Source organism: Saccopteryx bilineata, chromosome 12, assembly GCF_036850765.1.
Source record: "Saccopteryx bilineata isolate mSacBil1 chromosome 12, mSacBil1_pri_phased_curated, whole genome shotgun sequence".
NCBI classification, from domain to species: Eukaryota; Metazoa; Chordata; class Mammalia; order Chiroptera; family Emballonuridae; genus Saccopteryx; species Saccopteryx bilineata.
In genome coordinates, this window is record NC_089501.1 from 27,922,619 (window position 1) to 28,190,172 (window position 267,554).

The window sequence follows — 267,554 nt, forward strand, 5'->3', positions numbered from 1 at the left end:
AGCTCCTTACTGACTCTGCCCTTCGCTTCACCCCCTGGTCTTGGGGGACAACTTGCCCGAGGGCATCTTCTGCTCTTCTGTTTAACCAACACCGGGTTACTGCACCGCCAGGCCCTAGACGGCTGAGATGCCACCTTGACCACCAACCAGGCTGTGTCGCCTGCTCCTTCTGCTAGGACTGACAGACCTCCGCCATGGGCTAGATCAGGAGGTTGTTCTGTGTCTCAGTTCTGCTGTCTTATCTCCTTGTTTTTTTTACTTCCCACTCTTTTTTTTTTTTTTTCAGAGCCTCACAAACTTTCTTCATAAGTTAGTATCAACGTTGTATACTAGTGAGGTGCTCTCACCCTGACGGCAAATCCCAAACACTTGCTTTTTCTTGTGTTTTTTTATTATTATTTTCTTCTTCTTTGAAGATTGATTTATTAGGGGCAAGTAATATTCCCAAGTTCTAGAAGAGGAGGATGCTTAGATATTTGTATTACTAAGTGCCTTGTCTTTCCTAACACCCTGTACTTTCTCATGAAGCAACCAAATTGAAAGGAGCAACAGTTCCCAAATTTTCTTTCTTAATTGAGGATTTTCAGTCAATATCATACAGATCCAATAAATATATTAATGAACCGGCTGAATATTAGTTGTTTGAGTTTATCAGTTAAGTTTTGGTTTTAAAAACTCTAAGACATTGTTACAGACAGCAGCATTTAGTGTTCTTTGAAAAATGCAAAATAACTTTCATACCCACAGTCCATAAAACTTTTGAGACTTTGCTTTTGAAAATTCAGTGTGTGTTCTGTTTTTAACAATCTCACACTTTCCCTGTGAAGAGTTATTTATCAACCCTGTTCGTGATAGCTGTGATGTTTGCCTAAAATTTCTAAATGAATGTAGTGAATAACATTATCAGACTGTCTAGCAGGTTGTTTGTGGTATCTCATTTTCAGATTATTCTGTAAAAAGGAATTTACATGAGTACCATTTGACCCATTGAATAACTGTTTCTGCTTCTTTTTTTTTTCTTCTGGAAATATTATTAACAATATACTTCAGTAATGATCTAGCCCAAGATGTTCTTGTGTTATTTTGGAGCAAGCAACTAGTGACTCATAGCCCATTGGGCATCCAAGCTATGGTTAACTGGTGGTCAAGTTAGGAAATTCTGTTTCCATTAACTCTCCCTTTCTTAGCCCAGAACACCTCTCTACTCAACTTTTTTTCTTTTGATTCGTCACACTCATAGTCTCTGCTTGGTGTTTTCAGACCAAAAGTAGAAGCAGTGACATGCCATAATAAGTATTGTTCCTATTGCACTTCCAGCTCAGCTAAAAACAGGAAATACAGGCCATTTCGTGGAAAAGCCCGCTTTTGTGATATTTCCAACCCAAGAGGTTTGGATCAACTTTGGTTGAGTGTCTGAACTTTTGGCTTCTTACTTACAGTAAAACTTTTAACTTCAGAACTTTAGCACCATTTCTACTTATAAGGTGATGCCTTCCATATTTAGATTATGCTGACACATGAGGTTACTTTTAAACCGTTTTTTATTTAATTTTAGGATGCACTTGTAGCCAAAAAGGTACATAAAAACCTTATGTGATTCATAAGATATAAAAAGCATAATAGTGGAATGAGATATAATTTTCACAGTTTCGAGACGTTACTTATTGGACGGCTTATTTAAAATGAATCTCTTGTTGTCGTGCTTTTCTCATTAAGTGAATATCTGATGCAGAAATTTACTAAGCAAAATAAATCCAAAAGCAAAAATTCTAGGTTAGGTAAAATAGACTGGTGACCCTTTTAGTAGGGAATATCAAGCCCTACCAGAAAAATAAATCTAAATTACTTTTCACTCCAATAACCAGCCAACTGATTTTTATTAGTCCTACGAGGCAGAAGGAGTTTCAAGTTAGAACTTCATGTGTAGACTATATTGTTTTAAAGATCCATCAAAGTAAAAAATCTAATTAGATAGATTAGCAAAAGAAGCCACATAAGGTTACATTTATGTGATTTCAGTCACACAGGGTGGTCTTGGGCAACTCACTTTGTTATTCTACAGCATTAGGGAGAGACCTTACCTCCCTTCCATATTTTGTGACTGTGCAGATTGGCCGTAATGAATTGAATGGATTGCATTGTTTCATTTGTTTTCTTCTGATTTAGCCATCTACTGGGATCCTAAAAACCATTTAATCTGGTCTTTAAGCATGATAAATGTTGACATGAACTATAATTCCATATTGAGTTGTTAAATAGGTTTATTTCAATTGTCTTCATAAGATATGATTTGCTACATTTCTTTTTCACCTTTGGTTTTGTGTTAAGGGCAAAGGAAGATGAAAAACGACTCATGTCAAAGACCACTGGGTGTGTAGATAACAGAAATATTTTCAGAGGAATCAGGTCCCTTCAACTTTTAACACTTATTGAGAAAGAAATTTAAATCAGTGTTTGTTGAAGTTCTGAAATGACTGAATAGTTCCTTTTATTCTATGTCCTCTTGCTTCCATTTAGCTGGAATGTCCTGGACAGAATGAGAAATGACTGTTCTTTCATTTTTGTATGGTTTAGACTAAAAGCAAAGTGCCAGAGTTCTTAAAAGTAATCTCTCTTTATGAGATTACAAGCCCTTGTGCAGACTGAGAAAGGAGAGACAGCATGTAGGTTTTTTAAGTTTATCAAACTGTATATAACATAATGAGCTTTTAAAATTTTGCTCATGGTTAGATGACAGTACAACCTTCTCTCTCAGGTCAACCCTCCTTCCCTAAACCTTCTTCCAAAGCAAGGAAAACAAAGTACAAAGTAAAAGACAGCTAATACCTGTTAAAATGTTCCATAAGCCAAACATTCTTCTATTGTGTCTGCATCACATGATATTCATTATGCTCCTTAATTCTTGGAATAATATCACTCACAATTTAAGATCTTACATTTCAGATTTTAAAGCTCTAGTTGAATAATCCTGGATGAGTTAGAAAGTCCTAATAGTGAATTTAGAAAGACAATGTTGACAGAGCTTGGATTCTCATACTGCTGGTGAGTACCCTGATTATAATAATAGTTTCCTTTTAAACTCTTCCATTAAATGTTCCAAACAGTGGAATTTGTAGTTTTTCCTTTGGTCCGGAGATCAAAAACATGAACAATTTTACATTTCTAAGGTTGGACAGCGTCTGTGTTTCCACAATTTCTGTGGGAAAGCAATCCACCCTTTCTCAGTTTTATTAAAAACCACCATCTTGGCTTCAGTATGTGCCATTACAAGCACTTTCATTATGTCTCATATCTCCTTTTAGGAAGTAGGAGTCTGCCTATTGCTTTTCTTTTCTTTTCTTTTTTTCATATTGACTTTCCAAGACTACATACTGTAAGTGAAAAGTGGTTTAAAAAATTGAAGATAGGATAACATAGTGGTTAAAAGGGTAAATGTGAGAGACAGATTGTTTGAAGTCAAAGCCTAGCTCTACTATTAATAGCTGTGTGACCTAGGCAAATTATATAACTCAAAGTCTTAGTTCCTTCATCTGTAAAATGTGTACAGTAATAGTATTCGCCTTGTAAGGCTTTTGTAAGGTTTAAATAAGATAACAGATGTAAAGTAGCTGGATGATGGTTCATTCTTAATAATTGATGCCATTGCCAGATGTTCTACTTGTTTTTTAATAGACAATTTGAACATATTTTTTAGTAGCAATTACTGTCTTACTAATTATGTAAGCATGTAGCAAGCATGGTTTACTGTTTCTATTTTAAAATAAAATAAATTAAACCTGATTCAGTCATTCAGCATCCTTCTTGAGTACCTACTGTGTGTCAGTCGACTAAACAGGTTTTCCTTCAAAGTCCTCCCAACATAGTTACTGTATTTGTGTGTCGGAAATCATCCTTACATTTGAAAAAATCCATTATAACAGTTGAGCTGAATGGGCACAAATTTTTGGTCTTTGTGTGTTGAAATGCAACATATTTTTATTATTAATGTGGACTACACAATTTAAGTTGCAGGGAACATTTATTTTAATTTAAATAATGCAGGACCTCCAAGACTTAATATAGGAAGATAATATTTATGTTAATAACTGTCATATCTCTTTATTACATAATTGTTTTTTCACAAGCAGTCTCTGTTCCTGCTCACCATGTCTACCTAAGGGAATTTGTGTCTGTAATTCAATTATCTATATTTTGAGAGAGCCTTTTGAATGTCTTTTAAAAACAACAATATATTTAAATAAAAAAGAGCAATACATTTTATGATTAAGTATTATTCAGATATTTTTTTTCTCACAATAGGAATAATTTCCCTGGCTGGTTGTCTCAGTGGTAGAGCATTGGCCTGGCATGTGGATGTCCTGGGTTTGATTCCTGGTCAGGGCATATAGGAGAAGTGATCATCTGCTTCTCCACCCTTCCCCTTATGCCTTCTCTTTATCTCTCTCTCCCTCTCCCACAGTCATGGCTCCATTGGAGCAAGTTGGCCCAGGGTGCTCAGGATGGCTCCATGGCCTCACCTCAGGTGCTAAAAATTACTCCGGTTGCAACAGAGCAACGGCCCCAGATGCCCCTATTGGGCTTGCCGGGTGGATCTTGGTCAGGCGCATGCAGGAGTCTGTCTCTCTGCCTCCCTGTTTCTCACTTAAGAAAAATACAAGAAAAAAAAAAAGAAACATTATTTATGTATATCTGAATGTTTATGTAGAAGTATAAATATTTCTATTTCATCTTACTTACACTTTATTATTATTATTACTTGACAGAGACAGAGAGAGAGAGTCAGAGAAAGGGACAGATAGAGACAGGAAGGAAGAGGGATGAGAAGCATCAAGTTTTCATTGTGGCACTCTAGTTGTTCACTGATAGCTTTCTTATATGTGCCCTGACCTGGGGGCTACAGCAGAATGAGTGACCCCTTGCTCAATCCAGCGACCATGAGGTCATGTCTATGATTCCACGCCCAAGCCAGCAACTCTGTGCTCAAGCTGGTGAGCCTGCGTTCAAACTGGATGAACCCATGCTCAAGCCGACAACCTTGGGCTTTTGAACCTGGGTCCTCTGCATCTCAGTTTGATCCACTAGGCCACTACCTGGTCAGGCACTTCTTTATTTCTTTGTATTAAGTAGATCCATCAAAAACTGAGAAAAATAGAATATTCTTTATTTTCTTTTTAAATTCTAATGAGGCAAACTTGGAATTATCTTTTATTTTCTGAATGATACTTTTGCATTACCTTAGCACCTTGATGTGCAGCCTTACCAACTCTACCTTCATTACTCATTATTGCCTGTTTGATTTATTGTAATACTCTTTAATTGACTTGTACATCATTAGTATAAATTTTTTTTGATGGAGGAAAATCTGCACAGGGACAAAATTTTGTCTTGTTTTGTTTAGTGCTTTATCGCTCATGCTTAGTGTAGAGCCTGGCACATGGTAGGTCCTCAAAATGAGTTTTTCATGGAAAGACAGTGACGATTTATAGTGCAGTGATATCACTGGAATGTGTTATGAGTTTTTTTCTATTTGAGTACAGTTCTGAGAAAATAAAAACTACAATTTGCATTTAATAATCATCTAACAACCATATCTTGATAATGTTAATTTCATTTTGTTCATCAAACATCTTATGCCCAGCTTTTTGTTCCGGACATTGTGCTGAGTGCTAGGGATGGAGCAGTGAGAAAGATAGACCAGCCCCTTTTTCACAGACCACAGAGTCTAGTTGGGGAGACAGGCAGTAAACAAGAGACCTAATCAGCAAGATTGTTACTGATTATACTATGGCACTGTTGAAAAGAAACAGTGGTCTGATAGAGTGATTGGGGTGTGAGGGGCCATTATATTGCTATTTTAGGCAAGGTGGATAAGCCAGGAAAAGCCTCTCCAAAGAGATACCCTTTGAGTTGAAGGCTAAGAATGAGTCAGGTGTGAAAAGCCCCAGCGTCTGTGTAGGGGTGAGGTGAGGAGAGCAGGTGCGGAGATTCAAAGGCAGGAAAGGGGCCAGAAATGAGGGCTTGAGGCTGGTGTGGTTGCACCGTAGGGAGATCAGAGAGAATACCCTGTGAAGATGCCCTTCATGCAGGGCCCCTCAGGTCATTGTATAGGAAGGAGCCAGTGGGAGGCCTTAAGCCATGAAAGTGATGGTCTGATTTATATTCACAGAGGTCCCTCCAACTGCCCTTCCAGAAGGATTTGAAATAGGCAAGAAGGGCTGTAGGAAGACTGGTTCAGAGGCTAATGCTCTGGGCCAAGAGAGAGATGGTGATGATTAGGGTGAGAAGGGTTTATGAGAAAAGGGAGAACTAGGAAATACAGTGGAACTAGGACTGGTAGGACTTGCTGATGAGTTACATGTGGAAATTAGGAAAAGGCTAGTTTATAAGTATTTGAAGTATCTGAAGGGTCACCTGTAAACTCTAATGGCAATATATTTACTGGGTACTTTCAAATTTTTCTTAACTCAAACTTCATAAATGAAAAGTTGATATCTACTTGGATAACTGGGTTGGTTTTAGTCTTTTTTTTTAATTAAAAAAATAATACGAAAAGTATTTTAACAGAATAATAATTCTAGCTTAGTAATTGCCTTTCAATCATCCTAAGGGGAAGTCCTGTTTTTTTGGCTTTCCCAGTTCACAAAAATAAATATCCGGAAAAAAAGATATAGTACACATATTTTTCGCTTAAGTTAGAAGAGTAATTAAAAGAAAGAAGCAACAACCCTTTCTAGGATTTTCTTGTTATTCAGATGCATTTCCATGGAATTTAAGGACCTCAAGAAAAGCAGATGATTTTTATATAAATTTATTTAAAATAAACTTAATCTACACCAGTAAGTCCTTCAATTTAATGTGCACATAAATTACATGGAGGTCTTGTGGAAATAAAGATTCTGGCTCAGTAAGTCTGGGTGGGCCCAAGAGTCTGCATTTCTACCAAGCTCCCATCTGGTCCGCAGACCACACTTGAATAGGAAAGATCTCAATCTTACTCCACATAGGCATTTTCCCTACTCTTAATCACTTTTATTTTTTAGTGTTCCAATAAACTGAACCAGTAAACTCATTGGAGAAACTGACCCATTAGAACTTAAAACATACTTGGTAAGTAGAAGAAACAAATAAGGAATATTTTTTCCTCTGGAAATCTTTTCTGGATTTACAATTCACTTTCCATTCTTGGTCCAAGAAAACCTGGCATGTTGATGTTTTCTGGTGTGTTCTTTACCCTAATGACTAAGAATCTAATTACATTCCAAATTGTGACTATTTCCCTAAATATTCCTAGCTGCTTTCAAGATGAACTCTATAACATCATGAGAAAAAGGCTCTGTGGCCTTTTTTGGAAAATCTACTTTACGATCCCAAATAGCTTTTATTCAACATGTGATGCTCAGTAGACCACAGAATTTTAGGGTATCTTTTTAGGTTAGCATTAATCGTACATGATTTTCTTCTGAAAGCATTTCTTTCAAAATGTCCCACATTTTGGAGTAAAAAAGCATACATCAGATGAGACAAAATATTAAGGAAAGGAGAGGATATAACTCAGAAACCTTATCTGGGAATGATAGATTTTAATATATTTTCTTTTTGTCTCAACAGTAGTTACTGTATACCATGACACTAGTTAGTTATAAACCAAAGGGAAGGGTCCATTTAACTTATGAGCTTAAGCCAGGATATTTGTTCATTAAATTGAAGTAAAAATTATCTTAATAAAAATGTTTTTTTTCAAATGAGTAGTTTATGAATACTGAGAACATCATTTTAATTTTTAAAGATTTATTTTAATGACAGTTACATTTGCTCAGGCATTTTGAAAGTTGCCACAATTCATAGAGTTTCTTTAAAGATTTTATTTATTGATCTTAGAGAGAAGAGATTTTATTTATTGATTTTAGAAGAGAGAGAGAAAGAGAGAGAGAGAGAGAAGGGGGAAAGAATGGGTTGCATCAACCCCTGCTTCCCATATGTGACTTGACTGAGCAAGCCCAGGGTTTTGAACCAGCAACCTCAGAATTCAAGGTTGATGCTTTATCCACTGTGCCACCACAGGTCAGGCCAGAATATCATTTTTAAATACAAATATGATCTTTGAAAGTCTTATTACTCCAAAAAGCATGGTAATTCTAAGGATACATTATTACCTAATTATTTAAATGTCATTCTAGTTGAGATTTACACAAAAATATATATTCAATCAAGTATTTACTCAGCTGAAAACATGACAGCAAGATGTCCTTCCTGCTATTATGCTATGATTCATCTTTTTCCCAAGCTCTCTTCAATTTCCTGTTTTCCTTTTTATTGATTTTATTGGGGTGACACTTGGTTAACAAAATTATACAGGTTTCAGGTGCACAGTTTCACAACACATCTGTACACTGTCCTGTGAGTTCATTGGATCTCAGTTTCTGACCCTTCTACAATTTAATATATTATTTTATAAATACTAAATTATATGTAATATGAATAACTTAAGATAGTTTCCAAGTATTATCTATGAAATCATCAACTCCTTAAGAATTAAAAAAAAATACTATACCTTTGTATTCTTTACTTACCTATTCCCTCCTCAGAGGAAACCTCTATGCTAAACTTTTTGTTTTTGTTGTTAATGATTCTATTAAAAAATAGTTGTAACACATAGTCAAACGAATTAAAATAAGATATTATTAACTTTTGTTTTTTGAGCTTTATTAAAATGGTTTTATAATGTGTATCTCACTGACTTCTAAGGAATGCATGTGTGGTAGGGAGTAGCCACTTAAGGTTGGAAGTATCAAACAGAGATTTCAGCTGTTGACCACCATAAGGCAGTTTGGAGTTTGAATTTGCCAAGGTGCCTTTCTGCTAAAACAAACAAAATATCAGTATTCTTCAGAGAAGTATATAAAATATTTTCTACCAGATTTAGGATGAAAAAAAAATTACTAGAAGGAAACAGGAAAGTGATACCCATACTTGAGAGAAAAGGTAATCAAGAGACTCCAAGAAATTGAAATTAGCAGACAAGATTTTAAAGCAGCTGTTATAACAAAGTAAAGGAAAATATGATCACAATAAGTCAGTAGAGAATTTCAACAGTGAAATAAAAACTCTTAAAAAGGGACCAAATATTCGATTCCCGGCCAGGGCACATAGGAGAAGCACCCATTTGCTTCTCCACCCCTCCGCCGCGCTTTCCTCTCTGTCTCTCTCTTCCCCTCCCGCAGCCAAGGCTCCATTGGAGCAAAGATGGCCCGGGCGCTGGGGATGGCTCTATGGCCTCTGCCCCAGGCGCTAGAGTGGCTCTGGTCGCAACATGGCGACCCCCAGGATGGTCGCAACATGGCGACGCCCAGGATGGGCAGAGCATCGCCCCCTGGTGGGCAGAGCGTTGCCCCCTGGTGGGCGTGCCGGGTGGATCCCGGTCGGGCGCATGCGGGAGTCTGTCTGACTGTCTCTCCCTGTTTCCAGCTTCAGAAAAATGCAAAAAAAAAAAAAAAAAAAAAAAGGGACCAAATAATTATGGAACTCAAAAATACAGTATCTGAAATGAAGAAAAAAAATCACTGGATGGTTTTCTTTCTTTTTTTTTTTTTTTTTATATAATTTTATTTTTTTAATGGGGTGACATCAATAAATCAGGATACATATATTCAAAGATAACAAGTCCAGGTTATCTTGTCGTTCAATTATGTTGCATACCCACCACCCAAAGTCAGATTGTCCTCTGTCACCTTCTATCTTGTTTTCTTTGTGCCCCTCCCCACCCCCTATCCCTCTCCCATTCCCCCCTCCCCCCTGTAACCACCACACTCTTATCAATGTCTCTTAGTTTCACTATTATGTCCCACCTACGTATGGAATAATACAGTTCCTGTTTTTTTCTGATTTACTTATTTCGCTTCGTATCATGTTATCAAGATCCCACCATTTTGCTGTAAATGTTCCGATGTCATCATTTCTTATGGCTGAGTAGTATTCCATAGTATATATGTGCCACATGGATGGTTTTCTAAGCAGATTGAAGATGGCAGAAAAAGAGGCAATGAATTTTAAGAAAAGTAATAACAATTACTTAATCTCAATAACAAAGAAACTAATTGTCAATGAACAGAGACTCTGTCACTTAAAGGACAATATCAGCAAGTTTAACATGAATATAAGTGGAGTCTGAAGACAGAAAACAATGCAGAAAGATCTGAGGAAATAAGGACTTAGCTAAATGTTCTCAAGTTTAATGAGAGATTTGATAATGTTACCCAATCCTATCAGTTCTATTGCCAGAAAGAGTTGTGAATCCAGCTTTTCTTTTCTAACCTTCTATTGCCATTCATTTGGACTACTGCAAAAACCTCCTATTTTGTCACCTAGAGACCTGATCCTCCTAGTTTTAGTATATCCTCCATACTGTTACCAGAGTTACATATCTAAAATCAGGATGGGGTTGTCCTATAGATTTTATCACTTCTGGTAGATCATCACCTCCAATTATGGCTTTCTTCCTTCTAGAGACTGGACTCATAGATAGCTTGTAGTGGGAAGGTCAGGAATATTGGGAGGTTGGAGGCTGGTACTTTTAGGCACTATAGATCTTAGTAATTTTGTAAGTCCTTAGTTAAGACATCAGGTCACTGCATCAGAGAAAGCCATTGAATGAGAAAATACACAGCATTTTCTCTTCACTGATCAACAACCCAGCTGTGAGAAATTGTGAAATTGTGAGATCCATAAAGATATGTTGAAGTCCCAATTGCTGAAATGTGTGAAAATGACCTTATGTGGAATTAGAGTCTTTGCAGATGTGATCAAGTTAAAATGAGATCATACTGGATAAGTGTGGGTGGGCCCTTATCTAATGACTGGTATCCTTATAAGAACAGGGAAAATTGGACACAGACACACATCGGAAAGAAGACTATGAGAAGGCAAAGGCAGAGATGGGAGTGATGTGTCTACAAGCCCAGGAACACCAAAGATTGCTAAAAGTCACCATAATCTAGAAAAGGCTATGAAGGATTCTTTCCCTAATGCCTTCAGAGTGAATGCCAACACTGTGGTTTCAGGGGGAATAAATGGTGATGGACAGAGACTTGACTTGGGAAGGTGAACACACATGCTGTATACAGAAGATATATTGTAGAACTGTGCATCCAAAACCAGTATAATTTTGTTAACCAGTATCACCATAAGAAATTCAATTAAAAAAAGTAAACTAGGATTAAAAATAAATAAATAAAATATAAGCTCTCAGTTTAGCATTCAAAACTAGCCACTATATTGTCTGACGGTTCCCTTCATGTATTCTGCAATCTAGCGGAACTCTTTTGTTAAACTGCTTCCCATCTTTCAAAACCCAGATCAAATATTAACTCTTACAAGAAAGCAGTCTTTTCTAATTTTCATACTTTATTTTGAGCAGCCACAATATTTTGTTTTTACCTTTCTAGTCATGTTACACATTGTATTGTTTTCAAACATTTCTCTGACCCTTTCTCCCTGGCAGGAAGAAAGCTTGTTGTTATAAAGAATGAAGTTAATAGCATGATATAATTATAAAAAAATGAAAGCACAGACTTTTAAGAGTGTTTTATATGTAGAAGAGACTTCATTGGTGCTATCATCATTGCAGTGGTTAACATGTACTAAGGGCTTATACTGTGACAGCCGTGCTACATAAATCATTTTAAGCTCTTTTCTCTAATGCATGCAGATGTCTTTATTTATCTTTGTATTTCACATAGCACGTGGCACAGCTGTAGATAATAAATATTTGCTGAAAGGTGAATCTGGAAGGTAAATGCATGTAGAACATGTGATCTCCCTCTCTTGATTTCACTAGCAGTTTCATCTTTATGTTTGAGCTGTTGATCCATTAGGAAAACTACTCCAACATTAATCTCTAGTAATTAAAATTGCATTTTTAAACAATAATGTAAAGAACTAAGCATGCTTTTGAATACCCCCCCCCCCCTTTATTTTTCTCTCACATCACATCCCGGCATCATAAACTTACTCACTGGTGACTGTATAAAGCTCAACACAGTTCACAAGAGGTGCCTAAGAACCAGGCCACCTCCTGGACTTGGCATTCAATTCAGACGACTTTGAAAAGCAGTCCGAATCTTCTGGGGTTTTTTTTTTTTTTTTTCATTCTTACTTTGTATTTCTTTCCGTAAGAAAGCTGAGTCTGACCTATTTTTAGGTTTTGGCCCATGGAATTGAACTTGGTGGTTTTAGTTTCACTGTTGTTGTTTTTCCTCTTTTAGGTAAAAAAATAAAGCACAGGAGTCCTGGCTGCCACGAGTAGCAAAGCATTAAGGCTTTCTTCTTTTAATTGTATACTTAGAGGCATGCTAGGGTAGATCACTGCTTTATGTTTCCTGGAAATTGTGGAGATTTAGTTCCCCTAAGCCCTTCCAACTTTTCCCTTTAAATATCACACTAAGTTCTAATGGCCCTTAAAAAATGACATCATTAAAACATCTAAAATTAATCTACCTGAATATTAGTTTCCATTTTGTTTGCGGGGATTTTTCACAATCAAGAATTCCATTTTTTTTTCCTGTGTTGAGTTCATCCTACTCCTCGTCTATCTTTAGAGCCCTTCTCTCTTTAGCTGAAGAAGATTGGCATGAACTCCTTCACCACTCCATGATTTAGTGCAAAGCAGAGGGAACTCATTGAACATTGATTGATATTATTCTATCAAAAAAGGATGGCTCATATTCCCTTTCCACACTCCTGAGTCTCTTGTGAGTTCTAATTAGAATAGGTGTTAGAGGAAATAAAGAAAACTATTTGCAAGTGCTTCTTACTAAACTTACCGAATATTAGATACATAGTTTTGAACTTGATTTCAAGTCTGTCAGGGTTTGAATGATCCTATACATTCCATTGCATTAGGCACATCTAGGATTTTAATTCTGAGAATTAGATTATAAATATAAGGAAAACATAGTAGGCAATTAAAACATTTAATCATTAAAAGTCTAAAAATTAGAGCAGATTGACCATCTCAATAGATGGAGGAGGAACTACAAACTACCAAAAAATAACTACCCTCATTTTTGTTCCAAAGTTTGTTTTAGAGGTTAGAAGCATCTACTGAACTTTTCCCCTGACTATCTTAACACATCTTTTTCGTATTTGAGAGTCTGGCCAGGGTTGGAAACAGAGGTGTGAAAGAATGACGAGAGGAGCTGTTTTGCAGTACTTTTGGCTAGAAATAAAATAAGCAGGAAGTTCTAAAATGTCTTGAGAAAGTTTGTGCTCAGGAAAATTCTAGCTTAGATTTCTTTCTCTCTTTTTTTTTAAATAAGGTATTTAGACATTTAAATTATATTGAAATAAGAATTGTACTTATATGGATAGCAACACTGATGGTAACTGTTCTAATATCTTATTGTCTATATGGTACTTTCTAGGGTTTTCAATATTCTTCCACTTGCTTTTTCTTCTCTGGTGGCTACAGATATCTTATCAGGAAGAAGAGTTCAGTGGTTTTACTTCCATTTTGCAAATGACAAAATTGAAACACAATGTTCATAGCAAATTTTATTTTGGTGCTTCGCCTCGAGCGGTAACTTTTGCCTGGTAGGCACTCATAAAGATTTTTGTATTTCTTCATCTAGTTGTAGATCAAGGTTATTCTGAAACACAGAAGTGCTGAGGTCTGTTCCTAGTATGCTTTGTGAGTCCAAATACAACTTTATGGATTTATTTTTTTAAAAAGATGATTAAATGCTTTACTATATATACATATTGCTGTGCTCAGTTTGTACTTTCTTGCAATCAAAATATTCAATATGTTGGTCTGTTATTTCTGACTTTATAAGATATTATAATCTAATGTTGATTTGAAAGTATAGAGAAATCAAATCCAAACTCCTAAAAAAATGATTCATTTAAAATTAAAATGAAGTAGGATTTCAACTTTTATAGAGTGTTATGGATGCTTATAACTGGTTAATGAAAGTAAACAAAAATGAATATGTTATTCACAGAGTTTAACGGCATAGAATCATTACCTTAAAGCCTGGTTTGTAAGACCTTTCATACATTTTTAATGTGATAAAGTTTCAAAGATATTACTTATTCCTTGTGGTAATGCTATGTTTGAATCAATCTTACAGTACTTTCTAAATATTTGAATATCATCCTCTAGAACAGGGGTCCCCAAACTTTTTACACAGGGGCCAGTTCACTGTCCCTCAGACCGTTGGAGGGCTGGACTATAAAAAAAACTATGAACAAATCCCTATGCACACTGCACATATCTTATTTTAAAGTAAAAAAACTAAACGGGAACAAATACAACATTTAAAATAAAGAACAAGTAAATTTAAATTAACAAACTGACCAGTATTTTGTTGGGAACTATGCTCCTCTCACTAACCACCAATGAAAGAGGTGCCCCTTCCGGAAGTGCGGCAGGGGCTGGATAAATGGCCTCAGGTGGCCACATGTGGCCTGTGGGCCGTAGTTTGGGGACCCCTGCTCTAGAACATATGGATATGCCATATATGTTTTACTTACCTAGTTTAAAAACCATATCTATACAAAAGCCACATGAAAATTCAGGTTTTCTTATGGATGTTTAAACTATATTGTAACTAGAAAGCCCAGCGGTCATATGAAATGACCGCTGTTCTAGATATTATAAATTGTAATTAAAATGATTTGTGCAAAGGTGTCTGCTAATTCAAACTGAATTACCCAGGGCAGGCGGCGAGGATGCCCCTTTGCTTAGTGCCCCATGGGGTTTCCCCCTTCTACTTGCTTAATTGCTTAGAGTGCAATGAAGGAAACCACTGGTGGTACATTTCTTAAGAGCCACCGCTAGCTCAATAAATAAAGGTGATTTAAATAATAAAATGTTAATTCACATGTCAAAGATCTCTTTGTACACAACATTTCTTGTGTAGATCTTTCCATCATTTTTAAGCTCACCTTGCAGAGGGCCATCAATTATTTTTAATTTTACATCCATTCTTTCATGAACTCTTGAACGGGCAACATAAAGTTGACCGTGTCCAAATGCAGGCTCAGGTAAAAAAATGCCAACATGCTTAAGCGTTTGTCCCTGAGACTTATTGATGGTCATAGCAAAGGAAAGTTTTACAGGAAATTGTCTATGTCTCAATTGAAACGGCAACCCTGTTTGAGATGGAGCCAAATCAATTCTTGAAATGACATGTATTTCATCTTTAGAGGAGCCAGTCAAAGACTTAGCTATTATGACATTATTTTTCAATTGGAGAACCTCTAGTCTTGTACCATTGCAAAGACCCCTTCTGGTGTTAAGATTTCTTAACAGCATAATAATTGCTGAGAAAGATGCATTTGCTCTGCGACTGAAACAAGTCTTGTCTTTCTCTGCTCAGTGGTTTCTTTTTGTCAAGAAAGCCGTTTTTGTGCAGCTTTAGCTCCTTTTCTCTCCTCTTCAGTGCTGTATTTTCTAGGAGGCATTCTTAAAAGAAATTACATTAAGACGTAGTTTTTATGTAAAACAGATGATTGCCAATGCAAATAAATGTTCACCTTCCCCCTGACCCGCTCAATTTGCGTTCAGCTGTGGCAACTTCACCCCATTGGCTAGTACAGTTACGCAAGCAGCCAATAAGCTATTGGCGACAAACAGACACTTAAACTGCATATAATAAAGATAAACATGAGTATTCTTCAGAACGTTGGATGGAAGCCCTGTGTGGAAAGTAGAACATGTAAGTATATAGGATGTAGTTCAACACCTGACTCAAGAAGTGATATCTCTGCTCTTCAGCTATAGCAATGTATGTAGGTTATATTACTTATATGTACTTTATCTTAAGGCTTGATTAGGAAGTCATTACATTCAATAGAGTAGCCCTGAAACAAAAGAGGTGTAATTACATAGACTATTCCATTTTTATGATATATATGTGAGAATTTTAGAGAGATAGATTTTAACTTAATAGATGAAAGAACTTTCTGATGAAAATAACTGTTGGAAGTTTCATTGGATGGCCTCAGGAGGCAGTAAATTTCCTGTCAACAGAGATAGTCAAGGAGATTTTGTATTGGGGATTCCAGCATTGGAAGTCCCATGATTCACTGTGAATGGTAGATATTGGCTTCAAGAGAGAATCTCAAAATATTACCGCTGGAAAGAACTTTCGAAATTGCCTACTCCCAGTTCTTCACTTTTCAGAGGAAGAAACCGAGCCCCAGGGAATGTAAATGTCCCATTCAAGGTCAGATAACTAATATGTTTTAGGTTTAGGAGATTCGTTTGACAGGAGTCATCCTTTCGGTTTTATTTAGAACCTAGTAAAATGTAACTATTCTCAGTGAAATGTCTTCTTATGTAGTATAGGGAAAATTTCACACCTTCTAAATGCAGAAAGTCTTTCATTGCAGGTTAGGAATTTGACATGTATAACTCACAAAGAACATGTTTTGTGTATGAATGCTTGAGAGTGATCATTTTAAGCTTCTATTTATTTTTCAAAATTTATATACTTTTGTAGCAATAGTATTGGGTCTCATTGGCTTTATAATGTAAGGATTTTCTACTAAGAGCAAAAGGTAAGGTCAACATTAGGCTGCAAATGAGAGGTTAGTTCTGAGTTCTAAATTGACTTCCTTTTGTTATCAGCCATTTCCTGTGGGATATAAGACAAGATCAGCAGGGCTGTTATTCAGTTGGGAGGTACTGGAACAGCCATTCAGTTGATAAAATAGTTTAGTATTTTCACGTTGATTGGTAATTAGCCATGACTCTGAGCCTTCTGAGCACGCTGACCTCCTCTGTGGCCCTGGCAGCCCCACCCCTCCACATAGATAGGTACTTACCTGACATTGCAGCAGCTGAAAGGTTGTCATCTTTTCTTAGTTGATTAAATACTGAGAATTAATTTCTAGCCAAAATGATGTGACTTTTGTTCAGCAAACTTATTTCTGGCCACCTAAGGCAATCTTCAGAATCTATTCTTTCAGCGAGTCAGATTATTTGGTAATGACCACATGTAGAGGAGAAAAAATTTCTTACTTACTCCTGCTATATAGTCCAGGGAAATCTTTATGAAGGCCTTTTATTAAAAGTCTTTAAAGCATCTCATTGTATTCAAAATTATTTTCAGAGCTCTCTTTACATGCATTCACAACCAGGTCATTCAGATAATAGAGGAGTTCTTTATTTGTTTTAAATTTTTGGTTGCTTGGCTTGACCAGGCAGTAGCACAGTGGATAAAGCTTTGGACTGGGGTGTGGAGGACCCAGGTTTGAGACCCTGAGGTCACCAGCTTAAGCACGAGCTTATCTGATTGGAGCAAGGCTCACCACCTTGAGGCCAAAGTCGCTGGCTCAAGCACGGGGTCACTTAGTCTGCTGTAGCCCCCTGGTCAAGGCACATATGAGAAAGCAATCAAGGAACAACTAAGGTGCCGCAGGAAGAATCGATGCTGCTCATCTCTCTCCCTTCCTGTCTGTCTGTCCCTATCTGTCCCTTTCTCTGACTCTCTCCATTTCTGTCACACACAAAATAATTTTTTACTTAGAGTCTTAAATACTATATATGTGAGGCACTGAAATAGTTTTTTAAAAGCTACCAGCTATGGAGTACTTACTATGTGCCAAACGCTATGCTGTGTCTGGTACATGTCATCCTATTTCATTCCCATAATAGCTCTATGAGATACGTCCTTTTACATTTGCATTTTACAACAGCAGGTTCAGAGCAGCGAGGTGACACATAAATAACATTATTAGCTCCTAAGCAGTAGAACAAGGATGCAAACCTCTACGTGGTGCCATTGGGAGTTGTAAGGAATCGGAAGCTGGGCTTCATCTCTGTCTTTCCAGAACACCTGGGCCTGGACTCCTCATAGACCAGAGCCTCTCCAGGCCTCTCCAGGCTGTGGTCTAGAACTGTTCCTGTCACTTGGGTCTGTTCCCATGATCTTCAGCCCTGGAAAGTCAGCCATGATCTAAGAGACTCCAGGGTTAGACTATAGTTCAACAGCCATGGAGCCAGGCCATACCCATCTAGGCAGTTCAAGGCTCAAGTTTTCAGAAGATACAGATAGACAATACCTGTATATGCATGAAAAACTCTACAGTTCAGAATATCTTGTTAATAGTTGGCCCTGCCTCATCTTCCTTCTTAGCCCACTCTTCTGTCTTCACCCTTTCATTTTTCTATTTCTGTCTTATCTACTTTCTCCTACTTTCAAGTATAATGTAAAGTCATCTTTCTTGCTCATCATAAATACATATATATTACACTAACACATCTCCTGGCAGTAAGCTGAATGAATTTATTCATTCAATTCATGTATTAAACACTAACTGTGTCCCAGGCACTAGTTTAAAGGCTGAAGATATGGCAATAAAAAAAAAAAAAGAACAAAAATCCCTGTCTTCACAGAATTTGACATGGAATGTAAAATATAAAAAATGTTATATGTTGATGAATGAAGAGAACAGTTGAACAGAGGAGAGAGGAGAATGCGGAAGGCTGCACGTTTACTAAGGGATTCCGGGAGAGTCTTAGTGAGTACAGGCCTGTAGGAAGTGAGGTAGTAAGCCATGTTCTGTTTAGATGAAAAGTACATTCTTACAAGTAATAACAAGTACAAAGACCCTGAGGTAACGGTGGCCCTGTCTTGTTCCAGAAATAGTAAGTAGGTCATTGTGACTAGAGCGGAGCCAGGAACAGGTAACTGAGTAGGAGAGGTCAGACAGAAAACCAGGATGTTGAAGAGGGCGTGACAGGGTGGTTCTTGGAGATCGAAGTAAGGATTTTGCCATTCACTGAGTGACATAAAGAGCCTATCTGAGGTTTGAGCAGAAGAGCGACAGGACTCCACATGTTCTAAAAGATCAGTTTGTCAGCTGTGTGGAGGATAGAGTGAGTAAAGGGACAAGTATGGAAGCAAGGAAGAGCAGTTAGGCGTCTGTGGAAGAAAACCACATGAGAGCAATAGTGATATGGCCTGGGGCAATCACAGTGAGGTGGTAAATATTTGTAACTACTGTATATATTTTGGAGCTTGAGATAATAGGGCTTTCTGATAGGTTCAACTTTGGAGCTAAGGCAACAGTGAAAGAAAGAGATGAGCCAAGGGAGACCACAGGATTTCTTGGCCTGAGCCAGTGGATGGATAGGGTTGCCATATTGAAGTGGGGAAAAACACATGGTTGAGGGGGCTGGTTTCAGCAGAGTGGGGAGAACTGAGTTTATAGCATTTGCACTTGTGATGCTTGTGAGCCTACTGGAGGTATCAAATACGCAGCTGGACGGGGCAGGGGAGGGGGCAGGGAATACAAATCTGGGAAAGTTCAGTAAAGAGCTAATGTTTAAATGCCTGAGTTATGAGCCTGGGAGATTACCTAGAGAGTGAATCAACACAAAGAAGAGGACCGAGGACTGAGTCCTGGGGAACTGCTAGTGAGGAGGGTGACGGAGGCAAAGATGGAGACTGAGAACCAGACAGTCAAGCAGGAGGAAGTTCAGAAGGGTAGCCTTGTTTTAGATGTCTGGTAAGAAAAGTGTTTCCAGGAGGAAACAGTGATTGATTGCGTCAAATGTTCAAAGCTGGCCCATTACATAAGGATTAAGGAATAACCATCAGATGAAGCAGTGTTTGGTTTTTGGTCCTTTTGACCCAAGCAGCTTCTGTGGGAAGTTGGGGGAGAGGAGCTTCCTTAAAATAAGATAAAGAGAATGGGAGGGGTGATTTGTAGGCAGGAAGTATAGAAAATATTTGGGAGAGTTTTGTGGCAGAAGAGAAATAAGGCAGTAGCTGGAGAAGTAAAAGGTATTAAGAGAGAGTTTTGAAAGGAGAGGGCTAGCATATTTTTTGTTGAATAGTAGTGAGTAGGATGGGAAAAATAGGCAGTGAAGGAGACAGAGAGGAGACTTGGGCAAGAAGGGATCAGAGCTGGGCACAGGTACAAGGGTTGGCATCATACAGGGTCATAGACAGCTCATCCCGTATGATGGGACTGATGGTGGAGAATATAGAGGGAATTGAGGTTTAGAAAGTAAAAAGAAACAGTCCTTAAAGAAACAGAATGGGAGAATATATATATATATATATATATATATATATATTAAGGAAATATATATATATTAAGGAAACGACAGACTGATTCTATTATGGTCAAAGGATTATTGAGGTCAGATATCTTGCAAGAATGAGATGAAAATAAAGGGTAGTGAATAACTTGCCTTATGAATGAATGGTAATTAGTCTGTTTCTAACTGAGTTATGAGGCAGAAGGGTATTGAACATTTCTCTGAGATTTATAAGCATCATGAGACACTTTCAGGAACCTTAGTTTTGTGCATTTAGTAGAGCCATGTATACTTATCCGGGAAGGCCAGATTAACCTTGACATAGACTTCCGCACAGTATGTGGCAAGACTAAATGAATGTTCTCAGCCAGTAGATTTTGCACTTAAAATATGAGCCAGTGAAGGGAGTGGGACTAGTTGGATAAAGTACAGCCCCTAGGGAGAGCTGGAGCAAGAGACCTGCGCATTATGCCTTCCAGACCTGAAACGGGAAGTTGGGTTTTAATAGCTTTGACTTACAAAATTAATACCCTCCAAAGAAAATTCACCTGTTGCCAAATCTAATGCCAGGGTTTGGATGCTCATGGTTTCTTCAAGTCCCTTGTTTGTTTTCATTTCTTTCTTTTTTTCTTGTTCTTTTTCTTCTCATTCTTGCCAAAGTTTTCTGACCTTTTAGGCATGAATACTAAAGGGCTTGCAATCTGTCTTCTTGATGAATTATTTAATCAGAAGGCCATAATAAGGAGAGATGTTAAACATTTTAGTTTAAATTTCTCCTGGCTATGGATTTTCCTAAATTCTTTGTGTACATATAAATAAGTGTTTATGTCCTGCAACTTGACCCACTTATTTTGAAATCCAACTCTTCAAAACATTCCTTTTACTTAGGTAAGGCTGAAAAACAACTGTTCTGTCAGAAGAAGTTCTATTAACCTAGGTGCCAAGAACTTCTTATTCTTACTCCATATACCTTCGTTTTTAGAATTAGATACCCCAAAGCTGCTAAACTCGATCTATCACACAGTCAGATGTCAGTATTTAGCACATGCTGCTGCCACTAATGGTTTTTACACTTGCTTTGTTTCGCAAAGTGTACTTTTAGACATTGTGAATTAAACTTTCCATTCAACATTACCAAAACAAAGAGGTAAGAACTATAGACATAGTTTTCTCATAAAAGAGAACATAAAAATATTCATTATTATAAACAATTTTTGGCATTGGCTAGTATTAGGAGGAAAAGAACTTAAAGATCACTTTTAAGATTTGGCTGAAAAAATGTGAAAGGATTTAGATGCAGGAGATTTGAGATCTATTCCATTTAATCCTTATTAGATGTATTTTAAGGTAAGCTATTTCCTGAATGTATTTCATATCGCTTTGAGTTTTGACTGAGCTTAAGATTGGACAAATTAAAATGTATTATTATTATTATCCTAGATAAGAAATGGCTTTTTCTAATCATGAATATAATACATACATTCTCATTATAAAACATAAATAGTGAAATGTATAAACTTCAAAGTGCAAGTTCTTCCCACAGTTCCACCTGTCAGAGATAACCAAACTTAGCAGTGTAATTTGTGTCTTCCTGGTTTATTTCTACATGTGTGTGTATGTGTGTTTATCTTTCATTTTTAAAACAAAATGAATTCTCAAATAATTACTTGCTTTTTATTTTGTTAATAAGTTATGAACTTATTCTCATATATATTGAAATGACTCATTTTATTGTGTGAATGGATCAATATTTATATAACTATTGAGGATTACTTATGTTTCTGATTTTTACTATTACAAATGATGCTGTTAGCCACACCTCTATACAACAGGATAGCATCATTAGTTAGTAATTAGTGTATTTATTTATTAATTCCAAAAGAAATACACAAATAAATACATTCAAATTGTCTACAATCATATATGACTTTCAAGTGCTTCAAAAGTTATTATTCTCTTTATTTTCTTTGTTACTAGTGACTATGTCCTTATGATAGACTCCTAAGAATAAAATTATTCAGTTGGTAAATATTACCAAATTGCCTTCCACAAAGGTCCTACCAGGTTATACTCCCTTCATCAGTGATTAAAGAATATTTGTTTCCCCGGACTCTTTAAGTGAAATTTTCCAATAGATGTATAACATATGTATAGAACAAAAGTACATGCATGTTATAACTATTGACTCAGAGGTGAATCCATATGTGTAACCAGATCAAGAATGTACATTTTTATTCTAGAAGCCTCCCTTGGGTCCACCTCAGATTTAAGCACTATTCTGCTTCTATCACCATAAATTACTTCTGTATTCTTTTATGTCTGCTTTTTCTACTCAATAGTATGCTCGTCTTAGATGAGTATGACTATTCATGTTACGCATATATCAAGTTCCTTTATCTGCATGACATTCTATTCTACAAATATACTGTAAATCATCATTGTACTGTTGATGAACATTTTATACATACACTAAAAGGCATGCCGAAGAAACAGCATCTTGTTCTTTGTAACAAGCATAAAACAGTCAAACATGTTAACTCTGTTGGACGTTTACCTCATAGTAGAATTGCTAGTTCATAAGGTGAAGTGTGATTCAGGTTTAGTAGTTTCTCAAATTGTGCTTAATTATTACAGTGACAGCAATGTAAGCTAGCATCAGTTGTACATACTGGTCAGTTCTTGGTATTTAAATTTTTTTGGTCATTTCGATAGGTGTGTAGTAGTATATCATGGGTCTAATTGTATTTTTCTGATAACCAGTGAAGTTTAGTACCTTTTAATAAGATTATCAGTCATTTGGGTATCTTCTTTTATGAAATATCTTTTTAAATTTTATGCCCACTTTAAAAATTGTATTGTCTTTTTTTTATTATTATTTTAGTCAGAGGTCTTTCTTTTTCTGCGTATATGTCCCTTGATTGATTTGTGTACATGTATGTGTGTATCTCAATATATAAAACTAGAGATATTTTTCTCTTAATCATGTCATTAAAAACAAGTTTCTAATTCTAATGAAGTATATCTTTTTAACCTTTTCCTTAAAATTGTTGTCTTCTGTGTCTTGCCTAATAAATGTTGGTCTACCCAAGGCCATAAAGGCATTTTCTGTGTTTTGTATTTTGATAGGAGTTTTATTGCTCACCTTTCTTCATTAGATGTATAATACATTGTAAACCGATGTACAATGTAAAGAAGCAGTCAACACTCATTGTTCCCCTATATAGATAACCAATTGCACCATTTATTGAAAAGTGCTACAGTGGAGTCCTTGTAAATCAGATGACTGTATGTTTCTGCTTTTCTGGGCTATCCTATTTAATTGATTGACTTATCTACTCTTTTGTCAAAATCACATTCTTGAGAACAAATAGTACAGGTTCTCCACTTTTTTCTTATACAAGTTGTCTTTGTTATCCCGTGCTTTTTGTGTTTTCATATGCAATTTAAAATGAGCTTAGCAATTTTGACAACAAATTCTCCTTTGATTTTGATTGCAATTGCATTGAATCTATGCACTAACTTTGGGAAAATATACAGTTTACAGGTTTGAGTCCTTTAATTCATAAGTATGGTATAACCCTCCATTTATTTAGTTCTCTTAGTAGTGGAGGTAATTGGATATATTTTATTTTTTATATATTAAATGTTATTTATGCTTTAAAGTAAATATTTTAAACATTTAACAGAGTTTTAAAAATTTCAGCTTATACAGGTATAATTGACAAGTAAAATTGTGAGATATTTAAAGTGTACATGACGATGATACGATATATGTATATGTTGTGAAAGGATTCTCCCTAATCTAGTTAATTAATGCATCCATCACTGCATGTATTTATCTTTGCTTGTTTTTCGGTGAGGGCTTATAAGTTCTGCTCTCTTAGCAAATACAGGGTGGAGCAAAACTTGGTTTATAGTTGTTCATATGGAAAATATAACAATTAATAAATAAATAATAGTACAAGAATAAACTATTTTGTATATTCATAACTATAAACCTACTTTTGCCTCACCTTGTGTGTGTGTGTGGGTGTGTGTATATAAAGTCTTTATTGGGGTTAGTAAACATGATATGATATCATTCCCTTCAAAACTTTTTTGAGACTTTCTTTGTGGCTGAGAATATGGTTAATTTTGGTGAATGTTCTATTTACAGTTGAAAGGAATATATATATCTTGCAGTTGTTGGGTGGCATGTTCTAGTGACATTCCAAATTGCTCATCCTGTGGTTGCAGTCTATATCTTATTGTGGATTTGTCTATTTCTCTTCTCATTTCTATTAAGGTTTTGATTTGTATATTTTGAGCCTATATTACCAGGTGAATATGTATATTTTGATTGTTTTATCTTGCTTTAGATTATCATTATAAATTATAGTTTCATCATGAAATAATTCTTCCTCTACTAACATTTTTGTCTTTGTCTGGCTAATATTAATATAACTATACTAGTTTTCATTGTTTAACTTTTTCATGGTATGTCTTTTTGATGTTTTCCTTCATCCTTTTTGTGTCTTATTTGAGGTATGTCTGTCTTTTAAACAATTTACAGCTTGATGTTAAATCCATTTTGACATTCTTTATCATGGATTAGAATATTTAATTTATTTAAATTTAATAAAATTACCAGTATTTGGGTTTAAATCTACTATAATTCTATTTTTTCCTTTTTATTAATCAGTTTTTTGCTTTTTTTTTCTCCTTTATCGCTTTTTAAAATATATTTATATTAATATTATGGTAATTTTTTTTGCCTTTTTAGTTTCTTATGTATACCTTTTTTTATAATTCTCTAAGTTACCCTAAAATTGGCAACATTCATTCTTAACTTATTAGAGCTACTTTAACTCATTGTGAGAAACATAAGTACCTTAAAATATTTTAATTCTGCTTATTACCTCTGACATTTCTTACTTTCTCTTTTTTCAAAAGTTTTGGATACTCAAATTCTATTTTCCTTATAGCTCTGAACTTTAGTTTTTGTCTCATCATTCCATCAGAGTGGGAAAACCGCTAACAGATCCAAACTTTGCGCTTACCTCCGATTGCTGCACCAAGCACTGGCTAATTCGATTGCTCTGTGACACGTTCAATTTGTTTTCAGTTACAGTTTATTGATCTTATCTAGATGGTGGTGCAAGGATTGGTCTGATGTGAAGTATTCCGTATGGTTAGAAACAGAAGATAGGTGTCTCTACATTTTTATCAAAGCCCAATGTTAGCTACCCTTTTATTATTTGTTAATTTGATGGCCGAAAGAAAATTGGCATATTGTCTTCCTCAGTTATTGGCCCAGCCATCACCGGTTCACTGTGACTCCATCCTTTAAGTCATGTAGTATAATTGGTTTGGCTGTGGGTACTTGATTAGACCCTGGATGGTGAGTCTTTTCCTTGGGATTTTTAGTGTTGGAATCAGGAAGAATGTGAAGCTCTTAAACTCAAAGGCTGCTTAACAACTGAGCTTTCCACCATGTGGGAAATGTATTTTGTCATAAAGATAAATAAAGCCAGTATGCAGAGCAATGGAATAAAAAGCAGAAAGACTGACCTGACCATGCTGGGTTTCCTGATTCTGGTTATTCAGTAATTCCAGACGCATAGTTATCTATTTATTTATTTATTATTCAGTGAGAGGGGAGGATATAGTGAGGCAGACTCCTGCATGCTCCCTGACCAGGATCCACCGAGCAACCCCATCTGGGGCCGATGCTCAAGTACCAAGCTATTTTTAACCACTGAGTCTGATGAGCTCCAACTGAACTATCCTCAGTGGCTGGGGCCATGTTTAAACTAATTGAGCCACTGGCTGCAGAAGTGAAAGTGGTTGAGAAGGATAAGAGAGAGGGGAGAGAAGCAGGTGGTCGCTTCTCCTGTGTGCCCTGACAAGAAATCGAACTTGGACACTCATACGCTGGGCCAATGCTCTTTCACTGAGCCACCAGTCAGGGCCCAAAATGTATTTTTATGTATGTAATAGGCTACTATATCCACTTACTTTCTTTTTTGCCATTTGTTTTACCATGTCTGTGAATTATCTGATCATTTTCTTTACTAAGCTAAGGAAGGCTGTACTCCCTCTTCCCTGCCCCTCCCTATGTTGTTGGCATAAATAATTTCATCTTTTCCTCATTGGACTGAAATATCCTCTTTACTCTTTAACAATTTATCTTTTTTTTTTTTTTTTTTTTTTTTACAGAGGCAGAGATAGACAGGGACAGACAGACAGGAACAGAGAGAGATGAGAAGCATCAATCATCAGTTTCTCGTTGTGCGTTGCGACTTCTTAGTTGTTCATTGATTGCTTTCTCACATGTGCCTTGACCGTGGGCCTTCAGCAGACCGAGTAACCCCTTGCTGGAGCCAGTGACCTTGGGTCCAAGCTGGCGAGCTCTTTGCTCAAGCCAGATGAGCCCGCGCGGGACCTCGGAGTCTCGAACCTGGGTACTTCCGCATCCCAGTCCGACGCTCTATCCACTGCGCCACCGCCTGGTCAGGCAACAATTTATCTTTTAGCTATGGCTCTATTTGTGTATTTTCTGTTCTGATCCACTCGACTACTTCTATGATAATATCTCATTATTTTGTGACTGTGGGTTTTAAAAATAACAGTGTTTCTTTTAAAAAGCAATGGCCACTTTTTAAATATAATTTATATTTACATGAAGTTTAGATTCAACTAGTTAGTTATAATATTTTTTTTTAGATTTTTTAAATTAATTCATCTTTAGAGAAAGATGAGAGAGATAGAGAGAAAGAGAAGGGGGTAGGAACAGGAAGCATCAACTCTCATATGTGCCTTGTCCGGGCAAGCCTGGGGTTTTGAACCGGCGACCTCAGCATTCCAGGTTGACGCTTTATCCACTGCGCCACCACAGGTCAGGTAGAGTTGTTATTTTCAATCTTATTGGGAATACATTGAATTTATAGATTAATTTGGAGATAATTTACATCTTTATAATAGTGAGACCTTTTACCCAGGAACATAGTATCTTCATTTATTCTGGTCCTTTTGTGTGCAATTCATTAATAGATTATAATTTTTTAAAATATATGTTTTACCCCATTCATGCTAAGCTTATTTTCAGTTATTTAAATTATTTTTGCTAGTGTGAATGAAAATTTTTTGTTTATTCCAGTAGCCAGTAAGTTTTGTTATAAAAAGACAAATGTTAATTGTTAAAAATATTTACCTTTAACAGAAATAGCTTACTAAAATGATTTTTTATTTGATATTCATAAATTTCCTTGATGTGTTATCATAATCCTGCAAAAGCGATTTATCTCTTTCTTTTTAATACTGAATTTTTTATTCCTGTCTTTTTGCATTACCCAGAATCTTCTGCATAATGCTGAATAATCATATTGATAATATACATCTGTATCTTTTTCCTGTCTTTAATGGAAATGCCTTCAATATTTTATCCTTGCCAAGGTAATTTTTGTTGGATGCTGATAATTCTTACCTTGTACATATGTACAAATTATATATGTGGTAACACAGACATGGTATCTCTGAGCATATCAAAGTCTGAAGTACAGAACAGAGCACAATGTGTTTAAAAGATTCCATCTAGATCCTAGACCAGGGGTCCCCAAATTACGGCCCACTGGCCGCATGCGGCCCCCTGAGGCCATTTATCCGACCCCCGCCACACTTCCGGAAGAGGCACCTCTTTCATTGGTGGTCAGTGAGAGGAGCACAGGATGCGACGCATCCTGGAGTACTATATGTGGTGGCGCCGCAAAGTGCAGCGTCGCTCACGTACAGTACTACTTCTGGTGACGCAGGATGCACGGTCATGGCTCCAGAAGCACGTCATATCACTTGTTACGGCTAGCAGTGACAAATATGGAACTGGACATTGACCATCTCATTAGCCAAAAGCAGGCCCATAGTTTCCATTGAAATACTGGTCAGTTTGTTGATTTAAATTTACTTGTTTTTTATTTTAAATATTGTATTTGTTCCCGTTTTGTTTTTTTACTTTAAAATAAGATATGTGCAGTATGCATAGGGATTTGTTCATAGTTTTTTTTATAGTCCGGCCCTCCAATGGTCTGAGAGACAGTGAACTGGCCCCCTGTGTAAAAAGTTTGGGGACCCCTGTCCTAGACTAACCAGGTTGGAATCCTGGCTCCATCACTTACTGGCAGTATGCCATTAAGCATGATACTCTATGAATCTAAAATAGGAAGAAAATATTACACATATGCTAGTGTTGTTGTGAGCAATAAAAGAAATGATATTGATATATATCAGCAAACTCACAAATGACTGAGGTTGATGGAACTCAGCAAATCAAGGTTTCTCTGCAGATCTCAGAGGACGTGGGCTACAGAGAATGCCAAACAAAAATAACAGGAAACATTTTAGTCCTCTTATCCTCTCATTCTTAGTTGAGAGCACGTGATTGCTTAACAAAATGCATAGTTAATATCGGCACATTTAATTTCACTAAATTACCAGTTCTGTAACCTCTAAGGCCAGATCCATACTGTAACTCAATTAATAATAGATACAACAGATGAGTGATCCTAGTAAGCTTCAAATTGTAACTTACAAATAAATCAAAAAGAAGAACATCTTTCTTCCCAAGTTTTATAAAATTGATTAGCTTTCTATATCAATAAATAGAAAAAAATGTTTTTCATTATACTAAACCTGCTTTAAGGGCCAAACGAATTAATCCATCCAGATCTGAGAAGTCACTTAGGAGTATTCAAAACCAATGTAAGGGTCACTTCATTATGAAGGTTTATTAGTGATGTCAGTGTCAAGTTACTGCTGAATTAATATATGGAATTAAAATGGAAACCAAGAAACCTTTTATGAAGTAGTTTACACATGTTCAGATGTTAATAACTCTTCCCATTTGGACAAAAGTTTGTTTCTCCTGCTTAGCTTCAGTCAGAGCTAATAATCAGAATGCTTCAAATGGCCCTATATCGTTTTACAAATTTGAGCAGCTGACATCCTATCATTTGTACCTTGACTGGCAAATATCTACACACTACTTTATTAGTTGTTGTTAGTTATGACATTCTATGATATTGTAATTCTGTGGCTTTATGAAAGATACAGGCTTATTTCATATACGATCTCTAGTATCCAAATATAATATATAAAGCATGAATTAAGCGAATCATGTTTTAATCTACCCACATAGATTAGGAGTACCTTCGTAACATAGACTACTGGTATGTTTTCTGTGACTTGTATCTCCATAAAATTCACTGGAGAAGTCAGACCATATATGTGCTTCCATAGATAATTTAATGGCAGTTAATGAAAATATTTGAGTGGTCTAGGGATTTTTGAATTGCAAACTTTATAATGTATAATTTTGAATTCTGTTATTTCCAAAGTGATTCTGTGTTCCTTGATGATAAGGATATAAACGATTAACTTTGTAAGAGCAAGAATTGCTAATTGATGGTGAATGGGTGGAAAACACTAATCTGGTAGTTATCAAAATAAAGTTGAGTGAGCTGCAATTAAGTGCAAAATAGGGTAAAATTATAAAGAAATAACTTAAAAATAAGCAATTGCCTATATAAAAAGATATATTAGCTAACAAATTTTCTTAGGGGAATAGAATGTACTCACACTTTATGTCAGAAAATTGTGTAAGTAACACCTATAATGGTTGATAATCTAGCAGACTAAAGGAATACTCCCAGGGAAGTTAATTGTTTTTAAGTCTGAAAAGCTCGATGGCTTTCTCTTTGAGTGATGGGAACATTCTTTTTTGTTTTCCAAAACTAATCAGACATACTGATTGGGAATCACAGAGATCAGTGGCTGTGTCAGTGTTGTAAGCCTGAGGCCAGCAATAGATGTTAATGTATTGAAAACCAATCGTGTTTTGAAGGAGTGTGGTGGGCCCTTGAGGTATGGATGCTGAAGATACTCTGAGGCCTGTGAATCAGATCCCTAAAGGAGAAATGGCTTTACATATTCTATTAAAGGCCAATTTTGCTCCTCTCAAGTAAATCGGAATGATTATAGTGATTTACTGCTGCAGAGATGTTGTGTGTGTGTGTGTGTGTGTGTGTGTGTGTGTGTGTGTGTGTGTGTGAGAGAGAGAGAGAGAGAGAGAGAGAGAGTATGAGCAAAAGGAAAGGTATTTTCAAGAGGAAGGGTATTTCTGTATTCACTTGACATGAGACTGATTTTCTCAACTTGCAGTCCCATTGAGAAGGTTCTCTTTCTCCATGTGTCCCCAGACACAGAAGAGGCCCAAAGGAGAGTGACGCAGGCAGGGGCCCACAGCCCGGTTTTTACCCCCTCAGTGCCTGCCTTCTGGGATCTGGCCTGGTGTGTGGTTGCTGTTTATACCTGCTGAAGTACTTTCTGTGTTTGAGTTGGCGCTGCCAGCTTACATGCTAGAGCCTCAAGCTGTTCATGAGGTCTGTCCCAGAGCTTTGAAACCTATGAGCTGGCGGCTGGGGCGAGAGAATGTCTCTCTCAGTTTTTGGGTGAACTCCATGTTTTTTTCCAAGAGGTTAGATCACTGTCCACAGTCCAGGCTTGCTAGACAGAATGTAACAGTTCATGTTTGAGACATCCTGAACTTTTAAAGGCAAAAAGCAGAAAGGGAAGTTAGAGAAAAAAGCCCAAGGTCAATTTAGCAGCTTGAAAATCAACATTTTTATGTCTGGTAAACACAGATTTTTACTAATCCGGAATGCTTTATCACCAAGGAATGAAAACACATCACTTCTCGCTATGGCAAGAAGATATGTTGTTAAGAACGTCCCCATTCCATCCCAAGTCATGTTTGAGACCAGACCAGATTAATCAGAGGTTGTGGCAGGGGGATTAGGAGTGATGTAATTTTTGTAGAATTTTACCTGGCCAACTCCTGGTCCTTTAATCAGTCCATAAAGACTTTTAGAAGACTTTGCTTTTTTCACAAGTGGCCATATTAGGAAAACTCTGACATCTGCTTGTCCCTTGCCCACAGTCCTTTACTCTTTCTTCCTGTTGCCCTTTTTTGTCTTATTAAGGAATATTGCTGACTGTTTCTTTGCCTAAGATTTCTCTTTCCTTGTCTTCTTCTATGGGAAGTCTGGTATATTGGTTATATAAGCTTGAATGTGGCTAAAATTATATATTTTATTTCTGTTGGTGTATGCATATGAATGAGCATGATAAAGATATATGAAAGACATTATACCTAAGAAACTAGCAAATTATTAAAAAGTTTTACACCAAGTATAACAATGTCTTGATGAAAAAGTAGACACATAGAAGATTTAAGTTTAAAGCTGGATGTGACTAAATTCCAAGTTTCATAGCAAATTTGTTTACAAGAAAACATAAAAGAGTCTTTTTACACCTTCCCCACTCACCCCCAATCAAGTACAGTCTATGTTCTTATAAATATGTTAAGAATTTCATCTGTAATGTTTGTTTATGAGGAATATAAAAATGCCTTTGAATGGGTAAGTGCCAGTCTTATTTTACCAAGCCAAGGGAAAAATTCCCTGCTTTGGGGTTTCCATCTACAGAACTGCTAGTAAGAAATGAATAGCCTCTGCTAAACTCTTTCAGGTAGTGTATTTATTCTTGGGTTAAACTTAGTGGTCGTCCACTTTACGGTGACAGCCTCTTTCTACTTCCTTCTTCAGACCTCATCCTTTATCCTGACTCATGCTGTTTGCCTGATAAGGCTTGAAAGATGGATGAACTGAACATTTAATTTGACCTTTTCTGGAAGCAATTAGAAGCAATGTCATTAGAAACTTTTGTCAATATTAATGTGATATAGCTGTTCCAACATATGGGGAGGCTTTGCTTGTCGTTTAAGAAATTTATTGATGCAATGTGTATTCCCTGGTTCTTTCATGAAAAAAATGTTTATACCTGTGGGCATGTCCAGATGGCAGTGAATGACTTGCATTCATGAGAACAGCATTCGGCAGTCCATGGTTGCCAAGGTAAGCAGCAAAGGCATGCCCTCTGCCACTCCATTGCCTTGTAAAGAAACAGTCTCTAAGGTAACAGACTATCACCCTTGAGGCCAAAGATCCCTAGTGTTGTAGGCTTGGTGTAAGGAAGAAGAGGGAGAAGAACAGAGACACAACATGAAATAATACCAAGGAAAGCACTTTTTCATAGTATTTTGGCAATTTAAAAAGGGAGAAAGAGTTGGGGGAAGAGGAGAGGGTTCAGAATTTTCCACTTGGGTCTCAATAGAGATTTGATTCAGATCTTCCCTATGCATTGTGAGTGTAATATGTTTTCATAGGTTAATTTAAGGTACATAGGTGACTAATTGTCCAAGGCATGACCAATCACAGGCTCTTGGCTCCCGCACGCTATGATTTTTGGGGTGGTGAATAGGCAGACACTCTGATTCTCTTGGAATTTGTGGCATTATTATAATTGATTTTTTTCTGTACCATATCCCTTATTACTATCACTGGTATGGTAAAATGTCACCTACATAAGTATTGTCAAGAAGCTATTGCTGCTAGCTCAGACTAACAATCTTAATGAAAAGGGTTTTTTCATTGAATCACCTCCAAGTGCAGAAAATTCTCAGGTGACAGCTTCTAGTTCTTGCAGCCAGCGACAGTGTAGATTGTGAACCTAGTAGGCAATAGTGGGATATTATGTCCTTTATAGAATTTGGTGTATTGTTACTATTTAATACAAGATATATTAGGGATTGGGGAGAGGGGAGGCTGTCTGGGGAAAATAGGTTTAGAATCAGAAAAGTTATCAAATTAAAAGAGGAGAATGGTTTCTGAGAACCGACTTTGCGTCTTCCTAATTTTGGTATTATTGGAGAAAAGAAGGGTTCCTAAGCATCACAATAAGAGCTTGGGTTATAGAAATGTAATAGCTGGCTTTTGTTAGCTTTTGTTTTGTTAAGGTTATTTAGATATCATTGAAATGACATGAAAGGGACGACAGGGACTGGGAATATATGTTACTTTCTAAACCCAGACAGACTGAAATGAATGTCTCTTGTTTGATTGGCATAATGTCAAACCCATTCTTAATGTCCGACGTGAGTGAACTAGGACAGACTAACAAAGAGTTGGTCTGGATTGGAAGAACTACTTGTCCACGTTCTTTCTCTTTGGTTTACTATCAAGCCAAACAGCATATTGGATATTTAACAGAAGAGGACACAAGTGAATAGACTGGCTCTTTGATGCTCCCTGATGTGACATAGTAGAGGGTCAATGGAGAGGTCAGTGCAGCCTTGACAAGGACCCACAAGGTCACAAGGGCAATGAAAATGCCTCTTTTTCATTAACCTCTTCGAATAGGTTTAATGCAGGTTCCTACCTATTGTACCAACAGTCTGGGAGAGGGCACACAGAGCACTCAGAGCACTCATAGAACCTATTCCCACATAAGGGATTCCTTGCTGTCTACCAGGTAAATCACCCAGTGGTCTCCTTCTCACTGTGTCATCTAACTACAGGAGGTCTCGGCCTGGCCCAGCACAGTAAGATTGTATTAATCACAAGAAGCCCTGGAAATCATCAGTTATTTCTAATATTGAAATGCTACCCATTTCCTAAAATATCCTATTAGGTAGAGGGAAGGTGAACAGAAGTAAAGCCGCCATGAGACCTCAAACAGCGGAAGCTATAGAGCTCCCTCTGGAGAGCATGATCACTAATACTTGTATAAAACAAGAGTAATAATGGCTCGTAAAGGAACCTCATAGGATTCACTTGTTTAAGTGTCTGCCTTTGAGCAGCTGAATATGTAAGTCATCCAGAAAAGAGAGTTAGCTGTTTCTTTCTTAATATTTTCAGAGGGAAATACTACAGATAATCTCCTGAAAGTTACTTTCATGTGTTAATGACCAAAGGTCTGTTAATTAAAACTCTAGCTTTTAAAACCAAGCTATTTAACTATTTATTAGCTGTACATAAAGAGAACAATCTATCATTTTATTCAATGCACTCAATGCAAATTGAACATATTCCTAAAATTCTCCGCCAAAATAATTTACAGGGGCTCCCAACTTGAGTACCAATTCTAGTTCCTAAGGATATGTGAACTAGAATTTTGCAACCTATGTAAAAATAATATCTTATATAATAATAAATAATAATAATAATTAGGACTACTCGTTGCATGCTTACCATGTGCTAGATACAGTTCTAAGTGCCTACTGTGTGTTATAAGCTGTTCCTCTTTAATAACCATAGCAGGTAGGAACCATCTTTTACACATTATAAACATTGGGACACAAGAAGATTAAATAACTTTGCTAAGGTCACGCTGACAGCAAAGAGAAGAGCCAAGAATTAAATTTAACCTGATTTGAGAGTGTATGTACCCCAATGTGGATAATGCTGTCACTTAGTGATATTCTCAACCTCATCCAGAAAAGCCTTTCAGTTATGCTTTGCTCCTAAAATGGAGTATTCTAATAGAATTGTAGACCCTATCACAATGTTTAAGACACCGTGTGTGCACATGTGTGTGTATAAAAATATTTTCATATTTATATTTCCTCAGTCCCATTTAGAGTTTTTTGTTGTTTTGTTTTTATTTGCTTAGAACACTGTGAACCATGAAAACCATAAAAAAACTTCTATATTCTCCTTATATCTGTTTTTTTTAATGTTTTTATTTAGATCCCAAAGGAGAGACAAAGTTGTATAGTGACAAAGTTTTGGTGTTTTTCCAATTATGGTCTTCTGTAAAAGTGAAAAGACCATTTCATTATTATTATTATTACATGTTTAAATAGATTTGTGTCTTGTTAATAATAGTCAATTACTAGTACTAAAATAACATTTCGTGCCATTATTTAAAATTAGTACTTTAAATAGAGGTAAGTAGATATTTTCATAATTAAGAAGAGGTTAATATGTAGAGATTAGCAAAATTGTTTTGTGAACTCATGAAAAAATTGAGCAATTTTTTTTTTTTTTAGTTTCCAGAAAAATTCAATGCAACATCTTTTTATCCCATTTGAAAGATTATTTGTTTGGAAAATATTTTCTAAATTGCCAGTGTTCTTACCTGTAGAAGAAAACATTGTGTTTAATGTTGAACATACTTTAAAAGTCGATAGTTCTGCTCATGTCTTGTCCCACAAGAAAGAACTTCAGATAAACATGGATTACCCACAATTGAATTATGGAAGACTACAGTAAAATCTGACAGTCCAAAGGGAGTAAAGACTTCCAAGTGGAGAAAAAGGATTTGAATAACTAAGTTTTTGAGGTCCAATTTCTGTTCTGTAAAGTAGGTTTGAAGATCTAAGGAAGCCATGTAATCATTGGTTAAACATAAAACATTTGTGTAGTTTCTTGACAATTAAAATAATTTATTTTTGAAAAGCCCTTACAAAGACCTACTAGGGTATCTGTTATGCTCATCAGTAACATATCCTCAGAGGCTGTGTCTATATGATAATGAACAATGGAATGAAACAGAAAGGTTGCTTCCAAATTGCTAAAATACGTGTTTATACCCTTGGATTTCATCATATGTGCTATCATTTTTTTTCATTATGGTAAAATATGTATAATTCAGAAATTTACCATTTTTATCATTTTAAATGTACAGTTTGATAGCATTACATACATTCACATTATTGTGCAACCATGACCCCTATTTATCTCCAGAACTTTTTAATTTTAATTTTTTTATTTATTCATTTTCATTGCATATATATATATATATATATATATATATATATATATATAGAGAGAGAGAGAGAGAGAGAGAGAGAGAGAGAGAGAGAGAGAGAGAGAGAGGAAAGAGATAGAACAGGGGGAAGAGCAGGAAGCATCAACTCCCATATGTGCCTTGTCCGGGCAAGCCCGGGGTTTTAAACCGGCAACCTCAGCATTCCAGGTCGACGCTTTATCCACTGCGCCCCCACAGGTCAGGCTATCTTGAGAACTTTTTAAACATCCCATGCTAGAATTCTAGTTCCATTGAATAATAACTGCCTCTTCCTCTTTCCCTAGACCCTGGTAACCACTGTTCTACTTTCTGTGTTTATGTATTTTACTGTTCTAGGAACTTCATATAAGTGGAATTGTACAATAATTGTCCTTTTTATGTCTGGATGTTTCACTTTGCATAATGTGTCTAAGCTTCATCCATATTGTAACATGTATAAAGTTCTTTGAACTCTGCAAAGTAAAAGACCTTTCTTTATACCAAGAAAGCTCTCTCGTGGAAGACATGAATATTTGATTAATAATGAAAATAGTTTGTGTGTTCTGTTTTATTGTTTGTTTGTTTTTCTAAAAAAGTAAGGACTCAAATTACGTTTCGAGAATGATGTCACACTCCTCACCTTCAGTCAGAAGAGTCAAGGAACTCCACAAATACAAAATACTGTGTTCTCTATTCTTCCTTGTCATTCAGTTTATTTACTACTCACTGCCAGGATATACCACTGCCTTAGCACCTTGTGCTTTGTATTTAAAAATGCCTTTAAAGAAGTATTTTTTTCTGATTTAATTTAAACCAAAATATTTGTTAAGATTATGAGCTCAAGGCTATGCTAGATTGAGGCTGTGGTCCTTACTCTTGAAGAGATTAAAAATTTTAAGGAGAAACAAAATGCCTAGGCAGGAAACTGTTAATAAAACATGAGAGAAGAGAATTAAGTGGGAGTGTTGTGGTTTTGGTGGTAAATTGCCTGGAATCCTGGACCTTGAGTCTGGTTTGGGCACTGTTTATATCTAGTGGTGAAACCTTGGTCAAGCACCATTGTGACCTTGTTGTCCTTGCTGTAAAATGAGGAAGTTCTATTGGATGAACATAAAAAATCTTCCTGGCCTTTGAGCCAGAAGGGATCATGTGAGTATAAGGGAGACGGTCACTCAAGATTTCAGTAAGGAAGCAGAATGTAAACTGGGACTTCAGGCAAATTCATACCACAAGGAGAAGCAGGAAATAGATCTAAAAAATTTTAAATTAAAAAAAATAAAAACTTGCCCTTTGACATACAGGAAATAACACAATAATCGAAGTAGTGTGGTTGCCCAGTGAAATCTGGGTTTGATTATTAGTTCTCAGTGTATCCCTTTAATTGGTTCATGTAAAACTTCTTGTAGGAAGATCATTTTAAATTCCATGTTGCTCAATAATAACCAAAGATGTGCAAGTCTGTTGGTGAAAAGAACACATTTAAAATGAGTCAAGTTTAGGATCCTTATTGTATTATTAGGACCTTCTTGCTCTTTTCCTGGGATCCAATTTAGTTTTATTCTTTGGTGTCAGACTAAGAAGAACCAACTCACATTAGTTGGGCTAGTCTCATTGGGGTTCAGGCTGGACCAGAAAAAAGTAATTTAGGACACTTACAGACCAATGTAGACAATTCAGCAGCTTAATTCAGGAATTAGGATAAACATTCTAATTTCTGTATTTATCTCAGCTGCTTCTTCAGTGTGGCCAGACCAATGTAGATAATTCAGTAGCTTAATTTAGAAGTTAGGACAAACACTCTAATTTCTGTTATTTATCTCAGTTTCTTCTTTAGTGTGGAACACCTGATGCTTATTCATCTACTTCAAAAGAATAATTTATCCCTTTTAAGAACATCACAGGGCTTGGTATGATACCATCTCTATAGTAGTTTTCAGTTATTTTTTAGTATATTTTAATATAATTTTACTAATTATGACTACTTTGGACAAGTCCAGTATATAATTATCATGAAGTTCGAATTACATTTTTATTTTTTATAAATGAAGTGGAATTGAATTACTTTTAAACTCATCAGTATAACACACAAATGGTGGAACTGTTTGAGGAGAAATGAAAATTGTAACTTGTGTGTTAATTATATATTAGAAAATGTATATTTTAAAAACACTTTATGGAAATTCAAGATAATTTGTCTTCCTAGTTAACATATTTAATGAGCATTCATTCGGTACTTATTATGTGTAAGGTTTAGTACTAAGAAAGCACCATGTGGGGATACAGGAAAGTCAGAATGAGGGCTGATGGCTGTGTTCTCTGTACCAGCATGAGAAGCAAGGACATATAAGTTTCTTTGATTGAAGGGTAATGGCCGATGTGTGCTAATCTGTGATGCTGTTGAGGCACCAGTTTGAATGGAGGGTTGGTGTCAAGGCAAGCCACTTTGCTACCGTGTCAGCCTGGTCACTTCAGCTTTGTTAGAGAGTTTTGTAGACACTACATCTTAATGGAAACTGGGTGAAAAAATGCTTCTTTAAGTGACAGTAGGGGAAGGCAATCTGTGACTTTTAGCGGAAATATTTCAGTGAAAATATTGTGAAACTGGGGATTTATAAGCTTTTGTTTATGTGGGTCACACGGTATATTTACCATGTTAGAAAATATGTTTGAAAAAAATTAATATATATGTTATTTATTGTAAAATAAGCTCAGTATATATAAACATAAACATATAAAAATAACGTCTAAAACAGAAAATATTTAATGAGAAGAGTGGCATTGTTTTACATTCTAAAGTATCTTTAACTCGTGGACATGGATGAAAGTGAGGTGGTTGCCGGGGGAGGGGGTTGTGGGGGAGGAGACGGGGGGAAAGGGGTAAAGAGGGCAAATATATGGTGAGAGAAAATGATTGGACTTTGGGTGATGGATATACAGCATAATCAGCAGTTCAAATGCTATAGAAATGGTTACCTGAAACCTATGTTCTCTTCTTGATCAATGTCACCCTGTGAAATTTAACTTCCTAAATAAAATTTAAAAAATATATATCTTTAATGCTTGGTTTAACAGAAGACAGTAGTATTCTTATATCTGCTCTTGCAGACATTTTGTATATGTGTGTGTATGTTTGTGATATTGCACACCATGAGGGCAAGTAGTATTATGAAAATAGTTTTGACTTCACAGAACCCCTAAAGGGGTCTTAGGGACCCCACAAGTGTCTGGACTATATTAGAGAAACACTCCTCTCTACGCCCAAGGGCACACTACTCAGGTAGCTGTCCTACTAGTCAGGTTGTGTAATGGCCTACAACAGGCACAAACAATAAATCATAGATGCAGAGAATGATTAAATTAATGTAATCGAAACCAAAACATAAAATCGTTTGCTTCTTAAAGGCATTATTTTCAACTATGTGCTTTGCTTTTTTTCATTTGCAGTGGGAATAGTAATGAGAAACAATGCAGGCTTGTTGTGAGGTTCTCATGAGGTGATAGATATTGAGCATTTACTGATAGAATACAGCCTGTCACAAAGTAGAAGCTTAATCAGTGGTCACAGTTGTTTTTGTTAAATTCAACCCGTGACAGTAGAGGGAAGATGGCACCATGACGAAAGGCTCAGAAGCAAGAGAGGGCAGGATGTATTCCGGGAACTGTGTAAGCTACACTAGGGTAGACATACTGATTTAGGAAAGGTCAGATTGGGGAGGTTTATTTAGGACAGGTAGATGGTTCAGATTTTCTTCCCATTGAATAGGGAAACGATTGAAATTTGGAAGGAGTAAGCGGCTGGAGTAGACCTGTGATTAATTGGACTCAAATTCTACCTTGTCGTAATATCCTATATGATTTGTCTAGTTAGTTCTTTCATTTTAATGTGAGGGGAGAGGAACTTCAAGGCACTGTCTGTATTCCCAATCAGGTGTGAAGTTAAAATCAGCACTGATATTTCTGTTTTGTTTCTGGGCAAACTGAAGGCCACGAATTAACTTAGTTATTGCCACTCGTACCCTCCCCAGGTGGCGCCGTCACATGGGGGCCCCAGAGACCCAGTCCTGTGTTCAGCTGGTTGATGGATTTAAACCCATGTCCAGTGATTCAAGGCTAGAGGATGGCTTTTAAGGGAAGTGAGGTTTGACAAGGACAAGGACAAAAAGAGCTCCTAGAAAAATAAATAATTTGTATTCAGGATGTATTTTAAAAATCCTCTTGGTAGGATGAGAAGATCAATCTAGCATTTACAGTGCTTTATTGCAGATCTTTTAGCCAGACCCCAAATAGCACTCTGTGCTGACCATAATTCCTGCATTCGTTTACTTGTGCATTGCTTTTTATTACTTGTGGTCAGCTCTTAGCCTTTGAAACTCTGTGGTATGTGAATAGCTCTAATACTTTAGTTCTTTTTTTTATGTCATACTTTAACTTTATTTTGAAAATCTTCCAATGGCCCAAGGATTTGCATCTTTATTACCTCAAAGGGATGTTGTGAGGCTAAAGTGAGATAATACATGTAAAACTATTTTCAGTTTTTCTATGTAGAAAGGTGCATGTGCGTGTATGTGTCTTCTGTTTTAGTAGTTTGGGGCTTGGAAGAAAACACGTTTGACACAATAAGATTTTTAAATTGGTTTTGAAGCCCAAGCTGCATCTGAATTCCATGGAATAAATTGAGAGGCTTTTTTAAAAAAAAAATCATGATAATAGGTTATGGTTGAAAGAAATGTAGCTGTGGCTATAGACAGGAATGTTTTAATGTCCTTGCAGAAAGGGAGGGAGGAAGGAAGGAAGGAAGGAAGGAAGGAAGGAAGGAAGGAAGGAAGGAAGGAAGGAAGGAAGGAAGGAAGGAAGGAAGGAAGAGAGGGAGGGAGGGAGGGAGGGAGGGAGGAAGGAAGGAAGGAAGGAAGGAAGGAAGGAAGGAAGGAAGGAAGGAAGGAAGGAAGGAAGGAAGGGAGGGAAATGAAGAAAGTAATCATTTTTATAAATCTATCTCTCAGTTGGTAGAATGAAAAGTTTAAACTGTAGGGTTTCTTTGTTTCAGCAATGGCTATGGTGCCCTTGAGTTATGACTGGGAAGAATGTGCTAAAAGCAGCTTTGAAGACATAGCTGCAGCTCTCCCATTGCTGTAAGCAGTTAAGGCCGTTTCCTATTAGCCTGAGAATGCAATTTGAAAGACAGTTAAGAGGATGGAAATTACCAATATGTTTCATTCCCTTTTTAAAAAATGACTTGTATTTGCCTGACCCGTGGTGATGCAGTGGATAGAGCATTGACCTGGGGTGCTGAGGTCCTAAGTTCGAAACCCCGAGGCCATGGGCTAGAGCTGGGCTCATCAGACTTGAGCTCAGCATTGCTGGCTTGAGCTCAAAGGTCACTGGCTTTATCCCAAGGTCGATGGCTTGAGCAAGGAATCACTAGCTTGGCTTGAGCCCCCTGGTCAAGGCATATGTGAGAAGTAATTAATGAACAACTAAAGTGCTGCAATGATGAGTTGATGCTTCTCATCTCTCTCCCTTCCTGCCTATCTCCCTCATTCTTTCTCTCACTCCCCCCCCCTCTCTCTCACACACACACACACACACACACACACAAAATGACGTAGTCTTCTCTGATAGTAAAAGGAACAAGTCTTCCTTAGAACTTTATAAGCACATAAAAGTATATAATTGCTCACAACTTCCTTACCAGGCAAGGATAATTACTTTGATGTTTACATATATGCATCTTCCATATGTGTTTTTCATGTTAGCAAAATGGGAGTAATGCTATACATATACACTGCTCACAAAAATGAGGGGATCAGAGAATGTGCAGATACTCCAGTATTTTCAGCCTTTTGAGTCATGCACTTTCACCAATGAAATAAAAGTTGGTTTTGCACTCATTTGCATAATAGAACTGCTTTCTTTGACTTGCTGTTTGCTTTTCTGATATTCTTGTTTAATAAAGAAAAATCAAATCTTTTTTTATCACTTTATATTTATTTTGAAATATCTCCTAATTTTTGTGAGCAGTACATAGAATGATATTTCCTCTTAATTACAAATGTATGTCCTCACATTATTAAATGTGTTTGAAAACATTTAAGTGACTATCTCATGTTTCATTGTATGGATAGATGTGTGAGGTAATATGGACAGTAGTTTAGACCATGCATTCTGGAGTCTGACTGCCTGGGTTTGAATCCCAGCTCTGCTGCTTGCCAGCTGGCTGCGTTTGGGCAAATTACTTAACCTCTCAGTGTCTCAGTTTCCTCACCTCCAAAATGAGATTAACATAGGCATATAGAGTTTATATGGTTGTTGTATGGAATTAAATGGATTATCTGTAGTCATCAAAATATTTAGAACAATTCCTGGCATGCATTATTAGTATCATTATAATAAAATAAGCAATTATAAATTATTATTAATAATAATTATAATTACTAATTAGCAAGCCATTATTATAAAGTAATAATAAAGTAAGCAATTATTATTATAGCATGATTAATATCATGTTAGAAGAGCTATTTCTCATGTTTGTCATTAAAAATTAAGCCATGATGAACATTCTTGGATCTGAGTCATTTTTCCATCTGATTAATTCTTTGGGATAATTTTCTTAGAAGTGGAATTTCAAAACCAACAGAATTAAATACATGACTAAACTGTGTTCCAGAGAGACTGCAATACTTTACCTTCCCACTTCCAACTTAGGAGCTTGTCTGCTACAGCACATTGATGACAGTATTGAGAATTTTTATTTAAAATAATTTTGTAGTAATATTTGTCTTAATTTAAAATGTGTATTTCTTTGACTACTGCTTTAGAAGTTTTTTTTTAATGCTTTTATTATATATTTCCCCCCTGTAAGCTGTCTATTCATTTTTTTCCCTATTTGTTTGTAGGAATTCTTGACCTATTAATATTTCAACTTGCTATCTGTTATATTTTTGGTAATGATTTTCCCCAAAGATTTAATTTTACATTTTTTTGAGATGGTTTTTGTGATCCACAGTTTGTGTTTTTGTTTGTTTATTTTTTGAAAGAGAGGAAGGACAGAGAGAGAAGGTAAGGGAGAGAGATAGAAGCACTAACTCATTGTTCCACTTAACCATGTACCTAATGATCGCTTCTCATATGTGCCCTGACCAGGGCTTGAACCTGTGTTTTTGAGGTCCAGCCAGCACCCTCAGGATTACGCCAGTGCCCCCCGCAATTGAGCCAGCAACCTCTGTGCTCTGGGGCAGCGCTCACTGTGCCACCGAATAGGTCCAGTTTTTATTTTTTAAGGACAATTTTACTGACCTTTTATCTATGAATTTTTTTATCTTAGCTTTTATGCTTAGTAAATCTGAAAATCACAAGACACCCATACCCATCTTTTCTTCTGACCCTTAAAAAAAATAAGTATATGGACTATGATTTGAGGTAGGAATTGCTATATATTCTTCAAATAGCTAACCATTTTTTCACATAATTATTTATTGAGCAAACCTTCCTTTCCGAATAGACTTAGAAAGTATCTTTATAATATGCTAAGTATATTATCATATACTCAGCATAATTACTAAGCTATGTATTAGGTCTATTTCTGGCATCTTTATTTTTGCTTGTGTACCATACTAGTTTAGTATTGTAACTATTGTAACTGTATATAGCACATTTTAATATCTGTTGGTGCAAGTCAGGTACTTCTACTTTGTTGGAAACAACTGGGAAATTTCCAGACCTGTTCCCAAACTTGTTTTCCTATACCTGCTTCTACCATATGTGCTGGGAAATCTAAATCTCACTTGTCTAGTATCCCTTGCGCCTGTATTGGTCTGGTTGTGTCCTAGTTCAAACTAATGAGCTATGAGCAGAAGTCTGTAGGGGATTTTCTAGAACATCATGGTTCTGTTTTCTTATCATTCCCAGCAGTGGAAGACTAAGAATCCTATTGTCATTCTTTTCCTTAGTAGAGGTCTATTTCTGAAGTATGAGACCTTTCTAAGCACCGTTTCTTGTGGCAGTGTTTCCTATATGATGTTTTTTAGAGAGTAAAAGATATTTCATGAAGAAAGGAGTCCTTGACCACCTGGAACTGGTATCGCCCTTGGAGACACATCTTGTTTATCGAAGCATCTGAATATGAACGTTTTGGTGTTGTTTAATCCAGTATTCTCAAGATTTATATGAACATAAAAAAGTTATTTATTCATTTATTTATTTGTTTGCTTATTTATTTATTTTGGGGGATACCTAATTGGGTGCAGCATTTTAAGGAAGCCTGCTACATGAGTAGTAAACTATTTTACTTTCTTTGGGTAAAAGACTGAAACTGTAGTCTGTGTCCACTTGGTTCAAGTTATATCTTTCAATAATTACAAAAGATGTGCTCTTTAGTTTAGTCTTTATTCCAGCTGAAGCAGTTGAGCATCAAACACACTTATGAAATAGCTTATACTTATGTTTAGTTCTCTGATGGTTTATCACACCGTGTTTGTTATTCGCCAGGTATAATGCCTACAAACAATTAAATGAGTAAATCTACAGGTGTTTTCATGTTTTGGTGAGACTTAGACTAAGCTCAAGTATCCATGTCCTCATGTTTTTGGATCTTTTTTCTCTTTTACTCTGGTTTTCATTTCGTTTCTCTATTCCCTGCCAGTCCATATTGGATTAGTCACTAGTGCCAAATTCTCAGTCTCTATTGTCACTCTTTGGCAGTCACTATTGCCAAATTCTCAGTCTGTATGTCTGTAACAGTAATCGTCAGCTGGATAATTCATATTTATTGTGAAACAGAGTTTATGAGTGATATTCTTTGTTATTAAAATTTGTTTTCTCTACTAATTATATAGAGACAGTAAGGAGAGTAATTTGCCTGCTATGTGAAAGTAGTTTCAACAAAAATGTTTCCTATTAAATGCCTAGGCATGGTTTACACTGAACTTCCATGACTGTAATACCATTATTACTCAGAAGACTCTGCTTGTATAAAGTAGCTTTTGATCTCTTTTATAGCCTATTCTTTTAACTGCAATAACTGGAGACAAATCAATCTATAGTACTTACTGCAACGCAGATGCTTAAAATGCTAAAATTCCAGATTTTAGAGAATCAGCTTTTATTATATATACCTTCTCAGTTACATAATGAGGCACTTAGCAATTCCTGGTGATGTCAAGATAGGAACCTTGAGGCCCTGGCCGGTTGGCTCAGCGGTAGAGCGTCGGCCTGGCGTGCGGGGGACCCGGGTTTGATTCCCGGCCAGGGCACATGGGAGAAGCGCCCATCTGCTTCTCCACCCCTCCCCCTCCTTCCTCTCTGTCTCTCTCTTCCCCTCCCGCAGCCAAGGCTCCATTGGAGCAAAGATGGCCCGGACGCTGGGGATGGCTCCTTGGCCTCTGCCCCAGGCGCTGGAGTGGCTCTGGTCGCGGCAGAGCGACGCCCCGGAGGGGCAGAGCATCCCCCCTGGTGGGTAGAGCGTCGCCCCTGGTGGGCGTGCCGGGTGGATCCCGGTCAGGCGCATGCGGGAGTTTGTCTGACTGTCTCTCCCCATTTCCAACTTCAGAAAAATACAAAAAAAAAAAAAAAAAAAAAAAAGATAGGGACCTTGAAGAACCCAGATCAGATGGCTATGGGAGACAGCAATGGGCCTGCCTTGCCATAGGAACTAACTGGCAAAGATCAGAACATAAATACTACTGCCTTCAGTTTCAGGTAGTTGGGTGAGGATTATGATTGTTTAGATGCAGAGGAAGTATCATTTAATGTAGTAGATAGGGCAAGGCCCAGGATATATTGCAAGGAGTCTGCAACAATATACACGTATTATTTGTAGGCTGAATCAAGTAGCTGTTTTACAGCTTAGATGCTATAACAATACAATGGTTAGAAAGAGAGAATTCTTGTTTACATTTTAATGGAGAAGATAGACCATAAGTGAATAAATAATAGATATAGCACATAAAAATGAAATTGCTATAAAGAGGGTTAAAAGAAGGTGATGTGATAGAAAAAGCTTGGATGGCTGTTTAAGTTGAGTAAACAGCTTCTCTGAAATGATAAACCAAGATCTAGTGACTAAGAAGACACCCATGCGCAACCTGGAGGAGACATGTCAGGTGGCAGACAGTAGGGGAAGGGGTCCTGTGAAGGCTGGAGGCTTGGTCTGAGGCTAAGAAAGAAAGCAGGAAAGTTGGGCCAGGGCCAGGGCCAGTGAGAAGGTCCTTGCAGACTTAGGCAAGAACTTGGTATTTCATTCTTGGTTTGGTGAGAAATCTTTAGAAAGCTTAAATAAATTTGTTTTCTGACCTGATCAGCTTCAGGTTGAAAGTGGTTGCCCCTACTGTATGCTTTGTGGAGGGATAAGACCGGAGTGAGAAGATCATTTAGACATCTGGCTGTGAGGTAGTATGTCTGAAGCAAGAGCAGCATCAACAGCAATAATCAGAATTACCTTTCATTCTATACCAGGGGTCCCCAAACTTTTTTCCCAGGGGGCCAGTTCACTGTCCCTCAGAGCGTTGGAGGGCCGAACTATAAAAAAACTATGAACAAATCCCTATGCACACTGCACATATCTTATTTTAAAGTAAAAAATCAAAACAGGAACAAATACAATATTTAAAATAAAGAACAAGTAAATTTAAATCAACAAACTGACCAGTATAGTATTTCAATGGGAACTATGCTCCTCTCACTGACCACCAATGAAAGAGGTGCCCCTTCCGGAAGTGCGGTGGGGGCCGGATAAATGGCCTCAGGGGGCCACATGCAGCCCGCGGGCCGTAGTTTGGGGACCCCTGTTCTATACTGTTCTATACAGGTACATGCTAGATATCACATACATATCTAATTTTGTCATATACAGACTACTTTTCAACTAAATGAGGGGCTGTGGTGAAGTAAATGGTATAAATTAGATTTAAAATTCTTCTAATGACAGTAGTTTTTGTCACTCAACCAAAATATTTTAAATTACAGTATAATTATATATGGAAAGGCTTGCATAATTTCTTGACCTTAAAGTGAACTTTCTATCTGAAAAAGTGGGAGTAACTATGTTAGGTTGAAAAGAACATTTGGTCCTACTCAGTGTCAATCTGGAGTGACTCCAGGAGGGTGACACCAAAATATGGAAACAGGGAAGAGCCTGAAGGGACAAGTTATCAGAAGGAAATAATGGAGGCAGGACCGCTGTAGATGCTTCCACATCAGCCAAGAGACCGAAACAGTTACAAACCAAAATTCAGGGAGGGTAGCAAAAATGCCATTTCGTTGCAGGCAAGCATCAACCTCTGGGGTTAATAGGACTTTTCACAGAAGAAGCGCTGGGGACATGGTTGTGGGACCTTTTTGCATTAGCCAGACCCTGAGTCAAGTGCACGTTGAGTTGTTAACTGTGGAAGGTGGTTTGACTTAGTGTTAAAGGGGACCTAGAGTTAGATTTTTAATTCACAGAGGGACGATTATGGTAGAAGTGAAAAAAGAAAGTGAGCCCTTAATCAGCCGTCTGTGGCAAAGCCTGCAGTGTGCCCACTAGATATCAGAGCTAGGACACAGAAGGAGGTCCAGAGTGGGAGAAATGGGAGCAGGAAGGTCAGTAAGGTCAGCTGGACTCCCTAAGGTATATCTGAGAGTTTAGCTACTCAAAGTTGACCTCAGTGCTGCAGGTGTCATGATTCTTTGGCTTGTTGGTCACTAGATGTCAAGTATGAGGGTAACTGGAACCCAGGTACACTTAGGAGCAAAGGGTATCCCCTTCTGACACACTCTATTGGTTCTAGGGGCTTGGGCTGGCATGAGTGAGGTTATGGAGCTGGCTTATATCTATACTTAGTGACATCACCAAGTCAGTACCTTGAAATTGACCAGGAAGGGAGAATTTATACCATAGTAATTGGCAGAGATTATAATTAGCCTCTTCCCCCACTTCAAGAGCTGGTTTACCAGCACACCACTATGCTGGCATACTTCATAGGTGAATGGGTATAATACTTCAAGGACACATAATCCCAGAAGATCTAATATTCTCAGGAAATTGCTCCCCAAATTATGTAACAGCAGTTTTCATGATTGTTGCAGAATGGCTGACACTGCAAGAACTGTGCTGTGGAACTGATAACCCCCTGTAGTTTACAGTGAAAATATATTGGACATCTCAGACATTACCTTCCTTAAAATAAGCCATAGTGCTTTCATAAGAATCGGTAACGCAGTCTTAAATAGAACTTTGTGGGGTCACTGCAGTTTGCCTCTGTAGCCAAACAGTATTTTTAGGTTAATAGAAAGTCTGACTTTCTTTTCGAACTCATAAGTACAAATTGATGTTATCATGATTCTTATAAACTTTGAAAGCAGGTTCAAGAAAAGGCATAAGGAACTGTATTATTATACAGTTGAATATTCCACAACAACTTAAAAGTGGTTTGCTATCTTGCCTCTATCAACCACAAGTAAAAGTTTAAGGCATATCGAGTTACCTGGGCATTCAAGTATTGTGAAGCCCATGGTGACAGGCAGAATTTCCCAGAATGGTGTTCCGCTTAGAGTGCTAGTCTGATCTGACCTTAATATTGAAACATAGCTTCAAGAGGCAATGTTGAAATAATTATCTGGGTTCAGGTATTTACAGGTTTCCCCACCTCTTCTGAAGTATTTAAAACAAACTGCTCAATTATAAAACCCTTCCTATGACGGGATTTCCATAGAGTGTGGTCAGCTTTCTGGGAAAATTAAATTGAGTTCAAGAATTTTGAAATCTGAACTTCAAACTTGCTGGATTTCCATTTGGTTTCAGATTTTCTTTCAAATGTTTTATTGCACATTGATTCAGCAGTTCATGAAATCAAAATATCATAATAAGGGTAACAGGTATACAAAGGAAAGTACACCCATCTGGAACTCATTTTAGTCTAAAAGGGCATACCTAGGGTATTAAGTATAAAAGCACTCTAATACAGTTAAAGGACATTTTGGAAAATCTTTCACTTGAATTATAATTCTTAATTATTTGGGTCTTTCTATTTTTTTCCTCCAAGATATTTAAAAATTGTTCTTGATAACCAGGATTGTTGTTTTGAAATTTAATAGGAATCAGGTGTCTCCAGGCACTCAGATCTAATACTCAGAAAATTCGTTCTCTTTTCCCTCCTCTCTCTTCCCTTCCTTTCCCTCTTTTTGAATCCATACTACTGAATGCATATATTCTCAAAGCCAAGGCAAGCCCCAGCTCCACACCCTCCTGCCTTGATATTGATACCACAGCAAGCCTTCCTCCACCCAGATTCCTTTTAAACCACAGTGACCATGAGAGTTTAACATCCGTCTTTACCTTTCTCTCTCTCTTTGGTCTTCAAGCCAGGTAGGAGCTATAAATTGAGGTAGAATGTACAGCTGGGTCAATAAAGGGGTGAGGAGAAAAATGAAATGGTTTTCCTATCGTTTTTCACCAAGTTTAAAAAACAGAGTTGGCAAAGAGGAAAAAAATAAAACAGGAAGCAGGATTGCACATATAAATTAAATATTTTCACCCCAACCCCTTTTAGATAGCCCAGGGGCATTAGGAGTGTGTGTGTTTTGGATGGGTTCAGCAAGCATTCCTACAGTAAATGGCTTCCTGTTCAGTGTGTTCGAAGTCAGGCTGTCTTTTGGGGTTGGTTAAAAATATGTGTGAAATATGTACTTTTATTTCAAGCCAAGTCAAATGTTTTCAATCATCCCCCTTGACTTGCTTCTTCTCTCTTCCCATCCTGTCATTTCTTGCCCCCAGACAGTAAAATATACCCCCAAATCTGTTTTTTTTTCTCCAAAAGGAAGTTTAGTGATTAATTATGAGCTACATGTAAACATATATTATTGCCCTCAAAGGTATTCACCAAGAACCTGGCCAGTGTCAGTCCTGGCTGGCATTTTTGAATGTTAGATCTTGGTGAGTAGAAGTTAGAAGAGAATGCAAAGAAACCAAAGTATTTGGCTCAGGCGCAGCAGGGAACCAATGGATAATTGAGGGTGAGAAATGGTCTATAACTTTTCTCCCCAGTGGTGATGAACCTGTAATTCCCAAATTGTTTGTGTAATTTTCTATTTCTACCACATCAGTGACAAATATTATTTTGTACTGCATGTTCCTTGTGGATTTTTTTTTTCATCAGCAGGGTCCAATTAGAATGACTGAAAGGAAAATAACATACCTGGAGCCATCATACCTAGCAAAAAATGCCACAGATGTACCCAGGAGGAAAAATATAGACTTCTGGTGGAAGCCACAGAGTCCCTTATGCAAAACGTTACTCTGATGTTGATAGACTTTAAAAATATATGTCATATGATCTATTTAGAGAAAACTCTCAGATATTCAAATTTGACATCAAGCTCTCTAGGAACCTTTTATATTTGGCATAGGCTACTGAGCTACAAATACTCTGTAGAGAGGCTCAGACGGGCTTTGTTTCCCACTACCCTCATCTGACTGAGCCTGTTTCAATCCAGGAGTGTTCTTAGACAACTATATTTACTAGTGGTATTAGGTGTCAGAATTAACTTCTTACATATTTTAAAATTTATTTAGTGTATGAGGTGATTTAAAAAAAAAAACTCCTGGCCCTGGCCGGTTGGCTCAGTGGTAGAGCGTCGGCCTGGCGTGCAGAAGTCCCGGATTTGATTCCCGGCCAGGGCACACAGGAGAAGCGCCCATCTGCTTCTCCACCCCTCCCCCTCTCCTTCCTCTCTGTCTCTCTCTTCCCCTCTCGCAGCCAAGGCTCCATTGGAGCAAAGATGGCCCGGGCGCTGGGGATGGCTCCTTGGCCTCTGCCCCAGACGCTAGAGTGGCTTTGGTCGCTGCAGAGCGACGCCCCGGAGGGGCAGAGCATCGCCCCCTGGTGGGCGTGCGGGTGGATGCCGGTGGGCGCATGCGGGAGTCTGTCTGACTGTCTCTCCCCATTTCCAGCTTCAGAAAAATACAAAAAACCAAAACAAAACAAAACAAGAAAACTCCTATGTGAATTACATGGCTGTGTGTGTGTGTGTGTGTGTGTGTGTGTGTGTATGTGTGTGTGTCAGGGGTGGGGAACCAGTTTTTTCAAATGAATTTTTTTGGATGATTTATCAAAAATGTCTCTTGACATGTGATTTCAGGTTCTTAGCGTTTGTTGTTTTCAAATTGGTTTAACTCAGCAAATACTTATAAAACTGTTGACTATGCAAAGCTCAATACTGGGTGCTGTATACAGGATGTTAATGACCTGGAAGTAATTCACTTCTGCAAAGTGTAACACACTTTTATTATAAAAACTATCAGAAAACTAGGAATATAAGGGAACTTCTTCAACATAGTGAAGGGTATTTATAAACAAAAAACCCACATTCAAACAAAAAAAATCATTCTATTTACTGGTAAGAGAATAAAAGCTTTCTCCCTAATATCAGGAGCAAAACAAGGATCCCCACTTTTCATGATATTTTTTTTAACAGAAGGTGGCTTTAAAATTTTTATATTTATTGATTGATTGTAGATAGAGAGGAAAAGAGAGTGTGAGAGAAGAACATGGATTTATTGTTTCACTTATTTACACATTCATCGGTTAACTCTTGTATGTGCCCTGACCAGACATCAAACCTACAACCTTGCTTTCTGGGACATTGTTCTAATAAGCTGAGCAACCTGGCCAGAGCCACCATGAGATTATTTTGGCAGTAGACCAAATTTTGGTTAAATTCCAAATACTTACCAAACTAGTGGGGCGTTAAGTCTCATTCCACCTTGAGAAAGGTTTATTTTATTAGGTTGTCTCTTGAGAGAAGAGGATCCTGGCTAGAAAAAATAGGAGAAGAGTAGGAATTACAGGTAAAGTGGATTTTGGAAGCAGAGACAGGGACATAAAAGAGTATTTATTTATTATTACTTTTTCAATGATTATTTTCTTTGTTTCCTTTTTATTGAATTTATTGGGGTGACATTGGTTAACAAAACCCTACAGGTGGCCCTGGCCGGTTGGCTCAGTGGTAGAGCATCGGCCTGGCATGCAGAAGTCTTGGGTTCGATTCCCAGCCAGGGCACACAGGAGAGGCGCCCATCTGCTTCTCCACCCCTCTCCCTCTCCTTCCTCTCTGTCTCTCTCTTCCCCTCCCACAGCCGAGGCTCCATTGGAGCAAAGATGGCCTGGGCGCTGGGGATGGCTCCTTGGCCTCTGCCCCAGGTGCTGGAGTGGCTCTGGTCGCAACAGAGCGACGCCCCGGAGGGGCAGAACATCGCCCCCTGGTGGGCGTGCTGGGTGGATCCCAGTCGGGCGTATGTGGGAGTCTGATTGTCTCTCCCCGTTTCTAGCTTCAGAAAAATACAAAAACAAAAACAAAACAAAACAAAAAAACCCTACAGGTTTCATGTGCACAATTCCATAACACATCATCTGTACACTGTATTCTGTGTTTACTACCACAAGTCAAGTCTCCGTTTGTCATCATTAATCCCCCATACACTCTTCCACCTCCTCCAAGCCCCCAACTCCTCCCAATAACCACCATGCTGTTGTCTGTGTACATGAGTTTTCTCTCTTTTATTTTATTTTTTGCTCAAAATCTTTCTGCAGACCCCCTTTCCACTACCAGCTCCTCAAACCTCCACACTCAATAGCTGTCAGCCTGCTTTCTATCTATGAGACTGGGGAGAGATTTACTTTAAAGGCAAGTGATGAAAGAAGAAGCAAAAGAATCAAAGAAAAGATACTGGACTTTGCTATTTATTATAGTAGCCATGAGCATCCTATGACTATTTAAATTTACAGTAATGTTGTACAGATAAAATGTATTATGCTCACTTTGTTAAAGATGACGCTGCCCACGTGGAGGCCATTACCCAGGTGATATTAATGTGTGTTGGGGGCTGGCTGTGGGCAGGCAGAATCCCTGTAGCCTGGGGCTTGGTTTTGGGATTAAGCCTTTCCCACCCATTTTGATGTGGGGTGGTACAATCCAATCATGCCTCAGAGAAGTGACTTTGTATTAGAGACTTCCCTATTTTGTATGTTGGATTAAAGGTTTTGAATCTACACTATAAAATGGGGGCAGAACGGGAGCTTGCTCTCTTGGTTCCTGAGATTATCATTAGAGGAAAGAGCAGAAAGGAGAGCAGAGAAAGGCCACGTGGAGGAGGCAGGAGAAGCAGCCAAGATGGCGGAGTGTTGAGTGAGAAGCCAATTTGTGCAGGGAGAAGAAAGGAGATGGGAAACAGAGGTGAATAAGTCTGGTGAGCTAGAAACCTTTGATTTTAGGAAACTCGGATAAGTCAGTAGCTTTGTGAGCACTGAATGTGAGTGGGTTTTGGAGCCCAGTGTGTGTTTTGTACTTGCCCGCCAGGTGCAAGCTAGGATTAAAGAAGATGGCTCATAAATTCTTGGCTCCGTTGTTTCTTTACCGACTGTCCGAATCTAATGCGAACCTGCATGGGCTGGGCTGCTGTGATAGTGGCCTCGGCCACTGGCTTTACAAGTAATTAAAATGAAATAAAATTAAGGAACAAATTTCTTAGTTTCACTAGCCACAAATTTAAGTGTTTGGTTACAAGGTGGGGCTAGTGGCTACCATATTGGACAGTGTGAATATAGAACATTTTTATCATTGCAGAAAATCTGTTGAATAGTGCTGCTATTTGTGGCTTTGTTTTTATTTCACTCAAAAATATAGAATGCATATATTTTCTTGTCAAGATTCAATTTTAATGATTGATAACATTTGATTAAATTAATAGACCATGATTTCTAAAAATCAGTCATTACAGAAATAGCTTTTTGTTATATAAACAGAACTACGAAAAAAAACTAGTAGCAGGATTTTTGCACTCATCTTAAATTATTTACTTAGAATATTTTTTTAGAAGTAAAATGCTTGAATCAAATGTTATAAACAGTTTTTAAGGCTTTTGATAAGTGTGGCTAAATTTCTCTCCAAAAAGTTTTTCTGTTTACATACCATAAGCGTAAGTGACAAAAGAGTCATTTGATTTTGAAAGAAAAATAGCTGTAGGCTAAGGGCAAAATCAAAACGGAGCAGCAGCATAGGCTGCCTTTGTGTGAAACAGAACTTCAAATTTGGGTATGAATAGCTATGAGGATCTAATACACAACAACAAAAAATAACAGTATCCACTTTTATAGTACTCCTTTCTGGGAGGTACTAATTAAATATTTTGTATGCTAATTCAGTCCTCAGAGAGCTTTGTGAGTTAGGCACTACTATTTCTATCATCATCATATAGACAAAACTAAGGCACCTGTCGTTAAGTACCTTTCTTGAGATTACATACTCTGCAGCAGAGCCAGGATTTGAATTCACCTGGGTTCATCCAGACTGGTAACCGTTCAATAGTTCATGCCTTTAACCACTGTATTACATAACCTCTCAACTACTTTATTCAATTTTTAATCTTTGTGTCCTTCAAAAAGATATGTTGGAAGTCCTAACCCCCAGTACCTCAGAATGTGACCTTATTTGTAGATAAGGTTATTAAAAATATAAGTAGTTAAGAGGAGGTCCTACTCAAGTAGTGTGGATCCCTAGTCTAGTATGACCAGTGTCCCTATGAGAAGATGTCCATGTGAAGACACGGACACACAAGAAGAACACCACGTGATGACAAAGACAGAGATCGGAGTTATGCCACTGCCAGCCAAGGAGGACCAAGAATTGTCAGCAACCCACCAAAAGCTAGGAAGAAGTGGAGAAAGATTCCCCTGCGGTTTCCGAAGGAGCATAGCCCTGGCCTCGGAACCTTGAGAAAATGAAATTTAAAGCCACCCTTTGTCCTCTTTGTTACAGCAGCCCAAGAAACAAATCCATCAAGTAACTTAGAAAGAGAATACAGTGTCTGACCAGCTGCTCAGATAGCCTATGAGCCCACCTCACCAACTACCCATTTTGTCCCACTATTACATCTGTCAGATACTCGGTGTCCAACCAATGAGCTGAAGAACAAAGGCAATATGTTTGCAACTGTGACTGTATGTCTTAGAAATATCAAAGAACACTCTGATCGACTCACAAGTGAATATTAATTTGTTGATATTATATTCATTTTCTGGGAAGCCAATAATTTTTATTTTTATTCCTTTTAGAAGGACAATGATTCACTAACGTAGTGTGAACTGTGCTGTTCTCATGTAGCAGCATTTAAATTTGTCTATCGCATGGGGAAAACTGTAAAGTTTGTCTTTTTTGTTTCGATTTTCATTGCCATATTTAGTCAGATTGTAGTTTGCCTAATTTTGGAAAACAACAAGAGGTAAAGCTTTTAGTCTTTGTGACTAAAAGAGTAGATTCAATGCTTTCCTCCCTTTATTTGAGCCACTTAGCAGCACCTCTCAGTAGAGGTGGGATTTATATCCCTACTTCTTAAATCTGGGCTGGCCTTGTGAATTACTGAGGCCCACAGAACATGGCAGAAATAATGGTGTCTCCATTCTGGGCTTAGATATTAATAGGCCGGCACGCTACCTACTCAGTCTCTTGGATCATACCTACCTACCTTACATCTGAACAGATCCTCAGATATGACCTACTACAGGGTGAAAGAACAGGTAGAACAGAGACAAATTATCCCAGATGATATGACCTGTGTTATTTTTATATGACTGCTACAACAAATAATCACAAATTTGGTGGCTTAAAACATCCATTTATTATTTTACAGTTCTGTAAATCAGAAGTCCAACACTGGTCTTACTGGGCTAAAATCAAGGTACTCCCCAGGTTGTGTTCTTTTCTGGGAACTCTAGGGAATGATTCTAATTTCAGGGATGCCTGGATTCCTTGGTTTATCCCCACCCCCCCATCTGCAAAGCTAGCAATTGCAGATGGAGTCTTTCTCACCTCATATTACTCTGATCTCCTCTTTTGACACCCCCTTATAATTTTAAGGACTCGCCCTTATATATTTAAGGTTAACCTAAATAATCCAGGTTAATCTCCTTATTTTAAGATGAATTGATTAACCTTAATTCCATCTGCTATCTTAATCTCCCTTTGTCATGTAAAGTCACATATTCACAGATTACATGGATTAAGATATGGACATGTTTGGTTGGGGTTAAGGGATCATTATTTTGCCCATCACACTATCCTTGACTAGCTAGCACTTTATGAACCTCAGGAACTGATTGCAACGCATGAGTGACTCTGACTGTGACCAGAAATGCCCAGCTGGCCCTAGCCCAAATTGCTGACCTGCAAAATGATGAATTAAGTAAAGATTGGTTGAACACCTTCATCAAAAGTTGGGTGATTTGTTGTACAACAAAAGAAAACTGCTGTAGTCTTTGAAAAGGCCCAACAAATGTTAATTTCTTATATTTAGGTAATACTATAATATCTAATTTCTGAAATAATCCTGATAATTTGAGGTATTCTATTTTTATTTAACTTTTTTTATTAATAATTTTTACTCTGGTTTTTTAAAGTAATGATGATATTATTGGGACAAACTCTGTCTTCCTACTGAGTTATTTGCCTAACATTTTAGGTATAATATGTTAGGCAAAACAGTTTAGCCTCCTGAGACAAAACTCAGAGAAACTGGTACTCTTTAAAAAAAAAGTTTCAAATGGAAAATATGAATCAAGCAAAGTAATTTCTAATTGAGGCACATGACATTTTTACCTTGTAATGCTTTTAACCTTGTAGTGTTTGATTCACGATGCCAAGATTTCCATTGCAAGTATCTACCAGCATAATATGAAAGAGGAATGGGTTGACATCATCGGTTTGGTCTCATAAAACGGGGCCCATCAGCCTATTACGATCTCATGCTGTAAAAGTTCTACCAGATGTATGTGTGTATATGGTGAGAGATTTTTCATTATGAGCAAAATTTATTCCTAAAGGTCCTGAAATTGAAAGGTAATAAACAAAAGGAAATTATTTGTCACCCTAACAATATTCATATACTCAAAACTCTTGGATATTTACGGCACTTGCTCATGAGTCCCAATATAACAAGCAAATCAGGGAAATATATTTAGGAGTAAATAAATCAGCTGCACCATTAAAATATCTTGTTTTTTGTTTGTCTTGATTTTCTTTTCTGAGTGTTTTGAACTTAGTCACTATGAAATCTGAGAAGGATGTGGGAGAGTTTGTCTTCTGCTTACTCCCATAGAGAGCAGAGCGGGTCTGAAGTGACCTATGACATTCTGAAGTCTTGTAAATTGGGCAAAATATTGAGGAGTATCTGCTTCTTAATTTTATTACTGTTATTATGTTTCTGTTGGGAATCATGTAACCAGATATTGGCCTCAGGAGGATATCAAACTGTTTTTTTGGGCGGCAAATTAGATAAGGACTTCTTATTTTTGGACATGACTCATCTTATTGGAAAATTACATAGTTTCCACTGTAATACTGAAAATGGCTTTGCTGCTCACCAGCAATTAAGACATCACACATTTCACTTAGCTATTTGGGGCACTGGGGAGCTCTAAACAAAACTGTGCTAGTAGTGTTGCTGCCTGGCTCTGATTGTTGCTATTAACTGGGAAGGACTGAACAACTCACATGTCAACACAAGTGTGTTCACAGGGCGTTTGGAGAATGAGGTAAGAGGAGACATATTTTCCTTGTTATAGAAAAAGGTCAGAGTGCTTAACGGGGCTCTGCAGTGTTTATACCTCACATAGTAAGACAATATTGATTCAGTTTAATTAACCTAGTAAGTGCAAATACTAGGTAGGTGAAAATAAACAGGGAGATGAAAGGAAGAAACACACCTATTGAACACCTTTTGTGGGGACACCTTCATTGTCATCATTATCTTTAATGTTGGTAGCAGTGAGTATATTTGCAATGTATAGATGGAGAAACAGTTCAGGGAGATTGAGCCATGTGGATAAGTTATCTGGTGTGGTGCTTAGTAAACAGTAGCTGCTATTAACACGTATGTTGTAGAATATAGCATTCTGCTTTCTGACTTTTCTCAAAAGGAAATCAATGCTTAGATGTGTCTCAAGTGAGCATTGGTTGCCCATGATTGACCCCAGAAGCCCTCTAACAGAGCCAAATGGGAGGAAATTCAGTGTCTAACTTGGAGCTGCAGAGGGCAAATACTTAGGTTTGGGCTGTTGTCTTTGGTCCCTTTTAACCTGGCCAACCTGGTGCTTCACCAGCATCAAACTCCTTCCTCCCAAGGTTTTCATTTGCAGAAACAAGAAGATCCTTGAGGCCAATAACTTGTTATTTATTTTTAAATGTTTTAAAATAAAAATAATAGTACGAGGCTTTTGCTTCTGCTTTCTTTCTGAAATGACCCTTGACAGGAACTGGAAATAGTTCTTGTCAATGCAGCCATTATCTCTTGTGACCAGACGGGATGTGGGAGGTAGGGCGGAATTTCTGAGTTCTTTGTACATCGGAATAAAATGCCTGTCATTTGGTTAAAATAAATTATTGATTTTTAAATCAAATCAAAATATTAGTCTAATAAGCAGGTACTGTACTTGACTTTTTCCTTATTTATGAGAACTTTTTTTTTTTTTTACAATTTTATGAATGGGGGGGAATAAGGAGTTATAAATATCAAAAACACATTTTAGGCTTCATGAAACCCATAGAGGCAATTATAGGAGAGTCTGGAAACGATGTAAATTAACGTCACTTCCCAGGGAAATAAATTATTCCCTTTCTTACTTTATCAAGTAAGCAAGCTGACAAAGACTTTACAAACCATTTTAGAGCAGTTAGTTCTCCTGTTCATGGGGGGCCTGTGCATGGAGCTCCAATGATGCCTCTTGTTCCTGGGAACAGGGATGTTAAGTGTCTTCACTTCAAGGCGTGGGCTTGGTAAAGTCTTAAGAGCAAAGCAAATGACTACTTTGGATGGAAGGGAATTAGAGTAAGCTGGACACATATTAAAGTGGCCAATGACAGATAGCGTTAGCAGATCCATTGTTGATTTCCTCCAGTGATTAAGAAATGACATAGTTTGTGGTTACTGCATAATTGTTTCATGACCAACAAAATTTAAGTAAACATGGCCTGGGAGTAAAGAATGTAAAAGAATGAGTAATGATCCCATTAGTGTTTTATTTAAATTTTCTTCTTATTTAAATTGTATGTGAAAAAGGAGCCACATACTAAACCTAACAAACTCAAGGGAAGCCTGCATGGTGGTTCCTACAAACTTAGAGGTTGAAAGTAACCATGTAAGATTGTCTGAACATAAAACTTCCTAACTAAAAGAAGGTCCTTCCAGTCATCATGTTCTAGACTTGTAGTTTCTGTGGGGGTCTAGAATGAGTCACTCTAAGATGTGCCTCTGTGGTATGTGGATTGTTTTGAGCTAAAGGCAACTTTAGCCATAGGCTCAAGAGAAATTTCTGCCATCCCCAACTACCTAGAAGAATTTGAGTTAAGGGCATTGCCCATAACAAGCTATTATCAGAGATAATGTCTTTTGACTTATCTATAGGACAGAACAAACTGCTATTTACTAAGCCTCTGTTCTTCTTATCATCCTGCAATGGCCCTTTGAGGTCCCCAAGATGTGCTACCTCATCCTTACCCCAGGATGTCTTATATACCTCAATCTTCATATCTATCTCTGAACCTCTCTTGCATGTGGGGTCTCTGACTCTCATGTATGTGGAGTTCCTATACATATATGCATATTAAATTTGGTCACTTGCTCTTGTTAATTCGTCTCATGTCTATTTGATTATTAGACCAGTCTGAAGAACCTTGAGGGTAGAAGAAATTTTGTTCCTTCCCCACGCTGTAAGTCTTTACCATAAGTGAACATATCTATTGTCTTTTCACATCTAAGATAACACACACCTTTAAAATGCCAGAATAGTCTCCTTTACCAGACACCTTAAGACACAACCTCATCAGAGCAGAGACCACATGACCCCTCATTGTTACCTTACTCCCTGAATACCATCTCTGTTTCTTACAGAGATAATATTAACTATCCTGTTCCCACCAATGTAAAAAAAAGTATCTCTCAGTTTTGCTTTTAACCCAATGCCAAAGATTATCCTTTCCCCTTCTTTTGCGTTCTCCTGCTCTCTTAATCTATCACCAGTGTATTTCACGTAATCTCCTTATGTCTCCTTTGATTCTAGTGTATAAAATGTAGAACTGCCATACTCTGGAGCACTTTCTCAGTCCATTGAGATTTTGCTTCCTGATAATTGTCAATTTGGTTTAAATAAATTCATAAATATTCTCTACTGGTTTGGACATTTCTTACATCAGCACTGCAATCTCTAGTTGTTTGAGGAATGAACTCCCAGATCCTCAGCATGAAAGTCTAGGGTTTTCTTGCTCTGGCTTCTACTTTCTCTCCAGTCCCTGTGGTTGTCTTTGTCTTTGAACCTTGTGCTTCACATGCTATACTCATAAAAAATAGCAACATTTTTCACTGTACTACATCAGAAACATGGCTCGCTGCCTTTGAATTTCATACTTCTTTTGTCCAGATTGCCCCTACTCCCTCTGTTTCCAAAGCTTATAGATAAATCATTTAAAACATGCTACTTAGCCCTGAATCTGGATAGTGTGTACTTTCTATGTTATTTGAAAATACACCTTATTTTTCTCAATTATTACATTGCATTATTAGTATTGTAATTTTCTGTTATATTGTCTGCATTAACTTCCAAACCAGTGACTTTGATTTCATTGGTATTGGGTGTGGTCTTTTCAGTGGTCTGTTTTATTTATTTATTTATTTATTTTTAATTTTTTAATTATAATTTTATTTTTTTAATGGGGCGACATCAATAAATCAGGTTACATATATTCAAAGATCAACAAGTCCAGGTTATCTTGTCTTTCAATTATGTTGCATAACCATCACCCAAAGTCAGATTGTCCTCTGTCACCTTCTATCTAGTTTTCTTTGTGCCCCTCCCCCACCCCCTTTCCCTCTCCCTTTCCCCCCTCCCCCCATAACCACCACACTCTTATCAATGTCTCTTAGTTTCACTTTTATGTCCCACCTACGTATGGAATAATGCAGTTCCTGTTTTTTTTCTGATTTACTTATTTCACTTCGTATAATGTTATCAAGATCCCACCATTTTGCTGTAAATGATCTGATGTCATCATTTCTTATGGCTGAGTAGTATTCCATAGTGTATATGTGCCACATCTTCTTTATCCAGTCATCTATTGACGGGCTTTTTGGTTGTTTCCATGTCCTGGCCACTGTGAACAATGCTGCAATGAACATGGGGCTGCATGTGTCTTTACGTATCAATGTTTCTGAGTTTTTGGGGTATATACCCAGTAGAGGGATTGCTGGGTCATAAGGTAGTTCTATTTTCAGTTTTTTGAGGAACCACCATACTTTCTTCCATAATGGTTGTACTACTTTACATTCCCACCAACAGTGTATGAGGGTTCCTTTTTCTCCACAGCCTCTCCAACATTTGCTATTACCTGTCTTGTTAATAATAGCTAATCTAACAGGTGTGAGGCGGCACTCAAAAGAATAATCCCCTTCACAATTGCAACAAAAAAAATAAAATACTTAGGAATAAACATAACAAAGAATGTAAAGGACTTATATAATGAAAACTATAAACCATTGTTAAGAGAAATTGAGAAAGATATAATGAGATGGAAAAATATTCCTTGTTCTTGGTTAGGAAGAATAAATATAATCAAGATGGCTATATTACCCAAAGCAATATACAAATTTAATGCAATTCCCATCAAAATTTCAATGACATTTTTTAAAGAAATAGAGCAAAAAATCATCAGATTTATATGGAACTATAAAAAACCCCGAATAGCCAAAGCAATCCTAAAGAAAAAGAATGAAGCTGGGGGCATTACAATACCTGACTTCAAACTCTATTATAGGGCCACGACAATCAAAACAGCATGGTATTGGCAGAAAAATAGACACTCAGACCAATGGAACAGAATAGAAAGTCCAGAAATAAAACCACATATATATAGTCAAATAATTTTTGATAAAGGGGCCAAGAACATACAATAGAGAAAAGAAAGCCTCTTCAATAAATGGTGCTGGGAAAACTGGAAAGCCACATGCAAAAGAATGAAACTGGACTACAGTTTATCCCCCTGTACTAAAATTAACTCAAAATGGATCAAAGATCTAAACATAAGACCTGAAACAATAAAGTACATAGAAGAAGACATAGGTACTCAACTCATGGACCTGGGTTTTTTTTTTTGGTTTTTTTTGCATTTTTCTGAAGCTGGAAACAGGGAGAGACAGTCAGACAGACTCCCGCATGCGCCCGACCGGGATCCACCCGGCACACCCACCAGGGGGCGATGCTCTGCCCATCCTGGGCGTCGCCATGTTGCGACCCTCCTGGGTGTCGCCATGTTGCGACCAGAGCCACTCTAGCGCCTGGGGCAGAGGTCACAGAGCCATCCCCAGCGCCCGGGCCATCTCTGCTCCAATGGAGCCTTGGCTGCGGGAGGGGAAGAGAGAGACAGAGAGGAAGGCGCGGCGGAGGGGTGGAGAAGCAAATGGGCGCTTCTCCTATGTGCCCTGGCCGGGAATCGAACCCGGGTCCTCCGCACGCTAGGCCGACGCTCTACCGCTGGACCTGGGTTTTAAAGAGCATTTTATGAATTTGACTCCAATGGCAAGAGAAGTGAAGGCAAAAATTAATGAATGGGACTACATCAGACTAAGAAGTTTTTGCTCAGCAAGAGAAACTGATAACAAAATAAACAGAAAGCCAACTAAATGGGAAATGATATTTTCAAACAACAGCTCAGATAAGGGCCTAATATCCAAAATATACAAAGAACTCATAAAACTCAACAACAAACAAACAAACAATCCAATAAAAAAATGGGAAGAGGACATGAACAGACACTTCTCCCAGGAGGAAGTACAAATGGCCAACAGATATATGAAAAGATGCTCATCTTCTTTAATAGTGGTCTGTTTTAAAAGTTCCCCAGTGATTCTGGTTCACCGCCAAGTTTAAAACCCACTGAACTAGACTGAAAGTGCCTGGAAGACAGGATGATTGATTGATAGTTTAGTTCACCATCATATCCTATTTTTTAGCTCACTGCAAGAAACATAGTAAATAATCAAGAAATATCCATGAATCCAAGGTGAGTGTATTGCCAATATTTAGAACAATGTTAAATATAATTATTGTTGAACAAACGAACGAATGAATGAATATGTTAAATCTTACAGGGATTACACAAACAGTGAGTCACAAACTTTACTTTTAAAATGTTATAGTTATATAAGAATGAGGGGAATTGGAGAAGTGCACTAAGAATTCTGATATAATCACTCATACCATTAATGATAAAAATATTTTCTGTGGTTGTAATGATTTCTTATGGAGAATACCTTTCATGGTGAGACTCTTTCTCCTTCCTGAATGCAAAAAATTTCCAAGTAGTTTGGCAAATGTTCAGTTAATTGAAACTTTGAGCAAACCTAGTGTAAGTTCTTTGGAAAACTGCTAAATCTTCTGAGGTCATTCCAGATGATTTGCCTTTCTTTGTTCTGCGCTAAGGCTGGAAATGTTTTCTTCCTTTTTGAAATGAGCAATTCAAGGGGCTGGTAAAGAATGCCTCCATGCAACATACTATCAACCCCCTTCAGCTGTTTACCGTGGTCTTTTTCATTCTTAACGGGGACATCAAGTTCTTTTGAATATTAGTCATGGTTTTATACATAAGACAAAAACAAACATTTCCTGGAGGATTTCAGAGAGCCACTGCTTTTAGGTTTTATTTCACATTTTTCTTCAATCAAATGAGGAAAAAATAAGTTTAATTTGAAGGAAGACTATCATTTATCAGGTTATGCTGTAGTTTGTTGGTGCATTTTCTTTTCTCTTTTGATCCTGAAAGCAATAAAGCGTCTCTTTCTTAAGTTTCCCCATCTTGTATCACTTAATTTTTTTATACTTATGAGTGGTCATGACCCTACCCAAGGTCATTGGAGAACAATAGTACCTAAGTTATTGACATTCTTAGGGTCTTGTTTAGAAGGGGTTATTTGTTGCTGCTATAATCTGACCTGAGTCATTCCATGTTGTGCCGGGGAGGCTAAACAATTGAACTCTTCCCAAAAGAGCGTTGTTATTGTAGTGAATATCCAGAAGTAAACATGTAGTCAGTGCTAGGTGAACCAGTGCTGGCCTCGGATTCACTGTAGGACAGGGACAGATCATGACCTTTCAATCAGGATAGTCTTAGACTGAGTTTTTGGTAAAAATAAATTTATTTCCCATAGAATTTGCCAGAGAGATAACCCTGAAAGATAATGTGATGATTTGTTTAGAAGGAAGAACATAGAATTTGGGGTCAGAATTTGGTTTCAATCCTCTCTCCACCATGTACTGTGTAAATTAGATAAGATACTTAGCATCTTTGAGGCTCACGTTTCTCATTTATAAAATATAATAACCTACTGTAAGAAATCCAATATCCCTGACTTTGTCAGATGTATATTTTATTTAAAAATGTTAGTGAAACTATGCTATGTGCTATAGGAAGATATATAGGTAAAGTGCTCTCTTATATAGCCAGGTGTTATAACTTCATATTAATATAGGAAAACATGTAGGGAACAAAAACACTTGGATAAAGTGAAGCAGAAGATTATAATGGAAAACGTATTAAATTTGGAATCCAAAGAACTGGTTCTTAATCTCAACTCTAGCTGTGTGCTATGATGCTCACATGTAAAATAGAAATAATATTTACCTTAATATTTTGTTTAGAAAATCAAATGGTGTCATGTATCAGATCTACCGCTATAATGTTAGTAACAGACCATCTACAATGGTTAGCAAGAACAGGTTATGTTGCTTCTCTTACTGACCAAAAGCAAAATATTTTAAAAGTGGGAAAAAATACCCTGTTGCGGAAGGTGTACTGTTTTTTCAGAAGCCAGAAAGGGAGATACTGATTTTAGTTACACCATGCTGAAAGCAATTTTTACCTTTTCTCCAGTGCCCCTGAGAAGCAAGGGTACAGTTCATGTATGCAGCCCAGGTGTTTGCTCAGTGGAATGATTAGGTGGAACGGAGAGGTAGGCCTACCTGGAAATAGAGTCATCCTTCATAAATATTGTGTAGTGTGCTTTTGAAAAGGAGTGGTGTGTGTAAAGCTATGGAGGGCAAGACTGAGGATTTAAAGAGGTTTGTGGGAAGAGCAATAAAAAGGCTATATATGTGTATTTAAAAATGGCAGTTCATAAAAGTTCTCGAAGGTATTCACTACTAAAACAAACTAAATTTATTGGTATTAAAACGTTGTTCCAGTAAGGAATCATTTTTCCTACTGTCCTTTTGAATGTTCTGGAAATCTTTCAAACAGGTTCTTCCATGAGTCGTATGTTATTTATACATATTACTAATATGGGACATGGAAGATCTAGAAAAGTAATGAAAATCTAAAAATTAATACCTTTACTATTCCTGTCTAAAAGTTGTTATTTCATTTTAAGCTTTTTTCCTATATGAGACGTAATTTTCCACATTGGATAATTATAGATTAGAATGACTAATTTTCTATTTCATCAAAACATTAGCCATATATTTTTTAAAATTAGAATAAAATCAAAAGAACATAGTATTTGAACAAGGACTTGTAAATTTTTAAGCTTCTCTTTGTCTAGCATCACATTTATAAATTAGAAAGAAACATTTATTTGACAAAATTGTAGGAAGGAATCAGAAAGTATCAACCCAGTACCCCTTCAGATCCACCTTCAGCAGGTCAGCTCACTGGGCTGCTTTTTTCTTGACCTGTCTGAAACCTCAGGGACGCAGGGAAGGCATTTGTCTACTAGCAGAGCTACCTTGGGAGCTGCTCAGAGCAGAGAAACGTTTAATATACAGGATCAACACAGCAAAAAAAAAAAAGTTTATTGAAAAGGCTAATAAATTTGACCTCTGATGAAATGGATCAAGAAAAAGAGAGAAGTCACAAAAAATAATATTTAGGAGTGTATGGTGCACACAATGAAATAACAACAAGAGAATACGAGTAAGTTTTTGGTACTGAAATTCTCTCTTTCTAAAAACAACTGAAAAACAAAAGTACATATAGGAAACAGTGTTTCTAAGCAATGAAGAATAGGCAGCACAAGACTAATCATTGAGATAAAAAAAAAAAAAGACATGCAATGAGCCCTAGTATTTCCCTGATTCTTTTGCCTGGGACAGATTCTTGCCACCGTACAAGTGTGGGGAGCCCAAACAGATACAGTCTTGCTGAATTTTAGAGGCAGAGATTGGCAGAGATTGTGGCAGTTTTAAATAGCTAGAATTTGCAAAACAGGGTACAAAAAAAAAAGGAAGCTGAATAGAGGGTAGACACCAAACACCTGGGTGAGGATTCACCATGGATCCTTGCCTGGGGTTAGCTAGATTTGTGTAAGGCAAGATTCTATGAAACCTATCTGGAATCTGCTACAGGGCTGAACATTGATGCCAGAGGTTGTGCTCTGTTGAGAGATGTTGGGGTTCTGACCCAATCAGAAAGTAAATTTTATATATATATATAATATTTATAATATATATAATATTTATAATAATATATATACATATATATTATATATTTATATAAATATAATATTTATTGTATGTTATATCCATACACCTCTATCCCACCCTCCCTTACTCCTTTTCTCCCTCTCTCTCTCCTCTTTCTCTCTGTAAATATCCTTTTAGAAAATAGTATAAAATAACTTGCCTATGTGAAAGTATGGCTATTCTCTGGTCCTGCTGGAGTAATGCCTAGAATTATTATCCATCGTTTATCCTCCTACAATTATGAAACTAACATTAATTTGCAAAGCAATGGGAAAGAAATCACCACCTGATCTCTAAATCTAATCATGTTAAACAAGTACTGAGTCAAAGTAGAGAAAATTGGAATTCACAGACTTTTCAATTATTTTGACTTGATCTGCGTTTGGCAGTTCTCAAAACTGATTTCGTAATGAAGTTTCAGCTTTGAGTTTTAAGAATTAGGACTTCCAGAAAAAATTACTTAGCTAATTTTTACTTTTGCATTAACTATCATATCTATGATATATATGATAACTATCATATATATGTGTATATATGGTCTATACAAAATTCTTTGGTATAGAGTTAAAAACATTGAAGACTTAAAAAATCATGAACAAAAGGAAATCTGATTTTTCTAATTGTGAATTAGGTAAGAAACTGTAATGTTCTTGAGTTGAAAATTTTACCCTTAAATATTTTCAAACTTTAGAAAATAAAAAAGTAGTCATTTGTTTTATATAGAAAAGAATTTTTTAGCTTTCAATTACACTTAGCATACAATATTATATTAGTTTCAACTGTACAACATAGTGATTAGACATTTATAGAACTTATGAGGTGACCACCCTGATAGGTCTAATATTATAATATTATTGACTATATTCCCCATACTGTAATTTATATCCCTGTGATCATTTTGTAGCTACCAATTTGTACTTCTTAATGCCTCTCCCTTTTTTCAGCTACTCCTCCCATCTGGCAACCATGAAAATGTTTTCTATATCTATGAGTTTGTTTCTGTTTTGTTTGTTTTTTTGTGTGTGTTGTGTTTAGATTTCATATATAAGTGAAATTATGTAGCATTGGCCTTTTTTTGTCCGACTTATTTCACTCAGCACAATACTCTCTAGGTTCATCTATGTCATTGTAGGTGGCAAGATTTCATGAAATAATATTCCTTTTAACATAGTTTAAAATAGTTTTAACATAATTACATCATGTATGGTAATGCATATTACAGGTATAAGGCAAACATAATCTTCAATTATTGGCAGTGGAGCAAAACAAAAAGACCTTATGGTATAAAATAGCCTTGACCAAGTGTTAAGTGTACTTCACAGCTGTTTGGACTTTTCAAAAGTCTTGCTATCTTTATAATGCACAATTTTAGCTTTCTGTGTTGCGCTGTGGGTATCTATGTTTATTCAAGCAGAACAGAGGACAGTTTATATATATTTATTTCTAGTATCTAAGCAACATTATGGACTATTTTTTTTTTTGTTACTTGTTGTTAGCTCAGATGTTTTCAAGCCTATTAGCATAGAAAGTACATTGAGGGCCATATGGATGGCTTTCTGTGTTGGCTAAAGAAACCACAAAGCCATTCACAATTATTTGTTATGTTTAAAGTCCTTATCAGGAATATGTTTAATAGAATAACGATGTGCATGAGAACCATGAATACATGGTTTACCTTTTATTGGATGACCACCTTCCAAATGACTTTCTTTTTCATTTGGCAAGGTATTTATTTGTCTTCTCAGCTACAATATATCAAGATCTTTCTAAATCCATACACATAATAAATAGGATACATATCACTGGAATTTTTTTGCTTATTCATTTTGTCAGTCTCCTGTATATTTGACTCATCTTTTTCATATTTGGCTCTGAAAATAAACCAGTTTTCCAACATAGCACTTAAAGCATAACATACCACAGTTGTGACCTACATTAATTCAAAATTTATATATCAATGTTTGACTATCAATTTTAGACATAAATTTTCGTGACTTAAACTTTATTCTAAGTGGGAAAATTACATTATGACAGTATAATAGCTTGTTTTCTTATATGATATTTAAATTTTGTATTTTGAGTTTATGTTCAGAACTTAATCTCTGATAAATTTGTAACACCTAGCCCTGGCCGGTTGGCTCAGCGGTAGAGCGTCGGCCTAGCGTGCGGAGGACCCGGGTTCGATTCCCGGCCAGGGCACACAGGAGAAGCGCCCATTTGCTTCTCCACCCCTCCGCCGCGCTTTCCTCTCTGTCTCTCTCTTCCCCTCCCGCAGCCAAGGCTCCATTGGAGCAGAGATGGCCCGGGCGCTGGGCATGGCTCTGTGGCCTCTGCCTCAGGCGCTAGAATGGCTCTGGTCGCAATATGGCGACGCCCAGGATGGGCAGAGCATCGCCCCCTGGGGGGCAGAGCACCGCCCCTGGTGGGCGGGCCGGGTGGATCCCGGTCGGGCGCATGCGGGAGTCTGTCTGACTGTCTCTCCCTGTTTCCAGCTTCAGAAAAATGAAAAAAAAAAAAAAAAAAAGAAAAAGAAAAATTTGTAACACCTAATCTGAGTGTGTATTTCTCCAGATAGGATATTGTTTGCTTCACCTAAACATCCTGGGACATTTTTTTTTTTACCAAATAATGCTTCAATTCATTATCTTGGTTTTCTTAGACTCCACAGGTAAGTTTGAACACCAAACCTGTTGTTTTGAATATTTCCCCCCTAAAATCAGACAATGACAAAGAAGTTTTCTTGACACTTCTCTTTCCCAGAAGATGAATCTTTTCTAGACACACTCTCTTACCCTTGACCATGAAGGGTCCAACTTTCTGGCCAGGACTACATTTTAACTCAGCACCTTGCAAGTTAAAATGCAAGTAGTCATTCCTGGAATCAGCGAATGCCATTAAGGCAAGACTTAATTTTAGTGCTAGCCTTCATTTAACCTGCTATTAACTGCTTCCTCTTCCTGGTTGCACCCCGAAGGTAGCTTCAGTTTTTCAACCTTTTATTCTTTAAGAATTGCTTATACTATTCTTAATGTTTTGTATTTTCATATAAATTTTAGTGCCAGATTTTCAATTTCTGTTTAAATACTTATTAAGATGGAATTTTTTAATTTATAAATTAATTTTCTGGTATATTGAAAGTTTTACACTCTTGATTCTAGTAGTTCATAAATATTTATCAAAATACTTTAAATTTCTCTCAGTGATATGTAATATATTTTACAGAAGGTTTATATATATTTTGTTAGATTTACTTCTACATTTTCATTTTTTATATTCTTATAAATGTTATCTTTTTTAAAAAACTACAACTGTTTTTGCTAGTATATATAAATACAAATGATTCTTATATTTAGCAACCTTGTTAAATTTGTTTATTAATGCTATCAGTTTATCAATAAACATTTAGATTTTCTATATTTACAATCATGTTTTCCAGTTTTTATATGCATTATTCTTTTTTATTTCATTATTTAATTAGATAGTGAATAGATGTGGTTTTAGCAAAAATACTATTTTTATTTCCAAACTCAGGCAAGCATTCAGTATTTCACCAGTGAGTAGTATGTTTGCTGTAAGATTTTTAGGCATTCATTGTCAAGTTAAGGAAGTCCCTGTATATTGGTAGTTTACTAAGAGTTTTTATAGTTATTTCTGATGGATTAGACATAAGTATTAGAGGGAGAGAGTGGCGTCATGGACAATGTTCAGGTTTTTGATCTGGACAATTGGGAGTATGCTCAGTTCTGCACCATCTCTCTCATTTATTTTAATCTTCTCTTCTCTTATTTTTATCCTCATTTCTTTATGCTTGTTTATATTCTTTCAATGGTTTAGTGAGGTTTTGAGTTAAAGCAACAATAAACCTGTGTGTTTAACTCAACATGTTTATCCATAAGTCCATATGGCTTTTTTTTTTGGATAAATTAATTTTGCTTAATTTTATTTTGTGGGGAAGAAACACCTTTCACTGGAAATTTTTAAAAGGTGAAGGAAAATAAATATCCATGACCAAAATAGTGTGGCTCGTGTTCATGTAATATGTGTGATTTAATTAGAATTTCCTTGTTGTATTTGGTTTCCATGGAGAGAGTTTTTTGTTGTTTTTTTTTACCCTTGTGCCACTGCTAAAAAGATATCCATGAATTATCTTCTCTGTAATTAGACTAGTCCATTTTTGTATTTTGGAATGACTAATGGCTATCATCCAAGAACTTTTTTGTGCCCCAATAGAAATACTGCATACCCTGGGTAATCCCACAAAGAATTGAAAAAGGTCCAACTAACTGAAGCAGATATTGAATGCTTCCTATTGAGAAGCACGAGAAGGATCCATCAAAAGTGATGGATACATATATAAATTGTTGTAATTGGTATTTTGTTAGTTAGCTTTGTTTCCTGTGTGAGCATGGCAAGTAAGAGTTTTATACTATTATTACCTAGTCACTACTTTTATTCCCCCTGTTTTGTAGAAGAATGACAAAAGTTAACTTGACTTTTTTTTTTTTTTAGGTATTTCTCACATTCCCCCATCTCTTCCATGGCCAAACCTGACCAGTTAAAAAATATTAAGAAAGACATAAATTACCATATATTTAAAAACTAATACTATAACATTTTATTTATATAGAAACCTGATAACCTTAATAAAAGTCATTTGGTCAGCCTGAGGCATTAATTGAAGATCAGTGTGATGTCTTGAAGTTGATATGATGACTTTATGTTGAGAACCACATCTACCTTCACAGTAAGTTTAAAAAATATAAAATCTTATAAATGAAAAGTACACTCAGTCACATTTAACTTTTTCACATGGAAATTAGCAGAGAACCGGAATAGTCAAGATTTCCCCTGCTTGTGTCTCTTATTTCACAACTGTGTTAATAATTTGTGTGACCTATTTCAGTAGCAGTGTGTTAATGGGATTCTGTTTGTATCTCCTGTTGTCATGCTTCTCAAATAGGAGTAACTGCATCCTTGGAACCCATACCAGGTTGCTGGTGGTTGATATCCAGAATGAACAAGGTGGAACTTCCTGAAACATGCATTTTTGAATTTTTGTGAGGACTCTATATTTAAGCAGATATCCTTTGGTGTGTAACACAAAATATACTCAAAGAGACAGAAATTTCTACTTGCCATTCATGCCTTTGGGCTGTACCTTAACCCAAGACCTTAGGTGTTCCATTTCCTCTATTCTCAGAATACTTTGGTATAAATATTTAAGTCTCTTATTGTTAAAGTCTACAGAAAAGCTCCTTTGATGCTGGCCTATTCTTTAAAGATTTCTAGGGTTAGATACTGGTGACACCATATTCCAATACTCATAAAATGCAGAATAGGCCCTGGCCGGTTGGCTCAGCAGTAGAGCATCAGCCCGGCATGTGGAAGTCCTGGGTTTAATTCCTGGCTAGGGCACACCAGGGCACATAGGAAAGGTGCCTATCAGCTTCTCCATCCTTCCCCCCTCCTTTCTCTCTGTCTCTCTCTTCCCCTCCCGCAGCCAAGGCACCATTGGAGCAAAGTTGGCCCGGGCGCTGAGGATGGCTCCATGGCCTCTGCCTCAGGAACTAAAATGGCTCTGGTCTGGTCAAAATGGAGCAACACCCCAGATGGGCCATCACCCCTTGGTGGGCTTGCCAGTTGGGTCCCGGTTAAGCACATGCAGCAGTCTGTCTAACTGCCTCCCCGCTTCTAACTTCGAAAAGAAAAAGAAAAGAAAAGTGCAGAATATTCTAGAAAAGCCTTCAGAACAAGATGAAAATATCTAATTACCCTACTAAGTTGTCCATTTTTTCTTTGTACCGGAACATGCTTAACTTTGTCTCAAGTAAGTCAGTTCAGTGACTTTGGGTGACATTTTCAGTTCTGTACAGAAAATAATTATTATGGATATAAAGTAAGAGCTTTCTGTGTATAAAGATCCCCTCTGTATCATCTCTTTACCCATCACAGCAATCCCGTGAGTTTGGTACTATTCACATTCCTTTTTATGGAGAAGAACCTGGGCACAGAGTGGTCAAGTTACATTTTCAAGCTCCCACAACCAGAGAGAGGAGGATCCAGGGTTTGAATCTTCCTTGGAGGCCCTGTCTTTAAGCATTATTTTTTATTTGGAAATAATCTTGAGTTAACAGCATTTCTGTGCAAAAGAAAATAAATAAATAAAGCAAAAAAATTCTTGATAATCCTGTATAGCAGGCTGGCTTCGGCAATGTGGCGTGGTTCTTACTTAACTGGTGGGATGCAGCTACACACAGGGCTCAGCTTCCATGAGCAGCATCAGCTCACACATCCTCAGAGCGGAGCAGTCAATCCCAAAGAAAACTCTGAAGTTGATGAAATTTGTATTCCCTTTACATAGCCCTCAGCTTCCACATTCTTGACCTTTCTTGGCACAATCTCTCGAACTGCTTTCTAACCTTCTCCTCTTATGTAAGCACAAGAGAATTTGATACCAGTCTTCATAGTATGGTTGATGGATTCTGCTTTATATGGTGTAAATGAATTTCAATCATGTGCATTACCTTAGCTAAGCATCCTTATTCAAGCCTTTGGTTTTATCTCTAATGGAAAGATTTGGGTCCATTAAAATGCCAGCCTCGATAACCATGGGATAAATAATTTGAGCATGGGAGGCCCTTGAACTAACTCCATATCTTCATAAGTTACTCCATTGAATGAGACTGAGAGAGGGTAAAAATGGCCTAAAGGAACAACATCACAATTTCTTTGCTCATTTAGAATAACCCTCTTTTGGTGAAGCTAAGGCTAATCGCAACCCATCGGTTGTATTGCAGACATTTTCCAGGAGTTCCTGTTGGTGGAAAAGAACATATACTATTGTCATTTTCTTCCAAGACTGGCATAGGTATTTAAATCACAAGTGTTTTCCTTTCTTCTTTCTTTTTTTTTTTAATTCAATAAGAGAGGGGGAGAAAGAGAAATAGATTCCTGCATGTGCTTCAACCAGGATCCACCTAGCAAACCCACTAGGAGACTATGCTCTGCCCATCTGGGGCATTGCTCTGTTGCTCAGCAACCAAGCTCTTCTTAGCACCTGAGGCAGAAGCTATGGAGCCATCCTCAACTTCTGGGCCTAACTCATTCGAATTGAGAGGGGAAGGGGTAGAGAAGCAGATGGGTGCTTTTCCTGTGTGCTCTGACCAGGAATTGAACCCAGGATATCCACACACCGGGCCAATGTTCTTTCTACCACTGAGTTAACCAGCCAGAGCAGGAAGATTTGTTTTCTCTAGCTACTCTGTCCACCATCACTGCCCATACAGAAGTTTCAAGGTCAAACAGCTCAAACCTCCTATGCATCCTGATGTGACATTTTCGTAACCAGCACCGAGTAGTAGCCTTCATGGAAACACCACTCATGTAACATTCTAGAATGTGTATGTCTTTGTATTACTTTGAGCTCTGATAAAATACATTATCTTCCTTACTAAAAGAGGCACTGCAATGGACATTATCCTCTGTCACCCACACACAATTTTATTTTTTATGTTTATCTTTACCACTGGATTCATTGAAGTCATGGACTGTGCTTTTCTCTTTGCATCCTCAGAGCTGAGTAGAGTACTTGGCACAGAGTAAGTGCTTAGTAAATGCAGAATCAATTAATAAATGTCAAAGTGGTTTTTCTTATTTGTGACTTAACTTGTATTAAAGAAAGCTTCTTCATTACTTAACACATAGGTTTATAGTCCTCTTTGGGCTATATATAGTTCTACTCTACTCTTCCAATCTAATACCTTCTCATTTTCCAAATGAAGCTTTTCTCCACACAAACCAGTGTCCTCAATAATCTGTTACTCAACACGTTGGGCATTTTTTGGGCTTTGCTCATTTCATTCCTCCTGTTCTGTACAGCTCCTCCCCTGTCTTTTCTCCATCTACTCAGTCAGTCTCTGTTCATCTTCAGGGGCCAGCTCAGGTCCTTCCTCCACCTTGATTCTTTCCCTGACTACTCATATCAGGTGATTTTCTCTTTGTTCTTTTTCTGAGTTTCTAGTACACATGCTGTTAGTACTGCAGTTGCAACCATATTTTATTTCTACTTGCTCTGTGTGTTCTGTCTAAGTGTAAACTCTGAGGGCAACGATTATGTCAGAACCTCTCAATCCTTTATAATACCAAATACAGTGGTAGGCACATAAACATATACTCAGACCAAGGCAACATAAGCAAAAATAAATAAGTGGGACTATATGAAACTAAACTGCTCTGCACAATAAAGAAAACCTTAATGAAAAAGCAGTTTATGAGGCCCTGGCCGGTTGGCTCAGTGGCAGAGTGTCAGACTGGCATGCAGGAGTCCCGGGTTTGATTCCCGGCCAGGGCACACAGGAGAAATGCCCATCTGCTTCTCCACCCCTCCCCCTCTCCTTCCTCTCTGTCTCTCTCTTCCCCTCCCGCAGCCAAGGCTCCATTGGAGCAGAGTTTGCCCAGGAGCTGAGGATGGCTCTATGGCCTCTTCCCCAGGTGCTAGAATGGCTCTGATTGCAGCAGAGTGACACCCCAGATGGGCAGAGCATCACCCCCTGGTGGGCATGCCGGGTGGATCCCGGTCGGGCACATGCGGGAGTCTGACTGCCTCCCTGTTTCCAACTTCGGAAAAATAAAAAAAATAAAAAAATAATTAAAAAAAAAAAAGAAAAAGCAGTTTATGGACTGGGACAGAATTCTTGCAAATCATAACTTTAAAGGGGCTTATTATTCAAAATATATAAAGAACTTATGCAACTCAATAGAAAAAAAAATCTGATTTAAAAATGGGCAGAGAAACTGAATAGACATTTTTCCAAATAAGATACACAAATTACCAACAGGTAAATTAAAAAAGTGCTCAATATTACTAGTCATCAGGCAAATGCAAATCAAAACCACTCCATACATGTTAGAATAAACATTATATATAAAAAAGAAAAAAACAAAACGTAAGTATTGACAATGATATAGAGAAAAGGGAACCCTAGTACAATGGTGACAATGTAAATTGCCACAGCCACTATGGAAAACAGTATAGAGTTTCCTCAAAATATTAAAAACAGAGTTACCATATGACCCAGCAATTCCACTTGTGGGTATAAAGAAAATGAAAACAGGATATTGATAAGATATCTGCACTCTCATGTTCATAGCAATGTTATTCACAATAACAAACAACCTAAGAGTCCAAAGACTAATGAATGGATTAAGAAAATGTAATATATAAATAAATATATATAAATATACATATATATTTACAAGCCAATATGTATTTATTTTATATATAATATATATTATTCAGCCATGAGGAGGAAGGAAATCCTGCTATTTGTGACAACATGGATGGAACCTGAATGAAGGCGTGTATGCTAAGTGAAAAGAGTTAGATAAAGAAAGACAAACACCGCATGGTATTATTTATATATGGACTCTTTTAAAAAAAAAAGTCAAACTCATAGAAACAGAGTAGAAAAGCGGCTGTCAGGGGCTGGGGGTTAGAGACAATAGAGAGAGGCTGGTAAAAAGGTACAAACTTTTTAGCTGCAAAATGAATAGGTTCTGAGGATTTGATGTATGACGTGGTAGTTGGAGTTGGTAATACTGTAAGCTTTAATTGAAATTTGCTACAAGAGTAGAGCTTAAGTGTTCTCACGTATACATACACATGAGATAAATATGTGAGGTGATGGATGTGTTAGTTAACTAGATGGGGACATCCTTTCACAACATACGTATATGTATAGCAAGTTACCCTGATGTACGCTTTAAATATCTTACAATTTTATTTGTCAATTATACCTCAGTAAAGTTGAAATATTTAAAAAATGCACTAAAAGAGCCCCAAAATGTACTCAGCATTATTGCTAGTTTGTTGGCAAAGTCGAGGTTTATTTCTTTTATGTTTCACTGATCCCTTTATTGTTACTTTACACATTCATTTCTCATTATTTGATATTCTCTAAAAATTAAAATCACTCGTCAAAACCTTTTTATAACCTGACATATAATGCTATGTCTTAACCAAATGATGTTCAAACTTGTCTGAAAGAGAATTTTGTCTTCCTGGTTTGGAGCCTCACTCAGCCTTCTGCCCGCCAGATGTCAATGCTTCTTTTGGACACACTTTCTGTACGGTTTTCCTTTTCATCATGCGAAGAGCACAGTCTGTAGTTTAAAGATCTTCACCGCTTTGACGTCTGTCGGTGACAAATCCAGGAAGCTATACGGCCACAATGAAATGGATAAACAAGGTGTACACCAAAGATACTCTTTCCAGATAGGATCTTTCCCCAACTTTTTCCTTAGAGCCAAGGAGTGCCCTGAGCAGAGAGCTGACGGTTCACCTGTGAGTCTGAAACAGCACTTCTCCAGGTGCAGAAGAGGGCGTGAAATTGCTGACATTGGCTTTAAAATGTTTAGATTGTAAAGGAATGGGAAATAGTATCTGGGGATAGTGGTTTTTAATTGAAACTTAGGTCAAAGCTAATTGTATTCAAGTAAATGAGAATTGCTCTAATTTTAATATAAGACAGTTTTCTAATTTTTGTTTACTTTCTACTGGCTCACGCATCAGTTTGCATTTACGTTGATCTGAAATTGCGGTTACGTCTGTTCTGTGGAAAAAAAAAGATATTAAACCTCTTGTCTTTTAACTTGGTGATATGACTGTTAGCAGTAGGTCCATTTGTTTAGCAGCTGGATGGCTGTAATACTCATTAGAAGGGTCACTATATTTTTCAGCTCTCCATGTCTCTTTATACACTGTAACTTCTAATATAATTTATTATACTTGTCATACTATATGGCATCACTTTGTAGGTAGTTATGAGTATGATGGAAAGATTTGATTTTTCTTTTTTTCCCCCCATTGATTTGAGAAAGAGAGAGCAGAAGGAGGGGTGAGGGAGAGAGAAAGAAAAAAAGAGAGAAGCATCAACTTGTTTCACTTAGTTGTTCCATTTAGTCGTGCACTTACTGATTGCTTTTCATACGTGCCCTGACTAGGGATTGAATTTATGACCTTGACACGCTGGGATGACACTTTATCTACTGAGCCGCATGGCCAGGGCCAGGATTTGATTTCTTGATTTAAAACTTAGTGGAATTATTGCCTAGATATTAAATGATCTCTGCGTACTTTGACAAAGGAAAGGGGAATAATGGTCTTTCTGTTTTTCCCGAGTGTGTGGGAATCTTAAAGGTAGACTGAGCCTCAATGATGGCTCCGGGCCACTGCGAAACCTAGCCTTCTCACTTGTGTTTTCTAACTGTTCTGCTCTTTGCACTGCCTTACCACTTTTTAAGAGTAAGTGGGTCAGGATTATTTTTCAGTTTTACTTTTTAGACTTGGACTTTATAGATACATGACTTAACATCAAGAGTACCATGATTCATTATACTCTATGCAATTAATTATAATATCCATTTTATTTAGGGATTTTGGTGGCAGATGACACAGCCATGATAAGTGATTAATTGGCCTGAATAAGTGATTAATTAGGGCTAGAGTGGTAAAAATCATGGAGAAAATCCTAAATGCCAAGAAGCTGATAAGTTCCCTCAAATATTTTTTGAAGAATGCATTTAAGTTAGAAAAAATATAATCAGTCATGTGGATATGCTTCTTACAGGGGCGCAGTCAGTTTATATAAGTATTTTAATAACCACCTTGGATACCTTCTAAGCTTTGATAAGAATGAGAATTAACATGGGCATTCTTGTATTAAAAAGGAAGAGAAAGTGAATAATTTTGCAGTAAAAGCAGTTTAGAAGACTTATTTTAAAATCAACTTTAGACACCCTATGAACTTTATGTGAAAATTTTAAATGCCTGAAGCAAAATCTTTGTGTGTGTAAGTCAATAGAGTTTGATTGATACAGTCAAAATTTGAGCTAGCAAAAACATGTAGTAAGCTGTTATTTGGTGTTTTGTGACTCCAGAATTACCACTAGTGTACATATATATGCACGTATGTTTTCCTTGACTTTGGATAGATTTGTGTTTCTTAGACTATGAGTCAACTGAAAAAGTCTTAGTATAATTGTTCATCCTCTTTTCTATTTCTGACTTCAATAAAAATGTTATTAGGCTCACAAGATTAAAAGGTAAAATGAGGCACATTCAGTGTTTTCAACAGTTTATTTGTTCATACATTAGTTTGAACCCAGCAGTGCCAAACCAAAGGTGGTCAGGAGAGCTACACGGATAAGCTTGTGGTAAGGTTTTTACAGAGAAGATACTGAACCGAGGAAAAGAAATCATTTGATCGGTTATAGCTTAAACAGTTGCCTTATTTGGGAAACTCTAGTTGACGGTTATGGTTGGTTGCTCTTAAGTTTTATTTTCTTGGATTCAAGTGCATTGATTAGTTTAGGTTTTGTTTGCTTATGTAAGCCACTGAGGCTTTAGAGACACTTCAGCCCAATAATTTCCTAGCTTAAATGCTTTAACAACATTATAGACACAAACTATTTTTTTTGTATCATTAGAACTCTGATTTCCATTATAAATGTGGACCAGACTAGAATTCAAAACTGTACCATAGTGTTTCAAATTGAATATCATTATTGTGTGTCCATATATTTCTATACAACATCTCTGAACAAAGTTTATTTATTCTAACTCTTCAAAAGATCCAGAATCACTAAAATTGTGTATTCAGCAAAGAGTATAGTGCCCAATTTCTCACTTGCAGACCTAGGGATTCAGGTCAAAAAAAGAATTGCAGCCACACCAAAACCGGAGATCACTATGCAGTTTGAAATGTGGTAATTTTGGTGAAAAGTAAATTATTTAGATTTAAAAGACATGGAAACCCTTTAAAAACATACTTTCTTTTTTACCACATTCAAGAGCCATCGATTTTAAATATATGCCTTTTCCTTATAGCAAAATTGAGAAACATTTCTAGTTTCAGATACTGAAACGTCAAAATCTCCTTACTAATATGAGTTTTCTGATTATTAAGCTAGAAAAATGTTGCAGTTGTAACTATCTTCACATACTTTTTCTTATATGCAACATTGATTAGTTTCTGTTTTAAAAACATGTTTATATAAAATATAGAACATTTCTCACATTCACTTCTTTGCACAGGAGAAAAAGAACAAGTTAATTATCTGAAACTATTGATTCTATGGACTCAACCTGGTGTCCTCTGTAATGTGTTTCTAGTAGTGTCATGCTTTTGACTTTCTAGATGTCCTTCTGAACAGGCCTTTACATGAACTATATTGGTTCCTGGAGAATGCAGCGTGACCACACAAATTTGGTCAAAATAATGAACATTCCTTTAAAGGCCAACTGAGGGAGACAGGTATTGCTCAGCACATTTTTACCATTGATGTAACTTCCTCTTTCTTTTCTTTTTTTCCCTCATATAAAACGTCACCTCATTCCTAAGGATGAGAAACTCACAGGCTAAAAATGTAAGGCTTTCTTTGTGTCTGGAGGAAAATTTTGTCATTTAAAATAAAATAGCTCTTACCAAGCAGGACAGTCTTTGCAAGTATTTCATTCCTGGGACTGTTTGCATTCTTTCCCAATGAGCTAGAGTGATAGGCTCCAGAACCTATTTATAACGGGCAAGACGAGCTATTCCACTATCGGTGCTGGGTTAAGAATAAGAGCGCCAAGTGATTGGGTAGAATTTCTATGTGCCTCTTCCCAGCAAGAGTCTTTTGCCTTTTTGGGGGGAGAGGGGCTGTGAGCCACGTTTGTGAACAGCCTGTGGTGTGAAAGTGGAAGCAATTGGATTGAAACCATACATGGTGAAGTCAAAATGATGCTTTTTCTTGAGCTGTTATGCTACCTCTGGGGTAATTTCAGTGCCTGAAGAATAAAGAGAACTTGAGGCACCCTGGAGGATAATGTAACAGTATGTGAGAGGATGCTGCACTCTCCCAGGCAGTATCTTCAGCCTTCACTAGGACTTTAGAAAATATGATTCTAGTGCCATAGGGTCTGAGCCCTTGGTGAGTGCACACAGAGTGCCATGCTTGTTTAAGGACACAAGAGAAGTTCCTGCCCGACACTGCATTCCTCAGGATTGCTGAGAATTCAGGGCTGAACAAAATCTGAACAAACAAAAGAGCAACCCCATCACACCGAACAAGGACAAGAACACATCATAAATTATGTGATAACTGGTAAACCACATAGAGCCATAGAATGTTTGAGCTATGCAGGACTCTGAAAGGTCTTAGTTCAAGTTCTTTAGATGAAGAAAACAAGACAAAAATTAGAATAACCTAATAGCAGAACTGGAGTCACTTCACATGGCTTCCTGTCTCCCTGTCCAAGGGTGCCCTTCATTAGGAAATGCAAATCAAGAGTAAAATTTACAAATGGAGAGTATAGTGATCAAATGTTATTGTAATGCAGTCCATCTGCAGTCTGCAGACCCATCGAGCCTGTGGACCCTGTTAGATAAGTAGCAGAAAGAAGCCACGGCATCTCGGTATTTAAAGTTCTAAGGCTCATCTGGTTTGGTTACTCCCAGGGAGAATCGAGTAGCTGCATATTTCTAGGAAAATGTAGCCATTCAAATCTGACCATTCAAATGAAAGAGAAGATGATACTGGCATGATGACAAATAGACACAGGATTAGCCAGCAAAAAGGAATGAGTGATCAGAGGAGGCAGCCTTCTGTGCGTTTTGAGGGCTTTAGTTATCTGTGAAGCCTCGAAGTGTTCTCTTTGAATGATTTAGGCATTTAATGCTATGAGAATTGGCCTGCTTAACAGAACCCATTGTCTTAAATTTGCCTTCATAGCTAAACCTACTTTCCTAGCTGAAATTGTATATGGGAATATACTTCTTTATTTCTCTAAGAGTGTTTATTTGAACTGATCTTTTGGGCTCTCCTGCAGACAGAGTCATGTGTGTAAGGCTCTCAGTCTCCCGGAATCACATCAGGGTGGCGGACCGTGCTTGCTACAGCCTCTCCCCTTCAGGCCAGGGCACAAGAGCGGGGAGCAACTCTCCTAATTCAACACTGCTAAGCCATCACACCTACACAAGAAAGGTTACTGAATCTAGATCACTTTGTGTTGATTTGAGACTTAAGTCTGAGTCATTACTAAGATCTTTTTTCAGTACCTTAATATAGCAATAGCAAGCATCTTCAGAATGAAGGAGAAAGGAAAATCCAGAACAACGTTTGGGTTATTCTGGGTTTTATCTGAGCAGCTTTTTGAAGTGGATCGAATGAAATAATACACATAAAAATTAAAGATATGATTTTTGTGATGTTCAACATTAACTTAGAGATGTTTATTTTGTTTGAAAGTGTTAAAATAGATAACGGGATAAATATATATCAGGAAATTATAATCATGGCACATGTATTACATTAGCCACTGACCAGAGTATGTGCATTGATTATCTTCCATGATCTTCTCTACTCTATAAGAGTACCCAGTATTAGTACTATTATTTCCATTTTTTAAGGTGAAAATTAAGCCTCAAAAAGGTTAGGCAACTAGGCAGTGACAGTCATAGATCTTCGTGACTGCAGACTGTATGCTTCTGACCACGAGGTTCCATTACCCAAAATAAAAATGATACTTTTCATAGAACTATAACAGCACTTAGTAGGTAACTGTACTGGTTATGTGCTGGGTTTATCAGGTATTTGATTGGTTTGGTTTGGTTTCTCTCTCTCTCTCGCTCTCTCTCTCTTTCTCTCACTTTTATGAAAAATCAGTGGAAAACTTAAAATGCCCTGTGTTCTTTATAAAGAGAGATCAAAACAAAGGCTGTCAGCAGCTGGCAAATGAGTGACTCATGTGAAACACTATTGTCTTCAGTGATAGAACTAGTCCTGGGCTAAGAGCCGAGGGACAGGGACCTGCCATCTCCTGGCTGTGAGATTTATGTGAACGACATTACTGGAAAACATTGTCTACAATTCCCTTCTTGCTCTGGAATCCTATGATTGTCTTACAGAACCATCCTTGAAGAAGATCGGGTATTGTTTATTTAAAGTTTTATATAGTTTAAATCACAGGGGGAAATTAATGGTATCAATATATAATTAAATTCACACTTACGAGCACCATGTTCTATTGAAACATTATTTCTCAGAAAAGCTGTACCAACAAATTGATAGCAAAATGCCTAAAGTAAAATATAGTAATGTGTAATGTGAGGCGCTCTGATAAGTGGAGAAAGTATACATGGCATGCTTTTCTGATGGGGAGTGTTGTGCAAGACGGAAGCAGTGGAAATTATTTAGTGTAGCCTTTCCCTGCAGGTGTTCTGCCTCAAGAGTTAAGTCATTTTGAACTCCAACCGAATTCTTCTGACTCCACATTCTGCAACTTCTTTTCATTTTTCTCTCACTCTTTTTCTTATCTCATAGATAGTGAAACTGAGCAGGAAGGGCCTACGTTACTTATCCCTGGTCACCGAGCCACTGGCAGAACAGAACCCAGGGGCTGGCTGTATATATTGCAGCTGAACTACACAGAGACACCTTTTACTTTGAATTAATTTAACACAGTAGTGAATGTGGAGACATGACATTCAAAATGTATCTCACATTTCTGGGTTCAATTACTCTTATGAGCCAATTGCAAATGTTTTGTTTGTGGACATTGAATTCGCCCACTCCTCTTTTCACCCTTATTCAAGAAGAAAATTGGAGATTATAAACAGATCACCAATGCTAGACAGAAAGAGGGTCAGTAGGGTCAATGTATGAATGGAGAATACCATGTTTTGTTCATCTCTGTACACACAGAAACTCAAAATAAAGAAACATACAGAAACTCACGTACAAATTTTCTAAAAACATCTCAATCTCTATATCTTTAGACTTCAGTCTGCTAAGAATATTTTAGAATATCTCCTGCTAATAAAAAAGCCAATTGAGTTAGAAAAATTGATTATTTTAGCACAATGAACATTTTGTGACTGAGCTGAAAAGACAAATGTTTTTTAGTATTAATGCTGTGCAATTTGGGGGCCAGGCTTCACAGTGCACCTCCGGAGAGCTCTCCCATTCACCGAGCAGCCATGTCTTAATGAGGCAAGCTTGTTCCGACAAAGAAAACTCAAGGTAGGTTTGCTAATAAGGATAGTATCATGTGTAGGTTGTGCTAGATGTCACTCACCAAGAAGTCTGCACACATTTAGTTTATAGGACGGGAAACTTCTATTTAGTCTATGGCTTTGTGTGTAACTGTGAGCCAGTTCCTTATTCAGAAGCTGACGATGGCATATTTCTTCTGTCTTGATTATTTTCTTGGGATTCTGGGCCATCCTGTTTATGTTCCTGCTGCTGGCAGGTGTGTCTCATCAGCATCCAAAAGATGCAAGGCTTGAGATGCCTCGTAAATGCCACTCAAGGAAGTGAATTTTCCTCTTTTACAAATACCCACAGGAAACAAGACCTCAAATATATGCTTAGCCTTTGCGGGCACATCTGTAGATGTCTTTTCCCTAGGGATTCCTGCCACGTTTTACTCAAGACTTTTTAAAAATATAAATTTCTTTTCATATTTGAGACTAATTTTTCCCATTGTAGATGAATATTATTCAAGGAGCAGTAATTTTGTATTTGAAAATGGTGAAACTGGAAAAGGCATATAATATGAAACTGTATCATATAAGAAAACTTTTGCTATTGATTTTTGTATTCATGTGGATTTTTCTATCAATTTTTACCTTAAGTACTAATATTTATATATTTCACATTAGTGTTGCTAATTTTTCTTCTCATCTTCATTTTCTGTTGTCAAATTCTGTGTTTTTGTCTTACAATAGATATGCTTCTTAAAACAAAGTTAGCTGGATTTCTAAAAAAATCATTTTAATAATTTCTTCGATTAATATATCAGTTTAATACTATTTATTATGGTCTACTGATTTATAAGATCATTCCTTGATTTTATTCTTCATATATTTTATTTGTATTTTTCTCTTTTCTGTATTTTGTTTGATTAAAACATTTAGAAAATTATTATTATTTTTTTTGCTGATTATGAAGCTATAGATTATCTTTCTCTTTATTTACTAAATACCTATTGAGTTTTATGCTGGCTACTTACAATTTTCTAACAAAGTTCAAAGTTTTTCAAAATGTTTATACTTCTCTTATGTATGATTTGGACATCAGTGTGTTTTAACTAAGCACAGTCAATCTCGTATTATTCTTATTAACTATTACATAGAATTTTATCTGTCATTTTGAAAGTAGCAATTTCTCAAGCTTTTTGGGGTCTAAAAATTGTGTTAATTGTCTTAATTATTGAATGATTGTTTAAGTAAAGAATTTAATTGAGTCTGATCAGGCAGTGGCACAGTGAATACAGCGTTGGACTGGGACGCGGAGCACCCAGGTTTGAAACCCCGAGGTCACTAGCTTGAGCACAGGCTCATCTGGTTTGAGCAAGGCTCACCAGCTTGAGCCCAAGGTTGCCGGCTTGAGCAAGGGGTCACTCGGTCTGCTGTAGTCCCCCGGTCAAGGCACATATGAGAAAGCAATTAATGAACAACTAAGGTGCTGCAACAAAGAATTTGATGCTTCTTATCTCTCTCCTTTCCTGTCTGTCTGTCCCTATCTGTCTCTATCTCTGTCACACCAAATAAATAAATAAATAAATAAATAAATAAATAAATAAATAAAAGAATTTAATGAAAATTATTTCATTCAGTACCTTAAAGCTATTACTTTACTGTGTTAGATAGTCTATTGTTAATAATTAGATTTATTCTGTCCTTTTAAATGTTGTTTATTTGTAATTAATCTTTTTTCTTTTTTATATAAAAAATTAATATTTATCCTTGATTCACTGTATGTAGTTTCTTTACAATGTATCTAGATGAAAATTTACCTCTACTGTTCAACGTTTTACTTGTTATACTCTCAATCTACATCAATACTCCTTTAAGCAGCAATCCTCATTCTCATATCCACAACCCATTCATTAATCTATGTTCTTTCCAAGTGTGAAACTGAGCTAAATTGAGAATACAGTCATTTTTTAAATTTATTTTTAGTTTCTAATTACAGTTGACATTCAATATGCTATTAGCTTCAGATGTACAGCACGGTAGTTATACAGTTATATAGCTTACAAAGTGAGCCTCCTGATAAGTCTAATACCTACCTGACATCATATCTAGTGATTATAAGATCATTGACTTATTCCTCAAACTGTACTTTACATCTTTGTGACTATTTTGTAACTGACAATTTCTACTTTTTCTTTTTACTTTTATTTTTTAAAGAAGGACAGAAGGAGAGAATAAAAGAGGGGGGGGTGGACAGACTGATAAGAAAGGAGAGAGATGGGAAGCATCAACTCTCTGTTGTGTCACTTTAGTTGTTCATTGATTGCTTTCTCATATGTGTCTTGACCAGGGAGCTTCAGATAAACCAGTGACCCCTTGCTCAAGTCAGCAACCTTAGGTTCAAACCAGCGACCTTGGGCTTCTAGCCATCAACCTTTGGGCTGAAGTCAGAGATCATGGGGTCATGTCTATGATCCCATTTTCAAACCGGAGACCTTGGGGTTTTGAACCTGGGTCCTCAGTGTCCCAGGTCAATGCTCTATCCTCTGCACCACTGCCTGGTCAGGCCAATTTCTAGTTCTTAATCTCTTCACCTTTTCATCCAATTCCCAACCCCCCTCCCATCTAGAAACCATCAGTTTGTTTTCTGTATTTTTGAGTTTATTTCTTTTGTTTGTTTCTTTTCTTTTTTAGATTCCACAAGTAAGTGAAATCATATGGATTATTAATAAGTATGTAATTATTGCCATGTTATTAATTGTTTTCTGATTGTTTCTGGTCTCTCTTCCTGTCTTATTCTCTTCTTTTATATGTTGATGAATTTCTGTAGTGTTGTGTTTAAATTCTTTTATTTTTTTGTATATCTCTTGTAGATTTTTGTTTGTAGTTATCATGTGCTTCATATATACCTAAGTTATATTTATAGCAGTCTATTTTAAGTTGGCGATTGCTTAAGGTTGAACACATTCTAAAATTACCACCATTTTTACTCAGCTCCTTCCTGTATACGTTTTTGACATTTTTTACTTTTTTGTTTGTATATGTTTGTATGTAGCCCTTAATTTACTGTTGTAATTACACATGGTCTTACTACTTTTACTTTTTAATCATTATTTTAGATTAAATGTCACTTGATAATTGCTCTTATTGTGTATTTGACTTTGTCAGTGAGAATGTTTTTCATTGAGATATTTTCTAGTTTATATTTCTGATAGTTGTTTTTCTTCTTAAAGAAGTCCCTTTAACATTTCTTGTAATACTGTCTCTCTTCTCCTGGAACCCCTATGATGCAAATGTTGTTATGCTTGATATTGTCCCCAGAGATCTTTTAAACTACTCTCACTTCTTTAAAATCTTTTTTCTTTTGTTCCAATTGAGTGTTTTCTGTTCCTTGTCTCCCAAATAATTGATTCAATCCTCTCTTCATCTAACTTGATAGAGTCTATCTAATGTAGTTAGAGTCTATCTAATGTAGTATTTTTTTATTTTGATTATTGTATTCCCCATTTCTGACTGATTTTTTTATGTATTCTATTGCCTTTTTTTGTTTGTTTGTTTTTATCTCTGTAGAAGTTTTCTGTGGCACAGTCTATTCTTCCCTTGAGCTCACTGAGCATTTTTAATAACCAGTGTTTTGAACTCCACATCTGGTAGACTGTTTTCCTCCATTTTGTTTAGTTATTTTTCTGGAGTTTTGTCTTATGCTTTGGGAAATTTGTCTCCTTATTTTGGTGACTTCCCTGTGATTGTTTCTATGTAGTAGGTAGATCTGCTGCATCTTCCAGTTTTGGCAGAGTGGCCTTATATAGTAGATGTCTCATGGGGCCCAGTGACATAGTCTTCCTATTCATCTAAGCCAAGTGGTTTAGAAATGTCCCTTGTGTGTGTTGTGTGTGCCCTCCTATTATAGTTGGGCCTTGATTGCTGTTGGCATATCAGTGAGTGAGATTGATCTACAGGCTAATTGGCTATAAGGATTGTCTGGCACTATAGTAGACAAGCTGTTGTATCTGAGCTGACCCCATGGAGAGAGATGTACTTTAGTGGGGCTCTGGTACCTGCTGAATCCACTCTTTGATGTATCATTTGTGGTGTTAATTGGGTGGTGATCTGGTGTAACTGAGATTGGCCACAACGTATTTTGGCCCTGGGGCCTCTTAAGAGGGGCTCTGTTGCAGGCCAAGGTCATCCATTGCCTGTGTCCAGCTAGAGTCTACTTGGTAGGAGCTACAAAGTTATCTATAGTCAACTGATGCTTGTGCTGAGCTTGAAGGCTCCTGGGAGTGCTTATGCTGTGAACCAAGGCCAGCTACCTCTGGGGCCAGCCTTAGGTCACTTAGCAAGTGGTACAGGGCATGCCAAGGACAGCAGCTGCTTGCTTGTGGTTTGTGGACCTTTGATAAGAATTCTGTCCAGCTAATCTTCAGGTGGTTCTCAAGGGTGGTTCTTCTATAATTTAGTTTTAATTTTGACATGGTTGTGGGAAGATATGAACACAACATTTACCCATTCTTTCATCTTGCCTGGAAGTCTGAAAGTCATTATTCTTTAAGGGTTCATCTCAGTGTGAGAATAAGATATGCTTTCACATTACTGCCATTTGTGGTAACTTGTTAAAATAATAGCTCTTATGAATGATGCCTGTCAGTATTCCTGGCCTTATGTAGTCCCTTCTTTGTTATGATTGAAATGTTGATTCTTGGCTTAACCATGTGACTTCCTTTATCTAATAGGACATCAGCAAATGTGACATAAACAGAGTCTTAATACATGGATGTTTTGAGGCTGACCCTATTGAAACCCTGACATCAGCATGTTACAAGGACTCATGGTTTAGCTTCTCTGAGATGATTCCAGCAAACCCTCTAGTTGAATGCATACACAAGTAAAATCATAACAACCACCAAGCCAACACTCAGAATTAAGAAAAATAATATCTATTTGTTGTTTCAAGCCACTGAGGTTTATAGTGCTTTCTTACCAAGCAGTATCTAACTAATATAATGTATGATATTTTAACCCCTTTTTCCCCAAGAATGCATTCCAAATTGCATACAAATTTTGCTACCTAGTTGAGACTATGGCTTACAACACAGACTTTTCAGTTCTTTGTTTCTTATGTTTAGTTATTCCCAGAATGAAATCATAGGACTTTGGTGGACAAGTAGTCGTATTTAAGAACTTATGTAGGGCATCCAGGGTATCAATATATATGAAAAGAACAAATGTGATATATTAAGAAAACATTTTTGGGGGGCTGAGAAAGAAATTAAGATAGTGTTGTTATAGATGAAACACAGTCCGTTTGAAAATGCCAGATCTCTGAAAAAAAAAGAACCAGGAGATGTTGGTAGGTGACATAAAAGCTGTGAATTGGCCCTGGCCGGTTGGCTCAGCGGTAGAGCGTCGGCCTAGCGTGCGGAGGACCCGGGTTCGATTCCCGGCCAGGGCACACAGGAGAGGCGCCCATTTGCTTCTCCACCCCTCTGCCGTGCTTTCCTCTCTGTCTCTCTCTTCCCCTCCTGCAGCCAAGGCTCCATTGGAGCAAAGATGGCCCGGGCGCTGGGGATGGCTCTGTGGCCTCTGCCCCAGGCGCTAGAGTGGCTCTGGTCGCAACATGGCGATGCCCCGGAGGGGCAGAGCATCGCCCCCTGGTGAGCAGAGCATCGCCCCTGGTGGGCGTGCCGGGTGGATCCCGGTCGGGCGCATGCGGGAGTCTGTCTGACTGTCTCTCCCTGTTTCCAGCTTCAGAAAAATGAAAAAAAAAAAAAAAAAAAAAAGCTGTGAATTATCATTGCTGTCTTGATTTTTCCTTTCCAATGGAATGAAATCCAATTTTACATGGAAAAGACACATGGTTGCCTCCCGTATTTACACAAAGAGCTTTTAAGTCATGCTTCTTTGGAAGCCATGTGACTAACCCAAAGATCAAACTTTGAGTTAGTCATTTGCTGGCTTTATGTCAGGCAGAGTGGATGTAACAGTCTCGAGGTGAACATTCTCTGGATGGAATTTAGATGGAACCACTGCAGAGGGTTATCCAGGTTGCCTCACGGGCACAGAAAATTGCTTTAAAAAGATAATCTCCTCATTTTTTATTAACAGTGTGTCTACCTTTCCTTGGCTCAGGATTATTCCAATTTGAGGCCAAAAAATGTATTAAGGGAATTAAGTACACTTAATCAGGACATTTTGATGGTTACCAGATGGGAAGGGTCTTAGGGTGCTGGCGAAAAACAGAAGGGATTAAGATGTAGAAAATGTCCATTATAAAAACAGTCACAGGGATGTAAAGTACAACAGAGGGAACATGGTAAATAATATTATAATAATTGTGTTTGGTGTCAGATAGGTACTAGACTTCTGAGAGTGATTACTTCATAACTTATATAAATGTCTAACCACAGTATCTGCACCTGAAACTAATATAATATTGTATGTTACCTGTAATTTTAAAAAGAAAAAAAAATGTTTTAGTAGAACGGTGTAAACTTAATCAGGACAGAAATAAAGAACCATTTTTACTAAGGAAACTATAAATATCCTAAGAATCTGTTTGAGGGATTTAGAAAGTAAGTTAATAGATATAGCCATTCAGATAAAAAGCTCTTTATTTTTAAGAAATAATTTTATATGGAAATTTAAACAAGGGAAAGTAAAGGTTATCTTCTTAGTAAATTCATAGAAAACAATTAGGTCAAAATAAAAGATTTAAAAGAAACTAGACACACATTTTACATTCTTATAATCAGAAGGCCAATGTTCCTTCCTTCTTATACTCAGAGAGGAATTTTGGCCACCATTCTTTTTATCCCCAAAAAAGTTAATTGGAATATGAAAAGATTGCCAGGACATAGGATGGGGGCAGCCATTGTTTACCCTGAGGTAAACGTTGACTTTTACTGTGATGGTCTTTCAAGAAATTAAGCCTTTGTATGGTTTAAACATTATAGCTATGCTAAAGTGAATAGGTCCTCTAGCCCAACCAACCACCACCGCATTTGCCACACCTCTCTTTTCTAGGCTGCATAATTTGGGTTACAGAATCTTATCGCATTATAAACTATGCACTTGTTATGAAATAATGTTGGTATTGAATACCCTTTAATACTCAAGAAAAAGAGTAGGTTTTACATTAACCTGACCCTGGCTATTTTATCAGGTTGGTGGAATGGGATTTTCTTCCTAAAACTACTAGCTGAACAATAGTACAAAATACAGAACATGAATATCCATACATCTGCTTTATCTTGGTACTTTCTTTTCTTATAAAAATGTTTTATAATCAACTAAATTTTATAATTTATTTATTAGTATAAAATTTTAGTGGCAAAAATAGTACAAATTTTGAAAGAGGGGAAGACTTAATTTATAATAGTCTAGGAGGTAAGGAAGTAATGAAACAAAACTCAAGTTACACTTGATCTTTACAAATAACAAAGAGTCTGAGTTATTTTGCTCTGTGCCTTATGAGGTAAGACGTAGAAGAGCTATCAAACATGAAGAGACAGGCCAAGATGGAGGATTAAATGCAAGCAAAAAAAGTCAGATATTAAATAAATATGAACTTTCTGAGGGAAACTTTCTCTGATTTTCAAATCAGATCAGGAAGTGCTATTGTATACAAAGCCATAGCTGCTGTACTTCGCTTTTTGCTACACTTACGATAATGGAAATTTTAAAAAGAATTGGTTGGTTGACATTTTCCTTCTGTGTAAAATTAACATTTTGTGAAGGCTAGTCCCAGATCGGTCTTGTTCAATGCCTAGCAGTTGCTCAGTGATTTATTTACTGAATGAATGAGTTACTACTGCATGGAAGACTGGGAACAGCTCCTCAGAATAGTGTTAGTTGTCCTGATTAATTAAGATTTAGGGTATAAACACACCTACAGCTAGTTATAAAATGTTTAGAAATTAATTTGGAAATTTTCTGTGGGAGAAGATTTTAAAGAATCTTAACAACTAAAGCAAATCATTTGCTTATCATTTGTGGGGAACCACCAGAGGTTATTAAGCAAAGAAATAAATAATGAAAATTGGGAAATTTAAAATTTTTTCTCATATTTATATTTTAGGATAATGCTGGTGATTATCCTAGGAGAATACTATATAAGAAAAGCTAAGGGTGTAAAGAGGAACCAACATATGGTGATGGAAAATGATTTAACTTTCGGTGATGGGTACACAACATAATCAACAGTACAAATGTTATAGAGATGTTTACCTGAAACTTATATACTCTTACTGATCAATGTCATACTGTTAAATTTAATTTTCTAAATAAAATTTTAAAAAAAGAGCAAGCCTGAGAGTTTCGGCGGTAATGAATAGCTTAAGTAGATTAAGCTAGTAATTATTGCTGATAGAGAGTTCTAGAAATAAGAAGTGTCCTTTTCATTGCTGTGAGTCTTAAATATGAATCAAGATTAGAGGTCTATAATATTAGGCTGAAATGGGAAACTCATTTTGAGTGTGAGCAAGTAGCTGAGCACAGCACTTATATCTGAAGTCAATGCACAGTAGAGTTTGGTGATGTAGCTGTGGATTAAGGATCCATGGATAAAAGAGGCCAGTAAGACCAGAATGAAGGCAGAAGTCTGAGACTTGTGCCTCTGGATCTGGATGAAAGGGCAGGTCCACACAACAGCTCAAGTGGGTCATGACTACTGCTTCTAGGCTGCCAACATTTGTCCCTCACTTTTAGACCCTTTTGTGTTGTGATTAAATAATGCAGGAAAGTATGGGAAGCTCTTTTAAGAAGAGCTCTCATAGACATAGACTAAAGTATGGTGGCTACCAGAGGGAAAAGGGTGGGGAGTAATGGGTGGGAGCAGGGGAAAGGGGCAAAATATATGGTGACAGAAGGTCATTTGACTTTGGGGGACGGGTACACAATGCAATGTATGGATCATGTGCCATGAAGATGTACACCTGAAACCTGTATGAACCTGTGGACCTCATTAAATTTAATTTCTCAATAAAACAAAATAAAATAAAATACTCCAACTGGATCGTGTTTGGCACCTTCTCATTGCAGTTTTGAGGAAGGATTTCAAATGGTCATGTTAACCTGAGAGTTTGGCATAAATGTGGGGCAAAACGCATGCAGAGAGGGAAGCTCACACAGAAATGATCAGCAGCATCCAGGCTTGCGGTGGTGGAGAAAGTATCAAAGATGACCATACATAGAATGCAAAAGCAAGATACTCCTGACCTGTGGTGGCACAGTGGCTAAAGCATTGACCTGGAACGCTAAGGTCGCTGGTTCAAAACCCTGGGCTTGCCTGGTCAAGGCACATATGGGAGTTGATGCTTCCTGTTCCCTGCCCCCCCCCATCTCTCTCTCCCCTCTCTAAAATGAATAAATAAATTATTAAAAAAAAAAACCAGTAAGAAGATGGACCGGGGTAGAATTTGGTGTATTTGAAATTAGAATTATATATGAATATCTTCATAATCAAATAAAATGCAAAACATATTTAGAAAGGGAAATAAAATGAAAGTTAATGATTTTTTTTTAAACAACTTATTATTGGAATCTATAATGCCCCAAAAAACATTCAGGGTATTAGTGCAACAATGCCATTTTAACTCAAAGAATGCTTAGTATTTTTGTTTTTGGTGGTTTTTTTTAAGACGAGAATGACTAGTTTTAAATACTTACAAAAGAATGCCACATGCTTACTGAATGAGTATGAAAAGGAAGAGGTTGCTTTTCAGCATACCTTATCAGATTTGAACCATGGTAACTGCCATAAGTTAAAAGCAAATAAAAACAAACAGCAAAAAAAAAAAAAAAAAAAACCCCAAACTACCTCCATTTCCACCACAACCATTTTAAAAGAAATGCAGAGTCACCATTTTTTTGGTGCATTCCAATCTAGTTAACTTCTTTCTTTCCTTTACCATACATGCCTCTAACCTAATTAAAGCATAATAGCCAGTTAAATTAGCATCCAAATAAAAGTTTGGAACTAGAAAATGATTCTTAAGTTGAAAAAAAAATCCTGGAAATATCAAGGGCTTCTTAGGGACATCAGATAAGTGTGCTCATTTAATAATGACAATAAGAAATAGTAGAGAGATAAGCTCAGAAAACTACACAGGACTGAAGTTGTTTAGACTCTAAGTTTGTTAAAGTATGGAATTGGTTTTATTGTACAAGCTGTCTCATGCAAAAGTCCAACTTATTTCAGGGCATTGAAATCTTCGTTTATCCATTACGGTTTGCAAGGATTAGGCCAGCAACTTCCTTCCTATAATCCTGTTTGTCCTAATCAGGGGAATTTGAGGAGGTAGAGACAGGGAGAAGTACAGGCTGTCTCATTTTGATAAGAAGGTGGAATAGCAAGCAATTCTCTTCTGACAAAAGCACAGCCTAAAATATTTGTTCTGAATGTTTGCCATGTCACAGTTGGGACCTTGTTGTAGTCCAACTTAATGGGTGTTTCTCAAAATCCTGGCGGAGGTTCAGATAGCATTATCTTCCCATCACTCTCCAAGCAATATCTTATAGTTTGGGGATCTGAAACTATGATATACTGTACAGTAGAAGAGACTAAAGATGGACATTTGAGATAAGGTCAACCATTTTTTCCTTACCGTAGGAAACTGTGTAACTTATTTTCAAACCTGGACAAATTTGAAAGGGGACCCTATTAATAATTATAACAGAAAAGCAGGAGTAAGAATTATCCTGAGCAAATAAATCATATAGTCAGTTTATCCACAGAGAATCATATTCCCAAGTTTAAAATCTTATTTCTTTAGTTTTTGCATATATTTCAGCTAAATATAACTAAAGTTCATCTAGCCTTTGTAAAGTGTAAGCTCTTATTCTTCAACACTATGTATCTTTGTGAGAATATTTAGTGTTACATAGGCTCTATACCTCTGATCTTATCAGGAATAAAAACTCATGATTTGAAAAATAATTGAAATAAGTAACTAAAATAAGTGACCCTAAAGAAGTCTATGATATCATATAATGCAGATTTGTACTGTATAAAGTTAGTTTAATTAGTCATAGGAGAAAGTGGAATATAAGGAACCATGTACTTTAGGAAGGATAAACAGTTTAATTTATTAATAAATAACAGATTTAAGTTTAAATCAGTTAATCACCAGAGAAAATAGAAATACATTGTGGTGAAGTTTATTCATATCTGTGTCTTCCACTTTAAAAATACTTTAATTAAACCAACTTAAGCTTTAGATTCTTCAATTATAACTGAACTGTAAGTTCTTTATTCAAAAATAAAGACATCTAGGATTAAAAGAGGAAGAAGGAGAGTGTAGGATTTGTGTAGCCACCAAACTGGAACCAAAGGCCATATTCAAACAAATAAAAACAATGTTTCTCTGGACCCTTTCTTTTTTCCATTGTTGATATTGTTCTGCAATGTCAGGATTGTCTGTCTGAATCTATTGATAAATGCTTATACTACTGCAGCCCCTTTATACTATTCTGAATGTTTGGAAGAACATGAACATAGAACCCATTAACAGTAAATCTCTCCTTTGGGACCAGCTCTCTGCTTTCATTCTCCGAATTGTCTCTGTCAAGGTTTCTTCCTCCTACCTCTCCTCTCCCTTCATCTCTTCAACATTATGACTCCCTCTTAAATCTTTTTTATAAATTTACTTTTATAGAATTCTTTTTTCTTTTTGCATAAATGGTATCTTATTTCTTTTCCCTCTCTACTTGGGCCAAATCTATCAATTATTTATCAAATGTAGTGATCCTGATATGGTAGCAGGAGACTTTGTTCCTTCCTTCAACAGTTTTGTTGAGCACTCACTGTGTTCTAGATGCAGAGATCAGTAGTGAATAAAAGAGATAAAAAGCCTCCTTCATGCCTCCTGCAGGATAAAAGAAAGTCATTCTTTCAGGTTTGTCCAAAGGGTAAACTACAGACAACAAGTCTTTCTAGGACTAAGATTAGCCACACTTAGACATTGTCTGGCATTCACTTCTTATTATATATCACATATGTATTGTATATACATGTAAAAGCATGACAAAGTTTGGGGATAATAATAAGAAAATAGGTTATTTAGTGTGTATGTTGTATGCATGTGTGTGTTGTCTATGTGTGTAATGATGCAATACATAGTAATTTGCTTTTGGCATTTAATAAATCATTTTTTTCTTTGCTTTTGTCATCAAACAAAATGTATTTCTGTATCAGCACATATAAATGTATCTCATCCTTTTAATGATTGCTTAGGGAATTTGTCTCTATTGTTAAAGCATTTAAAACTGCTTCCAAATTTTCAGTGTTTCAAACAATGCCACATTATTCTGCATATGTCTTTTGTACACATGTGAGTATTCTTGTGAGATATATTTCCAATTGCTAAATCAAAAGAGATGGTTACATTTTATACAGAAAACCCCATCTGTTGTAAGATGTACTTCAGCATCCTGAAAAAACTCAACTCAAGAAAAATATGTGTATAGGAGAAAATTGTTCTTATTTGTCCAAGATATGGCTTTATTGCCACTTTATCAGAAGCCGAAGTCTCTGTTGTCACCTTAACAATGGAGAATAAATGTATAAAACACAAGAATGGATTGTGTACATTGAAGAGGGATGAGATGAGAAAGAATGATGAAAAAATGTTAAAACCATATACAACAAAAACAATCTTTTCTCTATGTTCTCCCAGTGAAAAATCATAAGGCTTCATTCATCCAAGAGAAAAGACGAGTCTTGTTTATTTTAAATAAAGTTTAATTAAAGAACTTCTAAAAGCTTTACAGTGATAGGAAATAGTGTGTCAAGGTAATCAGCTTTTTAGACAAGCAGAAACGAAAAATAAATTTGAATTGCCTCTGAAATTTAAATTGCCAATTTTGATTTTTCTTTAAATCAACAGAACTGTTCCAAGTTGAGGCCAATTATGTAAAAAAGCCAAACTCAAACAGTTATTAGGAAATCAAAATTAATTTTGTTAAATTAATGGAGTAATTTCCTGCACCATATCCCACGCCCTGCTTTGTAAGCAGGCTCCTTCTTACCTCCTGGCCTGATTTTATTTTTGTCCTTCTCAGGTCCAAAAGCCACTTCATGAATAATAAATAAAAATCTAAAAATTATTTGTTCCATAATAATCTGTCTGATTTAACATTGCATAAAATACCACAACACCTCAAATCACAAGATTCATAGTTGTGAGCTGAACTAACTGCCTTTTATCTAGTTTCCCCAGTGTAGCTTTATAGCTCCTTGTTCAGCAGTTAATATCACATAACTTTTGACTTAATTTCTGTATCTGTGAGTATGTGGGAGGAGGGGAGAATAAGAAGGAGGGAAAGATCACAAAGTTTTAAAGATGCAGTTTTTAAAGAATAAGGAAAATGTTCTTCCATTCTGTTCATTAAATTATAATATGACGGGATTCAATGTAGATTATATTGCTAACCCTAGCAATGTGTTACTGATGTGTTACTACTATATTTGTTGGGTGACTAGTGGATACTAAGAAACAGATACATTTCCTTCAATAGGAAAGACCTGGTAGGACATCAAAATCCATAATTAGTCCCAAACTAAACTGGTCTACCTGAAACCGACAGGCCTCGTGGCTTTGATTAAATTTAGTTTTAAATCCTAGCTCTAGAAATCACCTTTCTCTGGACATACACCCTTCAGAAACTTTCGTCCAGATAATCAGCAATCCCCGAGGTATCAGAAGACAGTAGCTGGGACCTGACTCATGATCACAAGGTCTCGACCTCTGGCAGGCTAAAGATAACATCTTGACCTAAATTATGTTTCAGCTCCTGTGTCGTAAGGTAGGCTGACCTCAGAGCTGTCCTCCAGACCTGAGGACATGATTCATTACCCTTACCTCACCTCTGATCAGTCAGCTCTCAGCAGAACCTGAACCCCCTTAACCTACATGCAGTGTTTTGTGATTTTGCCCTGTATTATCTGTAACCTACGTGCCATCCAAGCGTTTGGGCTTTTGAGCATTAGCTTTCCCTTCTCTTGGGTGACGCCATTCAGGATGAAAGAGCCAGTCTTTCTTCACTGCAGTTCTCGGCATCCAGTGCTTGGCTCTGCTAGTGCAGGGAGATGAACTCTTTCTGCTCTGTAACACACCCAGTGTATTGTATCCCAGACATTACTTACCTTATAACGTGGCCAGGCCTGCCTTGCTCAGGGCTAGGTCTTCCTTCACTTTTAAGACACCCCACACCCCTACCACCCCCGGACACTTACTAGGTGTCAACCCCTCAGGGAATAATATCAATTTCTTTTTTTTAACTTTTCTGAATAGAGTGTAAAAGAGTTGTAAATGGTCTATTTACCTTTTCTAAGGAAATCTTGCTCTCTACTTCTCCCCCCGCCCAAAAAAAAGACACTACTATACATCAGTGCCCTAATTCAGGGGAATAGAGGTGAAGATTTCAGGCAGAAATGCCTGTTCTTGGGAGAGATGGCATTATTCTCTCCAAGACATTCTGTTTTGGTACTTAACATGGACATTCTAATTCTCTTATTTCCTCTTGTTTGACTTCTAGTGCCTTAGGGGACAGGTTGTCATTTTAATCATATTGATGTTATTCAGGGCTATTTTGAAGAATCTGTGATCTTATTTTTGGCTGCTCTGCATGTATATCAAACAAATTAAAACCCACTCATATTCCACATTAAATATAATTTATACTGCAATTACAAATTAGACTTGCAGTTGACTAGTTGATGTAATATTATTTTTTTTAGACATTTAATTATCTATTCATTTCCATTTTGCAGCTTTTGTTTTGTAGTTTAGAGCCAACACTTTTTTTTTCAGGTTTCAATCATTTTTGTAGACCTTTAAAAATCTGAGAATCCATTGGCACTGGGCTCTACTGACTAATGGATGAAATGTCCTTGATAATGCTAATTTTTTTTCTTTTTTTTTGTATTTTTCTGAAGCTGGAAACGGGGAGAGACAGTCAGACAGACTCCCGCATGCGCCCGACCGACCGGGATCCACCCGGCACGCCCACTAGGGGCGACGCTCTGCCCACCAGGGGGCGATGCTCTGCCCCTCCGGGGCGTCGCTCTGCTGCGACCAGAGCCACTCTAGCGCCTGGGGCAGAGGCCAAGGAGCCATCCCCAGTGCCGGAGCCATCTTTGCTCCAATGGAGCCTTGGCTGCGGGAGGGGAAGAGAGAAACAGAGAGGAAGGAGGGGGGGGGTGTGTGGAGAAGCAAATGGGTGCTTCTCCTATGTGCACTGGCCGGGAATCGAACCAGGGTCCCCCACACGCCAGGGCGACGCTCTACTGCTGAGCCAACTGGCCAGGGCCATATAATGCTAATTTTAGTACAGGAGGGTATTTTTAAATTCTTTTAAAAATAAGAGCCATTTAGAATGTTTGTCTTTTTAATAAGTGTGTATTTTTACAGCAAATTATCTTTCTGAATTTTCTATATCTTTCCTAAGTCTCGAATTTTTGAAAAATTAAACTTTTTTATAGATGATTCTCTTTATTTTCATAGTTTGATATTTAAGATCTAAAGCTACAGTCCTTCTATTTTAAGGCTGTTTCTATTATATAATTTGCTATTCATTGCCCATTCTCTGAAACATTGATGTTCAGAGCACCCATTGTATTGTCCCCTTCAAAAATGAGGGCTCTGCCTTTTTTTCCTACAAAGATAATTCTTATGACACTTCCAATCCCTCGACTGCAGGAATATCCAAAGATTGTGTGTGCTGGCTTCCCCTATATGTTTCTTCAGACAGTAACTTTTTAAAATTCTATTTAGAAATTTAAATTTAATGGGATGATATTGATCAATAGCAATACATAAGTTTCAGGTAAGCATTTCTATAGCATATGAACTGTTGATTGTGTTGTGTACCCATCACCTAAAGTCGAATCATTTTCCACCACCGTATATTTGTCCCTCTTTACTCCCTTCCTCTCACCCCTACAGACAGTAATTCTTACATCTAAACCTCAGTGCACCATGCTGCCCTGCTTGGGGAAATGATATCTGAATGTAACTACAGGGCATTCTGAGAAGAAATCCAAAATTGAGATGTAAACTAGTCCTTAAAAATGGGCGCCCTCAGGACACAGAGCTCAGAATTTCTCATAGCCTTCAGTTAGGGAGAATGTTTTGCAAAAGTCTGCAAACTGTTCTTCGGTTAGTTGAGAAACTTCTTCCCTGTGGATTCTTGGAAAATCTCCATCTGTCGATTGACAGAGACAAAATGCAGTGCTTTTTCTTCTGTTCTCTGTCTCATATTCTACTTGTTGTCATTCCGGTGAATTGCACTTCCATATTGTTTTATTCAGCAGAAAGGATAAGCTGCATATGAGGCTGGTTGTCCTGCACAAAGGGAACAAAGTCTGTGTTAAAGAGGTTGATGCATAGTGTAATCATCAATGAGAGTTAGTGTGCATTAGGAAAACACATACTTATATTATTAAACCCAAAGTTTATTTTCTAGTACAATCTCTAGTGGCCTGCCTAAATTACTGCCATTAATTTCAGATGTATCTAAATGACACTGAAGGCCTGACCTGTGGTGGTGCAGTGGATAAAATACCTCCCGGGAATGCTGAGATCGCTGGTTGGAAACCCTGGGCTTGCCCTGGTCCAGGCACATACAGGAAGCTGCTACTACAAGTTGATGCTTCCTGCTCCTCTCCCTTTCTCTCCTCTCTAAAAAAAAAAAATGACATGAAGACGATACTAAATAAAACAATTTTTTTCTATTTCTGCCTTAGAGTCCTGAAGGTAAACATGAATTGTACTTTTATTCCCATCCATATTGCTTTTTTTTAAAAAAAATTTTTGGTACCTTTGATGGACCTCAGTCTTGGGATGTCTATAGAGTCAGGCTCTTCTTGTTTGGAAAACCTGAATGTAATATTGTGATACAAAGCTCTGCTCACGCTGTCCATGCTCAGAGGATGCCATGGAACTCAGCGACAAGAATGTTTTGGAATGCTGGCAAAAAGCAAAAACAGTGTGTCCTCTGCACACAGTTAGAAAAATAAAGGTACAGAGGACATGGTGTACTTCTTATTAAAGGCTTTGAAAAACACCACACTTCAGTAAACATTCCTCAGGGGCTGAGGAAACACTCGGGTCAATGGCTTGCCTTAGCTCTCTCAACTCTGGTTTTAGTGAAGCGGACAATAGCACAGACCCAGTGCCAGCCTTGGAGGAGGGAGAGCCAAGGACACACAAGCACACACTTGAAACAAGCGTAATATTCTGCTCCAGGGACTCTGTGCTGTCTCGCCATCCCAAGAGGTGTTTGCGATTTGCCAAACCCCCACCGCTAGCTCGTCAAGTCTCGGTGCTTTCTTTTGCTCCTGAATGAGACACTTCGCAACTCCTCTTTGGCTGTTGGAGCTCCTGGTGTGGGTCTCTTGGTAGCCTAGACAATTCCAAGTCCCGCTGCCCTGGTACTACATTAATTTTCCTCCCTTATTAGTGTCACCCTCTGAGACAGTATCCAAAGAGAACCAACCATTCAGCTAATCATGGGATTAGGTAGTGCCATTCTCTTTTGCTTCCTAATGTTTCATCTGAAGTAACCAATGAGAAGAGACCTACTATGAAGGTTCCCTAATTTGTTACCCTTCAAAAGAGGCTTTATGCAAGGACTTTGTCAAAATTACTTATGAGTGATACATAAAATATAATTAAGGAAACCTCCACTCAAAGTTGGGCTGCAAAAAGTACACGGCCCTTAGTTGTATCCTCTTGCTCTAGCTTAGTTCTACTGTCGTCTGGGGTGAGTGTAAGGATGTAGGCTGGTGGGTGGAAGCAGCTGTCACGCTCTGAAGGAGGTTATGCTCAGGCAGGGGAGGTGAAGACTGTCTGTGGCCACGTGAAGCATCGTTCGAAGTTTCAGCCACCCCGATGACCACTGAAAAGTAGGAACTGCATAGACTGACTTCGAAAGTCACAATCTTTGATGAAGATGCTAATCTGGAGGCAAGTTATCAGAGTCCCTCAAAGGATAACAACAAATACCTGACAGGAACAGATGCCTTAATTTTAAAAAAATTAATAAAAATTGGCCAGACCAGACTGAAATATATAGTATTTTAGAATTCCAGGGTACAATTATATGGCAGATGTCTAGGCTCATATATATAATACATACATATATATATATATATATATATATATATATATATGGCTAAGTTTGAAGATGGAAGTTTAGCTAGAAAACAAAATCACTTGGCTATAAACTAACATATTCAAGTGTTTTGAAATAGATTGCAAATAATTGGGGAAAAGTCCTCCTACATGTGAAAGTTTGAGTTTCTTCTCTGCATATTTTCCAAAGGTGGCTCTTTGAAGCTCAGAAATTTCCTTTAGAAAAGTGCACTGGTCTGATATTCTGCAACAACGAGTGGAAGCACATTTATGAAAGTCTACTTGAGCCCAGCAGCATGCTTTTTCCAAATCAGAGCTTCTGCCTTTCTCTTCCGCCAATTTCCTACTTCTTTCTTAGTGCTAACCGGTGGTACATCCTTTATCAACTCATAGCTTTTATTTATATTTTTTGTGCTTTAAAATAAGTCTTATTGACATACAATATTAAGAGCAAGCCATAGCAAGAAGTATAGTCTGTACTCTTACACCCAATTTGATTCTCTCCTTCACTTCACCTTTCTGACTCTTCTAGATGCTTTTAGCCTATATGTTGAAGTAAAGCAAAAAATATACTGACTGGTGCACATATCTTAAGTGCATATTCAAATAATTTTCATCTACTGAAAATATCTTGATAACCACCATTCAGATAAAAAGCAGGATATCATCAGCACCCATAAAATCTCCACTATGTACCACCTTCTAGTCACTGCTTACCTTAGGGATAATTACTATCCTGATTTCTAACAACATACTTTATATTTTATGAAAATGAAAGCATGTGAGATATACCTTTTTCTTTTTCTTGTATAGCTTCTTTCTCCAACATGTTTGTGAAATTCATTGTAAGCTTATATATAGTTGTGGAATATTCATTCTCATTACTGTGTGGTATTTCATAATATGAATAAAACATAATTTATTTATCTAGTCTACTATTAATGGGCATTTGAACAGCTTCAGTTCTGGGATGATTACAAATAATGATGTTCTGAACATTTATTTTGGTGAAGATATGCATTTATTTGAAGGAATATAGATCTGGCTGTGAAATTATTAGGTCACAGAATACACTTCTCTCTAGTTTTGGTGGTCATTCCAAAGAGTTCTCCAAAGTGATTTCACCAATTTATATCCTTCCACCATGTTGGAGAGCACCAGTAGCTCTGTAATCTTGCCTATATTTTGTATGGTCTGTCTTTTTGAGCTTACTTAGTCTGGTAGATGTCTAATACTCTTACTGTGGTTTTACTTTTTATTTCTCTGATTACTAATCAATATTCATGTTTTGGGGGTGTTCAGCTATCTATTTTGTAATGTTTCTATTAATTTAAAAAATTAGGCTCACTGTCTTTTTTTCTTATTTGTAAGAGCTCTTTATATATTATAGATATACATTTTTGTAAGATGGATAGATACTGATATGAGTGCAAATCTTGTGTGTGTATGTCTTTATACTCTCTTAATAGCCTTTTGATTAACAGAAGTTTCTGAGTTTTAATATAATTCAATTTATGAATTGTTTCCTTTAAGACCAGTCCTTTATGAGACATATTTAAGGAAACTTTGCCTGTGCCCACATTATAAAAATAATTTTCTATGTATTCTTCTAGAAGTTTTAATGTTTTACATTTTATATTTAGCTCTATAATATACCTGGAATTGATCTTCATTTCTGATGTAAGATAGAAATACTTTTATTTTGTTTTATTATTTTTATTAGCATTTTATTTTTTTATATACATAACTAGATAAAGCAACACCACTCACTGAAAGATGATGCATTGCTCTCTGCTTGGTATTGCCACCCTAATCACAACTTTAGTATTTGTATGTGAGTGTTTATCTCTGGACTGTCTAGTTCATTCCATAAATCTATTTGTCTATAATTTCACTATGTCATTATTTTGCTGCTTTATAATGTCTTACTATAAGGTAAGTTCTTCAACTTTATTCTTACTTACCAAGAATATTCTGGCTATTTTTGTCCCATTACATTTCCATATAAACTACTATATCAATATCCGTATCCTCTGAGTATCTATTTATTGTCTATTTATTTCTTGATTTTCTGTCAAATTTGTTAAAAGGATTACCATTACTCAGAGAAAAAAGTGTAAGCTCCTTATCATAACATAAAAGTTTGTTTACATTTCTGTGATTTCTAATGGGATGATCAAATATTCATAAGTTTCCTGGTTATTTAGATATTCAATTTTGTTATATGAATAACAAATGTTTTGACCATATTTAAAATAGGTCTTTTCTAATTTTCAAGAGAGTTCTTTTTTTTCCCCAAGAGGATTTTTTTAAAATAAAAAATATCTGCCTTTACTGAGTTCTTTCTTATACCTATCAACTTTCATTTCTCAATGTGTAATCTGGTAATATCAAACTGCTTATAGTAAAACCATATATATTATTTGTGTTATTCTTCTCCTTCTGCCTGGAATACCTATCCCATTTTTTTTTAAATTGGCCAATTGCTACTCATTGTGCAAAATATAGTTTAGGCCTGATTTCCTTTCAGAGTTTTTCCCCAAGGAATCACATTACATGGCATCAAACTATACTAAACAGCATGGTACTGACATAAAAAACAGACATATAAATCAATGAAACAGAACAGAAAGCCTAGAAATAAACCCATGCTTCTATTGTCAATTATTTGACAAACAAGACTGAAACATACAATTGGATAAAGCTAGTTTAGTCAATAAATAGTGTTGAGAAAATTGGACAGATATGTGCAAAAAAATAAAATTAGACCACTGTCTTACATCATACACAAGAATGAACTCAAAATGGATTCAAAACTTAAATGTTAGAATCAAAACCATAAAAATCCTAGAAAAAAACATAGCAGCTAAATCTCGGACATTTCTAGTAGCAATTTTTTAAAAAATATATTGTCTTAGGCAAGGGAAGCAAAAAAAAAAATGAAAGGGACTACTCAAACTAAAAAGTTTTTGAAAAGGAAACCATCAACAAAATGAATGGAAGAACATACTTGCCAATGATACATATAAGGGCTAAATTTCAAAAATGTATAAGGAACTTATAAAACTCTCAACACCAAACAAACAAACAAACAGTCCAATTAAGGAATAGCCAAAAATACCCATCTCATTCCTTTTTAAATTGGCCAACTGCTACTCATTGTGCAGTCTATTCAGTGACCTGAATAGACACTTCTCTAAAAAGGACATACAGATGGTCAGTAGACATATGAAAGGATGTCCAAAGTCACTAATCACCAGAGAAATGCAAGTTAAAATAATAATAAGATATCACTTCACATCTGTCAGAATGGCTATCATCAATAAATCAACAGACAACAAGTGTTGGTGAGGATATAGAGAAAAGGGAGCCCTCGTGTACTGATGGTGGGAATGAGGACTAGTGCAGTCATGGTGGAAAGCAGTATGGAGTTACCTCAAAAAATTAAAAATAGAACTGGTTTATGACCCACTAATTCTATTTCTGGGAACATAACCAAAGATATCCAAGACATTAATTCAAAAGAATATATGTATATTTGTGTTCATTGCAGTGTTATTTACAATAGCTAAAATTTGGACACAGTCCAAGTGTCCATCAGTAGATGAGTGGATAAAAAAAGCTGTGGTATATTTATACTGTGTAATACTACTCAGCTGTAAAAAAGAAGGAAATCTTACCTTTTGTGACAACATGGATGGACCTAAAAATAATTATGCGAAGTGAAATAAGCCAATCAGAGTAAGACAAGTACCATATGATTTCACTTATATGTGGAATTCAATGAACAAAATAAACTAACAAATTGGATACAAACTCTTGGATACAGAGAACACACTGACAACTTTTAGAGGGTTGGGGAGTGGGGGACTGGGTGAGAAGGGTGAGGGATTAATCAAAGAAAAAAAAGAAAGATCGGTGGACACAGACAATAGCATAGTGATTACCAAAGAGAAAAGGGTGGGGAAGGAGGAAGAAAGTAAAGGGGGGCAGAAGTGATGGAAGGAGATTTGATTTGGGATGGTAAACACACAATGCAATATACAGAAAATATATTATAGAATTGTGTACCTGAAGCCTATATAATTTTATTAACCAATGTCACCCTAATAATTTTTTTTAATTAAATAAATAAATAATTTCCTCCCTCAGCCCCTATCAGTAGGATTGCTTCTACACCACTCTTCGTTAGCCTCTGTCTTGAGACTTAGCTTACAACATTAAAGTTATCCTTCTAAGTGTCTACTCTATTGTATGTATCTTTTTCACATATGTGCACCCTCAGCTTGCACAATTTCTGACTCCTATTAAGTATTTAAGTCACTTAACATTGATGGCAGTTTTCAATCTATACAGTTGTTGCCCAAGAACAGTTGTTGAACAACTTGAAGTCTTATTTGTGTGTTTGTTGTAGCTATTTTCATGTTTAACACTAATTTTTGCATCCAAAACAATTGAATAGGACTGTGATGGCGGACCTTTTTATAAAATCTGCCCACTTTTGCAGTGTTGGTCAACCTGGTCCCTCCCGCCCACTAGTGGGTGTTCCAGCTTTCATGGTGGGTCAGTCAGCAGCTCTGTTTGGTTGCTCCATACCACCCACCATGAAAGCTGAAATGCCCACTAGTGGGTGGGAGGGACCAGGTTGACCAGCACTGCAAAAGTGAGCGGTTTTTATAAAAAGGTTTGCCATCACAGGAATAGGATATACCCAATAATAATATATGAGACTTTGTGGTGCTAAAGACTTCTAATTTTCTAAAGGATCTTGGGCTCTAAACCCAAGTGGAGATGTGTCACCTCAAGACACGTGGTAGCCTTCTCTTTCTAGCCTTCAGGGTTTCTGGTCAGACTTACTCCTTAGATCCACATAGGCTAATCTAATAATTCCAGCTGCCCCCTCTGAAGAAGCTGGGGCTATCAATTCAGGTGGAGACGCCTCACCCCAAGAGAATTAGAACTCTGCTGCCTCAGAATATTGTACCTGCTTAAGGGACTGCCAAGCAGGAGAAATACTCCAACCAACATCTAATTACTAATGGAAATAAAATGAATAACTTAACTTCCCACTCTTACTGCATTCAACTGATACTGACATGTTTAAGTGCTGCTCTAAAAGCTTCTTTTATGCAAATAATTTATGTAATCTTTCATCAGCTCCAGTAGACTGGATTGAAACCCCAGGTAGGTAAGAACAAACTGTTTCTGATGACTTTGACATCTGTGAGATACAATGTCATCCTTTCTCTGTGGTTACGCTTCTCAGCCTAAGTGATATTTAGCCTGTGTGTATGCATTGCGGTAGGGGGTGGTGAATCAAGTAGGAATAGATTGTGCTGCCAGCCAGAAGCAGTTGTTTCTTGTAGTTGAACTGGATTTTCCCAAAGAAGTGTTTCATTGAGATGTTTGCTTCAAATTGACTCTGTTCTGCTGCAGTGAGGAGAAACTTCCAGTTAAAACATTTAATTAGTTCCCAATTTAGACGGCCAGAATGATCAGACAGCTTGTGTTTTGGAACCTGAGTTTGTACATTCCTTGGGATTGGTGAGTCTTGCCCAGCGGATGTGGTCAACTGTGAATAGTTTGTATGCAGTTCACTTCACAGAGCTGATTTTTCTCCAGCCCTTTGAAGGACAGCTAGAAAGGGATTAGGAAAAAGTGGACGATATAGAGATAATAAATACTTCTCTGTCTTCTTAATCTCCCCACAGAAGCATATAATAAGGGTGTCTCCAGTTTTAGATGTTGTAGAACCTATGAAGTGTATATAGAACTAAAATGAGCAGGGATCTAGTTTAAACTGGTTAGATTATTTTCACTCACTTTCAGGGTAATCAAGACCTGGGTAGTGGCTTTAGACACACTGTGTATTAAGTAAATATTTTTTCACTAATACAAATAAGTTGCTATCCTAGGGTTTCTGTGTGTGTGTGAGACTACGTTTATTGTATGTCTGTGAAAAATTCTTCAGTCAAACGAACATTCCTATTTATTTCCATGGCATATATCTAACCTCTCCTTTTTCTGTCTCTGCCACATGGAAGCTCTTACCACAATTCTGTACAACAGTTATGCTAGGCTATGAGTTTATAATTTGCTGAGAGAATGCCTTCAGCCTAAGTTGCTTCTTCTAGTCAAGGGGTCCTTCCTTGAGAAGGCGGATACTTTTTGATCATTTTCAACCCAGCTTTTTCTCCTTCACAGAACTCCAGTCTCATGGGCTATTTGTCTAACTCTAGCAGTTAATATTCTAGAAGTAGCAAGTAGCATAGATTTCTGCATTGTCCATGACATTTTATACTATTCTGCTTTGGATTATTACCATTACTTTCCCAGAATGCCCTTGCCCCTGTCTTCATCCATGTTTAAATAACAATTAATATGTTATTTCTCCCAGGAAATCACCTCTGAACCCTCCAGTTGGGCTAAGGGCCTTTCCTATGAGTTCCCTTCTGCTATCATGATCAACATGGTGCTCGGCATTAGAAGATCTCAATGAGACTGAATGCCTAATATTCATAGTTTCTGATGAATTTTCCTCAGGGTAGCTCTGTTTACTAGACTATGAGCCTCTTGATATCAGGGACTCTATTTTATTTATATTATTTAGGTTGGTATTCCTGGAGTCTCACCAAAAGCCTGGATAGAATATAGAGGCTGCTTAGTAATAATTAGGTAACATATGGGAAATATTTTAATACCTTGAAAACAACTAAAACTGGACCCCTTCCAGAGGACAATACGATGCTGAAACATTTTCCCATGTCAGAATTCCCCAAGACACTGAAGCCCACCGCTCACAGATAAACATGTTGCTGTGTATCACATACTGCTGCCGTCCTGCCTCAGGTGATTCAGCTGGTGAAAGGAAAAGTGTCAGCGATTTACAAAGGATTTTTGCTGATAGATACAGCCTCTCAGAGCTTCAGGAGAATAACTGACATGATCAGATAAACCATGAATATAAAGGCTTTCATGAAGAATAATTTGGAGAAGTAACTTTTGTGAATGTCAAAGATCTGTGGAGGAGAATCAGAACAGAAATAATATTCATCAGTGAATTTTTTGGATAGAATCACAATGGTACAATAGTTGAAACTCTTCTCTTTTTACATTTTATTGTTTTTGATGCAAACAACTGAAAGCAGAGAAGATAAAAAACACAAATGTAAGCTAAAAGACTAGATAATACATAATTGCTTTGATACTTATGTTTCATTCATTCAGAGCTTATTTTTATAAAATAAGTGTTGTGAGCTTTGTCATTGGCAATGAATATTTAAGATGGGTGTAAAAGATAATGTTCTTGGAAAGCTTTTTGAGATATTTTAGTCTCTGTTTCAGACATTAATATGAATAAAAATGAGAATGCTTTATCTAGGGGAACCTAATACAACTGAAAGTGTGTGTGTGTGTGTGTGTGTGTGTGTGTGTGTGTATATTTTTTTTTTAATGATTGGGAAATTTGTTTCTTTGTTCTTAATTATTCTGGAAAACAGTAAGTATTTTGTTTCTTTTGATTTTAAAATGTAATATTCTACTTACTGTCAAATACCCAAAAGAACACTGGAAACTAGCACCCATAGAAAATAAGCATGGAAAGGGATATTAAAATCAAAAGCAAAAAAGTCTAAAACACAATGAGCATAGGCACTTTTAAAGGATAGGGCCTGTGTAGTGAGGACCAAGGCGTAAGGGGTGTGGGGGCTAGGTGGAGGCGGGCAGAGGAGGGGGAATGGGGACAGAAGGAGTCATTGCTGGAGTGGAGAGCACAGAAGGCAGCGGGCAGAGGGTGGTTTGTTGAGTTGTGCATTTGAAACCTGTATGGTTTTATGAAACAATGTCATCCCAATAAATTCAATAAAAGAGAGAGAGAAAGAAAGAGAGAGAGAGAGAGAGAGAGAGAAATAGAAAAGAAAACCTATGGGAAAATAAGAGGTAAAAGAAAGAGAGTGCTAGGGTCACCCTTATAGTGATGTAGGTGTCTAATAGAAGATGACCAAATAAATGAACTCATCAGATTTTTGATATCTTGGGTTTCTGGGTTCTTATAATGGGTTACCATTATTCTGAAAAAAGCAATCGTTTATTTTTTCTTGCATGGGAAGCACAATTATTCATAAGCTAAGAGTATCTTTGCAAGAGCTTGAAAGTAAAGATGTCAAACACTTGATATGCTTAGAAAGAAGGAGCTGTGAGATTTAGTCAGTACAAGTTTTGGCGAGTCTGTTAATTCACAGTTACAACACAAACAAGTCCCAGGTTTTGACTTGTGCCTCAATAAGTTCACACTCACATCATACCTGTTAATATGTAGGAGCTGAAAAACATAATAAACTTGAACTATTTTCCTAGGTTTATTGCAGATGGACTCAAACATTCTTTTTAGTGTTTAAATATTTGAAATTGAAGTGGTGATAGTAATATTGGCCATCTGGTTTGAGAGATTGCTATAGTTTCTGAAATTTTCTCCAAGAAATATTACTTATATACACAGTGTAAGTAGAATGAAAATAAAAGGATCACCTTCTCTCTTTTGGGTAACTATTGTAAATAGCCATTTAAAAATTTACTCCAGGCGGTAATAATTTAATGACCTAAAACACTGCACAGTATCACTGCACTTGGAGAGTATAGTTTACGTCTCTGTGCTCTGAAACATTATCCCCTTGGACTGTTGCCTCCATTTGTCCTTTCCCCATTTTCCCATTCCACTCATGATTCTGTAGCTTTGAAAGCAGTACTTTTGGTATTATTTCATGTATAGCTTCCACTCCTCCCCTTTTTGGCAGCATTGGCAAAATCAAACTTTTTGCCTGTAAGGGAGGGAGAGAGTTCTCCCTGTATAAATAGAGCTGAGAGCTCTGGCACATTCTTTGACTTCCCTGAATGGGGTGGAAGTTTGGCTTATACATCTGTGGTCTCTGTGCCTGGGTATGGAGCCATACTGATGTGCTTTTTTACGCAAGGCAGTGGAAGGAATAGGATCAGAAGGATGAGAAGATGAGATATTTTCTATTGACTTCACATAATTGTGAGGACTATTCTTGATTTATTTTTAGTTAAGTGAGAGGTGGGGAAGCAGAGAGACAGACTCCCACATGTGCCCTGACTGGGATCTACCCACCAAGCCCTCTACTGGGGCGATCCTTTGCCCATCTGGGGCTACTGCTCTGTTGCTCAGCAGATGAGCTATTTTTAGCACCTGAGGCAAGGCCTTGGACCCATCCTCAGCTCCTGGGGTCAACTTTGCTTGAACCATTCAGCCATGGCTATGGGAGGAGGTGGGGTTGGGGTGGAGAAGCAGATGATCTCTTCTCCTGTGTGCCCTGACCGGGAATCAAGCCTGGGACTTCCACATGCCAGGCCACTCTACCACTGAGCCAATCAGCCAGGGGCTTTCCTTGATTTTGCAACAGTACCTCCTCAGGCTTCTACCCTTATTATGTTCAAATTCATTTATTTTGTTCAAATTAAGTCATTCTACTGCTTGTCAACCCTGTCAAATAGCCTTCATGAGTTTACTGCCTAAAGGCAATAGTTGTTATGTTTTTGGCCTCAATGTCCCTTTATAATCTTTAAAATTACTGAGACTTTAAAAAGTTTTTGTTTACACGGGCTAAAAAATAACTATATTTTCCAAACTGAAAATGAGAAGGGTGCATCGTTTATGTTTTTGCAAATCTTTTTGCATTTCTACACACACACACACACACACACACACATATTTACAAGTTATATAAATAATAACTTCTTCTTGAATATAAAAAGGGCTTTTGTTCACTTTTGTCATTCACTTATATCTTGTACCCTTTTGTTTTTGTTTTTATTATAACTAAAGTCATGGATACAAAACTTCACAACTATTTGTTATTTTTTATAGTTAATAATTAATTTACTAACATGCTTTATCAATTTCTGTGTTCATTATTTGATGTTGCCTTGATCAGCCTCCTGGGTTCTCAATCTAGTAACATCTGCCTGAATGCTGCACATGTTTGAACACTGATTTGTTCTAATCTCCCCATCTCTCTGGGGCCAGCCTTAAGATAGACTGGTTACCATGGCGAGCCTAACGCCACTACTTCCCAATTTATTTACTTCCCCACTGGTCTGCTTACATGAGTTAAAAGATCTATAAGGCATCTTTTTTTTTTTCATCTTCATTCTCATCATAGACATCATTATTCTCTCCATCAACTTTATAAGCAGTTATGAGAAGAGCCGTCAGTGTATCTGAGCTATTTTTTCTCCTGGACCCCAAAATGATCTGATACATGTTAAAAATCTAATAACCCCTCATTATTGATTCCCAATAAGCTTCTCAAGAATCTCATTTTATACTCCCATTTCTATTAGTATATTTTACAGATGTTTGTTTAGAAGGATCATCCTGCCTCGAGTGTAGTAGAAGGGAAAGACTAGAGTCAATAAGACCAGTTATGAGGCTCTTTAAGGAATCTAAGTTAGAGATGATGGTGGCCAAGACAAGGGAAGGCAGTGGTGTTATATACAGAGGTGGAAAGACTGAGAAAACATTTGAGGTAAAATCAGTAGTACTTGACTGACTGGATGTGTGGGTTATAACAGAGACAACATGTTTTCTCTCTGGTTTAGACTATTGATGAACTAATTCTGTGGTTCCATTCGATGATATAAGAAATGGAGACAACAGGATATTTGAGGTAATTGATAGATACAATGTCAAGGTATCTGGGGGACATACAAGAGCAGTTAGATAACTAGAAATATTCACTCTGTGCTCTGGATTAAAAAAAATGGACTGCAAATAGGTAGTTGATGTCATCATCATATAGATCATATATAGATCATCACTGAAACATGTGGAGGTATAAGATGTCCGGAGAGATAATATATAGCAGACCCCCTTATTCAGCTCATTCCAAGAGCTCCAGTTGGCACCTGAAACCACAGTAAGCACCAAATACTGTATATGCTATGTTTTTTCCTATACATATGTATCTACAATAAATTTTAATTTATAAATTAGGCACAATAAGAGATTAAGAATAATTGATGGAGCGTCGGCCTGGCGTGTGGGGGACCCGGGTTCGATTCCCGGCCAGGGCACATAGGAGAAGCGCCCATTTGCTTCTCCACCCCCCCCTCCTTCCTCTCTGTCTCTCTCTTTCCCTCCCGCAGCCAAGGCTCCATTGGAGCAAAGATGGCCCGGGTGCTGGGGATGGCTCCTTGGCCTCTGCCCCAGGCGCTAGAGTGGCTCTGGTCACGGCAGAGGGACGCTGCGGAGGGGCAGAGCATTGCCTCCTGGTGGGCGTGCCAGGTGGATCCCGGTCCGGCGCATGCGGGAGTCTGTCTGATTGTCTCTCCCCATTTCCAGCTTCAGAAAAAAAAAAAAAAAAAAAAAAAAAAAAAAAAAAAAAAGAATAACTGATAATATAATAATTATAATAAAATACTATAATAAAAGTTTTGTGAAATGGGCTTTCTCAAAGTATCTTATTGTATTGTACTCGCCCTTCTGTTTCTGATGCTGATATGAGACACAATGCTTATGTGATGAGATGAAGTGAATGACAGGTGTTGTGATGTGGTGTTAGCTACTGTTGACCTTTAGACAGGACGTCAGAGGAGAGTCATTGAGCTATTGCAATGTCATTTCTTCCCTCCACAAATTTAACGAATTTTCATCTTAACTAAGCAGTTACCATGCACTGTGGCTATAACTTTTGCAATTTGAGGTGCAGCAACCAAACTAGCATAGACTTTTTCCTCCCTTATTCATAGTTTCATAGAAAGAAGATGAATTATTACCACAGCTCATAGCAACCTCAGCATCCAATATTTTTTCCTTGTTAAGGACTTTTACCTTTTCACTTTAAGAATTACTTTACATCTTGTCTTTGGCACATCTGATTGGCTAGCATCATGACTCTTTCACTTGGGGGCCATTGTTGAGTAAAATAAGGATAATTTGAACATAAACATTACAATTCCAAGACCGTTGGTATGATAACTGGAAGGACTACTAAGGAACTAATGGGTGGGGAGTGTCTACAGCAAGGATGCATTGGACAAAGGGATGATTTGCATAGTAATTGAGATTGAGATTTTATCACAGAACAGCACACAATTTAAAACTGATGAATGGTTTATTTCTAGGATTTTCCATTTAATGTTTGCAGACTGCAGTTCAGTATGAGTAACTAAAACTAAAAAATAAAACTGTAAATAAAGGAGAAACTACCATAGATGGAAAAGATAAGGGAGACTAGAACTGAGTGGGGAAGACCACCAATTTTAATGGACATTCAGGCATATTAGGGCCACAGAGAGACTGAGGTATGTGAACCCTGAGCAAATATAAAAAAGACACCTATTAAAAAGGCTCCTGGTGGCTGAGCTCACATAAAAAAGACAGAGCCTAGAAGCCATTTCTGTACAAGAGTCACTTCATTGAGAAGCCTCTGCTGTTAACTGCCTGCCACTGAGCTAACCTGCCTGCCTCTGCACTGAACTGTCTGCCTGCACTATGCTTCTGCCATCTCAGCCAACCCTTATAAAGGAGTTCCTGGAATCCTAGTTCAACCAATAGGGTTGAAGCTTTCCCCATTCAGTCGTAGCTGCACAGCTCTGACAGATCAGAGCAACTTTATTCTTACTAATCAGGACAGTGCCTTTGGACCAATCAAACTACTTAGGTAGCTATCCCATATAGCCTCTACTCGTCTCTGACTGATGGCCTACCAGAACGGGGTTTCTCCACCAAACTGCTGGTTTCCTTCACCTGCTTAAGCCACCGAGTAATGTTATTCCTATGTGGTGGCGATTCGTATAAATGCGCCGATTTTCACATTGCACTTTGGTCACGGATTCGAATTTAACGAGCCACAGAACACACTGAACTTTCCTCTGTACCATCCACATCTCGACTGGCATGGCCATGGGCTGCTCCCCTGTATACACGGTGTTACGTCATCATCTGCACATGCGTGCATGCTGCCACATCATCCTACAGAAACTGAGGGGTTTTCCTTTTATTTGGTGCAGATTTCACATTTCTATCATCTTTTGTTGCTTTCCTGTGACTGGTCAAAAGTGCACCATGACTTTACAGACACACTGTACAAAACAATATTAAATGTAAACTGTAATTAGAATAACAAAAAGTTAATGAAAAAAGAAAAGAAGTAGAGAGCTATAGAGTTAATAGCACAAAGGGGCTGAAAGAGGAAATAATTATTAGCTTGGAAAGAGACAACTAGATGAGACTGGTTGATGAGCTGTCCTGTAGAACTGGCTTCTTCTAGCACTTTCTGGGCTCCTTGTTACCTCCAGAGGGAATGGGATGGGCATGATGGTTTGGCAGAAAGGAAACCGAACAGACTGAGAAACCCTTAGCAACAGTAATTGTAACATCTTAAAAGAGTGTTCCTTCAGATTTTAGCTTAAACCTTTTTTGACTCATTCTCAATACTGGGACTACTGAAGGAGAGGCTTTTGTTTGATAAACTTTATCCACCCCTTCCTAAACTGTATTAGACTACTGATATGACCTATTTTTATAGACTATTAGGCCATGCCAGTCTTCAGTGAAAAACAAAAAAATCTCACAGTGTTTAATTATGGGATTGGCCTAGCCAGAATGATGATGGTATAATAGTGATAGTTCTCATTTAAGTGTTTCTAGGTGCCAGGCCCTGGGGCACATATATTATGCAACTCCCTCATTAAATCTTTGCAATCTTATATATAATCTTTGCTTCCATAGAAAAATAGTCCTAAATTTACATATTCAAATGTATTTATTTCTAATGTTACTCAATCTTTACATGTGTAGTTTGGGTTAATTAGTAAATACTGAATTATCCAGGCTTTAATTTGATTGGTTGCATCTATCTCCAATTGCTAACATATGTTAAAGCTTAAGACTTTAGTTTATGATTGACAGTTAAAAGAGATAACTTCCCTTTTAGTTTAGGAAAATACCAGTCTTCTAAACCCATTTGAACTCAAACCTAAACTTCTTATATTTTAAAGGTTTATGCCATGGCATTAAGGTGTCCTGAGTATGCATATCTGGCATAAGCCAAGTTAATAAGAGTGAACACGACCTGGCTGCATTAAATCTATGGGATCTAGCTCTATTTCCATGAGTTTTCTCATTTTCATCCAGTGTGTACTCCTGATGTTTCTCCTAGGCCAGGTCTCGTGATTCATCTCAGATCCTAACCCAGCCTTCTTCAGATATCTGAAAGGAAAGGAAAAGGTGAAATTAGGTTACCTTTTAGAGTGCGGGCAGTACACTGTTCTTATGACTAGAATTGATGGATATCTCCAATAAACAAAGTGACATCTGTGAGACCAGTTTCCTCCTCTTCTCCATGTCATCTTTGGCTCTTTTGTTGGCTAGTTTTTTTTGCTATTCACTTGAATAATGTCAGTACTCTCAATCTTTGCTTATTCTTCTGAACAATATTCTTCATAATGATAGCTTCAAGGACCATACACTGATGACCTCCAAATCTCTGTGACATTTCTCATCTTCAGGTCACATACCTAGGTTGCCTGTTGAACATCCCACTGGATAATCTTGAAGTAACTCAAACTCAATATGGGTCAAAGTAAACTCCTCATGGTCTCTTCACATCTTCATAATTGACTTGTTTTTCCCTCATTTCAGTTAAGGACTCTCAGTCATCTATCATAGGAAGGATTGTAACTGTTGCAATGTTTTGGTTGAAAGTAGTGGGAAACCCTAACTCAACTGGCTCTAACTGTAAGGAAATTATCATCTCACATTATAGGAAGTCTAAAATTATGGAATTTCATGGCTAGTCAATTCATTAGCTCAATATCTTTATGGAGGATCTAAGCACTTTCAGCTTTCCATGTGGCCAATTCTTGCCTTACGCACCTCTTTGATAGTCTAATTTTGAGTTGAGTTCAGCAGTTCCAGGTTTCACCTCCTTAACACAATATCCAGGGACAGAAAAAGGCTGTTACTCTTTATTGTGATTCTTCTTAAGAATTAAGATACATTTTTGTTTTTGTTTTTCTGCCAGGGCTGAGCACCTACTTACTCTCTGCTTCCAGCTCGGAAACTAAAGTCTAGAAAAAGAGAAAATGGATTTGTTGTCTTTATCTCAGTTTTAATATTATTAAATCACAATTTATGATTGGAGTACCTAGTAGCAAACTTAATTTCCTGCCCCAAACAACTAGAACACGGAATAAAACAGGTAACATTAGCAATAAGAATTGAAAACAATAGGCAGCCAGAATTGTGATGTCTGAGAGAAGGGAAACAAATGAGATGAGCTCAGTGAATGTCCTTGTTTTCTGTCTGAAGACACTAACCTGAACATGATCTATGTAGCAGGCACCCAAATAGAGCAATTGAATTTTATTGGGTTGAGGAAGTTGAGACTGGAGAGTTCAGGGAGATAGAGAAAGCTGGAATTTTCAGGGAAGACCATCAGTGAGAAGAACGCTATGCAGAGAAAGACCTCCACATTCTGATGGGGTCCCTTGAGTCTGTTGCTAAATACTAAACTGTGCATGCATAAGATAAAACTCCACAAAACTGGACAGATAGCAAGTTGATCTAATTAGGCCATCAAGTCATGTGCATCAGTTCTAAGGGCTGAATACTGTGTCGTAAGCTCTTGAAAATGACAATCCCTCACTGTATTTGTGTTTCTCTGGCCACCAGAGATGATCCTTCCTCTCCCATTTGAGCATAAGTTGGGAATAGCACAGGTGGCAAGCTGAATTGAGTTTCATGGTTAACTTTGAACTTCCTTAAAGCAAAGTGCAAGTTGATGCAGCCTTGTTTGTACTCAAACCTACATGACCGTCTTTCCAAGGTCCCCTACTTCTCACTCTTGCTGAGAGCCACATGCGAGGTCATCCAGCTGGTGAGAATAAACAAGCATTCAGGACTTTTGGCTTTCTGTGTGTGTGAGTCACGGAGGGGTGCTTGTTAGAGTGTTATGAAAGATCAACACGGGCAGCTCTCTGAAGCCTGGTTCAGGAAAACTAATGGGGGGGAGGGACAGATAGCCATTTTTTTAGAGTCTGTAGTGTTATGACTGGAGTAGGAAATTCACGCTTAGGGAAAACCAAACTCTTGATGGATCAGGAATTAAAAATGCTTATAACTAAACTGAAATGAAGGCAGTGGTGAAAGAGCATTTTGGGGTGAAAAGATGGAGTGGCATGATAGCAAGCAAACAGGTCGAGATCAAAGTGTTGCCAAGTTCATTTGGTTCAGAGAGTCTCATAAGAAAACAAAACACTGGAGGAAACCGGATTTCTCTTGGAATAGACCTGACCGTGTCCATGAGAAGAAGAAAAAAAAAAAGAGTTGCTAAAACCCTTTGACCAGAAACAAATCTATAACTTTGTTCCTCCATGACAATGGCTACCTTGATAATACAATGTACTTACTACATAGAATGAGCACATCTTAGTCTGCCAAGGAACTCCAAAATAACATTTTTCTGTGGAAGCATGTTCATACTTTAAGTTTGTTTTATTCTGCACATATTCTGCAAATATTTTTTATATTTTTTATTTTTTGTGAAAGCACTGAGAAATAACCTAAATCAATTATTACCTTTCCATGGAAGTAAAAGATCCCCTACCCTTGGTCTTGCACTTCAAACCCTGCGTGTCAAGAGCACAGAATAGTTAAATTTAGTAAAGTAACATGGATGCCCTTACTATGGATCCAGTACTCAGCACTGACACTGTAACCCTAAACATCCGTGTTGTGATTAACACTGTTCAGGCTTCGAGGAAATGCTTGTGACTATCATGTGTCCTGTGTCCTAGAAAAAGTGATCGTATCTGGGTAGCTGTTGCTGCTTTGGCATAGAGGCAGGATTGGAACAGATGAAGCCCTTAGGTAACAGCAAGCGTAATAATTTATCAAATCCCTCCTCAGAGATAACGTGAATGCGTATTCACTCTTTCATAACAAAGTGTTGTTTCCCAGTAGTGTCAAGCAACCATTTTGCTTGAAGGACATGAAGAATACTTCATGTTCTAATTTGTGGTTTCAGAGACACAAACAAGTGCAGTATTTATAAGCATTGCATATAGTTGTGGAACATTTTGCAACATTAGAAAATTCATATAATTCTTACATTTTTATACTTATTTTATTAGGCATTCAGTTATCATTGGCCAATAGCAAAACACTCAGACATGCTCAATAAAAATCACTTGTCTTTGATAATTTAACCCACTTTCAGCCATATAAAAACCATAGATTTATACATATTTCCAATATTGTCATGTGACAGTTATATTCATTAAGGTAAAAGAATAAGACATATTTTTGCAGCGTGTGAGCTTGATTTATAACTTAAACATTGAGTCATACAGTATGGTGGTCTCCTAACTTGAGCCTTTAAATCTTTACTCCCGTGCCTGTCTGAACACACTTGACCCAGCGCTATCCAAGTGACTAGAGTTAGATGAACTGGTTTACTAGTACTGAGGTTTCCACAAGGAAAGGAAATGATGTCCTCCTAACCTGAAAATATCTTACTATTTACTCAGAAAATATCATTACATGCCTTAAGTTCTGGTGACATAGTTTCCTTTCTAAAGAAGATTTTCTTTTCCTGGCAAAATCAGTCATTTCAATTTTCTGCCTCTTACAGAGTTTGTCACTGAAATTTCCGGTTCTGTAGAGAGAGAGATTTAGGAAAATCTTTACTTTTCAAGTCACTCTTTACTATCCACACCACTTTGTAATAAATCCACCCCTCATTTAACAGGATTCTAGAAATATTGTTCTATGAATTATGTGTGGCAGTAATAAAATAGGATGTCAAATTAGTGTTTGCATGTATACATACCTCTTACACAAATTAGTTATATGTGTTTATACTGAATTTATCTCTTTTAATAGGCTAAGATAATGAGATAGGAGGGAAATAACAAAAAAATTAAATATGGGTTAAGAGCTGCTGTAATGTTTAAGAAAACCTTTTCTATAACGCTAAGGAAAATCCATCTATTAGGGCAAGTTGTCCAAAATAGAGAGACTATAGTGGATTATTGTTTTTCTTCTTCTTCTTTTTCCAAGTGAAAGGAGGGGAAATAGATAGACTCCTTCATGCGCCCAGAGTGGGATCCACCGGCAATCCCTATCTGGGGCTGATGCTCTGCCCATCTGGGATCATGTTCCCAGCTGAGATATTTTTAACGCCTGAGGCAGAGGCTCCACAGAGCTATCCTCAGTCTTGGGTAGATGTGCTCAAACCTATCAAGCCATGGCTGCGGGAGTGGGAGAGAGAAAGTGGGAGAGAAGGAGAGGAGAAGGAGGAAGGGTGGAGAAGCAGATGGTCACATCTCCTGTGTGCCCAGACCTGGAATCAAACCCAGGACATCCACACACCAGAACAACACTCTGCCACTGAGCCAAGCAGGGGTCCCCAAACTTTTTACACAGAGGGCCAGTTCACTGTCCCTCAGACTGTTGGAGGGCAGCCACATACAGTGCTCCTCTCACTGACCACCAATGAAAGAGGTGGCCCTTCCGGAAGTGCGGTGGGGGGCCGGATAAATGGCCTCAGGGGGCTGCATGCGGCCCGCGGGCTGTAGTTTGGGGACACCTGCTAGGGGTTTGACCTCAAGGACAAGTGATGAAAATGAGACCTTCCCTTAAGAGATGGTCTAACAGCTAAAATGGATAGTCCATACCTCCTGCTCCTCTTTATCATTTTACTAATGAAAGATCAAATCTCTGAATGAGCCATCCAACAAGATGTGTATGCACTAGCAAGAGACTTCCCTGAGATACCAGGTTCCAGGATAAGGGCTTCTACTCTCGCTTTCTCTTCCTCCAAGTTCTGAACTACTTGGACCTCTCCTGATATTTTATTTTGCTCTCAACTATTTCTTAACTAGTGTCTGGATAAAGGCTTAATGACTTTCTTTATGATGAAAAGTTAAGAAATCTTGAATAGTGCTTTGAAACCAAGCTCAATAAACCTTATCCTTAATACCATAATCTTGAGATTATCACTGCTAAAGATTCTGTGCTTATTACCAAAATGTTTTAGAAATTTAGGATAAACCACTCAGTTATCTAAACCTTAAGAGAAAGTATAACATTGGGTTTTAAAAATAGGTCTGTTTTTTTCCTGAAGTTGTTGTATAAAACACAGTATGTCGATAAAATACTATAACCTGGTTTCTGATGGACTTGGTCACATTATGTCACTTATAACCCCCAAGATTTTTCTCATAGTAGTTTAAAATTAAGTGGGTTGTGAGAATAAAAAAATTGATGTAAATTTGAGAAGATTACATCATTGGTAGATAATTATGGATACCCACCCTTAAGTGTTTGTAAACCAAACTCTTAATTTCCATGATGCCATCATCTGTGTCATAGAGAATATCATCAGCTCTGCTTTGTTATTGTTTTTATTTCTTTTGTTTGTCTTTATTATAAATATCTTTTGATTAAAAACCAACTGTAAAACTGTCAAAGTGAAAATGGTCTTTAAATGAGATATTTGCTGCTGTTTTTTTCAGGATAAAATTGGAATCAAGCATAATAATGAAAATCAGTCTCTATTTCACCTTCTTCCCATTTTCAATAGCGAGTCTCCTATTTTCTCTATGTCTTGTCTCCTTTTCTTTTCAGCCATTTTATATACTCCTTAGTTTTATGGTTCTCAAATATATGTTTTTCTTGAGAATTAATTTATCTCTCCCAAGCTATTTCATAGACATTTATATATATTTTTATTTTTATCTAACTTGGCATGGCTCTTTTTTTTTTTAATCAGCATTCTCTGTTAATTGTTTTTGTTTTTTTTTGTTAATGAAAATCTGTGTGGCTTATATGCATTTGATTATCAGGCCCTTCTGTCAATTTTATCTTGTCCATTCATTCATTGACTCTTCACTCCTGCAATCAATATATTTTTACTCAAGACTTGAATGTGGCTATCAAAGCTTAATTAATCTGGTGGACCATTTGATTACCCAAAGTCTCTAGATTGTTTTTTTCCCATTATCTACCACCCAAACCATGTTATATTTGACAACTAGAAGCTCCCAACCAAAAAAGAAAAAAACAACTGTGTTTCTATATTTCCTTAACTAAAAATCTTTAAAAAGAAAATACTTCGATTTTTTTTTAAATAACTGAATGTCAAGATTGACCTCACCAAGCTTCACATTTTGTCTTCTCTTTCTGCCAAATAGTTGTCTTAATTTATAAAAAGTATATTCTTCCCCAGACAATTCCCTGTAATAACTCCTTGAGACTTTTGGAAATGGGTTATGCGAATCTCTCATTCTTCTTTAATTTGCTTACAAATTGTTCTGACAATAATCCGATGCTTAATTTTAATTCAGGTTTCCTTACTTCACCTTGAAAATAAAATTAAGAGGAAAGAAGCTGTCCTCTACTGCCTTTTTACTTGGAAATTTTATTTATCTTCCTAAAGTGTGACTTTATCCCAATTCATTTATATTTCCCCACGCCTTTCACCTTTTAAAGTTTTTTTTAAAGATTTATATTTATTCATTATAGAGAGGGAAGAGAGAGAGAGAGAGAAGAGGGGAGGAGCAGGAAGCATCAACTCCCATATATGCCTTGACCACACAAGCCCAGGGTTTCGAACCGGCAACCTCAGCATTTCCAGGTTGATGCTTTATCCACTGCACCACCACAGGTCAGGCCCCTTTCCCCTTTTAGGCCCATGATACATGTCAAGGCCTCAGCTCAGACCGATCCTACCACTCATTTATGGTTTTCAAAACTCCAGCTACCACCAGTGAAGAACTTCAAGTGCCACAAATACTGCAACTTGTCTCTTATCCAGTCTCAGGACAATTCTGTAGATTTTGGTATGCGCATGTCTCGTTTCTCCAGTGAGGTTATAAATCCCTTTAGGACAAGAACTGTGTCTGTTTCTTTGATTTTCAACCACATGCCACACCCAGTCAAAGATAAAAACAATTTAGAGAGTTGTGACTAATACTAAAAAATAAAATCTAAGCAAAGAGAAAATATTATAATGAATTACTTATAGTAAAAGTCAGGATTGCTTTGGGAAATGTTTTAGTGTGAGTGCACTGAGTCAAACCAGATTTTGAGAATCTCTGCACTAAAGTGTAAGGACACAATAGATGCTTGGCATTTGGTCATGTAAGTTGATTAAAGAAGAGTTGAGGAAAGATTTGGAAGGACCCTGTCTAGGAAATCGTAAGGGTCTTCTGGTGCCTCTTGCTCTTTGGACCTTCAGGGCCAGCGGTCCCCGAGGTTGTCCCGAGCCTGGGTGAGCACCTCCTCCCTCATTCAGAATGTTTGGATGAGCCATGAACTCCCAGAGGGAATTCAGATGCTCATGTAAGCCTCAGGCTGAACCCACTCCATAAATCCTACTGTGGATTTTCGAGCATCCAAATGGGAAATTAATTATTATGGACTTTTAAATTACTAAATTTCACAACCTTTAAATCATTCTAGCAAACGTTCATGGACTGCCTCCTCCTCTGTGCCATGATTATGTGGACTGAAGAGAGAGTGTTGCATCTGACACCGGTTATTCCCTAGAAGAGTTTATGATTTAAAGCAGGAGTTGACAAACTGTAGCCCACATCCCAAATCTGGGCCTGTTTGGATAAATGACGTTTTATTAACACTCAGCCAGGCTCATTCATTCATGCTGTCTGCAGCTGCTTTTGTGCAGCCACAGAATTGAGTAGCTGCAGCAGAGACCATATGGCTCCCAAGGGCTAAATATTTACTCAAAGTTATCTATGAAAAAGTTTGCCAATCTCTGATTTAATAAAACATCAAAATTTGTTTAAAAGAATAAATTTTTCCCATGAGAGTTTCATATGCAAAAGTGACAGATAACATCAAGAGCACTGTAATATTTTCCTTATTTTTATGACAAAACCTAGACCACTGGTCTGATGGGGCAGCTTTCAGAGGATTCAAGAAGTGACCACTTCTGAAAAGCTGGTAAGAAAAATCATATGATCTTAATGGAATGACATATCATATTTTTCTGTCTTACACATACCTACTCACCCTGCCCAGAGCTTACAGGTCTGACTGCACAGTGCTAATACTGTCACAAAAATATTACAGAGCTAAATCCGTGGAGTAATCAGAGATCACCAAGGGCCTGCCTATTAGCTGATCATAACCCATCATCATCATATACTCGGCTCCAAAGTTTATGAGCAGCATTAATTTGATGCTGCTCATAATTTCACATGAAACTCCGAGTCTCCCGATTCTCTTCATTTGGCAGCACTGGGCCTCTATTCCTGCATGATGACAGCCCGCGGGAGCTGAAAGGCAGCTTCCGTCATTGCACAAGACATATGCTTCCGATCACCCCAGTCTCTACCGCTCCGACTCAAGACTGTCCGTTGCCGTGTGCAATAAGTGTACACTGTTATTTTCCTCCATAAAAAAAAAAAATTGTCTGTAGCTATTTTGTTTTAAAAGGAGGGTAACAAGATTAACCAAGAAGATTATATATTTTTTAAAAAGTTTTCATATATATTTAATTTGTGAGCGAAGTGTAAGCAATCTGGAGCCATTTTACTGATTTACGGGGTTTTTTTTTCTTTAGCCCCTGTGGAAATGGTCATTTAAGACTAAGGTCTCCCACCCATAAAGAAAGGCGGAGCTGAAATGTACACTTAGAGTAGTGATCTTTCAAGAGAGATGAGCCCCAGGGAGTATTCAACAAAAACTGTTAAAGTTTAGAGGTTTGGAGAGAGAATATGAGAATTTACATATTTTATATCCTGTTTAATTTGTATTTTATGTTTATAATACAGTATACATCAGGACATACTATATATCTGTATGTGTACATATACACACACCTATACATCCATATCTGGATGGATATTCAAATTCATTTTAGTGTCAGAGGCATTTGACTTAGAGACTTGAGTCTTGGGGACCTAGAAAGGATCTGGGGCAGAGGTCCCCAAACTACGGCCCGCGGGCCGCATGCAGCCCCCTGAGGCCATTTATCCGGCCCCCGCCACACTTCCGGAAGGGGCACCTCTTTCATTGGTGGTCAGTGAGAGGAGCATAGTTCCCATTGAAATACTGGTCAGTTTGTTTATTTAAATTTACTTGTTCTTTATTTTAAATATTGTATTTGTTCCCATTTTGTTTTTCTACTTTAAAATAAGATATGTGCTGTGTGCATAGGGATTTGTTCATAGTTTTTTTATAGTCCGGCCCTCCAACGGTCTGAGGGACAGTGAACTGGCCCCCTGTGTAAAAAGTTTGGGGACCCCTGATCTGGGGGATCATCGCATTCAGACCTTCATGTTCCAAGTAAAGAATCTGAAGCCCCGGGAGGCAGAGTGACCAGGTCGAAGGCACAGGCGTGTAAGCAACAGAGCCTCCTCCTAATTCCAACCCCGGTCCTCTTTCCGCTCTGCCGCACCGCCTGCTTTCTCACCGAAAGCCTCCCTGAGAAAATGAGACCAAATCCCCTGAAATAGTTGGGCAACTTGTAGGAAACTGTCAGGCTTCTTCCTCCAGCCTAGCACTGATTTCAACTGGTGGTACCTAGAATAGTTTCTTTTTTGTGTGTGTGAAAAATGGCACCCGATCAATTTCCCCACTGCCAGGAGAGGCCGCCTGCTGCTGCCGCATCTCATTGGCCAGCGTCTGCCTTCTTTTCCTGTGGAAATAAAATATAAGGGCAGGAGAAAGGACATATTTGGTAATGTTACGCTCTTCAGCTTCCTGCTTGGGGCTGTCTCAGCTGCAAAATGTCAAGGGAAAAAAATATTCCTCCAACTTGGAATGAATTCCAGACAGACCCTGATGCCTGCAAATTTGTCAGAGGGAGCCAAGTCCAGGAAAGCAGAACATGAAGAAGGTTCATTATTCGACTACAAGAGACGCTCAAATAATCAGACACTCTGGTATTTATGATTTTCCCCATTTCAGATGGTTTGTAGTTCACAACATTCCCCGCCCTTTACCGCTGATTCTGAGCTTCCTTTTAAATTAAACCTCAACAGTTATAAAAAGACTCTCACATTACTTGGAACCACAACCACCACTGGGAGACACTGTTCATACAGGGCTGTTTAGGGTTGGAGAAGGGCCGTTCTTTTTGATTATTAGTCTGGGGAGGGCAGGCCAGGAAGTCAGACTCACTTCACCTTGACCACGCGGCGGTCCTCATCTAATTTGGACATCTGTGCCAAGGCCTCCTGACACTCACCTTGTTTGATACGATGGCTATTTTATTCCACTGGCTTCCTTTTTTGTTTGAGCTTTGATTTTCGTGGGGGGCATGGAATTAACCAGAAAGTTTATCCTTACACTCCTGGCTTGTGGATATACCAAGGCTGTTTGTAAGGCTGAGTTTCGGGGGATCTTAGTATTTTCCTGGCATTCGGTACATTTTCTTTCTCTTGTAAAACCATTGCCACATGCTGGCAAAAAAGGTAAGGAAACAGAATTTGTAATCCAAACCTCATTAAATTGCTACATACACATTTTTCCTTCTACGTTTTGCTCCTCGTTTCTAAATGCCATAATAGTTGTTTGTCCTTGGTCTCCTTAAATTTTTATTTGGGTTCTCCAATAAGTACGAAGTCATCCAAATCTGAGTTTTAGCACCCGGTGGAAGTGTCCACAGGAGGAATGGGGCGTTCAGTCTTAGCATGTGGTCTCGATGAATAAGGGTCTTCTTTTTCCTTTTCCTGTCCAGAATCTCGACTCTGGTTTTGCCTCACAACAGTCCAAGGTTTGTGCAGCTTCCATGGTGATCAACTGTTAGGTCATAAACATCAGATTGTGGCATCACTGAGTGAGTCAGTTGGGAGGAAGCTGAGCTGGAAATACAGCCGAGAGCCTCTGTTGACAGACGGTTGGAATCCTGGCCCCGTGGGTAAAGGGAAAGCCATGCTTGTCCCCCATCCCCACCCTGCCCCTTGCCTGGCATTGATTCACAAACCTGGACTGCTCTGGAGAAGGCTAGGAAAGCCCATCCTGAGGGAATACCACATTTTCCTCCTCCAGGCCTCTCACAGGACACCCACACAATTAAGAGGAAAAGGGGAGTGAAGACACGAGCTCTTTCTGGTGACTTTGTGAGTGGCAGTAAAGTAAACGAGGTCTCATTTTCTTTTCCAAATTCTACATGGTTTCTTCCTAAACAGCTTTTACTGTCAGCATTGCCTATTTCTTGGTACATTCATTATTCATAGGGATACTGTTCCATGGTATCTGCCTTGTTTATCAAATGGGCATCACCAGAGCTCACCTTTTAGAAAGCAGAAGATAAGAATAAATAATATCATTAGGTTCCCTTTCATTGATTTTTTTGTGTGTCCCTGTTAAGCACTGGTACGACTGGAAAGATTTCCATTTGACCATATTTTTTTTAGCACAATTCCCTGAGCCCATATTTCATTTTAGAAGAGTTGGTTTAATATTTCCAAATTTGCAGTTTCAGAGAGCACTGCGTCAAGAGCTGCTGTGCACTAGGCTGCGAGGAAACTGGTCATCCAAAGAAACAATGCCCTTCCCTGTGTCCACTATCAAGAACTCTCAGTATTCCTGCCAGCCTGTAGCCTTTATCTTCCAGTCATTTTAGACCTGAAAAAGAACATTCCATCAGGAGGCCAGCCTCTATCATTTCACTGGAATGCAATGTAAGACCACAGTAACTCTAGTACAAACAAATTTTACCATGGCTCAGATTCATACGTGATAGCACTTGAATGGTCTGGCCCAGTTGTATTCCTTCTCTGCTAAGGATAGAATAAGTGAAAATAAGTTGAAAATCCAGTTGGGAGACTCAGGCCAGACATAAAGAAGTTCTGGCATTAAGATGCAGAAGAAGTTGTGAAGTGGGCCTTTTGGGCAGAATCTTTAAGATTAGCCGGGAAAAGCATATTTGAGTGATTAAGATGTGGTTCTGACTGGAGAGGAAAGACAAGGTTATATGATTTCCAAGGTTTCCTTCAAGACACAAGATTCTCAGAGTTGTTGAAAAGTGACTCCGTGCATTACTCACTGCTGTTAAGATTGTTATTCACGATCAGGCCACTTTTACATAATGAAGATTCCTGCTTGGAAGATAAGTGGGAAGTTGTTCATTCCATGGCTCTTGTTTCACTGATGAGAAAGCCTAGGCACAGAGAGGGCTGCTGAAAGCCAGCGAAGGAGCTGGGCCTAGAGCACAGGCCTCCTCAGCTCCTTGTGCTCTGTACTTGACTATGCCATCTTTCACTGATCATGTAAATCTACTTAAGATGTAGCTCCATTTTATAAGAATTTTGTTTATTTCATGAGCAGCACTGAGACAGAAATCTGAGAATCCCTGGGAATCGGTGTGGCTAAATAGTACAACTTAGAAGGGTAGTTTAGGCAAAGTACAAAAGAGGAAATGCTATTTAGATGAGCTCATTTCAACTTACTAAAAAAATTAAAAAATTAAATTTAAGATCCAACAACTTTTTCCTTCACTTAGCCCAACATCAGAGCCTTACACAGAAACTCCCCAAACAAATCTGTTTCATATATTTCTTTCCAAACTCAGGAATTTCTTTGATATCTAATCTTGAGTTCATTAACTTTCTTTCGAAAAAATTCTTTTTTCATCTTTCCAAATGCAAAACTGTACCTAATTTTACTTCTCTCTGTTTATAATCCTTCAAATGGATAATACTGCCTGACCTTAGAAATTATTCAACAACTTTAATTTCTAGATTATAAATTCTTTCTTTTCTTCACCCCTCCCTCCTTCCCCTCCTTCCACCTATTCTTCCTTCCTTCCGTTTTTTGTTTTTTTTTTTGTCTTGAGAGGTAATCTGTCCATTTTATATTGAAATCCAGTTGTTCCCATTTTCTTCACAGAAGCTTGAATTAGAGGGGCTTCTTCAACCCCACAGTAGATCAGAAGTAGTCATGATGGGATGGGGGAGGGGTGGGACATAAAGAGGGACAGATATAAGGTGATGGAGGATGATTTGACTTTGGGTGATGGGTAAAAAACATAACCAACTGTCCAAATGATGTGGAGATGTTTTCCCAAAATCTATGTACTCTAGTTGACCAATGTCACCCTGTTAAATTTAATCATCAATTTAAAAAAAGAGAAAAAAAATGGTAATCATACCCCATAGGTTCATTTTCTTATGAGTAGGTTTAAGATTTAGCATTTTTTGCCTGAACAGGCGGTGGCACAGTGGATAGAGCGTCGGACTGGGATGCAGAGGACCCAGGGTCGAGACCCTGAGGTTGCCAGCTTGAGCACAGGCTCATCTGGTTTGAGCAAAGCTCACCAGCTTGGATCCAAGGTCGCTGGCTGAAGCAAGGGGTTACTCAGTCTGCTGAAGGCCCGCGGTCAAGGCACATATGAGAAAGCAATCAATGAAAAACTAAGGTGTTGCAATGTGAAACGAAAAACTAATGATTGATGCTTCTCATCTCTCCGTTCCTTCTCTCTGACTCTCTCTCTGTCTCTGTAAAAAAAAAAAAAAAAAGCATTTTTAATACATGGGAAGTGAAATAATAGTATTAAATAACAAAATTCTCACCAAAAGCTGATATTAATATTACAATACCTCTTCTCTGACTTGTTTTAGTCTTTTATAGATTCTTTGCTGGGCATCTAACAAAATTGTAGTTATAGTGGATTCCCCATGAAGTCTGAATGGGAAGTTTCTTAGTTGGTTTGATTTAACAGGCTCCAAAAACTATTCTTACTCCAAATATGCCTTCTGATGACCAGTTGGCAACTGAAGTTCTAATTAATAGACTCCATTATTCAGGTTAAAACATCATCTCCAGAAAACTGCTAGTTGTGTTCTGGCAGTGTCAAAGTATTAACCCATTAGCACCCATGAGCACATTAGCTTTATATCCTTGATCTCAGCATAAGACAAAGGAGAATTACATTTTGATAAGAAGTATGAATGGTCTAGATTGATTATGCTGGGAAAGAAAGTCCAGTGTAGATAATAGTTATGGAAGATTAAGATGAGAATGAGAGAGGGTGCCAAAGAGACCATTACTGAATCAGTTTTCCCAACCTGTTTTGGGAGGCTTTATTTACATCACTTTTATCTCAAACACCTTTAATAACTTTATTTACTTCTTTCTCAAAAGTATGCACTGCCAGTAATTGATATGATTCTTCAAAATGAGTCATAGTATAGGTTAAATGTCATGAAATAAAAGTTTGGTAGATCCAGAAGGTTCTTCTAGAACACCTGTGCATAAGAGTAAATAAAAATTTTCGAGAGCAAACTCACAGGGCTAGTAGTTAAATTTTATGGTGGTTTATATGTGTTGAAGAAAATAAGCAAGGGGTGGAATGTAAAGGAAGAGTGAACTTAGGTCATCTTCTAGGTTTAAAAAATGTTGGAGTAATGAGAGAACTGGAGACACCACTTCACAACTATACAAACATTTTAATTTATGAGCTGACCTCTTAGAAAACAACTCTTAACTCAGCCCAGTTAAGAGACCATTGTTGTTTTTCTTTCATTGTTGCTCTTTTCAGATAAAGCAATAAAATGCATTTCACTATATAAACACTTCTATTCTTTGTGTATGTGTGTGAGTGTGTGTGTGTTGAAGTTGATTATGGAAGACACAGATAAACCATGAGCTACACATTTTATTTCTAAAATCCTCTTGATTAAAATGATAATTGACAGCTATAATTGGCTATTTATGTCAAGCAGTCAAAGAGATTCTGATATGCAACACTATTTTCCAGAAAATGGAGATTTTTTTTGGAGGAAAGGCTTCTTTCTGGGAACAAAATCCTTCTAGATGTTGGATTTTAGAGAGTGGTTAAACCCTGGCAACTTCACTGTGGCAGGTTGGTGGAATTTTAAATAGAACTATGATTGCTGTCCTTTTCCAATATAGAAAGTTGAATATCACCTATCTAGGTCATCAAGAAAATAGTAAAAGAAGTCTAAACAGTTAAATTTTACTTCTAAATTATGGAGTTTGTAAAATAAGCTTTAATGATTATTTTGACATCAAAATTTGAACACATACAAAACACATTTAAAGGCAGCCTGCTGACAGAATTACTTTTTGCTTGAAGATCAGTCTTTTTGCAAGGCTGTCAATTAATTGGATGAGGTCTGCCCACATCATGGATGATAATTTGCTTTACTCAAAGTCTGCTGATTTGTTAAGCTTATTTTTAAAATGTCTTCACAGAAATATCTAGAATAAAGTTTGGCCAAATATCTGGATACCATGCCTTAGCCAAGTTGATACATAAAATAAACCGTCATATAAGTGCTAGGCATAAATCTAAGCACTATGGAAATAACCATTATCTCAGAATTCACATGCTAGTAGCATTGAGAAGCTTAAGACATGTTGCCACTAACTTTTCAAAAAAAAAAATTCCCAAAGTTAAATCACTTAATAGCATCTTACTTTCATCTGATGATGATGATGATGATGAAAAAGAAGCATTTTCCTGGGATTACCTGGACTGAGAGCCCTAATGCAAATTAGTAATTACAAAGAGAGTTAGATTATTGAGTTCTGGTAGTTCTGGGACCATAAGAATCTTTCTGAAGAATAAAACATTCTTTCTTTATCTTGCTAAGATTGAGGAGTAGAGACTATGATGATATGACACTAGTCCTGACACTATTAAAAAATGATGCAGCGCAGACTCTCTGACCAAAAATATACAGGAGATTTGTATGGCCTGTTGTTTGTTTACCGCAGGAGAAATATCTGTAAGCCTGAAGTGTAGATTGCACATACTTTGGCTACACTTAGAGGAAAATCTTGGAATACCCTGAACCTTCTATCTTTTATCAAACAAAGAACATTCTGTGTCCTTCCATTTGTGAAGCACAGAAATTTTCCATATTGCTACTATTTTATTATTTTATTTTTCCATTTCTTTTTGCATTCAGCTTTGTGTTTTCACTTCCTTACATCTGTTTTCAAGGGCTTATAAAAGCCATTTCTTATCCGGGGGGATAACAACAGGCAAGAAATGGCAGTCATAGAATTTCTTTTGGGTGTAAGAACAGAAATGACTCTGAAAATAAATTATGGCCACACACAGGTAGCTTCTTCAGGAGATGACTCGGTGATGTCACAAGATAGGCCCCACTCCACCCATCTGGCACGAGCATGATCTGGGCTGCCCTTCTCTTTTGGAGCTTATAATTATATCACAGAGATGAAGGTGCATTGATGAAAGAAAACTTTGTTCAGCTCTCTCACACACTCTGACTTTTCCAAATTACCTCGCCAGGGGAGTATAATAGAAAAAGTCACTGAATGTCTCTAGAGAGAGACATAGAAGACCTGGTAACATCATTCCTTCTGGGATTGGGAGCTGGGAACTCTGGGTAAGTGCAAGGCTAAAACTTACTGCTCAATATTCACTCTTTCATACTACTGAAAATTTGTAAATTTATCATGTGTATATATTGTCCTCTTAAAGTTACCCAGCTGGTTAATTAGCTAAATTAATAAGCTGTAATTTTTTTAAAAGCCAAATAACTGGAAACACTTATATTCTCTTTTCTTCTTTAGCTAACTTTAATTTAACTCTTAAATCAGTTATTTCTTCTTCTTTTTTTTCCCCCTCAGAGAAATTCTGTACCAAGTAACCTCCTGTTCTTTCTAGAACATGCCAGACACATTCTTGCCTCAGGTTCTTTGCAAAAACAATTTCCAATGCCTGGAAAAAAATCTCATCTTCATCTTCATTATCTGTAAAGCTCATTCCTTGCTTACTTTAAATCTTGGCTCAAATATCACATTCAAAATAGGGCTTACTTTGACCACCCTAAATATTTAAAATTGCAGGCTTGTACCCTAGAATTTCCCATCCACTTTTTTCAGAGTACCTACCTTTTTTTAAAAGACCATATAATGCATCAATTTTCAGCCAGTGTGTTACAGGAGGTTCACTGGTGTGCCACAAGAATTTTTAAAATATGCAATACCTTACTATTCAGTCAGGGACACTGACCTCCTTTTCCCTTAAGTTGTCAAATAAAAAATGACAACAGCCAACACAACAATAGTCTCCTGTGTGAATAAATCAAAATCATACTATTTTGTTTATCAGATTGGCAAAAAATATATATACTTTTTAGTGTGGCACAAAACTTTAGTAATTAGATTATATGTGCAATAAGATGAAAAAAGTTAAAAATCACTAATATAAGTATTTAACATCTTTTTTGTCTGTATCTCAACAGTGAACTTAGCTCCATGAGGGTTGAGATATATCAGGTTTGTTTACTGGTTTTCCTCAGCATCTATATGCTTCCTGGCAACCATACGTTGTCAAGAAATAACTGCTAAATAAAATAAGAGAGAGAATAAAGGAGTTTACTTTCCAAATTTGTTATGCTTGATTGATAGTATCAAGTGTTTTGAGAAAGATAAGTCTAGTTTTTAACTTTATTAATGACTTTTAAGTTTTTTGAAAACATTCTTTGATGTACATTATAAAAATAAATTCAAGAATAACCTGTAACTATTGCAAGATAAAGAGTACTGTTTTTCTTAATTCACAACTCTCTTGCCTAGCCAATATCTTCAACTTTGTTAACAGTACTTTCCAATCTAGATGATTGCTATTAAGATATTTATTTTTTGTTTATAGATTTTTTAACTTCTGAAGCTATTTTGGACACAACCATTTTGTTTTGAACAAACTTACCATAACTGTTTAGATTTATCTATGTTTACAAGCTACCAACACTCATCACCTCAGTCAGGTTTAATTAACTGGAATAGTCAACTAATTACATCAACCAAGAGAAGAAAGCACTGAGAAAAACAGAGGCTGGAGAAGTGAGGGTCAGAGCAGCCTCTGCGACCTTTAGGAACGCAGGGACTTGCCAGGATCACGAGGAACCAGCCCGGCACTCCTTGTCTCTGCAGTAGCCAGCGGCACAGAGGCAAGCGATTTGCAGCCATTTCCCAGAAGCTGTTGCGAAATCTGATGTTTGCGGTCTGTTCCAGGCCCCACATCACCCACCTGCTCTAGAGGAACAATGATGACTTCTACTTCTTTTCTTTCTGTGGAATTAATCTTTTCCAGTGAACTCTGAGATACAAAAGGGCAGAGGGTTACTGTTATCACCCTCTAAAGATCCCTCATTATATAGATTCCCATAATCCTCAAACCTAAAAGAAATAGAAAAGGGAGTGCATAGTGAATTTCTTGTTAGAATTTCATCCAAATATTTCTTGATCTCATTTTATTTTATTTTAGCTTTTGAGCCAAAGGTGCTTGCTAGTTTATTTTGAAGGTCATTGCTGCTGAGTTCTACACAAGTGCACATTCTGTAGGTAAACCCCAGTGACGAGTACAATATGATCTTCTCCCTGGTCCTTAATAACCAGGATAGAATAGTGCAGACCACCTATAACTACTTCCAAGACGGGAAAAATCAAGGTGGGAAATCCCAAAGCTACTGTACATAGTCCACCTAATATGCCTATACAACAGTTTCCATAATTTAAGAAAATTTGCAACTATTGTTATTTTAAATTAATCATTTACCATTATTTGGTTATAATTCTTTTCCCTGCCTATGTTACTTAGTCTGTAAGATAAGACTATAGTAGTACTGACTTCATAAAATTGTTAGGAGGATTTAATAAGATTATATACATACACATATATATACATTTGTGTATATCTATATATATTTATATAGGTATAAATATACATATAGGTATAATATGATATATACATTTATATAGGTATATATACACATATATAGATAGATACAGATATATATATATATATATAGAGAGAGAGAGAGAGAATTTGGAATAATGTAATGACTGGACCATGGTAAACTCTTAATAAAAGATAGCTGCTACTATTATCATCATCATATCATCATTACCATTATTGCTACTCTTTACAGAAAAACTGACAGGTTTATGTGATAGATGGATTTGTTGAACATAATTCTTTTTGTGTGTGTGTGTGACAGAGACAGAGAAAAACAGAGAGAGGGACAGACAGACAGGAAGGGAGAGAGATGAGAAGCATCAATTCTTTGTTGCGGCACCTTAGTTGTTCATCGATTGCTTCCACATATGGGCCTTGACCAGGGGGCTACAGCAGATGAAGTGACCCCTTGCTCAATCCAGCAACCTTGGGCTCAAGCTGGTGAGCCTTGCTCAAACCAGATGAGCTCATGCTCAAGCCAGTGACCTCGGGGTTTCAAACCTGGGTCCTCTGCGTCCCAGTCCGACACTCTATCCACTGTGCAACCACATGGTCAGGCTGTTGAACATAATTTTTTATTCATCTCTGCATCTACACCTTTGGTGGTCTCTATGGACAGAGTACGATTTCTTCCTCCTCAATTTAGATTTGTCCACATGACTTGTTTTGCTTAATAGCGTATGAGCAGAAGTGACAATCTGCCAGTTGTAACTCTTGGCATGAAAAGCCCTGTATTTCTACCTGCACCCTTGCTCTTCTGCCATTGACATGGGAAGGGTACTTTAGGTTGTTCCTGCCCCTTCACCCTTTATTAGTGAGGAGCCACTGAGCCATTTCACCCGCAGGTGTTGTAAAGTACCAAAGGCTACAGAATTAATATTAATATTTTAGGAGGCTTGGAGAACATTTTATTAATTTGGGTTAAGGTGTGTAGAGAAATTGTGAGAATAGTCTCTGTACTGTGTGATTGGCATAACCAGGATGGCTCTTGCCATTGTATTGTAAATGAAAAGGGAAGGAAAGCATAGATTCCCTGACATTCCACCACACCTCTGGGGAAAGGAGTGAATGGCTAGCCAGGTGCAGGAAGGGAAAAGCCAAAATAAACCTTTTCTTATAACTATGAGCCATTTGCGGGCATTTGTCCCCACGGAAACTACCTCTCTTATGTAAAATGCATGTGGTTAATACCTCTGACTCTGGACAGAGAGATGGCGGATGAACACTAGAAAATATAGGAAAGCCTTTTAATATGTAAAGAGATATCTTTCTACCATTGTGTTGACTTGTAAATTTTGTTTTCTCCAAAATAATGTATGGTTTGCAAATTGAACGTGGTCCTATCATGTTAAAGGACATATGACTATAACCAATAGCGGTAAGGGGCTCCTAATTGCAATTTTTGCTTCTGTACTTCCCACTTACAAAACTATAAAAACTAAGTAGAACAAAGGGCCGGCGCGCTCTCCGTCAGAGTTCCCGCCGCTTGGCCAAGCTAGACAATAAAGCTTTAATGTGTAAACGACGGACCTTGCTTCTGTCTTCCATAATTCGGGTCCCTCCGAATTTGGATTAACAATTAGGATGAATGAACAAACAGAGACCATAACCTCCTTGGTCAGTCAACAGAATTTCAGTGAGCAATGAAGCCATCTAAGTTCCTAGATCATGTGAACTTCATCCCACTCATAGAAGTGTAAGCAATAATAAGTGATTGCTGTTTAAAGGCCCTGAGTTGTGGGGTGCTTTGTTACGCAGCACTAGTGAACTAATAAACTTCTTTCCATGTAGCTACACAGAAAACCTACCAGTGGCAGTCAAGTGATGACACCTGATCTCTGGTTGAATTATGTTCCATGCTTTCCCCAGTGCTGGCCATGGCTATCTATGAACATTGACCTGGGTAGTGTTGCAGGGACTGAGTGTGGGGAGAGAGAAGGATTGGTGCCAGTTTCTGCCTTCTGTGTCTTTTGCAACTTTCAAAGGCCTGTCAGCTGGTGCAGCTGCACCTTTTGGACAAAACTATCACATCCTGGGCTTTAGCCTAAGCGTCATCACACGTGCAAAGAGCCACAGCTGCTCCCTGTTGTGCTTCTTGCTGTTCTTGGCTCTGTTACAATGCCTAGGGGTGGCACAGATTTCTACTCAGGCAGCGCAGCTTTCCAAGATTCATAGATAGAGGTTTGATCAATGCAGCCACTAATGATGATGACTGTCTATTTGGAAAATAGGTCAGATTCATTTTTTTTCTCAGAGTAAAAGTTGTGCAAATAATTAATCATATCAGATTATGATATAGCATCATATAGTTTGTCCTTCCAGGAAAGAATTAAAACCTCACCCATACTTGAATATATTTTTACATTTTCTAAAAGGGAGAACATTTATTCTTTACCTTGCTTTATACTAATATTTATATTGGCATACCTGTAAATAAATCCCATAACTTAATCACTCAGTAAGTCAAATTTATAATTAGTTTCCATTTCTAAGTAAAAAGATGATTTGTTCTGCATGTGTTGCCTGGAATAATTGAAAATCATTATTAATTAGCACATGCAGTTGGTGAGTGTGATCACTCTCAAAAATTTCTAAGCTAGCTTGGTTTGAAATAATAAAAAATAAATGAGTTCAACCTATAGTCCATAGAATAGATGTCATATTTCTAGTTTATTCAAAACTTAATCAAAAGTGGGTTTTTTTTATTGATGACATTTGCCAGTGCTGTGGGGATAGGAGAAAGAATAAAAAGAGAGAAAAAAATATATATGGTCCAGCCAGAGTTCATAATTTAATAGGATGGAACATAGCCATCCTTGAGAGCAGCGCTCTCAGTGCAAATGGAGACAAATAAATATATAGCATGTTGTTTTCAACCCTGGTTACAAATTAAACATTTGGGAAGCTTTCAAAAGTATCAACGCCAAGCCCCACCCAAAGCCTTGTAATTCAATTGTCTCTGGGGGAGGGGCGGTAAATCAAAGAATGAGAGAGAACTTTATGGAAGTTCCCCATATGATTCTAATGTTTAGGTTAGACTCACTAGTATACAGTATTTTGAAATCTTAATTCCAAGAGAATAATAAAATGAGGACAGTGACCAATTACAGACCTCACTAGAGCAGGTTCATAAGAGGATTTGAGGTTAAAAGGAGTTTTAAAGGAAAGAAGCATGGATTGACATAGAAAAGTGTGTTTCTTTCTTCTTTCTTTCTTTCTTTCTTTCTTTCTTTCTTTCTTTCTTTCTTTTTCTTTTTCTTTTTTGGCATAGAGACAGACAAAAAGGGAGAGAAATGAGAAACATCAACTTGTAGTTGCAGCACTTTAGCTATTCTTTGACTGCTTTCTCCTATGTGCCTTGACCAGAGACTTCAGCTGAGCCAGTGACCCTGTGCTTAAGTCAGCAACCTTGGCCTCAATCCAGTGACTTTGGGATTTAAGCCAGTGACCTTTGGGCTCAAGCCAGTGACCATGGGGTCATGTCTATGATTCCCATGCTCAAGGTGGCAACCCTGAACTCAAACTGATGAGCCTGTGCTCAAGCCAGCAACCTCAAGGTTTTGACCTGGGTCCTCAGAGTCCCAGGTGGATGCTCAATCCTCTGCGCCACCACCCGGTCAGGTGAAAAATGTGTTTGTCTTAAAAATCAAGTCTTTGATTTGGGTTTTATCTAGGTTTAAAATTTCATTCAGCAAAAAATAGATTAATTAATTTGTGAGATGATAGATGATTTTTGCCTACTAATTTCTTCTCTCACTATTCTACTGGGTGTCAATGTAGATGGCATTTTCATGTCTGTCTTCTTTTGTAAAACTATGACCAGTCAGCGGTGTGCTGGAGCAGCTCCCAGTGGCTCTTAAAGGTTGATTGTGCATGTTTCTTCCGAATTCTGTGTCAGATTGGGAGACTGAAATTAGCTATGATAACAGTGTTTACACCGTGGAAATCGGCCAGTGTTAAGAATGAGGTACTCTCTCACCCTAAAAATGATGATTAAAAACATGTAATAATACATAACTGACTTCAGTGGAACACAAGTATGGCGCATAAATTGATATTTTACTTCATCTCAAATATATTAAAATTACGCCTCAATTTTTAAGTACCCATTAATATGGATAAAAGTAAACTCACATTTTATGAGTGCTTTTGTATTTTTTTATTTTCTCTTAAAAATTCTCTTCATCATTTTACCTTTCCCACCCAAAACCAGAAATTCCCACACAGTCTATGCTGACAGGAGGTTTACTTATGTTAACTTAAGAATGGTTTTGTTTTCTCACGCCTACCTTTGTACCACCCCATGCCACAGTTTGTAGTTTTTGATTTAAGGTTAACAGCAGCCTTTTTTAGTTTGATGACAAAAGATAACCAAGAAAATAAATTAGGAGTCTTATGATTGACCCTATTTTTTTTTGTTGCTGTTGTTGTTATTCAAGGAAACCCAAAATGAAGCAAAATAACCAATTGTTTGCCAAGGAAAACATTTTCAAACATTTCAATTACTGTTTTAATTGGCTGGGTCTGGATGCCAGATTATCCTCTAATCTCTACAAGAATGCTATTTGGGAAAAGCTTATATGCCTCCGCATGGAAGCCGCCACATTCATCCTTTCAGCACATTCTAGTTGGAATAACTTTCTCAGCATACTGGAATCATATTAGAGTAAAATTGTCAGTTCCTGGAAGAATATAACCCACAGATCCTATAGGAGTCCATTCACTCTCAGCATATTACTGAAAAGTCTAGAAAATATTGTGTACCTGAATCCAAGATAAAGAAACATAATGATACTGAGATATTTGTGTAATAAATACCTCTAGACTACATGCAGGCATGTGTCTGTGTGCATGACTGTGTTTGTGTGTGTGGATGGCTGTGTGTGTGTGTCTGTGTGTGTATTCAGTAACACATAATAAAAGAAAGAAAATGCAATTATTTGGATGGTTTCATGAAAGCATGTTAGGATGTGGGATGTGTTTTATGAAGATGACACAGAGAAATAGCCACAGCTGCTTATCAGACTTGTGGGTTTAGAGACAGGAAAAGGCCTTTCTGTTCTGTTTGTTTTAACTGAGTCTTGAAAACATTGATATGAATACTGGATTCTTCCATTTTCAGATTTGCCCTTTTTAATGTGTTCTCATTCAAGTGCAATGAAGAGCTATCTTGCATGATATTTTTAAAAAGTTATTTGTAACTGAGTCCATAAATAAATTCCAGAAAAAGCACAAAAAATGTATGTGGCTATGATGAGTAATTGGGTTTTTACCCTAGACTAGTTTCATCAATAAATTTGGGTTGTTGGCACTATATTGAAATTATAATATTTAAATTAACATAAAAGGCTATTAACATCTGTTTTATATGTGGGGAGAAGGCCACCATGAAGGAGCATGCCATTAAAAATCCATGAAAATGCATTCCCAGGATGGCCTCTGCAGTGCGCTACAGCCATCCTCTAGAACCTTGCTACTCAAAGTATGGGCCCCTGAGTAGCAGCAGCACCTCCTAAGAACATGTTAGAAATGCAGGCTCTTGGGCCCATTCAGATCAACTGGATCAAAGTCTGAATTTTAATAAGATTGCCTGATGTTCCATGTGAGCATTAAAGTTTGATAAGCATGGGTATAGATTATCTCGATTATTTGTCTAAGAGTGAAAGCAAGTGGATGAATCTATTCACTGTCTATGTCAAGAATGCTATGGATACTACAGTATTTGTGGAAGTATTTCTCGGTACGTCTAATAGCTCTAAGTAGAAGATAGAACCAGAACTCTATTGTGGTGTTTCAGCAAATATTAAAAATACCATCCATTTATTGTTTTCAAAGGTCTCATTGCCAAGATTATTAAACTCACTTCAAGATCCCAATGATTGTGCAGTATAAGAAGTTTTAGTGTGGTTGCTCTGAGTAAATACTTCTCTGAGAATCTACTCTGTGGTGTCATAAAGAGTGTGAAAAAGTTTCTTCATACTTAGCGTGACTGGAGCTAGGTTAAACATGTTTATATTTTTTTGATCAGCGTTTACACAAGAGTCTGCAGTAGAGAGAGAAATAGCTCGAAATGTCCAGTCTCTATCATTTAGTTCTACAATGGTACTAATTTATCAAAAATCACAAATGTAATGACTCTTTAGATCTGAAGTTATTGAGAGAAAGAAACGGAGGAGAGGGAGAGAAAAAAGGGTTTAGAGTCCTCATACTCTAAGAGGAAAGAGTGTGGGGAAGGAAAAAGAGAGGCAAAAACAGGGAGAAATGGAGAAAAGGGAGAGGGAGATGTGGGAGGGAGAGAGAGAGACAGGGAGACAGAGAGAAAAAGAGAGAGAGGGAGAGAAGCAAAGTCCTTCACCTGCGTAATTGTCTTCAGCTGTACTGTTACTATAAGCCAGTATAGTCTGAATACAAATGAATGCATTTATGTTTACCAAAACCATTCAAAGTGCCTGAAAAATGAGACTGATCAGCTAAATCAAGAATCCTTAGCCCGATCTGTTGTGGTGCAGTGGATGAAGTGTCGACCTGGAACACTGAGGCTGCTGGTTGAAAACCCTGGGCTTGCCTGGTTGAGGCACATATGGGATTTGATGCTGCCTGCTCCTCTCCCCATTCTCTTTCTCTCTCTATCTCTCTCTCTCTCTCTTTCTTTCTCTCTCTCTCTCCCTCTCTCTCCCCCCCTCTGTAAAATGAATAAATAAATTTAAAAAGTTAAAAAAAAAAAGAATCCCTAAAGTATGAGAACTCTGTACCCTTCTGTTCCAATGTGGAAATGCTTTGATTCCAAAGAGCCACAGCAGATGTACAGCCAATTATAGATTTTTTTAATTTTTATTTTTTAACAGAGAGAGACAGAGAAAGGGACAGATAGGGACAGACAGACAGGAAGGGAGAGAGATGAGAAGCATCAGTTCTTCGTTGTGGCACCTTAGTTTCTCATTGATTGCTTTCTCATATGTGCCTTGACCCAGGGGGGCTACAGCAGACCGAGTAGCCCCTTGCTCAAGCTGGCAACATTGGGCTCAAGCTGGTGAGCCTTGCTCAAACCCGATGAGCCCACGCTCAAGCTGGCGACCTTGGGGTTTCAAACCTGGGTCCTCTGCATCCTAATCCGAAGCCCCATCCACCTCACTACTGCCTGGTCAGGCACAGAATTGTTTTTTTCTACATAGTGCTCTCCTTAATCCCTGTCTTTTTACTTATCTTAGTGAACTTTCAGGACAACCTGGAGGGAAATGCGAAGAAACACAAACTACCATCATTTCTCCCACTTCCCAAAGAAAGCAGCCTGGAGGCACTTTCCACCCTCTGGGTCTCAACCCTGAGCTCTCCAGAGCCAACAGATTCTGCTTAAGCAAAAGCTCAGCCTCACTCACTGACACCCCTTTCATCCTCAGAGAAGATCCTTCCAAAGGCCCAAGAACTTGGACATGTTGCCATTAGCATCACAAAACTCCAGCAGCAGAGACACATGGTGTAAAGCCAGTATTCACGGCCACCATCACAGCCATCTGGCCTGTGCAGGTTCGCATTTGATTCCGACAGATGTTAACGAAACAATGGAGCCAAGAGCTAGTGGGCCATTACCTTTAATCTTAGCTTGCACCTGGCAGGCAAGAAATACACAGAGTGGGAAAACACTTCCCTTTCCATTCAGGGCTCCCAAAGCCACTGACTTACCCGAGTTTCCTAGAATCAAAAGTTTCCACCTCACCAGCCTTATTCACCTCTGTTCCCCATCTTCTCTCTGCATAAACTCTGCACAAACTGGCTTCTTCTTCAGCACTCCACCATCTTGGCTGCTTCTCCTCTCCTCCAGCATGGGCTCCTCTGCCCCATTTTATAGTGTAGAAATCTAAACCTTTAATCCAATATACAAACAAGGAAGTCTCTGATACAAAGTCACTTATCTGAGGCATAATGGGATTCCTCATAAGAGTGCATCACCCCCTATCATGCAACAGTTAAGGGTGTGGGGAAAGCTTAGTCTTAAAACTAAGCCTTAGGCTATAAGGACCCTGCCTGCTTACAGCCTGTCCCCCACACCCAATGCAAACTATAAGCGAGGAAACATATAAATCATATTTGCAAACTTATTTGATCAACACATGGGTTTGTTGTCCAGCTCAGAAGCTTGGTGGCTTGGGGAAAGATGGTTCTTCTGAGTTTCCAAATTTATAAGAAAACATCTATTTCAGAAGACACCATGAATATTCAACACAAGACTGTAATTAAAGTGCTTGAGAAATATTTACAATCAATAGGAACTCTTTCTTTCCCAACCTAGCTCCAGGTTCTTTTCCTTCTCCTCTGTCTCTGTTTCAGTTTGTTCCTCTGTCTCTCTCCTTACCCACACTCCTTTTTCTCTTCCTCTCACCTTCACCTTCTTCATGCTCAAGCAATGACCACTCACAAACAGATATCAAAGTTCAGGCCAAAAGAATCTCAGAAGCCCTAAAGCCCTTATGTCTTACAGAGACCATCAACAATTTCTTACCTCAGACCTGAGTGGAATTTTATTATATCTCTCATATCTCCCGACTTGTTTTCCATCCCACATGGAGATTTTCCTGTAGATTGAGTGGAGTGTAGTCATGAGACCAAAACTTTCACAACAGTGCCCGGACCTTGCAGCAACCCCTTAGCAGAATTCCAGTGGCAAGCCCTACAATCCCTGGAGTTCACACGCAGCCTGAGAGCATGTTGGTATCCTCTCTTAGAGACGCACTCTTCAACTTCCGATGCCGGCACTGACTCGTTTGGATCAACTTCCATAACATAGTTTGGTTCAGAAAAAGTCTTAGAGTTCTGAGTTTGTGAATAAGTTCATTTTTTTTTTCCATTTTTCTGAAGCTGGAAACGGGGAGAGACAGTCAGACAGACTCCCGCATGCGCCCGACTGGGATCCACCCGGCATGCCCACCAGGGGGCGACGCTCTGCCCACCAGGGGGCGATGCTCTACCCATCCGGAGCGTTGCTATGTCTCGACTAGAGCCACTCCAGCGCCTGAGGCAGAGGCCACAGAGCCATCCCCAGCGCCCAGGCCATCTTTGCTCCAATGGAGCCTTGGGTGCGGGAGGGGAAGAGAGAGAAGGAGAGGAAGGAGAGGGGGAGGGGTGAAGCAGATGGGCGCTTCTCCTGTGTGCCCTGGCCGGGAATCGAACCCGGGACTTCCGCACGCCAGGCCGATGCTCTTCCACTGAGCCAACCGGCCAGGGCTGAGTTCATTTTTATAATATAAGTTGGAATGTTTTAAAATTTCTCTTTGTAGGGATCTCTCTCCCTGGCTTGCCTGTTGAAGGACTTACAGGAGGAAAAAGAAATTGCCTGTCACCAGCAGCCTCTGACAGCTGAAGGAAAGAGACTGCTGCTGCTGGGTCATTGACAATTCTGAAGGTTCTAAAATCACTGAAGCACTTGTCAAAGAAAGTTGATAGATGACCTAAAAATTTACATGTGCCCACGAGAGTATTTTGAGCACATCCATGTTGTCACTGAGAAGCTTCTGAGCCACTGTTTTTGGAGTAAGGAATAGCACAGAAGAATTGAATTTCAGCCTGAAATGGGTGGTTAAGTCACTGGCCATCAAAAATGTAGACAGCATTATGTTTCACTTCGACCTAGAGGAATAATAGAAGATGCACCAAATTTCTTCATTGAAGTTAAACTTCAACAAACGTTTAGGTAGGGCTCTAAGGTATCAAAGACATTTTACCATAGTTCATGTAAATTTCTTGACAAGATAAGAACTTATTTTTCTCGAGTCACCCAGACTGCTGAAGAAGAAACCTCTGTTATACATCTCATCCAATTTGTTGAGTAAGGAGAAATGGGGAGTTCTTCAGAAAGGATGAGAAAACTTGGGTGGGCACCCTGTGCTCATTGTTGTTTGGAGTGGACACTTTGTTGCTTTCCACTGTGCTAAATGAAGTAGGATGTGGTTAGTCATGTGGTTTTAGCTAAATTAGATTGTCCATGGGACAATTAATTGTCTTTTGGCTTAGAACTGAGAGCTTAAATACCATTTTATAATTATAAATACTGAAAAAGCAGTCTCTCTCTAGACAACTGTAGTAGAGCAAGGATTTGGGGGATTCTAATTAATGCCTTACATTAATATTGATCTTACAGATTTCAGACTTTGAAAAAATACTATTTCATAACCTGACAATGGCAGCCAATACAGGCAAATCAAAGAAAGTTTCACATGCAGTGAGTAGTATCCCTACAGCAGGAAATAATTATGGTCAGCAATGTGGGAGTAGAGAGTTAGCTGACTACAGAAGATTAAATTCACATCTGGCTAATAGACACTATCCAAAAATGATTCTGGGAACGTAGGGAGGAGTTTGACAGTGCTGTGATTTGATTCTGCCTTTGTGAGCATCAGCTGACAGTGCTTCATCAATGCTTTCACTATGACATCATTTTATGGACAAACAATTTGTGGACCAAAAGATCTGAGAATCCCTGGGATGAAGGAAGTGCCACAGACATTCATGGTCTTGGATGCTCAGTAAGTAAACTATGGTTTTTAAGCAGTTCCCGGGGCCTGAGAAATAGTTGGTCATGACCCAGGCCGACAGCCTCCAGCCTGAGCTTTCTCGGGGTGGAGATAGAGATGTCTGCTAATTTCATACCGGCCCCACATGCCCCTCCTACAATAGAGCAAGTTGGGTTAATGTGGCAGGAGATGCTCTTGAACTGAACTCTCTAATGGAGAATGTGTGAGGAGCCTGAAGGCAAAGATACTAATGCCTCATTTCATTGGTTCCAGTTAAGGCCTTTTGTAACATTGGCCTGTATGAGGTATAAGTGTGACTTGATCTGGAAAAAAAATAAATTCAGAAAAATTTTATGCCTGCATACAATAGCCTTCATGATTGCATTTTAAGAATTATATGAAAAAATATACTTTCAGCTCAGTATAAGATACAGATACAGATAGATATAGATATAAATATAGATATAGATAGATATATAGTTACATATACATTTAGATTTACATATATATATATGCACATATAATCATACTCATCTATAGAAATATACAAAATTATCCATCATGGACACCCAACTTATCTTCTCTGTATTAAATCTCATCGCTCTCTCAGGATTCTGGATGTTATTTAAATTGGGGTTTTTCCTTCCATCATGCCTTTATTTTGAATTTCCACTACTGCCCCAACCCAGGATCACTACCTCTCTGTAGTTCTTTAAGATCACTGAGAAAGATACAGTTAAGTTTCTCTGAAAGACATAACTTGGCAACGACCCCATCTTCTGCCAGTTCTCCGGACTTCGTTTCCACCTCTCTTGTTTCACATTTTCGCATTCCATTCCACTTTGTGTCATCATCGTTCGTGTAAATGCTCGACGATAAGGGGCATGCATTTAAATAGAAGTTAAATGTTGCAAATGATGTTAGATTTTATTGCAGGCAACTTTCCCTGTGAAAGACAAAGCTAATCTGTATTTTTCACTTGGTTAAGTTGGCCTCTGTTTTTGAGACTGGACACCACTAGCAAAAATAGTATCTGCATGGATGTAGAGTCGAGTAATATAAGTCCTATGTGCAGAACTGGCTGTATTTGCAGATTGATCTCCAGTACCATAATGCCTCCCTTTGGCAATAACAGTCTTAGGCCTCAAAATTAAAAAGATCGGGATCTTCTATATAGAGCGCTCATAAGGATAGGGAGGGCTTTTTGGCCCACTGGAATTATTCTAACTACATTTATTTTACTTTAGAGTTACATGATGTCAAGTTGTACTGGATGTAAAGAAATAAATGATATTCTCTTGATTTATGACATGCTCTTAGTTCTAAATGTTCCTAGAGAGGCGACAATATTCCCTGGTGTGATTACTGCCTGAGCACTGCCAGACCTGCCAGCTAGACCTGAGGCAGAACAGAGATAGCTTCCCCTTGAGACGCTCAAGGCTGTCTATCCCATCCTCCCCTATGCCAGGAAGTTGCCCCACCCCTGGCAAACCTAATAGCTGGGCAAACGTGATAGGCACTTTCCCCTTATCTGAGCTGGGTCATACATCAGTGGCCCTGTCTGTCCTTCCCTGTCAGCAGAATCCCTCAGCTTCTGTCCCATTGATAGAGGACACCCATGCCATCTTGCTGCCGCCTGGGATGCACATTGTATGTAAATCCCCTTAATAAACCTTTAAGGTAATGATAGAGTTGTCAACCTCTTCCTCTGGTCTCTCAGCCCTGGGAAATTTTATACAGCAGAACCGTTTAATATCAAACACATTTAATTTATCAAACATAAGCTGAACATGAGGTTCTTTTGGCAGCTTCTAATTTGTATGTCTGCCTGTTCACAGATGAGTATTGCTCCCTTAGGACCTTGTCCCACATGAATAATGTGAACATTGCTGACTCCTAGTGAAAAGTATTCAAGTACTGAACACTCAAGTATTAACTCACTATGTATGTTTGAGAAAGTAGAAATAAACTTACAGTGCTGTTATGAAAACTGTGACTATTTAAAGAAGAAAACTTAGAAATGAAACTTTTAGCAAGGTGCTCATTCTCATAGTGAACTTACAATTTCTATAATTTACAAATTATAGTCTGATTTAATGTCTGCTCTAAGAAAAATAAACATCATATCTAGCTAAAGTTTCTTTAAATGATATAGAGACTTTAGTGTTTCATCTAACAAAAATTCAGTGCAGTATTTAATTTTAAATAAAAATCCGACAAAAGCAGTTGATACTTATAATGCCAGTCAAAGCTATTTTATGCTATTATAAAATACCAGATTTATTTTAACATATACTTACCCAAAAAAGTTAACAAATTTCAGTGATAAGCAATGTAGCATCTTATGAAGAACATGGATTTTGGCATCAGACAGACCCAGTTCAAACTATGATTTTGCCACTTATAGTTGTGTGCCATTGGGAGACATACGTAAACCAAATCTCAGATTCTTCTTCTGTGAAAAGGGAATGATGATACTTTTTTTTTTTAATGAGAAAGAGAGAGACAGTGACAGAAAGACAGAGACAGAGGAAGGAAGGGAAGGAGCTGAGAAGCATCAATTTGTAGTCATTGTACTTTAAAAGTTTTTTTTTTTTTTTTATCTTTTTTATTTTTTTATTTATTCATTTTTTTAATTCTTTATTTATTTATTCATTTTAGAGAGGAGAGAGAGAGAGACAGAGAGAGACAGAGAGGAGAGAGAGATAGGGGGGAGGAGCTGGAAGCATCAACTCCCATATGTGCCTTGACCAGGCAAGCCCAGGGTTTCGAACCGGCGACCTCAGCATTTCCAGGTCGACGCTTTATCCACTGCGCCACCACAGGTCAGGCTGTAGTCATTGTACTTTAGTTGTCCATTGATTGCTTCTCATTTGTGCCTTGCTCGGGAGCTCCCACTGAACCAGTGACCCCTTGCTCAAGCCAGCAACCTTGGGCTGCAAGCCAGCAACTTTTGGGCTCAAGCCAGTGACCATGGGATCATATCAATGATCTCATGCTCAACCCAATGACCCCGTGCTCAAGCTAGTGAGCTTGTGTTCAAGCTGGCGACAGTGGGGTTTTGAACCTGAAACCTCAACATTCCAGGTCAATACTTTATCCACTGTGCCACTACTGGTCAGGCAATACTTTTTTAAAAGCTGTAGTGACATGTTCAGTAAAACATTGTTTATAATGGCAAAACTGAGAAACAACCTCAATGTCCAGTTCTAATTGTATTTATAAGCTATCATCATAAGAATATACATGTAAAAAATCATCTCCAAACACAGTGATTTGCAACAGAAAACATTTATTCTAATGCTCGTGTGTTTACTGATTTACAGTACACTTGACTGGGACTTGGTGAGATTTGGCTCTAAGGTCCAGTTGGGGTCCATATTTGTTCCAAATGTGCTTATTTGGGGGCCCAAACTGAAAGGACAGAAGCTACCTATGGTGGGTCATCAAAGCATTAGATCCACACTAATTTGGGCAAGTACAATCAACATCTCGGCATAAAATTCATTAACTTCCTGTAGCCAAAATAAATTCCATGATCAAGGTGAACATTATTAGAGTTAAAAAGTCATCACAGTAGAAGGGAAGGGAGGTAAATATTTTCTGTACAATTACAGTAGTTAAGTAGTAAGTGATTTAATGATTAAAAAAATGTTCATATGGCCAGATCAGGCAGTGGCACAGTGGATAGTGCATCGGACTGGACATGGAGGACCGAAGGTCGCAACCCCGAGGTTGCCAGCTTGAGCACGGGCTCATCTGGCTTGAGCCCAAGGTTGCTGGCTTAGCAAAGGGTCACTCGGTCTTCTGTAGCACCCCTGGGTCAAGGCACATATGAGAAAGCAATCAATGAGAAACTAAGGTGACACAACAAAGAACTGATGCTTTTCATCTCTCTCCCTTCTGATCTGTCCATCCCTATCTGTCCCTCTCTGTCTCTCTCTGTTTCTGTCACACAAAAAAAGTTCATATGATGAAAGCCTATCTATACTTTTAAAAAATTATAATAACAAAAGATGATACTCCTTCTCAAAAGGTAGTTTTACTAAGAATGAAATTCTATGTTGACATTTGTTTTCTTTCAGAGCTTTGAAAATATTATTCTGGCTTCCAGTGTTATTGAGAAGTCTGCCTCAATTTAATTTGTATTTGTTTAAAATTCTTTTATCTTGTTTCTCTTTTGAGATCTCTTTGTCATTGATGTTAGGCTGTTTCATTGCAATGTCTCTTGGTTATTTGTTTTTACTCTGCTTGATATCTGTTGTACTTACTAAAGTTCAGATTGGTATCTATCAATAATAGTAGAAAATCCTAAACTACTACTTTTTGAATATTTCTTTGCTCTTATTTTCTCTCTTATTTTGTCTCCTTCTCTGTCTCTCTACTTCTGAAACTTCAATTACCTTCTCTATTTTCTGTTTTGCTTAGTGGTATTTCATATGTTTAATTTCTTTGTCCCTCTACAATATTCTGAGTAATACCTTTATTTCCAGATTCATCATTGTTTTGTTTTTTTTCCAAATCTACCTAGTGATTTTTGAAAAATCTCTTGTCCATCTTTATAATCTTGATATCCTCATGCTTTTCTTGGAATATGTGGCCGATACTTATTTCATAGTCTATATGCGTCTTTCTAAAATCTGCAATACTTTGAGTTCGATGTTTTGGCAACTCTACTCATAATTGCTTGTCTGGTTTAAATCCCTTATGAAAACGTTCTTTCCTAGTCCATCCACTGAGATATCATCTTTTGCAGGCTTTTGTTTTAATACTATCTCTTTGCTTTTATATATCTCCTTAAATAGATTCCAGGCCTTTTTCTCTGCTCTTCCCATTAGCTGTGGTCCGTGGGGATGGCACCTGCCCTTAGGGAAAACAGTGACTTTGAAACTTGCCTACTTCTCAGTATTCATACCTTTTTGCCATCTGTCCATCAAGATTTTTCTTGACTTTCTTATCAGTTTAAACAAATAATAGAAAAATATATTGTTTTACAAAAAATTATTTAGTATTTGTAAGTATTATTGTATGGGAGAGTTTTTCTAACAACATTTTATCATAGTTTTGAAATTATAAAGTGTTTGGTCATCTTTTAAATTATCTACATAACTCAAGACAAATAAAAGTTCTTCATAGATGTGTGCTAGGTTATATATATAGAAATCCTTAAAACATAACCCAGACTTGACACATGTAAGGCAATGGAGTAATAAAGAAGAAATAAATGGAGCTGATCATATAATCTTATAGCATAAGGCTTTTGAAAAAAATCATTCAAGAAATATAAGACATTACTAGTTTCCCAAGGGATTTGGAAGTCATATTAAGTTCCTCAATTTACTATAAATATATCTAAAATAGATTGCATGGACCAGTGAAAATGTTAATTATGTAAGAAAATTAAAAAGTCAAAATATTACTAAAATTTATAATTTTTGCACAATTAGCTATCTTTAAAATTTTGTGGTAACCGGCAGAAAGACTATAATTTCATATTAGACCGCTATGCTTTAATTGCCTAGTTTTGAGTTAATTGCATCCAAGAGAAAGACAATAGGTATCTTTATCTCTTTATTTGGGATATTTTATATCTTCTACATAAATGAGCTTATATGATAGAAGGAAAGGACAATTCATGCTAGAAACTCCTATATTTTAAGGAAAGATTTTGGGACTGCATCCTAAAAGAGTTGAAGCATAGTAATTTATTTCCAACTCTAATTGGTTACATATAGTTTAGTCATTAAAAACTTACTTCAATGAGTTTTATTTTTTATATTTTAAGGGTTTTTATAAATTTAGAATATTCACAGTATTTGTAAAGCCAAACATTTAAATATGAAAAGAAACATGAAATTTTTATAAACCTTTACTTGGATGTTAATAAACATTAATGAAAATCCCTAGGGCAAAGGCAGACCGGTTAGGGTGTGTGTGTGTGTGTGTGTGTGTGCGCGCGCGCGCGCGCGCGCGCGCCCGCCCATTTCCACGCACGTACATGCGCATGTGTGTTGTGTCTACCTGTTATTTACACTTGTTAGCGCTTCACATATTTTATGGTTGAATAATCCAAAATTTGTTCCCTCCCTTCTGACGAAGACTTGCATTCCAACTTCATTGCAGTGTGCAGTTCTTCTGAGAGATTTGTTTTTTCTTGTATCTGAAAATAATTTGTGAGAAACAGAAACATAAAATTTGATTTGGCCTAGAAAATCTTTTCTCCATTTCTTTTTAAAATGTGACCAGTCCAGCCATTTCTATATAAGGATAAAGAGTCAAAGACAGGCTAATCCAGGAAAAATGTGAACCTGAAGACTTCTTCAAATTCGATATTTGGACAAACCAATCTCAAAATATCCAAGACTTATTCCTTGGCTCTGATGATTGAAACATCATAGGAATAGCTTTTCCCCATTATTGGCATTCCTTTTGCTTGTTCATATTTTGCCATTGAGATTTTCTTTTCAAGATTTTTCTTGCAAAAGACTGAGCTTAAAACTAGAATGAACACTGCACTCTTGAAGTCACAAGAGAGGCAAGTGAAAATGATTTTATTTTCAGGCATCGGTGCAAAATATTTAAGTCTGAAGGACTTCACACTAAAATTAGACCAAAAATAGAAACAAATTTCTCAACTATGGATTATACAAATCAATGAAACACCAACCAGGCATATTTACAGAAGCTTGAAATTATGATATGTGTTTATTATAAAATTAAATGGAGAAGTAATATCTAAAATTATGTGTTGCTACATTAGCACAACTATGATTTCTTTTAAAGCTGGAATAAAAAAATAAATCAGGTAAAACATACTATCAAACTGTTGAGAATCATTATATTTTTGTTTTGAGACTATGGGATTAAAAAAAAGACTGCCACTTTTCTGAACTTAATGATTATCGGTATTTGTGTAATTTTATTTATTTATTATTGCTTTACATATTTAGTTTTGAGGAAACAGTGTATTAGGCACAACAACTTCCCAAGGACCTGAGTTCTTCATACTAGAACCTTTAAGGTCCAAAAAATACTGTTATCTGGCGAATATATCTCATTTCATATCTTATTCTGGCGATTCATAGAAAATGTTTTACTTTCTCTATCCCTTGTGTAGGGAACTGGATAGCTATTTAGAAGTGCATTTGTATTTATACATGTCACAAGTCACATATTTTATTTTGAAGTGACATTTCAAATGAAATGTTTGCCTTAATGATTCAAAAATGGCCAGATATGACAGTTAGATGATTACTTTGCTTGACGTGGAGAATGAGCACCAATTTGTGGCACGGGCAGAACAATGACAGGAAAGGTAAATTAGGAACCATTACTTTCCTGGGTTTCCATTTGTTAAGGTCTCCCTCACAAAGACAAAATATGTTTAAATCCTCAGGCTTTAAATTCTCAGGCTGTGGTGGGCATTCATTCATAATAGCACATACCTCATGTGAAATTATTTACCAGATAAATGAATATATTTTCCCTCAACCCGATTTTCATACCACCAGGTTCACTCAACTTAAGTCTAAAACAAAACCATAAAAATTTTCGGGATTTTAAAATCTAATGTACACCCTCGTTCTGATTTTCAAATGAACTGTAGGATGTGCCTTTAATCCATTAGCTGTTGCATATTTTTCTATTCCTTACTCTCTTTCAACAGAAATACTTATCCCTCTAATCAAAGGCTGATGCCTTCTAGTACCTTCAACTAATACCTTCTGCAGATATGATTTCTTAGAAGTATTTTCAAAAATGTTATAAAATAGTCTACAGGAGACCACAAACTTTCCCCTGCAATATAGTGCAAATTATACACAAGTCTCATGAATAGCCTACCTATTTAAATTATCCACTGGAGAGTTCTGAGAGTGGTTTGTCTGTGGAATTCCAGCCTGGCAGACCGATTGCCTTAACTGTTTTAAGAGGACATTTGTCTTGACCACTCTGGTGGAATTTTTTCAAGGATAAAGCAATTTTTAAGCAATAAACATCCTTAAGGATATTGGAATCTATATGGAATTGTAATCATAGGTGCCATATGGAAACCCAGATATCTTCACGTGAATGCCAATGGAGAGTATGAAAGGCCAAGGGTATCGCTCAGTAGGCTCATCAAGGTTTAATCAAGTTGATTATAAAGGTTATATATATTTCAGTTTCATGAGGACAATGGATAAAATTTTAGGTGGAAAAATATTGTGGCTTTATAGTATCTTACTAAAGTTTTTAGCATCTGTATTATATATAAGTAACTGGCTGACCAACTTGGGGAATGGGCTCACCACTTGATCCACTAGGAAGCATACATCTTCAAAGTAAAGCTGGGCTGCTGATCCAGATAAATGGGAATAAGACTAAGAATCCAAAAAATACCACCTGGTCTCTTTTGCTATTTCTTAAGTCTGAATCACTGAGATATATGTATGAAAAAGAGTGGTGTTTTTCTCAAAGTGCTGATTACTGGAAATATTTGAGCCTTTCTTTCCTTGTCTTCTTTTCTTTCCTCTGCTTTTATTCCATTCTCCTTTTTTGCCCTACTTTCTTACTCCCTCCCTCACTCCCTTCTGTCAGAGCCACATTCTCATTTCAAAACACAGTATTGACCTTACAGGCCAAGATCAAGTTAACAATTGAGACTCAAAGTCATATCAAACAACACTTCATTTATCAGAGATTTTTTCAGTTTTATAGCTTGCTTAAAGCTATTTAGATATTTTGAAGAATCAAACAATTCTTATAAAATAGTAATTATTTTTTTAAAATTTAAAAGCAAATAGAATTTTTTTTTAATTTTACATATTATTCCAGATACTTTTTTTTTACAGAGACAGAGAGAAAGTCAGAGAAAGAGACAGACAGACAGGAAAGAAGAGAGATGAGAAACATCAATTCTTTGTTGCAGTTCCTTAGTTGTTCATTGATTGCTTTCTCATATGTGCCTTGATCAGGGGGGCTGCAGCAGAGCAAGTGACCCCTTACTCAAGCCAGCGACCTCAGTCAAGATTTCAAACCTGGGTCCTCCATGTCCCAGTCTGATGCTCTATCCACTGCATCATTGCCTGGTCAGGCTCCAGATACATTTCTTAAAACTCTATACTCTGCTAGAATAAAACAATTATAATTATAGAATTAGGAAATACTTTTAACAGAAAAAAATGTGGAAGTTGTTTCTTGTTGTGCTCAGGATAGCTTTTTTATATTAATGAAGACATATTCTTGCTACTAAAATTGGTCCAAATTTATATAATGACATTAAATATATGTATTTTTAAATATCCCCAAAATACCCCAAAACATTTGTGTTCTCCAGGTGATAAACTAGAGCCGTAGTTCTCAAACTTTTTGAAGTCAGGGTGCATTTAAAACCCTACAAATAATTGTAGGTGCACTATATACAAATTTCTGAGAAATGTTATAGTAATTAAGTCAAATATTAAAGAAAAAATATAAAGTCCAAGCATGCTTTTATGGTAATTAAATGAAATAAATGTGACAAAATTAATTTTATTATGACATTAAAAAGCATTTTTATGTTACATTTTTTGAGTTATGCTTTTTAGAATTCATAAAAAAGAGGGGTTAAAAAATAAAAAAAGACAAAAAAGATATCCTTTTATATACATATAGATTCTTAGTAAGATTTAGTAAATTCCACAGGTCCCGGTGCAAATGTGTTAAAATTTTTTCATTCTTGTGTTTATGAGAAACATGAGCCTGATGCGTCCTAGCGATTTCTTCAATGTTTGGACATATATTTGAAAGGCAAACTCTCATTTCCTCATCAATATATTAAATAATTTTTCTCTTTTTATTCTTAAATGTGTTGAGTGCAGAAAACCCCCACCATACATATCATCTTAACTTTACACCAAACAAAGGATGGAAGAAACTTGCCTCCAGTCTTTCCAGGGATCATGGGGGGTAGTGTAAACAATCCAGCACCACAGCTTAACAGCCTTTTGCAACTTAATCAGGCAAGTGAGGTGGGAGGATTGGGAGACTATCAGCTTACAGCCAATTCCCCACACCTCTGTCCCCCAAAAATCTAAACTCTAAAAACCCTGTTAGTTTTTTGGCCCCCAATAGGCACATATTTCTCTGGAATACCACAGGGCACACATGAAAATCTTCTAGGGTGCACCAGTGCATCCTGGCACACACTTTGAGAACCACTGACCTAGAGAACTTCTGTGAAATGGCATAGGTTTTTTAAAAGAACTATCATTATGATTGGTGTTAAGAGTTGGGTTTGGCCCATCCACCATTCAGTCCCTTATAAATTTCATAAATAAAATATTTTGTTTTTCTTTTATTTTTTCTAAAAACCATTGCAAAAACAGTGAGATGATACTGTACATCTCATTTTGGGTTGAATTTACCATATTATTATGCTATGTATGCATGGGGGTGGGGTCTTGTCTAGGGCTTTGCATCACAGACCCACTAGAATCTTCCCAGAGACAACAGACTAAACTGGATTATAACTAAAACAATTTATGTCATTTATGCTCAAGCATATATATAAAGGGATTACTTTATATTCAAAAAATAGTCAATAGAGCTGATTTTAAATTGTCTCTTTAAAACAGGGGTCAGGAACCTTTTTGGCTGAGAGAGCCATGAACGCCACATATTTTAAAATGTATTCCATGAGAGTCATACAATGACCCATGTACGTTATGCATTATCCAATAAAAATTTGGTGTTATTCCAGAGGACAGCTGTGATTGGCTCCAGCCACTCACAACCATGAACATAAGTGGTAGGAAATGAATGGATTGTAATACATGAGAATGTTTTATATTTTAACGTTATTATTTTTTTATTAAAGATTTGTCTGTGAGCCAGATACAACCATCAAAAGAGCCACATAGGTTCCCGACCCTTGCTTTAAAAAGAAAGCGCTTATAGGAAGATGTAGACATTGACAATCAAAATTGCCAGTAAGAAGAGACTTCCATTTCAGCAAAGATAGGGTAGATATACTTTTCCTTGTTCCTCCTGCTGTGTCTAACTAAAAGTGTTCCTTATTATATACAAAACAGACATAAGAAGACTCTGAAATATGGAAAAAGAAGGCAGACTGATTAGGGACCTCAGGACTCAAGAACTCATTCAGGGGTGAGTTCCTTGTATTTTCTTTGTGCCTCATACATCCCCGATTTGGAGCTAAATAAACTGTCAACCCACAAACACAAATGGGTACAGACCAAAACAACCCCAACAAAAGCCTGCTTTTCTTAGTTAAAGGACCAGAATTGGACTGTTTAGCAAGGCAGAAAGTTTTTAGACAGTAACTGTTCTACTTTAGCCAAATACCACAGGAAAACTGTGGCCCACTCCCACCTATGCCAGCAAACCCCGACAGGAGAGTCTAGACTTCCACCCTCACCAGGCCATGAGGAGTGTCCTCTAACAGTGGAGTGTTGTCAGAGGACGTCTAGTGGAGTGGCAGGACTTTTCATACCACCCAGAAGGAATGAGGCGATGCCTCACCTGTGGTGCCGCTACACATGGGAGCAGTAGCAGGATGCATTCCTGTCTCTACCAGGGAGGTATCAGGGGATGCCTGCTGGAAATCCTGAATTCTCTCCCACAGCAAGCGGTAATGAGAAGCCCATCTCTTTTCACAAGTCAACAGAGGCGGAGAGGGAAACCAGAAACTCACATCTGGCCGTAAGGAGGTGATGCACACATTTCACCTGTCCAAGTGGTGTTACAGGAGGCTGAAACTCAAGCAAATAAAATTACCAGGGGGCGTTACATAACGTTTAAAGTTTAATCCACTGCCTGACCTGTGGTGGCGCAGTGGATAAAGCATCAAACTGGAAACACTGAGGTTGCCAGTTCAAAACCCTGGGCTTGCCTGGTCAAGGCACATATGGGAGTTGATGCTACCTGCTCCTCCCCCCTTCTCTCTCTCTCTCTCTCTCTCTCTCTCTCTCTCTCTCTCCCCTCTCTATAATGAATAAATAAAGTCTTTAAAAAAAACAAAGTTTAATCCACCAAGAAGACATAGTAGTCCTAAGTGTGTGTGCATCAAAAACTAGAGTGGCAAAACAGGTGAGACAAAAATGGGTAGAACTGGAAGGAGAAATAAGGCCACATATATAGTCGAAGATTTCAACACTACTCTCTCTGTAATCGATAAAGCAACTGGAGAGAAAATCAGCAAGGATCCAGAAGACTTGAACTTCAGCCCACAGGCCTGAATTGATGTTTATAGAATACTCCACCAGCAGCAACAGAATACACATTTTTCTCAAGGACCCATGGGATATATACCAAAATAGTTTATATCCTAGGCAATAAAACAAGCTACAACAAATTTTAAATAATTGAAATTACACAGAGTGTGGTCTTTGACCACGTTGGAATCAAACTAGGTACCAAGAGCAAAAAGATAACAGAAAAATCTGCAACCACTTGGAAATGAAACAACATATTTGAAACCATGAATTAAAGAGGAAATAGAAAGGCAAATAAAAATACATTGATTTGAATGCAAATTAAATACAATGTATCCAAATCTGAAGCACATAGTTAATGCAATTCTGGGGAGATTTATAATACCCAATGTGTATATTAAAAAGGAGGGAATGACTCAAATCTATAATCTACACACTTAAGTTTGATAACAGAATTAATGGACCATCTCTTCCAAAAGCAAAGGCTACCAAAACTCTCACCCAATATAAAATAGATAATTAGAATAATTGGAATAGCCCTAAAAGTATTTTAAATAGATTGACAATTTCAAAATTAATTATACAGATACATAAAGAACAATGAACACTAATCACAATGTTTTCCAAAGAACAGAATAGGATAAAACATATTCTGATTAATCTAATAAATCAAATATTACCATGATATTAAAATGAGACAAAGATAGTACAAAAAGAAAAAAGTATGGACTAATAACCTTCATGAATATGGAAGTAAAAACTCTTAAGAAATATTAGCAAATGGCATGAAAGGATGTATGAAGGAGGTAGATCAATATAAATTCCTGGTTTTAGGGTGAGGGGATTGCTGTGTCCTCTTTTTGCTTCAACGGTCCTCTATTATTTGAATATACTTTAAACAAACACCTACTACTTCTCTATTTTTTTAAATATAAATTAAAATTCATATACAGTGGGCAAATCATGTTCCCTAAAATAAAACTAGCCTGTAAAAATTGGGGGGGGAAATTACTTATTTTTGTGGAAAATAAGCTTGCTAAGATAACTTTTTACAATTTTCTAATTGCCAACATTTGTTAGTAACAAAATTATGAGGACAATTAACGTGTGGGTAAAACGGAGATACTGCTCAGATTAAGATTTCAAAAATTTTAAGTAAATTTAAGAATGTAAGTATAACTTGTCACTTGTGGGTTTTTAAAAATATATTAGTTATCAAAGACAAGTAAAATAAAATCTAAACTTTAATCATTTTTTCAATGTCTGACAAAAAGTTATCAGAAAGAATGAACATGAGCAGTACGTGTTTTGGCACTGGCCTGAACTGTGAACACTTTATATGGATAATGCACATCCTATATTAGCAATGGTATTAAAAGTTCCTACTATATTTAAGTTAAATAAATAAATTAAATAAGGACAATATGACTTATCTTTTAACTTTTTTATTTGAATAAACTTTTAGACAAAAAACCCCGTCATTACCAAGATTCACATTAAAATCTCCATCGTATAGATTTCTCAGGACCTTGGTATTCTTACCTTAGAAAAAGTGAGGGAGTATACTAAATCAGTGGTGAGAAAAGTTAATCGTACAAGGTCAGATACAAAGAAACAGTATTCACAAGCCACATGTTTAGGAATAGAAATGATATCTTTTAAAATCGGGAGCTGCAGTAGCTGTCACTGTTTGGCAGTCCTTCATTCATTGGTTGTCTCTTGAGACTTTCAAAATGCTAGCCAGCCTTCCAAAAATTGCCTAAATGACACACGCTGCAGTATCCAACTATAATGTTGGGACCTGAACAAAATTTGATGTTGAAAACACTTCTGAAGCTAAGTTATTTTACATTCTATGTGATGGCTAATTTTATGTGTCATCTTGGCTCGGCCTAAGGCCCCATTTTATGCAATCAAGCATTTTTCTTTAGATGTTTCCATGAGGATGTTTTAAAATGAGATTCAGATCAATCAGTAGACTTTGAATAAAGCATATTGCTCTCCATCATGTGAATGGACCTCAGCCAATCATCTGAATGAAGGCTTGAATATAACAAAAGACTGAGTTCCCCTGAGCAAGAGGGCATTCTGCAGCAGATGGCCCTTGGACTTCAACATTGGCTCTGGGTCTACAGCCTGCCGGCCCACACTACAGATTTTGGACTTTCTACCCTCCATTATCACTAGAGCCAATTCCTTAAAATAAATCTTTTTATACACACACACACTCTCTCTATTGGTTCTGTTTCTCCAGAGAACCCTGATTAGTACAATCTGCTTAATTACAATATTAGTGCATTTAATTAACTTTAAACTAGTTTTCCCCATTGCAAATAAATTAAGCAGCAATCCTCAGGCCTCACAGTCCCCCATATCAAAATATCTCTGACTTAGTTATTCTTACTAATTTAGTGAATCCATTCTTCAACCTTCTCCTTTCTTGCAGACCTAACTAAAGTGCACCAGAGTATTCAAGACTACAAGGGTCCCAAATAGGACTAATGGACCTGAGTTTCCCCTCTGACAAATTAGGCTATATGTGGCTAGTGAGCTCAGGTAATTGATTTTTAAGGTTTCTGTAATGGAAATCTTGTATTCTATAATTAATGCTAAATATAACATTTACTATAAATGCAGTGTATAGATGGTTGTGCGAGTTGGTACAAGAGACTGAGCGGTGAACACTTGTAACAATGTTGCCATTGTGGGAGCAGGGGATTTTTATTGGCTTTGGAAACATTGGTTTTTCTCACAGTGATGATGATTTAATTGGTCAGGATGCTCATAAAAAGAGGCATTTGTGGTTTTCATAGGTAAGACCATGTAATGGGCCCATGGCCATAAAGCAAAGATATTATAGCTGCCAACATCTATCATCATTCAAAATATAAAATTATGGTTCCCCTCATAAAGTTCTAGAATTGGAAGAGAAGTTATAGTTTATTGCATCCAACCTCTCACTTTAGGGATGAAGAAGTAAGAGTCAAAAGGTCAAATTATGCCTTTATCAGACCCACCAAATCTTAAAATGAAAATGATACTCCCCAGATTAGGCGCCATCAGCACCAGAATGCCCGAGGGAACAGCACAGTCTGGAGGCCCGGCCTCCCATTTTATCCACCAAGCAGGACCTCTTCTCAGCACTGACCTACACTGCACAAGGGATGCCCTAGAGCAGCTGTCCGAGGAGGGAAAGAGCACAGCTGATTTATAAACCGTCAGCTCAGAGTGTGCAAGCTAAAAGCAGATTGGGATGTCACTACAGCTGCTCTAGTGGTGGGAGAAATCTTCCTGATAGGCAGAGCACCAGGGGCACAACTGGTTATCCTCTTCTGGTAGAAAGAGAATGGCCCAGGTTTACACCTATTTAAATTAAAGGGTGACAAATCACTAGGAAGGAGAAAGATGGGAAGATCAGGGACAGGAAGATCTATGGTCACCGTATGTGGATGGACTAATAGCAGTGAGCACAAAATGTGAAGCTCTCTGTGTCCAGACAGCTTCTACCCTGGAACAGGCATTAAACAACCAAGTAATTATAGAGAAAATATCAGCCAATGTGCCAGCTATCTCTCTGTCAGCAGAGACCCTACCTAGGGCTTGAACACTGGGCACATGAACAGAGTAACCATGGTTTCAGGGATGGCGGTTATGCATGGGCCCAACCACACGAGCTCTCATTTAATAAGGCTAGTATAATTTATGCCACTGCTGAATGACCACCAGTCAGATATAGCATGGGACCAACCAGCCACCTGGTGGCAAGTTGAGTACACTGGATTCCTTCTATTCTGGAAGAACCAGCAATTCATTTTGAATTAACAGTTTTTGAGTCCATACTTCTAGGTATGAATTTGCTTTACCTGTCTGAAGAACCTCAGACAGCCCCATTTTCCGTGGGATTACAGAAAGTTTAATCTATCTACACAGGATCCCATATAACACTGCATCAGACTAAGGGAGTCTTTCTTAAACAGGGGCAAATCCTGCTCCCCCAACTACACTCCCCAGGGGACATTTGGCAATGTCTGTAGACAAATTTGGTTGTCACAACTGGGAGGATGCTACTGACACCTAGTGGCTAGAAGCCAGGGCTGCTGTTAAACACCCTGCAATGAACTAGACAGTTTCCTCTACCAAAGAATTACCTTACTCAAATGTCAATATGACAATGTTCAGAAACCCTAGACTAAGAGATGCACTTTACAGCAAAGGAGATACAGCAGTGGGCTCATAATCATGAGACCCACTAGTATTGCCATGTAACACAGCATCCAAAAGCAGCTGGCATTGAAAAGCAATAGAATAGCTTATGGATGGCACAGATAAGGCCCAGCTTGAAAATGATACCATTCAAGAATAAGGACTCATCTTGCAGGAAGAAGTATATACTCAAATCAGTGGCCATTATATAACACTGTGCCCCTTAGTTAGGATACATGGTGCCAGGAACCAAGGGATAAAAGTAAAGTGACCCATAGGCTCACTGCTTTCTTTTTTCTAAAATTCTGACCTCTGTGTGTTAAGTGATCTTGGTTCCTAATGGAGGAAACATCCACCAGGAAAATATAAGCTATAATTTATGTTTGTGTACTTTACACTTTCGTGCCAAGGGTCCAGCAGGCAAAGCGGGGAACACCATATTGTTAAAGGCAATTAATCTGATCATCAAGAGGAAAGCCTCACTGGGGAAAGAAAGAAATGTGTTTGGCACTTGGTAATCCTTAGTACAGTACTTCTTTGCCTAATTTTGACGGTGAATGGACAAATAGAGTAGTCACAGTCTGAGAAGAGCTTGATGACCAAGGATTTAGACAGAGATAAAACTTTAGGTCACCCTCCCAACTAAAGCACCAGGTCCAGCACAGGAACTGAATGTAGGAGAAAAGAATCTAGAATAGATCATGGAGGAAGGAGACAATGACATCACAGTTGTTGCCTCAAGCTCATCTGCTTGAATGAAAGTCATGGTTTTCTCCATTAACTTTTCTCTAACAAGTTTACCCTAGGAAAGAGATCTGTTAGAGCCCTGGAGGAATGAATGACTTTCAAGGCTTAAAAGAAACAAGAGGACAAAGTCATGCAAAAGTGGGCTGCAGTGGATGCTGTGCTGCACTGCCTGGACTCCCCTTCCAGGAAGGACTTCTTCCTCAGTTGCCGACTGTGTTGTTGGCTAAGAGCTCTCAGCTATCAGTCATCTTGGGGATTTGCTGTCCCCTGAAGAGAGCCATTCTGCTCAAGATCACTTCTCCTCCAGAAGTCAAGGTGTATCCCAAGACTGGTTGATGTGGGGAGTGGAGGCCTGGTCCCCTTTTCCCAGCTCAGCATTTATATATTATATCTAAAGGGCCATTCCAGTTTCAGGGATCCCCTTGGGCTTGCTTTGCAACCCAACTTCTCCCTTGTCCTAATTCTGCTTCCTTCTCATTCCGTGCAGGTGTGTTGATCCTGAGAGCAATTCCCCCAAAACTTTCTGCATACTAAGTTCCAACTCAGAGTCAACTTCCTGGGAAACATGACTTGCAACATTAATACATACACTGTAGTCCAAGCACCTGAAGATTTAGTCCAAGCCTACTGCTTAAGCTTACCAGAACTTTCCTTCTTCCTTGAAAGATTGTTTTCTGAATATCTGTTCACAGATACACACTATTCATTCTTTTCCTTATTTTTTCCTATTCTTTTTCATGTTTGGGAAAGTTATCTGCTAGAAGTCAGAATAGCAATTGTTGGAGCTAGAAAAAAAAATACCTAAAAGGTTGTTCTTTCTTACTTTTTTTTTACCTGCAATAAATATCATGTGATAGAAAGATTGAAAATAATTATAATTAGTTTTAGCTTACCAAACATTTGGCGTGAAGCATCTGTTTATGAAATGCAAGACTCACCTTGATCTAGGTTCAAATTTACCAACGTTCCTTTTCTTTCTTCTATAAAACATCTCAACTTTGTTTATATAGATGTTGATATTAATCATCTTTAAGAAGACTCTAACTTTATTTTGTTTGTCCAATAGCAGTGCCAAGTGCCAAGTTTTTATGTTTTTTATTTCTATTCTTGTACATCATCAGGGGAGAAACTGGGTGAAGTGAAGGGTTGATTTAAATGCTAACTGAACAACTAATGAATAAAGTCAACAATTCTATAGCCCAATTGAAATTTTATTCAAGTTCTTTTTTTTTTTTCTCCCTGCACTTTTCCAAAGCTGGAAATGGGGAGGCAGTCAGACAGACTCCCGCATGCACCCGACCGGGATCCACCTGGCACACCCACCAGGGGGCGATGCTCTGCCCATCCGGGGCGTTGCTCTGTCGTGACCAGAGTCACTCTAGTGCCTGGGGCAGAGGCCAAGGAGCCATCCCCAGCACCCGGGCCATCTTTTGCTCCAATGGAGCCTTGGCTGCAGGAGGGGAAGAGAAAGACAGAGAGGAAGGAGAGGGGGTGGGGTGGAGAGGCAGATGGGCGCCTCTCCTGTGTGCCCTGGCCGGGAATCGAACCCGGGACTTCCGCACACCAGGCCGACGCTCTACCACTGAGCCAACCGGCCAGGGCCTCAAGTTCTTTATTGGCCAGAGCTAAGATCTAGATATCTCTATTCAATATAGAAACTCAGAATATTCCCTTAAATGCACATTCCTATTGAAAACAGATACAGATAATAAGTATAATTGGTGTAATTTCTTCTTTAAATTCTTGATATAAAAGTCCTCAGTGAAAACATCTGAACCCAGCATTTCCTTGAATAAAGATAGTTTTGTTTGTTTGCTTGTTTGTTTGCTTTAGTGAGAGGAAGCAGAGAGACAGACTCCCACATACCCCCTGACCAGGATCCACAAGGGGGCGATGCCCTGCCCATCTGGAGGTCCTGCTCCATTGCCGGCAACTGAGCTATATATTTTTTTAGGCCTGAGGGGAGGCCATGTAGCCATCCTCTACATGGGGGAGGGACTGCTTGAATCATTTGAGCTATGGGTGCAGGAAGGGAAGAGAGAGAGAGAAAGAGAGAGAGAGAGAGAAGAAGGGGGAGGGGTAGAGAAGTAGAGGTCACTACTCCTGTGTGTCCTGACCTGGAATCCAACCTGGGACTTCTACACTCTGGGTCGATAAGAAGACAGTCTTCTTATTGTTGATCCTTGTATTTAATGTTTACTTTTCTTTTTGCTCTTTTTTTATGTTTTGTTTCACTCTGTCTTTCAGCAGTTTGATATAATGTGCTTTGGGTGCTCCCCCAAATGCCACATAGTTTTTGCTTAGATTCTTATACTTGTGGATGAATTTTTTATAGTGTTTTGAAATTTTCCAAGCAATACTTTCTCAAGTAATTTTTCTGCTTCATACTCTCTCTTCTTCTAAAACTTCAATTACACACAGGTTAGTTCATTATCTCTTATTCCACAGGTTACTGATGTTCTGCTTTTGATTTGTAAAATAATTTTGGTGGTAATTTGCAAATAATTTTAATGATTCTTATAGAAAATCCAAAAAAATAAAAAGGTATGCAGTATCAACAATTCATATCATACTTTTAGAAATGGCAGTATTTTTCCACTCCTCTCTTTCAAACCTTAAACTTCATTTTTTATGTCTTATTGTGTTGCCCAAAACTTGAAGCTTGAATTGATTTATAGCAATAATAAGCATGTTTGTATTTTATTTAATCCTAAAAGGAAAATCTCTAAAATTTCATCAGAATAAAGCCGTTTGCTGAGATTATTGGAAGACATTATCAATCAACCTTAAGGAGCTTCTAGATTTTGCTGATTTAAAGTAAATTTTAAAATGTATTGCTTTTTTGTTTTTTCCCAGTCATGGGAAAATAGGGGACAACAGTTACTAGTATTAGTTCCCAAACACTTCAATATATCTCTATTTCTGAATGCATGCAAGATTGCACTTCTCTATCCCCTGAAATCAAGTTGGCAATGTGACCTGCTTTGACTTACACTGTGGGAGCAGAAGAGAAGTATGTCACTTCTGGATAGAAATTTTCAAAGCCAGTGTGGTATAGTTCACCAGGTCACCCTATTCTGACTCAGTGATTGTGTAAACATGTGTAGAGAAGGAGATTATAACAAACAGTGTGGCTCCCTCAGTGACAATGGTGAGCAGAATCTCTTTGCCCATGCTCATTGGACAAGTAACATGAGAAAAGTTAAATTATTATCATGATAAACTACTCAGATATTGGGGTTGTTTATTATGCAGAATAACCTAATTTACCCTTTATTTTTCTTTTTATGCTGAACTATCCTTTAATTTAAGGTACTTGCACTTGATCTTAATATATTGCTTGTTAAGATGTTAAATTCCATGGCTTTCTTTTGTAGATAATATTATACTTGGAGCATCTAGTAGGCAAAATCAGATAGGCAATGCAGCTTAGAGAATATTTTCTTTAAAAAGCATTTCTTTCCAGTGTAAAACTACTGAAAAGAAAATAATTAAATATATAAGCCTTGTTTTGGGGGAAAATAGTCAGTTTATTAAAAGAAATTAAGTTCCCAGACCTGGTCTAATAGCCTTGTAGTAGAGTGTCGATTCCTGGTCAGGGCACACAGGAGAAGGGACCATCTGCTTTTCCACTCCTCCACCTCTCCCTTCTTTCACTCTTCCCCTCCTGCAGCCATGGCTTAATTACTTTCAGCACATCGACCGCAGGTGCTGAGGATGGCTCTGTGGAGCCTCGCCTCACTCAGGTGATAAAAATAGCTTGGTTGTGAGCATGGTCCTAGGTGGCAAGAGCATTGGCCCCAGATGGGGGTTGCCAAATGGATCCCTGTAGGGGTGCATGTGGTAGTCTATTTCTCTATCTCCCCTCCTCTCATTTGGAAAATAAGGAAAAGAAAAGAGAAAAGAAATTTAGTTCCCAACAATTCTACATATACAGTGTTGAATTTAAGAATAAAAAAGAAAACAATATTTTCAGGATTCCTAGAAAAAGTGACATTTAAACTGAACTTGAAAAATGAACAGAGTAATGATAGGAAAATTTCTAGGCAGGATCCATTAATGAAATATATACTGTAGGGCAGTGGTCCCCAACCCCCGGGCCGTGGACCGGTACCGGTCCGTGGGCCATTTGGTACTGGTCTGCAGAGAAAGAATAAATAACTTACATTATTTCCGTTTTATTTATATTTAAGTCCTGAATGATGTTTTATTTTTTAAAAATGACCAGTTTCCCTCTGTTACATCCGTCTAAGACTCACTCTTGAAGCTTGTCTCGGTCACGTGATACATTTATCCGTCCCACTCTAAAGGCCAGTCCGTGAAAATATTTTCTGATATTAAACCGGTCCATGGCCCAAAAAAGGTTGGGGATCACTGCTGTAGGGAATATATAAGCAAAATGTATTAATAAAACAGCAAGTTAAAACAGTTTTGGCTCACTTACAATAGCAGAGTTAAACTGTAGGAATATGAATTTGGTTTTAATAGGTATCAAAGATTTTTGAATAGGGGAGAAATTTTGTTACTGTTTTAGAAAGGTGATTAATATTGTCATTATATTAGGAAGACTTAATAGCAAGAGATGGGTATTCGAACTCATGAGATCTTGGGAGAGGCAAGAATTTTTCATTGTTAAGATGAGACAGTGAAGGCCTGGAAAAGGAGGAATGACTGAGTTTTGTTGAACTGCCTGGTTTATAGACGTATTTTTCTATGACTTAACCCTTGAAAACCCAACATCTTTCATTTTTGTATAATGTGACCATATAAATAAAGTCCTTAACTAAATATGCCTTATTGGATAACCATCCTAACACGTAGTATTTTACTTATTGGACACTCACTCAATTATACTGGAGTTCAAGACTAAAACCAAAAGTGAAAACACAGATGCCTAGGGAAAGAAAAGTTGGCAGCACCAAGTTTGGGGAATTAGGTAGGGTGTTTTGTTTGTTTTTGTCTTTTGCTGCACAATGGGCAATTGTGATTCAGGTGTATTTGTTTATTCTGTAGAAAAATAATCCTCCCACTGAAACAAAAGTACCATTATAAAGAGCTAGACGTAATCAACAACACCCTACTTTGCCATGTCTTGCATGACTGTTAAGGGTTCATATTCAAAGATTGTGATCAGACTTCTTTGTCTCCTTCTTTTTGAAAGGCATTTTAGAATTGTAATAGTTCTCCATGTTCCAAAGCACAGTCTGTCCAGAGGAGAGGGGTTGGGTGTCAAGCATAGGAGGGCTCTAGGGTTTTCTAAAATGGTCAGTTTGAAAGTCATTTTATAATATATTTGTGGGCACGTCTGTTTTTCAGTTCTGAATTTGTTATCTTCTCTCTGCTTTCAATATAGACAGAGATATGAAGGGAGCTATCTTCCCGCTGCTCAAAACAACTACTTACTCAGATAAAAATTTTAAAGTTGGATTCCACTTTTAGCCAGGAAGTGCAAACAAAGCATGGGGACTGCTTGTTCCCTGACCCCAAATTCATTCCATGTTGCTATAGCATCACCCCTGAGAAAATGGGCTTGCCTGTTTTCCACCCCATAGACGCACTCAATGGGCTTTTGTCAGCTCTTGAATTATAGCATTAAAATTTAAACACTAGGGATTTAATGGAGGATTATTATGACACCCCAGTGCATTCTTTCTGTTGCCATTAGCAACAAGCCAAGGATGAAATGAAATAATTGTTTTAGAGATCTTGGTTTCCTAAAAGATGAAGGATCTACCTTACATCTTTGAACTTTCATAAACTGGCTTGTGTGGGTTCCCATTAACATAAGAAGAGTACTGGTAGTATTCACCAAGGCAGTGACTGCAGGTATTTTTTTTTCCCTTTAGTTCACCAATGTACAAAGGAAGAAGATATTTTCACAGGCCCCAGAAGATGAACTTCAAGCTGCTGCTCCCAAACGCATTCTCCACTGTCTGGAAGACGTGCAAAGGCAACGGCATAGCATTCATTCCCCATCTGAAATTCTTCAAAGTGCTCTGGGAATAAAAGAATCCCTGCCAAAAGCCCCAGAGAGATCTTTATTGAAAACTAATGAATGGAACTGAGAATTCCTCGTTACAATACTGTTTGTTTCTTTGATTGGTCATATCCTTGTATCTAAGAGGACGTCAAAATAAATAATAAAAACAAGATATTATTGGGTTGGTCTTTGAGAAATTTTCTGACAGGTAATTTTCCATCTAGATTTATTTTCTCTGCTAGTCATTTGCCGTCTAGTTGTGTTCATTTTCACCTTTTCCCTATTCTAATGTCAACATCTAGGTTTATACTTAGGATTGTATTTTTATTTTCAGAAAAAAGAGATTACAATTATTTTTGTTGCTCTCCTAGCTACCAAAATACAGATATATTCTTTCTTCTCCTGTATTATTGCTGGATAACGCTTTTCAAATATTTTAAATTTTTTTGTCTTTGTAATAAATTCAGGTTCTTGCAGGAATAACACAAAGTGAGTAGGAGGCATTAAATAAATAGTCCTTTGGATTTTTACCACCTAGAGATAAGACTTCTTAACCTAAAAGTGACCTTTGCTAAGCAGCAGAGTTATTCGTTAGGTTGTATGCAGCTGGTCAATAAATGGGCAAGGTAACAAAACATGCTTTTATTCACACTTTATATAGCCTGAGGAAATAGTCACTGTCTATACAAACAAAAAACTGCTAACATTCTTTTTATTTGTCATGTTTTGGGATAATTTGCTGTGGTTTGTGTGAAACATTAATTTCTCCATCCAGTCCTTAAAAAAGAGATGTTTAGTAGTGCTTTGACATTTGCTTTCCAAAATAAACTTCTTTACAAATATGACTTTATGCACACAATTAATATACTTGCACTCCAAATTACTGGAAGTTGAGTTACTTATAATATACACAGATGTTCAGCATCAGTGAGCCAGACCAGCATCTAGGAGAACCTCTGAGTTGTAGGTCTTCAGGGAGCTGATGGTGTCGCTTCGGGAAACCGAGTGGGAGATGAATTTTTCCCCAGAGAGCAGCTGCCACTTTTCATGTCAAGGTGAGAGGCTGCTGGGGCTGGGCTGGCTGTGCTCTTGGATATACCATTTTCATCTGATAGGTGAGGTTTATTGGGCCTTTATACCACCTTGTTAGTCATTGTGTCCCAGTTGACCCACCCCCCAAAATGGGAATATCAGGCTAGATAAACACAAGTCTTCCATAGGTCAGGTGTTTATCTTTTCCAAGAGTCCAATAGCTAGCTGTTCCCTGCTTTCAAAAAACTTATACCTGGTCACCATACTGAAGACCAGGAATATGAAACCCCAAAGGGTTCTAGGCAGAGGATGACTAAAACTTATCAAACAAATTTAAGCTCAAAGGTGTCAGATTTCAGTAAACTTAACTCCTCTAAGGTATGTTCTTTGGTGAAAAGAAAATTACTTTCAAAGAAAGACCAAAGTTGCATAAAAGCAAAAAAACAAAACAAACAAACAAAAAACCTGAAAAAAATTACATATAAAATAGTCAAGTCACTGGTGAATTTGTTCAAAAATATAAATAAGTAAAAAAGGAGATAGAGTCAGATAAATAGCATTAGTAATGGAAAAGAAAACATAACTAAAGATAGAACAGATATTTAAAAGAAAATAGGAGAATACTAAGAACCATTTAGATTCAGATAGAGGAAAATTTAAGTTTCCTGAAAACAAACTAATGTAACAAAAGAGTAACTTTATAATAATAAGATTAATTTTATAAGATTATAAATAATCTGATGGGGTGCAATATGTTATCTTGGCATATTGAGTACTTTAAGCTAAAAGAGTTTAGGAAAACAGCAAAAGAAAGAAGGTTACTCTGACCTTGTCCTTGATCTTCTCCTGTGAAACAAGACATAATACCCCCACATGGGCGGTGCCCTCCTTACACCCGAAAGAAAGGGGCATCTTTATCTCCAAAGACAAAGGGACACCAAGAAGAATCCTAACAAACAGGACTTGCTAAAATAAATTTCCTTTAGTTTATTATACATTCCTACTCCCTGAACTAATGTATTTTACATTACTGCCCATTCTTCACCAAACCTAGCATAGAAGTACTCAGGTTTAAGGGTTTCTTCAAATCTTTATTTTTTATAAGGCTCTTGTGACATGTAAATCCTATATTAAATAAATAAATCTGTTTGCTTTTCTCCTGTTAATCTGTCTTTGTCCATTTAACTTTCTTATCCAGCCATGGACCCTATTTCTTATCATCTTCCCCTTCAAATCTTGTAACAATGTAAGAATGAACCAATATTTTTAAAGAAACCTTTACACAGTTAGTTGCCTGCCCAGATAATTTTAAAGAAAATGTTTTACTAAACTTTTTTTGTCCATAAAATGGAAATAAAAGGAAAAGAATCCTATTTCATTGCCTAGGCCAAGTATGATCTTAATAACAAAACCAGATATATTAATTTTCTATTGCTGCTGTAACAAATTACCACAAACTTTGTTGCTTAAAGACAACACACATTTATTATCTTATAGTTCTCGAGGTCAGAAATCTGACACAGATCTCACCAGAGTAAGATTAAGGTGTGGGCAGAGCTATATTTCTTTCTGGGGTTTAAGAAAGAATTGGTTTTTAGAGGCTGTCCAATTGGCCTTCTTCCTCCACCTTCCTCTTCCTCTTTCTACAACTCTCTGGTTCTCCATAGCTGGGAAATATTCTCTGCTTTTAATAACTGATGTGATTAGATTGGTTCCACCTGGATAATCCAAGATAACTTTCCCATCTAAGGATTCTTAATGGTAATCACATTGGCAAAGTTCTTTCTCCCCAACTAACAGTATGTTCACAGGTTACAGATATTAGGACATGGATATCTTTTGGGGTGGAGGTGTTAAATCTGCCTACTGCCACACCCAACAAACAAATATAAAGAGGAAAATTTAGAGGTCAGGAGCATATATGCAAATATTCTAAGTAATAGTTTGGCATAAGAATACTTTGAAAATCTTAATACATGATCATATTATGATAAAGAAATTCAACATTCATGAATACCTAAGAAAAAGCTATAAGTATAATTTACTATATTAACAGGAAAAAGGAGACATTATATCATTATCTCAGAGAAAAATTGCTAAAATTCAACAAGTATTTGTGATCGTAAAAATTCTTAGGAAACTCGGAATAAAAGAAAATTTCTATAATCTGATCAAAGAGATCAACAGAAAACCCTCAACTTTGGAGGCAAAATATTAAAAGTGCCTTTTTAAAACCAGATACAAAAAGACTAAATTGCACTCTTTTATTCTTGCATTGTTCACTGTGGTGAATATCCTTCTATACTTATAACCTTGATTATTCCTTTATTATGAATTTCTAGAATTAGAATTGCTGCATCAAAGTATATAGATTTAGGAGGTAAAATTAACCTTTACTCTAGACTGCACCCATAAGTATGAGTCACAACTTTCTCCCACATACTGTGGCATTAAATACCACAATGTAGATTCCAGGAAGAAGAATAAACCTAGCCAGTGAAGAAGTCAACATGCCATTTCCTTATCTTTCTTACCTCTTTTATTCTCTCTTCCATTTATATACACAAATAAACCACTACAGGTCACCAAATATTGGGAGAAACCAAGCCAACGAAAATAAAGAAGGAAACAACCAGAGCCTTAGAGAAGAGAAAATTCTCATAAAAGAGAAGTTTAAAACAATCACCCTCAAGTTTCCAGAGAATATTGTATCAATAAAACAAAAATTTGCTACTGTGAAAAAGGAAAAGCCAAAGGACTAAAATGCTTTTTGGAATTTAAAATTATGCTTATAGAAATAAAAATATTTTAAAACCTTGATTGTGGAAATAAAATTATTTATAAAGAGGTTGAATAAAAGAATAGTTCTGGTCAAAGACCTAGTCACATCAAGGAAAATCTCCCAGAATGAGAAGCAAAGAACAAAGAATGAAAATTAGATGATGGATATGAAACTATTTTGGATACCAAACCACTAAAAATATATAAGGTAGCATTAGTAATAGGTAATGGAATGGAATGTGAAATTGAACAATTCTAAATATTTGTACAGAAAATTAAGATAAAAATATTTACTTTATATATAAATATGTGAAGTTATTTATTTGTGTGTATATGATTGAACAATGTATGACTAAATTGTTTTCTCTTTCAGAAGACACATTTTAGTAGAATTATTTCTTAGCATTGTGCAAATCACATAGGTTCCTAAAAATTATAAGATGCAATTTTTTTTTTTGTATTTTTCTGAAGTTGGAAACGAGGAGGCAGTCAGACAGACTCCCACATGTGCCCAACCGGGATCCACCCGGCATGCCCACCAGGGGGCGATGCTCTGCCCATTTGGGGCATTGCTCTGTTGCAACCAGAGCCATTCTAGCGCCTGAGGCAGAGGCCATGGAGCCATCCTCAGTGCCTGGGCCAACTTTGCTCCAATGGAGCCTCGGCTGCAGGAGGGGAAGAGAGAGACAGAGAGGAAGGAGAGGGGGAGGGGTGGAGAAGCAGATGGGCGCTTCTCCTGTGTGCCCTGGCCAGGAATCGAACCCAGACTCCTGCACGCCAGGCTGACACTCTACCACTGAGCCAAACGGCCAGGGCCAAGATGCAATTTTGTAATTGGAAATGTGAGTAGCATGGAATTTCATACGTGTTCTGATACTTCTGTGATTATAGAAAAGCAATGCTTGGATATGTATACACAGAAAACAAATAATGATCATTTGTGAAGATGGGTCATTTTTCAACTTCTTCAAGAGTTGACTTAAGTTCAGATTTACACCAAGGATTCTGCATAGTTTTCAGTTCATCTCAAATCAATTTTCTTTTTTAGTGGCTTTGAAACTAAATGGCAGAGAATTTCATTTGTGTGGTCAAGCTCCTGATACTGGATTTATGTTTTCATTATTATGTAATTTAAGTGTCTGCACGTGGACTTTTCATAAAGATTTGTGCTTTCTACAAAATATAAATGCTCAACTGGATGGCCCCAAACTCCTAAAATAGGACCCCAAACACCTCTAACACCTGACAGTAATGCCAAGAAGCCCACTAATACCCATGTTTGTAAACCACAGAGACATGCTATTCAGTGAAAAAAAAGCATGTCTAGTCTCACTCCTAGCAACAAGAAGTTCGTTTGGTGGCACAAACCATTTCCGACAAGATGCGAATAACTAAACCACTGACTAAAGTTGTCAACCCCCAAAGTGGGGATTAGGTTATGGAGAAAATAAAAATATTAAATGAAGTGCCCCTGATAAATATTGACTTTCTGGCAAATTTGGATGTCTTCATGCTAAATAAAAATATGAGGTTTCTTACTGACACCTGACCTATGAAGTCATCTCCAATAATGTTATAATACATTGGACAAGAAATGCAAAATAAATGAATGCTCTAACCGAGCCAAATTATTACAACAGCTTTCTACTAATCCTCTCCATATTATGCTTTCCTTCTGCCAATTACCACCCACTTCCTCAGTATGGTTTTCTTGGTTTATTGGAATTTCAGGCTGTCGATGTCATAAACTTACTGAATAATAATGACCACAGACAAAATATAAACAAAACAATCATAATGCGACATCTTTGGGAGATAAATGTGAAACTGAGTCCAAAATTACTGAAAAATGTACAGGAAATAGACAAAGTTTGTTGGTTGGGTTAAGTTTATCAAATTCTACTGTGGGAATTCTAATTTTGATTTCCCTGCTTATTTCTGACTTCTTGTAAACAAACGTCATAGGGTAAGTAAGGTTCATCAGCATTTTCCACTTTCTTCTCTCTTAAACTGGGCTTAGTGCAATAATATGTCATCATATTCTTCTATACAGGATGACAGTTAATTCAATAATTCTAAACTACCTGACCAGACAGTGGCACAGTGAACAGAGAGCATCAGCGTGGTAGCTGAGGACCCAGGTTTGAGACTCCAAGGTCTCTGGCTTGAGCATGGGCTCACCAGCTTAAACACAGAGTCGCCGGCACGAGCAAGAAATCATTGGTTCAGCTGGAGTCCACACACTGGCTCAAGGCATGTATGAGAAAGCATTCAATGAACAACTAAGGTGCTGCAACTAGGAGTTGACGCTGCTCATCTCTCTCCCTTCCTGTCTGTCTGTTCCTGTTTTTCTGTCTATCTGTCTCTCTCTCTTTCTCTCTCTCTCTCGCTTAAAAAAATAATTCTAAACTCTCTACAAGTGTATGTCCAAGTAAATTAAGTCATAAATAATATTCATTTTGATTGGGTATATGCCAGAAGGAAAGCATCATAGCTCAGTACAGATTATGGTGTGTGAAAAAGGGGGGGTAAAGATGAAAATAATGCGTGATCCCTGTACTCAAAGGAATTTACCGTCTTCCAGAGGAAAAAGACATATTCAAAACGGTTTCAGGTGTCTTGGTGTAAACAAAGAGGTAAGGTAGAGAAGAGAGCAAGCACTAACTGCATGCTGGGTATAGAATTAGGTTTGGGATTTGAATGTTGATGTTATGGCACGAACTTATCAAAAGTCCCGCTTCGTTGCTAAAATACAGTGTTCCTCCAGGTCTGGCCGAGCAGGTCACCTTTATTATTCAAGATTTTTATTTTTATTGATTTTAGATAGAGGAAAAAGAGAGAGAAAGGGGAGTGGAGAGGAGAGGGAAGCATCAATATATAGTAGTTGTTTCTCCTATGTGCCTTGACTGGGCAAGCCTAGGTTTTGAACCAGCGACCTCAGCATTACAGGTCAATGCTTTATCCACTGCGCCACCACAGGTGAGGCGGGTCACTTTTAAATATATGGTATAATGATGTAGAAAAGTTCTAGTTTGGATTTCAGGAGAGCCATCTTTGCCTGAAGCCAAATATATATATATTATACATATAATTTCCAGCCAACTGGATATAATACACATACAGTTCAAGAAAATATCATATAATTCCATTTACATAAAAAAAATTCTGGCTTTAGCGTTTACAAAATAATCAGTGGAACTTATCAAAGAAAAACAATCCACCACAACAATTTTCTTTTGATATTATGGAGATAAAAATGATTGCTTGGTTGACTGATTGAACTCACTTTTTCGCCAATTGTGGTTTTATAGAAATACAATCCTGGCTCTATAACCCTTTTTTCTTTTCCAATTCGATTCATGATTAATTTTATGACCGTGGGAATGTAGTAAACTAGTGCCCCATTTGTCAATGGTTTAGCAATCAATTCTTCTGGGTTTTAAAGTGAATCAATTGAATAGACAACCTCTATGACTGGAGGAAAAGGAATATAAAAGTGTGAAACAGTCACAAAACAGGCTTGAGTTCTTTCCTGCTTTGTCACTTGACAAGCTGTGTTTTCCTGGACAAGTCACTTCAGCTCATCAAGAGGAATCCCTGGTGATTATAAGAGAGTCAACACCTGTTTCTTCCAGCTCCTCTACATTTAAAAGAAATTAAGTTGGCCCTGGCCGGTAGGCTCAGCGGTAGAGCGTCGGCCTGGCATGCGGGGGACCCGGGTTCGATTCCCGGCCAGGGCACACAGGAGAAGCGTCCATTTACTTTTCCACCCCCACCCCCTCCTTCCTCTCTGTCTCTCTCTTCCCCTCCCGCCGCCAAGGCTCCATTGGAGCGAAGATGGCCCGGGCACTGGGGATGGCTCCTTGGCCTCTGCCCCAGGCGCTAGAGTGGCTCTGGTCGCGGGGCAGAGCATCGCCCCCTGGTGGGCAGAGCGTCGCCCCTGGTGGGCGTGCCGAGTGGATCCCAGTCGGGCGCATGCGGGAGTCTGTCTGACTGTCTCTTCCCGTTTCCAGCTTCAGAAAAATACAAAAAAAAAAAAAAAAAAAAAAGGAAAGAAATTAAGTTAACATAGGTTAGTATAGATTACAGTAGTTTGTTTTGTTTTCATCAGAAAGGCAGAAAAACCTGTGCTGTAGCCCCAATTCTGCCTCTTGGTGAGTGTAGGACATTATGTCCTTCTCAGGCCCATGTGCCTCTCTACTCATCTGTTAAATTCAAGTTGGAGTGGATGATCTCTCTGGTTCTTTCTAGTTCTAAATTCTCTTTTTGAAAAAGAAAAAAAGGAAAAGGAAAGAAAAAGAAAAGCACCTCTAAGCTTTTAATTTTAATGCCAGTCTTCAGCTTGATGTGAATTAAATTGTCTGGGTTATAAACCAACTACCATACAAGGTTTATAATGGAAACGGCAAGTGACCCTTGGCTGCAGTAAGCTAACGGTTCCCGCTATAATATTCAGTTACCGCTCCTATCCCTGGGCAGCAATTGGTGTATTATGTAACTGTAACTATTGCAGGATTACCCAATCCTTTCACCTAACCTTAATTGTACAGTCGGCTTGTGGTTCCCAAAATACCTGGTTCTCTTCAATGACATGTTCTCTGGGGTAGATGTGGCTGCCACCACCAAACCTTGCTCTTGCTGGTTTAAAATACCACTGTTAAGGGCGATTTGCAAGTACCGTCCTTTTTACAGTACATTATTTTTGTTCTTTTTTCTGCCTTTTTCAAACTGGCAATGACTTCCTGACCAAAGTAACCAAGCAATAGAAAAAATTCTGACAACTAATCAAATGCTCCGGTACAGGTAGAGTACATGCCGTCCTCTGACGTTAAGTCACAGACCGAGTAAAGCACTCCAGCTGGAGAGGAAGAGAGAAAGGATTCACATGAACTACAACAAAGCTGCAGTCTAATGGAACTGACACCCCCCCCCTTTTTTTTTGCCATTGGATTTAACCTATACTCTCATTATTACATGTTTTGATGCTCAGAAAAGAAAAAATTTAATGGCAAAATTTTTAAAAGAAGAACATTATTTTTACAGCACAAAACAAAAATAAACAGCCAAGTATATATCAGTTCTGAATCTTAAGATAAAACAATAGATTTAGCTAAAGGTGTGCATATCATCTAAAAGCTTAGTGATTAGAAACAATCTAAATCTATGCTCCTCAAAATAGAAAAGTCCAAAGATGTGTTTTTCAAAATACTGTACCATATTAATTTTTTACTTATAAAATATTTACTTTTCCATTTTAAAAAACATGGGTAAGTAGAAAAATAAAGTAGCAAAACAAATAATTTAAATAATACTCTAAACCTTTTGATGAATGTTTATTTTAACATAATGAAATACTACATTTATCATTTTCATGCTGTTTTTATCAGTCACTGTCATATAAACATTTATCTATATTATTTAAATCCTTTGTGAATAATACTATAAATGGAGATGGATTTTATCAGTCATAATATCTACATCCATTCTGGCTTTGAATTTTAAATTGTGCCCATTTTTATATATGTATTTTTGATGAAGAATGATGCAACGAACACCTTTCCTCCCTTTGACAGCCAAATATTTTGTTGAAGTAGTGTCTGTAGATACTGGCTCTCTTCCCTATTGTCCAGTACACTTCAATTCAGTCTAGTGTGGCTCCCTTTTCTATCGTTCAACTGCCCCATCAACTCCTTAGTTTTTCTGTTACATCTCATTTCTAGCCACTTCTCTTCTGCCTATGGTCCCCTGCCCCCTCTTTTTAAATCTCTGCTCATTCTACTCACTCTCCCTGGGTAATTTCATTGACTGCCATGATTTCAAGTATATATTTTTTTCTCTTTTTTGTATTTTTCTGAAGCTGGAAACGGGGAGAGACAGTCAGACTCCCGCATGCGCCCGACCGGGATCCACCTGGCATGCCCACCAGGGGGCGATGCTCTGCCCATCCTGGGTGTTGCTCTGTCACAACCAGAGCCATTCTATCACCTGAGGCAGAGGCCATGGAGCCATCCTTAGTGCCCGGGCCAACTTTGCTCCAATGGAGCCTTGGCTGCAGGAGGGGAAGAGAGAGACAGAGGGGAAGGAGAGGAGGAGAGGTGGAGAAGCAGATGGGAGCTTCTCCTGTGTGCCCTGGCCAGGAATCGAACCCAGGAATCCTGCATGCCAGGCCAACGCTCTACCACGGAGCCAACCAGCCAGGGCCTCAAGTATCTTTTATAAGCTGATAAAACCCAGAGCTCCATCTCCAGCATAGATTTTTCTCTTTAGATTCAGAACTATATATTCATTTATCTATTCCTCTCCACTTGGAGATTATTCAAATACTTTAAATTTAACTATTCAAAACTAAGTTCATGATTTGCATCCCAATCTTGCTTTTCTTCCTGTGTCTTTTTGTTTTCTTCTAGTTAACATTATCATCATCCAGCTCTGGTCAACCAACACAGGAATTTAGACATGATTGTGCATTTTTTTTCCTCCATACCCTAATTTTGGTGTGTTGGGTCATGTATGATTGTGTTCAGGGAGCCCTCCCAGACTGCCTAGGCTGCTTACTGATATGAGCTAAGGACTTGTGTAAGAGCCAGCCTTACACAAGTAACTTTTCCAATTTGCGTGTTTCTATCCACCACAGACAATAAGCTTTATGTCTATATTTACATCCACTTAAATATTTGCTAAATAAAGAATAATCTATTATGTTCTACTTATTGAAAAGGAAAGTAGTGATACTTTTGCTTCTGAACAGCAAATGCTTATTACATAATCTTTAAACATATTGAAATATCATAGATTTATCTACAAATACATGATGATGGCATTTATGGATATGTACATAATATAATATTTTTCTCACCCCCTAAGGAGTCTGTGAGGTATACTAATATATTCTTTTACAAAGTCACAGAAGTCAAGCCACACCTATATATCCCAGTAAGTGGCTTTTTACGCATAGTCTACCAACTTTTAACCTGTCACTCTATCACCCCAGGTCCAGTTAAATCAACTCAGGATAATCTATAAGCTTACCGGAGGTCAAACAAATGGCCTGATACTGGGGCTCTATTAAAAATTCTCCGTTGTGGATACTCTTACAGGACCCATTCAGGTTTCCTCTCTTTGGAAGACACATACAGAGAATGTCAGGTATTGGTGGAAGAGTCAGAAAAAGCAATGCTATCTGCTTTAAGAGCAATAGGAGATTGTAAGATTTTCAGTGGCCATAGCTAGTTAGAACCCTCACGGCATTCTTAATGGCCATGCATGGAGTCCAGGTTTTGGGGCTGTGGAGGCAGCCCCCCACTGCCTCTCTTTCCTGAGTATCAGTGTGATTAGCCAAAGACTATCTAACATCAATTAAGTTAACATTAGTATAAAACCTGCCATTCCATATAATGTTTCACTTATGTCACAGTTTATTACCTTCTATCTTTGACTTTTCAATACTATATCATTGTTTAAGCAATGCAATTAACTTTATAAATGTGTTAGTAAACTTTTCATCAATAAGTATCTATTAAGTTTGTTTGTTCACAATTATACATTCACTTTTATGTCATAGTTTTTCACCTTTTCTTAACCATGCTGCTGGAGCTAGAAAACCCTCATTTATATCTATTTTCCAAAATCCTAGAATTTTGTAACTAAAATGGTAAGTTTTAAAAATGAGGTTTAATGTTATTGTTAAGGAAAATCATGTATATCTTTTTGCTTGTTGTGGGGGGGAGGTGTTGTGGAATGATCTTTGAAAGCAATAAACTGATCATAGAAATCAAAACTTATTCCCACCATAAGTAAAGATGGACGATGACCCTCAGAGGTTTGGAACCCAATGACAGCTCTGTTCTCATCAGAAGTGCCTGGTACTGGTACTGGAGATGTTCTCCTTTGTCTCTCTCGGACTTGACTCAGCAACTGCCGTATGCTGGTCATGGACTGGCACAGTAAAATGTTCATGGAAAAGAAGAGTCCAGGTTGATGGTTTGTTGCTAGGATTCCTTACTCATGGCTCCTAAGAAGGCTAGGTGGTGCTTAGTGGAATGCATATGGAGCCTATGCCCTGCTTATTCCTTAAACATACATCTTAAGACATTGTACTACAGTCCCTTTAAAAGATTTTGTATTTCTAGACATTTAAAATGGACATTGTCTGTGTTCTAGTAATGAGCTTGATCAATGGAGTTGTCTGTTTCATAACACGTTTAGGCTTTCTAATTAGATTTTTGTACTGACATAGCTTTATTTTCTTTTTAATTTTTTTAATTCAAAATAAATTTATTTCATTTTCATCTGACAATATTATTTATGATTTTTAAAAAATAATTAATTAATTTATTTAGACAATTAAATTTAACAGGGTGACATTGGTCAATCAGAGTACATAGATTTAGAGAAAAAATCTCCACATCATTTGGACAGTCGATTATGCTGTACACCTGTCACCCAAAGCCAAATCATCTCTGTCACCCTATATTTTGTTTCTCTTTAAGCCCCTCCTCTCCCTCCACCCCTCTCCCTCTCTTTCCTTTCCCTCCCCCTGGTAACCACTGCAATTTTATCGATGTCCATGAGTCTCAATTTTGTGTCCCACCTATGTATGGAATCATACAGTTCTTAGCTTTTCCTGATTTACTTATTTCACTCAGTATAATGTTATCAAGGTCTATCCATGTTTTTGTAAATGATACTATCTGACATAGCTTTAAAAGAGGGCCGTGTGTGTGTGTGTGTGTGTGTGTGTGTGTGTGTGTGTGTGTCTGAATAGCAGAGCTGATTTCTGCCAGCAAATCTTAAGGGAACTACCCAGTGATAGAAGCAATCAGGTTACCTGTGAATGCGTTTTTCTGAATGTCTTCATATTTATTGTTTAATCGTGTATGTTTATTTTTAATACAACTTTTGGGGGGTTCATTAAGTCTTCTCAAAAATATCATTGTCAAAAACATCTGAATGCATATAAAAAGGTGTGTTAGATCAGAATAAAGTTGTTACTTGTCCTTGTAAAGTAAAAAACAGACACACCACATATAAGGATAAAATTCTCAGTGCGAGACAGAGCCCAAACAACAAACACCCTGCTGAAGGACGTCCGGTTGGTAGACTCCTGCCCTTGTCTGACACTGATCAAATGTTCCCCAAACTTGCACAGCCACCCAGTGAAAAGCAGACATAAAACGGCCTTAGCCATTGGGTAGCTTATATTACTTATCCAAACAGAAAAGCACATTTTTAGGGCATGACAGATTGAAATGTAAGAGCATACAGTACAAACTGTACACTAATAAAATTTTGTCTTGTGTGTGGGTTGGAGGCATAAATTCTCATGCTAGACCAAGTTATCATCACATTTTTGGGTTTTGGATTTTCTTATTTTTTAATAGTTCAAGAATAACCTTCTATTTTGTAAATTTAATCTTAACATTTTGGATTATAGAGAACAGTAGATATGGTAATAATACCATAATAAAAAAATGTCAGATAAATCTTTGGAAAACAGTAGAAGGCCATTTTCCAAATGATTAGTCCAAAGTTTAAGTTAATTTGGAATAGATTTCTGCTAAGACAGTGGCAAAACAAAACAAAACAAAAAGCACCACAACCACACAGACACAAAAATAAAATTAAAAACCAAACTGATAATGTGTATTCAGGACTACCTAGGTTGATGTTTAGGATGAGCCATTGAACATAACAAATAACTATGTTTATCAAGCTGGGTGAAATATTAAGGACAACACTATTGCTAAAGCTAGGATGCCATCAATTATAAAACACTTCCTTCATATATAGCAGGTACAATAGTTTAAAATAACGCTATGTGATCAAAGTGCTGAATGAAACAACCAATAATCCCACTATACTGCAGCTATAATAACTTTAAGATAATAAGAAGGAAAAATCACCTGCCCAAAACTCATAAGCACAGTCACCCTACAAATACTTGGACAGATTTCTGTACAGAGAGTATGTCCTCATTTACACCATCAAGCTTAACTTTTTTTTTTCAAGCTTAACTTTTTAAAGCAGACATTTATTTTGTTTTACCCTCAACATAGAGCATAATATCTTTCCTGTTGAATTCTACACAGAAGTTTTTTTTTAATTAACTTACGAAGACTTCTGAAAATTTGGATATTTTCAGAAGTTGCCCTCAAAGACTCTAGGAGAGATTTTGAGGACTATTTTAATAGTCAAAATACTATTTGCAGCCACAGATGGAAAGGATCATTTTAATCAAGGCATATTTGGGACATAAAAGAAATTAATACATTAAATAGACTGAATTTCTCCTTAGAGCCCTATTCTACCATGCTTTGTCAAGGCATAGAAAAATCCACTCCTCAGAGGCCTCATGAAGATATTTTCCTGTAAAACTCTCAAGATTCAAGCTTAAATTATTAAATATTATTAAGAAATTCTGCAAGTTTTTAATGAGATGCTACTGTATACTAACTAATATTTACATTCTAACAACGCAAAAGGTAAATAAGATAAACATAATTTTGACCTTCTTAGAAGTTTAGTTTTCAATAATTTTTTTCTAATGTTTTACTATGAAATTGTCAAAAATACACAAATGTTGAGAGAAAAATTTAAGGAATTATTACTTACTTTCAATAGTTACAAATATATGAACAATTTATTTTATTTATATCCCTATTCTCTTTCTACATTATGCCAAACAGATTATTTTACTCAGGTTTTAGACATCTATTATTTTATGTGAAAATATTTCAGTTGGTGTTTATTTTCTTTTTTTATTTTTTATTTTTGCGCGCGCGCGCGAGAGAGAGAGAGAGAGAGAGAGAGAGAGAGAGAGAGAAAGAGGGACAGACAGAAAGGAAGAAAGATGAGAAGAATCAACTCATAGTTGTAGCACCTTAGTTGTTCATTGATTGCTTTCTCATATGTGCCTTGAACAGGGGTCTCCAGCCAAGCCAGTGGCCCCTTGCTCAAGCCAGAGACTTTGGGCTTCAAACCAGTGACCATGAGATCATGTCTATGATACGACGCTTAAGCTGGTGATCCCGCACTCAAGCCGGCAACCTTGGGATTTTGAACCTGGGTCCTTAGCATCCTGGGCTGATGCTCTATACACTGCATCACTGCCTGGTCAGGCTCAGCTTGTATTTCTTAAAGACAAAAATTTTCTAAAAATCCATAATAACACATTACACCTACTAGTATTAACAATAGTTACCTAATCTTAAAAAAAAATTTGTTGTTCACATTTCCCTGATAATTTATCACACACACAAAAACACACATCTTTTTATAAATAAGATTCTTGTTAGATTGTTATGTCTGTTAAATGTCTTTTAATTTAAAGTTTCCTTTGCATGACCCAGTGGTGGCACAGTGAATAGAACGATGACCTGGAATGCTGAGGTGCCAGGTTCAAACTCCAAGGCCGCTGGCTTGAGCATGGACTCACCAGCTTGAGTATGGGTTCCTGGCTTGAGCATGGGGTCATAGACATAACCCCATGGTGGCTGGCTTGAGCCCAAAAGTCTCTGACTTGAAACCCAAGGTCACTAACTTGAGCCCAAGGTCACTGGTTTGAGCAAGGGGTCACTGGTTTGGTTGGAGCCCCTTGATCAATGTACATATGAGAAAGCAATCAATGAACAACTAAGGAGCCACAATTGATGCTTCTCATCTCTCTCCCTTCCTGTCTGTCTGCCCTTGTCTGTCCATCTGTCTCTCTATCACTCACTAAATAAATAAATAAATAAATAAATAAATAAATAAATAAAGTTCCTTTCTTTATAACACATTTTTTTTTGTGTGTTGAAGATGCAAAATCTTTTACCTAGCTGAGTTTCCCACTCTCAAATTTGCTGACCACATCCCCAGAATGTCATCAAACATACTCATTTTCTCTTAAAATTTTTATAAATTATTAGTAATTTCCAGAGTCTTGGTAAGACTCGTTTGATTTTTTCTTCTTTTTTGTAAAGGCCCATTTATAAGTAGTTGTTTGTTAAATATATATGTATTTAAAACAATGTTTTCAGATTTTATAAAAATCAACTGTTAGAACTCAAAAATAAAACTAGACATAGATAAAATATTTTTAAAAAAATGATATCTAAACTTTTAAAACTAATAAGTGATTATAGCATGGTTGCAGATATAAGAATAATATTCAAAAGTCAATCATGTTACTACATATAAGCAACAGACAAGTAGAATTTAAAATTAAAAATACAATAGTGTTTGCATTGAATTCCCCCCAAATTAAATACTCAGTCATAAATATAACAAGTTATGTGCATATTACTAAGTGAAAGAAACCAATCTGCAAAGTCTACATACAGTATGATTCCCACTAGATGACATTCTAGAAATGACAAAACTATGGAAATAATAAAAAGATCGGCAGTCTTAGGAATTGGTGGGAAGGGGCGTTAAGTAGTCAGAGCATAGATGAGTTTTAGGATATTGAAAATACACTGTATGGGCCCTGGCTGGTGGCTCAGTAGATAGAGTGTTGGCCTAACATATGGACATCCTGGGTTCAAATCTTGGTCAGGGCACACAGAAGAAGCGACCATCTGCTTCTCCTCTCCTCTCTCTCCCTATTCTCTCCCTTTTCCTTCTTGCAACTAGTGGCTCAATTGGTTCAAGTGTGGCTGGGGCACAGAGGATAGCTCTGTGGGAAGATGACAGCCTCAGGTGCTAATAATAGCTTGGTACTCAAGCATTGGCCACAGATGGGGTTGCTGGGTGGATCCCAGATGGGGCACATGCAGGAGTCTGCCTCACTATCTCCTCTCCTCTCACCTAAAAAAATAAAAGAAAGAAAATACTCTGTATGGTATTATAATGATAGACACATGTCATCACATATTTATTTAGACTCATAGAAGATACAACACCAAGAATGAATCCTAAGGTAAACTATGGATTTTGGGTGGTTATGATATGTCAGTATAAGTTCATCAACTGTAACAAATGTACCATCTAGTGGGAGATACTGATAATGCGGAAGGCTATGTATGTCTAGGGGCAGGGAGTATATGGGAAATCTCTGTATGACCCTCTCAATTTTATTGTAAACCTAAAACTGCTCTAAAAATATTGTCTTTAAAAATTAAAGATATTTAGACCACCATGATGTTTGTGGTCTTACCCAAGTCTATTGACCTGCTGGAACCACATTTTCTTATTGGTATTAAAGATTCCTCCAACTCTGAAAGTCTAAGACTCTGAGATCAGTGATCTCAGTTTGAGATGATCAAATGACAACACCATTCACCAACATCCTCTTACTGTTCAAAGGCAGTTGGAAGAAGTCCTTATGACTTATTATTTTTATGTACCATCAATTTCATTCTCAGTAAGCCAGAAACATGTCAGATACACTGAAGCACCCACATTATTCCCTTTGTCTTTGTAAGAGATAAATGGTTAATATTGCAGAAAATGATATTGCCCTATCTTTGTACCATTTCCTCAAATCTCTAAATATGGCTTAAGTAAATTCTTTTCTGATAAGGTGAAGATGTCTAGCAAGTAAAATAAATTTGAATATTTGAATTCAAATGAGTTACTTTAGTACACTATAAACAAGGGCAGCAACAGTTTGTTATTGCATTGTTAATGTAAACAATCTTTGTAAAATCCCATTTCATAGATTAGATCTTCGGTAAACCACATATATTTTAGCTATTTAAGAGTTCAGGACTTTAATGTATGTATTTCTTTGTACTGGAAAAATACTGACTTTCCAAAGGGCATTCTTTTTAGTTTCTCATTTTTATGAAAATAGTTTAAATTAATAAATATTTATAAGCTTAAAATACGGTCCGCTTGAACAATCAGTCTCCCATAACTCCTCGATAGTATTCATGATGTCCTAACGATCACATAAGAAAGCAAACTCTGAATTTACTTCAGGCCTCTCTTTGCATTGAGTGTTTTCAGGGCGACATGATTTCATAGGTCAGGGATCTGCTACCAGGGAGTGCACACTGGTTAGCCAGCGGGACAGTCAGAGCCAGGAGGAGCCACCACAGACATCTGCTCAATCCTCGGGAGGTCGCGGGCTTGTTTATGTTGAGAGCTCTCACTGCTAGACAGCAGAACTCCTTTAGTATTTGTTCCCATAATAGTCCCTAAGGCAATGACGCACAGCTGTGGAGAGGAAATAGGCTCTTTAATTTGTTAACCATGCCCAGAAAAGAAGAAAACAAAATGCTCAAAAGACACTATAAAAAGGCTTTTTAAAAGTCTTCTGCAGAAACAGCTAAAAAAAAAAGCAATATAAATTTTCCCCAAATCACACACACACTATATAGATATATATACATACATACACACATGCACACACACACACACACATGTATGCACATATATGCATACATATGGCTTGTTTATGCTTTTCTATATAACCAAACTTTGATTCGAATCCCATAAAATCTTTTCTTCTGACTTTCCTTTTTAACTTTCTCTTAGTAGTCACATTTTCTAAAGATTCTGCTACTACAAGACCTCTGGATCATTACTACTGAAAGGTCCCATTTAGAAGAATTTAGAAAGTCATGAAAACAGGCCTAACTTTCTATCCAGAGGATTGAGTTTAAGATAAGAATGTGATTTCTTTAAATGAGAGTTCCAGGTTTTCAGAGCAGGGAGTTCAATATTGTAACCCAACTCTACCTTGTATACAGCCCTTACCTAAATCCATTACTTTAAAAATAGTTTCCAATTTATTATGATCTTTATACATTTACTTTGGTTCTCATAAAATATTCCAAGTACTGCCATGAGCCATTTATAGCAGGGATACATTGTGAGAAATGTGGCATTAGGCAATTTTGTCGTGGTGGCAACATGAGTGAGTGTGCTTATACAATCTTCAATGATCTTGCCTACTACACACCTAGACTATATAGTATAGTCTATTTCTCCTAGGCCACAAGCCTATACAGCATGTTACTGTATAAAAAGAACACAGGATTAAATCAAGCACAGGAAAATGATGGACTCCGGAGATGAGACAGATATGAGACGTATGAAGCTCCTGCAGGAGAGCAGGCATCCTTCTTTACAGAAAACTTTGTTTTCTATAAGTAGGAAGCATGCATCCTAAGATAATGATTAAAGCATACAGTATTATAGTAAATGCATGAACCAGTAACAGCCATTTATCATGATGACCAAGTGCCATGTACTGAACATAATTGTATATCCTATACTTTAATATGAATGGCAACGCAGTGGGTTTGTCAACACCAGCATCACCACAAACATGTGACTAATGCTTTGGGCCACAATGTTAGTATGATTACATCACTAGGTCATAGGAATTTTTCCGCTCTATTTTGATCTTATGAGACCACTGTCATATATGCTTTCAGTCATTGACGAAACATCATTATGCGGGTGCATAACTGTTTTCAACAAAGTAAGACAATACCATAGTAAGTTTCTGGGACCAAGACCCAGATACCAAGCTCTGTCAAGTTTAAACAGTTTGTCATACTTATTTCAGCAATTTAACTTTTCAAAAAATAGCCCTGGCCAGTTGGCTCACTGGATAGAGCATCGGCCCAGTGCATGGACATCCTGGTTTGATTCCTGGTCAGGGCACACAAGAGAGGTGACCATCTGCTTCTCTCCCATTCTTGGTTCCCCTTAACTCTCTCTTCCCCTCCTGCAGCCAGTGGCTGATTGGTTTGAGCATGGCCCTGGGCACTGAAGATAGTTCAGTTGATTTGAGCATTGGCCCTAGATGGGGGTTGCCAGGTGGGCCCCAGTTAGTACGTATGTGGGAGTTTGTCTCACTATCTTCCCTCCTCTCACTTAAAAACAAACAAATAAACAAAAAACCAGGTCATTACAAATACAACTGACGTTCCCTGACTACCTCTCTCATTTCTATGGCCATTCCTTCCTCCCTTTTTGCCGTCCCAGAGATAACCGTCAATGTGGATTTGGTTATCATTTTCATGAACATTTATGCTATTATAACACCATGTCCAGTACTGCTTGGCGTATTTTCAGATTTTTACATAGATGATATCATACTGCATGTGTTCTTCTGAAGTGATCTTTCTTCACTTAATACTGGGTTTGAGATTTAGTCAAGTTGATATGTACAACTGTAGTTTACTCATTTTTTTCCCCACAATTGATCTGTCCAATGTTTTCAGTTTTTTGTTATTATTTCATGATCCTAAGGACATTTTCATATATGTCTCTGAGCACATATGCAATAGACTCTCCATATTTTCAACTTTACTTGATATTGCCAAACTAATTTTCACAATGAATGTAGCAATTTACACTTCCACAGGGCTCCACATTTTAGCCAGTGCTAGATACCTCCAACACTAGATATAATTTTTGTTAATCTGAGGGTTATATTTTTTATTAAATTTCCCTTAATGAATAGGATGACAGGAAAAGAGAAAGAAAACGTGGAGCTGGACTCCGTTGTCAATCAAAACAATCAGGCACTATGTTTGGATACCTATGATCAAAAAATGAAAAACCATCGTGTCTAACAATAAGGAAAAAATTATCTAGTAATTGATAAGCTAAAGTGATCTTTAAATAATAATACATAAATGAGGAACTGAAATTTTAGGAAAGACTATATTTAAATGTAACTTTTTGGTTATATCATGTGAAAAAGGCTTTCAGTAATATAGAAAATAAGGATAAGCATAACTGAGAAAGGAGAGTATTAAAAAATAGCTGAATTAAAATGCCAGAAATAGCATATGTTTTCATTGAAACACTCACATAAAAATATTACAAAAAATATAATATAGACAATGAGTCTGGGCAATTTTTTTCCTTGCCATAGAACTTTCAGCACTTTGTTCCTAAACTTCAGTTTCCTTAGATCTTCTTCAAGGATTTTTATGGTACTTTCCCCAACTTGTGAACTCATGTTTCAGTATGAATTTTTATAATAGCCTTACAAGGAAGAAATACTGACACAGAAGTCCACAAACCCAGCTTTCTATGTGGTGCAGTGGAAAGAATACTTTTGAAATATGTCACGTTTTTGAATTCTGCCTCTACCCCTTACTTAGGTAGTCAGAAATTTTTATTTATTTTGGTATCTCTCTTAATCTACAGTGTCATGTTTATTACTTTATACAATGTGACGTGTCACACTTTCTGAAACTTTTATAAGGTGATGTCATAACTTCTAGATCTACCTTTCATGTCATCTCATTTTTTTTTCATATTGTTGCTTTATTTTTTCTATTATGTTTTGTAGTTTGTTCTGTAAGAATTCCTTGGCTTTATATTTCTCCATGTTAATACTTCTATTTAGTTTTATTAAGATATGATTTTTAGTCTTTTACTATGAAAAGTTTTAAAACTATTAATAGAAAAAATATGAAAATAAAACCTAAGTATCTAGTCCCTGGCCAGTTGGCTAAGTGGTAGAGTGTTGGCCCAGCATGTGGAAGTTCTAGGTTCGATTCCTGGCCAGAGCACACAGGAGAAGTGCCCATCTGCTTCTCTACCCTTCCACCTCTCCTCTCTCTCTGTCTCTCTCTTTCCCTCCTGCAGCCAAGGCTCCATTGTAGCAAAGTTGGCCCTGAAGATGGCTCTATGGCCTCTGCCTCAAGCACTAAAATGGCTCCAGTTGCAAGGGAGCCAAATGGACAGAGCATTGCCCCCTAGTGGGCTTGCCAGGTTGATCCCAGTTGGACGCATGCAGGAGTCTGTCTATCTGTCTCCCCACTTCTCACTTTAGAAAAAAAACAAAAACAAAACAAAACCCCTAAGTATCTACCATTGAATTATCTTTTACAATTATTAACACATGACCAGTTTTGTTTCGTCTACCAGCACTGATTTTCTTAAACTTTAATTTCCATACTCAGATTTTCAATTTTCGTACTCTGTTTAATTATTTTTCTGGGTTAACTATTCACTTTTAGCATTCTGACTTGATTTTTCAGGTATGAATTATTTGATTACTCAAATTTGTGGGCTCCTTTTCACTATATTCTCAAATGTTTGGTGATTCTTGGGTGTGTTCTCAATTTTATGCAGAAATGTTTGATTATATTGTCTGTGGTATGTGTTTGCACAACTCAAGGAGGGGTGAAAGGTTGTGATGAGCTGCTGGAATTTGTGCAGCAGCCTGTTTGCAGACAGATGTTCTGGAAGAGGCAGAATGGACCACTGGACCGAGAGCCTCAGCAGCTGGTCTCGTGGGTATGAGTAAACCCTGCTTCTAGCTCTGGCTATGCACTCGGAGTTCTGCTCATTTCTAACTCATGCCACCACATACTGGTCCTTCCAGCCAAGAAATTATCTACCAAGACTTTGATCTAGATGCTCCTGCTATTGTACTAGCTTAATTACTCCAAGAGTCAGCCCGGCTCTGTCTCTTTCCCCTTCACCACTCCCCCAGCCCCAGCTTCTGCTCCCATTATCTGACAAGAGTGACCTCACTCTCGTTTGCTTTCCATCTTTCAGTTATTTCTCAGAGCTTTTGGTCAGGGAGAGATTTTTGTTTTCCTAGTACAGTTAAAAATTTTAAGCTTTTTATTTTCTAGGTGTCTTATGATAGGGATTAAGAGTGTGGGCTCTAGATTCCAGCAGCCTAGATTGAACCCTGGCTCTGCTATTTCCCATGTAGCATTGAGTAAGTTTATTAACTTCTCTGCCTCAGTTTCCTCAACTGTAAGATGGCAGTCAAAATGGTTCATGGGTTGTTATGAGGATTCAATGTAGTGGTATCTAAACTGCTCAGAGTACACAATTCAGTGTACAGATGTGTTGTGGAATTGTGCACCTGAAACCTGTATAATTTTGTTAACCAGTGTCACCCCAATAAATTCAATAAAAAGGAAAAAAGTTTTTCAGAAAAGTGCTTGTTTCTGAGTGTGGTATAATTCTAAAATAGGAAGCCAATTTTATTAAACTTGCCAAGCAATAAATTAAAAAACAGAACTTCTTCAAGCAAAGCTTGAAAACATCTTATATGTACTATTTCAAGCAAGCACAGATGATTTTGAAGAACTCTATAAAAACCTGGGATTTATTCTGATTGGCTCCTAGAGGCAAGCAGGACCACTTTAACATACCTGGCATCCTGGTATATTCCAGATTAAAGCTGGTTTGTTTTTATCTTGTAGTTTGGATATGATTCAAAGAGCCAAGTTCCCCAAGGCATATAATTTTAAATGAGAGGGTTTCAAATATTAAGTCCTCGCTGTTGGTATGAGTCAAAGAATAGGGCTTTCGTAACTCCATCCTTAATGGTCACCAGCTGGAGCATTATAGAACTTAACAATAGTAAGTGTTCAATAAATGTTACTTGCTATTCTTACTGTTACTATTTAAAGTAAGCATTGTTATATCTGCTCTTTATATGGCCAGATGTGCCAGTTGTTACTTTCTTTTACTATTTGTGACCTTGGGCAAGTTACTGAGCAGCTTTCATCCTCTTGTGTTTCATTAGCAAACGGAGATAACAATACCTATCTCATCAGATTAGATTGCCAAGAAGACTAGAAATAATATATTTAATTGCACAATCATGGAAACTTTTGAATAAATTATAGTTCTTACAATAATTAGATATCCCATTCTGGCTCAAGTAATTAAAATATCTGCTAGAAAACATAACCGTCTTTAGATTAATCCATGACCAGCATGCTCATCAGGTGGGAAGATTGTGCCGTCAGATAAGTGTATCATCATTTAATGCTCAGGGTAACTGTTTATTTTCTGACCCAACAGGAAAAGCTCGCATTTTCTCACTGTGGATTAATTAAGAATGGTGTGACTGGCATCATTGTCAGTCAGGGCATTACTCTGCTTGAGCTGTATCAGCTCAGAATAGTGGGAGTCAGGCTGTCACAGCAGGATGCAATGGTAGCCTACACCGTGGCCCTTAAATAGGGGTAATCTGGGTATACACAAAAACTTTAGACAATAGAACTCAAGGTGGTTAATTCCATTTGTATTCCTACCTCAAAATCATCTGCCTGAGGACGCAAAAAAGTATCTGTTATAAAAGTGGACTCCACTCCCCCTCCTGTCCTCTCACTCTTCCCCCCTTCCTCTCTCTGTTTGCCCATTTTTTCACTCTATAAGGGAAAAGCACACCCAGGGGGATACGCACTTCAAGGATGTCAAACAAAAGGATCCTTTAGGTAATGTCACCTTGCTACTCAGGTAGTTTCAATACTCAGCTTTCAGCAAAAGTGAAGAGGGACCTAATCAATCAACCCATTAACTGATGGATTGTTAAAATGTGTTCAATGACGGATAACTACGTGATATTTGGTACAAAGTCAAGAGTAGTTCAAAGAACTGGAAGTTAGCACCATAAAAGCCACTTTTTCACATTTTTTCTTTATGTGATTAAGTTTTTGGTGTTTATATCCATGAAAATCAAAAAGAAAAAGTAATACTGAACTCTGTCTCATTCTAGCAATAAGTGATATTCCTCTAGAGATATGTGACAATGAGAATAGGAAAGCCCATAATCTCTCTGAGAACTGCATTTCTAACAGCATTTTACTTTTTGTCTTAATAGTTATCAATATTGTAATATATTGCTTTTTTTAATTGTATGTTAATAATAAGTGTCATGATGACTCAACTACAACAAAATACTTAGTACATAGCTCCTCGTGGTCATAAGAAAGTTGAACACTTTTAAATTTTGCTTTCATTTATTAAAAAAATATTTAGTCATCATGTACTCTGATTAGGCCCTGTCTAAAGTGTTAGGAATTCAGCAGTGAAAAAAAAAAAAGGAAAATAAATTTTTAACCATGTGGATTTTACATTCTAATAGGTAGAGTTCAGATAAAAAACAAATAAATGCATATAAAACATTATTGCATCTAAACTAAATAAATGCATATAAAACATAGAAAACTATGATAGGGTGTTTACTAAGACTTTCAAGCATAATCTATGTTAGAATAATATTCATGGAGAAAGCATGTGTCTAAGGAAAGGATGACATTAAAATGAAAAGCTTGATCACGCATTTAAAACATGGATGTTGGTGAAGGCCATTTGGCTCTAACCTTAGATTCCTCTGTAATGTTAAAAAATGTCCTAAAGGTTTCATTTTGTCATTCTTTAAAATACACTGGAAATCTCACTTTTCAGAAAAATGTAGATATTGTCTTTAAAATATACAAGAGAGTACATAGTTTTGTGGAATCATGTGAGCCAATTTGAGGATCACTGGGTAGAATGTGCAAATTCTGACCTTAGGAGCAGGCAGAGTTTGAAGTATCTCTGTAAGCAATGCCTAAAGGCTGGATTTTATTAACTCAATTTCAATTGGGTGATGAAATATTACTTAAGGACCTGAGTATAAATTCATGTTAGTTGTTCCAAAATATTTGTTTTATATTTATGTCAAAGCAAACAATTTGCTTGAAATTTGAAGACTAAACACCCTCTTCATAATAAAGTGATAGAACAACTCTTTCTGATGTTTAATTAAAACAGATTTTGTTAAATCTCAAAAAACAAACAAACCCTGTTTATTCTGAAGATATTGATAAATTTTTAGGGGAGAGAAAAAAAAGACTTGCTTTATAATATCATCATCATTATCATCATGTCATCATCCTCATTTAATTTGGAAATTATTCCTAATCATAATAGAAAATCTTTTGTGTAAACACATTCCTCAGAGCTCCTGAGACCTGTGATGTTGGGGGAATATGAGCCCTCCTAAAAGCATATCTGTTACGATTCTGCACATTCAGGACTGTACTAACTCAATTCTTTTTATTACTGGTTTCTATCCAAAGGAAGAAAACTATTATTGGTGAAGCTAGGAGGGCTTGTCTCCCTCTAGTGGTTAGTGTGTTATACTAATAGTTATTCTAAAATCAAAATATTGTCGGTATTTTATTTTCTCAGTTGTAGTGTAAAATGACTCTAGCGAAGATACTACTGTTACTTTCTAAGGATTTCTGTCAAACTTGTCAAGTAAGTAATCAGTTGGAAGAGGCATAATTTTAAATAAATGCATTGAAACCTGTGGTTTGAATATATTGTCCAAAATTCCATGAAAACTTTCCCTGCTACAGGGAAAAAAATTTGCCTATAAAATGTAATTATTATAGTTTGTCCAGGTACCTTACTCACATTGTAATGGAAAGAGACATTGAAAAGCTTGATATAATTTTCATATCAGGCATTTTATTTCGATACCTACATTTGAAATGATATATATTAGCATATGCTGAAGGTAGATGGTACAGTTTGGAGCTTTTCTTAACAGAAAATATAGTGTGTGTAATTAAATTTGAAATATTGCTTACCAAATAAAGACACTAACTTCTAATGGGTCTCCTTGTCATATCCAGTTTTTTTCTTTGTAAAAGTATGTTATAATGACTACTTTTTCTTTTTCTTTTTGCAAACCCATATGGATAAGAGATTAGAGATAAGAAAATAATTTACATATCTATTGAAATTGTACTATAAAAATAACACCATTTTTTGTAGGATGCCACAAATTACAAAAGATTTCAGATAGCTTGTATTATTATCCCCATTTTCATTTAAGAAAGGTGTTAAGTGAATCTCCCACTCTGTGAAGTAATATTGACTGTATGTTAATCTATGCCTTTAGAAGTCCAAAGTCCTTCCCCAAGATTTCTGTGAATGCCCAGAGGGCTCACATCCTCAAAGTCATCTCTGCCTCTGGGCTCCTGCATTAATGAAGTACAGGCAATATAGCAACCCCGACATGGAAGCCAGATTTATTCTTAATTTCTAAGGAAACCCAAAAAAATCTAAAAAAAAAAAAAAATCCATTTAACCCTGGTTGAGTGAGTATAGTAAATGTGACTGATGATTGGGAGGAAAAAACAAAAGAGAAAGAAGTGTAAGATCACATTCGTTCAAACTTCCACTTGAACATTAGTAGCTGGGCTCTACAGATGTCTCTTGGTTCTTCTCCACTGGGAAATTACAGTGATCCTTCTCTCCACCTGCTCCTTAGACCCACACAGAAGGATTTATGGCAATAAAATGCCTTCCTCTTTTATATATATATATATATATATATATATATATATATATATATATATATATAAAGAAAAAGAAATTAATGTTCAGATGCACAATTTCACAGGAATTCTGTACTGAGTACTTGAAACAAGAGAGTAAAAAATGGCCTCTAGATCTTAAAACTTTCTATTCTATTTGTATTTTTTTTAAAAATCACCCCACAGAGAAATGCTTGCTTATCGGGTGAGTAGTTATTTCTTAAGTACACTATGGATTTAATGTGCAAGCAACTCAGAACAGAGGTTTATCCAGAACAGGCAGAGGAAAAAAAAGTGTCTTTGTTTTTGATTAGGCCATTTTTATTTTGTAACCTAGAAATGGCTTACACCGAGACTTTAAAATCTGAGACAAAAGAAATTTTTATATCTAAATTAAAATTTTTTAATATTAGAAATGAAGGCAACAGCCTGCCCTCACTTTCATTAGCAATAAAAATAGGTGATCTCATATGAATTATTCCAGGTTTGATTTGACTTATTTTTTAAAATTGTGGTGTTTGGAATATCTCCTTCTAAGCCTCCTTAGATCTTTGGCCAGTTTTTTCTTGGCCCCGATTACCAGGAGGAATAAACAGGACTTAATCAGTAGAATAAATGGGTAAGATTAGAGACTTGCCTCAAATTAAGTCAAGAACTTCATGTTGTACAGTGTTAACATGGTGTGGAAAAGTGATAGACACCAGCTAGTATTACCTACTTGTGTTGGCAAGCGTGCTACACGCAGACTGAGCAGTCCTTTCATGCCATAGGGAATGTGTTTATTCCATAGCTTAAACTTGGCTTGACATGCTGCGCTGGAATAGTTAAAATATTTTAGGACAAGGATCAAATGGAAACAGATCATGGCCAATGACTTCCATGGTTATTTCCTCTCTCCGGGAAATTGGAAGCTATGTGGGCTTTTGATGGGGGGCGGGGGGGAAGATAGCTGAGTATAGTAAGAAAAATCTTACAGATTGTAACTCCCAAAGGATATGTATAATTCATACTGGATAAAGAGAAAAGATGATAAATATCGTGTATCATGTATTTCACTACTACAGTATATAGAACTAATCTCTCTAATTCTTCAAAATAAATAAATAAAGCCATTTTTTTTCCTTGTCAGAGTCAGTACCCTCTGTTTTTTCCATCACCTGCTAAGGAGCTGATCTCCATAGATAGCTCTCCAAAGAAACTTGCCTTCTTTTATTTATAACCTTGAGTATCTTTCCCCCTTAAATGTGGACTTCCCGTGTGACTCAAAAACAGTAAAATCTGGAAGGAGGGATGCTGTGTGATAACGAGCCTTGGTCAGAGAAGGGCTTACTGATTCCATCTGTCTCTTAGTTCACTCTCTGAGCCTTGAGCCACTAAGAAAAAAGAGTGTTCCAGAGGACAGGTTTTGGTACATAACATATCATATGAGTATCTTGGAGCTCAAGAAACTCCCAGTCAAGCCCTGTCCAAATTGTAACGTAGGGAAACAGTTGTTTTATGCCACTACGTCTTGGGGTTGTTTGTTATGCAGCAGTGGATAGCCAGAACACTTGGTTTCCATCTACCCACTTCACAAGTCTCACTATAGATTCCACAGCTTCTGGGAATCCTTTATTGATCCCCAGAGTCTGGATTAGACATCCCTTCTAGGTAATGCTTCATCCTCGCAATTTACATGTTGTGTTATAATTGTCTGTTTATTCTTGTCTGAGATTTGTGAGAGCAAAGATCATGTCTGAATAGATAGGTCATCATTATTTCTTCAGACTTAACAGTGCCTGGTAAACATAATGAGCAATAAACAAACATGGCCCATTAAATCAATAAGTGCATTTCTGATACAGGTAAACACTGATTGATCCCTTACCTCATTGGAAGTAAGCCCTTTGCCTGTTAATTTTCAGCTCCCAATAAAGGCAGTCATGCACAATATATCTTAACAAAATGTAAGAGTGACATGCATTGCACAAGCCACTTAGCCACCTAAATTAAATTATTAAAATACATAGAGACTTAAGAAATAGATCTGGGCAGTCAGAATTATGTTTCTAAACATTCACTGAACTCTGTTGTTCTGGGTTTAGAAGCAATGAAAGTTTGATTAATCTTGGATCAGTGTGAGTGTCACAGCTTTCGTAGATAAGAATTTTAAGCCTGTGAAGATTCATAATCTGTGTATTCTAACTGAAGAAAAATGTCTTCTTGTCTCCTCTAAATAAGGTGTCTGTGAACTGGCAAAAGTTAGGAGAAACAAGTTCATTTGTGACAATAAAACTGTCATGAACACGTTTGAAATGAAAATATGCAAGTAGGAAAATTTTACAAGATGCAGATGTCATGTAGAGCAGTGAATTGAGACAAAAGACCCAAAAGATGAAATGGGCAGGAATTTTTATGAAATGAATAAGAAATCAGGGAAAGCGAAGTACACATATATACACAATGTGATGACACTGTATGTCACTTAGTGGGTTTCTAGAGTCATCTGAAAAGCAGGATATGTTTCCACAAGAATCTGACTCTGACTGAAGAATCATCATGAAGAAGGTCCCAAGTATTCCTGAGCACCCAACTCTGGCTAATACAGACGTGACTTTGGTCAGTCTTCTTAATTCTTGGAAAGTGTCATAACTCTTTTTTTTTTTTTTTACACATTTTTGTGTGTGTGTGTGTGTGTGTATTTTTCTGAAGCTGGAAACGGGGAGAGACAGTCAGACAGACTCCCACATGCGCCCGACCGGGATCCACCCGGCACGCCCACCAGGGGCGACGCTCTGCCCACCAGGGGGCGATGCTCTGCCCATCCTGGGCGTCGCCATGTTGCGACCAGAGCCACTCTAGCGCCTGAGGCAGAGGCCACAGAGCCATCCCCAGTGCCCGGGCTATCTTTGCTCCAATGGAGCCTTGGCTGCGGGAGGGGAAGAGAGAGACAGAGAGGAAGGAGAGGGGGAGGGATGGAGAAGCAAATGGGCGCTTCTCCTGTGTGCCCTGGCCGGGAATCGAACCCGGGTCCTCCGCACGCTAGGCCGACGCTCTACCGCTGAGCCAACCGGCCAGGGCTCATAACTCTTTATTACACCTACCTCAGCGCTCTTCTATCATTTTGAATCTGAGAAGGGACTCTGGGATAAATGGTGTTACAGCTTCTCCCACACACAACCACCCCACACATTGCCGCCTCTGTGGCAATCTTCAGAAGATGAGATCCCAATTTACTGACATCTAAGTGAGAGCTCAATGATTCCTACAACATATTTCTTACCAAGAATCTTCTATAAAAGAAAAATACAGTATGAGAACAGTGGACCAATGGAACCATACATTTTCCCTGATATCCTACAAAATATAATCTATGTTTATTTTTTTAAGTGAGAGGCAGGGAGGCAGAGAGATAGACTCCTGTGTATGCCCTGACCAGGATCCACCTGGCAACCCCCATCTGGGGCTGATTCTCTGCCCACCTGGAACCACTGCTCCATTGCTCAGGACCTGAACTATGTTAGTGCCTGAGGCAAGGCATGGAGCCATCCTCAGCACCCACGGCCAACTTGCTCAACTCCTTCAAGCCATGGCTGTGTGAGGGGCAGAGAAAAAGAGAAAAAAAGAGAGAGAGAGAGGAGAGGAAGGATGGGGAAGCAGATGATCACTTCTCCTGTGTGCCCGGACCAGGAATCGAACCTGGGACTTCCACATGCCAGGCTGACACTCTACCGCTGAGCCCACTGGCCAGGGCTAACCTGTGTTTCTTTCTTTCTTTTTCTTTTCTTCTTTTTTTTTTATTTTTTTATTTTTCTGAAGTGAGAAGGAGGGAGGCAGAGAGACAGACTCCCACATGCACCCAACCAGAACCTACCCAGCAAGCCCTCCAGGGGGCGATGCTCTGCCCATCTGGGGCACTGTTCTGTTGCAACCATTCTAGTGCCTCCGGTGGATGCCATGGATCCATTCTCAACATCCAGGCCAACTTTGCTCCAGTGGAGCTTTGCCTGCCGGAGGGGAAGAGAGATAAAGAGAGAAAAGAGAGGAGGAAGGGTAGAGAAGCAGATGGGCGCCTCTCCTGTGTGCCCTGGCTGGGAATAGAACCCAGGACATCCAAACACCAGGCCGACGCTCTACCGCTGAGCCAACCAGCCAGGGCCTAATCTGTGTTTCTTAACACATACAATAATTTTTGTATTTGCTTGTAAGGTCTTGATTGTCAATTGCGTGTTTTATTATTTAAAGATTATCTATAAGTACATATGAAAGGAAAATCCTCTCTGAAGTAGATATTATTATTCTAGTTTTCCCCAGGGAGAAAATGGAGATATAGTTGAGAGATTACGTTTCACAAATTAGAATACAATACATTACAAAAACACCACCTAATTCATCGAAGCCTTTTTCTTCCACAACTGTCTTGTCTCTCTGAATTCAGAATCATATAAATTAGAACTCAGTATGAACTTAGACATGTAGTAGTTAAGACTCCTTATTATAGTCCCTGGCCGGTTGGCTCAGTGGTAGAGCAACGGCCTGGCATTCAGGGGTCCTGGGTTCGATTCCCAGCCAGGGCACACAGGAGAGGTGCCCATCTGCTTCTCCACCCCTCCTCCTCTCCTTCCTCTCTGTCTCTCTCTTCCCCTCCTGCATCCAGGGCTCCATTGGAGCAAGGTTGGCCCGGGCACTGAGGATGGCTCTATGGCCTCTGCCTCAGGCGCTGGAATGGCTCTGGTTGCAGCAGAGCAATGCCCCAGATGGGCAGAGCATCGCCCCCTGGTGGGCATGCCAGGTGGATCCCGGTCGGGTGCATGCGGGAGTCTGTCTGACTGCCTCCCCGTTTCCAACTTCAGAAAAATACAAAAAAACCCCAAAAAACTCCTCATTATAAAAGCAAGGCCTAGAAAGTTGAAGTAAGTTGCTCAGATTCACAGAGCTGGTGGCAGAGCAGGATTTCTCTGCTAATGTTCTTATAAGGTTATTTGACATTTAACTTATTTCTCAGTGAGACTCAGATAATCAAACTTCTGAACCACACAGGAAGTAAAATTCCCTTGAAGAGGAGAAGAAATATTTTAAATTCTGTGTCCCAAATAACTAAAAACAATTCATGAAGATATACTACTTTCTAAAAGATTTAATTTGCCCTCTAGGTGACACAGAAAAAAGTATGACGTATTCCCAAATACAAGCAGCCAAGGTGTTCAGATTTTTTCCAATATGTATCTCTCTCAATCAAATATGATATTCTTACTTCCTGAAAGGGAGAAAAAGTTAATCTATAATAAAACAATTTAAGAGAACTGATTTAGAAGACAGTGGCTCATTTTCTTTTAGTGAAATAATCTTTTGGATGGCAAGAGAAATACGGAAGAAAAGGGCTGAACATGAGAAGAGACAGGGAAAAGAAGAGAGTTTTTTAAGGGAATCAGATGCATAGTTATTTGAGTATAGTTACACTGAAGAAGAATTCTAGCCTGACCAGGGAGTGGCACAGTGGATAGAGCTTCGACCTGGAATGCAGAGACCAGGTTGGAAACCCCGAGGTTGCTGGCCTGAGCATGGAGTTGCTGGTTTGAGCATGGGATCATAGACATGAACCCATGGTCCCTCGCTTGAGCCCAAAGGTCACTGGCTTGAAGCCCAAGGTCGCTGGCTTGAACAAAGAGTCACTGGATCAGCTGCAGCCCCCTCTCCCCCCCTGTCAAGGCACATATGAGAAAGCAATCAATGAACAACTAAGGTGACACAACAAAGAATTATACTTCTTGTCTTTCTCCCTTTCTGTCTGTCCCTATCTGTCCCTCTCTCTGTCTCTCTGTCTCACTGCCTCTCTCTCTCACAAAAGAAAAATTAAAAAAAGAGAAGAAAAAATAATCCTAGCACAATTTCACTTAGTGTATCTCCCTGCTCCTGTCTTAGTTTGTCAATCATGTCTCTCCATCTAGTTAATCCTTAGCCATTAGGAATTTCCAAATTGCCAACAGATTACTTACATAAGGCATAAAGTTAATTTTTTTTTTTCAGAGACAGAGAGAGAGTCAGAGAGAGGGATAGTTAGGGACAGACAGGAATGGAGAGAGATGAGAAGCATCAATTATTAGTTTTTCTTTGAGACACCTTAGTTGTTCATTGATTGCTTTGTCATATGTGCCTTGACCGCGGGGTTACAGCAGACCGAATAACCCCTTGCTTGAGCCAGTGACCTTGGGTCCAAGCTAGTGAGCTTTGCTCAAACTAGATGAGTCCGTGCTCAAGCTGGCAACCTCGGGTCTCAAACCTGGGTCCTCTGCATCCCAGTCCAACGCTCTATCCACTGCGCCACTGCCTGGTCAGGCAAGGCATAAAGTTAATTTTTAAAATAAAATTTTAATTGGTTTCTCATCTCAAAGACTTTTAGTCATTCTTTCTTGAGATTATATTTTCATAATATCCTTACTATATAACATTTTATTAGCTTTGTGACTGTTAAGTATCAAAAAAATAAAATGGCAGCCAGCAAGCCCTACAGCAGAGGAGTGAAGGTCCATGAGCTTGGGAACAGCACTGGTTTCTTCACACCCCCTTGTCAAGCTAGGTCATAGAAACTGATCAAAGACCATATCTTCAGAAAGAAAAAAATTATGATGCGAAGCTTAGTTTCCTTCCCAGCAGTGAAGTAAGAAAAGAGTGAACACCGACTTGCTTTAGGGTTCTTACTGGGGCTAAAATGCAGCTGCTAAAAGCTGTTCCAAAGGTCACGACAAAGATACTCCATAAAAACAATAACTTTATAAAAGAGTTCTTCTAGAACCCAACTTAAAATGTGGCATTGAAAATATTGGGATGCAGAGGACCCTGAAAGGATGAAAAAGATTTCAATACCTAGAAATAGAGCACAAATCTTACAAAATCATTTGGGCTGGGAAAGAAAGAGCATTAAAAATCCAAATCTCTTCACCTGTACTTTGTTGGCATCAGAGTATAGGCACGCATTAGTATAGTTAACATAATGATTGCATTTTTTTTTGCAATGTTTTCCCCTTTCTAAAATAACAGGAAACTTCAGAAAATCTTGGGCAACCAAGTTACCCATTTTTTATATTTAAGCTATCTAGCCAGTAATTTTTGGATGAGTATCTCTATGCATAACTGAGGATAGCTACATATGTGTAGATAAGGTTAGAAACCGATTTGTATACATCTAATCATAAGTTATAGTCATGTAAATAATTTTATTTATTTATTTATTTATTTATTTATTTAGAATTTGGATAAGATTAGCTGATTTTTTGAAATGAGAAGGAAAAATACTATTTTAAAAGCATAAAAGAAGCCCCAGACATTCTTTTACTAATGAGTGTCTTTGTTGTTTGGTGGGTGGGTGAGGTGGAGTATTTCTTTCCCTTTAGGGGAAAAATAATATGTCCCAGGAATGCTTCTTGAGATAATTTAGGGTTTGCCTGGTAACTGTCAGTGAAAGTTGTATGGAGAACAATATGTGCTGAAGACACCCTTGTCCATGTGAAGATATGCCAGGAACTACTGTACTTGGTTCTCCACGTTCTTTTATTTAGTCTTTATGGCATCCCCATAACACATGCATTTCATGAGTCTCACTTAATAGATAAAGATTTTGAGAATCAGAAAATTAGAGACCAAACAGGTCTTTTTTAGAGTTTAGGGGTATAAACTTATTTTTATTTCCCCAAGCAGAAATATCTATTGAGTTGCTCACAAATATGTTCATTAATTTTTCTCTTTCCTAAGCAATGATTATATATCTGTTACTTTATTGGTGTATTCAATAAATATTAGAGATTACTTACTATATGACAAGTACTATTTAAAGTACTGAAGAACAGGAATAAAATAAATACAAAGCATTATTCTAATGAGGGGAGGTTTAGAGCAAAGAAACAGGTAAAAAATATATATAGGTATATCAGTTGGTATTAAATGTTATATAATAAAAAGGCAGGAAAAGGGACTATGAATTGCCAAGGTACAAGAAGAGTAGAATAAATTGGTCAAGAAAGTCCTCACCAATAAGGTGACTTTAAGAAAAGATGACATTGAAGAAGTCACCGGCATTGCCAGTATCTGGAGGAAGAGAATTCCTATTAGAGCAGTTAGAATAAAGTCCAAGGCAGGAAAGGGATGATGTGTTTGTGGAACAGCAAGTGTACCAGGGTTACTTGAAGAGAGCTTCCTGGAGATTATGAGGGTCACGTCATAGAGGACCTTATAAGCTTTGGTAAGGCTTTGATTTTGAATTTGTGTGAGATGACAACTCATTGGCAGGTTTTGAGTAGAATTATCACTATCTGATTTGAATTTCCAAAGGACCCCTTTGGATGCTATATTGAGATTAGTTTATGTAGAAACATAAGTGGCAGTTGGGTGGCAGTCGAGTAAAGGATTTTTATCCCTGCTTGGCTGAGATTAATTTATGGGAGGACAAGTTAGCAATAATTAATATATCTTGTCTATGTGTTTCCCCATTAATTTCAGCCTTCCCAGATTTTAAGACTTAGCCTTATATGGGCTTCATGGAAACTCCTTCTGGCAGTCCATACAACCATTCCCCTAGTGGTGACAGGAGTTAATGCTTATTACTTTATCCTTTTCATTTTGTCATTTTTATCTGAAAACAATTTTAAATGTTAATATTTATGAAAAAATTTAGCTTTGACTGAATTCTGTAGTCATTTCTTTCTTTGCATCTTCCCATACCCCTATTTGACCTTTCCTATTTTGGTTGCTCCTTTTTTTTCTGTACCTTGAGGTTTTAAAATGTCTATAAAAGTTACATTATAGATAGATTGGATTCTCTTCATCATTCTTGTTACTTTTGAGTGGTTTCCTTTATAGTGTTCTTTATTTCTTCCCACTGATGAAAGTTTCCACAAGCCATCACTTTTCCTTCTGCCTGAAGAACTTCTCTTAGGATTTCTTGTAGTACACATTTGCTGCAAATGAATTCTCTCAGCTCTAATATCTTTGTCATTTTTATTATCTTGTGAAATACACTTATTCTTGATATTCCACTTTTATAGTTTCCATTTTTTTCTGATGAGATTTCCCACCTGTTCATACATATCATTTAGTTTTGCTCTGGTGTTCTTTAATAGAATATTTATCATAGTTATCTTTAAAGGCCTTGTCCAATCTGTGATATCTGTGCTTTCTTATTTTATTTATTCATTCTTTTTTTTGATTTTGGATTAGATCCTACAGTTTCGTTGTATGTCTTATAATTTCTTGTTTGCTTACGTGCTGTGTTACCATCTCTCTTAAGCTATACTTTCACCTGATTCAGGCTTAGTTTCTTTAATCACTGCTGGTACCTTTCTGCGCTTTGTCTTTTCTTTTGTTAGCATATTTCTTTCTTTCTTTTTTCTTTTAGAAAGAGAGAGAGAGATGAAAATGATCAGCTCTTAGTTGTATCACTTTAGTTCTTCATTGATTGCTTCTCATATGTGCCTTGACTGGAGTGGGGAGAGGGAGCAGGCCGAGCCAGTAGCCCCTTGCTCAAGCCAGCAACCTTGGGCTCAAGCCAGCAACCATGAGATCATGTCAGTGATCCTACGCTCAAACAAGCGAGCCTCTGCTCAAGTACTACGAGCCCATATTTAAGCCAGAGACCTCAGGGTTTCAAACTTTGGGTCTCAGCATCCCAGGTCGACACTCTATCCACTGTGCCACCACTGGTCAGGTTACTTTGTTAGCATATTTCTTATCACATCAATGTTTTTTTAATGTCTCTTGAAAATAGCGAACTACTTTATTGTGAAATAACCAAGGCCCTGGTTCACAAAGCACTTGCAATCTAATTGAAATTTTAAAACAAACAAATGTTTCAGTTCTACTTTGGAGAAGGCTGGCTCAGAGCAGTAAAGGTTGAGATCAGGGTGAATAAAAGTAGTCAGGGAAGATATTATGAAGGATGAGGATTGAAAAGTGGGTTAGATATTGAGTAACAGAGAGGAAAAAGAAACATTTTTGGCAGAAAGAAAAAAAAACACAAAAGACATTTGCAGGTCTGTGAAGAAAGAAATATGATGACAACAGAGATTATGTGAGGTTTGAGAAAAATCATGATGAAAGAAAATTTTTTTTTAAATTCTCCTTTTTTTTCTTATAAATTTTCCATTGTGATGAAATGGTATGAGTAATATAATCTACCTATACTATTCCAGTACTTCTATACAGAGAACTATTAATGGTATTTCTTACCAAATATCTATATTTTAACCTCCTTGCTCATTAAATTAATTAAAATACAATTAAGATTTTTTCCACTTAGACTTGACTTTTCCTCACAACTCTACATTTAGTCTTATCTACAAAATGTAAAAACAAAATGATAGAAAAGTAAGAAAAGAATTGTCAATCAAGTGAATACTTCACCTCCGAGGGATTAAACTCCCAGTATGAATAATGTGAACTGATTCATTTTTTTTCTAAATTTACCAATCTATTGTTAAAGTAATTGAAGTATCTGTGTAATGTCAATGAATCATGAAACCCAAATTCATAATTATCATTTTTATTTGTTATTTGCCAAGCTAGAAACTATTTTCCGTAAATCTTTAAATTATCTTCAAACTCTCTACCATGACCTTTAAATTCTCAGCTCTGCTGGACTTCTAACACCAAAAACTCCATCAATATTCTACAAAGAACAAATAATAATCACAAAATGTGTCTACTCTGTGGCAAAAGAAATTCCTGACAGGTTCCTCCCTAAATAAAAATAAATGGAATGAATCCCATAAAATTCATGTGGTCCCCACAGAAATAGTTGAACGACATCAAGACCTCAAAAATGTCTGGTTAAAAACATAAGAACCACAGTGGGATAAACTTCCTATTGACGAGGTCTCTCAGATCATGGAATCCCCATGAAGAGGTGATCACTGAAACCTTTGAAACGTACACTGGACAAAACTCTAAATAGTAAACATTGCAGAGCAAAACCTCTTATCTCCAAATATTAAGATTTACAGAGATTTGTGTAGCACTTGCATTTTTGCCTTCTATCTAAAGCTGTTTATTCAGTTATAAATTATATAGGCATATCTTGCCTCTCTGGTTTTGATCCAGCACCTCTGACTTTCTAGAGTGTGGATGATCAGTGAAATGAAACGAAAATGGGCTTATTTAAAACCCACTATCAGTGGATAGAAGAACTTCAGCTTGGGTTCAGTCCCGGGTCAGGGCACCCATAAGAAGTGATTATCTGCTTCTCTTCTTCATCCCTCTCCTCTTTCTCTCTCTCTTCCTGACTCACAGCAAGTGAAAAAAGAACTCACCGACTCTAAAGTCCTAGGATTGCAGCATTGTCTTCAGCATTGGTGATAGGGCTCTATATTGATTCCTTATTCAATCAATTGTGGGGCAAATGCCCTACATTTGTGAAAGATCTGGCTGGAACAAGGCTACTTTCTGTGGCTTTGGAAGAGAATAAAGTTAATTAGGTTGCCAGGAAATAAACTCATAACCTGTCCTTCATTAACTTTATTCTGTGCCTGCCATACAATGTAGAACTAAATTGTCATTTAAGAAATGAGTACAAGTATGCTTAGTAGTATTTAAAGAATCTAGGTAGTATTTAAATTGGAATAATTGTTATGACAAGGTTTAGTCAAAAGTGATTAAAATCACAATATATTGTGGAAGTAAAAATCTGACCATGAAGATACAGACAATAGTAATAATGTCCAATAAAGATGCAATATTTAAACAGTGACTCAACACTTCAGAAAAGGAGATAATATTTTATGCTCTTGGGAGTTATTTAACCTAGAAACTTCAACTCTGCTTGTATATTTTCTTTACATAGGCTATGACATGTATGTAAGAAAGATTTGAGTTAGTCATACCTGTTATATAAGCACCTTGAAATGTTATTTGTATCATCTTTCAATCACTCTCCCCTCCTAGCATTAGGAGAGGGACAATTTCTTTTCTTATTTGCACCACAGTTTCCAACTCAGTTCCATCGTATCCTATAATGGGCGTGTATGCATGCAATGCCTAAGCAACTGAGAATTCAGTATCTTGTTTATTTGCTTCTCTTTGTGATATACAAAAATAATGCATGGAAATAGAGCTGAAGTAAACAAGATGAAAGAAACATTACCATAGAAGAATGCTAATTAATTAATTAGTCCACAGTTAACTATTCAAGATTTCTAGATATCTTCCTCAAGCCACTAACAGTTTATATGTCACAATTTGCATAACCAGAGAACTCTAGATCTATAAATCATATATAGCAGTCCCCTCTTACCCCTGGTTTTGCTTTCCATGGTCTCAGTTACCTGTGGTCAACCACAGTTTGAAAATATTGAATGAAAAATTCCAGAAATAAGCAATTCATAAGTTTGAAATTGCATGTCATTTTGAGTACCTTGCTTCATTTCAACATATAGGCATTGCCTCATCTCACCTTATCATAAGAGGAAAGGTGAGTATAGTACAACGAAATATTTTGAGACAGAGAGAGTCAGAGGGAGACCACATTCACTTAACTTTTATTAGAGTATATTGTTCTAATTGTTCTATTTTTATGAGTTATTATTATTAATCTCTTATTGTATCTAATTTTTAGATTAAACTTTATCACATGTATGGATGCTTAGGAAAAATATATGGCTTTTAGGGTTTGGTACTATCCATGATCTCAGGCCTCCACATGGAGTCTTGGAATATATTATCACTGATAAGAAGACTATAATAAAAGATTTCTGAAAAATAATGTGGCATATCTGATTTAATTGATCACAAGTTTGTTGTCCCTTAATTCCTCTGAATGGGATGATTGGCAACATTTTACTCCTTACCAGTTGCATACATAACACAACCTAACTTGTGTGGTTCTGGTGTTATATATATGTATATATATTTTTGTGGCTGGCATGTGAGTCTCTCAATAGCCTGTATCCTGTAGCTATGGGCCACTGACGTATTTCTTCTGTTGTCCACAGGACATTTCTGCAGCTAAGATGCAGTTCATATGACACTGATATGGTCAGTACGTGTTTTTAATAATTAAAAAAAATTTTTTTTTTTTCAAGAAGTGATTCATTTGGAATTCCTCACTCTACAGGGTTTGGTTTTTCCGAAGGTTTGTAACATTAGCTAGAACAACCTTGTCATATTAGCAAAAGAGGAACTACTGTCTTTGATGGCAGATTGACAAAGCTACTTTATCCCTGCAGTCATTTTATTATGTTCCTACTGTTTTTTTCCAAGAAGGCTGGGACCACCTACTCGCACATTGAAAACCACAGCTGAGATCTTCCTCTGTGACCCAGACATATGCCCTCTCGACTTCCCTCCGTACTGAAGGGAAACATCAGAGCCCAGGGCAGAGGAAAACACGCACTTGCTCTGCTTTCTTTTTCTGTGGGAAAGATGAGCTGAACCCAAAGTTAATATATTTTTAAAATCTGAGAAAAAAAAAACAGAACAGATTTTTAAAAAGTCATTCCTTTAGCCCCATCGGTATGCTACTTACAGGAGTCTTACAAAGAAAACTTCTGTTGGAGTGGAAAACACTAAACGAAACCCATGTTATGTGAGACTTCAATTCCCTGGAGCCAGGCAAGGCCAAAGAATCAGGTCCCTATACTCTTGGACTGTTTTCATTAGTTACCAAGAATGTTTGTACAATTGGTTTTAGCCACTTCATTACGAGCCCCCTTCATCTGCTTGATATAGTCAATACTAATCAGCTGAAGCTCATTTTAAAAAGCTACTATTATATACAACATACTCATGAGGACAGACAAAGATGCAAAAGAAAAAGAAAAATTGATCTGTTGCTCATTTTTAAAAATGTTCTTTAGTCACCAACTGTATAGCTGCACTATTATTTCAACAATACAACCTTGCTACAATTTCACTGAATCAACCAAGTGTGAATCCTGAGTAAGAAAATATTTAATAAGCCTGACCAGGCAGTGGCACAGTGGGTAGAGCATTGGACTGAGACATGGAGGACTTAGTTCAAAACCCTGAGATCACTGGCTTGAGCGCAGGCTCACCAGCTTGAGCACAGGGTCGCTGCTTTGAGCATGGGGTTATAGACATGACCCCATGGTCATTGGCTTGAGGCCCAAGATCGCTGGCTTGAGCAAGGGGTCCTTTGTTCTGCTGTTGCCCCTGGTCAAGGCACAGATGAGAAAGCAGTCAATGAACATCTAGGGTGCCACAACTAAGAATTGATGCTTTTCATTTCTCTCCTTTCCTGTCTGTGTATCTTTATTTGTCCCTCTTTATGACTCACTGTCTCTGTCAAAAAAAAACAACCCAAAAACCAACAACAAAAAAAACCTACTAAGAAGTTTTCCTAGGCCTAACAGGGCTCAAATTTTAAAATACAATGTCTACCAGCCATTTCTACACCGAAGCCTCTCAAGCAAATAACAGTTCATGGAGAAGCCTGCATTGAACTACCTACCTGCTTCTGCAGTGAACTGCCTGCCTGCACTGTTTCTGCCATCAGTTCTTGTACAGATATTCCTAGAATGTTAGTTCAATCAACAGACTAAGGCTTTCCCCATCCAGTCATAGCCACGAAGCTATACCCCATTAGCCTCTTCACTGACCAAAGTGGCTCTATTCTGACCAGTCATGACAGTGCTTTTTAGACCAATTAGACTTCAAGGATTTGAAATCCTTATTTGCTTGAGGATGGACCAGTCAGAGGCTAGGGCCAGGGACTCTTGTCTCTGGTTCTGAGAGGGAATTTCCCTTTCCACTGAAGACTGAAGACTGCATTTCCCTGCCTGGAGATGAAACAGCAAAGATGTCTCTCACTGGAGCAGAGCAGATCAGCATGGAACAGAGCAAAGCTATCCTGCCAGAGAGGGGACTGGTCCCAAGGCCGTCTCATAGCCTGTGCTGTTTTCACAGCCATGCTGTATTACAACTGAGCTCTTTTGCACTGAATAAAGTTTCCTTCTTCACTGCACCCCAAATTGGGGATTCCTGTTGGCGTTAAATTGGTGCCAACAACCATCAGTTGCAAATGTAATGTGATTTATGTCTTAATGCTTTCTTCTTGGAAAGGGTACATTTGGCACAAAATATCTAATTTTACACAATCAACTCACAGACCCTGAGCCAATCTTGTGAAACCATTGGCTCATATAAAGCTAAATCACATAATATAATTCCTGCATACAGCTTCTTCCATTTTTTTTTCAGTTACTACATTGTGGCAAATTTAATTCAACAATACTGAAATGGGAATGGCTGGGCCATTTGGTGCTTTGCATGATGAACTCCCCCCTTTCTATTAAGAACAGAGATTTGTTTTTATCAATGCCAAACAAATTAATTTACCAGAATGAACTTTAGATCAGTGTTTTTCTAGCTTTTTGGAGTGTGACTCAAATTAGGAAATACATATTACATCAAATCCTACATATATATCATCCAAAACAAATTTTTATGAAAGAATAAACATATTTATTTTTTTCTCTTGTAACAAAATTTATATTTTAATTCATTTTTTCTTTTTTAGTAAGAATATTTAACATGCGATCTACCCTTTAAGCACATTCTTAAGTGTACAATACAGTATTGTTAACTATAAGTGCCATGTTGTAGAGTACACTCATTCTAATTTTATATGGTGCTTTCTAATATGTTCTGTTCTACTCTATTCTAATAATGTGAATTTTTATTTATTTTATTACTCTTTTATGTGCCATAAATAGTAATTTGAAATACATGGTTTTGGATAACATTCACACTGGAATTGAAAGCCTGGCATGGAATAAAATTGCACCTAAAACAACTAGGAATAGTCAACTTTTATTGAATACTGAGCTAAGTTCTTCTTTTATTTATTACCATATAAACCTCCATTATAACCACACAACCATCTATAAATGAAGAAAATAAAAGGGCAAATATCTTTCCAAAAATTACACAGCTAGTTAGTAGCAGAGCTTTGCTATAAACCTAGGACTACTCATGCTCTGAGCCACTGAACACCTAGACAGAAAGTTGAGTCCATATCCTAGATCTGGACATAGCTGGTTGATGCCAGATTCTCCAAATCGCAGAGGATACTTAGAAAGCCTTCCATGGCTCTGAGAGTATCTCCATAACTCTAGAATATTGATAGCCTCCTCAATGCTCCTCAGATGGTATATGTCCTTCATTAGGCAGACAAACAACAGACCCTGGTCTACCCAATGGGAAGGCCGTGAGAGTTCTTTGCCTGAGATTAGCCTTTGCATAAAAGTTAGTTTATTCTGAGGCCTAAGGGAATAAATGTACTGGATGACTTAGGTAGAATGATTAGGTAATTTAACAGAAAAAAATAATTAATAAATTGTTTGAAAATTTAACATTATTCTGAATTAAGTCAATTGAAACAGCCAATCTAAATGAAAGCCATAGATACTGGTAAAAGGAAAAACAAAGGCTAAGCTCAGTTTAGCTGTGGAGCCAAAGGATGGGATGTAGATCTCTTATAGGGAAATAGTTATTATACATTTTTGACTAGAAAAGACACTTTTTTATTTATATATATATATATATTTTTTCTGAAGCTGGAAACGGGGAGAGACAGTCAGACAGATGCCCGCATGCGCCCAACCGGGATCCATCCGGCACGCCCACCAGGGGGTGACGCTCTGCCCACCAGGGGGTGACGCTCTGCCCACCAGGGGGCGATGCTCTGCCCCTCCGGGGCGTCGCTCTGTTGCGACCAGAGCCACTCTAGCACCTGAGGCAGAGGCCAAGGAGCCATCCCCAGTGCCCGGGCCATCTTTGCTCCAATGGAGCCTCGCTGCGGGAGGGGAAGAGAGAGACAGAGAGGAAGAAGGGGGGGGGGGGTGGAGAAGCAGATGGGCGCTTCTCCTGTGTGCCCTGGCCGGGAATCAAACCCCGGACTTCTGCACGCCAGGCCGATGCTCTACCACTGAGCCAACCGGCCAGGTTCTAGAAAAGACACTTTTGACCTTAATTTTTTTTCTGACTGAGTCCTCTATAACATCTAAAATTATTCTAAATAATTTTAAATCATGCCTATTTAATGTTTCTTTACCTTAGGAAAAAAATACAGATATAGTTACAGTTAAAATTTAGGGCCATGATTTTTATGATATAAAAATGCCCATATATAATATATGATCTTGCTTGCCCCTCCTAGAATGGAAACTCCATGCAAGCCAGATTTTTGTCTGTCTTCTCATTGCTGTATTCCCAGAACTCAACTTCTAGAAATATTCTTTAGCTACTTATATTATGAATGGTTACTTTTTAAAAGTAAAAAAAATTGTTAACTATTAAAAATTTATTATAAGTCATTTAAATATTCCTTTAAACCATGCATTAAAACACAATTTCCTCAAGGTTATATTTATTTGTTTTTTTGTTTGCTTAACAAAAACTCTATTACTGTTTATACTAGGAGCTGAATATAGACTCTGCATAACATTCTTTCAAATATTTAAAAAATTTTAGATCACCAAAACCTATAGATAAAGATGCTGTAATTCTTTTCAACTTTAGAAACCAGGGGTCCATTTCTCTGAGAAAATAGCTTGTGATAAATTTGTGCATGTTGAGTAGTAAGCAAAACATATTATTGACAAATAATTCTCACAGTGATTGTAAATCGTTATAAAAATAGTTAATGGTGAAGAAGTGTGAGGTAAAGAGCCAGGTGACTAAACTATTCCCTGAAGGAAAACTGCTCATCTATGAGAGATATTTTTCCTAAATTGAACCTTAGTAACAACACTGGTCTCATACACAGGTTTTTTAATTACTCAAGTCACTGATCAAGTAGAAACAAGTCTATAAACTCCTTGATGAGATGGAATATTTTTGACTTACTCAAGCAAACAACATCCTACACCAAAATTCCTCTCAGAGGTGCAAAATGTGCATGGCGTTTGTTTACGTATAAAGTTGAGAAGCAGATCCCTAGAATAATAAAAACAAGAGTCTTTTTTACACTAACCACATAGATAATTATAATAAAAGACTCTGATGAAAGCCGGGAAAACAGTTTCTCATGTTTCTCCCAATTGATATACATCTGCATATTTTACATAGACTTGGCCTCTAGGTCATACAGATCCTAACAGATGCACACAGACTTTTAGATCCTGTTCCATTCATTCGCAAGATAAAACAGAAATTCTCCTGAAGTCTGAAACCATCATTCACTTATGAAAACTTACTTGCTTTAATGGCAGATTCTAAAACAAAAAGGACTTTCATGGGTTTAAGTCAATACTTACATTTCAGGAAAAAGTAGGTGTGTATGCACTATAAATAGATTTATGTGCTATTATATATATGTATGTATACATGTGTGTATATTATAAATGGATACACACACACATATATGTGATATATATATATGATATAAAAATGCCCGTACATAATGTATGATCTTGCTTTCCCTTCCTAGAATGGAAACTCCATATAATTAGCTCTGGTTTCAGTAACTTGTGTATCTTCTCACTTCATTAATTTAAACTCACCAGGCTTTACTGTTTTGCTGAACACCCTAAGGACTAAAGCAAAATTCAGGTTATCCTCCGGTTTATGTGTCACCTAGTGTTTGCCCTCTAATTTTCCTTTCCTTTATTGCCAGTTAATGATGCATTTATCTTACTCAGCATTTTTGTTGTTTTCAACAGGAAGTTGGGTGGAACATCTAGTCTACCATACTGTCAAAATCAACAGCTGTGTTTCATCGGTTCTTTTTAAAAATAAAAACATTAAATTCAACATCACAAAAATATATAATGAGTTTCTCACTCTATGCTTCTAGGTAAACATATTTCATGTATAATATGTATTCTATTTGTGGCAGGACAAGTAAATTAACTGTTATGTCTTATTTAAAGTAAGGATAACCTTTACGCTTATTTCGTAGCTTTGTAGTGAAGTTAAAATGAGTTAATATCCATAAATTTTCATAGTGCTTGCCAAGATATTCAGTATGATGATAAAAGCCTAGCTATTAGAATTTTTATGTCTATACCTTTAGAAAAAAATTGTATAACAATTATAGCTTTCTGTTAATGAATGAAGTCCTGTTCAGAGACACGTATTCATTTACTAATTTAAAACTATTAGAAATGTAAACAGAGTTTGAAAGAAATATTTGTTAACCAAGTGTCAGAAATTGTCAAGACTATAAAACAATGTAAAACAGTGAGTATGTGTGTAATATGCATTCAGAATCAAGTAGTAAAAGAAAATCAGAATGTGCTATGAAAAAAGAAAGAAAGCACAGGTGGCAGCAATTAATACAGCATTGTTAACACATCACTCTACAATAGTCGTTTTATGAACTACACAGTACTTTTGCTTTGAAGACAAACATTTAAATATAAAGGTCCTAATGTCTTTGCCTCATGTCCCTTCTGTTGTGATCTTATATTCTAAGACTCTTGGATTTGAACAGGTGATTTGTGAAGAATTCTAAACCATAAAATTTATGACAACAAAACACAATTTTACCTGTTCCTGAGTAGAGCACGAAGTTGGAAAGCCATTTGGATCCAGGCTTTCAAAACAATATGTACAGAAACATTGAGGATAGCAATAAGTGGATATTCTAAGGATTGCAAAGAATCTAATGAAGAGATATCCGCTTTCTAGATGTTCCCTTGCCATTTGTTGCCCCTACTCTTGTGGATTGATGAAAAAAGTCTTTAGCTCCTTGATAACATTGATCACTGGGACAAAAATGGATCTCTTCAGCATTCTTTTTTTTTTTAATTTTTAAAATGGGTTTTTGGTGAATGAAAGATGATATAGGGATGGTATCTCAGGAAGCGGAGGGCTGTTTGTTCAGAGATTGGGGACAAGCCTGTGTAGTTTACATTTGCAGCTTCCCACAGTGTTATGGAAACACAAGTTAGGCTTAGCCTGAAAAAATGGCTCTCTGTCATTCTCTGGATGTGTGCATCTTTAGGGCACAGGCTGCCAAAACAAACAGACGCCATCAGATTTCTTTCCACCTCCCACATAAGAGTGGCCTTATTGAGGATGACCTCTAGGATGGCGAGAAAGGACTCATTCACCCATCACCGCCTGTGCCCTCCCCAGATTCTTAGACCGCTCACTTGAACCCTGCAGGGGATGCAGACAATCAGCAAAGGAATGTTTTTGTAAACACCAGTTTTCAGACAGTTCTTCATCAGTGAAAAATGAAGACATCCTGGAGCCTTCCTCTGCCTGTGCTGTGTGAACTGGTTCAAGAAAGTCAGGAAAGTTGGCATTTAAAATGCCACTTTGCGGTTGAGCATGGGTTTTATAGGCCTACATGTACAAGCAAATATATTTAATTTAAAGGTACTCATAGCGGGACCTGAGATTTGCCCTTGTTGTTAAATAAGAGGTGTCAGAATGTGTAGAGCTGAAAAACATCTCAGAGATTAATTAATCCAACCTTTTTTTTTTTTTTTGCCTCCTAAAACGCCTTGCTTGTAACCTAATAATTTCTCACCACCCAACAAAATGCTTATTATGCAAAATTTTTTGAATATTTTCATAAATATGCCTACCATTCCCCAACAACTCTGAAAACTTTTTTTTAAAAGGCCATGGGCCTAAATAACTTATTACTTACAGTGCGAAGTTCATTCTGATGCATACGTACGGTGAGACCACAGAGAAAATACTGTCAATTTGAGGGAAGAAAGATACATTATTAAATATCAGCAATACAAATATCATGATTATAATCACCAGATTCTAATAGTATTTTTATTTGGTCTTGTTTTAAAACCAATAAGCCAAAAGCAAGTATTTCTGTCACGGCCTGAGATATTCTAAGTCCTAACCTTGGTGTCCTGAAGAATGGGACAGAAGTGAGAAACAGCTCTTGCTCACAGAGAGTTGGCGATTTTTATATAATACAACGCTCAACTGCATAGCACCTATCATTAGGGAATCCAGGCAAAAAAAGGAAGTCGAGTGTAGTACGGGAAAACTTGACAGAAGAGATAGCATTTGAGTTTCACTGTGGTTACAAAGGGAGAGCTTTCACTTTTACTCCATTGAGCATGGTGCTCCACACAGAGAACTGCCTCAGCATGGAGCGGCTTTTAAGAGCTATTCCTGACCACTTCACTGACTGAAATGGCCAGCAAAGGAATAACGTGGGATTTACAGACCACACACACACTAGCCATTAATTTGATCTTCTGGTCCCTAAGTAGTAGTGTTTCACTTACCAGTTCTGTTTTCTAAGTTTAAATACAACACCTGGTGGGAAGAAATGTTAAGTGTAGAAACACAAACACAATAGTGAAATAAAAGTCAGTTACAGTGTTTCATCATGAATTAGTGCCCATAGCTTAAGTGTACTTTTCAGATTTTCCATATTAAGTACTTCATCAGCAGTTAGCATATAAAAATGTTTTGTAACGTATTGATGATGTCACAATGGGATTGGCAAAACTAAATTCAGGGGATAAAAGGCCTCAACTGTTTTCTTCAGTAGCAAAGCATAGCGTATAAGGGACAGCTCTAACCACCCTATAATAGGAAAGTATTTATAAAATTGTACCACACATGTTTAATCATATGCACAAGTCAGCACACTCACCACTCGACTCAACAAATTTTCAAACTTGTTTCAGATATATTCTATTAGTAGTTTACTCAAAGACAGATTATAGTCATCACTTTTTATAAAATGGAAAGATATATAATTTACTAAAAGCAAGTCTAAATATATATCTATTTAGAGTATATACAGATGTATAATAGTATATAAATCTATTTCTAGTATACACACACATTTTCCTGAAATTTAAGTATTGACTTAAACACATGAAAGAACTTTTTCTGTTGTTGTTATAGAATTAGCCATTAAAGTGAATGCTGTCTTAAGTAAATGATGGTGTCAGTGTTCAGAGGAAATCTCTACATTGCAATTGAGATGAACAAGATCTAAAAGTGTGCATCTATGAGAATATTATTGACCAAGTTTCCGGAACATGGTAAACTGGTGCATCAATTTTACCTTTTGCTGTGACAAATTCACCAAACCCCATGACTTAAAACAATAGTGATTATTTATTATCTTTCAAAGTTTCTGTGGTCATGAGTTTGCACAAGAAGCACAGGGTCAGCTTGTCTCCATTCTGTGATGTTGCGGACCTCAGCTGTATGACCAAAGTCTGGAAGTGAAATTATCCAGAGCCCCTCTCACTCACATTGATGAGTCTGCCAGTGATGTCTTCTGTGCTGGCCGGTAGCTTAGCAGAGCAGTCAACCGGAATATCTGTGTGTGGCCTTTCCATGTGGCCTGACATTTCATAAATGGAGATCTGGCTCCTAGGGCAAGTGTCCTGAAAAAAAAAAAAAGCCTGGCAGAAGCCACACCCTTTTTATGACCTAGCCCCAGTAGTCACATAGTATCATTTCCACATACTATGTTGATTGGGGCTTTTACAAACCTCTGCCCAGACTTAAGTAACAACAAACATGAATTCCTGTCAGTAGGAGGAAAGGTAAGCCCATACTCTGGAAGGGCTCTCAGAGGTCCTCTGAAGTAATGGATAATCTATTTTGAACAGGGGGACAGGAATCGTGTGTTTTCCCTGGTTCTTTTCTCAAAACACACCTTATCATGTCCATCCCAAAGGATCACTACTGTTCTAAAAATTAAAGTTTCCCCACCTGAATATGTCATAATAGACCATTTATCCTCCGGCCCCTCCTTATTTTATTAGTCTTATCTTTCACTTTCTGTCCTACACTTGGTTTTCATTACACAACAGTATTTTATTGTTAAAAAAAAATTAGGTCCTGGCCTGTGGCTCAGTGGATAGAGCATTGGCTTAGCATATGGACAGCCTAGGTTCAATTCCCAGGCAGGGCACACATGAGAAGTGATCATCTGCCCTCTCCCCCTCCTCTCCTTCTTCCCCTCCTGCAGCCAGTGGCTGGATTGGTTCAAGCAATGGCTCCAGGTACTGAGGATAGTTTGGTTGGTCTTCAGACTCTAAAAATAGCTCAGTTGATTTGAGCATTGGCCCCTGATGGTGTTGCCAAGTGGATCCTGGTTGGGGTGCAGGCAAGATTCTGTCTCACTATCTCCCTTCCTCTCACTTAAAAATAAATAAATAAAATTTAGAAAATTAAAAAAGTAAAAATTTAGGCCCATACCAATTAAGATTTGACTTTGGTGACCCCAAACTGTCCCATTTTGGACTGGTTTACAGAAAACCTCGGCTTTTTAAATCCAATCCCTTCATTTGTTTATTTGGCTTTTGTGGTTGTTAATATTGCTGTGTTTAATGGCACTGTTTTGTCTATTCCTTGAGAATAAGGCCATGAAAACCATTCCTGAAATGACGCTGATTCTTCAGGTCTCACCTGGAAGCTAAAAGGAGAAATGTATTTTGCATATTTCAAAGGCTGCAAATAGTTAGTCAGGCTCTGGGTTTATTCAAACCGCTGATTTCTAATTTGTAAAATTCTTCAAATAGTGTTGGATATAGAAAACTCTGCTAAAATTTTGCTTCTCTAAATTATGCATGGGTTTGGTCATTTCCTTGAAGGGTACTTCTAGTTAGCACTGCCTGTGCTTGGCATTCCCCTTTGTTAAAGGTACATCCCTGAACTACCTTTCCAATGAGAACTTATCCCATTCCAGCCTGTCGGCAAGTATCTGTGGTGCAGCTCTTGTGTGCCAGGCACTGTGAAAGATCCTTCCTTGGTATTCCATGGTAAATAAGATTCTCTTTGTTCCTGCCACTATGTTATAGTCCAGTGATTATACAAGAAGCTGTGGCATTATTTTATTTAAATCCAAAATAAGATGATTATATTATTATCTTGAAAATTTATAAAAAGATTATTTTTTCCTACAACTTTCTACTTATATTTTTCTTACTACAGTTTGATTATCTTAACCATTTATAGATATGAGACAGAACTTAACTAAAAAGAAAGTACATAGAATAAATAAAAATAATATGAAACATAACACTGTGGATTTAATAATAAGTAGACCTAAGTGATTATAGGTAATCTGTGAGGCAGCCATTTCTTCTGTATGCTAAAAATTGGTCTTCATGAAATGAGAGATGTCCAAATACAGAGCTATGGACCTCATGTTTTCTGTATGCTGTACATTTCAAATAGAATGCTTTGGCTTTCTTTATTTTTGAGGAAATATTGTTTCTTTCCTACATAGATTAAACATAACATTTAATAAGAATTTATCACAATTGATAGAGTATTGATGACTTTTCATGCCAAAAAGTACCTGTAAGTGGGTCATGAGATAACTATAGATATCACAGCCCCAAAGGTGATAAAAATCCATGCTATGAATATTTTCAGGAGATGCATAATGTCTATGTCAGTTGTAAACACAAGTAAAATAGTTTAAATAATTCTCTCTTACTTATGAATCTTCTTTTTCCCAGCCTCAAATAATGCTGCTTTGCTTACTTCTAAAGTCTCTTCCAAATAATAGAAGGAAACAATGATATGCAATAAGACTGGTTATTTGTAGCAATCCTAAATGTACACTTTATTTATTTTCTGGGATTGCTACAAAATAAGTGAGGTCTACTAAGTTTTAGAAATTTAAGCGGTTCTCAAGAAATGTTCCCTCAGGTAAAAACAACAGTAAGACAGAGAATGAATCACTGCTGGAAGGGTTTTTCTCTTTTGTAAAAACAATGTTCATAGAAAATTGACCTAAATTCAATATTCAAGCCATTTTTCATATAGAGATAACTTTCCAAGCAACCTTGAAGCAATTTGGAAGATATTTCTCCCTTAATTAATTTTCCTAAAAGTTTTGTGGAAATGTTAACCTTCTTAAACATACCACAGTTTTTTTCCAATTATCTACTAATATTTACTATATGTATATGTTTCCTTGTATGTATATTTGTGTATATAAAAACATATATGATATTTGTTTATAGAAGAACAAGGCAGATCTGAGAGAGGAAAATGGACAGTTTATTTTGCTGCCTCTACTCCTAAATATTATCAAAACATCCTCCTTTGCTGCTTATTCAAACATTGGCAAATTTCTTAGCAACAAGCACATATATTTGGGGTGTATTTTTTCAGTTACCACATCAGTGTCAGGGATAAGAAATATTATCAGGTATGTACCTTCCAAAAATACCACATTATCAAAAAAATAATATCACACCAAGTAGGTCAACCATTCATTAAAGTCTGGGCTAACTGCAATCACAGACTAATGTCAAGAAAAAGTAGGTCTGGCACAGCATAGAGAAAAGCACTTTGTCTGCAGCAGACCAATCACTAAAATTGGATATGAAAGAGGAAATTGCTTCCTCTTCAAGTTTTAATTATTTTAATCTTTAAGCTTTCATTCATTCAACAAATATTTGTTAAGTGTGTACTACGTTAAAGACGCCAGGGCTGGGCAGTGTGGTCAATGGGGAGTTGCTGTTCAACAGGTATGAGTTTCAGTTATTCTGGACCAGGGGTAGTCAACCTTTTTATACCTACCTGCCCACTCTTGTATCTCTGTTAGTAGTAAAGGTTTTTAACCGCCCACTGGTTCCACAGTAATGGTGATTTATAAAGTAGGGAAGTAACTTTACTTTATAAAATTTATAAAGCAGAGTTACAGGAAGTTAAAACATATAATAATAATTACTTACCAAGTACTTTATATCGGATTTTTCACTAAGTTTGACAGAATAAATCTTTATAAAACAACTTACTATAGTTAAATCTATCTTTTTATTTATACTTTGGTTGCTCCGCTACCGCCCACCATGAAAGCTGGAATGCCCACTAGTGGGAGGTAGGGACCAGGTTTACTACCACTGCTCTAGATGAATAACTTCTAGAGATCTGCTATACAACAAAGTGTCTATAGTTAGCAATACCGTGTTGAGCACTTCAAAATTTTTTAAGACCCTGACTGGGGAGCTAAATTAATTGGAGTGTCATCTTGATACACCAAGGTTTCAGTTTGATCCTGGGTCAGGGCACATACAAGAATCAACCAATGCATGTACAAATAAATGGAATAACAAATCAATGTTTCTCTCTGGGACCCCCCACCTTGTCTCTTAGAAAAATTTGGTAAGAGAGTAACTCTCATGTTAAGTGTCCACAAAACAAACACACAAACCTACATGCACACACACACAAAGAGATACAGGGAAACTTTGGGAGGAGCTAAATATGCTTATTACCTTAGTTATGGTGATGGTATCAGGGATGCTGACATAGATTCAAACTCATCAAATGGTATACAGTAAATATGTGCAGTTCTTTGTATGTCAGTTATATCTCAATAAAGCTGTTAAAAATTTAATAACAAAAAAAGAAACTTTTCTGGACATTTTGGATGTAGCAGTAACAAACAAGTCTTTGTTTTAATGGCTTTTATTTTCTAGGAGGGGAAGCAGAAAACAAACATAATAAAATGTCAGTTAGTAATATGCTAACATTACAGATGACACATCTTAAGTTTAAAACTTATCAACATCATCATTATCATACTAGTCGACATTAACATTGGCCTTACCACCTTAAAATGCCTTTTATTCAACACCTACAGTAATGATCACTAACTAAGCCAAATACTACACAGAGCAAGATAAAAGATACCATCTCTGCACTCCGCAATCATTTTAAGCAGATGAAAATGCCACAAGTCAACAAAGGAACTTCTAATAGTCATGTAAAATTAATTGGTAATCAGTAATTGGTATTATTGAGTGGGAGGCTATAATTACAGAAGAAATCGGAAGTGTTATGTAGATCGCTTGTCTTGTTTCATGAGACGCAAACTGACTTCAAGTTTTCACGGGGAAAGGAACAGGCTCACTAAACTCAAATGGTTGCCCTGATGTTCTCCCTTCATTCAATTATTCTAAGACCTTGTTGGTTAGCCTTTGAACCTTTCTGTTGTAGCAGTCAGAACTCTGGTATGAACAAGGCAGACAACCATTATTACATGTTTCATTTTATGGCTTTGCAAATTTAGATGGTAACAATTGGTGGACTTATTCAAAATTCCCAAGAAATAATAAAATGGACACAGTACATTTCTATTCAGGCAGAGCCTTTTGTATCAGGTGATATCACAGGGTGCTGGCCAGGCAATGAATTACTGTTCCTTGGGTCACATGTCAGTGCATGATACAGTGGTCTATAGAAGTATATCTTTTGATTCATGTTATTGCAGTTAAGTGTTCTGAGTAAGCAAGTTTTTCAAGATGCGGTAGTGAGTAGGAAAGAAAATGAAAAGTGGGAATGCTATATTAAGTGGAATTATGTCACCTGGAATCAACAACAGAATAACCCATTGAATTATCAGTTTAATTAGCTATCCTGCTGTGGATCTCAGGATCTCAAGGTAATGTGAAAGAGAACAGGAAAAATTAATTGGAAGAAATAAAAGTAAAAGAGAGGAGCAGAAATTAAGTAAACTACTCAATCCAGAGGGGCATGTGTTGGTGGTTATCTTTAGGCACATAAAGATAACATAAGGAAGCTGGACCTATCAGAAGAAAAGGGGTTTGTTATAATGGAAGGTAATTGTTAAAGTGGGATGGATATAAAACCACTTTTTCCTTCTTCTTAATTTTGCCAGAAGCCAGAGCTCTCTGTGTGACATGAAATCGCAAATTTTCTGTTTTTATGTGGATACTTAACAACATAAATACAGTGTTAATGTTCATGAATAATTATGAACATTAATAATAAAAGTAAAGAAGAAGATAAAAGCATGAAATGCATAAACCAGCAGAATCCTTCCAAGACTGAAGGAGCAGCAAACAAATATCTATTAACAGGAATGAATTGAATACATCTCCCCAAACCACATAGCTCTCTCTGAACACTCAAAGACTCAACTCCTTGTCTTCCACAGGAAGAGGATATAGCGCCTGCCAGTACAAATACTTACCGTGCACTCTACGAGACCCCTGTTCCTTCCCAGAGGGTCCAGCTCCGTGCTAAAAAGCACAAGGAGAAGCAAATGGTTTGGAAAGAAAAGTTGTTGATGTCTCTTTTCCCCAAAGGTCCTTCCAACAGTAAATGAACACATACAATCTGTGTTTATTTTCTTTTAAATATATTTTTGAAAATATTGTGTGATCCAAAATATGTGTTTTCAATTTTACTTGTCAGTCCCTGGCCATGAGTGATGTATTTTATCCATATTCATAACCATGCACAAACTTGCTATTCATAGAGCTCGCTCTGCAGCATACATTCTGAAGGCCAGGAGGAATTTCCCTGTGTGGCCTGCATATGGCCATCTTCTACCAGAGGGCCGGGCTCCAAATCAATGTTTGCATTCCTCCTATGGTTCAGGTTAAATGTAAAGGAATGTTGTATGTGGTCTTCTTTCAGAAAATTAACTGCATTTACATGTCCAGGGAGGATAGGACAGAGTGTTCGTAAGCTCTTGCTAGCTTCAGGAATGTCTAACATGATTTCCTGTCATAAATATTCCTTTTAAAAAAGTTTTAGAAATATGCCAGCTCAAACTCACTGCAGCCCCTTCCAGCACCAGCTCTCTCTGTGGCAGTGGGAAACCAGCACCGCAGTCCCCAGAGCCCAATACCGGGAGGTCACGGGCATCCCCGCTGCTTTTTCCTTCATCCTCAGTGTGAGGGAGACACTCCCCCTGGGAGATTCTTCTGGGTGGTAAGGGTGGAATTGTGGGTGAAATTGCTCAGTGTTTGTGCACAGCCTGGAGAGGATGCATGTTTACTAAGGGATAACTTCAAAGTCATCTCAGAGAGGAAGTATCCGTCCCCATGTCCACCCCTGCTCCAGAAAAGGGGCTTGCAGTTTCAGGTAGGAATCTTGGTTGGAGCTTCCTCGTTTGAGTGATGACTGCCAGCCCCTTACCTTTGCATTTTGATGAGGAGGAGGCGGTGGTTCTTCACGGGTTCCTCCTGCTGTCCAGGCTGGGAGGGTACCACGTGATACATGCCTGTGGGTTGCTGCCTGGGAATATCTGGGGGTTGATGCCTGGGAAGATGTGGCCGATAGCAGTGAGTGAAGTTGCCTCTTAGGTTAAAAGAGCGAGTCCGAGGCATTTCACTTTTCAGAGTTCTTCACCCAGTGACATCTTCCCGCTTGGCATTCATTCCTGGGGCTCCCAGTGAACTGAAAGTGAGACTCTATGAAAATACACACAGGAGAGGGAGGTGAAGGAAGGGCATTGGTTGCTCCTCTGGGATCTAAAATCCTAAGTTTCTCTGGTTTCTTCACGCCTTTCCTTGCATGGCTGTCCCACCCCAAATAAGAGATCCTCCTGCTTCCTTTGATTTGCCCTCATTGGAAATGTAGGGTCAACTTTGGGAAGAAAGACACAGACACAGACACAGAATGCTCTTTCTCTGCTGAATGGTATTTCTCTGAGTAAAACAGGACCAGAAATTGGGTGTGTTTTTTTGTATATACACTTCCCAGATGTAGTTCTCAAATTTCCCACAATGCAACTCAGGAAGATCCTGTTTTTACTATTAAACTTGGATTTATTTATGCAACGCTTTTGCAATCACTGTTTTACATGTTTTCTAGCTCACTGGCATAAAGTTAATAACATAGATCAAGACCAACTGTGTCAACAGAGACTAAGGAATTGAAACGGCCAATTCTTTGATGATATTTATAACTCTTGTACAGAAAATATGTCAGTAATTTTTATAAATAACAGGTAGAAAAGTTTGATTTGCATTCTACATATAGCAAAGGCAACTTCATCAAGGTCCCTCATATTAATAACTTATGTACCTCTCTTCCCAGAAGACACTTATATCCTATTTCACTTATCAATTGTTTACTCAATCATGTATCTAGGAATGGATTAACAAGCACCTACATTCTCTGGAAACATAGAGAATACCAGTCAAAAAGATATCACTTTCTTTCTTAAGAAACAATACAGAGGAGCAAACCAACAATTACTATACAATGTCATATAACATAATTTAGAAGATGGGCTTAAGGTGCTATAGAAGCAAGAGGTCCATGTGAAAGTCATTTTGGCAAGTGGGGTGTCAGGAAAAATTTAGTTGGTTCTTGACTCATGGGTAAGATTTACTGGGTTTGGATATGGTAGGGAGTTTCGTGGATTGTTCTAACATGTGCAAATGCATAAGTATGAAAAAGTATTAGAAAGCTGAAGAATCTATGCTTTGCTAAGTCTGAAGTATAGTATGCACTTTGGGGACACCAGGAGTTACAGTGGAAGAATTAAGTAAGGGAGTGACTGATTAAAACTTGGATGTCACGCTATGAAATTGGCAATTATCTAACATCCTCACCTTCCTGGGAAAACCAATGCACTATTTTGTCAAGAAAATGATCTAAAGTTAATATTTTAGAAAAGATCGTTATGACAGTAATATTGAAAACTGTTTAAGAAGAAGAGAGGAGCAAGGCTGAACTCAGGGAGGCTATTAAGTAGCTACAACAATTGGCTTTCAAAGAAAAATAAAGAATCATAAAACTCTGAAGGGGAAACACTCTATAAGTTCAGTGCCCAGTTAGGGGGAAGGGTGAATACATGAGTGAGGGAAATGTCAAGAATTGTAAAAGGTTGAAGATCTTACCCTACTTGTGATCTAACAATTTAGCCTGCCATAGATTCATGGATGCTGATAGAAGACACAAGTCTCTTGAGCCAGAAACAAAGGACTGCTTATTTCTCATAGCAGTAGTGATAGCCAGAGTATGTGCATTCTTGTGCCCATTCATTAAACCTCTATGTCCACATGGTGACACAAAGGACAGTCAGATGATACATGTAAACAGAATAGTTTATATTATAGAGAAAAAAACCACAAACATCTGAGTTTAGGTACTCATGAGCACTAAGCCTGCCTGCCCTTTTCTCTGGAGAGAGCCACTATATCTGTCTTCCAAGACTGTAAGCATGTTTGTACTTTGCTCCAAAGAGAGACACTACCTCTATCTTTCAAGCCTTTGCACTCTCCAGACATCCTTGTAAAGATGATGCAAAAATAATGAACCTTGCTTGCAAGATTTGCAGAAATGCAAGACATCCATAGAGAACTGTCCTACAACAGAAAACACCAAAGGGGAAAAAAATTAGAATCACTTTCCAATCCTGTAGCATGAGCAACTAGGTGAAAGGACAGCAGGAGGAACAGGAGAAGAAGGTTTGGTTTCATGTATGTATCAAGTATCAGTTGGGAAACCCCTATACATGTATTTTCAGCCCCAAGGTAGCACGGATTTCTATGACTGCTAATTCTTTGGTTATAATTGTTCATCTCTTCCAATAAACCACAAGTTTCTGGAGCAAGGGAATGCCTTATTCATCTTTATAGTTTCTCATGCTCTGTCTTCAGTCTATGCCATATAAACCAGAAATAAGAAGTCAATTTATTTTAAATTTAACATTTTCACTTTAGAAACTTTTTTTCCCTTCACACCATATACTTTGAAAATTATCCAGTAAACCAAATTATCTTCAGAAATCAAGTAGAATCTTCTTTCTTTCTATTTATTTATTTATTTACCTAAGTGAGAGGAAGAGAGATAGACAATCTCCCGCATGCACCCCGATAGAGATCCACCAAGCAACCACTGTCAGGGGCCAACATTCCAAACCGAGCTATCCTTAGCGCCCAGAGCTGATGCCTATACCCATCGAGTTACTGGCTGTGGGAGGGAAAGAAGGAGAGAAGGGGAGAGGGTGGGGAGAGAAGCAGATGGTTGCTTCTTCTGTGTGCACTGACCGGGATTCAAACGCTGGATGTCCCTACGCTGGACCTACCCTCTATCTACTGAGCCAGTTGGCCAGAGCCATTGAGCAGTTTCTGTGAGCAAGATTTTAAAAATCTTACTTACATGCCATTAATAGTTTATTCATGGATGAATATAATTTCCTTATACCCTGCCAAAAAGATGAATTGGTGTAATATATATTTTCTTAAAGTCATTCATTAATGGCTATAGTTACTTTGATAGAAAAGTAAGTTGCTTTGTAAAGAAAATAGTGTTATCTCTATTAATTTACAGATTAAATACAAAATTTTAATATCTCTGAATTTTAACAGCACAATTAGCATTTTTCTTGTTGTTAACCTTTTTAAAGATACAATCTGTTTATAAGTGTTCATGTTCTGCAGTTGCTATAGTTTCCTGAAGTCCCAAGGTTTATGTCGCTAAAACCAGTACAGCATAATAAAGTAGTTTTGATATTACTGAGGGAACAATCAGTGGTTTTGTATACTACCATTGACTTACATCTAAAAATTTAATGTCTGCAGTTTTTTCATAGGTGAAATAGTAATAACAAGGAAAATTTGACCAGAAAGGAGAGTTTGTAGACACTTGATTAGAATGGTTTAGAGCAAGGTTACAGAGATTTTATTAAAATTTTTCTTAAGTCATATACTTCTTCCTTAAAGGGTTCGGCTATTGTATTAGTTCCCAAGGGCTTAAACAACAGAAGGTTGTAGTCACAAACTTATGGAGGCTAGAAGTTCAAGATCAAGTTGTCAGCTGGGCTGATTCCTTCTGAGGGCTGTGAGAAAAACTCCACTCCTTGTCTTCCTCATCTGGTGATTTCTCAAGAATCTTTGGCATTTCTTGGCTTACAGACATACCATCCCAATCTATACCTTGAAATTAATATGGAGTTGTGCGTGTGTGTGTGTGTGTTTGTCCAAATTTCCTGTTCTTATAAAGACACCACTCATATTGGGTTAGAACCTGCCCTAATGATCTATTTTAGCTTGATTATATCTATAAGGACCTTATTTTCAAATAAGGTCACATTCTGAAGTACTGAGGTTTAAGACTTGAACATATGAATTTAATCAATTTTTTAAACCTTTACTTATTAATTTCAAAGAAAGAGAAAGAGAGAGAGAGAAACATCAACTTGTTGTTCCATTTATTTATGTACTTATTGGTTGATTCCATATGTGTCTTGATTGGGGATCAAGCCCATGACCTTAGCCTATTGGAACAATGCTTTAACCAACTGAGCTATTGAGCCAGAGCTCAACATGTGAATTTTGAGAAGACACAATTCATGCCATAACAGCCATTAATACCCAAACTCTTACTTTAATAGTTAACCCTTTTTTTTTAATGCATTTTGGTTTTTTCTCCAGAGCCTACAGTCTCTCTCAATGACACACACTAGGCAATAAGGAACAGTAAAACTCCAGTGGCCTGACGGTGGTTCAGTGGATAAAGTGTTGACCTGGAGTGCTGAGGTCGCCGATTGGAAACCCGGGCTTGCTGGGTCAAGGCACAAACAACAAGCAACTACTACTACAAGTTGATGCTTCCTGCTCTTCCCTCCTTTTCTCTCTCTCTTTCTCTCTGGTTTCTAAACTGAATAAATAAAATCTTTAAAAAATATTAAAAATAACATAAAATAAAACTCCAGTGACCTTGGTTGATTAGAAAATAATCTGTTTCTCAAGTTTTATAATTCAGATCTTCAGGCACAATTTTTCTTCAGCATAAGCAAGAATTAAATTCCAATTAAAGTGAAGTGATAGTTTGGTGCATTTTCACTCTCAGCTTCCATCTAGAATTTCAAAAATCAAATAAAAGATAATAAATTATGTACTTAATTATGTCAGTGTTTAAGATTGTTCTGCACACGTACTAAGTTCTTAATAAATATCAGTTAACCTTCTTTTTATATATATAGTGATTATAAACCTTGGGCTCAAGCAATAATTCATTTTTTTATTGTCTACAAATCAAACTTATTCCCTTACAGAGTATCCATTCATTGGGTCATAAGGAAATTCCATCTTAATGGGATTCTAATGCTTTAACTTTAGAGAGCCTTACTGAACTATCTTGTCTGTCCAGGTATAGCTCTTCCTAGTTTAAAAAAAAATTCCTCCTTATCTCATTCTTCTCCAAACCACTCCCTTCAAACTCAAGCCTTATTTGGACATAAGTTTTATGGCACAGTGTACTCAAACCTGACTCATCAGCTATTAGAAACCTTGTTCTCTTTTCCTTGGAACAATGAAGTTTTAATATTCAAATGTTCCAAGAAAGTGTAAATAAATATTTTTATTTTCTTTTTGTAGTAAATTTAAAAAAGAAAACTAAGGACAAAAGAATTATATTGATATAATAAAATTTACATCCTCACTAAACTAGAGAACAGGGTCAGACTTGTTAAATCTACCTCTTCTTATATTTTGAATTGCTGAGTAAATAAATAAAGTAGTTCTTTTTTCTTCCTCTTTTTTTTATTTTAGTAAGACGAGGGGAGGCAGAGAGACAGACTCTGGCATGTGGCCGACAGGGATTCACCCATCAAGCCCACAAGGGTCAGATGTTCTGCCCATCTGGGGTGTTGCTCTGTTGCAACGAGAGCCATTCTAGCACCTGAGGCAGAGGCCATGGAACCATCCGTGCACCCAGTGCCAACTCACTTAAACTAATTAAGCCATTGCTGAGGTAAGGAAAGAAAGAGATTAAGATAGAGAAGGGGTAGGGGTGGAAAACAGATGATCACTTCTCCTGTGTGCCCTGACTGGGAATTAAACTCAGGACATCCACACACTGGGCTGATGATCTACCACTGAGCCAACAGGCTAGGGACTAAAAGTAGTTCTTTATTGATATAGGAAAAGCCCTCAGGTATCCTGAAGGAAAGAGTAGAGGGATAGGCTGTAAATTGTAGTTCAAAGGTGTACATTTTGTAGTGAGAATATACATGTTCAAATTCTAGTCCTTGTTGTTTGACCTATTTTGAGCCTTGGATTCTTCAACTATCAAAAAGAGTGATAATCTTTCAGGATTTTCTTGAAATTTAGAAATAATTTATCTCAATTGCTCGGTACGTTGAAGTACTTCACATGTAGGTAGCCGTGTTATTTATGATTATTATTGTTTTGTTCTTATTGTTTTATATCCCCAATAAATCACAAATAGCTTGGCATATAGTTGCTGTAATGAAAGGTTACCTATGAAGAGCTGAAGCTTCCTCGTGACTTCCATCAGATAGTATGGATTTATAGAATATTAAACTTGACTGTCTCATTATAGGACACTGAGAGAGACAGAATAATGCCTTCCCCAAAAATTTATGTACCAGTCCCCAGAACGTGAAGATGATTAAATTAATAATCATGAGATGGGGCGATTATCCTGGTGAACCCAACATAAACACAAGAGTCCTGAGCAAAGGGAGCAAGAGGGTCAAAGTCAGAGAAAGATGAGAGAGGCAGAGGCAGAGGTAGGAGAGATGTGCCTGGAAGACTGGATGGCTTAAACAACAGAAATTTATAAGTCTTCTAATACTTCAGGAAGTGATTCCACTGTGGGAGAGACAGACCAGCCAGAATTGTGGCAGACTGCTGAGATTAGCTTCCAGCGACAGCTGCCAGTTTCCCAGGCACAGTGATCGGGCGTGAGAAATTTACACTGTGGGAAGTCATTCTGCAGCTACGTTCCATGGCACATCTTCATCCTCTAATTCATTTGATTTTATTAAATTTCTTTTTATATGACTTGCTTTGGCATTACAGAATACTTTAGGTAAAGTTGAAAGAAGAGAGTTGATGTTCCAGAATATAGGGGGCAAAAAGCAAGAAAATCAGTAATCAGTGGATAGTAGTAGGGATGGTGAGTAGTCAACAGACAGGAGAGAGCTGTGTGTAGGCAGCTCATTGGCGAAGCTCTGCAGAGAAGAGGTGAATGTCAGCATTCTGTGGTGATTTGTATGATAGATTCTTCTAAAGGGATGCCTGCCAATAATGCTTTGTCACTAGCTTGTTGAATATAAAGGAAATCAGATGCAGCTAATTAACAGGTCAGTGGAAAGAAAATACAGTATGATATCCTGGAACCCAAATGAATAAAGTGTGAAAGGGTGATCATTTATGAAAAATGCTGGTGATGGGTCAGATAAGGTGCAGTCTGGGTGGTAGCTTGAGATTTACAATTACTAAGCCAATTTAGATTTAATACAAGCATCTGTTTTATGCCCAGACAATGCTAGATATTCAGGCACATAATGAAGCACATAAATTTTTCTCCCTTACTCTATATTTCCTGCTCTTAATTGTGAGTGGGTGTGGCAAGGCATCAAACTTTACTGTCACTGTAGTGTTGACTCATTCCCACTCCGTTTCTCCTCTCTACTCGAGTTGCTACGAACACTTTGTTTTTCTGAACAATTCCACTCCGTCTACTTATCTACTTCATGTTCCTTCATGTCATCAATGTCTTGACCCATGTCCACCTAGCTGTACTTCAACCAAACTCAAGATTCTCAACCTCTACAGAAATATAACCCTCTTTTTTTAAAAAAAATTTTTGACTACCATTTATTAGGAGTAACCATATGCTGGCACTGAGCTAACATTTTCCATGTATAATTTCTTTAATTCTCAACACAAAGAGAAAGTCCTGTTGTTATTATTATTCCCATTTTTGAAAAGGCACAATGAAGATAAATAATTTGCCCAAATTTACAATTAAGACATAGATTTCAGTTTGCAACTGAGGTTTGTTGGCTGATTCCAGAACTGAAGAGCTTACCTTTTATACTGTTCTTCTCTCCCATTGCCCACTCTGCTCTCTCTCCCCACTCCCTGCTCAGAGAGCATCTTGTTTCCCGATGGTGCATGAGACTACTTGTGGGGTACTTCTTATGTTGTTTGGGACAAAATTTTATATATGTCTATCTCCCCGTTACACTCTGATACCTTGAGAACCTACACTTTTCCCCTTTTCTCTGCCTGGTATAGATATGGGTAGATAGTAAGCAGGTCCCTGGTGTTTGTTGAAATGTCCTTCTCCTGCAGAGAAGAAAGGCCCTCTATGTATCCGAAGTTTGATATTCATCATAACAGCAATACGTTTTCTGGTTGTCATATACAAACAAAAATATTAATAGGAAGTTTTCTTCTAATTCTAGTTTTACCACATTAACATCCAAGGTGACATCATTTAACTGTTATTTTTTTTAAGCTGGACAGTTATGATCGGGAGGAGAAAGCAGGCAAAAATAAATTTTAACAGACAGTTTGATGCAATTGATGCTATTTTCAAAGAAGTGCTCAGTTTTCAGACTCTAAGAGTTCAGAGTAAGTAGCGGAAACCAAGTAGAATGCTAAGAGGACGTTTTCACATCTTTACTTCCTGTGTAACAGTAGTTGCACTACTGAAATCATCTATTCTATTCTAGAAAGGATGCTTTAAATAAAAGGGACAGATGCTTATATATTTTTGCTTTTTAGGCAGAGAGCTATAGTTCTTTATTAAAATAATTAGAATTTTAATTAAAACAATATTAGATGTGGCAAGATATATCTGGACCTTTTACCCTTAATCAAAAAAAAATGTATGTACCTTTATTTGCTAATATGTGAAGCATATTTTTTTTAAAAAAACTGTTTTATGTCTATTATGGTAAAAGACTGCTTGGAAGTTCTGTAGACAGAAACACCAGTTCCCATCAGCCCTGCCTCCTAACTGGATCTGTAATCTGGACTCACACTGAAATGTTCCCTCTTGCTGGCAGCCCCACCCTGGGAGACCGAAGGGAGCTCCCAGCAGGCATCACCTCTACCTGTGCCAGGCTGTGTTGCTCAGGACCTTCACTTCAAGAGGTCTATTCTCTTTAAAAAGTGAAAAATACAATCAACCTCAAGCATTTGGATCCCTCAGGGAATGTTGCTATGGATAGATAGTTTGGGGTTCTAGTAATTTACTCCTTAAAGTATCATTTGTAAGTTTCAAAAGTAATTAATTGGAACAGAAATCTTTTTGGACATCACTTTATGTCTTTTTTTTTTTCTTGAATCAAATATCAAATGTCATCGGAGATTTTCTTTATCACTAAGTATCACCAGATTGAACATTTCTAATGATCTCTGTGGCAAGACTATGATAGTTCTGGGGTTTATTAAAATTATAAGGATTTGGGCCCTTGCATTAAATGGCTCTCTATATACTTTGTAGGCCCAGTAGCCGTGAACGCCGTCGCCTCAGGCAGGCATAGGTTCCCATTAGATTCGGGCAGATGGTAAAGAAACTGCAGAGCCGAAAACTGGTGGGCCATTCTTTTATGCTATCTAGCCTTGCACCCGGCAGGCAAGTAAACACATACAGGGCTCCAAAACCCACTCACACATTCTCCAGTTCCACAACCAGGAGAACCCTTCCCAGTTTTTCCTAGAATCAAAGGCCTGCACTAATCTCAGTCACCTCTGGTTCCCTATCTGCACACCTTCTCCCTTCTCATCTCTGCACAAACTGGCTTCTCTTTTAGCACCCTGCCATTTTGGCTTCCTGCTCCAGCACTCTGCAAAAAATGGCCTCGTTCTTTCTTTTTCTTCTCTTCTCACAAACTTTTTTTGGCACAAAAACGCCTCCTTCAACACACATTAACATAACAAAGCCCCTTCCCAAGCAGAAAGGCAATTAGCAGCCTCACCTGGGCAGTGCCATTCACATGGGCAGTGGCCATTTTAACAATAAAAGTGAGCAAACCCAGAAAATACAGATTTTGCAAACTCATTTGCCCAACATACTTATAAAATGTGGTTGTTGTTTTTTTAACCTTGTAGCATCTTTCCATCTTTTCTTATGTACTCAACTCCTCTTCTATGAATACAGATGTTAATGAGCACAGATCTGAAATGCCTTGGAAGCAATATATGCCTACAGTAACAAGAGGTGAGTTGAGTGCTACAACAATAACTGTGATGTATGTACAGTAACAGTAAATACTAAAGTGAGGGCCAGATATGCCCTCCCAAGAATACTGGAACTGTGCTTTGGTGCTTTGGTTTGGTATGTACATTTTAGTGACTCAGACCTGCTTTATCATTATTAGTTTTTGTTCCTGGTTTGAATAGTATTCCAAATACATAAGGTTGCCAAGTAGATGAGTTCCTTAATAGACCAGGTGCTGAAATAATAAGAGCGTTTATCTTACACCTGTACATTTATGTTCATCTGCACATTTCAAACAGAGTTTGAATTATATAGTAGTTAAGAGACTGAGCTTTCTAAACTGGCCTGGCTGCTTTCTTAACCACTTAGCAGCTTTGTGACTTTAGGCAAGTTGTTTAACCTTTCTGTATCACTCTTGTCTCATCAATAAAATAGAGGTGATAACAGTCTTTATCCCCTGAGGTATGTGTGAAGATTACATATGTAAAGTCCATACCACTTTGGCTACCACACACTAGGCATTCAATGAATGTTAGCGTCTATTAAATTCTTATTGCAAACCTAGAATTGTGGATCCTGTGTGTGAAATCACTAAGATATTCAATATCCATGGTTCATCTGAATTCTGCTTCCTGCAAAGATGTTTTCCCAATGTAATTGGCTTATCTTTAGTCAAGAAAACTTTGGTCTACTTTTATTTTGATGTTTATCTTGTTGTACCTACATGAAAGTCATGGGAAAAAGCTTTATAGAAGGCAAAAACTATAGTATTGATCATCATGACCTAAAACACCAGCACCTAAGACCAACCCAAAACTAGTTGTGAATTGAGAGTAGACATATGTTTATGCATTTGGCAGCTCTTTCACTCAAAAATTATATGTATAAATGACATCTTGAGGAACACTCCTGATTAATGATCATCTTATTGAGAAAAATTTGCCCTGGGACTGAGTAATGTTTACCAGAAAAATAAAGTTTTTTAAGTGAGATTTTTGGGCTGCTAAATCTCAGCTGTGCAAGTCAGTAGAAAAACCAACCACCCCAAAGAATGTGACTTTCAGTAATAACAGCAGCACTTTTCCTCTCCTGCCCAGACCTTTCTCTGAGTCAAGGAAAATCAATACCCTGCAGGGGATTTTCCAGGTTCATTTCCTCCAACTTTGCCTTGCTCTGGCAGCGCATGCTGACAGCCCAGATGGAAAATGTTGAAACATGTGTAAGGGTGTTCTTCCAACTACATCAAGCTGAAGCCTGTGGAATATCTTTGATATACCTATTCCCTTTTTCATACTCTTTCAAGTCCTCAAACTAAGAAGGGAAGAATGTGGGTTGAATGCACAACACTTTACCAGTGATAACTGGTCTGTTTGAATCACTGCTTATAGGTTATAATATTATACTTAGGTAGTTCATGTTCTATGAAAATATTCATGAACTCCACTCAAAAATCTGTTATGATTGAAGAAGAAAAGTTGCACTCTGTGGGGTGTATGTACTGTATCATCACTTCTAAAGACAAAATATTGTCTTTGAGGGAAGTTTAGGAAGAAGGATAGGTTCATGTTAGGTAAGAAGGAAGAGGAAGGAAGAGAAGAATTGTTACTTTGAAGAGAGAGAGGAACTTGGCCTTTGAAGAAAGTACAACCAGCATGTGCCAAGTTACTTGATTTGCAAACATGCCCTTCCCTTACCCCCACCTGGCTGCTCCACTTCCTTGATTTACCTCCTCTAAGGAGACACTTTCCCCTCCTAGCCTTCCTTGGCCTCTTGCAGAAAACAACCAAACTAGACTGGTCTCTTTGCCCCACCTTGTGGGTACCTTGAAATGCCTTTTAAAATAAGGTTGTTTTGTTTCTTTTACTCAGATTCCCAGAGCTTTTATGTAGCTCTTCCTTTTCTAATTAAGTTTTTTAAAAACACAGTTGAAGGTATCTAAAAATTTCTTGCATATTATGAAATAATGTGACATATACTATTTTGTAGTTTGGTAACACAGGTTGATAAGGATGACTTACCGCCAATTGTATTCATGTATTTTTAGTTTTTTAGACTTAAATTTTTTAGACTACTGATAAGCAATAAATTTTAATGATATAAATAAAGTTATTTTTCTGTTGAAAAAAACTTAAAGCAGAACTACCATGGAAACAATGAAATAAAAAGATAAATATATGCAATAATAATAATAAAATTTTTATGTAAGAAAGATATGGAGAAAGAATCATTTACTGGGCTTGCTACAGTCAACTTAGGGTTTCAGAACTTTATTCTCACATATCACTAGAAGCCCACAAAAATTGGCTACCCTTATGCTTTCGAAAGCAAAGGCCTTCTCAAATCATCTACAACAATCATAGGCCTATTGTTATTCCATCCCTCCCAAACAAAACTCTACAAATAGCTTGACCAAGTGGTAGTACAGTAGATAGACCTTCGACCTGGGATGCTGAAAACCTAGGTTTGAAACCTTGAGGTTGCCTGCTTGAGTGCAGACTCACCAGCTTGAGTGTGAGGTCACTGGCTTGAACGTGGGATCATAGACATAACCCCATGGTCGCTGGCTTGAGCCCAACGGTCACTGACTTGAAGACAAAAGTCACTGGCTTGAAGCCTAAGGTCACCTCTTTGTGCTCAAGGTCTCTGGCATGAGCAAAGGATCACTGGCTCAGCTGAAACCCCCTGGTCAAGGCACATATGAGAAAGCAATCAATAAACAACTAAAGTGGTGCCACAACAAGTTGATGCTTCTAATCTCTCTACTTTCCTGTCTGTTTGTCCCTGACTGCCCCCCATCTCTGTCCTCTCTCTCTCTCTCTCTCTCTTGCTAAAACAAAAAATCTACAAATAATTGGTATCCCCCAAATCCTTTTTGTTCCCAAAGATTCAGTCACTTGGAAACTATATGGTGTCTTAAATGAAGAATAAGTTTCCATCCAAGAGAATAGTTGAGTTGGACCAATACTCATTCCAGTGTTTGGATTGGGTTCAAGATAGAAGAAATCTGAACAAAGAAATAGAGACAAAGAAGTGTCCAGAGATGAAAAGAAATGTTGACTTTAAAGAAAATAGCAAAATAAGGAGATTTCTAGATTTAAAAAGAAGCTTCCAAACTCTCAGTTATTAGTGGAGGAAATAAAAAGACATAACCAAGCTGAGATAAGCCTTATTTGTAACAGAGTGGAACAAGAGCCAGGCATCTCTGATTTCTAGCTCATTGGACTTTCCCATAAAAGAGGAAAAAAGTCAGGCCATGTTGAAATAATGCTAATAAATAAGAAAGTGACAGTAATACTTCCTTTGAAATCTAGACTTACTTGAATGTGTTGTTAGGTCATACTTAATACATACAGTTCTATGTAGAAGAAGGAGAAGATCTAATCAGAATGGTAAGTAAATCAAGCCACCTTGTCCTGCATTTCTAGATGACTCTATGGAAAAAGAAACAAGATCTAATCTTGGATATCTTGCCAATCACGTGAGCATGTATCAGCATATTGTTAAACTAAACATTAATTATGTGAGTTCTGAACTTATTTTACTCATGAGCTTGTAGCAGTTGCAGACACGGTCCTTCAGTTTACACAAGGAACCTCTGGAGCAAGCTTAGAATGAGGCATTTGGTGGGTAATGTTTGTCTTGACACAATTCCAGAAATGCCAAACTTCTGTGTAGCAGTTATCTGTTTTAATCTCTCCTAGTTATGGATTTCAATGGAAACTCTCTCTATATATATACATAGGACAGCATGACATCTAAGTTTTTTTTCAAATTGAGCTAAGGAGAATATCCTTTTTGTAATGCCTCATAAGAACTAGGACAATTGCATTTTTTTTCTTTAGGTGAGAGGAGGGGAGATAGTGAGGCAGACTCCTACATGTGCCCCAAGCAGGATCCACCTGGCAACCCCATCTGGGGATGATGTTCAAGCACTGAGCTATTTTTAGCACCTGAAGCTGATGTGCTCCAATGGAGCTATCCTCAGCACCTGGGGCCACACTTGAATCAATCAAACCACTGGCTGTGGGAGGCGATGAAGGAGAGAAAGGGGAGAAAAAGGGGGTAGAAGCATATGGTTGATTCTCTTGTGTTCCCTGACTAGGAATTGAACCTGGGATGTCCATACGCCAGGCCAATGCTCTATCCAATAAGCCACTGGCCAGGACCACTGACAATTACTAGTTTTTAAAAGACTGCTGTATCTGCATTTGAGGGCCAATTGATGACAAACAGTAAAGCCAATATGAATCTATTAAGCTTCCCCAGGACATGATGAACCATGATTCACATTACTCTTGTTGAGCAAATCAGAGGCAGACACACTGAGACACCTGTAGTTATGTGATGTCAAAGAAGTGTTTGCTACAGGCTTTGGCCTGACAAGTTGTGAACATATCTTAGCATTTCAGAGGCATTACTGCATTTTCTAAATACTGTATAATGCATTCATTTTTTATGCTGCCAAAATGTGGAAAAGACAACATGGAAAGTTGCCTACGTCTACAGGATTATACTTCCTGTACATCTCTGTGATCTGCACACACAAATTAGGAGCTGGGCTCTATGAGGAGAGCAATTACCACTAGCATATTAGATTACTGAGCTACTAATCTTTATATAGTACAGGGTGTCTAGACATTCGGACAGCAAAGCTGAAGTGGTACAAAATAGTGGCTAAGAGTGTGGTCTCAGAATCATGTCACCCTAGTTTTTCAATACATAAAATAAGAATATCCTTTAGATTTGTTACCAGTATTAAAGTGTATAATGCAAGCAGTGTACTACTTATTACTGGAATGACTGAGTGTTCTAAAAATGTTACCTATAAGCAGCATTAAATGATGCCAGTACCCTGGATTGAAAGTGAAAACAAGACAATAATCCAGGCTTTGTTTAAATGATCAGAAAGATTAAAATATCTGAAATCATTTGATCAATTGAATTTTTAAAATTTTTAAATAACTCACTTAACCTGTGGTGGTACAGTGGATGTTCAAAACCGTAGGCTTGTCCAGTCAAGGCATATACAAAAAAAAAAAAAAAAGATAAAATAACACAGACTTACCCTTAAATTGCCTTTTTCTAAGTAGTTCACTTAATATGGGGTGCCTGGCCTACTGTTCTATGTACTTTGGAACAATAAATATTTGTAAAATAAATGAATAAAAGAAAAAATTACTAAGTTCTTTGTTATGCATCAAATAATATATGATTTTTTTCTTTTAAACACTAGGCCAAATGTCACAGATTTTTATCATTAGCCTTCAATTGCCTGAACATATATGAGAACTGAAGGAAGATCTAAATACAAGTCAAGGACTATTCTTATTTATCTGATCACTTAAATGAATATGTTCATTACTAGTGACAATTATGTTAGTCATATTAATAATAATAATCTTACTACTGTAGAGTGCCTCACAATTTTTAAAACTTTTACATAAAATATTTTACTTATACTTCATGAGTGAAGTAAATGGAACTCATCGTAATTTTATAGAAAAGAAAAATTTCCAGGCAGATTGTGACTTGACTACGGTCATATAAGTAAATGAGAGAGGACTGTCTGTATATGACATGCTCACTACATGTTTCCTGGATGGATGGATGGATGGATGGATGGATTATATATATTCTAAGTCTACTGCTTTTTCTACTACAACAAAAGAAATTTAAAATATGTATCTTAGTGCTTATATAAATTCTTAATTTTTACATGTTTATGACAAAATAACTTACCATATTTGAATAGTAAATTAATCTGCACAAATAATTATTGGCACCTACTAGGTATTAGGCATTAGCAATGCACAAGGGCAAAATAAAGAACTTCCTCAGGGAGTTTATATTATTATTATTTTTTGCATTTAAAAAAATATTTAGAAAATTAAATTTAATGGGGTGACATTGACCATTAGGAGTACACAGGTTTCAGGTAAACATTTCCATAGCATTTGAACTATTTATTGTGTTGTGTGCCCATCACCCAAAGTCAGATCATATATTCTAGCTGGGATTTGGAGAGCACAGAGAAGAAATACTACAATAGAATAGTGAATGTTATCTTTTCAGCCACTGGTAATTTATGGAGAAGATAAAATAGAACCATACAATAAAGACTATAAAATAGGACATGACAGGGAGATTAATGTTTTGCAGGGATAATGAGAAGGCTTTTCTGTGGAGATCAATAGGGCAAAGGCAGTTGCAAAATGTGTTGAGAGTGACCTTACTTTTTCTTTCAATAATTCTTTGTTTGTAAATGGCTCTTAGATATCTATATTTATATATCTCTATCTACCTATATTTCAATATTGTTCATTATAAGCAGTCTATTAATTTATAAAATCATTATCTTTTTTATTCTTACTTATAAACATTGAATATTAATTTTTAAAACCTGTTGCTAATTCTCAGTCATTTTAAAGCTACTTATAATTATCTTTAACAGTGAGATTGTTTATGCTGATATTTAGAAATCTTTTTTATCTCTATCTTTTGCTCTAATTGGATTGAGTCAAATTTTAGGAACTAAACTTTTCCTTTTATTTTTTAAAGAAATTCTATTTATATCAAATTTATATCCATTTTCTCATGAAAATATTGGTACCAAATGATTTAAGACCAACTGGAGTAATACAAAAAGATTCTAAGGGCAGAAACAGATGAACTTGCTCTTTTTCTAGAATTTTAATTGGGTAATCATTATTGGGTTTTTCCATGAATGATACTTAGAGGAAATCCATGATTCAAACCAAACACAGCTAAAGAAATCTGGAATCATTCACCATAACAAGACTAGATGTATAGTAAATCTCAAATAAAAACCCAAGGAAAGTCTTACAAAGAACGCTGTAACTTTATAGTTATTGAAGAATGTTGCAATGGAACCCTACAACACAAACCCAACTTCAGCACAAGAGGATCCCCTCCCGACCAGCACTGGTACCTGCTTATGCATCATAACGGCATGTCAGGGGACAGAATCCATGGCCTGATATCTGCTGTGCATTTCAGGCATAGGCATAACTCACAGGCAAGGGAACTTAGTCTGTCCAGTCCATTGATTCAACGGTGAACAGTAAGAATGATATCTGCAGTTTTCAAACAAACACAATATAATACCTGTTTATAAATCCTGGAGCAAAGAATTAAACAATGGTACTTCTATGGTCAGGAGTAAATAAGGTAAATATATGCATGCAGAAAATATGCAACAAAGGATGATAAGAAAGTGATAAAAATAAAACATAGTTGGAGAGAGATGAAGTTATAAACATTTATTCACTATGTAGCTCAAGAATTTCAAGGCACCAGATTATAACTTCTCAAAGGAATTCAACAATTCAACTTATATTAAGTGTTTATTACATGCCAGACATTGAATCTAGATCAATTTTATCAGTTTCTTTAAATCGAGCCCAATGCCCAGCATGCATTATATGTATCATAAGTGCTTCTGAATGAATAAAAGACTGAATAAAATTGTATGGTGCACTCGAAGATCTCCATCAGAAACTAAATTCAGTCACATTTCTTTCTCAATCTGATTCCATCTTTTAGGTTCACTGTTTTACATACAAATAATTGTGTATTTCTAGTCACCTAAGTTGACTTTAGTATTTTCTCACTTAGATCGGTTTTTTTATTCCTGTTGAAACAAATTGCCACAAACTTAACAACTCAAGACACCACTCACCTTTTATCTCCCTGTTTTGTAGGTCCAAAGTCCCCATGAGCTCGACTTGGTTCTCTGCTCAGGGTCTCACGAGGCTGAAATCAAGGTACTCGCTGGACTGACACTTATTTGAAGATTCTAAGGGAACAATCCCCATCCAGCCTCATTCACGTTGTTGGCCAGATTCAGTTTCTTGCAGTTGTAGGACTGAGATCACTGTCTTTTGCTGGCTGATAGTGAGGCGTTCTTTTCAGCTCCTACAGTTCAGTCCTCAGTTCTACCCACTTGGTCTTCCAACCAGCAGTGGCCAGTCTTCCTCACTGCTGAGTTCAGTGCTTCTTATGCCTTAAATCCGCCTGACTTCTCTCATGCTCCAAGCCAGAAAAAAAAAAAATCTCTGCTCTTAAAGGGCTCATTAGATTAGATTAGTACCATGTGAATAATCTCCTTTTTGCCGTATAAAATAGAATTACCGGAATAATACTGAGGGTAATGGTCATGAAAGCCATCTTGAAATTCTGCTTACCATACTTCTCATAGTCTCTCATACCCATTGACTTGTCAAGTGTTAGGGAGTCTTACAGTCACTTCTTTGCATTACTACTACACATAAATGAATGAAGTGGGTTGGTGCATTTACCAGGAAGCAGAAGGAGTAGAGTACATGTCCCAGTTAGGCAGTAGTCCAATGTTAGATTTTCAATAAAAGCCTAAAAATCCAAATTTGGAAAGAAAAGTATCGTTATTTCAACTATATCGATGTTTATTTTTTTAAATAATCTATGCAAATCAAAACAAACATTTCTGCCAGCTACAATTTGCCCTGGGTTATCAGTTTATATTATCTGCACTAGACTCTGTTGAGATTTCTAGCTTTTCTCAAAACCAGGGTTGTATCTACACTAATAGATTTAAGTGTATACAATACACTTAAAATATCTTCAACATCTGGAATTCCTCTAACACCTGTTAGGTCCTCAATTAATGTGTATCTACTGGGTTAATGGTTACATTCATAACTGGTTAAAATAAGGTAATGGTATATGTTGTCTGCCTCTTCCATAGGAATGTAATGAGAATCAGGATTTTTTTTTAATCCTGTTGGATAACAGGCATGCCCCTGATTTAGAACCACAGAGATTTTTTTAAAAAAATATTTGAGAAATAGGGTATGTTTTAGGAACAACTATAGTTAATAAATAAAGAAAATATTTCCACCAATGAAATTAACATTCCTCAAGGAAATAAAGTAAGCCTTTGACAATATTTATATCTACATCATTTAAACACTGACCAAAAATCATTCATTCTGTTTACGAAGCCGTACTTCCAACATCCACAAACCCTCTGAGCTATTCCATTAAATATTTTACAAGTGGGCTTTTTACCCGAAGCCCAGGTTTTCAAGTACATTATCAATCACTGATCCCCCAAAAGTTTCACACATGGCTCTCTGCCAGTGTAATGTCTTGTCTGACATCGTATTTATAACCAGCTTTAAAGCCTCACTCAAAATTTAAATGTTGTATTTTTTCAGGAAATAAGATGGCCCAAATTAGTGGGCAGGTGTTGGGTGGGGAAGGATTGAAAAAGAAAAAGAAAACATGAATGATGATTTTATGAATTTTCACAAAGTAACTCAGTCAATGATCTCGATAAAAGGTCCATGTCATCAACAATGCATGAAATAAATCTTGAACTCCCGGGACAACTATCATGCTTCATTTCCTTAGTGTTTCAGAAACTGTTTGTTTCCATAGCAAAGAAAATGCTACTGTACAAAGATCAATGGTATCCACTGCATTAACCTATTGATAAAATTGGCTATTTGGAGCTGGTGTTTTCACAGTGCTGCTTACTATCAAATTTAAAGGATATAGGATTAGATAAGAGATTAAAACAATATATATCTGATTTCATCCCTAGAATATATGGCTTCATAGCTAGTTTTTTTTTCCCCATCAGATACATAAAAATGTTGTTGTTGCTTTTTTTAAAAATATCCAAATAGTAGTTCCAAAGGCACATGACACTGGATTTTTAGATGGATCATTTCACAATTCTCAGTTGATAGTTCTCACATCCTCATTTGAAACTTTAGGTGCTTTATGAAGAGGTTGATATGTTTTAATTGAAAGGAAACCTGGCATTCTTCACAATTATGATGAAAGTTAATCTACATTTTGTGGTAGAATGCTCTGAGTTTTATTCTATGATTATGTCAAAGTAAGAAATTTCTAAACCTTTAAGAATTTTTATGAGTCGATTTGAGCCAAACTGTCAACAACTGCCATGAAGCAAAGTCTCAATGGATTGAGAAAATGGTGGTTTTTACTGCTTATTTTATACATTAGAATCAAACTGGAAGATGTAAGGGGGTTCCATGGAATTGATTGACGGTAGATTAGGGAGGTGGGAGAAAGCAAAGCAGGGAACCCTCTGAAACTGGATAATTCTTTTACATATGCAGTTATAAGATAGTTAATACATGACAATAATAACGATGAAGTTTGTTGGGTTTTGCTCTGGTGGAACACGTGCCCTGAGGGCAGCAGGATAAAAGATAACTTTTACATTTCAAAGGCATATTATCAAGTATTTATTGTAAATGCAAAAGACACCAGACAGGCTCTATTAGGGTAAGCATTGACCTTTGTTAGAAAATAATACCACCCTAGGACAGGACTACCCACCATGAACTGCTTTTAGTTAGAAAGTTTTAATTTCAGGCCATCCCGTGTGGTTACTTTAGGTCTAAGTTTGTAAGGCCACCATGCAGGCCTCCCTGGTCAGGTTCAGCATGTGGCCCCTTTTTTTGTCTACAATTACAAGACTATATTTAGCTATCCGACCAATAATGCCCAGTATCCTAGGCTAACTCAATTGATACTAAGTTTTCAGAAAAATAAATGAAACGAAATGAGTTATTTTAAGGGAAGTAACTCTTACACCATAAAAGACAGCTGCTTTTCAAATAACATTAACTGGATTTTTAATATAACCTTTTAGAATTCTGTTTTCTTCTCTTTTTTTGGGAGACATTGTAAGTCAAAAATAGTAACCAAAATCTACAGTTTGGCTCTCTTCTCTCCAGGCATTCTTATTTTCAATTTTCACTATTTTTAGCTTTACAGTTATTCCAAGTACATACCTTTTCTCAGAAAGTAATATTTTCTCCACCTTCAAAGAGAAAATTTAGGAAATGTTTAGAAAATGCAGACTCCTTAAAATTGTTCTTGGCCTGCTTCTCCTCAGAACTTAAAAGCAATTGGGTCTTTTCAGTGCAGTCACTCAGAAAAACAAAGGCAAGAGCAAAATCCATTGTCATAACTATGTATATAACTGAACCAATAATAAGCTACCAAACTTAGACATCAGTCTCTTCAAACCACCTTTGTCCCTACTGTTAATTCACTTACTTTATTTTGTAGTTGGTCCCTTATTTTCATTGATTCTCACAGTTAAGGCTGGTCTTGAAAATCTAGGAAACATTAGCCCAAAAAACTGGACGGGGACCAAAGTTTTGCCACCCCAAAACTGTTTTTGGGAATATTGATTTGAAGCTGGTTTTTATTATTATTATTATTATTATTATTATTATTATTCAATAAGAAGAAGGGAGACAGAGAGATAGACTTTTGTATGTGCCCTGAGCTGGGTCCACCCGGCAAACCCATTAGGGGGAGATGCTCTGCCCAGCTGGGGAGTTGCTCTGTTGCTCAGCAACCAAGCTCTTCTTAGCACCTGAAGCAGAGGCCATGGAGCCATTCTCAGTGCCCAGGTCCCACTCTCTTCAATTGAGTCATGGCTACAGGAAGAGGAGAGAGAGACAGAGAGAAGAGAAGAGAAGAGAAGAGAAGAGAAGAGAAGAGAAGAGAAGAGAAGAGAAGAGAAGAGAAGAAACAGATGGGTGCTTTTCCTATGTGCCTGGACTGGGAGTCAAACCCAGGACATCTACACTCCAGGCCAACACTCTGCCACTGAGCCAATCGGCCAGGCTGGTTATTAAGAAACAAAAGACTCATAGTACTTTTAACCCTTGTCCTTGTGCTTTCCTGATGGAAAGGTCTGCTCCGGGAAGAAAATCATGGTATATTTGCCTGATTTGAATGAAGCATGGTATATAGGAAGGCTCCATACAGGGTCCTGGTAGGTAGATCACTCTCTCTGTCCCACTGAAGTGAGAATTTGCCGGCACGTATTTTTGCTCTTCCTCAATTACCTGAGAATTGCGCATTTTTACTTTTAAAATCTAAGACACACACACCCCTTTCTTCTTTATCCAAAATGACATATACAGTACACTCAATTTTCTCTCGCTGGTTTTGGGACTTTTCATGCTTATATGAATTTATAGTCATAAGTATTACAATTTTATTTTCTTCTATTAATCGTTCTCTGTAAATTTGATTACTTAGCTCAGCTGGAAGAATTTAGAAAGTGGGAGGAAAAGCATTACTTTTTTAGTTCTCACAGACTCCATTGCTTTCTTCAGTTTTTCTGTTTACGATCATTGGGAGCTAAGCAGGAGAATTATATCTGACCAACATGTCATGGTCTGGTAAAGTATGCAGTAATTACACTGATGTTTTTATTATAGGGATGTGATATAATGATATAATGATATAATATAAGGGTGTAAGATAATGTAATACATGATATAATGAGTCACAAATAAATAAGAACAACAATACTAGTCTAAAATGCATTGGAAAGCGTGAGTGCAGGAGTCAAGTATTATTCGCAGAGATGAAAATTACTAAAAAATAAAAACTTTGGTGATTTCGACTTTCCAGGAAGTTATGTTTTATTTGCTTATATCTTTGTTTCTCTTTTATTTTTGAAATAGAAAGAGGTGAGGAAAGAGAGTTGCTATGCTTTTGTAATATATATTCTCTTCAGGTAAAAGAAATCCAGTGCTTTTAGTTTTTTGCAGATTAATAGTGGAAAAATAAATATTCTATTTCTTTCTACTCACAGAAGCTAAAGGGGAAAGGCTGAAAGTTTAACGCCTATGCCATGTGGTGAGACCCAGAGTAGGAGATCCTTTGTTGAGCAGTTCATATTAATGAGTTTTTGGTGATGAGAGGTAGGCTCAGAGGTGACGGGATGGTAAAGAGTTAAGCTGAAAGACACTGTAGGGTGATGATCCAGAGAGATGGAGGAGCAGGGTGGGTAGGAGGGACCTTGAGAAAGGGATGGGACTGAGTAACATACCAGAGAGGTAAAGGCAACCAAATACATCTCCAAAACGTGATGGGAAATAATTAATTTTGAAATATTTGCACTCCATAGCTATAAAAACTCACTGCATTGCACCTACTCTTAGGTAAAAATATGAAATAAATTCAGTGTCACCAGTTGGTCTGGTAAACCATGAATCTTTTTTTTTTTTTTAGTAAGAGAGAGAGACAGACGAACAGGAGATGAGAAGCATTTATTCTTCATTGCGGCACCTTAGTTGTTCATTGATTGCTTTCTCATATGTGCCTTAAGGGGGGGCTACAGCAGAGTGAATGACTTTTGCTCAAGCCAGTGACCCTGGGCTCAAGCCAGCAACCTTGGGCTTCAAGCCAGTGACCGTGTGGTCATGTCTATAATCTCACGCTCAAGCCAGCAATCTCACGCTCAGCTGGTGAGCCTGCGCTCAAATTGGCAACCTCAAGTTTTCGAACCTGGGTTCTCAGCGTCCCAGGCCAATGCTCGATATATCTACCGCACCATCGCCTGGTCAGACATCATTTTTAAGCATTAGCTCAAATGTTATCCCTTCAATCTGACTCCACCAACCCACTCACCTCTTAGAAAGTTCATCAGAGAAAAGTAATCTCTTCTTGTTCTGTATTCTTATAGTATTGTATACGTAGCTTCTAGAACTTACCTATGTGAATTACAGTATTGTTTTGAAAAAGTTTCATCCATAGGCTATGAACTATTTTAAGTCAGGGGCCTTTTCATTGTTTCCAGTTCCCCCACTAAACTGCAAACGCCCCGTTGCCAAAACCTTTTTGTATTCCTGAATAAATCTTCCATAGCCATACGGTACCTGACAAACAGAGGAAGGGTTTCAGGAAAAAGTTTGAGAAGGAAGAAGAAAAGAAAGAGAAAAACTATAAAAGAGTGGACAGGGGAGCAAAGGGTAAAAATTTAAGACTGTGGTATAAAAATATTCCGAAAGATTTTCTTTAATGGGATTGGAGGTGCTTGGCCCAATAAAGCACTCAGAATATAAGAGTTTCCAGGCTGACAGCGATTAAGCCAAAAGAACATCTATTCTTCCTAATCTCCTCTTTGTTGCTCAGGTGCCACATGCGTATGTGACTAACGTCCAAACAGAAAGCTGGACTCCTCGTACAAGAATGTTCTGGCAAGCCATCGGTGACCTTTAAGAATCAATCATTGCAAACGGGCATCAGAGCAAAAGGAAATGATCTTCAGCTGGTCTGTTTCTCCTCTGCTGGCAAAGAGGCGGGCATACAATTACAAGGAGCACGATTTTTTTGTTTTCAGACTGCCTGCCCAAATCTTCCAGTATTTTCCATAGCTTTACTGCAAAAAATAACACTATCCTCAAGTTTAACAGGATGTGAAAACTCCTTCCATGTCTTGAGGCAATTCCCTCCTAAACCGCTACTCAGCCCACTGGCCTCTCCTTATTCACCTGGTGTGATCTGCGTCAATTGTTTTAGCAGCCAGACACCAAGAGCAAACACTGGCCCTTCTTCTTCCTGTGTCCCTGAGTTTTTCTCTATCCACATGCACCTGGCAACTGCCCAAAGTCAGGAGGTACTTATTTATTAGCTCAGAGTAGATAAACACAGCTGGTCAGTGGCCACCAGTCCCCCTTCCTGACTCAGCCCTTGTCTTTCCCTTTCCAAGTACAGGGTCCAGCTGCCCACCTGAAGCTGCCTACCTGTGGCTGTTTTCAGAACACTATGCAAACGAGAGGATCAGGCAGTACAATAATGCAATATCTGTCCGGACATTTAAAAAATAACATAATCCTCTGGCATTTCTCAAAGTTCCCACTCACAGGCTTATACATTTTTTGTTATTGTTGTTACTGAATAGTTACCGGAAATTAATAGTTTCTGTTATTCTTTTTTTATGTTTAACTTTTATTGATTTATTTCTTGAGAGAGGAGGGGGTAGGGAGAGAGCGAGAGAGAAACAGGAACATTGATCTGTTCCTGTATATGCCCTGACTAGGGAATTGAACCAGCAACCTCTGTGCTTTGGGATGATGCTCTAACCAACAGTTATCAGGCCCGGGCTTGATATTTCTTCTATTGCAGACACACAGGCACACACATGTGCAGGAAACCAATCTTCTGCTTATTGTTTTGTTTCTCTCTTTGCTTTTTCAGAAAGGAAGGAGGCTTTGAGGAAGCAAAGTTGGTTTGTTTTATAGTATAAATATATTTTAAGGTAAAAAAAAATTAGATGTATTAGCTTTCAAAAATCACACTGTATGAGAATTTTGGTCATATGTCATTTTTTTCCTAAAAATGAAATGATAGGGATAGGCTCTTAGATCACCTTATGGCTCTGAACACATAGTCATAGCAAATTTTACTTGTACTAATAAAGGAGGTCAACCAGAATGAAGGTAAGCCACTCCCTAAAACAATGTAATATTAGAGTAAGCCAAATCTGCTATAACATTTGTCACCGTTTAATGATAAGCAACCGCTTTGCTGAAGAAGTTTACATAATGTTCAGAAGTGAATCTAATTTCTTAGATGAAATACTACTGTTAAAAACAGTTTTCTGGCCCTGGCCGGTTGGCTCAGTGGTAAAGCGTCGGCCTGGAGTGCGGGAGTCCCGGGTTCGATTCCCGGCCAGGGCACACAGGAGAAGCACCCATCTTCTTCTCCACTCCTCCCACTCTCCTTCCTCTCTTCTCTCTCTTCCCCTCCCGCAGCCGAGGCTCCATTGGAGCAAAGTTTGCCCGGGCCCTGAGAATGGCTCTGTGGCCTCTGTCTCAGGCACTAGAATGGCTCTGATTGCGGCAGAGCACGCCCCAGATGGGCAGAGCATCACCCCTTGGTGGGCATGCTGGGTGGATCCTGGTCAGGCGCATGCGGGAGTCTGTCTGACTGCCTCCCCGTTTCCAGCTTCAGAAAAATACAAAAAACAAAACAAAACAAAAACCAGTTTTCTATTTTGAACAAATCTGTAAACTGTAATACATATGATTGTCACTGTATAGCTAACTGTGAAAAAAATGTGTGGATGTAAATAGTTTTGAATAAAATTCAGACTATATCACCTTCTAAAAGAGTTTATTAGCACTGTATTTTCTTTTTCATATATGTATTATATGGGAATAAATGTAAAAAATCTCTTCACCTTTATTTTCTCCTGTTCATACTTCTTAGAAATTTGCTGTGAATGTGTGTTCAGAGCTATAAAGTTATCTAAGAGCCCATCTGTTGGGCAGATAAAATATATTATGCTCACTTTGTTAAAGATGGCACTGTTCACCTGGAAGCCTGTCACCCAGGTGATGGTATTGGTTGCCCTTCTTGCTTGGGATAGACATGATTATATTAATGTGTGTTGGGGGTGGGCTGTGGCAGGCAGGATCCTTGTAGCCTGGGGCTTGGTTTTAGGACTAAGCCTTTCCCACCCTTTTTGATGTGGGGTGGTGCAATCCCATTATGCCTCAGATAAGTATCTTTAGAGACTTCCTTATTTTGTATATTGGATTAAAGGTTTTGATTTCTGCACTATAAAGTGGGGCAGACTGGGAGCTTGCTCTCTCGGTTCCTGAGATTAGCATTAGAGGAGAGAGCAGAGAGCAGAGAAAGGCCACGTGGAGGAGGCCAGGAGAAGCAGCCAAGATGGTGGAGTGCTAAGTGAGAAGCCAGTTTGTGCAGAGTTTGTGCAGGGAGAAAGAAGGAGATGGAGAACAGAGGTGAATAAGTCTGGTGAGCTAGAAACCTTTGATTCTAGGAAACTTGGATAAGTCAGTGGCTTTGTGAGCACTGAATGAGTGGGGTTTTGGAGCCCAGTGTGTGTTTTTACTTGCCTGCTGGGTGCAAGCTAGGGTTAAAGATGATGGCCCACCAGTTCTTGGCTCCATTGTTTCATTACTGATAGATACGTGAATTCCAAACTGCCCTCTTAATGTTCCGCTTATCTGTCAGACCTCACCCTTACTGGACTATTGCCCCTGAGGCAAAGGAATTCCAAAAAGCTGAGAAGCCACCCCAAGGAGGGGCTCCGGACACACCAGGACTTTTGATTTAACACCCACATGCTCCAAGCCCCCCAGGAGGAGCATTCCGGACATACCAGGACTTTTGCCTCAGTATCCCCTCAGGCTCTCCCAAACACTATATAACTCGCCCCTAGTCTGTAACCGGTGCTCTTCTCCCCCAGGAGAATTGCCCAGCAGAGTTCCTTCCTTCCTTTCAATAAAGCCTGTTACTCTGGTCTTTCGGACTCCCATGGATTCCAACAATTACCATCTGTCTGAATCCAATGCAAACCTGCATGGGCCAGTTGGCTGTGATGGTGGCCCTGGCTACTGGCTTTTCATTTGGCATAGTCTGTGGCAGGATTTGATACAGATCGGCAAGGAGCCACTGCTTCCTTTGAATGGTGGAGTAGAGGACTGGCTGTTATTATGGTTCCCCATGGCTGTCCTTTTGGGGGCTATAGGCTGGCTGACTTTTATAGCCATGCATGAGGAAACCAATAGCTCTGTGGAAGAGGCTTCCTGGGACCTGCAAACTGAGCAGTGGAAGAAGCTGGAGGAAACATGAGAGAAACAGATGCTGACCCTGGAGCTGGAGGAAGCACTGGAGGAGGAGACCAACCAGGTTTGCGAGATTCACCTGGAAATGGAGCAGACGCTGGAGAAGGAATCACGGGTTCATGAGTTGCAGCTTGCCCTGGACAATGTGGAGAGCCAGCAGCGGCAGGAGGCTGAGGATGAGGCTAGAGCTGGGGCTGCAAGGCCTGCTGAGCAGATGGCAGTGGCAGCCTGGGGCTCGAGCCTGGCAGCAGGAGCTGATGTTTCCAGTTCCTCTTTGGAGGATAAGAGTATCGGGCTGGAGTGATGATCTCCAGTCTCCAGAAGGTGAGAGCCCAGCAGCAAGGAATACTTACTATGTTCCTGATAGGTCTGCAATTTTGGGACATAGGGGTTGTGAAGTCAGTATACATGGCCACCATCACAGCCGCCTGGCCCATGCAGGTACTCATTGGATTCGGACAGATGGTAATGAAACAACAGAGCCATGAACTGGTGGGCCATCATCTTGGATCGTAGCTTGCACCCGGCGGGGAAGTAAAAACACACACTGGGCTCCAAAACCCACTCATTCAGTGCTCACAAAGCTACTGACTTATCCGAGTTTCCTAGAATCAAAGGTTTCTACCTCATCAGCCTAATTCTCCTTTGTTCCCCATCTCCTTCTCTCTACACAAACTCTGCACAAACTGGCTTCTCTTTCACCACTCTACCATCTTGGCTGCCTCTCCTGGCATCCTCCATGTGACCTTTCTCTGCTCTCTCCTCTAATGCTAATCTCAGGAACCAAGAGAGCAAGCTTCCCGTCTGGCCCACTTTATAGTGCAGAAATCAAAACCTTTAATCCAATATACAAAATAGGAAAGTCTTTGATACAAAGTCCACCCCACATCAAAAAGGGTGGGAAAGGCTTAGTCCTAAAACCAAGCCCCAGGCTTCAAGGATCCTGCCTGCCCACAGCCTGCTCCCCAAAAAACATTAATATCACCTGGGTGATGGGCATTCACGTGGGCAGCCCCATCTTTAACAAAGTGAGCATAATATATTTTATCTGCCCAATAGGGGTGGATGCCATCATGCTCTCTGGAGCAGAGATGGAAATGCTGACTGCCATTGCCACGTGCTCCTCTTTGGGAAAGTGTAAGACCTGCCAGGATGGCAGGAATGAGGGTGGTGGCTGACGCCCCATGTGCATGGACTGATTTCATGGACTATGACCAGAGTGGGCCCCTTTGTTGGATGGACTGACGGATTTTGGACAATGTGAAATATCCTGATGGGGGTAGGGGCAGCTTTGCTAGAAGCACACCCCTGCCCCAGGAATCTTTTCCCATGGCTAGAAAGAAGGCCGAGGACATTTTGCGCTTTTGGCAAAGTGCTCAGAGACTGGTGAAGTGTACCTTTGTAATTGTTGAAATTGTATGATTTGTCATGTTGTTGTAATTTGTGTAATGTACCTAATTTCCTTGCACAGGGATGCTGGTGATGTAGATTGTGGGTAGTAAAGAGAGCCTAGGGGTAGATTGTTGGGCAGATGAAATATATTATGCTCATTTTGTTAAAGATGGCGCTGCCCACGTGGAGGCCATTACCCAGGTGATATTAATGTGTGTTGGGGGCAGGCTGTGGGCAGGCAGGATCCTTATAGCCTGGAGCTTGGTTTTAGGACTAAGTCTTTCCCACCCTTTTTGATGTGGGGTGGTACAATCCCATCATGCCTCAGATAAGTGACTTTGTATTAGAGACTTCCCTATTTTGTATATTAGATTAAAGGTTTTGATTTCTATAAAGTGAGGCAGACCGGGAACTTGCTCTCTTGGTTCCTGAGATTAGCATTAGGGGAGAGAGCAGAGAGCAGATAAAGGCCACATGGAGGAGGCCAGGAGAAGCAGCCAAAATGGTGGAGTGCTGAGTGAGAAGCCAGTTTGTGCAGAGTTTGTGCAGGAAGAAAGAAGGAGATGGGAAACAGAAGTGAATAAATCTGGTGAGCTAGAAACCTTTGATTCTAGGAAACTCGGATAAGTCAGTAGCTTTGTGAGCACTGAATGAGTGGGTTTTGGAGCCTAGTGTGTGTTTTTAATACTTGCCCGCCGGGTGCAAGCTAGGATTAAAGACGATGGCCCACCAGTTCTTGACTCTGTTGTTTCATTACCGTCTGTCCGAATCCAATGCAAACTTGTATGGGTCAGGCAGCTGTGATGGTGGCCCTGGCTACTGGCTTTACAACTGGCTTTACACCATCCCTATAGTCTCAAAGTTCACCTAAGCAGTTAACAAGCAGGTGTAAAACCAGGTTTGCTCTGCAGTGCAGTTGATATGACTCCCCTGGCCCAACCCCCTTAGCGGACATCACTAATAAACAGGTTTTTTTCTCTTGTGGAGAGTAGACTAGACTCAAACCGGCCAAATATGAAGCTCCAGACAGCTAGAGAAACCTACCACTGGAATTGGTTATAGAGCTGGAGGAAGTCAGTACAGTTTTTGTTTGTTTGTTTGTTTGTTTGTTTTACACGGACAGAGAGAGAGGGATAGATAGGGACAGACAGACAGGAACAGAGAGAGATGAGAAGCATCAATCATCAATTTTTCGTTGCGACACCTTAGCTGTTCATTAATTGCTTTCTCATATGTGTCTTGACCGCAGGCCTTCAGCAGACCGAGTATTGGGCAGATAAAATGTATTATGCTCACTTTGTTAAAGATTACGCGTTGCCCACAAGGAAAGGAGGCCGTCACCCAGGTGATATTAATGTGTGTTGAGAATCCTTGTAGCCTGGGGCTTGGTTTTGGGATTAACCTTTCCCACCCTTTTTGATGTGGGGCGGTACAATCCAATCATGCCTCAGAGAAGTGACTTTGTATTAGAGACTTCCCTATTTTGTATATTGGATTAGAGGTCGTGAAGCTACACTATAAAATTAGGGCAGAACGGGTGCTTGCCCTCTCTTAGTTCCTGAGATTAGCATTAGAGAGGAGAGCAGAGAAAGGCCACGTGGAGGAGGCCAGGAGAAGCAGCCAAGATGGCGGAGTGTTGAGTGAGATGCCATTTGTGTAGAGTTTGTATCTGGGATAAGGAAGGAGATGGGGAACAGAGGTGAATAAGGCTGGTGAGCTAGAAACCTTTGATTCTAGGAAACTCGGATAAGTCAGTGGCTTTGTGAGCACTGAATGTGACTGGGTTTTGGAGCCCAGTGTGTATTTTTACTTGCCCGCCGGGTGCAAGCTAGGATTAAAGACGATGGCCCACCAGTTTGTGGCTCCGTTGTTTCTTTGCCGACTGTCCGAATCCAATGCGAACCTGCATGGGCCATCCTGCTCTGATGGTGGCCCTGGCCATGGCTTCTGGCTTTACACCAAGTAACCCCTTGCTCAAGCCAGCGACCTTGGGTCCAAGGTGGTGAGCTTTTTGCTCAAACCAGATGAGCCCACGCTCAAGCTGGAGACCTTGGGGTCTTGAACCTGAGTCCTTCCGCATCCCAGTCTGACACTCTATTCACTGTGCCACAGCCTGGTCAGGTAATCAGTACAATTATTTAAAGTCCCGCTCAGTGTCTTGTCATTGTGGTCTCATATCTATCACAATCCCTCTGCGGGCTCATTGTGGCCAGATTGAGAAACGTGGTGGCTACTCCTTTTCCCCAGTTCTGTAATAGAAAGGAAAAAAATTTTAACCTCTGCAGTTTTATGAGTCAGAGAACTTTCCAGAATATTAATAGTACTGAACAAGACCTGCTCTTGTACCGCTCGAGCCAGGACAGGAGGTTTCTGCAGCTGTGGAAGAAGCACATTTTGTTCCTTTTCTTGATGGTACAGCCAGACTAAATACGAACGGGGCTCCCCTAACCTCTGGAGCTGCATTCCAGCGTGGACTGGAGAGGTGCCCCCGACACATGGTATTTCCTACTGGGGAAAGTGCTAAAATTAACCAGAAGTTCCTCAAGTGCTGGCCCCGGGGGCTATCGCATGGGCGTGGCTCCGCGCCCTCCTTCCGCATATTGGTTTTCTTGCTATCTCTGGAGCAAGTTATCCTTGGCATTATGGAGGATTTATAATTGTTGTGTCTGAAACCTCTAACGCTCGAGTAATGACCAAACAGTGGAAATTTCAGTGAATAGAGTTTTCTTTTTTCATTCTGCTACATCCAGCCATGAGCTACAAACAGAAAGATCTTTTCTGTGAATTTTTTTCTTGCACAGGCCCCATCTGGCGTTTGCAAACCTGAGTCCCAGGAAACCTCCTGAATGGAATGAAGCCTCCCGGTGTTCACATCTGTTATCTGTAGGGTCTGTTATTCAGTATGGCCACTTCTAGGCAAAGCAGCCCTCCTGCGCCCGCAGCCATCTCAGGGACAGGAACGCAGGGGCCCGGTGCTCTGAGACCGGTGCATGGCATCGCACACAGGCAGCCTCGCCCCACTGGGGCCGCTGTGCCTTGCGAGAGCAGTCATAGTCCGGCCAGCTCCCCAGACACTCTGAGTAAGTGGCACCTTGTCTCTGTGCTCACAGAGGTCGTCAAGGCCATGTGAGGCTACCAGCCGGGGCTGACGCTGAGCCTGAACACAAACATTTGACTTTGGATCAGCTCACATCACCCCCTGCCCTGCCGCCTCCCACTCTCCTTTTAGCCTGCAGTGACTTCTCACCGCCCAACCGTGTCTGGCCCTGGTATGCCACCTCACCACGGTGAGCCTTCTGTGTCCCCAACAGCCCTGCTGATAAAATATACTTGTGCTCTGGGGTCCTTTCTCTGTAAGTCTCTAGTGCTTTTCTGGGAACTTCAAAGCTCGGTTCAGCCTCCCAGGAAGCGGGAGGTTGGAACACAGCACACACAAGGGCCATCTGCGCTGCCACGTGGCTGGTGCTGCAGCTGGAGCTGGGCAGCGCTGGGGTGATCGGTGCAGCCTGGGGGCCCTGTATTCATCTGCTGCCTGACCCTGTCAAGTGATACCCACTCTGAGGCTTTTTTTTTTTTTTTTTTTTGTATTTTTTCTGAAGCTGAAATCGGGGAGAGACAGTCAGACTCCCGCATGCGCCCGACCGGGATCCACCCCGCACGCCCACCAGGGGGCACGCTCTGCCCACCAGGGGGCGTTGCTCTGTTGCGACCAGAGCCACTCTAGCACCTGGGGCAGAGGCCAAGGAGCCATCCCCAGCACCCGGGCCATCTTTGCTCCAATGGAGCCTCGGCTGCAGGAGGGGAAGAGAGAGACAGAGAGGAAGGAGAGGGGGAGGGGTGGAGAAGCAGATGGGCGCTTCTCCTGTGTGCCCTGGCCGGAATCAAACCGGGACTTCTGCACGCCAGGCCGATGCTCTACCACTGAACCAACCGGCCAGGGCCTCTGAGGCTTTTTTTTTATTTTGATCCTAAAAAGGAGATAACACAAATACCCAAGGATGAGTTAAATATTCTCTCCAAGACTTTTAGCCAGCAGATATGCTACTCGGTAGTCATTTTATTATTACACTGGCATTTACCAGCATCTCTCCTGGAGAAACAAATCTCACAGTTCACCAAACCAAAAGCTTCCCAAGTTGAAATATACCAGGGGAATGCGATTACCGGTCGCTTGCCCGAGGCCGCATGGAGATGTGTAAAGTTCAGGGTTCTTCCACACTGCTCTCTTTCCACTTTTTCATCCATCAAATGGGAACAAAATAGTCTCTCCCTCCTATTGTTTTGTGAGCATGAACTCAGGTGCCATATACTAAATAGTTAGCAAAATATGGGGCCTAGCATATGTGCCCAAAACATACTAACAAGGAGTATTACTAGCACTACCATGACGACTCCTAAAATTAAAAATATATATATTATATATATTAATATATATATAATATATATATATATTAATGTTGCTGAATGAGGTGTTTCCCAAACGTCTGTGCCCATGGATCTTCTGTCTGGTGATTAGTGGTGGAAAATACCAGCTAAAGAATTAAACCCTTTAAAGATGCATAGTTTTTAACAAGAAGCTTCTGGAGATGATGTGTCTTCACCAAAGAACTTTCCAGGCTGTGGCAGTACTTGTCAAATGGTTCGTGCTGTGGGAGAAGAAGTATTTAAGAGCAGGGGCAAAGTTCTGGTTCTCAGAGTCTAGACACGAGGGCCTCCTCGCAGAGCACAGAGAGCCTGGGTCTATGACTCAGACGGAACTGGATCTGAGTCCTTGCTAAGAATTGCTATTCTTTAATTGGGAAACGAAGGGGAATTATTTAATCTTTCTGAACTTCTTTTGTCTTCTCATCCACAAAATAAGAATGATGGTGTCTTGTGTCTGCTTTCTACGATTGTTTTCTGATACAGTAAATGACATCTAACTGAACTTCAAACAGTTATTACATCTCTTAGTTATTATCATTGTATTTTTATTATTATCTTTGTGATTTGTGTTCCAGAATATTTGCATACTTAGTTTATGGCCTTTGGCATGCTCTGCTTCTAGGTTTAGAAACTCCAGACACACCTTTCAGGGTTAAATGAGAAAATGCTCGTGAGGAGGGAGGCCTCAGGGGGCCCGGGAACACGCTCGCTAAGACTCACATCCTTTCCTGGCTGGTACCCTCTGCTGACATTGATTTTATCCCATTTTCTACTGGTCCCCACTGTTTCTTACAATGACACTTTTTTTTTTTTCCAACCAGACTGTAAATCCTGAGAAGCAGGTTGTAAGTTCTCTCCCTTTGCTCTACTCTTTCGCTAAGTACCCGGGCTGTGCTGAGCACGTGGGACAGTGTCTGTGATTCCCTGTATGAAAGGGGTAGTAGACGGCAGGTATTCGATCAGACCAGTGTGCGAGAAATGTGCAACCTGGCATCCTCCTGGAACCCTGCAGATCAAAACCGAAGAGAAATACCCCTTATAGTTTTGTGTTCCCATGTTGAAGAGACACTACCCCTCCTGTAGGAAAGGGCAAATATAACTCTTGGCATGCTTTTGTCTTCCTGAATTAAAGCATGCTTACGTTGAATATGCCTTGAGTTCAGTCACAGAGTCCTGAGTAGAGGAAGCAATAGCCGATGAGTATGTTATTGTACAGAATCCTGTCTCTCCAGATAGTCTGCTAATCTCCAGGCCTTCAGTAGCTTCTAAAAAGCAACAGAATGATTAACCACAGCCAACAAGGCATAAATCAATGTCACCTACTTTGTTCTGAAGATTTTGTGCTAAGACAATAATATGAAAAAGAAAACCTCTTTTTTTTTTTTCTTTTTTTTTTTTTTTTTTTTACAGAGACAGAGAGAGAGTCATAGAGAGGGATAGGTAGGGACAGAGAGATATGAGAAGCATAAATCATCAGTTTTTCGTTGCGACACCTTAGTTGTTCATTGATTGCTTTCTCATGTGTGCCTTGACCACGGGCCTTCAGCAGACCGAGTAACCCCTTACTCGAGCCAGCGACCTTGGGTCCAAGCTGGTGAGCTTTGCTCAAACCAGATGATCCCGCACTCAAGCTGGTGACCTCAGGGTCTCGAACCTGGCTCCTCCACATCCCAGTTTGACATTCTATCCATTGAGCAACTGCCTGGTCAGGCGAAAAAGAAAACCTCTTATATTTGGAAGTGTCATGATCACAAATCTCTACCGTCTATAACTGCTCAGGTGGCAGAAATAATACTTGACTAGCTGTGGGACACCCAGATAGCTAGTGGAGAGCTATTTCCCAGAGTGTCCGTGAAGGTGTCTAGGGAAGAGATTGGCATTTGGATTGGAGAACTGAGTAAAGTAAATTGTCCTCACCAATGTGTGGACCTCGTCCAGTGCATTGAGGGCCTGAAGTGAAAAAAAAAGGCAGAGGAGATGTGAATTAGTGCTCTCTCTCTGTGCTTGAGCTGAGACATCCCTCTTCTCCTGCCCTTGGCCCTGGGTTCCCCTGGTTCCTGGGCCTGGGGTTCAGGTCAGGATTTACACAATCAACTCCTGGTTCGACAAGCTGAATTATACCACCAGATCACCTGCTTCTCCTGTGTGCAGACAGTCTTGCTCTGTGAGCCATAATCAATTTCCTCCTAGAAATCTCTAATGTACCCTATTGTTTCTGTTGCCCTGCAGTGTTTTAATTAATACACAACTCATAGGATAGCCATGCTTCAAACACTTTTGTGTTAACTTAAAATTTTGTTTACGTTTTATTTGCCAGAGTTGAAAAAATAAGAAAATTAGCCATAACAGTATACCCCAGGGGTCCCAAAACTACAGCCCCGTGGGCAGCATGCAGCCCCCTGAGGCCATTTATTCAGCCCCCACCGTACTTCCGGAAGGGGCACCTCTTTCATTGGTGGTCAGTGAGAGGAGCATAGTTCTCATTGAAATACTGGTCAGTTTGTTGATTTAAATTTACTTGTTCTTTATTTTAAATATTGTATTTGTTCCCGTTTTGTTTTTTTACTTTAAAATAAGATATGTGCAGTGTGCATAGGGATTTGTTCATAGTTTTTTTTATAGTCCGGCCTTCCAACTGTCTGAGGAACAGTGAACTGGTCCCCTGTGTAAAAAGTTTGGGGACCCCTGGTATACCCCCTTTTGAGAGACACTAAATTAATATATAGTTTATTCTTAAACAAGTCTATAATCTTGTTGCAGTAATATAAGGTTATAGTAATTAAATATATAGAAATATAAAAATATGGAAGATATGTAAAAGTAATTAAAAGGATATTAAAAATAATTATTAAAATTAAGTAAAGTTATGCCATTTGTATAGGAATTAATATAATGGCTTAGTGCCATAACTCTGTAATGTGATAAACAGACTCTGACTTTCAAGCAGAGCCCAGTTAGTATGTGTGTTTGAAGTTATACATAGATAAGTGGCTTGGTGTTATTTACATTAACTTTGTAAATTAATAAAAATAAGAACATCTTAAAAAGTGGTTTAATGTAAACATTTCAGTAGATTGACATAAAGGGGGTTCCCTGCGAGGAACTCCCAAAAAGGTGGTTTGAGGTGATAATCCTGTAGATTGACACCTGTTATAAGGCACTGACCAGAAAGGGTACTAAAGCTGAGGGGCCCCCTGCTGCAGTAGTCGCCCAGACTCCAGCGTTGATGTGGACTATCTCCATGCTGCTCTGAGCTCTGACCAAAGCCAGCCGAGAGGAGCACGCTGACGGGGCCCCCTTAAGCTGTACCCAGGCACACCAAAAGGATTTGTGAGTAATAAATTGCCTGTGTGATTATTGCAACTAATTTGTTTGTCGGTTGTGTCTTTCCTCCGGTGGCACTTAACAGTAGCATCCTCATAGCCGCCTTAAGAGTAGTCTCGAAGAGGATGCCAGCCCGGCTAATAAGCCAGAGTGTCCCACTGCATGGGGAAGTCGAATCAGGACACCTTGGGCTGTACTGGGACAAATCTATGAAGTTCACTTTTAAAAATAAAACATAGAAGGTAGCTTTTGCTTCATTCATAAGTGCACTTTTTAATTGAATTTATTGAGGTCACACTGGCTAATAAAGTTATATAGGTTTCAGGTGTACAATTCTATAATACATCAACTATAAGTGAGTGGAGTTCTAAAGTAAGGCCTTTATCTTTTCTCTCTGGACAGTGTGTATGCAGTGCTGTACCTGACACTAATGTATTTAGCAGACACTTAATACATTTTTAATATATTATTATCTTTTCAAGTACATTTAAAATATAAAAATTAATTTGCATGGCTTTTATTACTTAACTCATCTGTTTCGTAGGAAGGATTATAAAGTCTTGCAGACAGGTAATATAATGTGAAACTTCCTATTCATTCAACAAAATTCAGTGAAACATATTATTATGCGAGACACTTGCAAAACATTCAGATTCTTGAGATAGAAAATTTGAACTTAGAAGTATTTGTCATAAATGGACATTAACAATAAATTTGAAGATGTTTTATTGTTTGTTTAATTGTTTCAATTTGAAGTGGCTAGAAACATTTGGTCATGTCATTATGGTCAATGGGTTCCACTCGTGTACACAAGAAAGACTGTGGAGGAAAAACTATTTAGGGTCAAACCAATACCTTACAACAAATATCTTTTAAAGGCTGTATTAAGATAAGCTTTCTTGTTCTCCTTGCATAATACTAATGGAAAATTTGAGATTCTAATATGGTTGCATTAAGACTTTTATGCAGATCCTCAAATGTGACAACCCAACTGTTCAACAATATTCAAATCTTTCTTAAATTCTTGCTTTGGACCTCCCAGAGAAAATTAGCACTCTCTTTGCAGAGTGGCAGATCTACCATGAGAAGGCACTGCACTCCCCATTCGCTCCAAGAGAAGCTGAAATTAGAAACACCACTCTGTCCTGGCTTACCACAAATTCCAGAGTTTGCACATGTCTACTGTACTCGGATGAAGATGAAACAGAGAAGCCATTATGAGCTCAATTTTTCCAGAGGCAAGAAAACAAATGTGATGAGAATTATTGGTTTGTTAACACAAGTCATTTTTCATTTGTCCACAAGGGGCACCCCTTCTTCTTCAATGATAGCTGTGCTGTACCACTGAGCCAGCTGTTGTAAATTCCTTTTGTAAAACTTTGTCTTGATGGTCATTAAAAATATATATATATATATTTCTGATTAGTAGAAGCTTATTAAGGAACTTTTAACATGTTTTCATCTCTTTCGATAATGTGATTTTGTTAAAGATGGTCAAGTGTGAAAACAATGAAATAGCTATGTTCACTATGTCTAAAGGATTTTCACCAGTGCCTGAGCAGGTGGCCATTTACTCTAATTCTGAGCCTCTCATGTCTCTCGTTTCCAGTGTCAGGTTCAAACTCTCTCAACAAAAGTGACAGAAATCCTTGTTTTAAACAGCCAGTAACAATTTATCCACAAAAACCATGAAGATAAATGATATTTTGAGGAATATGATTTCATGACTTAGTGTTGCAATTAAGGTTTTAAATTATGCTAAGATTAGCTAGATAATTTTCTAACTTAGAATGATCTCATTTTGCCTTTTGACTTGCACAGCCCATTATTAAAGTTCTCAAGCTTGAGGCATTTCTGGGCTGCATTGCAGCAGCTTGAACTGCGGTTTCTTTTCATCATCACATTAGGGTGATATCCCCTCCCCTTTGGAAAGAGGAAGGAGGAGAGCAGGACAAGTGAGAATGGGCTGATATAATAAATGTAGACTGATATAATGTAACGATCATAATATTGATGAGCATTTTTAAGAGGCCACTACATGGCTTTTGCCAATTGTGAGTGTTCTGGTCCTATTTCCTGAGATTGTGTCTCAGTAGTTATGATGTGGGGACTGAGGCTGGGGAATCTTTATTTTTACAAAATGCCCCAAGTGATTCTGACTCACATTCAGGTTTTGGAATCACTGTCGAGAAAACTATGGTAAAAGTACTGTTGAGAGAAAATAAGAACTTGAGTAAAACTCATAATGATGAGGCTAGCAGAAAGCATTCAAGGGTCTACAAGACATAGGGACAGACAGACAATGAGGATTAAAGAAATGGATGAAATCTACATTGAGTTCAAATTTCAGTTCAGGTGAATGAGAAGACTGTGGTGCCAGTTTACAAGAGGAAAATAGATAAGAACATAGACTTTTTGGAGTGAGATGACTTCTATGTGGGATATAATATCTTTTAAAATGAATATACAGATAATTGCAATGTATATATTTATTTGTTATATATATAATGTGATAATATCATATATAACATAATTTATGCATATGTATGTCCATGTTGCTATTTCTAGTCCAATAGGTTTAGAGACCAAGAATTATCATGATACAAATAACAAGAAATCCCATGGAGAAGACAGAACCCTGGTGAGCACCAGCATTGAAGTCTGTGAGCTGCTGAAACACGTTTTGTAGGGTTTGCTAAACATTTTTTTATAATTTATAAAGCTTGAAATCATTAGTTGAGGTTTGTATTCTTCAGTTTGTTCAGACACTTGTTTATTCCAAATTTTCTTTTTTTTTTAATAATTTTATTTTTTTAATGGGGTGACATCAATAAATCAGGATACATATATTCAAAGATAACAAGTCCAGGTTATCTTGTCATTCAATTATGTTGCATACCCATCACCCAAAGTCAGATTGTCCTCTGTCACCTTCTATCTAGTTTTCTTTGTGCCCCTCCCCCTCCCCCTTTCCCTCTCCCTTTCCCCCCTCCCTCCAAATTTTCTTATACTTGATAAGAATGTTTATTTATATTACCTACTTGGCCACTATGGTTATTAAATTTGTCATCCCAAATTCAAGAAGTGGGAAAGGTTTAAGAAAAGAAATATTGAGCAAAAGTGGATTGTAATGTATCAGCAAGGAAGAGAAGTATGAAGAAGAGAGAAAGCAAGTCATTTCAGGTATCAACTCATAGAGATACTTGTTGACATATATGCTTATCAGTTTCATGAGTAATAGTCTAGGTTTTTGTCAAATTTGTGTGTGTATGTGTGTGGGACAGAGACAGTGAGAGAGGTACAAATAGGAACAGAAAGACAGGAAGGGAGAAAGATGAGAAGCATCAATTCTTCATTGCAGCTCTTTAGTTGTTCATTGATTGCTTTCTCATATGTGCCTTGACTGGGAGGGTACAGCAGAGTGAGTAACCTCTTGCTCAAGCCAGCTACCTTGGGCTTCAAGTTAGCGACCTTTGAGCTCAAGCGAGGGACCATGGTGTCATGTCTATGATCCCACACCCAAGCCAGTGACCCTGCACTCATTCAGGTGAGCCCGTGTTCAAGCTGGATGAGTCTACGCTCAAGCTGGTGACCTCAGTGTTTCAAACCTGGGTCCTCTGCATCCAAGTCTGACACTCTACTGTGCCACCACCTGGTCAGGCTAGGCCGCTGTCCATTTATATGAAAGAAACCCAGCAATCTCTCTGAGTTGAAGAGACAGAATGAGGGTTACAGGAAAGCCAATGATGCTTGACTTTGCAGGGTGAGTATAAGAGAGGAGAGAAATACACAGAGAGAAAACTCCAAGAAGATGCAGGGGTCCCATTAAATATTCAGTTGACTATTAATCAGCTCATGTTGAAGCCAAGGGGAAAATCACCGGAAAGGATTTGAGGGAATAGTTCCTGGAGGTCACTCAACACTGAGAATACTGCTAGTGCCTGTTGCCAGCAACCAGCGTGGGAAACTCATAATTCATGGGATACTGGTTAAAATACTGAAAAATAATTTGTTTCAGTAGTGGGAAAAATTAACCCTAGACTAAATGCTGTTTTGTTTCCACCCACAGAGCTTAAATCTGGGGATTTAAAAACAAAACAAAGGCAAGATCTGGGGATTATACTGCTTCTAAGTAATTTAAGAGTGTTCCATACAATATTCAAGAGTAGTTGTAGTAATTCAAAAATGCCCAACAACCAACAGGGTAAGTTTTAAAAGGTCTGCTATGCAATCAAAAATTACTGCAAAGAAGCCTGACCAGGCAGTGGCGCAGTGGATAGAGCATTGGACTGGGATGCGGAAGACTCAGGTTCGAGACCCCGAGGTTGCCAGCTTGAGCGTGGGCTCATCTGGTTTGAACAAAAGCTCACCAACTTGGACCCTGGGTTGCTGGCTTGAGCAAGGGGTTACTCAGTCTGCTGAAGGCCCGCAGTCAAGGCACATACGAGAAAGCAATCAATGAACAACTAAAGTGCCAAAACAAAAAACTGATGATTGATGCTTCTCATTTCTCTCCGTTCCAGTCTGTCTGTCCCTATCTATCCCTCTCTCTAACTTTCTCTCTGTCACTGTAAAAAAAAAAAAAATACTGCAAAGAAGCAGGAAAATACTGTTTGTAATGGAGAAAAAAAAGCTTATCAGTTGAAACTGATCTAGACATGAGAAGGTGATGAGATTAGCAGATGAGGACATTACAGTAGTTACTAGACCTGTATTCCATGTGGTCAAGAAACTAGAGTAAGTGCCCCAGCCAGTCAGCCCTGTCACTTAGAGCATCATACAGAAACACAAGGGTTGTGGGTTTGATCCCCAGTCGGGCACATACAGAAAGTGACCGATGAATGCATAACTAAGAGGAAGAACAAATGAATACTTTTCTCTCTCTCTTCCTTCCTCTCTGTCTCTCTAAAAAAAGGGGGAAGAAAGAAAAAGAAAGAAACTAGAGTAAAGCCTGAGCATGTTAAGTAGAAACAGAAAATATTCAGTTCAAATGTTTATGAAAACTACATCTTTTAGGAAAAATACACTGGGTGGTAATAGTGGTGTACAAGATATTGTTGAAAAGATAGCAATAGAAATTAAAAACTAAAATATAGTGAGAGAAAAAGACTACACTCTAATAAATAAAGCACCAATAACTGGGACGATCTTAAGAGGCCAACTACACAAATAATAGAAATTCCTTAAAGAGGAAGATGGGGAACAGAAAAACTATTTAAAGAAACAGCCGGAATATTTCCAAATATGGTTGAAACTATTACCCCTGATCCAGGAGCCTCAACAAACCCCAAGCACAGAAAAAATTTGAAGAAAATCACATCAAGTTGCTCAAAACTAGTAATATAGATAGAGGTATATGTACCTGCATACTTTTCTGTGGGTTTTCACTTTTTCATTTATACTTTTTAACCTTTTTACAAGAAGTTGAAAAATTAGTATAGATAGTTTGTGTACCATGCACCCAGCTTCCCTCAATTATAACATCTTATATAATCATAGGACATTGTCAAATGTAGTAAAGAACATTGATATAAAGCAATTACCTGAACTACAATGTTTTTATGTTATCTGTCTTTGCATGTACTTTCTTTTTATTTTGGAGGAGGACAGGGGTGCACAGTTCTATGAAATCTTATCTGATATGTATATATATATACACATATATATGTATATGTGTATATATATATTATATATATATGTATGTATCACAATTGGGAAACAGAACTGTTTCATCATCACAAAGATATTTCTTTGTTTTACCCCTTTAGAGGCATATCCTACACCCCACCCTAATTCCTGGCAACCACTGATCTATTTTCTGTTGCCATAATTGTGTCATTTTTATAATTTTATATAAATAAAATCATACATTATGTAGCCTTTCGAGATTGACTTTTCACTTCATATAATGACATTCTTGGTCGATAGTTCATTCCTTTCAGTGCTGAGTGGTATTTCACTGTTGCCTGTACCTGTTTGTTTTTTTCATTTTCCATATGAGAACATTTAGGTTGTTTCCAGGTTTTTGTTATAAAGCTATTGTGAACATTCATGTTGGTTTTTGTGTGAACATAAAGTTTTCTTTCTCTAGTATAAATACCCGATAATGTGGTGGCTGAGTTATACACTAAATGAATGTTTCACTTTATAAAGAATTTGCAAGCTTTTTATCTAACTGCTTGTACCATTTTACATTCCCAAAAGCTATATGTAAAGTATTTATATCTTTTTGCATTAAAGCTTCATTGGCATTTTTTTCAATATTTTTTATTTTAGCCATTCTAACATGTGTATAGTGACATCTGTGTGATTATTGTTCATTGTGTTTCTCTTTTACTGGGCTGTCAATTCTAGAATGTCAGGAAACCTGTTGTGTTTATGGCCTGACAAGTTTGGTGCTCAGTAAATACCTGCTGTTTAACTGAGAAAAATGAAAGAAAGAACAAAGAAAGGAAGGGAGAATTGGAAGGTGGAAGGAGAGTGGGAAGAAAACATGAAAGAAAAGATGAGGAATCTGTGGAACCACAGTGCTGGTTCAAATGCCAAGTTGCTGTTCTGTCCGCAAGACAGACAGACTGCTGGGCCCTCTAGTAATGAGAAGACTTCGGCAGCTGCCTGAGCACCTGCCCTCACAATGGCACCCACATCCTTCAATACCAAATGCAAACTTCAGCAATGTGCTACACCTTCTATTCCTTGGTAAAGTCACACCTACCACCAAGAGGGGAGAAGAAACTCCTCTTTTCTCTTGGCCTCTCACCTCATAACCTTGTTCTTGATTAACCAGACCCATTTCTGCTTGCAGAAGACTGAAGGGAAATGCACCTGTCATATAAAGGGGACCTATTTTAAACTTCACATTAGACTTTTCCGCTAAGTGTTAAACCACAGGCTCTTGTGTCACACTGAAATAAATATTAGCCACTTTTGTGGATGACAGGAGAGAATACAATACATTAAATGCAAATTACCTTGATAAAATATGAGTGTGGTTTGTGCACATATATAGTGTTCACTAAGAAAGTTGGAGAGGCCCTGGCCGGTTGGCTCAGTGGTAGAGCGTCGGCCTGGTGTGCAGAAGGATTCGATTCCCGGCCAGGGCACACAGGAGAAGCGCCCATCTGCTTCTCCACCCCTCCCCCTCTCCTTCCTCTCTGTCTCTCTCTTCCCCTCCCGCAGCGAGGCTCCATTGGAGCAAGGATGGCCCGGGCGCTGGGGATGGCTCCATGGCCTCTGCCCCAGGCTCTAGAGTGGCTCTGGTCGCGACAGAGCAACCCCCCCCCCAGGGGCAGAGCGTCGCCCCCTGGTGGGCGTGCCGGGTGGATCCCGGTCGAGCGCATGCGGGAGTCTGTCTGACTGTCCCGTTTCCAGCTTCAGAAAAATACAAAAAAAAAAAAAAAAAAAAAAAAGGGTTGGAGAGCAGTTGTCTTAGACTTCTTTGCAATGTCCATTACCTTTGGTAGGTAGTCCACTCATTCACCTGAATGCTCCACACAATGCATTTCCTCCAACCCTCTTTTCCACACAAGATTCATTAAATTCCTTCTCTTTAAGGATGGAATAATAAGATTTAATGTATTATCTTTCCAATTACCAAATAATAATGTTCTACTTTTGGAATTTTAGAAGCCAGCCGCCAGGCAGAGTTTTTCCATTTGTCTCACAAGCTTCTGAGTTCATGAAGCTAGGTCATGCGACTGGTTATCCATTTTGCCTGTTTACAAAGGGAGCCTGGG

At 37.8% G+C, this 267,554-nt stretch overlaps 1 long non-coding RNA gene and 1 other non-coding gene across 2 annotated transcripts; one reads left to right on the forward strand and one right to left on the reverse strand.

Moving 5' to 3' along the window:
- The first annotated feature begins 57,163 nt into the window (after positions 1–57,163).
- On the forward strand, positions 57,164–167,886 carry LOC136316454 (uncharacterized). The gene is made up of 3 exons (XR_010727712.1): positions 57,164–57,270; positions 155,678–155,753; positions 167,617–167,886. It is a non-coding gene; the product is annotated as an uncharacterized lncRNA (long non-coding RNA).
- On the reverse strand, positions 163,297–163,372 carry TRNAT-GGU (transfer RNA threonine (anticodon GGU)). Its single transcript has one exon. It is a non-coding gene; the product is annotated as a tRNA-Thr (tRNA).
- Positions 167,887–267,554: the final 99,668 nt, after the last annotated feature.